Raw genomic sequence first — 288,358 nt, 5'->3', positions numbered from 1 at the left:
TGGCATTGCTGTTACACGGCCCTATTATATAAGTGCTATATGGCACTGCTGTTACACGGCACTATTATATAAGTGCTATATGGCACTGCTGTTACACGGCACTATTATATAAGTGCTATATGGCACTGCTGTTACACGGCCCTATTATATAAGTGCTATATGGCACTGCTGTTACACGGCACTATTATACAAGTGCTATATGGCACTGCTGTTACACAGCACTATTATACAAGTGCTATATGGCACTGCTGTTACACGGCACTATTATATAAGTGCTATATGGCACTGCTGTTACACAGCACTATTATACAAGTGCTATATGGCACTGCTGTTACACGGCACTATTATATAAGTGCTATATGGCACTGCTGTTACACGGCCCTATTATATAAGTGCTATATGGCACTGCTGTTACACAGCACTATTATACAAGTGCTATATGGCACTGCTGTTACACGGCACTATTATATAAGTGCTATATGGCACTACTATTACACGGCACTATTATATAAGTGCTATATGGCACTGCTGTTACACGGCCCTATTATATAAGTGCTATATGGCACTGCTGTTACACAGCACTATTATATAAGTGCTATATGGCACTGCTGTTACACAGCACTATTATATAAGTGCTATATGGCACTGCTGTTACACGGCACTATTATATAAGTGCTATATGGCACTGCTGTTACACAGCACTATTATATAAGTGCTATATGGCACTGCTGTTACACAGCACTATTATATAAGTGCTATATGGCACTGCTGTTACACGGCACTATTATATAAGTGCTATATGGCACTGCTGTTACACGGCCCTATTATATAAGTGCTATATGGCACTGCTGTTACACGGCACTATTATATAAGTGCTATATGGCACTGCTGTTACACGGCCCTATTATATAAGTGCTATATGGCACTGCTGTTACACGGCACTATTATATAAGTGCTATATGGCACTGCTGTTACACGGCACTATTATATAAGTGCTATATGGCACTGCTGTTACACGGCCCTATTATATAAGTGCTATATGGCACTGCTGTTACACGGCACTATTATATAAGTGCTATATGGCACTGCTGTTACACAGCACTATTATATAAGTGCTATATGGCACTGCTGTTACACGGCACTATTATATAAGTGCTATATGGCACTGCTGTTACACAGCACTATTATATAAGTGCTATATGGCACTGCTGTTACACAGCACTATTATATAAGTGCTATATGGCACTGCTGTTACACGGCACTATTATATAAGTGCTATATGGCACTGCTGTTACACGGCCCTATTATATAAGTGCTATATGGCACTGCTGTTACACGGCACTATTATATAAGTGCTATATGACACTGCTGTTACACGGCCCTATTATATAAGTGCTATATGGCACTGCTGTTACACAGCACTATTATATAAGTGCTATATGGCACTGCTGTTACACGGCACTATTATATAAGTGCTATATGGCACTGCTGTTACACGGCCCTATTATATAAGTGCTATATGGCACTGCTGTTACACGGCACTATTATATAAGTGCTATATGGCACTGCTGTTACACAGCACTATTATATAAGTGCTATATGGCACTGCTGTTACACGGCACTATTATATAAGTGCTATATGGCACTGCTGTTACACAGCACTATTATATAAGTGCTATATGGCACTGCTGTTACACAGCACTATTATATAAGTGCTATATGGCACTGCTGTTACACGGCACTATTATATAAGTGCTATATGGCACTGCTGTTACACGGCCCTATTATATAAGTGCTATATGGCACTGCTGTTACTGCTGTTACACAGCACTATTATATAAGTGCTATATGGCACTGCTGTTACACGGCACTATTATATAAGTGCTATATGGCACTACTATTACACGGCACTATTATATAAGTGCTATATGGCACTGTTATTTGGAAAACAAGGATTACTTTAGAACAGATGGCAGTGTTATTAGGACCACCTTCAACATGTCTATAATTTGGGCATATAATGCTCTCCTATTTTGTAGGGTACAACATCTCTTTTCATTTTGCTGTTTCATGAACAGAATGTCGGAAATGCAGTGTAAACTGACACAGAAAGAGAGAAAGGTCGAAAAAGGTTGTCGGTCTGCCCCACAGGTCCGTCACCTGTTTTTCCTCTACTGCACAGTAAATAGCCCCCGCCAGAACTATATGGCGGTAATGGACACCGCTCTTGGCTCCGTTAACTAATTAGCTATGATTGGTAGTTAATGCCATGCACACTTTACTGGGTATTAGGTGTGTGGATGATTCGAGATAATGCTTCGACTCCATTAACTATTCATAGCTACATCGGTGTTTCCCTTGGTGTCTGCTCTATATTCTTCCTGTGCAACCTGATACGGCACGGAGTGTTATTTTCAGCCGCGAGGCGAGGGCTCGGCAGTCGGAGTGGATGCGGGGCGGCTGTATCCGTCCCCACCGAAGCATACAGCTTGTTTTACATGTAAATATGTTCATCCGGATATAACATCCTCCGACGAGCCGGCGGCGTATGAGCCAAGCAAGAAATACTCATCTAGAGGTTGTCCCATAAACAATATATATTGCCTATATACATAGGTAATAAATTAATGATCGTCGGTGGGCAGATCGCTGAGATCGCCACTGATCGCTGAGAGCGCCACTGATCGCAAGGCCTTAAAGTCTCCTGTGTGAATGGAGAAGTAGTGAGCATGTGCGACCGCTGTGGAGAAGTAGTGAGCATGTGCGACCTCTGTGGAGAAGTAGTGAGCATGCGCGACCACTGTTGAGAAGTAATGAGCATGTGCGACCACTGTGGAGAAGTAGTGAGCATGTGCGACCACTGTGGAGAAGTAGTGAGCATGTGCGACCTCTGTGGAGAAGTAGTGAGCATGCACGACCACTGTTGAGAAGTAATGAGCATGTGCGACCACTGTGGAGAAGTAGTGAGCATGTGCGACCACTGTGGAGAAGTAGTGAGCATGTGCGACCTCTGTGGAGAAGTAGTGAGCATGTGCGACCGCTGTGGAGAAGTAGTGAGCATGAGCGACCGCTGTGGAGAAGTAGTGAGCATGAGCGACCGCTGTGGAGAAGTAGTGAGCATGCGCGACCACTGTGGAGAAGTAGTGAGCATGTGCGACCACTGTGGAGAAGTAGTGAGCATGTGCGACCTCTGTGGAGAAGTAGTGAGCATGTGCGACCTCTGTGGAGAAGTAGTGAGCATGAGCGACCGCTGTGGAGAAGTAGTGAGCATGAGCGACCGCTGTGGAGAAGTAGTGAGCATGCGCGACCACTGTGGAGAAGTAGTGAGCATGTGCGACCACTGTGGAGAAGTAGTGAGCATGTGCGACCGCTGTGGAGAAGTAGTGAGCATGTGCGACCGCTGTGGAGAAGTAGTGAGCATGAGCGACCGCTGTGGAGAAGTAGTGAGCATGCGCGACCGCTGTGGAGAAGTAGTGAGCATGCGCGACCGCTGTGGAGAAGTAGTGAGCATGCGCGACCACTGTGGAGAAGTAGTGAGCATGTGCGACCACTGTGGAGAAGTAGTGAGCATGTGCGACCACTGTGGAGAAGTAGTGAGCATGTGCGACCACTGTGGAGAAGTAGTGAGCATGTGCGACCACTGTGGAGAAGTAGTGAGCATGTGCGACCACTGTGGAGAAGTAGTGAGCATGTGCGACCACTGTGGAGATGTAGTGAACATGTGCGACCACTGCAGTGGTCGCACATGCTCACTACCGCTTCTTTCACCCAGGAGACTTTCGGAGCCCTGTTTTTGGGATGGGTGGAAGCCTCAGCAGGGATCATACCTTTATCTTTTGTTGGAGACAAGCCCCTGTTTTGTTTCTGTGGGTTCCCTTTAATGATACCTATAATAGATGGAGTTGCATTTTTATGATACTCTGCTGGAAACTCCTAGATAAAGGGTAGACTTCGTGGACTCCCGGAAGAGTTCTGGAATCAGCCCGGCGCGGCGGAACCCTCCCGGAACCTCCAGAAATCACCAATGCTTTCTTTTCCGTATTGCCGACTGCCCATTGGTACCTTCAGGGGACAGCAATGGGCCATAAATTAGGGCATAACCTACCCGAAAAACAGAGAAGGGGCCTGGCTTAGCTATTGACATAAGCCTATCAGCCGTCCATGATGCCGAAGCTATATGTGGAGATGTTAAAGGCATTGTCCTATATATGACCTTGCGTGAATGAAGCGGTAGTAATCATTTGCGTCCACCACTCCTATAGACGGTGAGTGGTCGCACACGTTCACAAAGGACTTTGGGATCCAACTTTCTTGCAATTCGTGCGGCTCCTCGCGATCTTGCAGGACAATGATAATCAGCGCAGGAATTCGAACTTAAAAATAAGTGAAAAGTGGAATATTTTGGCTATCGCTTCACGGGTGCACAGTGGATGCAAATGATACCTGCCGAAGATTTGCACATTCAAATCCTGCCCCGGCGTGCCCGAGTGAGTCAGATATGAAAACATCCTCTAGTAAATCTGGATGGCACAGGTGAGAATTAAACAGATGGCGACCCATATTTCCCATTTTGCCTGTGTGACCTTTTGATTTTTTTTTGATATAGTGAACAGATATATTCGCTGTCGGTGCTCAGAGGTAGGCGGCTAATATTTTCAGCATCGGATGAGACTGTGACACCTGGTGACCTAGTTGAGACCCAAGTGAAGAGAATGTCTGCAAAGTTACCTGTCGGAATCCTTACATCCCAAAACCCACTGTGCACTGTAGAACTGTCTGAATGTGGGTCTATTAGTCCTATATGCACAATACTAAACCAAACAAAAACTACTGGGGACTCCTTTATTATCTAGACCTAAAGCCCACCATACACATTAGATGGCTGTCGGCCGAACCATCGTTGGCCGGCTGGCATCTCAGCCGGGTCTCCCAGAACTTATATCTAGAGGTAGCTTGTCTTCCAGAGAACAAAGCGATCAGCACTCCGAAATTAGTCGTACCCGATCAACATCTCTCCCGACAATTAGTAAGAACCAGACGATATTGACGGGTCCAGCCAACATTAGACTAATGTCTATGGGGGGTCTTAAGAGCCTAATTCATCATGGTTGCTGATAGCAGCAGCATACCGGAGGGGAGCACTGTCATTTGGGACTCCCTCTTTTTAGAACCAATATGGTCGCCCATGAAAATAATAAGCTTCTGGGAGAGGGAGCATCTTGGCTCGGGACCTCCATCTATTCAGAATCAAGAAAAACGTTCAGCATTGACGGTTACTGAAAACAGCAGCCTACTGTAAGGGTTCATTGTTCCTTTGGACCCCATCTATCATTTGGCTCCAATGCAGTGGCCTATTGATCAGTAAACTACATCAAGTGGCATCTTGGATCAGGACCACCTTCAGTTATCTAGAATCAAGGGCCAAGTTCAGCATGGACTCCTACTGAAGACAGTAGCCTACTACAGGGATGCACTGTCCCTTAGGACCCCTCTGTTATCTATAACCAACATGGCAACCTATTGAAATCAGTAGACTGCTGTAGGTTGGGTCTTCTTGGTTTGGAACCATCCTCTATTGTCTAGGAACAAGAGGCACGTTCAGCATGTACCTGTGAAGGCTGTGATCTCCGACCAACAGGAATTTAAAGAACGTAATGACTTTATAGAAAGTTTTGACACTGCTCAGAGATCTCTGTCTGAAATAATTTCCAAGCAATGCCGAAGGGTCTTGTGCACGTCAAGGGGTTGTCCAGCCTTTGAAAATTGATGACTTAACCTAATCATATCGGTGGCACTCAATTTGATCAGCTATGTGAAGAGACGGTGGGTCTCATTCAAGCACTATGGCCTCTTCCTTGGAGGTTGGTTCACAGTTGTGGTCTTCTCTTCTTATAGGCAGAAGTTTGGATCCCCGAAATCAGCTCCGCACCACTTTGAACTCCTCTTCGTTTTTTTTTTCTTTTGGGACACATGATTTCTGGAAAAACTGAAGAATTATTTTGATGAGTTTTAGGAGAACCAGTCTCTTGCGAAGGTTGGGAAGACCTCAGTAGAGACTTCACATTGGGGGTCACTTAAGGTTGTGCTGGCAAATCAGCCAAGATGAAAATTAAGATGGTAACGATAGAAGATGGCTCCATCTCCGGGGATCCACAAAGTTTTCTAAAGATAGTGCCAATCCAGTGCCCCTTTGGGTGAATCTTCTCCTGTCAGTATATCAAACCAGGTCACTTACCAAGGCTCTCTTTTAGGCCGCCAGCAGCACATGACAGCTCTCACTGTCTAGAAAGATAAAGGAGGGAGAAGTATTTCTGAAAAAGACAGCGCTTTGGCTTGGAAGCGCCTTGTAGCTGAGACGACCACCAGCCCACGTGCCGTGAAGAGAGCAGGCCCCAGGGTCAACAAGCACAGTCTGCTCTCTGATGATCTCCTCATCCTGCCTACTGAGACAGGAAGTGTCCATTATAAGACAAAGATGCCCATTTGTCTCGTAAAATATAAGGAATCGCAGATGGAGGATGACAGATGATCCTGTTTATAGAATAATGGAGCAGTCTGCACCTCATGTGATGGGTCCAGCCGCCTAGCAAAAAAGGGGACAATCCGGAGCTCAAGGTCTTATGTCTGTTATATTGTTTTCCTAAAGGATAGCAGGAGCCAGTAGCAGATAATTTGTGACAACTTAAACATAGGAGGGCACAAAAAGGTTGTCACTTCCCTCTCGAAACATCCAAGGATGGATGTAGCTTTGAGGTGGACAACACTGTAATCTGGGTCAGAACAATGATACCCACCACCACCAGTACCCAGTCACAAATGTCAGAGTAGGCCCCACGGAGTGAAAGTAATCAGGTTGTCACTTCCCTCCCGAAACTTCCAAGAATGGATGTAGCTTAGAGGTGGACAACACTGTAACTTGGGTCAGGTCAATTGTACCTGCCACCTCCAGGACCCAGAACCCAGTCACAAATGTCAAAGTAAGCCCCATGGAGTAGAAGTTATCAAAGTTAGCGATGTCCTTAGACAGGGCCACAGGTATTCATAACCTAAGGTGACTGTGTGATGGAGGTCTCCATGGTGAGTGTCATATGTTATATTCCCATTAATGCGCACAGCTGCATAGCTATACGGGAACTATTCTCAGCTCAGCCCCAACACTTTGGAAGATGTGAGGAGGAGGCTCCACTTGTTAACAGAGGGTGGCTAGATCCCAAAACTCCCAACGACCAAATATAATCAAGAAGGATCCTGGTAGCTGATGTACAGTTTCTCTGCAGCACCCCCAGAGGTGAAATTAAGCATTACACAATTCAGATTGAAAACTGGTTTGTCCTTATAATACTAGGATGTCCTACTCCTCCAGAATGGCTGACTTTGTAGCTCTTTTTCAAATTCAGCTGAATTCACTGATTTCTGGGAACGACCTACTATCTAATGTGTATCTGGCCCAATTCCTGGGGGAAAGAAAAATCAAGCATACTTGACTTAAACCAGTATTTGGTCGACAACCATAATAGATGATGATCCCAAATAGGTTTTCCCCTCAAAATTTCTTAAAAGGGTATCAGAAAATGGTCCTCCTAAAACAACGCGTTTCACAACCCTCCTTTTAGGCAATATCCCAAGATCTGATGTAGTTAAAGGAGTTTTCGGAGACTTGAAAATTTATGGCCTATCCTTAGGTTTGGTGACTCCTGTCGATCACCTGATTGAAGATAATTAGGGGAGGGCCTAGCGTCTGACTTCCAGTGTCTGATATTGATTGGCTGTCCTAATTTTTTCAGTCCTCGAAAACAGGACTGGGCGATTTTTCGTTTTTGTTTTTTTTCTTCCCCCTCTTCCAAGAGTCATACATTTTTTTTTTTTTTTTCTGCCAACGTACCCGAATTGGGGCTCTTTTTTGTTGTAAATTTTATTTTAATTTTTCTTTTATATATTGCAATACAGCTGGATACAGATGCGAAATCACGGTCTCTTGTCGGCTTCCCCTGGCTACGGTTCAGGCTCATCTCCCCCAATTACGTCACACGTCTGGAAGGACACAGACAGGAGGGACGGATATTTTTTAGGGTGAAATGCTCCATGAGAAATCCCTTTTACAAGTCTCAGTTAACACGTAAAGGGGGGTATACCGCTCTTGTCAGACAGAGAGCCGTGTTCTCTCTGCTACACGCGTCCTTGGACAAAACAATAATGGAAAAGCTTCTGAACGCAGCCGCCAATGATGCGCTGATTGTCTCATTGTGATGGTACCGAGGGATCCCACTTACTGGCAGACGCCTGATTTCTATCTACAAAAGGATGGAAATAAAGACCGCGTTACACCGATACAAGGGCTGGGATTCCCAGGGAGGAATCCTGCTTTTGTTTTTTTTTTCTATAAATCTGCAATTTCCATGCATAAAGGGATTTTCTGTTTTTTGGAAAACCCTTGTTACCCGACGCAGTTTGGTTTTCCTCTCCGGGTCCAGCGCTAAATCTCTGCCTGTGATTGTTGTTTTCTGCAGTGCTGAGGTTACTCATCCAATCAGTGAGCCCCTGTATCTATATATACAGTAGAGGGGCTACTGCTCCTCCAATCTGCTGGGGTCTTAAAGGTTGGAACCCCACCGATCATACGTTGATGGGCCTCTACTGAAAATGGTCCATTGATGTTAAAGTCTTAAAGGGATTACAAATTATCACCTACGACCAGGATAGGTTCTAAGTTTGTAATTGTTGAAAGTCACTCCAATTGGACCCCCATCAAGCACAAGAAAAAGGGTCCAAAATTCCCCATTCAAATGGAGCAGCGGTTAAGCTGGATATAGCCAAGCACTGTACTCCTCTATCTCTGTCAGCCTCATACCTAACGAATAGAGTGGCAACGCAACTCTCAATCCACTTGAATTGCAGATACTGGACCCCGATTTTTGGGATCCCACTGACTATGAACTTATACAAACTTATGATTGAGGCTTAAAGGAGTTTCATCTTGGCAGCCTATTTGGGCATATGGACCGTTGTAAAAGAGGTTCAGACTCGTGGGACCTCTCGGTGAGTCACACTCAGAAGCCGCTAACGAGTCTCTCTATGTGGTGGTGATTTTAGCGACTTCATGTGATACCACATCTTACCTGTAGTGGCCACTGCAGGAGAACTGAACAGCCCATGATTAATTCCGCTAACAAAATCAGGCTGTGTTCACATCTGCTTTTTAGTTTCCATTCAAAAATGCCATGCCAACAATTTCCTATAAATTACTTTAATTTAGGGCTCTTTCATATTAAAGGAAATTTGTTATTGATTTTGGACCCCCCCATGTCCAAAAAGAATACATGTCTGTGTAGGTCTTTAATATATACAGTAATGGAAACCTGCATGGCCCCAAAGCAAAACTCCAGGACTAAGACCATTCTGAGACCTAAAATGCGTTGGAGTCGGACCATAGGCCAACAAATGCATCAGACTTTACATTATTCTTCGCCCCCTATGCCACCCTCCTCTCTATTCGAATGACAGCTTCACCTTCTGCTATATTAGACCTTTTAATGGTGGGGAGCGGAGTTGTCAATCAAAGTCAGAAAGGTAACTCTGGGCGGGGAATAATGAAGAAAGCGGATGCCTGTGTCCTGTATTGGTCCGCCTCCCATTCACTTCCAGCCTCATTTGCATACGCATTAAAAATGAGCTTACTCAGCATCGGAGCAGCGCTTTGGGGCCATAAAGGTATCGATTATTTTCATGACCTACACAGCCATTTATTCTGTTGGTGTGGGGATTCCCTTTTAAAGGGTTTTCTTCCTGGTCTTATTAATCTGATTTTTCATAAAAACTAAGTTGCAGAAACAGTCTTACCTCCTAGTATTAGGTTTTTTTTTTCTTCCTTCACTTTGTCTCAATCAATCGTTTACCTTCAAACACCTGTAATATGCGTAGTCCTGGTTTTATTAATCAGATTTTCCATAAAACTACGTTAAGGGAACATTTTTGCAGTCATCCTTACAATTTTGTTGTGTCTCAGTATTAATATTTGGGTCAGACCATTGTCAGTCGTAGCCTTGCTGGGTGGTGTGTTTGCTGTGTGTTCTGATAATTTGATCTTTGTTGCCAGACCTCGGATTTGCCTTTGACTATTCGTTTGCCTTATCCCTTTTGTCTTTGTACTGTCCTGGCATTTGACCTTAGACATCTTGACTTCCTCGCCTCACGGCTTGTCTGTGAGAAGTGACTCAACGTCACAGGTGAAAAGGATAATGACGCTGGATTGTGACAGAAGGCAAAATTCACGCTCTCCCAATTACCCATAAGAAGACGAGTAGCTGTGAAATGACTGGTTCGGACTTATTAATCAGATTTTTCGTAAAACTTAAAACAAACAAGTTCATGTCTAAGAAGTTGCAGTTTGAAATGCATTGGTGACCTTTGAATGGGGGCTGGGTTGTCTTTGTAAATTTTGTCACATTTTATATATATGGACTAATTAACTTTTATCGAGCGGTGAAGGCCGATTTGTAAAATTGGTAAAAATACAAATTAAAGTAAAAGAAAAAAACAAATACATGAGGCAGGAAAACTGTAATGATGATGCGAAAATTGTTTTTGAAATGTAATTTTACGAAAAATCTGATTAATAAAAACGAACCAGACATATAACCGATCACCTTATGGGTAATTGGAAGGAGGTGAAAGAGATGTTGATGCCGAATTGTGACGGAAGACACACAAAAAAAGAAAAATATTAATACTAGGAGGCAAGAAAATTAGAAGGAGGACCACAAGTTGTTTCTAAATTTTAGTTGCATAAAAAATCTGATTAATAAAACCATGGGACCAGGACTAAGAACTTGTAGTTCGAAACGCGTTGGTGAATCTATAACTGTTGAGACTTCGTGTAGATTTTATATATATGGAGTAATAAAATTTCAGGATTTTTTTTTTTCAATTTGAGCTGTGAAATAGAAAAATTGTAATGATAATAGAAAATTGTTTCTGAAACGTAATTTTGAAAAAAAAATCTGATTAATAAAACCAAACCAGATCCTCATCTTTTTATGGGTAATTGGGAGAAGACAAAAGGGCTAATGAAGCTGAACTGCAACGGAATACAAAAAAAGAGAAAAATATTAATACTAAGAAACAAGAAACTTAGTAGAAATTGTTTCTAAAAAGTTAATTGCACAAAAAATCTGATTAATAAAACCATGGAACCATGACTAAGAACTTGTATTTCGAAACGTGTTGGTGGATCTCTGACTTTTGAGACCCCGTGAAGATTTTATGTATATGGACTAATAAAGTTTTTGGGATTTTTTTCCATATCAGCTGTGAAGCCGGGTTTGTGCAGTTGTTGAATTTGTTTCGACGTACTCGGGCTGTCTCCTGCGTTCCGGCTACATGCAGTGAACGAGGAGTTTTCAGTGTGAGCCAATGATTGCGTATGGATAATGAAGCCAAGCCGCGACGGAATACAAAAAGAAGATGAAGAATATTAATACTAGGAGGCAAGAAAAGTTGCACAAAAAAAAAATCTGATTAATAAAACCATGGAACCATGACTAAGAACTTGTATTTCGAAACGCGTTGGTGTCTCTCTGACTTTTGAGACTTTGTGAAGTTTTTATATATATAAACTAATAAACTTTTTGGATTTTACTCCATTTGAGCTGGTGAATTTGTCTCGGCGCACTCGGGCTACGTGCAGGGAAGGAGACTTTTTCGGCGTCAGCCGGTGATTACCTATGGACTTTTTTTTTTGTATGTTTGTCACAATATCCCTTTCACCTTCAAAACATTTGTAATCGGTCTGGTCTTAGTCCTATTAATCAGATTTTTGGTTAAAACTAAATCTCAGGAACAATTTTCGTTGCTGTTTTACGTCAATATCCCTTTCATCTAATGCCAATTACTCATGAGAAGATGACTATCTGTTACATTTCTGGCTCTGGTCTTATTAATCAGATTTTTTTTGTGAAACTTAATTTCAGGAACGCTTTCCATCATCCTTACAAGTCTGGTGTTTCGTTGATGTTCTTTATCCCTTTCATCTCCTGCCTATTACCCATAAAGAGATGACTTTATGGTTTCTGCCTTATTAATCAGATTTATCGTAGAACTGAAGTTTCATAAACTTTTTTTTTTTGCATTTTTATTGCAATTTAATGTCAATTTGCCTCTCACCTTCTCCCTTTTACTCACTAGAGGATGAACATTGTAATTTTACAGAAGATACACACGTCTGCTCCGTTCCCTTCCCCCACCCCACTCTCAACACAGACGGAAAGTGTAAAGGAGGGGGAGTGTTGGGACCAAATCAATGTAGGGGGGAGAGGTGTCACTGATAACAGCAGAATATATTGTATATACATCCACTATGTGTCTGCTGGGAGAAGAGACAGAAGAGGAGCTGTCTGCTAATGTGACTCTGCTGCTAATGACAATGTGGAGGCCCCAGTATCTCCACCTCTGATGTGCGGCCTGTCCTTAACTCCTTCCGGACCCTCTTCTCCTTCCACTGTCAGGATAGTGCCTACTACTCGCCTGAGAGCTGTCTGGTCCCCTGTATGATGAGAAACTCTGCTTATGGTGCATGAGAGATATGGAAATAATTTGTGTTGTGGTCTAGAGCTGCACTGACAATTTTGAAGGCTTCAGAGCTGAAATCTAGCATTTCTCTGAAATTTACATGTTTAGGGATCACTACAGGATCAGTAATGTATGTACACAGTGACTGCACCAGCAGAATAGTGAGTGCAGCTCTGGAGTATAATACAGGATGTAACTCAGGATCAGTAATGTAATGTATGTACACAGTGACTGCACCAGCAGAATAGTGAGTGCAGCTCTGGAGTATAATACAGGATGTAACTCAGGATCAGTAATGTAATGTATGTACACAGTGACTGCACCAGCAGAATAGTGAGTGCAGCTCTGGAGTATAATACAGGATGTAACTCAGGATCAGTAATGTAATGTATGTACACAGTGACTGCACCAGCAGAATAGTGAGTGCAGCTCTGGAGTATAATACAGGATGTAACTCAGGATCAGTAATGTAATGTATGTACACAGTGACTGCACCAGCAGAATAGTGAGTGCAGCTCTGGAGTATAATACAGGATGTAACTCAGGATCAGTAATGTAATGTATGTACACAGTGACTGCACCAGCAGAATAGTGAGTGCAGCTCTGGAGTATAATACAGGATGTAACTCAGGATCAGTACAGGGTCAGTAATGTAATGTATGTACACAGTGACTTCACCAGCAGAATAGTGAGTGCAGCTCTGGAGTATAATACAGGATGTAACTCAGGATCAGTACAGGGACAGTAATGTAATGTATGTACACAGTGACTGCACCAGCAGAATAGTGAGTGCAGCTCTGGAGTATAATACAGGATGTAACTCAGGATCAGTAATGTAATGTATGTACACAGTGACTGCACCAGCAGAATAGTGAGTGCAGCTCTGAAGTATAATACAGGATGTAACTCAGGATCAGTACAGGATCAGCAATGTAATGTATGTACACAGTGACTGCACCAGCAGAATAGTGAGTGCAGCTCTGGAGTATAATACAGGATGTAACTCAGGATCAGTAGAGGATCAGTAATCTATGTACACAGTGACTGCACCAGCAGAATAATGAGTGCAGCTCTGGAGTATAATACAGGATGTAACTCAGGATCAGTAATGCAATGTATGTACACAGTGACTGGACCAGCAGAATAGTGAGCGCAGCTCTGGAGTATAATACAGGATGTAACTCAGGATCAGTACAGGATCAGTAATGTAATGCATGTACACAGTGACTGCACCAGCAGAATTGTGAGCGCAGCTCTGGAGTATAATACAGGATGTAACTCATGATCAGTAATGTAATGTATGTACACAGTGACTGCACAAGCAGAATAGTGAGTGCAGCTCTGGAGGATAATACAGGATGTAACTAAGGATCAGTAATGTAATGTATGTACACAGTGACTGCACCAGCAGAATAGTGAGTGCAGCTCTGGAGTGTATAATACAGGATGTAACTCAGGATCAGTACAGGGTCAGTAATGTAATGTATGTACACAGTGACTGCACCAGCAGAATAGTGAGTGCAGCTCTGGAGTATAATACATGATGTAACTCAGGATCATTAATGTAATGTATGTACACAGTGACTGCACCAGCAGAATAGTGAGTGCAGCTCTGGAGTATAATACAGGATGTAACTCAGGATCAGTAATGTAATGTATGTACACAGTGACTGCACCAGCAGAATAGTGAGTGCAGCTCTGGAGTATAATACAGGATGTAACTCAGGATCATTAATGTAATGTATGTACACAGTGACTGCACCAGCAGAATAGTGAGTGCAGCTCTGGAGTATAATACAGGATGTAACTCAGGATCAGTAATGTAATGTATGTACACAGTGACTGCACCAGCAGAATAGTGAGTGCAGCTCTGGAGTATAATACAGGATGTAACTCAGGGTCAGTAATGTAATGTATGTACACAGTGACTGCACCAGCAGAATAGTGAGTGCAGCTCTGGAGTATAATACAGGATGTAACTCAGGATCAGTAATGTAATGTATGTACACAGTGACTGCACCAGCAGAATAGTGAGTGCAGCTCTGAAGTATAATACAGGATGTAACTCAGGATCAGTAATGTAATGTATGTACACAGTGACTGCACCAGCAGAATAGTGAGTGCAGCTCTGGAGTATAATACAGGATGTAACTCAGGATCAGTAATGTAATGTATGTACACAGTGACTGCACCAGCAGAATAGTGAGTGCAGCTCTGAAGTATAATACAGGATGTAACTCAGGATCAGTACAGGATCAGCAATGTAATGTATGTACACAGTGACTGCACCAGCAGAATAGTGAGTGCAGCTCTGGAGTATAATACAGGATGTAACCCAGGATCAGTAATGTATGTACACAGTGACTGCACCAGCAGAATAATGAGTGCAGCTCTGGAGTATAATACAGGATGTAACTCAGGATCAGTAATGCAATGTATGTACACAGTGACTGCACCAGCAGAATAGTGAGTGCAGCTCTGAAGTATAATACAGGATGTAACTCAGGATCAGTACAGGATCAGCAATGTAATGTATGTACACAGTGACTGCACCAGCAGAATAGTGAGTGCAGCTCTGGAGTATAATACAGGATGTAACTCAGGATCAGTAATGTAATGTATGTACACAGTGACTGCACCAGCAGAATAGTGAGTGCAGCTCTGAAGTATAATACAGGATGTAACTCAGGATCAGTACAGGATCAGCAATGTAATGTATGTACACAGTGACTGCACCAGCAGAATAGTGAGTGCAGCTCTGGAGTATAATACAGGATGTAACCCAGGATCAGTAATGTATGTACACAGTGACTGGACCAGCAGAATAGTGAGTGCAGCTCTGGGGTATATACAGGATGCAACTCAGGATCAGTACAGAATCAATAATGTAATGTATGTACACAGTGACTGCACCAGCAGAATAGTGAGTGCAGCTCTGAAGTATAATACAGGATGTAACTCAGGATCAGTACAGGATCAGCAATGTAATGTATGTACACAGTGACTGCACCAGCAGAATAGTGAGTGCTGCTCTGGAGTATAATACAGGATGTAACTCAGGATCAGTAATGTAATGTATGTACACAGTGACTGCACCAGCAGAATAGTGAGTGCAGCTCTGGAGTATAATACAGGATGTAACTCAGGATCAGTACAGGGTCAGTAATGTAATGTATGTACACAGTGACTTCACCAGCAGAATAGTGAGTGCAGCTCTGGAGTATAATACAGGATGTAACTCAGGATCAGTACAGGGACAGTAATGTAATGTATGTACACAGTGACTGCACCAGCAGAATAGTGAGTGCAGCTCTGGAGTATAATACAGGATGTAACTCAGGATCAGTAATGTAATGTATGTACACAGTGACTGCACCAGCAGAATAGTGAGTGCAGCTCTGAAGTATAATACAGGATGTAACTCAGGATCAGTACAGGATCAGCAATGTAATGTATGTACACAGTGACTGCACCAGCAGAATAGTGAGTGCAGCTCTGGAGTATAATACAGGATGTAACTCAGGATCAGTAGAGGATCAGTAATCTATGTACACAGTGACTGCACCAGCAGAATAATGAGTGCAGCTCTGGAGTATAATACAGGATGTAACTCAGGATCAGTAATGCAATGTATGTACACAGTGACTGGACCAGCAGAATAGTGAGCGCAGCTCTGGAGTATAATACAGGATGTAACTCAGGATCAGTACAGGATCAGTAATGTAATGCATGTACACAGTGACTGCACCAGCAGAATTGTGAGCGCAGCTCTGGAGTATAATACAGGATGTAACTCATGATCAGTAATGTAATGTATGTACACAGTGACTGCACAAGCAGAATAGTGAGTGCAGCTCTGGAGGATAATACAGGATGTAACTAAGGATCAGTAATGTAATGTATGTACACAGTGACTGCACCAGCAGAATAGTGAGTGCAGCTCTGGAGTGTATAATACAGGATGTAACTCAGGATCAGTACAGGGTCAGTAATGTAATGTATGTACACAGTGACTGCACCAGCAGAATAGTGAGTGCAGCTCTGGAGTATAATACATGATGTAACTCAGGATCATTAATGTAATGTATGTACACAGTGACTGCACCAGCAGAATAGTGAGTGCAGCTCTGGAGTATAATACAGGATGTAACTCAGGATCAGTAATGTAATGTATGTACACAGTGACTGCACCAGCAGAATAGTGAGTGCAGCTCTGGAGTATAATACAGGATGTAACTCAGGATCATTAATGTAATGTATGTACACAGTGACTGCACCAGCAGAATAGTGAGTGCAGCTCTGGAGTATAATACAGGATGTAACTCAGGATCAGTAATGTAATGTATGTACACAGTGACTGCACCAGCAGAATAGTGAGTGCAGCTCTGGAGTATAATACAGGATGTAACTCAGGGTCAGTAATGTAATGTATGTACACAGTGACTGCACCAGCAGAATAGTGAGTGCAGCTCTGGAGTATAATACAGGATGTAACTCAGGATCAGTAATGTAATGTATGTACACAGTGACTGCACCAGCAGAATAGTGAGTGCAGCTCTGAAGTATAATACAGGATGTAACTCAGGATCAGTAATGTAATGTATGTACACAGTGACTGCACCAGCAGAATAGTGAGTGCAGCTCTGGAGTATAATACAGGATGTAACTCGGGATCAGTAATGTAATGTATGTACACAGTGACTGCACCAGCAGAATAGTGAGTGCAGCTCTGAAGTATAATACAGGATGTAACTCAGGATCAGTACAGGATCAGCAATGTAATGTATGTACACAGTGACTGCACCAGCAGAATAGTGAGTGCAGCTCTGGAGTATAATACAGGATGTAACCCAGGATCAGTAATGTATGTACACAGTGACTGCACCAGCAGAATAATGAGTGCAGCTCTGGAGTATAATACAGGATGTAACTCAGGATCAGTAATGCAATGTATGTACACAGTGACTGCACCAGCAGAATAGTGAGTGCAGCTCTGAAGTATAATACAGGATGTAACTCAGGATCAGTACAGGATCAGCAATGTAATGTATGTACACAGTGACTGCACCAGCAGAATAGTGAGTGCAGCTCTGGAGTATAATACAGGATGTAACTCAGGATCAGTAATGTAATGTATGTACACAGTGACTGCACCAGCAGAATAGTGAGTGCAGCTCTGAAGTATAATACAGGATGTAACTCAGGATCAGTACAGGATCAGCAATGTAATGTATGTACACAGTGACTGCACCAGCAGAATAGTGAGTGCAGCTCTGGAGTATAATACAGGATGTAACCCAGGATCAGTAATGTATGTACACAGTGACTGGACCAGCAGAATAGTGAGTGCAGCTCTGGGGTATATACAGGATGCAACTCAGGATCAGTACAGAATCAATAATGTAATGTATGTACACAGTGACTGCACCAGCAGAATAGTGAGTGCAGCTCTGAAGTATAATACAGGATGTAACTCAGGATCAGTACAGGATCAGCAATGTAATGTATGTACACAGTGACTGCACCAGCAGAATAGTGAGTGCTGCTCTGGAGTATAATACAGGATGTAACTCAGGATCAGTAATGTAATGTATGTACACAGTGACTGCACCAGCAGAATAGTGAGTGCAGCTCTGGAGTATAATACAGGATGTAACCCAGGATCAGTAATGTATGTACACAGTGACTGCACCAGCAGAATAATGAGTGCAGCTCTGGAGTATAATACAGGATGTAACTCAGGATCAGTAATGCAATGTATGTACACAGTGACTGGACCAGCAGAATAGTGAGCGCAGCTCTGGAGTATAATACAGGATGTAACTCAGGATCAGTAATGTAATGCATGTACACAGTGACTGCACCAGCAGAATTGTGAGCGCAGCTCTGGAGTATAATACAGGATGTAACTCATGATCAGTAATGTAATGTATGTACACAGTGACTGCACAAGCAGAATAGTGAGTGCAGCTCTGGAGGATAATACAGGATGTAACTAAGGATCAGTAATGTAATGTATGTACACAGTGACTGCACCAGCAGAATAGTGAGTGCAGCTCTGGAGTATAATACAGGATGCAACTCAGGATCAGTACAGAATCAGTAATGTAATGTATGTACACAGTGACTGCACCAGCAGAATAGTGAGTGCAGCTCTGAAGTATAATACAGGATGTAACTCAGGATCAGTACAGGATCAGCAATGTAATGCATGTACACAGTGACTGCACCAGCAGAATAGTGAGTGCAGCTCTGGAGTATAATACAGGATGTAACCCAGGATCAGTAATTTATGTACACAGTGACTGCACCAGCAGAATAATGAGTGCAGCTCTGGAGTATAATACAGGATGTAACTCAGGATCAGTAATGCAATGTATGTACACAGTGACTGGACCAGCAGAATAGTGAGCGCAGCTCTGGAGTATAATACAGGATGTAACTCAGGATCAGTACAGGATCAGTAATGTAATGCATGTACACAGTGACTGCACCAGCAGAATTGTGAGCGCAGCTCTGGAGTATAATACAGGATGTAACTCATGATCAGTAATGTAATGTATGTACACAGTGACTGCACCAGCAGAATAGTGAGTGCAGCTCTGGAGGATAATACAGGATGTAACTAAGGATCAGTAATGTAATGTATGTACACAGTGACTGCACCAGCAGAATAGTGAGTGCAGCTCTGGAGTATAATACAGGATGTAACTCAGGATCAGTACAGGATGAGTAATGTAATGTATGTACACAGTGACTGCACCAGCAGAATAGTGAGTGCAGCTCTGGAGTATAATACAGGATATAACTCAGGATCAGTACAGGATCAGTAATGTAATGTATGTACACAGTGACTGCACCAGCAGAATTGTGAGTGCAGCTCTGGAGTATAATACAGGCTGTAACTCAGGATCAGTAATGTAGTGTATGTACACAGTGACTGCACCAGCAGAATAGTGAGTGCAGCTCTGGAGTATAATACAGGATGTAACTCAGGATCAGTAATGTAATGTATGTACACAGTGACTGCACCAGCAGAATAGTGAGTGCTGCTCTGGAGTATAATACAGGATGTAACTCAGGATCAGTAATGTAAGGTATGTACACAGTGACTGCATCAGCAGAATAGTGAGTGCAGCTCTGGAGTGTAATACAGGATGTAAGTAAGGATCAGTAATGTAATGTATGTACACAGTGATTGCACCAGCAGAATAGTGAGTGCAGCTCTGGAGTATAATACAGGATGTAACTCAGGATCAGTAATGTAATGTATGTACACAGTGACTGCACCAGCAGAATAGTGAGTGCAGCTCTGGGGTATAATACAGGCTGTAACTCAGGATCAGTAATGTAATGTATGTACACAGTGACTACACCAGCAGAATAGTGAGTGCAGCTCTGGAGTATAATACTGGATGTAACTCAGGATCAGTAATGTAATGTATGTACACAGTGACTGCACCAGCTGAATAGTGAGTGCTGCTCTGGAGTATAATACAGGATGTAACTCAGGATCAGTAATGTAATGTATGTACACAGTGACTGCACCAGCAGAATAGTAAGTGCAGCTCTGGAGTATAATACAGGCTGTAACTCAGGATCAGTAATGTAATGTATGTGCACAGTAACTGCACCAGCAGAATAGTAAGTGCAGCTCTGGAGTATAATACAGGCTGTAACTCAGGATCAGTAATGTAATGTATGTACACAGTAACTGCACCAGCAGAATAGTGAGTGCAGCTCTGGAGTATAATACAGGATATAACTCAGGATCAGTATAGGATCAGTAATGTAATGTATGTACACAGTGACTGCACCAGCAGAATAGTGAGGATGTTAGTCCTCCCCTATCACGGTGTGAATGTCGATGTATATTTGGCTCATACAGGGCTGTATACCTCTGTGGACCCCTCTCTGTGACGTGTCTATGACCTGTATGGCTGGGAGTCTGATGATTTGGCTCCTTCTTTCTCATACATGGTTCGGGGCTCTGGCTTCCCATGAATAGTTCACACTGCGGCACCGTCTTGTAGGGAACGTTCCCGGCAGCGATGCGGTGCTGGCGCGCTCGGCCCTGTACACACTGTAGCATTAGCCGCATGTATCGGGCTATGACTAAAGCCGGTGTTGACGCGGTGTCTTTCCAATGTCTGGCTGGCTCCCCTCCATATACAGTGCCGTCCTCATACATAGTTTACGCTGCAGCCAAGTAACTGGCGAGCGCTCGGTGCATGTGGATTATAGGGTGAATCTCGGGTCAGGACAGCCGTGTGCTGCAGAAAACACTGGAGGCGGCAGATATCGCACATGCCGGGAGCTGTAACCCATGGCAACAAGCCACCGCTGCTGTCACACCCGGACAGGAGATGGGGCTGGATGTAATAGTGACGAAACTAATCAGGGTTAATTGTTTTGGAGATAAGCAGCACAGAATATCTCCGGCAGCCCCTTATCCTTGTATTTAAAGGGGCAGTCTCATGACAAACATTGAGAGCAAATCACATATTCACTGACAGCAAGCAGAGATATTGAAATGGAGAGGAACCGGGAAAAGAAATACGTGAAGGAGTTTATTAAAAGCGTCCGAGAGAAAAACTTTTCTTTGTTTACCACAGTAACCAATCACAGCGCAGCTTTCATTTCTCACTAGGCTGGTAGAAAATGGAAGCTGCACTGTGTTTCTATGATGCCCATAGCAACCAATCACAGTGCGGCTTACTTTTCCCACAGTGCTTTTGAAAGATGAAAGCTGCGCTGTGATTGGTTTCTATAGGCATCACTGACCCTCCTAGGAGTTTTTATCATTCCTGTTTCCGCTCAGACTCCACGGCTGTGATAAGTAGGGTCCGCCATTACTGGGACGTCACGTGTCCGGAGGACCGAGCCCCGCTCATACACTCCGCGGACGGACGCACAAGTGGTTAGCACTGCGGCCTTGCAGCTTTGGGGTCCTGGATTCAAATCCCACCAAGGACAACATCTGCAAGGAGTTTGTATGTTCTCCCTGTGTTTCCGTGGGTTTCCTCCGGGTTCTCCGGTTTTCTCCCACATTCCAAAGACATACTGATAGGGAATGTAGATTGTGAGCCCCGATGGGGACAGTGGTGATGATGTCTGTAAAATTGTCTGAATTGTAAAGCGCTGCGGAATATGTTGGCTCTATATAAATAAAAAGATTATTATTTATCAAGTCACATCATCTGTTATGTATCTCTCTGTCTATCTATTATCCATTATCTATTATCTATCTATTATATATGATCTATCTATTACAGTGGTGGCCAAAAGTATTGGCACCCGTGCAGTTCTGTCAGATAATACTCAGTTTCTTCCTGAAAATGATTGCAATCACAAATTCTTTGGTATTATTATCTTCATTTAATTTTCTTGCAAGGAAAAAAACACAAAAGAGAATGAAGCAAAAATCAAATCATTGATCATTTCACACAAAACTCCAAAAAAGGGCCGGACAAAAGTATTGGCACCCTCAGCCTAATACTTGGTTGCACAACCTTTAGCCAAAATAACTGCGAACAACCGCTTCCGGTAACCATCAATGCGTTTCTTACAATGCTCTGCTGGAATTGTAGACCATTCTTCTTTGGCAAACTGCTCCAGGTCCCTGATATTTGAAGGGTGCCTTCTCCAAACTGCTATTTTGAGATCTCTCCACAGGTGTTCTATGGGATTCAGGTCTGGACTCATTGCTGGCCACCTTAGAAGTCTCCAGTGCTTTCTCTCAAACCATTTTATAGTGCTTTTGGAAGTGTGTTTTGGGTCATTGTCCTGCTGGAAGACCCATGACCTCTGAGGGAGACCCAGCTTTCTCACACTGGGCCCTACATTATGCTGCAAAATTTGTTGGTAGTCTTCAGACTTCATAATGCCATGCACACGGTCAAGCAGTCCAGTGCCAGAGGCAGCAAAGCAACCCCAAAACATCAGGGAACCTCCGCCATGTTTGACTGTAGGGACCGTGTTCTTTTCTTTGAATGCCTCTTTTTTTTTCCTGTACACTCTATGTTGATGCTTTTTCCCAAAAAGCTCTACTTTTGTCTCATCTGACCAGAGAACATTCTTCCAAAACGTTTTAGGCTTTCTCAGGTAAGTTTTGGCAAACTCCAGCCTGGCTTTTTTATGTCTCGGGGTAAGAAGTGGGGTCTTCCTGGGTATCCTACCATACAGTCCTTTTTCATTCAGATCCCGACGGATAGTACGGGTTGACACTGTTGTACCCTCGGACTGCAGGGCAGCTTGAACTTGTTTGGATGTTAGTCGAGGTTCTTTATCCACCATCCGCACAATCTTGCGTTGAAATCTCTCTTCAATTTTTCTTTTCCGTCCACATCTAGGGAGGTTAGCCACAGTGCCATGGGCTTTACACTTCTTGATGACACTGCGCACGGAAGACACAGGAACATTCAGGTCTTTGGAGATGGACTTGTAGCCTTGAGATTGCTCATGCTTCCTCACAATTTGGTTTCTCAAGTCCTCAGACAGTTCTTTGGTCTTCTTTTCTCTATGCTCAATGTGGTACACACAAGGACACAGGACAGAGGTTGAGTCAACTTTAATCCATGTTAACTGGCTGCAAGTGTGATTTAGTTATTGCCAACACCTGTTAGGTGCCACAGGTAAGTTACAGGTGCAGTTAATTACACGAATTAGAGAAACATCACATGATTTTTCAAAGGGTGCCAATACTTTTGTCCACCCCCTTTTTTAGGTTTGGTGTGGAATTATATCCAATTTGGCTTTAGGACAGTTCTTTTTGTGTTTTTTCATTGAAGACAAATTAAATGAAGATAAGACCAAAGAATTTGTGATTGCAATCATTTTCAGGAAGAAACTGAGTATTATCTGACAGAATTGCAGGGGTGCCAATACTTTTGGCCACCACTGTATTATCTATTAATCTATTATCTATCTATTATCTTTCTATTATCTATCTATTATCTGTCTACAGTTGAAACCAGAAGTTTACAATGGCACCAAATACTAATGAAATGTATGGAAACTTCTGACTTTGCAGTAAGTAATAAAAATGCCTTAAAACATTCTCTCTCTCTCATTATTCTGGCATTTGGCAAATATTAAAAATTATGGTAATTATGGTAATGATGGTAATCCTAATTGACCTAAAACGGGAAAGGTTTATTCTGATTTCATGTCAGATATTGAGAAAAACATGCAGATGTGTCTTTTTATATAGTGTATGGAAACTCCTGGTCTCAACTGTATCTATCTATCTATCTATCTATCTATCTATCTATCTATCTATCTATTATTATTATTTATTTATTTATATAGCGCCATTGATTCCATGGTGCTGTACATAAGAAAGGGTTACATACCAAATACAGATATCACTTACAGTAAAGAACTAACAATGATAGACTGGTAAGGAGGGAAGAGGACTCTGCTCTTGCGGGCTTACATTCTACAGGAGTGGGGAGGAGACAGTAGGTTGGGGGGTTGCAGTAGCTCCCATGTTGTTGAGGAGGCAGCAGGGTCATGGCAGGCTGTAGCTTTCTTGAAGAGATGGGTTTTCAGGTTCCGTCTGAAGGATCCGGATGTGGCAGATGATCGGACGTGTTGAGGCACAGAATTCCATAGGACGGGGGATATTCGGGAGAAATCTTGAAGGCGATTGGGTGAGGAATGAATAAGTGTGGAGAAGAGAAGGAGGTCTTGGGAGGACCGGAGATTACGTGAGGGAATATATCGGGAGATTAGTTCAGAGATGTATGGAGGAGAGAGGTTATGGATGGCTTTGTAGGTCAGTGTTAGTAGTTTGAACTGGATGCGCTGGGGAAATGGGAGCCAGTGAAGGGATTTGCAAAGGGGGGTAGCAGAGGAGTAGCGAGGCGAGAGATAGACCAGTTGGGCAGCAGAGTTGAGGATGGACTGGAGGGGTGCGAGAGTGTTAGCAGGGAGGCCACAGAGGAGGATGTTGCAATAGTCGAGGCGGGAGATGATGAGGGCATGCACAAGCAGTTTAGTAGATTGAGGGTTGAGGAAAGCACAGAGTCTGAAAATATTTTTGAGCTGGAGGCGACAGGAGGTGGCGAGAGCTTGGATGTGGGGTTTGAAGGACAGGGCAGAGTCAAGGGTTACTCCGAGGCAGCGGATTGCCGGCACAGGGGAAAGAGTGATGTCATTTATTGTGATAGAAAGATCAGGTGGGGAAGATATGTGAGATGGGGGAAAGATAATGAGTTCAGTTTTGTCCGCATTGAGCTTGAGGTAGCGGGAGGAGGAGAAGGAGGATATGGCTGATAGACATGCTGGGATTCTGAACAGCACAGAGGTGACGTCTGGGCCAGAGAGGTAGATCTGGGTGTCATCAGCGTACAGATGGTACTGGAAGCCATAGGATTTTATGAGCTGTCCCAGGCCAAGGGTATAGATTGAGAAGAGTAGGGGTCCTAGGACAGGGCCTTGAGGGACTCCAACAGAGAGGGAGCGGGGTGAGGAGGTAGCGTGGGAGTGGGAGACACTAAATGTGCTGTTAGAAAGGTATGAGGAGATCCAGGATAGGGCAAGGGCTTTGACGCCGAAGGAAGAGAGGATCTGTAGTAGAAGGCCGTGGTCAACTGTGTCGAAGGCAGAGGACAGGTCAAGAAGAAGGAGTACAGAGAATTGTCTGTTAGCTTTGGCTGTAAGTCATTGGTGATTTTGGTAAGGGCAGTTTCGGTGGAATGGTGGGGGCGGAAGCCGGATTGTCGGTTGTCGAAGAGAGAGTTAGATGAGAGGTGGGAGGAAAGTTCAGCGTGAACGTGTTGCTCAAGGAGTTTGGAGGCAAATGGGAGCAGCGATATGGGGCGGTAGCTGGACAAGGCGGATGGGTCAAGGTATGACTCTATCCGCATTTAGTCTCGAGCCTCACTATAGATATATAATAGATAGATAATAAATAATAGATATATAATAGATAAAAGAAAATAGATACATAGATAATAGATGATAGATAATATATAGATGATAGATAATAGATAGATAATATATATATAATAGATAGATAATAGATGATAGATAATAGATAGATGATAGATAGATAATAGATAGATGATAGATACATAAGAGATAGATGATAGATAATAGATAGATAATAGATAGATGATATATAGATAATAGATAAAAGAAAATAGATAGATAGATAATAGATGATAGATAATATATAGATGATAGATAATAGATAGATGATAGATAATAGATAGATAATATATATATATAATAGATAGATAATAGATGATAGATAATAGATAGATGATAGATAATAGATAGATAATATATATATAATAGATAGATAATAGATGATAGATAATAGATAGATGATAGATGATAGATAGATAATAGATGATAGATAATATATAGATGATAGATAGATGATAGATAATAGATAGATGATAGATAGATGATAGATAATAGATAGATGATAGATAGATAGATAATAGATAGATAATAGATAGATAGATGATAGATAATAGATAGATGATAGATAGATAGTACATAGATATTAGATGTATATATATAGATAATGCCCAGCAGCTCTTCTATCCTGTGATTGTGGTGACTGCACTTTCTGTACATATTTCTGGCGCGCCCCTCTAACTCCCGGGTTGTAGAGGACATGCTGGGCGCAGACCCCGGTGACCCGCCGCTCGGAGCAGTAATTACTGGGCTGTCTCGGTTCCATGTGCGCCGATTCACTCTATATTTTCCTCTCCATAACACGGCGGCGGTGAGGAGATAATGAGCAGCCGGCGATTACACATCAGATGTGGCGGCCATACTGTATAATACAGTGGGGTTAACTCCTTCACTGCTGCACATCCACTGCATCCCGAAATACCCAGGCACCGTGGCGTGTGAGGAGCGTGGGCGGCATCAGATATCACTGCGAGGCCCCCTGTCTTCTGTGTATGATCCTAAGTCCCCGGGGGAAGTCGTCTCCGGCCTCTTCGGCCATCAGTCTGGTGCGGAGGCCAATCCCGGTTGCCAGGGGCTAATGATAATTGGATGTGTGATTTATAATAGGATGTGTGTACGGGTAAGAGGATATAGATTCGGGTAAGAGGATAGAGGTAATCGGATGCCGGCCGCATCGGAGAAAGGAACCTGAGACCTTTCCATAGAAGTCACCGCCGCGCCGGCACCGGGTCCGAATCCATCTGATAGGATCCGAATTTATAGCCGGAGCCTGGTATTAATGTGATGTGCCCAGACGCCCCCAACTTTCGGGGTTCTGCAGCAGCTTCTGCTTGTTTTTCTACAATGTATCTGAGCATAGTCTAGACCGGATACAATGTATCCACTAAGCACAGGGCCAGCTGTTAGCTGGTGTATTCTACAATGTATCTGAGCATAGTCTAGACCGGATACAATGTATCCACTAAGCACAGGGCCAGCTGTTAGCTGGTGTATTCTACAATGTATCTGAGCATAGTCTAGACCGGATACAATGTATCCACTAAGCATAGGGCCAGCTGTTAGCTGGTGTATTCTACAATGTATCTGAGCATAGTCTAGACCGGTTACAATGTATCCACTAAGCACAGGGCCAGCTGTTAGCTGGTGTATTCTACAATGTATCTGAGCATAGTCTAGACCGGGTACAATGTATCCACTAAGCACAGGGCCAGCTGTTAGCTGGTGTATTCTACAATGTATCTGAGCATAGTCTAGACCGGTTACAATGTATCCACTAAGCACAGGGCCAGCTGTTAACTGGTGTATTCTACAATGTATCTGAGCATAGTCTAGACCGGATACAATGTATCCACTAAGCACAGGGCCAGCTGTTAGCTGGTGTATTCTACAATGTATCTGAGCATAGTCTAGACCGGGTACAATGTATCCACTAAGCACAGGGCCAGCTGTTAGCTGGTGTACTCTACAATGTATCTGAGCATAGTCTAGACCGGATACAATGTATCCACTAAGCACAGGGCCAGCTGTTAGCTGGTGTATTCTACAATGTATCTGAGCATAGTCTAGACCGGTTACAATGTATCCACTAAGCACAGGGCCAGCTGTTAGCTGGTGTATTCTACAATGTATCTGAGCATAGTCTAGACCGGATACAATGTATCCACTAAGCACAGGGCCAACTGTTAGCTGGTGTATTCTACAATGTATCTGAGCATAGTCTAGACCGGATACAATGTATCCACTAAGCACAGGGCCAGCTGTTAGCTGGTGTATTCTACAATGTATCTGAGCATAGTCTAGACCGGATACAATGTATCCACTAAGCACAGGGCCAGCTGTTAGCTGGTGTATTCTACAATGTATCTGAGCATAGTCTAGACCGGATACAATGTATCCACTAAGCACAGGGCCAGCTGTTAGCTGGTGTATTCTACAATGTATCTGAGCATAGTCTAGACCGGATACAATGTATCCACTAAGCACAGGGCCAGCTGTTAGCTGGTGTATTCTACAATGTATCTGAGCATAGTTTAGACCGGATACAATGTATCCACTAAGCACAGGCCAGCTGTTAGCTGGTGTATTCTACAATGTATCTGAGCATAGTCTAGACCGGATACAATGTATCCACTAAGCACAGGGCCAGCTGTTAGCTGGTGTATTCTACAATGTATCTGAGCATAGTCTAGACCGGATACAATGTATCCACTAAGCACAGGGCCAGCTGTTAGCTGGTGTATTCTACAATGTATCTGAGCATAGTCTAGACCGGATACAATGTATCCACTAAGCACAGGGCCAGCTGTTAGCTGGTGTATTCTACAATGTATCTGAGCATAGTCTAGACCGGATACAATGTATCCACTAAGCACAGGGCCAGCTGTTAGCTGGTGTATTCTACAATGTATCTGAGCATAGTCTAGACCGGATACAATGTATCCACTAAGCACAGGGCCAGCTGTTAGCTGGTGTATTCTACAATGTATCTGAGCATAGTCTAGACCGGATACAATGTATCCACTAAGCACAGGGCCAGCTGTTAGCTGGTGTATTCTACAATGTATCTGAGCATAGTCTAGACCGGGTACAATGTATCCACTAAGCACAGGGCCAGCTGTTAGCTGGTGTATTCTACAATGTATCTGAGCATAGTCTAGACCGGGTACAATGTATCCACTAAGCACAGGGCCAGCTGTTAGCTGGTGTATTCTACAATGTATCTGAGCATAGTCTAGACCGGGTACAATGTATCCACTAAGCACAGGGCCAGCTGTTAGCTGGTGTATTCTACAATGTATCTGAGCATAGTCTAGACCGGATACAATGTATCCACTAAGCACAGGGCCAGCTGTTAGCTGGTGTATTCTACAATGTATCTGAGCATAGTCTAGACCGGGTATAATGTATCCACTAAGCACAGGGCCAGCTGTTAGCTGGTGTATTCTACAATGTATCTGAGCATAGTCTAGACCGGGTACAATGTATCCACTAAGCACAGGGCCAGCTGTTAGCTGGTGTATTCTACAATGTATCTGAGCATAGTCTAGACCGGGTACAATGTATCCACTAAGCACAGGGCCAGCTGTTAGCTGGTGTATTCTACAATGTATCTGAGCATAGTCTAGACCGGATACAATGTATCCACTAAGCACAGGGCCAGCTGTTAGCTGGTGTATTCTACAATGTATCTGAGCATAGTCTAGACCGGATACAATGTATCCACTAAGCACAGGGCCAGCTGTTAGCTGGTGTATTCTACAATGTATCTGAGCATAGTCTAGACCGGGTACAATGTATCCACTAAGCACAGGGCCAGCTGTTAGCTGGTGTATTCTACAATGTATCTGAGCATAGTCTAGACCGGATACAATGTATCCACTAAGCACAGGGCCAGCTGTTAGCTGGTGTATTCTACAATGTATCTGAGCATAGTCTAGACCGGATACAATGTATCCACTAAGCACAGGGCCAGCTGTTAGCTGGTGTATTCTACAATGTATCTGATCATAGTCTAGACCGGGTACAATGTATCCACTAAGCACAGGGCCAGCTGTTAGCTGGTGTATTCTACAATGTATCTGAGCATAGTCTAGACCGGGTACAATGTATCCACTAAGCACAGGGCCAGTTGTTAGCTGGTGTATTCTACAATGTATCTGAGCATAGTCTAGACCGGATACAATGTATCCACTAAGCACAGGGCCAGCTGTTAGCTGGTGTATTCTACAATGTATCTCAGCATAGTCTAGATCGGGTACAATGTATCCACTAAGCACAGGGCCAGCTGTTAGCTGGTGTATTCTACAATGTATCTGAGGATAGTCTAGACCGGATACAATGTATCCACTAAGCACAGGGCCAGCTGTTAGCTGGTGTATTCTACAATGTATCTGAGCATAGTCTAGACCGGATACAATGTATCTACTAAGCACAGGGCCAGCTGTTAGCTGGTGTATTCTACAATGTATCTGAGCATAGTCTAGACCGGGTACAATGTATCTACTAAGCACAGGGCCAGCTGTTAGCTGGTGTATTCTACAATGTATCTGAGCATAGTCTAGACCGGGTACAATGTATCCACTAAGCACAGGGCCAGCTGTTAGCTGGTGTATTCTACAGTGTATCTGAGCATAGTCTAGACCGGGTACAATGTATCCACTAAGCACAGGGCCAGCTGTTAGCTGGTGTATTCTACAATGTATCTGAGCATAGTCTAGACCGGGTACAATGTATCCACTAAGCACAGGGCCAGCTGTTAGCTGGTGTATTCTACAATGTATCTGAGCATAGTCTAGACCGGATACAATGTATCCACTAAGCACAGGGCCAGCTGTTAGCTGGTGTATTCTACAATGTATCTGAGCATAGTCTAGACCGGATACAATGTATCCACTAAGCACAGGGCCAGCTGTTAGCTGGTGTATTCTACAATGTATCTGAGCATAGTCTAGACCGGTTACAATGTATCCACTAAGCACAGGGCCAGCTGTTAGCTGGTGTATTCTACAATGTATCTGAGCATAGTCTAGACCGGGTACAATGTATCCACTAAGCACAGGGCCAGCTGTTAGCTGGTGTATTCTACAATGTATCTGAGCATAGTCTAGACCGGTTACAATGTATCCACTAAGCACAGGGCCAGCTGTTAACTGGTGTATTCTACAATGTATCTGAGCATAGTCTAGACCGGATACAATGTATCCACTAAGCACAGGGCCAGCTGTTAGCTGGTGTATTCTACAATGTATCTGAGCATAGTCTAGACCGGGTACAATGTATCCACTAAGCACAGGGCCAGCTGTTAGCTGGTGTACTCTACAATGTATCTGAGCATAGTCTAGACCGGATACAATGTATCCACTAAGCACAGGGCCAGCTGTTAGCTGGTGTATTCTACAATGTATCTGAGCATAGTCTAGACCGGTTACAATGTATCCACTAAGCACAGGGCCAGCTGTTAGCTGGTGTATTCTACAATGTATCTGAGCATAGTCTAGACCGGGTACAATGTATCCACTAAGCACAGGGCCAGCTGTTAGCTGGTGTATTCTACAATGTATCTGAGCATAGTCTAGACCGGTTACAATGTATCCACTAAGCACAGGGCCAGCTGTTAACTGGTGTATTCTACAATGTATCTGAGCATAGTCTAGACCGGATACAATGTATCCACTAAGCACAGGGCCAGCTGTTAGCTGGTGTATTCTACAATGTATCTGAGCATAGTCTGGACCGGGTACAATGTATCCACTAAGCACAGGGCCAGCTGTTAGCTGGTGTATTCTACAATGTATCTGAGCATAGTCTAGACCGGATACAATGTATCCTCTAAGCACAGGGCCAGCTGTTAGCTGGTGTATTCTACAATGTATCTGAGCATAGTCTAGACCGGATACAATGTATCCACTAAGCACAGGGCCAGCTGTTAGCTGGTGTATTCTACAATGTATCTGAGCATAGTCTAGACCGGTTACAATGTATCCACTAAGCACAGGGCCAGCTGTTAGCTGGTGTATTCTACAATGTATCTGAGCATAGTCTAGACTGGATACAATGTATCCTCTAAGCACAGGGCCAGCTGTTAGCTGGTGTATTCTACAATGTATCTGAGCATAGTCTAGACCGGATACAATGTATCCACTAAGCACAGGGCCAGCTGTTAGCTGGTGTATTCTACAATGTATCTGAGCATAGTCTAGACCGGTTACAATGTATCCACTAAGCACAGGGCCAGCTGTTAGCTGGTGTATTCTACAATGTATCTGAGCATAGTCTAGACCGGGTACAATGTATCCACTAAGCACAGGGCCAGCTGTTAGCTGGTGTATTCTACAATGTATCTGAGCATAGTCTAGACCGGTTACAATGTATCCACTAAGCACAGGGCCAGCTGTTAACTGGTGTATTCTACAATGTATCTGAGCATAGTCTAGACCGGATACAATGTATCCACTAAGCACAGGGCCAGCTGTTAGCTGGTGTATTCTACAATGTATCTGAGCATAGTCTAGACCGGATACAATGTATCCACTAAGCACAGGGCCAGCTGTTAGCTGGTGTATTCTACAATGTATCTGAGCATAGTCTAGACCGGTTACAATGTATCCACTAAGCACAGGGCCAGCTGTTAGCTGGTGTATTCTACAATGTATCTGAGCATAGTCTAGACCGGATACAATGTATCCACTAAGCACAGGGCCAGCTGTTAGCTGGTGTATTCTACAATGTATCTGAGCATAGTCTAGACCGGATACAATGTATCCACTAAGCACAGGGCCAGCTGTTAGCTGGTGTATTCTACAATGTATCTGAGCATAGTCTAGACCGGATACAATGTATCCACTAAGCACAGGGCCAGCTGTTAGCTGGTGTATTCTACAATGTATCTGAGCATAGTCTAGACCGGATACAATGTATCCACTAAGCACAGGGCCAGCTGTTAGCTGGTGTATTCTACAATGTATCTGAGCATAGTCTAGACCGGATACAATGTATCCACTAAGCACAGGGCCAGCTGTTAGCTGGTGTATTCTACAATGTATCTGAGCATAGTCTAGACCGGTTACAATGTATCCACTAAGCACAGGGCCAGCTGTTAGCTGGTGTATTCTACAATGTATCTGAGCATAGTCTAGACCGGATACAATGTATCCACTAAGCACAGGGCCAGCTGTTAGCTGGTGTATTCTACAATGTATCTGAGCATAGTCTAGACCGGATACAATGTATCCACTAAGCACAGGGCCAGCTGTTAGCTGGTGTATTGTGAAATGTATCTGATCATAGTCTAGACCGGGTACAATGTATCCACTAAGCACAGGGCCAGCTGTTAGCTGGTGTATTCTACAATGTATCTGAGCATAGTCTAGACCGGGTACAATGTATCCACTAAGCACAGGGCCAGCTGTTAGCTGGTGTATTCTACAATGTATCTGAGCATAGTCTAGACCGGATACAATGTATCCACTAAGCACAGGGCCAGCTGTTAGCTGGTGTATTCTACAATGTATCTGAGCATAGTCTAGACCGGGTACAATGTATCCACTAAGCACAGGGCCAGCTGTTAGCTGGTGTATTCTACAATGTATCTGAGCATAGTCTAGACCGGATACAATGTATCCACTAAGCACAGGGCCAGCTGTTAGCTGGTGTATTCTACAATGTATCTGAGCATAGTCTAGACCGGATACAATGTATCCACTAAGCACAGGGCCAGCTGTTAGCTGGTGTATTCTACAATGTATCTGAGCATAGTCTAGACCGGTTACAATGTATCCACTAAGCACAGGGCCAGCTGTTAGCTGGTGTATTCTACAATGTATCTGAGCATAGTCTAGACCGGATACAATGTATCCACTAAGCATAGGGCCAGCTGTTAGCTGGTGTATTCTACAATGTATCTGAGCATAGTCTAGACCGGTTACAATGTATCCACTAAGCACAGGGCCAGCTGTTAGCTGGTGTATTCTACAATGTATCTGAGCATAGTCTAGACCGGGTACAATGTATCCACTAAGCACAGGGCCAGCTGTTAGCTGGTGTATTCTACAATGTATCTGAGCATAGTCTAGACCGGTTACAATGTATCCACTAAGCACAGGGCCAGCTGTTAACTGGTGTATTCTACAATGTATCTGAGCATAGTCTAGACCGGATACAATGTATCCACTAAGCACAGGGCCAGCTGTTAGCTGGTGTATTCTACAATGTATCTGAGCATAGTCTAGACCGGGTACAATGTATCCACTAAGCACAGGGCCAGCTGTTAGCTGGTGTACTCTACAATGTATCTGAGCATAGTCTAGACCGGATACAATGTATCCACTAAGCACAGGGCCAGCTGTTAGCTGGTGTATTCTACAATGTATCTGAGCATAGTCTAGACCGGTTACAATGTATCCACTAAGCACAGGGCCAGCTGTTAGCTGGTGTATTCTACAATGTATCTGAGCATAGTCTAGACCGGATACAATGTATCCACTAAGCAAAGGGCCAGCTGTTAGCTGGTGTATTCTACAATGTATCTGAGCATAGTCTAGACCGGATACAATGTATCCACTAAGCACAGGGCCAGCTGTTAGCTGGTGTATTCTACAATGTATCTGAGCATAGTCTAGACCGGATACAATGTATCCACTAAGCACAGGGCCAGCTGTTAGCTGGTGTATTCTACAATGTATCTGAGCATAGTCTAGACCGGATACAATGTATCCACTAAGCACAGGGCCAGCTGTTAGCTGGTGTATTCTACAATGTATCTGAGCATAGTCTAGACCGGATACAATGTATCCACTAAGCACAGGGCCAGCTGTTAGCTGGTGTATTCTACAATGTATCTGAGCATAGTTTAGACCGGATACAATGTATCCACTAAGCACAGGCCAGCTGTTAGCTGGTGTATTCTACAATGTATCTGAGCATAGTCTAGACCGGATACAATGTATCCACTAAGCACAGGGCCAGCTGTTAGCTGGTGTATTCTACAATGTATCTGAGCATAGTCTAGACCGGATACAATGTATCCACTAAGCACAGGGCCAGCTGTTAGCTGGTGTATTCTACAATGTATCTGAGCATAGTCTAGACCGGATACAATGTATCCACTAAGCACAGGGCCAGCTGTTAGCTGGTGTATTCTACAATGTATCTGAGCATAGTCTAGACCGGATACAATGTATCCACTAAGCACAGGGCCAGCTGTTAGCTGGTGTATTCTACAATGTATCTGAGCATAGTCTAGACCGGATACAATGTATCCACTAAGCACAGGGCCAGCTGTTAGCTGGTGTATTCTACAATGTATCTGAGCATAGTCTAGACCGGATACAATGTATCCACTAAGCACAGGGCCAGCTGTTAGCTGGTGTATTCTACAATGTATCTGAGCATAGTCTAGACCGGGTACAATGTATCCACTAAGCACAGGGCCAGCTGTTAGCTGGTGTATTCTACAATGTATCTGAGCATAGTCTAGACCGGGTACAATGTATCCACTAAGCACAGGGCCAGCTGTTAGCTGGTGTATTCTACAATGTATCTGAGCATAGTCTAGACCGGGTACAATGTATCCACTAAGCACAGGGCCAGCTGTTAGCTGGTGTATTCTACAATGTATCTGAGCATAGTCTAGACCGGATACAATGTATCCACTAAGCACAGGGCCAGCTGTTAGCTGGTGTATTCTACAATGTATCTGAGCATAGTCTAGACCGGGTATAATGTATCCACTAAGCACAGGGCCAGCTGTTAGCTGGTGTATTCTACAATGTATCTGAGCATAGTCTAGACCGGGTACAATGTATCCACTAAGCACAGGGCCAGCTGTTAGCTGGTGTATTCTACAATGTATCTGAGCATAGTCTAGACCGGGTACAATGTATCCACTAAGCACAGGGCCAGCTGTTAGCTGGTGTATTCTACAATGTATCTGAGCATAGTCTAGACCGGATACAATGTATCCACTAAGCACAGGGCCAGCTGTTAGCTGGTGTATTCTACAATGTATCTGAGCATAGTCTAGACCGGATACAATGTATCCACTAAGCACAGGGCCAGCTGTTAGCTGGTGTATTCTACAATGTATCTGAGCATAGTCTAGACCGGGTACAATGTATCCACTAAGCACAGGGCCAGCTGTTAGCTGGTGTATTCTACAATGTATCTGAGCATAGTCTAGACCGGATACAATGTATCCACTAAGCACAGGGCCAGCTGTTAGCTGGTGTATTCTACAATGTATCTGAGCATAGTCTAGACCGGATACAATGTATCCACTAAGCACAGGGCCAGCTGTTAGCTGGTGTATTCTGCAATGTATCTGATCATAGTCTAGACCGGGTACAATGTATCCACTAAGCACAGGGCCAGCTGTTAGCTGGTGTATTCTACAATGTATCTGAGCATAGTCTAGACCGGGTACAATGTATCCACTAAGCACAGGGCCAGTTGTTAGCTGGTGTATTCTACAATGTATCTGAGCATAGTCTAGACCGGATACAATGTATCCACTAAGCACAGGGCCAGCTGTTAGCTGGTGTATTCTACAATGTATCTCAGCATAGTCTAGATCGGGTACAATGTATCCACTAAGCACAGGGCCAGCTGTTAGCTGGTGTATTCTACAATGTATCTGAGGATAGTCTAGACCGGATACAATGTATCCACTAAGCACAGGGCCAGCTGTTAGCTGGTGTATTCTACAATGTATCTGAGCATAGTCTAGACCGGATACAATGTATCTACTAAGCACAGGGCCAGCTGTTAGCTGGTGTATTCTACAATGTATCTGAGCATAGTCTAGACCGGGTACAATGTATCTACTAAGCACAGGGCCAGCTGTTAGCTGGTGTATTCTACAATGTATCTGAGCATAGTCTAGACCGGGTACAATGTATCCACTAAGCACAGGGCCAGCTGTTAGCTGGTGTATTCTACAGTGTATCTGAGCATAGTCTAGACCGGGTACAATGTATCCACTAAGCACAGGGCCAGCTGTTAGCTGGTGTATTCTACAATGTATCTGAGCATAGTCTAGACCGGGTACAATGTATCCACTAAGCACAGGGCCAGCTGTTAGCTGGTGTATTCTACAATGTATCTGAGCATAGTCTAGACCGGATACAATGTATCCACTAAGCACAGGGCCAGCTGTTAGCTGGTGTATTCTACAATGTATCTGAGCATAGTCTAGACCGGATACAATGTATCCACTAAGCACAGGGCCAGCTGTTAGCTGGTGTATTCTACAATGTATCTGAGCATAGTCTAGACCGGTTACAATGTATCCACTAAGCACAGGGCCAGCTGTTAGCTGGTGTATTCTACAATGTATCTGAGCATAGTCTAGACCGGGTACAATGTATCCACTAAGCACAGGGCCAGCTGTTAGCTGGTGTATTCTACAATGTATCTGAGCATAGTCTAGACCGGTTACAATGTATCCACTAAGCACAGGGCCAGCTGTTAACTGGTGTATTCTACAATGTATCTGAGCATAGTCTAGACCGGATACAATGTATCCACTAAGCACAGGGCCAGCTGTTAGCTGGTGTATTCTACAATGTATCTGAGCATAGTCTAGACCGGGTACAATGTATCCACTAAGCACAGGGCCAGCTGTTAGCTGGTGTACTCTACAATGTATCTGAGCATAGTCTAGACCGGATACAATGTATCCACTAAGCACAGGGCCAGCTGTTAGCTGGTGTATTCTACAATGTATCTGAGCATAGTCTAGACCGGTTACAATGTATCCACTAAGCACAGGGCCAGCTGTTAGCTGGTGTATTCTACAATGTATCTGAGCATAGTCTAGACCGGGTACAATGTATCCACTAAGCACAGGGCCAGCTGTTAGCTGGTGTATTCTACAATGTATCTGAGCATAGTCTAGACCGGTTACAATGTATCCACTAAGCACAGGGCCAGCTGTTAACTGGTGTATTCTACAATGTATCTGAGCATAGTCTAGACCGGATACAATGTATCCACTAAGCACAGGGCCAGCTGTTAGCTGGTGTATTCTACAATGTATCTGAGCATAGTCTGGACCGGGTACAATGTATCCACTAAGCACAGGGCCAGCTGTTAGCTGGTGTATTCTACAATGTATCTGAGCATAGTCTAGACCGGATACAATGTATCCTCTAAGCACAGGGCCAGCTGTTAGCTGGTGTATTCTACAATGTATCTGAGCATAGTCTAGACCGGATACAATGTATCCACTAAGCACAGGGCCAGCTGTTAGCTGGTGTATTCTACAATGTATCTGAGCATAGTCTAGACCGGTTACAATGTATCCACTAAGCACAGGGCCAGCTGTTAGCTGGTGTATTCTACAATGTATCTGAGCATAGTCTAGACTGGATACAATGTATCCTCTAAGCACAGGGCCAGCTGTTAGCTGGTGTATTCTACAATGTATCTGAGCATAGTCTAGACCGGATACAATGTATCCACTAAGCACAGGGCCAGCTGTTAGCTGGTGTATTCTACAATGTATCTGAGCATAGTCTAGACCGGTTACAATGTATCCACTAAGCACAGGGCCAGCTGTTAGCTGGTGTATTCTACAATGTATCTGAGCATAGTCTAGACCGGGTACAATGTATCCACTAAGCACAGGGCCAGCTGTTAGCTGGTGTATTCTACAATGTATCTGAGGATAGTCTAGACCGGTTACAATGTATCCACTAAGCACAGGGCCAGCTGTTAACTGGTGTATTCTACAATGTATCTGAGCATAGTCTAGACCGGATACAATGTATCCACTAAGCACAGGGCCAGCTGTTAGCTGGTGTATTCTACAATGTATCTGAGCATAGTCTAGACCGGATACAATGTATCCACTAAGCACAGGGCCAGCTGTTAGCTGGTGTATTCTACAATGTATCTGAGCATAGTCTAGACCGGATACAATGTATCCACTAAGCACAGGGCCAGCTGTTAGCTGGTGTATTCTACAATGTATCTGAGCATAGTCTAGACCGGATACAATGTATCCACTAAGCACAGGGCCAGCTGTTAGCTGGTGTATTCTACAATGTATCTGAGCATAGTCTAGACCGGATACAATGTATCCACTAAGCACAGGGCCAGCTGTTAGCTGGTGTATTCTACAATGTATCTGAGCATAGTCTAGACCGGTTACAATGTATCCACTAAGCACAGGGCCAGCTGTTAGCTGGTGTATTCTACAATGTATCTGAGCATAGTCTAGACCGGATACAATGTATCCACTAAGCACAGGGCCAGCTGTTAGCTGGTGTATTCTACAATGTATCTGAGCATAGTCTAGACCGGATACAATGTATCCACTAAGCACAGGGCCAGCTGTTAGCTGGTGTATTCTGAAATGTATCTGATCATAGTCTAGACCGGGTACAATGTATCCACTAAGCACAGGGCCAGCTGTTAGCTGGTGTATTCTACAATGTATCTGAGCATAGTCTAGACCGGGTACAATGTATCCACTAAGCACAGGGCCAGCTGTTAGCTGGTGTATTCTACAATGTATCTGAGCATAGTCTAGACCGGATACAATGTATCCACTAAGCACAGGGCCAGCTGTTAGCTGGTGTATTCTACAATGTATCTCAGCATAGTCTAGATCGGGTACAATGTATCCACTAAGCACAGGGCCAGCTGTTAGCTGGTGTATTCTACAATGTATCTGAGCATAGTCTAGACCGGATACAATGTATCTACTAAGCACAGGGCCAGCTGTTAGCTGGTGTATTCTACAATGTATCTGAGCATAGTCTAGACCGGATACAATGTATCTACTAAGCACAGGGCCAGCTGTTAGCTGGTGTATTCTACAATGTATCTGAGCATAGTCTAGACCGGGTACAATGTATCTACTAAGCACAGGGCCAGCTGTTAGCTGGTGTATTCTACAATGTATCTGAGCATAGTCTAGACCGGGTACAATGTATCCACTAAGCACAGGGCCAGCTGTTAGCTGGTGTATTCTACAGTGTATCTGAGCATAGTCTAGACCGGGTACAATGTATCCACTAAGCACAGGGCCAGCTGTTAGCTGGTATATTCTACAATGTATCTGAGCATAGTCTAGACCGGGTACAATGTATCCACTAAGCACAGGGCCAGCTGTTAGCTGGTGTATTCTACAATGTATCTGAGCATAGTCTAGACCGGATACAATGTATCCACTAAGCACAGGGCCAGCTGTTAGCTGGTGTATTCTACAATGTATCTGAGCATAGTCTAGACCGGATACAATGTATCCACTAAGCACAGGGCCAGCTGTTAGCTGGTGTATTCTACAATGTATCTGAGCATAGTCTAGACCGGTTACAATGTATCCACTAAGCACAGGGCCAGCTGTTAGCTGGTGTATTCTACAATGTATCTGAGCATAGTCTAGACCGGGTACAATGTATCCACTAAGCACAGGGCCAGCTGTTAGCTGGTGTATTCTACAGTGTATCTGAGCATAGTCTAGACCGGTTACAATGTATCCACTAAGCACAGGGCCAGCTGTTAACTGGTGTATTCTACAATGTATCTGAGCATAGTCTAGACCGGGTACAATGTATCCACTAAGCACAGGGCCAGCTGTTAGCTGGTGTATTCTACAATGTATCTGAGCATAGTCTAGACCGGGTACAATGTATCCACTAAGCACAGGGCCAGCTGTTAGCTGGTGTATTCTACAATGTATCTGAGCATAGTCTAGACTGGATACAATGTATCCTCTAAGCACAGAGCCAGCTGTTAGCTGGTGTATTCTACAATGTATCTGAGCATAGTCTAGACCGGGTACAATGTATCCACTAAGCACAGGGCCAGCTGTTAGCTGGTGTATTCTACAATGTATTTGAGCATAGTGTAGACTGGATACAATGTATCCTCTAAGCACAGGGCCAGCTGTTAACTGGTGTGTCTGCATGTCCAGTTCACTGACTGTAAGCAGAGATCTTGAAAACGGTGACTATTAAAAAGTTGTAGAACTTTTTTAACTGAATAAGTATTTTTTTAGAGAGTTGAACAAAATGATTCACAAGACTCTGATCGAAGGGAAAAGTCAGTAGTCCGCGGCTGCTGGACCAGGGTCCTGCCCTACGATCCTCCATCCTCTTCTGATTACTAGGCCTGGCATGATGTCATTGCTGTGACACGATGCAGACATGACATCACGCCGTGCTTAATAAGCAAGGGACGCTGGCAGGTAGAAGGAGGTTTGAGGGATTCTGGTCCGATGGCCATGGACTACACCGACGTGGATGCTGGAGTATACCTCTGCCCTGCAATCCTCCACTCTCCTCTGGGGTGATGTCATCGTTGTGACGCGATGCAGATATGACGTCTGAGGGAGATAGCCGAGAACTGTACTCGACAGTCCCATAGACAATGAATGGAGCAAATCCATTTTCTCCAAGGTTCCACTGCCCCTATCTGGGGATCATTGGAGGTCCCTTACATCAGGTCCCCAAGACTCAGCAAGTTATCTCCTATCACATAGATAGGGGAAAACTAGAATTTTTGGGCATAACCCTTTAAGGAGACTAAATCCATATAATAAGGTACTTTGGGAAGATATAAGACGTGTGGGCACAGCCATCAGTAGAAATTTTTGGCCCCCTTCTCGGCATATGGTCAGTAGAGGGAACAGTATAGAAAGTGTAGGGCACCGTCATGGGCACCAGGTTTGCTCCTCATCACCTATAAATAAACAAGTCAATTTCATTTTGGAAGTGGAGTGTCATGGTGCCACTGGTGGGTAGTGGGTGCTGAACCACTCAGGTATTTGGGCCTCTTGTTTGCCAGGGCCCCTCACAGCACCACATGCTGATGGCAGCCCTGGATAAGGAGAGTGTGCTCCATGCAGTTTACAAATGTGACTCTCCTCTCCGACTGTTAGAAAACTACGAGTCCCAGTGCGTCCCTGCGGTTTATCCTGCACTATAGAGCAGCCGCCTGATATCTGAAGATGAGAGTGGAATTGATAGAACCAGATAGGATTGTGAAACAAACCCCCGTGGGGAAGGGGGAGGGAGAGGATTGTAAAATTTAGGTGCCAAAAATCCCCAAGCCAGGCAATTCCGGCAGCAAAGAGGCTTAGAGGAATTGCTATGCAAATCTTAAACACCACTGAGAGTAAAGCCCAGTAAATCCCGGGCTACAGTAACCATTATCCCGTCCTCCCTCCTCCTCCTCCCGTCACTTAGACCTGACTGTCACTGGGAGACCTCGCTGTCATCCAAGCTCAGATTGGTCTCCTTACAAGACCCCGGAGTGAATGCACGGTGTCACCCTCTAAGCCCATCATGTTCAGCCCCCTACATTACTGAATATAGGGGGACGGGATGACCCACGTGGCGGAATGCTTAGCAGGCAAAGAGGATAAAGATTAATGTCTCCATGGCAACCATTCCGGGACTGAGCTAAGATGGGATGTGTGTTTCCTGACGAGAGCGATGCATGTAGAACCCGTGTGTCACATGAGGTGAGCGAGTTGCGTGTGCAGGTGTGCGGCACCCGTCACTCCCACCCAACCCACGAACGCAATTAAAACTTTCTTTCATTGCCCACAGGCTGTGCCCACTTATTCCAGAGCTGGAAGGAATCAAGGCACATACATATGGCAATGCAGCTTAGACATAGCAAAGATGAGTTTGTCATTTTGAGAGATACTGGCTTCATGAATAGAATTCCAGAACTACAATAGTGACATTTAGACAGTCCCCCCCCCTCCCATAAACATTTCATCAGGACTACTGCCGTGTATAAGGAGGCCTCACGACGCTCCGCTGATGTTGCGGTAAAGAAGGATTGGGCATTTAGATGGTCAATTAATGATCATTTTGCTTTGAGGGGAGATAAGCTATCACCAGAAGTGACTCGCAGTGCTTTACTCCACATTGAAAACACATCCACGCTCAGTCAAATCTATCATGCATGTGTATGGGAATAGTTGTCAGCCAAACAGGCTAGGTTTGGCAGAGTATCCAGGTGCTTTTAATGGAGTGACGGGAGTTAGCCGCTGACATACACCCCTGGAGGCAGCTTATTTCCTCAAAAAGCAAAAGGATTAAGTCTTGAAATTCAATATGGCTGATCTTTAACACCCCCCTCCCCCAATATAATCAGCTGCCAACTTTTATTGGCACTCTAAAACTAGTCTATTGTCCCACAAGTGGGGTGGGGCGTGGGGAATAATTTCAGGTCCTATCTCCCAGGATGAGCAGTGTTGTATAGCGTGTGTAATGACCCATAGCGGTACCATTACTAAAGGTCCCTATATACTATGAACTGTATTCGATTGGACTAGTTGACCTAATGTGTGTGAGGGATACTCAATAGATGATGTTAAGTAAAGAAGGCTTTGGCAGTCTAAATTTAAACTCCCAAAACTTCTGGTGCAAGATAAGCTGCTGCCAGAAATTTCAGGCAGTTGCTTACTCATCTCCTACATTAGAGAAAACATGGCCGAGCTGAGTGCTCATGTTTATGGGGAAGTTGGGAGAGGCAAGCATATAACCCACAGATTGTTAAGCTCCTAATACACTGACATCGACAATCACTGTTTTATCAGCAAGGATGTGGGATGCATAAATATTGTTGAGTGGCATGTGTCTTGACCCCATTGCGGTGCCATTACTAAGGCAAGGTCAGAGCTTGGTGCAGGTTTAACACATGGAAGAGCTGTCCACTATACCAGCCTGTAATGAGGGTCTACTGGGATGACCCCATATACAATACTATACAAAAATTTTAGGCGGGTGTAAAAAGAATGCTGCAAAGTAAGAATGCTTTAAAAATAGAAATGTCAATAGTTTATTTTTTTTTATCAATTAAAAAAGTGGAAAGTAAATAAACAAATGAGAAATCTAAATCACATCAGTATTTGGTGTGACTCCTGTTTGCCTTCATCAGTTCTAGCTACACTTGCAAAAAGTCAAGGATTTTGTAGGATTATAATCCGATGTTTAAGTGACCAATTATACCGAACAGGAGATAGTGATCATTTCATATGCAGGTTGAAACATAGTCATTAGCTGAAACAGAAACGGCTGTGTAGGAGGGTTGAAACTGGTTGAGGAACATACAAGCTCTGTTACAATGTTGAGGCTGTGGAAAATAGTTTCATGTCACATGTCAGACACCATGGGAAGGCTGAGCACAGGACAAGACACAAGGTAGTTATACTGCATCAGCAAGGTCTCTCCAAGGCAAAGATTTCTAATCAGATTGGGGGTTCAATTTGCGCTGTTCAAGCTCTTTTGAAGAAACAGCAATAAATTGGCAATTTTGTGGGTCGTAGACACAGTGGTCGCCGAAGGAAACTTAGTGCAGCAGATTTTAGACAAATTAAACTTAGTGCAGAGGAGGCTAGACAAAATCGGAAGATGTCCAGCAGTTCCATCAACTCAGAACTGGCAGCAACCACTGGCACCCAGCTACATCCATCTACCTTTTGAGAGGTCTGGCCAGAAGTCCTCTTTATGGAAGAATTGTAGCTAAAAGCCCCTAGACCTTCTACATGGAAACGAGGCCAACTGACCCAACATCAGAACTGAGGTGCAGAAAAATGGCAGCAGGTTCTCTAGGCCGATGAGCCAAAATGTGAAATATTTGGCTGTAGCAGAAGCCAATTGGTTCCCCGAAGGCTGGAGGGCGTCACAATCATGAGGGTCTGTAGAAGCAGTGGAGCACGGTGGGGAGTCCTGCAAGTTCATGGCTTCAATTCAGCAAATGGAGTTGGGGATTTAGTCAAGATTAATGGTGTCCTCAATGCTGAGAAATACAGACAGATACTCATCCATCTTGGAGACGTCTAAGATCTGGGATCAGTTCATCAAGATGTTTGGGACAATCTCCTACCGAGTTCCTTCACAAACTGTGTAGAAGAAGAAATGACGAAGGCAACGGGCGGCCACCAAATATTATATTTCTCTTTTGATCATTCACTTTGTGGTCCATATTCTCAAATCGGGACTATGGAATAAGGTTGACCATAAGGATCGTACCGGGGAAGGTCACCCCTAATTTTTTTTTACAGGGCTCCATAGCAAATACTCCATTACCCATAATGCATCTCGTGGATGATCCTCAGTCCTCATGTTTGCGGTATGATTGAACAAGCTGTAACGGGTCCGGGAGGCGGAACCTCTGAGCTACTATACAAGGGGGCGGCCCTTGTAAGGGAGCGGGTGGCAGTCTCTGGGTGAACGGACAGGGAGTTACGGCAAGTGATCAGGGCAGTCTCTGGGTAAGGGGTAGGTACGACCTGTGATGGCAGAGCCTCCGGGTAGGCTAGCAGGCAGATGGTAGATGTGTGCTCCCAGGTGAGCAAGCGAGAGTCTCTGGAATAGCAGGTGGTCACGGCACGTGACGGCGGAACCTCCGGGCTGGCAGGCAGGTAGGTAACGGAGAAGCGCTCCCAGGTGAGCGGGCAAGAGTCTCTGGAATAGCTGGTGGTCACCGCACGTGACAACGGGACCTCCGGGCTGGCAAGCAGGCAGGTAACGGAGATGCGCTCCCAGGTGAGCGGGCAAGAGTCTCTGAGATAGCTGGTGGTCACAGCACGTGACAACGGAGCCTCCGGGCTGGCAAGCAGGCAGATAACGGAGAAGCGCTCCCAGGTGAGCGGGCAAGCTGGTCCATAGACAGACTGACCGGAGTAGTAAGGCAGACCGTCGGACCTCAGGCAAGCAGGCAGGTAGCTGATATGCGCTCCCAGGTGAGCGGGCAGGCTGGTCCTTTAGACAGACTGACAGGAGTAGTAAGGCAGACCGTCGGACCTCAGACTGGCAGACAGGTAACAAGTATTCAGGCAGGAATCAGGCAGGTAACTGGCAGGTAACTAGCAGGAAACTGGCAGGAAACTGGCAGGTAACTGGCAGGTAACTGGCAACGGGACCTGAGGGCTGAAGCACAGGTGAGACACAGGTGCAAACAACATTGCTCGGGCACCTCCATTTTGGAGGAGGTGCCTTATATATGATGAAGTCCTCCGGCCATTGGCCGGGGACTCCTTAGGACGGCGCGCGCGGCCCCTTTAAGAGGAGGGGAGCGCGCGCGCGCGCGCCCTAAGCACAGGGGCCGGGAAGGAGCGCGCGCTGAGAGCAGAGCGGGAGGAGGACGCCGGGAAGGAGCGCGCGCTGACAGCAGAGCGGGGAGAGGACGCCGGGCACGGAGCAGAGCGGTGAGGGGAGCAGCGTCCCTGCCTAGCAGAGGGCAGGGACGCCAGCGCTACACAAGCCAATTACTACACTGGTGTATGCATCTTTTATTAGTATGGATTTTCCACTTCCATTATCCTATTGACTCCTCGGCCTACCTCTTATCATAATATGTCTCTTATAGATCCGTCCCTTTAAGAGCTCGTTAGTCTCCATTTCACCCTATTTATAGAGGGCTATGTTTAGATTATAATCTCTGCTCCGGTGATAATATAATCTCATTTCTCCCTATTACAGATACATCTGGGTTATATGTGCCCCTTCCCCGGATTTAATCTGCACAAGTGGAAAATAAGCCGTCGCCGCCGTCTAATTTTATTTGTGGCGTCGTCTATGGGTTTAAGTGCTTGTATACTCCCGACATCCTCCGCTGCCTACCGCGCCAAAGATCGGAGCACATGGGTACAGCGGCCATTCCTCCTAGGAGCACTTATCACTTTACGAAGAAGGTCGCTGACGTACATCCAGCTGTGCCTCTCCCCCACCGAAATCTTTCTATAAGGAGACCCCATATGGCACATGGTAGGTGGAGGGTCCTATTTTAAATTTTGCAACCTGGTACTTCAGGTTGCTCCGGCGACCCCCGTAATTTGCATTTTACGTGCTGCCACCACGACCATTTTTTTTCTTTCCTTCCTTCTGCATCCGATGTAACAGGTCCCCGCGTTCTGTCTGGTCGGAGATGCGACCAGATGTCCTCATGTTTAGCAGCTCGGCCCAATCTGTTCCCATTCTACCAGGCCCAAGAAAAGCAGGACACGGTTATCATGTCCGTTGTTCTTTTTGATGCTTCTCCCCCCTGCAGGAAGGACGGGAGGAGGAGGTGGGAGCCGAGAGCGTGCCCAGTCTAATGAAGGCCTTAATTGGATTTCCGCTGTGAGGCGTACCGAGGGAAGGCTGGATGGAACTGATATCATTGCCCCCCCATCTCCTCCTCGACGAGCTGCTTTAGGCAAGAAAACAGGACTAATAAGCCGTATATTGAAAGTAAAGAAGGATAGAAAATGTACTTTCTGCATGTGCCAACAACCAAGACTTTCGCTCCTTCTCCTCCTTCACCGGTGAAGCTTAAGCCTTTTTTTTTTTGCTATTTGGTGCTATTTAGCATCGCTGGGAAAATTGCCCACTAAACCTCTCAACGCTAAGAAGCTTTACAAGGCGCAGAAAAAAAAACTCAGCTCAGCGGAGACGTCATTGTTTCCCTTCTTTATTCCGCAGGTCCCAAATTGCCTTGTTACAAGAGTCATTGAGCCGATGAGATTTCGCAGCGTTTAAGCCTCCAGACCGGCAATCAGACGCCATCGAGATGGCCCTGGACGACGGCGGGAGGCTCTGAGTAGACCGTCATTCTGGGCGTGGGGTGGCCTCCTATGCAGAATGAAGGCGAACAAATTTTTGGGCAGGCCTGAAAAGATGTTTAAGTATACTTGACAACTCTCCCGGAACATCTTAGAGATTGCTAGAAAAAGAGAAGACCACCGGGACTACCGAAGTAGTTGTCCGAAACTTTTCGGAAACCTGCGGTTCAAGAGAACTTGGCGGAGCACTTTTAAAAGTGAGAATGAGGTTTGGCTACAGGCAAAAAAAATTTAGCCTTGCCAGAACTTTTTCACTTTCCCAAATCCCATCGGATCCCTTGTAGAAAGGATAGATGGTAATCGCTGACGGTTTTTGAAGGGATAGTTCAGTTTAAGAAACAAATTTCTACTCTATGTGGGGGATGTTAAGGATCCTCATCTCTTTTTCAAATTGACGAGGGATTACAAAGAGGATTCGCCGCAATATAAAGAAAAAAAACTCTTTGATTTGTAAGAGAACTGTGTAATACCTAATTTTTCCTGTGGTGGCGCTACAGGAATATAGAGTTCTTCCTGCCAAGTTTTTCTACCGATAACAGCTGATCGCTGGAGGAGGGGGGAGATAGAAATCAGCTCATTGTCAAAAGACCCTTCAAACAAGAAGGGATTTTCCAAGGCGAAAGAACTTTAGCTTTGCTGGATAGATTGGGGGTGGATGCGCAGGTTTCTCAATGGACGTCATCCAGCATCTGTATAATGAGAAAAGAATATATGGCCTTCATGGAAAATAGTTCAAGAAAATCTCCATCTTGGAGGAGGGCCTGAGCAAATAACAGCTGATCACTTTCCAACAAGTAGGGATTTTCCAAAGGGAAAGTTCTTTAACTTTGCTGTGTAGATTGGAGAAGGTTGTGCAGGTTTCTTAAAGGGCCGCATCTACTCATTAGCACCATAGCAGCTGTATAACGAGAAAGGTTAGTACGCCCTTCATGGAAAATAGTTCAAATTAAGTACCCGAAATTAAATTATACCAATGAGCGGATCAGCAATGGAAAATACGAGGAGAATCACCCGGCCTGCAGCTATCTAAGGCGTAGTCTCTTTGTGAAGTTGTGTGCTTTTTTGGGGGAATTTAACTCTTTCTGGTGCTTGGCTTGAGAAATCTGTAGCTTTCATACCCCTGTAAGGGCAATTTAGAGTGAGCGTTCCTTAGACAACACCCCCGCACAACCACCAATTTGGCCCATAGCCTTTCCCAATAGTGACACTGTAGTTCTGCATTCCTGAACCAAGGCCTTTCCGGGGACGGTGATGCAGAGGCAAAGAAGGGTTCGCGTAGGACTTGGGGATTAATCGCGATTTACGTGGTCAATTAACTTTGGGCAATGCTACTGATTTAGAGACTGGGCATAAAGTAATGAACCTTATGCAGGAGGTCAACATTTGCCAACGCATTGGTTGGAAATGAGTATGACGAGCTGCCAACGCGTGGTCTTTTGGCGCTACATTAACCATGATGGATCACGGGAGGAACATCCTAAAATGACTTGTTCCTCTGTGTCTTGTCAACCATGTTCGCGATAGGACACTTGCGCATCCTAAAGTCTGCACATACCAAATTCATGTAGTAGTTAGCATCTTTTGGTACTTATTACTCCATTAGACCTGCCAGACCTATAGGTACAAGCATCTGTCTGCTTTTCTATCAGCTTTTTTTTTTACTGAACTCACTTTTGTTCACTGCCTGCCCTGACCTTGTTTCAACTTCTCCCTTCTATCTTGACCTTGGCTTACATATGACTGCCCTCCAGTTCGCAGAATTCCTCTACAAATCTACTACTGCTCTTCAAGTTATTGGACAGCGGCCCAATGATGCCCTCCAAGAAAGTCCATACCACTTTCACATTTTAAGGGAAACAGATAATCCCTAAATTTAGGCTCCTCTGTTCTTGGGATTATTTGCTCATTTTTAGACCCCGCTCGACTGAGTGCTTCGCCAAATGATGAGTTGGAATTGACGTCAATGGGTCCCATTCGGAACTAAGCCTTTGAGCATTACCCCATTGCTTGGTGGTTCTGTATCAGTATGTGACCTGAGTCTTCAGCCCTCGATGGCCAGTGGGTGACCAAGTCCAATTTTGTAGTATCTATGTTTTTTTTTTGTGAGCCCACAGGCTTCAATTTATTAGTCCCGCTCCTTACATCATCATTTAGAGCCTGTAGGTAATAACATAAATGTCCTATATTGATTTATTGATCCCATCGGGGCCTCATGTATCAAATCTGTCTTTAAGGGAAAAGGACCAATCTCAGGTATTGCAACTGATCAATATCCACGAGTCCACGTCATTTCTGATTGGTTGCAGCTGGCATTAAGGCCACTATTTCTCTGAGACCATTATAATGATCAATCAGTATATTATTAATCATTGACGAGAGTCTGAACCAATTGGGACTAATTTCCTTGATGTGAAAGCCTCGGTAATTAATTAGTTGAGGTCTCGGGTCATTAAAACTGTCATGGACGCACATATATATTTTAGCTGATAGGATAATGATCAGAGGGAGAAGCAGACCCCGGCCTAAGAAAGGGTAGAAAAAAAACCATTGGGTGCTACCAGATGTCAAGATGCTGGACTCATTACAAGATGAGTAGGAACCCCTGAGGGTGGCAGGACCATAGTAGATTTGTGATCATTGGGTTTCTGAACTCTGGGATAATTACAAACTTGGTAACAGTTGGTTTCTAAGAATTGGGACAAGCACATATTAGAAATTGGTGGGTTTCTGGCATTTGGGACCACCACAGACTTGGAATAGGGATGATTCTGGTATTGGGGACAACCACAGACTCGGGACCAGCAGGTTTCTGAGAATTGGGAACATAAGCTTTTGTTCGGTTTGTTTCTACTATGTGATACCATAGCGTTGAGACCGGTTTAGTTCAACCACTTGGAACCAAGACTTGGGATCAATATACACTGCTCAAAAAAATAAAGGGAACAGTGAAATAACCCCTCCTAGATCTGAATGGATGAAATATTCTCATTGAATACTTTGTTCTGTACAAAGTTGAATGTGCTGACAACAAAATCACACAAAAATCATAAATGGAAATCACATTTATTAACCAATGGAGGCCTGGATTTGGAGTCACCCCCAAAATTAAAGTGGAAAAACCCACTACAGGCTGATCCAACTTTGATGTAATGTCCTTAAAACAAGTCACAATGAGGCTGAGTATTGTGTGTGGCCTCCACTTGCCTGTATGACCTCCCTACAACGCCTGGACATGCTCCTGATGAGGCTGAGTATTGTGTGTGGCCTCCACGTGCCTGTATGACCTCCCTACAACGCCTGGGCATGCTCCTGATGAGGCTGAGTATTGTGTGTGGCCTCCATGTGCCTGTATGACCGCCCTACAACGCCTGGGCATGCTCCTGATGAGGCTGAGTATTGTGTGTGGCCTCCACGTGCCTGTATGACCTCCCTACAGCGCCTGGGCATGCTCCTGATGAGGCTTAGTATTGTGTGTGGCCTCCATGTGCCTGTATGACCTCCCTACAACGCCTGGGCATGCTCCTGATGAGGCTGAGTATTGTGTGTGGCCTCCACGTGCCTGTATGGCCTCCCTACAACACCTGGGCATGCTCCTGATGAGGCTGAGTATTGTGTGTGGCCTCCATGTGCCTGTATGACCGCCCTACAACGCCTGGGCATGCTCCTGATGAGGCTGAGTATTGTGTGTGGCCTCCACGTGCCTGTATGACCTCCCTACAACGCCTGGGCATGCTCCTGATGAGGCTGAGTATTGTGTGTGGCCTCCACGTGCCTGTATGACCTCTCTACAATGCCTGTGCATGCTCCTGATGAGGCTGAGTATTGTGTGTGGCCTCCACGTGCCTGTATGACCTCCCTACACCGCCTGGGCATGCTCCTGATGAGGTTGCGGATGGTCTCCTGTGGGATCTCCTCCCAGACCTGGACTAAAGCATCCGCCAACTCCTGGACAGTCTGTGGTGCAACGTGACGTTGGTGGATGGAGCGAGACATGATGTCCCAGATGTGCTCAATCGGATTCAGGTCTGGGGAACGGGCGGCCAGTCCATAGCTTCAATGCCTTCATCTTGCAGGAACTGCTGACACACTCCAGCCACATGAGGTCTGGCATTGTCCTGCATTAGGAGGAACCCAGGGCCAACCGCATCAGCATATGGTCTCACAAGGGGTCTGAGGATCTCATCTCGGTACCTAATGGCAGTCAGGCTACCTCTGGCGAGCACATGGAGGGCTGTGCAGCCCTCCAAAGAAATGCCACCCCACACCATTACTGACCCACTGCCAAACCGGTCATGCTGAAGGATGTTGTAGGCAGCAGATCGCTCTCCACGGCGTCTCCAGACTCTGTCACGTCTGTCACATGTGCTCAGTGTGAACCTGCTTTCATCGGTGTAGAGCACAGGGCGCCAGTGGCGACTTTGCCAATCCTGGTGTTCTGTGGCAAATGCCAAGCGTCCTGCACGGTGTTGGGCTGTGAGCACAACCCCCATCTGTCGACGTCGTGCCCTCATACCACCCTCATGGAGTCGGTTTCTAACCGTTTGTGCAGACACATGCACATTTGTGGCCTGCTGGAGGTAATTTTGCAGAGCTCTGGCAGTGTTCCTCCTTGCACAAAGGCGGAGGTAGCGGTCCTGCTGCTGGGTTGTTGCCCTCCTACGGCCCCCTCCATGTCTCCTGGTGTACTGGCCGGTCTCCTGGTAGCGCCTCCAGCCTCTGGACACTACGCTGACAGACACAGCAAACCTTCTTGCCACAGCTCACATTGATGTGCCATCCTGGATGAGCTGCACTACCTGAGCAACTTCTGTGGGTTGTAGAGTCCGCCTCATGCTACCACGAGTGTGAAAGCACAACCAACATTCAAAAGTGACCAAAACATCAGCCAGAAAGCATTGGTACTGAGATGTGGTCTGTGGTCTCCACCTGCAGAACCACTCCTTTATTGAGGGTGGCTTGATAATTGCCAATAATTTCCATCTATGGTCTATTCCAGTTGCACAACAGCATGTGAAATTGATTGTCAGTCAGTGTTGCTTCCTAAGTGGACAGTTTGATTTCACAGAAGTTTGATTTACTTGGAGTTATATTCTGTTGTATATTTTGACCAGTAGGGGAGACCACATAATTGAGATCGATGAGAGTTTTAGACTACCACTAATCTTAGATTCATGGAGTTCTGGACTCCTGGACCACCCCAGATTGTGTGTTTTTAGCATTTGGGACCACCACAGACTTGAAATAGGGATGTTTCTAGTATTGGGGACAACCACAGACTTGGAATCAGTGGGATTGTGAGAATTGGGAACATAAGTTTTGGATAGGTTTGTTTTCACCATTTAAGATGGAGATTGTTGAGATTGGTTTAGTTCGATCACTTGAGACCGCTCCAGACTTGGGATCAGTAAATTTCGACCAGTAGGGGAAACCACATACTTGAGATCAATGGGTTTCTTAGAGTTAGCTCCAACACAGACTGGGGATAGGTGGGTTTCTGACACTATTGACCACCATTGACCTTGGATTAGTGATGTTCTGGACTCCTGGACCATCAGAGACTTGGTATTAGTTTTTGGCATTTGGAACCACCACGGACTTGGATAGGGATGTTTCTGGTATTGGGGAAAACCACAGACTTGGGATTAGTGAGTTTGTGAGAATTGAGAACAATGATAACAAGCTTTGGATTGGTTTGTTTCCACCATTTAAGATCACCACAGTGTTGAGATCAGTTTACTTCGACCACTTTGAGACTACCCCAGAATTGTAATCGGTATATTTCGACCAATAGGGATGACCACATACCTAAGATCAATGGGTTTCTGAGAGTCAGAACCAACTCAGACTGGGGATAGATAGGTTTCTGGCATTTTTGAGCACCACTGATCTTGGATTGGTGGAGTTCTGGACTCATGGACCATTACAGACTTGACATTAGTGTGCTTTTGGCATTTCGTTCCAGCAGAGGCTTGGTTTTGGTGGGTTTTTGAGGTTCAGAACAACATAGAGTTTGGAACAATCTGCTTCTTCCATATGGGACCACCACAGACAGTTCTGATATTTGGGTCTACCACAGACTTGGTATGGGAGTGATTTTGCCATTACAGACCACCACAGACTTTGGATTGGTGTGCTTTTGGCATTTTGGACCATCACCGACTTTTAATTGTTTTTTTTTTACTCTTTGGAACCAGCAAAGACTTTGGTTTGGCGAGTTTTAGAGAGTTCAGAATAACAGATACTTTGTATCAGTGTTCTTTTTCCATATGAGACCACCACAGACAGTTATTCTCTGATATTTGGGTCCACCACTGACTTGGCCTGGACGTGCTTTACCATTTGGTACTACCAAAGACTTGGATTCATTGTGTTTTTTTGTCATCTGTGATTCACATGGACTTGGGTTTGGTGAACTTGTATTATTTTGGACCATCACAGACTTGGGATTGGTTTGTTTATTTTGGGACCACCAAAGAAATCAGTTAGTTTCTGATAGTTCAGAAGAACACATACTTTCAATTGGTCTGGTTTTGCCATTTTTGACCATTGTAGACTTGGAAAGGGTATGTTTCTGCCATTTGGGACCACCACAGACTTGTGGTTGAAGTTTCGGGAAAATCAGAACCGCCACAGACTTGGGATTGGTGTTTCTTTACTATTTGGTACCACAACTGGTTGTTTTCTGAGAGTCTGGACCATCAGAGACTTAAGATTAGCATGTTTCTTATGTGGTCAATTCAAGATCCAGAAACTTAGCTCTGTAATTCACGTATCACTAGAGGGCGCCATTAGGCAGCGATCTGAACTCCACCAATTAAAAAAAAGTTTTTTTTACATTTAGCACCTGACTTTTATTACTGTTATTTTGGTGCTAATGCCCTTTACCTTTTTTTTTTTGGTGATCCTGCCCTGAGGTAGCAGAGATGGATTTTTATTTCCATGGGTTTGTTTTGAGTTGGCTAACCCTAATCCAAGAATGGATTGTAATCTTCAGTAGTATACCCCAAAACTGGAAATCTCCTAGTATATCACAGTTGAGAAAAAAAAACGGAAATTGAGGAATTCGATTCTGTAGAGTTACTTTTATCTATCTCTCCTCCATGCTTTACACTGCAGCTCTGCTTGTTCACATTCACTACTGTGTATAAACACCAAAAACACCTTAGTACATGAAAATTGGAGTAAGGAAAGATGATTAGATCAGCAGTGGAGAAAAAGATTAGGTGAGGGGAGGAGCAGTGCAAAAAAAAAAAAGATCAGGAGAGGGGAGGAGCCTGAGTGTGATGGGGAGGAGTCTGGACTTAAAGCGGTAGTCCACAATTCTTAAAACAGTGCCACTTTAAGAAACAGTGGCTGCAATACCGCTCACAAGTGGTAGATTTTTGTGGCGCTGTTTTTTTCTGCTCCTGGAAGCCCCCTTTAAACTAATTCAGTAGGTATAACTTTGTCTCTATATAACACATTGTGCAGCAAGTTCTCTGGAGTTAAAGGGAAAGGAGGGTGCCCGCGAGGCCCGGGGCCCATAATTGCTTTTTCTTCTTTGCCTCATCAGACATTGGCAAACACAGGCCGTGTAGCGCCTCTATTTATAGCTGTTCGTGTGTCACCGCACCTTGTAATTCTTTTTTTCGCAGCAGCTCGGACTCGCTATCAATTATCCATGATGGTAATGCTGATGAAAGCGGAGTCATGGCAAAGAAGAGACTCTGTGGTAGTGGGGGGGGGGTGAGGTGCATGCTGGGAGGCTTACCGGCGGACGGGGGGGAATGGCCACGGTGACAAATACATCTCATTGTCCACTTCTGCTGCTCAGTTACAGACGTGACCGCACGTTGGCGGTTCAGGCTCATTTTCAGCCTGTTGCAAAATTTTTAACGCCATTGTTTTATTTTTTCCACATTTATTCTGCAGTAAAAAAATGACCTGATATCGTGATTCTCCGGGTCACTACCAATAAAGGCGATTATTTTTCAGCACTTTAATTTAAGTAATGAAAAAAACATTTGCATGTTTGTAAAAAAAAACAAAACATTTTTTTTTTTTAAAAATTGGGCTGTGAGCCGGCATTTTCCAAGATGGATTAGATTTTAATCTTTCCGCCGATGGAGCTGCGTGGGGGCCTTGTTGTTGCGGTACCATTTTGGTCACTTTTTATTGCATTTTTTGGGGTTGGAGTGGCAACAACCAAACACCCCGTTTCCCTTTTAAAACGTTGATTTTTGACGCTTCACTTTTTTTTTTTTTTTTTTTACAGTTTAAATAATTTCATTTTATTTTAATAGGTTGGGTTTTTTACCAAGTTTATTTTTTTAAATTTCTTTAACAAAGATAAAAAAAAGAGGTGAATCGGTTTTATTTTTTTTGATAACTTTTTTTTTTTTAACTTTACACTGTAATTTTTTTTAGTCCCCATAGGGGACTTAATGGAATGTGTCAACAGGTTTTTGCCGAGAGCAGCATAATGTAGGGCCTGAGACCCTGATTCCAGGGATGTGTTACTTACTGGGCTGCTTGCTGTCATTTTAATAGAATCACAGTTTTCTCTGCTGCAGATCTAGTAGAGCTCAGAATGTTGCGCTTGGAATGTTGCGCTCGGAATGTTGCTCTCGGAATGTTGCTCTCGGAATGTTACGCTCAGAATGTTGCGCTTGGAATGTTGCTCGGAATGTTGCGCTCAGAATGTTGCTCTCGGAATGTTACGCTCAGAATGTTGCGCTCAGAATGTTGCTCTCGGAATGTTGCACTCGGAATGTTGCGCTCAGAATGTTGCTCTCGGAATGTTGCGCTCGGAATGTTACGCTCAGAATGTTGCGCTCGGAATGTTGCTCTCGGAATGTTACGCTCAGAATGTTGCGCTCGGAATGTTGCGCTCAGAATGTTGCGCTCGGAATGTTGCGCTCGGAATGTTGCTCTCGGAACGGTGAGCTCGGAACGTTGCGCTCGGAACTTGCTTTCGAAATGTTGCTCTCGGAATGTTGCTCTCGGAATGTTACGCTCAGAATGTTACGCTCAGAATGTTGCGCTCGGAATGTTGCTCTCGGAATGTTACGCTCGGAATGTTGCGCTCGGAATGTTACGCTCGGAATGTTGCGCTCGGAATGTTGCGCTCGGAATGTTGCTCTCGGAATGTTGCGCTCGGAATGTTGCGCTCGGAATGTTGCGCTCGGAATGTTGCACTCGGAACGTTGCTTTCGAAATGTTGCTCTCGGAACGTTGCGCTCGGAACGTTGCTTTCGAAATGTTGCTCTCGGAATGTTGAGCTGTGTATAACCCAGTCCACACCACTGATTGGCAACTTTCTATGTACACTGCATAGGCAGAAAGCTGCCTATCAGTGATGGGGGCGGGGCTGAACTAGGAGGCAGGAGACAGTCCAGTAGTGATAATCTCCTGCTGATAAAACACTGTATTGAAACAACAACTCACAGCCTAGTAAGTGACACACTGCTGGTGACGCGCCCCCTGGGCCAGTGTTGTTTGGGGGATACCCGGAGCCGGATCAGATGGGGGTTGTAGTCTCCGAGTGGCGGTGACCCGGTCCGTGCCCAGGGTGTCAAGCTCAGTGTGTGGCAGTCCTACAGATGTTGCTGGATGTTCTTTAGTGTCGACTACGCCACCCGTTGATTTGCGGTCAATACGGCCGCCGCTGCAGCAGGGTCCGCTGAGGCTGGTGGTGTGTGTGCAGCTTCTGGTAGTATAACCCCCAACGGGAGGGGTATAGCCTCAGGGGGTCAGTTGTAGAGGGTGGTGGTTGTGGTGGTGCAGTGAGGATGGTATTGAGACTCAGAGTCGGGCTGTGCAGTTCAGGGTTTTTACTTACTGCTGTTGTTCTGGTCACTCCGGCCTTGAGTGACCGCCCGAGCCGTGCTGCGTCCACCAGGTCCTGGACTCGGCCAACCCCCAGGTAATTCTGGAGCGTGATCCTGAGCTCCCTTTCTGACGTTCCTTTTCTCTGGCCTTCCCCACCAGGGATCCACCTATGTCCGGCTCCCTCGGGTCTCTTGGTGGGTACACCTCTTCTGGGTTCCCTGACCCTATACTTGGTCTGCCTTCCTGGTGGATTTAGTGGGGGGTCGTGGCAGATCCTGCCCACAACCTCCGGTCTCTGGCTGAGGATTAGTGCCCTCCACCAGCTTGGGATCCGGTACCCTTGTGCCAACCCTTCACCCTGTTGCTTGTATTTGGGCTCTTGGAGTTCCCTCTTCTTCCCCTCTGGGTCCTTCTGACTCCTCTCTCTCTTCTTTCAGGACTGCTTGACCCTCTACAACAGACTGACTAGTAGCTGTCTGCCTGTCTGACCCTGATCTAAGATGGTTCCCACCTTATATACTCCCTCTATGTGAGCTCAGGTGACCAGCACCCAATGAGCTCCTAGCATTACCCAGACTGCTCCCCCTATCTGCCCCTACACTACTGGGATGTTCCACCCCCCTCCCACTCCAGCCAGGGACAGACACTATCGTACCTGCACATAAACTGGTGGGAGTACCGTCGATCTGTCCCCCGGAAATGGGATGTATGTAGTGTATGCAGCCTACTGAGCTCAGTTCCACACTCCATCCTTACCCGGGAGTGGAATATCACACCTCTGGCTTGAGGTGCAATACCCCTGTAGCAGCCGAGTCCTCAGGGTGCTACATTCCCCCCTGGTAAATCACAGCACGTCCTCGGGCTGTAAGAGAATAAACATCCAAAACATACAAAATTTTTTTTCATAAAACATAAACATATAAAACAATATATATATCAGCATAAACTTTTCATAAATAACATTCTTGTTCCTCCGGCCACGGTGCAACTTGTGACCGGGTAAAGTGCGACAGTCTCTTCAAGAAAAACAACAGTTTCCTATAAAACCGGTAGGGGGCGCCTTAGAAAGCGCAACTATATACAGGGGAAGGTATGGCCGCTCTCAGTCCTCGGCCAGGTATAAGGAAGGAATGACCGCTCTCAGTCCTCGGTCAGTGGGATTAAGGGACACACGGGTTACAGTTTACACTTGTCCCAACGGGGACATATTTAAAGCAGCAACAGTTCACTGTACCCCGACGGGTAACTATTTACAGTCTCTTTACCGTACTTTAACGACGGCGTCCTCCTGCTCCTTCTTTATCTTCAGACCCGTCCGGGTCCTCTTGCTCCTCCTCACACCGCAGCTCCTCCTCCGTCAAGCGATGTACATGGAGGGCGTAGGGTCCTTTGGCACATTTGTGCCGGGTGAACGTGACCTCGTCCCCTACGTACAGGTCACGACCTCTGTGTCCCTCCGGCAGATGGCTCTCTACGTCTCTGCGGGTTACAAAGACGTCGCCGGGGGTATGATGGTCTCTTATGAAGCCCCACCCATGCTGCAGGTTGAATTTAATCACAGTCCTGGTGGTACGGGGACCATGAGCTGCACGGGGGTTCCTCCTGGTCCGGCTCTTCTGCCCTGCGCTCTGTTCCTGCAGCCGCTGCTCACGGATCCGCCTCTCTTTCCGCTCTTGCTCAAAGGCTGCCAACTGCTGGCGGCAGCACTCCACTCGCTCTGCTGCAGCTGCCCGCGTTTCTTGAGTGAACCCCATGAGGTCTCCTCCGGTGGGGTCCCACTCGAATTGTGCTTCTTCTAGCGGGAGCGGGGTTCTCCTGACGGGCTTCGGAACCGGAATCAGGGGCTCGCACAGGGGCCTTGCTCTTTGGAGTTCCAGTTGGTAGTACTCCTGGGGCCATACAAAGGGCTGCCCATCCGGGCACGTGTGCTGGGCAAATAGATCTTCGCCCAGGTGCGGCACTCGAGATGTTGAGGGCGCGGTGGTGGAAGCGGCGCCCGGATTGACCAGGCCTTGCGACCAGGCCTGGGGTACCCTGAACGTAAAGGGCACCGTGAAGACAGCGGCGCCCGGGGGTACTCGGCCCTGCGACCAGGCCGGTGGCTCCGCGGAGGTAGGGGGCGCTGTTGGAATTGCGGCGCCCGGAGGTACTAGACCTTGCGACCAGGCCGATGGTATTTCCTGTTTGGTCGCGCTCAGGGTCGAAGCGTGTGACGTCACAGGGGTCGCGGCCGCGGCTTCTGCTTGAGGCCTAGTCTGGCACGGTGACGATGCAGCGACGGGCACGGCAGGGGGAATTTCGGGCTTTGCGACGGGGAGCTGGGACAGGTACACAGTTTCTCGGCTCGGGGTAGAGACGTCCCCTTTACCTGCCTCCAGTTGTCCAGCTCCCTTCTCGGCGCCGTCTCCGGCCTTCACTCCTCCTGCACCATCCTCAGAGGCGGTCTGTCTCCTCGTCTCGGGTGGCGTGCTTCGCTGACGGGTTCCGGTCTGCTGGGCCATCTCACGGCTCCACTCCGTCAGCGTGTCTTGCTGCACCTGGGCCATCCTCCGTGCGAGGCCCTCCAGCGCGGTCTGTGCACACTCCCGGTCTCGGGGGAGCTGTGCTAGGATCTCCACTAAGCCTAGTGGGGTTGTTGCTTGCAGCAGGCTCCTGACCACTGGGTCGGTGCTGCCTGACTCTCCCTCCATCTCCGGGTAGGCTTCTCCGGAGTCCTCTCCAGACTTCTTGTCTCCGGGTGCGCTCTCTCCAGACTCCTCCAGGCTGCACCCATCTTCGTTCTTTTGTTCAGTCTCCGCCCACATTGAAGGTGGTCCCGGGGCAACTTTGTGATTGTCAGTTCCAGGGGCAGTTCTCTTACGCTGATGGACACTTCCAGCATCACAGTCTCTGTTGGTGGGCGCGGTTTCCGCTTTTGGCGCCATTCTTCGACCTGGCCCACGATGGGAGGTGGCCTCTTGCCACCCTCTGGCACGCCCATAATAGCGTCCGCTCTTCCAAGGCGGGAAATCTTTGGAAATGGCGGGAATCGTCTCCCAGTGGCGGGAAACTCCATGGATGGCGGGAAAAAGCTGCAAATGGCGGACAACCGGCGGGAAACGACCTGTGATGGGGTCCGTTGGCGGGGACCCTCCGGAACCGGCGGGAGACTTCTTTTTGAGGTAACGATGAACTTTTCTTCAGGCACGCAGTACCCGGTTGTTGCGGGCACGAGATCCTGCCGACTACGCCAAAGTTGACGCGCCCCCTGGGCCAGTGTTGTTTGGGGGATACCCGGAGCCGGATCAGATGGGGGTTGTAGTCTCCGAGTGGCGGTGACCCGGTCCGTGCCCAGGGTGTCAAGCTCAGTGTGTGGCAGTCCTACAGATGTTGCTGGATGTTCTTTAGTGTCGACTACGCCACCCGTTGATTTGCGGTCAATACGGCCGCCGCTGCAGCAGGGTCCGCTGAGGCTGGTGGTGTGTGTGCAGCTTCTGGTAGTATAACCCCCAACGGGAGGGGTATAGCCTCAGGGGGTCAGTTGTAGAGGGTGGTGGTTGTGGTGGTGCAGTGAGGATGGTATTGAGACTCAGAGTCGGGCTGTGCAGTTCAGGGTTTTTACTTACTGCTGTTGTTCTGGTCACTCCGGCCTTGAGTGACCGCCCGAGCCGTGCTGCGTCCACCAGGTCCTTGACTCGACCAACCCCCAGGTAATTCTGGAGCGTGATCCTGAGCTCCCTTTCTGACGTTCCTTTTCTCTGGCCTTCCCCACCAGGGATCCACCTATTTCCGGCTCCCTCGGGTCTCTTGGTGGGTACACCTCTTCTGGGTTCCCTGACCCTATACTTGGTCTGCCTTCCTGGTGGATTTAGTGGGGGGTCGTGGCAGATCCTGCCCACAACCTCCGGTCTCTGGCTGAGGATTAGTGCCCTCCACCAGCTTGGGATCCGGTACCCTTGTGCCAACCCTTCACCCTGTTGCTTGTATTTGGGCTCTTGGGGTTCCCTCTTCTTCCCCTCTGGGTCCTTCTGACTCCTCTCTCTCTTCTTTCAGGACTGCTTGACCCTCTACAACAGACTGACTAGTAGCTGTCTGCCTGTCTGACCCTGATCTAAGATGGTTCCCACCTTATATACTCCCTCTATGTGTGAGCTCAGGTGACCAGCACCCAATGAGCTCCTAGCATTACCCAGACTGCTCCCCCTATCTGCCCCTACACTACTGGGATGTTCCACCCCCCTCCCACTCCAGCCAGGGACAGACACTATCGTACCTGCACATAAACTGGTGGGAGTACCGTCGATCTGTCCCCCGGAAATGGGATGTATGTAGTGTATGCAGCCTACTGAGCTCAGTTCCACACTCCATCCTTACCCGGGAGTGGAATATCACACCTCTGGCTTGAGGTGCAATACCCCTGTAGCAGCCGAGTCCTCAGGGTGCTACACTGGAATCAGGCTGTCAGCCCATACAGCCCCTTGCAGAACTATTCAAACCCTTTGCAAAAGTTTGTGTGCACCCCCAGCAAATAAAAAAGAAAGAAAAATAATGAATGCTTATTTCACCCTGACTCTTGCGGATGAAACCTGCACAGCTGAGGGTTTGCTACAGTTGTATCCAGTCTGGACAATCTTCTATGAGCTCTCTTAGTTTTCTACAACAGTCGTCTTCCGCCCTTGTCAGTTGATTGATAAGAACGCCGCCGTCGCTATGGAAACCTTTATTGATTTTTTTTGCCTTGTATTTCTAAATTTAAGAAACCCTTCTGGCTTCAGTGATGCAAAGCCAAGTTCCAGATTTCATTCACTGGAGAGTTTACAAAGGAAAAATCCAAGGTGCAAAAATCTAGTAAAGCTAAAAACAGTAAAAAAATATATATAAAAGAATAAAAACAGTAAAAAGGGTCCCTTTATTGTAGATTTTCATAGGTCCCACCCCTTTTTTTTAGCCAAATTGATGGGATACTCCCACAAAAATGTTACTATTGCCAAATATGCTATTACATAAGAGAAACTATTGCACATACTGTTGCCATTTTGGCCTCATTCACAATGGAGGAGGGACATAAATTAAAGGAGTATTCTGAGACTATTTCTTTCCCTTAAATACCCTAATGGCGTGTATTTTTGTAATGTATCTTATTAATCATAATCTTTTGCATTCTCCATTCTTGCTCTGGATCATGTGATGATTGATTACCTAATTTGGGTCGACATGCCCAATCTTGTGACATATACCATGCACGTAATTGTTCATAGCCTGGAACTTCCCCCCAATGTAGCACACAGCGATGAAGCAGCGTCCATGTCTGGTTCAAACAGCGCTCATGCCTGGTTCAAACAGAGCCCATGCCTGGTTCAAACAGAGCCCATGCCTGGTTCAAACAGAGCCCATGCCTGGTTCAAACAGAGCCCATGCCTGGTTCAAACAGCGCCCATACCTAGTTCAAACAGCGCCCATGCCTAGTACAAACAGCGCCCATACCTAGTTCAAACAGCGCCCATGCCTAGTACAAACAGCGCCCATACCTGGTTCAAACAGCGCCCATGCCTAGTTCAAACAGCGCCCATACCTAGTTCAAACAGCGCCCATACCTAGTTCAAACAGCACCCATGCCTAGTACAAACAGCACACATTCCTAGCTCAAACAGCGCACATACCTAGCTCAAACAGCGCCCATGCCTAGTACAAACAGCACCCATGCCTAGTACAAACAGCACACATTCCTAGCTCAAACAGCGCACATACCTAGCTCAAACAGCGTCCATGCCTAGCTCAAACAGCGTCCATGCCTAGTACAAACAGCACACATTCCTAGCTCAAACAGCGCACATACCTAGCTCAAACAGCACCCATGCCTAGCTCAAACAGCGCCCATGCCTAGTTCAAACAATACCCATTCCTAGCTCAAACAGCGCACATACCTAGCTCAAACAGCGCCCATGCCTAGCTCAAACAGCGCCCATGCCTAGTTCAAACAATACCCATTCCTAGCTCAAACAGCGCCCATACCTAGTTCAAACAATACCCATTCCTAGCTCAAACAGCTCCCATACCTAGTTCAAACAGCGCCCATGCCTAGTTCAAACAGCGCCCATGCCTAGTACAAACAGCGTCCATGCCTAGTTCAAACAATACCCATTCCTAGTTCAAACAGCGCCCATACCTAGTTCAAACAGCGCCCATGCCTAGTTCAAACAGCGCCCATGCCTAGTACAAACAGCGCCCATGCCTAGTTCAAACAGCGCCCATGCCTAGTACAAACAGCACACATTCCTAGCTCAAACAGCGCACATACCTAGCTCAAACAGCACCCATGCCTAGTACAAACAGCACACATTCCTAGCTCAAACAGCGCACATACCTAGCTCAAACAGCGCCCATGCCTAGTACAAACAGCACCCATGCCTAGTACAAACAGCACACATTCCTAGCTCAAACAGCGCACATACCTAGCTCAAACAGCGTCCATGCCTAGCTCAAACAGCGTCCATGCCTAGTACAAACAGCACACATTCCTAGCTCAAACAGCGCACATACCTAGCTCAAACAGCACCCATGCCTAGCTCAAACAGCGCCCATGCCTAGTTCAAACAATACCCATTCCTAGCTCAAACAGCGCACATACCTAGCTCAAACAGCGCCCATGCCTAGCTCAAACAGCGCCCATGCCTAGTTCAAACAATACCCATTCCTAGCTCAAACAGCGCCCATACCTAGTTCAAACAATACCCATTCCTAGCTCAAACAGCTCCCATACCTAGTTCAAACAGCGCCCATGCCTAGTTCAAACAGCGCCCATGCCTAGTACAAACAGCGTCCATGCCTAGTTCAAACAATACCCATTCCTAGTTCAAACAGCGCCCATACCTAGTTCAAACAGCGCCCATGCCTAGTTCAAACAGCGCCCATGCCTAGTACAAACAGCGCCCATGCCTAGTTCAAACAGCGCCCATGCCTAGTACAAACAGCACACATTCCTAGCTCAAACAGCGCACATACCTAGCTCAAACAGCACCCATGCCTAGTACAAACAGCACACATTCCTAGCTCAAACAGCGCACATACCTAGCTCAAACAGCGCCCATGCCTAGCTCAAACAGCACCCATGCCTAGTACAAACAGCACACATTCCTAGCTCAAACAGCGCCCATGCCTAGCTCAAACAGCGCCCATGCCTAGTTCAAACAGCGCCCATGCCTAGTACAAACAGCGTCCATGCCTAGTTCAAACAATACCCATTCCTAGTTCAAACAGCGCCCATACCTAGTTCAAACAGCGCCCATGCCTAGTTCAAACAGCGCCCATGCCTAGTACAAACAGCGTCCATGCCTAGTTCAAACAATACCCATTCCTAGTTCAAACAGCGCCCATACCTAGTTCAAACAGCGCCCATGCCTAGTTCAAACAGCGCCCATGCCTAGTACAAACAGCGCCCATGCCTAGTACAAACAGCGCCCATGCCTAGTACAAACAGCGCCCATGCCTAGTACAAACAGCACACATTCCTAGCTCAAACAGCGCACATACCTAGCTCAAACAGCGCACATGTGTAGTTCAAACAGCGCCCATGCCTAGCTCAAACAGCTCACATGCCTAGTTCAAACAGTGCGAATGCCTAGCTCAAACAGCGCACATGCCTAGTTCAAACAGCGCCCATGCCTAGCTAAAACAGTGCCCATGCCTAGTTCAAACAGCGCACATGCCTAGCTCAAACAGCTGCCTTACCTAGTTCAAACAGCGCCCATGCCTAGTTCAAACAGCGCCCATGCCTAGTTCAAACAGTGCCCATGCCTAGTTCAAACAGTGCCCATGCCTAGTTCAAACAGTGCCCATGCCTAGTTCAAACAGCGCCCATACCAAGTTCAAACAGCGCCCATACCAAGTTCAAACAGCGCCCATGCCTAGTTCAAACTGCACCCATGCCTAGTTCAAACAGCGCCCATGCCTAGCTCAAACAGCGCCCATGCCTAGTTCAAACAGCGCCCATGCCTAGCTCAATCAGCGCCCATGCCTAGCTCAATCAGCGCCCATGCCTAGCTCAATCAGCGCCCATGCCTAGCTCAAACAGCGCCCATGCCTAGTTGAAACAGCGCCCATGCCTAGTTGAAACAGCGCCCATGCCTAGTTGAAACAGCGCCCATGCCTAGTTGAAACAGTGCCCATGCCTAGCTCAAACAATGCCCATTCCTAGCTCAAACAGCGCCCATGCCTAGTTCAAACAGCGACCATGCCTAGTTCAAACAGCGCCCATGCCTAGCTCAATCAGCGCCCATGCCTAGCTCAATCAGCGCCCATGCCTAGCTCAAACAGCGCCCATGCCTAGTTGAAACAGCGCCCATGCCTAGTTGAAACAGCGCCCATGCCTAGTTGAAACAGCGCCCATGCCTAGCTCAAACAATGCCCATGCCTAGTTGAAACAGCGCCCATGCCTAGTTGAAACAGCGCCCATGCCTAGTTGAAACAGTGCCCATGCCTAGCTCAAACAATGCCCATTCCTAGCTCAAACAGCGCCCATGCCTAGTTCAAACAGCGCCCATGCCTAGTTCAAACAGCGCCCATGCCTAGCTCAATCAGCGCCCATGCCTAGCTCAATCAGCGCCCATGCCTAGCTCAAACAGCGCCCATGCCTAGTTGAAACAGCGCCCATGCCTAGTTGAAACAGCGCCCATGCCTAGTTGAAACAGCGCCCATGCCTAGCTCAAACAATGCCCATTCCTAGCTCAAACAGCGCCCATGCCTAGTTCAAACAGCGCCCATGCCTAGTTCAAACAGCGCCCATGCCTAGTTCAAACAACGCCCATGCCTAGTCCAAACAGCGCCCATGCCTAGTTCAAACAGCGCCCATGCCTAGTTCTAACAGCGCCCATGCCTAGTTCAAACAGCGCCCATGCCTAGTTCTAACAGCGCCCATGCCTAGTTCTAACAGCGCCCATGCCTAGTTCAAACAGCGCCCATGCCTAGTTCAAACAGCGCCCATGCCTAGTTCAAACAATGCCCATGCCTAGTTCAAACAACGCCCATGCCTAGTTCAAACAACGCCCATGCCTAGTTCAAACAGCGCCCATGCCTAGTTCAAACAGCGCCCATGCCTAGTTCAAACAACGCCCATGCCTAGTTCAAACAACGCCCATGCCTAGTTCAAACAACGCCCATGCCTAGTTCAAACATTGCCCATGCCTAGTTCAAACAGCGCCCATGCCTAGTTCAAACAACGCCCATGCCTAGTTCTAACAGCGCCCATGCCTAGCTCAAACAGCGCCCATGCCTAGTTCAAACAACGCCCATGCCTAGTTCAAACAACGCCCATGCCTAGTTCAAACAACGCCCATGCCTAGTTCAAACAACGCCCATGCCTAGTTCAAACATTGCCCATGCCTAGTTCAAACAGCGCCCATGCCTAGTTCAAACAACGCCCATGCCTAGTTCTAACAGCGCCCATGCCTAGTTCAAACAGCGCCCATACCAAGTTCAAACAGCGCCCATACCTAGTTCAAACTGCGCCCATACCTAGTTCAAACAACGCCCATGCCTAGTTCAAACAACGCCCATGCCTAGTTCAAACAACGCCCATGCCTAGTTCAAACATTGCCCATGCCTAGTTCAAACAGCGCCCATGCCTAGCTCAAACAGCGCCCATGCCTACAGATCCTAAGAAAAAATAAAGGGTCTGTAGTGCTGTATCCCGGCAAGGGCCATACTACATCCCCTATATTCTCAGGATCGATGGTGGTCCCAGAGTCTTGGTGCTGTGTTCCTATAATTACTTTACATAATTACTGGCTCAAACCCAGTGAGGCGCAACGTCATTGGATCCTGGATCCCTACAGACCTCAGAGCCCATTGGGCCCTGTTTTGACTTTTTTTTGTACAGTTTTGATTAAAATGCGCCAATTTTTTTCTAAGACAATCGACTTTTTTATTTTTATTTTACTTTATTGTGATTTATTGTACTTTAGTCCAAATAATTCAAAGTCGATTTAAAATCTAAAAATAGCTGATTTTTTTTTTTCGGTCAGGGATTTCTGGCTTTTCAGGCTCGCAGCTCAGCCCCGGTGGTTTCCCCCCCATGTCATCAGCTGTCAGGGATTTGTCTCTTGCTCTGTGAATGTGGCTGAGCCTGGGCATTGTGTCAGGGAGAACAGAGCCGGCACTGCAGACCTGACAGCTCGGACGGTGGGGGGGTGTTACTGTTCGGGTCCAATCCAGGGGGGGGGGATTCATTAAAACATGGAGACTTTCTACAAAAAGAACTGGCGGAATCCTTCCTTGAAACCTGCACAGAGTTTTTCCGGAAGCAAATCATCATGGGAAGACTGGTGAGTCTGTGCGAAACTTCCAGGTACCGGAGGGGGCGGACATGTGCGAAACCAGATACTGTTGACTTTTTCCAACCAAAATGTAAAAAAAAAAAAATAAAAAATTACAAAATTTTTTCAAATTTTTCAATTTTAGGATAATTTAAAGTAAAAAAAAAAATAGAATTTTTATTTGATTTTATAAAGTTAATAAGTTTTTTTTGCAGTTTTTCAATTTTTTTCAAATGGGCGTCTCGGGGACTGAGATGTTTTTTTTCTATTATTTTTCTTTCTTTTTCTTTCTATTATTTTTCTATTTTTCTTTTTTTTTTTTCAATTTCTATTTTTCTACAGTGCTACAGACCAAAAATAGATGAAGCCCCTTTACGGTCGCAAGTTATAACGGCAGAAAGTTGGCGCTTTTTTTGAGAATTTTTTTATTTATTCTTTTTCTATTTATTTATTTTTTAATTTATTTTATTTACTAAATTAGCTAACAATGGTAAAAAAAAAAATAAAAAAAAAATTATATAAATAAATTAAATGTTTGCCGCCATAATGATGAAATCCATTGGAGCCCTAAAGGGGTCTGTTTGGGACGGATGGTTTCCGGTATTGTCCGACAGATCCGGTGCTGCTCCGTGATTTCCATTATCAAATCAATTTTGTGTCAGCGTAGCCTTAATTAAATCCAGTATCCGTTAATCCAGAACATCTGATAATACGGCACAAGGTAACCCCTGAAGGTTCTGGACCTTTACGAGGCCGCCTGAGATAGTTTTGATGTCCGTGTGTTAATTCAGGATGTTTGCTAATCCATCACCGGTTTTGTTGATGCCGAATTAAAGTTTTTTTGCCAGTTTTGCAGATTATCACTTATCCACATGGTAGGTGATAGTTTGCTGATTGAGGTGGGGTCTCACTTCTGGGAACTCGACCAATTACGGTAACGCAGCTCTGAAATTCCCCGTTGGAAGGGAGAAAAGGTGTGTTGGTGCTGTACTTGAAGTACTATAGACAATGAATGGAGCAGTGGTGTGCATCCTCTGTACTTGGCTATATCTGGCAGTCCCATAGACAATGAATGGAGCAGTGGTGCAGATAATCTGTACTTGGCTGTATCCAGCAGTACCATAGACAATGAATGGAGTAGTGGTGCGCATCCTCTGTACTTGGCTATATCTGGCAGTCCCATAGACAATGTATGGAGTAGTGATGTGCATGCTCTGTACTTGGCTATATCCATGAGTCCCATATACAGTGAATGGAGCAGTGATATGCATGCTCTGTACTTTGCTATATCCATCAGTCCCATATACAATGAATGGAGCAGTGTTGTGCATGCTCTGTACTTGGCTACATCCAACAGTCCCATAGACAATGAATGGAGTAGTGATGCGCATGCTCTGTACTTGGCTATATCCATCAGTCCCATATACAATGTATGGAGCAGTGGTGCGCATGCTTTGTACTTGGCTATATCTGGCAGTCCCATAGACAATGAATGGAGCAGCGATGCCCGTGCTCTGTACTTGCCTATATCTGGCAATCCCATAGACAATGAATGGAGCAGTAGTGCGCATGCTCTGTACTTGGCTATATCCGTCAGTACCATAGACAATGAATGGAGCAGTGGTGCGCATGCTCTGTACTTGGCTATATCCGTCAGTACCATAGACAATGAATGGAGCAGTGGTGCGCGTGCTCTGTACTTGGCTATATCCAGCAGTACCATAGACAATGAATGGAGAAAAAATGAAAAGTGGAAAAAAAAATTATCTTTTTTAAGTTTTTTTTTTTTGAAGCACTATTATTATTAGGGGATTACGTGGGCGAATGTTTCTGCATTGTCCCGCGTGGTGTAAAAATATGCCATCCTTTACCGGAAATATTGTCGGCGGTGGCGGTGCTGTGCGCCTGTCGCGGGCCGCGTATTCTTAGGATTCATGTATCTATACTGATCCGGCAGCTGTCACTCCGGTGACCCTGAGAATGGACGGAATGTCGCAGCTGCCGGAAGCTCAGGGCAGCGACAGCTGAGCCCCCCGCTGTGCGACGTCACTGCTGAGAAGCAGGGCTGCGACCCCTCTGTCCCTGCCGGCTCTGACTGCTGGGAAGGACGGGGCGAATTTTCGGATTATTTTATGTAAACTATGACCGACACCGATAAGTGACATCACCAGCCGGTGGACCCCTTTAAGAGCTTAGTTGGGGGCGGGGGCGGTGGAAGTTGCGGTCATGCCCCACGGATGCCAGGTGGGCACCGAACTGTTTTGGAATCAAACTGACCCAAGTGGTAGAAAGCCGGCTTACGACTGACTACAGCTGAGGGTTTGTTGCAATGTATCCAGGTGATCTGGCCCTTCACAACGACTAAGTGGCCATACTGCTAATTTCCACCATGTAACGTTTATCGAGGTGTCTGACCGCCCCCCCCTGGACAGATCGAATGAAGATCGGGCATGTTAAATAGCCACATGCCCAATCTTTCTTTTTCCACCCATTGACAAAATATGCACGCTCATCTGAACCGAGCGTGAATGTGTACGAGGGGTCGAGATAAGTGTCCCAAATATCCCTGGACTCCTGAGCTAAAATGGGGCAGGGTTTATATATACCTCGGGTGGATTGGGGGCGGGACTTAAAGGGGTTGCGACTACAACTTATCACCTAACTACACGTATTGATCGCTGGGGATTCGACTTCTGGGACCCTTAAAGCTCTAGAGAACGAGGCACTGCTATAACCATTGAAATGGAGCCGGCCTCCCTCCATACATCGGGCCTAATTTATCAAAATGGCATTGTTGTTCTTAGCAACCAATCACAGCACAGCTTTCATTTGTTAAACTGCTCTAGTAAAATGAAAGCTGAGCTCCGATTGGTTGCTAAGGCCAGGTTTCATGACTGAGGCCCATAGCAACCAATCGTCGCGCAGCTTTAATTTGATCAGGGCAGTTTAAGAAATGAAAGCTGAGCTCCGATTGGTTGCTAAGGCTAGGTTTCATGACTGAGGCCCATAGCAACCAATCGTAGCGCAGCTTTAATCTGATCAGGGCAGTTTAAGAAATTAAAGCTGAGCTCTGATTGGTTGTTTGCTAACTCTACCATATCGCATTGTACCTCGTATTACGTGTTCTACCCAATGGCGCTCAAAACACGGATCCACAATGCAACCTCGTTTGCATATTAGGGCAGAATACGGCTCAGTACCAGTCAGGGGATGATGGGAGTTGTAGTTTCACAACCGCATTTAGTTTTCATTACTAAAGGAAACAAGATTATCGTTACTATAGGAATCGGGGTGACTTAAAGGGGTTGTACAAGATGAAAAAAAAAATGGCTGATTTCTTCCAGAGACAGCGCCACACGTGTCTACAGGCTGTGTGTGGTATTACAGCTCAGTGAATGGAGTCAACAACCTGTCGACAGTTGTGGCACTGATTTTACAGGGAGCAGCCATGTTTTTTTTTTAAATCCCCAATTTCCCAGATTCCAGTTAAAACCTCCTGTTCCCCCGGCAACTTGGGAAGGCGGAGTTTAATGTGTTTAGGGGCGGACAGTAGGCGTGATGTGAGAGGAGAATAGTCATGGAGGGTGTGGCTTATAAAAGAGGCATGGCCAGGTACAAAAATTGAGATTGCCGCAACACTGCCCCCTTCTGTGCGCAGACTTTTAAAAGTTGGCATATGTTCCCTGTTATCAGCCAAGGAAGGAAGAGAGGCAGATAGAAGTTGTCAATAATGGGGATTCTGACAGGAGGAACGGTAGTAGGGATAATCCCCTTTCATAGAGCTGTATATTATGGCTGCACCCCTTATAGTCGCGTCGTAGGCCCATTTTGTATGATGTCAGCTCTGAGTGTAAGAATTGGATGAAGGTGGGAGGCGGAGGGGGCAGTAGCCCTATAGAGAGCAGTGGCCATGTTGATTTCGCCAGAGACCCCTCTCTCGGAGATGACAGGCGTTGAGCAGTATCTGCGGTTACTGTAGTGCCCCCTCGTACGCGCAGCTGTCAGCCATGTCCAGGACTGAGTCACTCAGCTCAGCACATGTGAAGATGGAGGTGTCAGCTGCCTCTCCTTGTGCCGCAGCAGATATCTGCCGATCAGGACCCAGTTCCCTTTTTCTTGTAAGGGAACTATCCCTGCAATATATACGATTTCCTGCCATTGTTATCATATTGGGTAATAAAAACCATATTAGCAAATACCTCCAATTAGAAATGTAGTATAGTTTTTCAGATTAGCTATGTCGCTTACCGCATGTGCAGGGCATTTCAGTAGCTTAGATTAGTGTCAATTAGTTAGTTGTTAGTGGATATCTAACCTACTGCAATGCCCTGCACATGGGGTAAGTGACATAGCTAATCAGAAGAACTATACCACATTTCTAATTGGAGGTATTTTATAATAGTATTATTATTACACATACTGTGTATTGGAGATGGGAATACCCCTTTTAATAGAGAGCCATATCTCTCTTATAAAATACTCTGTGCTGCTGGGGGATCCCGTTCACTCCAATAGGTTTTTTTTTGGATCATCATTCCCTTACTACCTCTGTCATATGCGGCCTTCACTAATAACATCATTAACGTCTGATTATCTAAGGTGGCTCTAGAGAACCTGCTTTCATTCTCCTTCAGGAGACCCAATTTGCATAACTTTTTACCCAGGATGCATTGTCGGGCCTATTCGCCTAAATCTAAAAGGGTCTTCGCCTAGTCAATCAATACCCTATTTATTAGGGGGCAAGAACCCCCGGAAACAACTGTCAACCAATGAGATAAAGAGATAGTGTTCATCCTCTTTGCATACTCATTTTCTGAAATACTCTGTGCCGCTGGGTACTATACCTGCTTTTTCTAAATATTTTATGGTTGCTTGGTGGAAGCCACATTTATAGGATGATGAGGATGGACCTCAATAGGGGAACTTGGAAATCCAAGGAGCTGGCACTCTTATGGGGTAACTGTAATGGGATGCCCAAAAAGCTTGTCTCACCCTTACACCCAGAACCCAGAGAGCACATAATTTAGGATATAACCATACTTTTTGAGAAAGTTTTGCGGGAGATTTGTAAGCTTAGCCTGAAAAGCATTCTGGGATTTTTTCTTGCATGACCGCTCCCATTTCTTGAGTTCACTCCCCTTCGTTCTTAGGATCGGAGCGGATACCCACTGATCATATAGTAAATGATGTCATCTCCTAGCGATATGACACCACTTTTTTGAAGACCTGTCACTTAATTTAACATCCCTGTGCACTGGTGGGGGTAATGTACCCTTGTCAGTGTAATTTAAGGGATATTATCATCTCTTAAAGGGATCCTGTCACTTGCCATAAATATGTATTTTTTTTAACCTGGTGTAAACGCCGCTGTTCTCCTGAATCAGATGAGGTTTTTCTTTTGTTCCTGCGCCTCTCCGTTCCTGAGATATGGATTCTCTTTCCTAGATAGAAATCTGATAAAGTGGGTGTGGTCCTCAACTCTTCACGAGGACCACGCCCAGTTTGATGAAAAGGCTAGAATTATATACAGGGAAGAGAGGGCCATATCTCAGGAACGGAGAGGCGCAGGAACAAAAGAAAAACATCGCCGGATTCGGGAGAACAGACGCATTTACACCAGGTAAAAAAAAAATCATATTTATGACAAGTGACATGTCCCCTTTAAGAGATGATAATATCCCTTAAATTACACTGAGAGGATACATTACCCCCACCAGTGCTCGGGGCTGTTACATCACAGACATTTGGACATATTGTACCCAGTGAGGCCACTCTTGACTCCCCCGGTAGTTTCAGAGAGGGGTTGTCCTTCGGTGACACACACAGACAAGCGTGCAATTTTAACTCAGTCCTCCATTGTATGTATTTAACAACCTGATCATTAATGTCATCCATGTTAAAAGATCTAGGCGCCGTTTCCATGGTAACATGGGGAAGTGGGCAGGGCTGGCGAAATGCAAGAGGAACTATGTTCGGATCCTTCTTCTTCTTACAGTCAACTTTTTTTTTTCTTTTTTTTTTTTTTTTAATCCTGTGTTGTTATAAACCGCAGAATACATTATAATGATATGTGCGCACTTAACTCTTTCTGGTCCAGTCAGGCAGTCTTTAAATATCTAGGCAGTGGAGCAGCGAGGGTGGCTGGGGCAAGGCAGGTATTTTGTGCCCCCCTAATCCTTGAGTCCCTTCCACCTTTCCAGTATGAAGCCCTTATCCCTAAATAATGCTGTAATTATAGTTTTCCATTTTACCCTCTACTTTTTTCTGTCTTTTGCTGAATTTCAACATAAAATTTAATTTAAAAAATAAAAAGTTGTATTATGTTATAGTATATATTTTGAAGCTTTTTTTTTAAGCTTTTTTCACTGTTTTCAGAACATTAACAATAAGAACATGGAAGAGTCCAGGAGCCATTTGGTGAGCTGCATATCCTGCTACATGTTCACAGACTTGCCAGTGGAAAAGCCAGACTTCACATGCCAGAAATGCAAGCTTGTGTCCCTGTTGGAGGAAAAGTTGCGAAATCTAGAAGAGAGGTTAACTACCTTGAAAATCATTAAGGAAGGTGAAGAGTTCTTAGACAGAGCAGAATTATCTCTTCATGATTCAGAAAGAGAAGAAATTCGAACTGCACCTGACGAAACAGAGGAATGGAAGCATGTGACCCACAGAAGCAGGAGGATCGAGAGGCAGTCAGCACCCATACTGCTCAGGAACCAGTACCAGGCTCTCACGCAGGAGAACCACGAAGAAATACAGCAAGATAAGACTTTGCCAGCAATGAATAACCTTGTAAGCCCTCAGAATCCTCCTGGATGGAGAAAGAAGAATGTTGTGAAGAAAAAACGGAGAGTGGTGGTCATGGGGGATTCCCTGTTAAGAGGAACAGAGGCCGCTATCTGCAGACCAGACATAACCTCAAGAGAAATGTGCTGTCTTCCAGGAGCAAAAATTAAAGATGTGTCTGACAGGATATCAAGACTCTTCAGACCTACAGATCACTACCCATTCCTGCTAATACATGTGGGGACAAATGACACCGCAGGAAAGGACCTGGAAACCATCTGCAGTGACTTTGAAGACTTAGGCAAGAAAGTGAAAGAATTGGGAGCGCAGGTGGTCTTCTCATCCATCCTCCCAGTGGATGGTCATGGAACAATGAGGTGGAATAAGATTCTACAGGTGAACAACTGGCTACGTCGATGGTGCCGTCAACAAGGATTTGGATTTCTGGATCACGGAATGAATTACCTATACGATGGACTACTTGCTAGAGATGGGGTGCACCTTACGAAGACTGGAAAACATGTATTTGGAAGTCGCCTTGCTACACTCATCAGAAGAGCTTTAAACTAGAACAATGTGGGAAGGGAAGCAAAAGGCCAGAAAAAGCCATACAGCTGACAAATACTATTGAGATCTCTGCTACTGGAAGTGGAAAGAAAGAACAAAGACAAAAAAATCTAAATAAAAATATGGGAGGAAGAGAAACCAATCACAAACTAAAATGTTTTTATACAAATGCACAAAGCATGGGCAACAAACAAGGGGAATTGGAACTACTAATGCAGGAAAAGGAATATGATGTCATTGGAATCACTGAAACTTGGTGGGACGATACACATGATTGGAATAAAAGGCTAAAAGGATACAACTTATTTGCAAGAAACAGACTTGATAAACGAGGAGGAGGTGTCGCATTGTATGTTAGAAAAGCGTATATCTGCACAGAGATTGAAGCTTCAGAGACTGGGAGTTCTGTGGAAACTGTTTGGGTAAGAATACAAGGAGAGAACAACGGAAAGGACACCATTGTAGGCATTTACTACAGGCCACCTGGGCAAGCTGAAGATATGGATGAACTCTTTATGTATCAAATGACCAAGTTCTCCAAAAAATATGACGTAGTGGTCATGGGAGATTTCAACTATCCAGACATTTGTTGGGAATCTCTCTCAAGTAAAACTAACAGGTCAAGCAAATTCTTATCCTCTCTTGCTGACAACTTTATCTTCCAAAAGGTAGGGGAGAAAACAAGGGGATCTGCTACTTTGGATCTAATCCTTATAAACAGGGAGGAAATGGTTGAGGAGGTAAAGGTGGCTGGGACCCTAGGAGGCAGCGATCATGCTATTATAGAATTTTGGATAACTAGAGGAGGAAGACATGTGAAGACTCAAACTTCAAGGTTAGATTTTAGAAAGGCAGATTTTAAGAGACTCAGAAAGAGAATAGGAGGGATCCAATGGCTGGATGTCCTTAAGGACAAAAATGTCCAGGAAGGATGGGAAATTTTTAAAAATGAGATTCTCAAAGCACAATCGTTAACAATCCCGAAAAGTAGGAAGAATGGGAAGCATTTAAGGAAACCAGGATGGATGAACACAGAACTTAAACACATGCTAAAAAGAAAGAAAGAAATGTTTATTAAATGGAAAGAGGGAGGCATATCTAAAGAAGATTATAATGCAGTCTGCAGATCCTGTAGGGCACGTATCAGGTTAGCTAAAGCTGACAATGAATTAAGGCTTGCAAGAGATGTCAAAAGCAATAAAAAAGGATTTTGGGGGTATGTCAAAAGTAAAAGAAAAGTCAAAGATGCTATAGGATTTTTACAGGATGAAAATGGAGAAATGGTAAGAGAGGATGTTGAGAAGGCCGAACTTTTTAATTCCTATTTTGCATCTGTTTTCTCTCAGAAAGAAAATGTAACATCAACTGATCTTCACTGTCCTTTTAAAGGAATAGAGGAATCCAAGTTATCTGTAAACAGAAAGATTGTGAGGGAATATTTAGCTAACATAAATGAGTTCAAGTCTCCAGGTCCAGATGAATTACACCCTAGAGTACTGAAGGAGATCGTAGAAGAAATTTTAGAACCACTCTCCATAATCTTTGAAAATTCTTGGAGAACAGGAGAAGTCCCAGAAGACTGGAGAAGAGCAAATGTTGTTCCTATCTTCAAAAAGGGGAAGAAGGTGGACCCAGGGAACTATAGGCCAGTTAGTCTGACTTCTATACCAGGAAAGATCTTTGAACAAATTATTAAACAACATGTATGTAAGTACATGGATAAGAATGAAGTGATTAACCAGAGTCAGCATGGGTTTGTAACTAACAAGTCATGTCAGACTAACTTAATTTCCTTCTATGACAGAATCACTGACTGGGTGGATCAGGGAAATGCTGTAGATATAGTATATCTTGACTTCAGCAAAGCATTTGACAAAGTATCTCACACCATCCTTATTGAAAAAATGACCAAGTATGCAATGGACCAGGCAACTGTTAGGTGGATTCATAACTGGCTTAGTGATCGGACTCAAAGGGTGGTTGTAAATGGCTTCACATCCAGCTGGATGAATGTCTCAAGTGGGGTACCACAGGGCTCCGTCCTGGGACCTGTATTGTTCAACATCTTTATCAATGATTTAGATGAAGGAATTGAGGGTAAACTGATTAAATTTGCTGATGACACAAAGCTAGCAGGGATAGCTAATACTAGAGAAGAGAGAGAGAGGATTCAAAAAGACCTAAATAAACTGGAGCAGTGGGCAGCAACCAACAGAATGGTTTTTAACAGGGAAAAATGCAAAGTACTACATCTGGGCAATAAAAATGAAAAAAGCATATACAGAATGGGAGGAATAGAGCTAAGCAACAGTACATGTGAAAAAGACTTAGGTATACTAATAGATCATAGACTGAACATGAGTCAACAGTGTGATGCAGCAGCAAAAAAGGCAAATACAATTCTGGGATGTATTAACAGAAGCATACAGTCTAGATCACGTGAAGTCATTATCGGTCTTTACTCCTCTTTGGTCAGACCTCATCTGGAATACTGTGTACAGTTTTGGGCACCACATTTTAAAAAAGACATAGACAAACTGGAGCAAGTTCAGAGAAGAGCGACCAGAATGGTGACTGGTCTGCAAACCATGTCCTATGAGGAACGGTTGCAGGATTTGGGAATGTTTAGCTTGCAAAAAAGAAGACTGAGAGGAGACTTAATAGCTGTCTACAAATATGTCAAGGGCTGTCACATTGTAGAAGGATCATCTTTATTCTCATTTGCACAAGGAAAGACTAGAAGCAATGGGATGAAACTAAATGGGAGGAGACACAGATTAGATATTAGAAAAAACTTTTTGACAGTTAGGGTGATTAATGAGTGGAACAGGCTGCCACGAGAGGTGGTGAGTTCCCCTTCAATGGACGTCTTCAAACAGAGGCTGGACAGACATCTGTCTGAGATGATCTAGTGAATCCTGCTTTGAGCAGGGGGTTGGACCAGATGACCCAGGAGGTCCCTTCCAACTCTACCATTCTATGATTCTATGATTCTATGATTCTATGATATAATTTTTTAATTTTTATTATTTTTATGGAACTGTTTCCTTTTCTTAGCCATAATCCTAACATAACCCCAGTAATAAACTAAACCCTCACACTATCCCTAGTCCTTGCGCTAACCTTAGCCCTATCCCTAGTACTTGCCATAACCTTAGCCCTAACTGTTGCCCTAGTCCTTGTCCTAACATTAACCCTTGCCCTAGCCTTAGCTCTAGTGCTTGTCCTAACCTTAGCCCTATCTGTAGCTGAAACCCTAGTCCTAGCTGGAGCCGTAGTCCTTGCCCCAACCGTAGCCCTATCTATAGCCCTAACCTTAGCCCTATCTGTAGTCCTAGTCCTTGCCCTAACCTTAGCCCTAAATGTAACTCTAATCCTTGCCTTAAGCTTAGCCCTAGCTGTAGCCGCAGTCCTTGCCTCAAACTTAGCCCTAGATGTAGTCCTAGTTTTTGCCCTTACCTGAACCCTAGCTGTAACCATAGTCCTTGCCTTAACCTTAGCCCTAACTGTTGCACTAGTCCTTCCCCTAAACTTAACCCAAGCTCTAGTCCTAGTCCTTGCCCTAACCTTAGCCTTAGGTGTAGCCTTAGTCTTGCGCTAACCTAAGCCAAAGTTGTAGTTCTAGTTCTTGCCCTAAATTTAGCCCTAGCTGTAGCAGTAGTCCTTGCCCTAAACTTAGCCATATCTGTAGCCCTAACCTTAGCCTTAGCACTATCCCAAGTCCATGCCCTACCTTAGCTGTAGCCTTAGTCCTTGTCCAAACCTTAGCCCTAGCTGTAGTCCCAGTCCTTGCCCAAACCCTATCCCTAGCAAGGATAAGAAAAAGTATGTAGAAACATAACATATATTATAATGTATAGTGTTTTTTTTTTTTTTACAAGGGACCACTTTATTAAAAATTTGGGACAGCTGTACTAGCATGTCTCTGCTCTTCTCTCATAGAGGATAGGCGTGGAGCTGTGGGACAGCACGTGTGCACTGCTCATGATTCAACACTGTCACTGCCTATGCACAGCGCAGCAGTCGATACGAGTTTGACCGAGATGAAAAAACTCATTTCATTATACTGAGAACTTTGTCACCTCCCCAGCCGCATGGCGGGCAGTCACTGTTTCCGGGCACTGTTTCGTGAAGACGCGGGCTCAGTGCAGTGGAGTCCTGGATCTTGTGACAGTGGAGATGGCGAAAAGTGAAATTTTGCTCCCTCCGAAAATGTGACCCGTCTGCCCCTTTCCTCACCAAGGAGCATCTTAAAGAAAGCATTCAGTTTTCCTGGAGATTAACACGTTTTCGAAAACTAACAAATTTTGTACCTGCAGCCATGACTCATTTTTAGAGGCCATGCTGACTCCATGCTCATACTTCACCCTTCAAAATCCTGTCTCTACCACTCAGAATGTGATTAAGGACCTGAGAAAAAAATCTCTGGTTTTAAGAGGGCTCTGGCAACACCCAGGAGATTTGCCAACTCTTCCTAGGAGGTCTCCTCTTCCTGAATAGTTGTCAATTTTTGCCTTGCCAACCATGTGCCTCAGATACCAATGTTTGGGATACAAATTCGGAAACATCCCAGGTAGAAAAAGAGCCAGACCCCCACAGTTTGAGGGTGTTCTTGGGCTGGACTTTAACATCTCTACATCTCCAATATTGTTAACTAGGGGCCTTTATAAAGTGCGGAGGCGCCGGGTCCTCCAGAAATAGAGGCGCTCTTTGTAACTGTTGAGCTCTGTATGTTAGAGGTCCTCAACAAGGGACTGTCTCCGTCAATTGGTAGGGGCAGTCCTTTTAAGGTCTCATACATTTGGGTCCCATTTTTTCAGAAATTCTTTAGGAGTGAATCGAGAATGGTGCATGCTCAACCACCTCTCAATTCGATATGGCACCAATGTGTCAACATTGATATTGGTCCCAGAAGTTGGATGTCCATGTATCAGGCTATACCTTTTAAGATTGTTGGGTATGCCGACCACCCTGAAACTGAAGGGGCCTCCATACTAATTTAGGGCTACACCACCTTTACTGTTTATCTCCTGCAGCAAAACATAGAAGGGGACGCTGTATCCCCTTCAGTTTTGGATTGTTATCCGAGTTCCCGAGAGTCAGATCTCCACCGATTCCAAAAGTGATGGTTAAAAGGGACTTATACCATAGAAGATTATTATTATTACTAGATGGTTGGGGCCGATTCTAACGCATCGGGTATTCTAGAATATGTATGTGGCCGACCGGGCGCAATCAGCAGAGCGGTGTTTAAATTTGGCACCAAAATCGCTGATTGGTCGCCACCGGCGGCCGCGACCAATCAGCAGAGCGGTGCTTAAATCTGGCGCCAATATCGCTGATTGGCCGGTGGCCGCGACCAATCAGCGAACCGTGTTAAGATCATTCACTTTTGTAAAATACTTTCCTCCTGACAGACAATAAGGAGGAATATGGGGACGTGAGCTCAAGTACAGAAACTCGAGAAGAAGTCTCTCACTTTCATTGTAGAGACCCTTTGATATCCGCACATTATGAGTGACAAGACCTGGCCATTGTACCGAAGTTTAAAACTTCAAAAGTATGTTCCTCATGGAGTCATCCAAGGGACAGTTTTCTGGAAGGAATATGCATCAAGGGACGGAGATTTCATTAATACCTCAAGGCGTTGAATTAACAGAGAGTGTACTCTCTCGTCTCGACAGTCTTATATGTGTTCTTGGTACCTACATGGCTGATTTAGCGGTAGTAGGTTCTTTCCCTTTTTTCAGCCTCAGTAGTTCAGGGTCTTCATGCGGCCTAGCAAAGTAATGACCTCCTGTCTGGGTGATCACTAATCCAGCATGTCTTGCTATAGGACGATCAGTCTGCCGTTCAAGAGACTGCCTGTTCAGACTTGTTTGTGGCAACTGCCCCTACCAATTGGGTCCCACCCCTGGCCCATCCCAGAGCACCCGCTTTGTGTGAATCACGCCCCTTTTTGTTCCTGGACACTCCAAATTTGCCAAGATTGTGTCTCAAACTTCAAAACGATCCCATCAAATTTAAGGACAGTTGGCTGGATTGTTGTATGACCAATCCCTAGGCTATACATGGTCAGTGTTAGATCGATGGTGGTACGTCTGCCGATCAGGCATGTGTACGGAGCAGTGTAAATAACGAAAAAAACACAGAACTCACCCTGGCACCGTGGCATCTTTACTCAGCTCATCGGTGAAGATGTCACCCACTGATGTAACATTGATTACCTATCCAAACCGTAGGTCATCAGAATTACGACCCCTTTAATTTAAAAAGCGAGGTTTGTGGAAACCAGCACGTACTAAAATTGTCGAAAAATTGTGTAGACACAGGCATTAAAGTCATAACTTTTTTTTTTAAGTAATTTTTTTGCCTTGTCTTTCTTTTTGCAATTAAAAATTTTGCGCCAAGTTCCTCAAAATATCCAAAATTGCCACAAAGGCAAAGATGTTTTTTTTTTTTGCTTTGTTTGTGCCGTTTTTTGAGTGAAAAAATTTGACAATACAAAGAGTTGTAAATGATGAATTAGCCAAAACATCTGGATAATGAAAACCGGTCGAGCAAACCCACAAAAATCAGGGCTGTGGAGTCGGAGTCGGTGTCCATTTTGGTGGAGTTGGTATAAAATGGACCGACCTCGACTCCTCAAATATATGGTAAATTGGGTACAGTAGTTCAATGCAGTTTGAGGGGAATATTTTTTCATAAGAATTTGGGAAAGTTATGAAATGTCCTATAAATGTCTGTCCTGTTCCTGATCTAAGGGTCTAGACTTTTAGCTGAGATGAATCTGTGCTACAGTAAATTTATCACTTAAGCATGAGCTGTGTATGAGGGAGTCGGAGCCGTGTGTGAGGGAGTCGGAGCCGTGTGTGAGGGAGTCTTAGCCGTGTGTGAGGGAGTCGGAGCCGTGTGTGAGGGAGTCGGAGCTGTGTATGAGGGAGTCGGAGCTGTGTGTGAGGGAGTCGGAGCCGTGTGTGAGGGAGTCTTAGCCGTATGTGAGGGAGTCGGAGCCGTGTGTGAGGGAGTCTTAGCCGTGTGTGAGGGAGTCGGAGCCGTGTATGAGGGAGTCAGAGCTGTGTATGAGGGAGTCGGAGCTGTGTATGAGGGAGTCTTAGCCGTGTGTGAGGGAGTCGGAGCCGTGTGTGAGGGAGTCGGAGCCGTGTGTGAGGGAGTCGGAGCCGTGTGTGAGGGAGTCGGAGCCGTGTGTGAGGGAGTCGGAGCCGTGTGTGAGGGAGTCGGAGCCGTGTGTGAGGGAGTCGGAGCCGTGTGTGAGGGAGTCTTAGCCGTGTGTGAGGGAGTCTTAGCCGTGTGTGAGGGAGTCTTAGCCGTGTGTGAGGGAGTCTTAGCCGTGTGTGAGGGAGTCGGAGCCGTGTGTGAGGGAGTCGGAGCCGTGTGTGAGTGAGTCGGAGCCGTGTGTGAGGGAGTCGGAGCCGTGTGTGAGGGAGTCGGAGCCGTGTGTGAGGGAGTCGGAGCCGTGTGTGAGGGAGTCTTAGCCGTGTATGAGGGAGTCGGAGCCGTGTGTGAGGGAGTCGGAGCCGTGTGTGAGGGAGTCGGAGCCGTGTGTGAGGGAGTCGGAGCCGTGTGTGAGGTAATCTTAGCCGTGTGTGAGGGAGTCTTAGCCGTGTGTGAGGGAGTCTTAGCCGTGTGTGAGGGAGTCGGAGCCGTGTGTGAGGGAGTCGGAGCCGTGTGTGAGGTAGTCGGAGCCGTGTGTGAGGGAGTCGGAGCCGTGTGTGAGGGAGTCGGAGCCGTGTGTGAGGGAGTCTTAGCCGTGTGTGAGGGAGTCTTAGCCGTGTGTGAGGGAGTCGGAGCCGTGTGTGAGGGAGTCGGAGCCGTGTGTGAGGGAGTCGGAGCCGTGTGTGAGGGAGTCGGAGCCGTGTGTGAGGGAGTCGGAGCCGTGTATGAGGGAGTCGGAGCCGTGTGTGAGGGAGTCTTAGCCGTGTGTGAGGGAGTCTTAGCCGTGTGTGAGGGAGTCGGAGCCGTGTGTGAGGGAGTCGGAGCCGTATGTGAGGGAGTCGGAGCCGTGTGTGAGGGAGTCGGAGCCGTGTGTGAGGGAGTCGGAGCCGTGTGTGAGGGAGTCGGAGCCGTGTTTGAGGGAGTCTTAGCCGTGTGTGAGGGAGTCTTAGCTGTGTATGAGGGAGTCTTAGCCGTGTATGAGGGAGTCGGAGCCGTGTGTGAGGGAGTCGGAGCCGTGTGTGAGGGAGTCGGAGCCGTGTGTGAGGGAATCTTAGCCGTGTATGAGGGAGTCTTAGCCGTGTGTGAGGGAGTCGGAGCCGTGTGTGAGGGAGTCTTAGCCGTGTGTGAGGGAGTCGGAGCCGTGTGTGAGGGAGTCGGAGCCGTGTGTGAGGGAGTCGGAGCCGTGTGTGAGGGAGTCGGAGCCGTGTGTGAGGGAGTCTTAGCCGTGTGTGAGGGAGTCGGAGCCGTGTGTGAGGGAGTCGGAGCCGTGTGTGAGGGAGTCGGAGCCGTGTGTGAGGGAGTCGGAGCCGTGTGTGAGGGAGTCTTAGCCGTGTGTGAGGGAGTCTTAGCCGAGTGTGAGGGAGTCGGAGCCGTGTGTGAGGGAATCTTAGCCGTGTATGAGGGAGTCTTAGCCGTGTGTGAGGGAGTCGGAGCCGTGTGTGAGGGAGTCGGAGCCGTGTGTGAGGGAGTCTTAGCCGTGTGTGAGGGAGTCGGAGCCGTGTGTGAGGAAGTCGGAGCCGTGTATGAGGGAGTCGGAGCCGTGTGTGAGGGAGTCGGAGCCGTGTGTGAGGGAGTCTTAGCCGTGTGTGAGGGAGTCGGAGCCGTGTGTGAGGGAGTCGGAGTCGTGTATGAGGGAGTCGGAGCCGTGTGTGAGGGAGTCGGAGCCGTGTGTGAGGGAGTCGGAGCCATGTGTGAGGGAGTCGGAGCCATGTGTGAGGGAGTCGGAGCCGTGTGTGAGGGAGTCGGAGCCATGTGTGAGGGAGTCGGAGTCGGTGGCATGGAAATTGAGGAGTTGGAGGTTTGGCTTACCGACTCCACAGCCCTGCCAAAAATTACGAAGATTCAAAAATTTTCTGTACATTTTTTTTTTTTGCTAGGCAATTGGTCACACATACTGTTTAGCTGACTGGACGCTCTTAGTATACACTTTCCGATATCAAAGTTGGTCCTTCCCAGCAGTGTGATCGAGGAAAACTGAAGAGGAACTTGTACTTTTTGGGTGAAAATTGGTCATTTTTTTTCAGCCTTGCCAAAATTTGCCTGGATTGATTCCTAGACGTAGTAATCATGGATTTTGAACGATCGAAGTGAATGGAAAATTTTGAGTAATATGTAAATACATGAAGCGCTCAGCTGTTGGCCGCGATGATGCGCTTCTGCCGCGCCTCGTGGCTTCTCTCAGCCGGTTATATTCATCATGAGTGACAGGACGGTTCACGGGCAGGAGCAGAAAGTAAGAGCTCGCTCCGAGCGCTCGTTAGGAAGAAAATACATAAAGGAGACGTATTGAAGTCCTGGCAGCTGAGAGAAACAGACCCCCGATACATCCGTCCTGGATAAAGATGAAATAAGGTTACATTTCTAATAGACTGGCAGGCCTCGAAGCCTTTAGGGTTTATCACGTCAGCAGCATCTCTCTAGTTGCCAGAGATTTCTGTAAGGTGATCAGTCACAAAAGCGAAAAAAAAAAAAAAAGGCAGAACAAAAGTATAAAGAATAATATAAAATTAAAAAAACAAAACAAAAAGGAAGAACAAAAATATAAAGAATAATATAAAATAAAGGAAGAACGAAAATATAGAGAATAGTATAAAATAAAAAACAAAAAAAAGGACAAAAATATAAAGAATAATATAAAATAAAAAAGAAACAAAAAAAAGGAAGAACAAAAATATAAAAAATAATCTAAAATAAAAAAAGAAACAAAAAAGAACAAAAATATAAAGAATAATATAAAATTAAAGGAAGAACAAAAATATAAAGAATAATATGAAATAAAGGAAGAACAAAAATATAAAGAATAATATAAAATAAAAAAGAAACAAAAAAAAGGAAGACCAAAAATATAAAGAATAATATAAAATAAAAAAGAAATAAAAAAAGGAAGAACAAAAATATAAAGAATAGTATAAAATAAAAAAGAAATAAAAAAAGGAAGAACAGAAATATAAAGAAGAATGTAAAATAAAGGAAGAACAAAAATATAAAGAATAATATAAAATAAAAAAAGAAGCAAAAAAAGGAACAAAAATATAAAGAATAATATGAAATAAAGGAAGAACAAAAATATAAAGAATAATATAAAATAAAACAAGAAACAAAAAAGGGAAGAACAAAAATATAAAGAATAATATATATAAAAAAAAAAAAAAAGGAAGAACAAAAATATAAAGAATAATATAAAATAATTTTAAATAATTAATATATGAAGATAAAGAACCCCCAAAAAAGAAAAGCTATAAAAAAAATAAAGAAAACTTGAAAGAAAAAATAGGATTTAAAAAGGATCTGACGCCACAGACACAATGTTCATGAACCTCCCCTGTCCTTGTGATACATGAATGGCTAAGGTCTACCAATGGGGGAGCCGCCCTTTCACAGCAGCTCTTTTCTAGCTAATGGGGCTGTCCTGAGGGGCTTTGTGGGCCGTCACTGTTTAGTGCCTTTCTCTAGGTAACTGGAAAGTACATATCTTCAAATCTCCCCCATATGCCATTATTCTTTCCTTGGTCAGTGGGTCCTAAAATCAGTCTGTGCATCATAGTAAGGCAGTCTGTAATACATAGACTTTGCATAAGGTATACTTTCCCTCTTTATCCAGCAGGCAGATGGTACCCTGTAAACTTTTCACCATAACCTTAGAACTCACACTCATCCCCTCCCTTTTCTCACCTATTCCCTTCCCCCATTATGCTTTGGCCCTCGCCTCCCCAAGACATTGGGACAAGATTTGAGCGAAAAGTTTCCAAAAATACTAGAACGTCTGTCTGGCAGGGTCCAGGAGAAAAAGCGGAGATGTCTGGACGCCAGGAAAGGTTTGTAAATGTCCGGGCACCAAGCGAAACTGCCGAAACCTCCTGGACACGGAAAGTCTGTAAATCTGGAACCAAGCGAAACTGCCAAAGCCCCCTGCACAGGAAAAGTCTGTAAATATCTCGGGACTAAGTGAAACTGCTGAAGCTCCCTGCACAGGAAAAGTCTGTAAATATCTCAGGACCAAGCAAAACTGACGAAACCTCCTGGACAGGAAAAGTCTGTAAATATCTCAGGACCAAGCAAAACTGACGAAACCTCCTGGACAGGAAAAGTCTGTAAATATCTCGGGACTAAGTGAAACTGCTGAAGCTCCCTGCACAGGAAAAGTCTGTAAATATCTCAGGACCAAGCAAAACTTACAAAAACTCCTGGACAGGAAAAGTCTGTAAATATCTCGGGACTAAGTGAAACTGCTGAAGCTCCCTGCACAGGAAAAGTCTGTAAATATCTCAGGACCAAGCAAAACTGACGAAACCTCCTGGACAGGAAAAGTCTGCAAATATCTCGGGACTAAGTGAAACTGCTGAAGCTCCCTGCACAGGAAAAGTCTGTAAATATCTCAGGACCAAGCAAAACTTACAAAAACTCCTGGACAGGAAAAGTCTGCAAATATCTCGGGGCCAAGCAAAACTTACGAAACCTTCTGGACAGGAAAAGTCTGTAAATATCTCGGGACCCAGCGAAACTGCTGAAGCTCCCTGCACAGGAAAAGTCTGTAAATATCTCAGAACCAAGCAAAACTTACGAAACCTCCTGGACAGGAAAAGTCTGTAAATATCTCAGGACCAAGCAAAACTTACGAAACCTCCTGGACAGGAAAAGTCTGTAAATATCTCGGGACCAAGCAAAACTGACGAAACCTCCTGGACAGGAAAAGTCTGTAAATCCACCAGGACCAAGCGAAAATGCCGAAATCCCCTGGATTGGAAAAGTCTGTGAACCTCTGAGGACCAGCGAAAATCCGGAAACCTCCTGTGCAGGAAAATTCTGTAATAGGAATAAAGAAAGCAACCATCAGCACTCTTTTTATTGGAGGGACGCAAAGTCGAAAGCTCCCAGGAACCCGCTTGAAGATAATCCAATAAGTAGTGAAAGACAGCGTCCAAGTCCCGGGTGGAAAAAGTAAAACAAAATTTATTTTGCCAACGAAAAGATTACGTTTCGACCTATCAAAAAGGTCTTTATCAAGTACAAACATAGAGCAACGAAACATTGTTACCTTTTATATGGCAGAATAAGTTTTTGGTTTTACTTTTTCACCCGGGACTTGGACGCTGTCTTTCACTACTTACAGGAAAATTATGTAAATCTCCCAGGACCAAGAGAAACTGCCGAAACCCCCTGGATAGGAAAAGTCTGTAAATCTCCCAGGACCAAGAGAAACTGCCGAAACCCCCTGGATAGGAAAAGTCTGTAAATCTCCCAGGAACAAGCGAAACTTCCGAAACCCCCTGGATAGGAAAAGTCTGTAAATCTCCCAGGACCAAGCGAAACTGCCGAAACCCCCTGGATAGGAAATGTCGGTAAATCTCCCAGGATCAAGCGAAACTGCCGAAACCCCCTGGATAGGAAATGTCGGTAAATCTCCCAGGATCAAGCGAAACTGCCAAAACCCCCTGGATAGGAAATGTCGGTAAATCTCCCAGGATCAAGCGAAACTGCCGAAACCCCCTGGATAGGAAAAGTCGGTAATCTCCCGGGACCAAGCGAAACTTCCGAAACCCATTGAATAGGAAAAGTCTGTAAATCGGGACCAAGTGAAACTGCCAAAACCTCCTGGATAGGAAAAGTCTGTAAATCTCCCAGGACCAAGCGAAACTGCCGAAACCCCCTGGATAGGAAAAGGTCGGTAATCTCCCGGGACCAAGCGAAACTTCCGAAACCCATTGAATAGGAAAAGTCTGTAAATCGGGACCAAGTGAAACTGCCAAAACCTCCTGGATAGGAAAAGTCTGTAAATCTCCCAGGACCAAGCGAAACTGCCGAAACCCCCTGGATAGGAAAAGTCGGTAATCTCCCGGGACCAAGTGAAACTTCCGAAACCCATTGAATAGGAAAAGTCTGTAAATCGGGACCAAGTGAAACTGCCAAAACCTCCTGGATAGGAAAAGTCTGTAAATCTCTCAGGACCAAGCGAAACATCCAAAACTTCCTGAATGGGAAAAGTGTGTAAATTTTGTAGGACCAAGCGAAACTATCAAACCCCCTGGAGATTAAAAGTCTGTAAATCTCTTGGGACCAATCAAAACAGCCAAAACTTCCCAGACCGGAAAAGTCTGTAAATCTCCCGGGACTAAGCGGAACTGTACCTTGGTTAGAGTTGAGCAAGATGATTCACAGGACTATGGTCCAGCGACCACAAGTCGTTAGTCCATGGTATCCGGACCCTGTGATCCTCCTATCTGCCGACATCCTTGGCTCCTTGTTTCATTTCTAGGCAAACCTCAATGTCATTGTTGCGGCAAAACGCATGCATGTCACACCGGGTCTGCTAATCACAAGAGGCACCAGGGATGTCGACAGGTAGAAGAAGGTTTGCAGGGCTCTGGTCCGGAGGTCACAGACTATCAATTTGGCTGTCAGACCTGAAATCATTTTGCCCTCTAATTGGGACCCAAGAATACTTCCAGAATCACTTATTTCCAGAAGGTTTCGCCAGTTTCGCTTAGTCCTGGGAGATTTTCCTTGTGTCCCAGAGGTCTCCCCTTTTTCACTGGGCAAGTTGGCAAATATGATACAGGCATGTCGTACTAATGAAACAATGTATTTACCACGACTGCCATGGAGATCGCAGGTTTCATACACCCAAGATGTTTCGATAGGCAAACGCTTGAGAAAGTTAGACGTCTGTTTGTCGGCTACTCCATTGTAATCGTATCCCGTGTTTATTTGCACTGACTCATTCTCATCCTCTCTCCATACAATATTAATGGGCTCTTAATGAGGAGTCTGCATCATTTATCTCTGAGCGAGACGATCAGTCTCATCCATCCACCCTCCATTTATAAATCATTGTTTTTTCTTCCTAATATTTGCAGGAATTTGTTATTTTCCTGCAGACCGGTGGTTTCTGAGAGTAAAGAACTGAAAAGTAATTGTCTGTATACCTCAGCTTTAAAGGGGTGGCCACTTTTTCATCGTGGGATGCTCTTTCATCGCTTTATTTTCAAAAATTGAAGCCCACACACATTGATGTCCCCCGACACACAATATGATGGTCCCCCAACAAAATAATGCCTCCACAGTGTCCCATACATATTACTCTTCCCCAACATTGATGCCCCCACAGTGCCCCTACACACACAGTATGGTGCGCCCTTACCTGCGTAGTATGATGGTCCCACAGTGCCCCTCCTACATGGTATGATGCACCTAGTGCCTCTCCCAGAGCACCCCCACATAATAATACCTCCACGGTACCACCGTACACATTATTATTACCCTGTGTGCCCTTACATGTTGATGTGCCCCTACAAACCATATGATGCCCACAGTGCCCCTCTTACATGGTATGATGCACCTAGTGCCTCTCCCAGAGCACCCCCACATAATAATACCTCCACGGTACCACCGTACACATTATTATTACCCTGTGTGCCCTCACATGTTGATGTGCCCCTACAAACCATATGATGCCCCCAGTGCCCCCTTTCACACAGTATGATGGTCTCACAGTGTCCCTCCTACACAGTATAATGCCCCCAGTGCCCCCTTACCTGCATAGTATGATGGTCCCACAGTGCCCTTCCTATGTCCCTAGTGCCTCTCCCACAGCACCCCCACATAGTAATGCCCCCACAGTGCCACCATACACATTATTATTACCCTGTGTGCCCTCACACGTTGATGTGCCCCTACAAACCATATGATGCCCCAAGTGCCCCCTTTCACACAGTATGATGGTCTCACAGTGCCCCTACACACACAGTATGATTCACCCAGTTCCCCGTTACCTGAATAGTATGATGGTCCTACATGGTATTATGCCCCCAGTGCCTCTCCCACAGCACCCCCATAATAATGGCCCCATAATGCCACCATACACATTATACTTGCCCTAGTGTGTCCACATTAATGCACACCCAGTGCCCCTACACACCATATGATAATCCATGTGCCCCCTTACACACATAATATGATGGTCCCACAGTGCCGCTCCTACACTTTATGATGCCCTCAGAACACACCTGCATAATGCCCCCAACATTATCCCATACATATTATTCTTCCCCTACTGCGTCCACACACATTGATGCCCCCTACAGTGTCCCTACACACACAGTATGATGCACCCAGTGCCCCCTTACCTGTATAGTATGATGTCCCGCAGTGCCTTTTCTAGATGGTACGATGGTCCCACAGTGCCTCTCCTACATGGTATGATGGTCCCACAGTGCCTCTCCTATAGGGTATGATAGTCCCACAGTGCCTATCCTACGTGGTACGAGTGCCTCTCCCACAGCATCAGCCAAATAATAATGCCCCAACAGTGTCCCATACATATTATACTTCCCCCATTGCCCCCACACACAGTGATGCCCCATATTATGATTTCCCTCCCCCCCGTATGGTGCACCTGTACTCCACCTCCCTGGCGGATATATATAAAAAAAAATGACCCCCCTAACCCTGTTCCCCCGATGATCGCAGTAGATATCCACTTTGGTGGAGCAGAGAGCTGACGACTCCCCGCTCCGCCATCATATTCAAGTGTTTCTGCATCCTAATGACGCAGATACGGTTTAAAGCGGGACGTGCTGCCGACCTCCTGGGACAACTCCCCAAATTCAGGACTGTCCTCCTGGATCTGTGACGATGGAGAGGCAGACCTATGCCGCTCCCAGAGACGGGAGCACTGAGATCACAGGGATTCCTTGCGGAGAAGGGGCTCGGACGGATCCAGGGATTACATATGTGATAACCCAGCACCTTCCATGTCCCATTGACGCCAGATTAAAGGGATTTTGCTTTATGTGTAAATACAAAGTCACTTGTTAGAAATCATCATCCCCTCCCCTCCCCCACACAGCATCTGTCTGCGGCTGGTAAAGACCCTATTTCCACTATAAGGTGGCGAGAAATGATATATTACACCCGCATTAGCGGTAATAGGTGCGAGCGGCGGAGAAATGTGTCATTAGAAGTCTCCGCATTGTTGTATTATTTAATCTCCGAGACTGACACTTAAAGCGGAATACCTAATTACTCACGTAGTGTGTGGGATAAGAGGCGCCTGTACTGAAAACGGGGCAGAGATATACCGGATTAGCTGGCGGTAAATCACTCAGCCACACTGTAATTAAGAAATCCCATCCCTGTTTATTCTGAGCCGTGCGCAATACGTTACCGTAAAAGATTATTCCCACTAAATAGGAAGAAATCAATAGGAAATCTTTTTTTTGCCAGTAATAGTTATATCTGCCTCTATTAAAGGGAAATTCATTTTCTACTCGGCTCAAGATCCTCTGCGCATACATGATAAAATACTGACTTCCGGCAGCCACCACTAGAGGGAGCTCGGGAGTTGTATGCAGTAAGCTCCCTCTAGTGGTGGCTGCAGGAAGATAGGATTTTATTATATAACTATGTTTGACTCTCTCTATCAGAAAAAAATAGAGCTCTGGCCACTTTTAAAGGGAGGCATTTTCTTTAAAGTCTGTCTGAGGAATAACAATTATTTCTGACCATTTTATGACGAGATGGATTCCTGCTCTCCTGTCTCTACTTATCACATATTCAGAAGCAGGAGGACATTAAACAGGAGTACTGAGCAGCGTAGCACCGGAGTGAAATAAACACTTACTAAAAAGCAGCAGCCAAATCTGTTTTTGTCTCACTCTGCTCCTCCCCTTTTCATAGACTTCAGTAGACAGCTGTAATCTGATCTCTCAGTAAGCTGGCCGTCCTTCAAGAAGGATTTCAGCTGGGTTTATTTTCAGTGGTGGTGGTGGGTGAAATGTCACATAAGTGGAGAAAAAAGAAGATTTCTCTGATAAGATATATTAGAAAGTTTCTTATATTTGTACTATTGATTTAGATAAAGTTTATTGAAACGATAGCGGCCCTTTAAGGATGCGGAATAATAACCCAGACGTAAAAAAATGACTGAAAAATTATAATTTACCCAAACTTTTCGATTTCTTTAGAAAGCGCGATAAAGCATTTCCTTCCCCTTTTTTGTGACGATAAGTGATCCCCGTCCTCCTCGCGCCTCCGGACAGTGACTCATTGCTGCTCACTTGGGCTTAAAGGGCAACTCCATTCACAACTCAAAGCACTTTAAAATGAATAAATGATAAATTTCGCTCCCATCATGCTTCAGTATGAACCACAGATTTTGTGATCGCTGAACTTGTGACGGTTTCTCCTCTACTCAGTGTCGCCCCCTGGTGGCAGGATGTTCTGTATGAGTTGCCGAGAAGGGGGAGGAAAGCGAGGCGACAACTGCTCTGAGCCCAATGGGAAACATTAATGGCTCCATCCAGTAAGAGACTAATTGCTTTGTGAACCATCGCCTCCAAATTGCTGACTCGATTCTGTCTTCAGCCCCCAGACCAGTCTCCTGCTTTCTACAGAACCAAAACCACAACCCCTAAAGAAAGGCAGACCCACAACCAGACTTCTCCTTTAGACAGCCCACTGATTGGACCCGCCATGTCTACCGACTCTGCTCCAGGCAAGGCTACTCCTTTCTGCGGCCCTCAAACCTTACCCCTTAAAGAAATGCAGATCCCAAACCAGTCCCAGCTTGAGAACCACCTCACATCTCTTGATTTCAAACCCCAGATTAGACCCCACCTTATATAGACCTTCTTTGTACAGATTATCGATTTGACCCCAGTTTATAATGACCCCAGACCAGACTCCTCCTTTCTCCAGACCCCAGACCAGACTCCTCCTTTCTCCGAACCCCAGACCAGACTCCTCCTTTCTCCGAACCCCAGACCAGACTCCTCCTTTCTGCACACCCCAGACCAGACTGCTCCTTTCTCCTGACTCCAGACCAGACTCCTTCTTTCTCCAGACCCCAGACCAGAGTCCTCATTTCTCCAGACCCCAGACCAGACTCCCCCTTTCTCCAGACCCCAGACCAGACTCCTCCTTTCTCCAAACCCCAGACCAGACTCCTCCTTTCTCCGAACCCCAGACCAGACTCCTCCTTTCTCCAAACCCCAGACCAGACTCCTCCTTTCTGCACACCCCAGACCAGACTCCTCCTTTCTGCACACCCCAGACCAGACTGCTCCTTTCTCCTGACCCCAGACCAGACTTCCCCTTTCTCCACACCCCAGACCATATTTTTTGTACAGACGGCAGACCAGACCCCTTCCTTCTACAGACCCCAGACCAAACTCCTAATTTCAACAGATCCTATACCAAACTCCTGCTTTTTACAGACCCCAGACCAAACGCATCCTTTCTGCAGACCGCAGACCAAACTCCTCATTTCAACAGACCCCAGACCAGACCCTTCCTTTCTACAGACCCCAGACCAGACCCTTCCATTCTACAAACCCCAGACCAGACCCTTCCTTTTTACAGACCCCAGACCAAACTCATCCTTTCTACAGACCCCAGACCAGACCCTTCCTTTTTACAGGCCCCAGACCAAACTCATTCCTACTACACACCCCAGACCAGACCCTTCCTTTTTACAGACCCCAGACCAGACCCTTCCTTTCTACAGACCACAGGCCAGACCTTTCCTTTTTACAGACCCCAAACCAGACCCTTGTTTTTTACAGACCCCAAACCAGACCCTTCTTTTTTACAGAACCCAGATCATCCCTTTCTACAGTCACCAGACCCTTCCTTTCTACAGACCAAACTCCTGCTTTTTACAGACCCCAGACCAAACGCATCCTTTCTGCAGACCGCAGACCAAACTCCTCCTATCTACAGACCCCAGACCAGACCCTTCCTTTCTACAGACCCCAGACCAGACCCTTCCTTTCTACAAACCCCAGACCAGACCCTTTTTACAAACCCCAGACCAGACCCTTCCTTTTTACAGACCCCAGACCAAACTCATCCTTTCTACAGACCCCAGACCAGACCCTTCCTTTTTACAGGCCCCAGACCAAACTCATTCCTACTACAGACCCCAGACCAGACCCTTCCTTTTTACAGACCCCAAACCAGACCCTTCCTTTCTACAGACCCAAGACCAGACCCTTCTTTTCTACAGACCCCTGACCAGACTTTTTTCAATAGACCCCAGACTTTCTTTTTTACTGACCTCAGACAAAACACTTCCTTTCTACAGACCCTTCCTTTCTACAGAACCCAGACAAGACCCTTTTATTCCACAGACCCCAGACCAGACTCCTCCTTTCTGCAGACCTCAGATCCGGCGCTCTCCTCTGCCAGTTCCTCTTCACTCCTCCGCAATGATGCACTCACAGTCGAGAAAATGAGGTCAGCATAAGGGCGTCTCTGACGCCACCTGGGAAGGAGATGGGGTGCAGAACAGACCCCTTTTCTTTTGGGAGTCCTTAGATCTCCTATTTTTCTGTGAGTCTCCCATACATTCCGGAAGAGTATGAATCACACTCTTGAAATTCCATTAATCCAGCATCCAGTGATTCAGAAATCCTGATTATAAAGCAATCCGCAATAATCCAGAATATCTGATAATCTGAAGTACGTCCAATAATCTGATATCTCGGAGCAGGACGGATTATCGGACTCTGTGTAGATTATACGCAAATATTGGAGACCGCCGGATGGACATAAACCCGACCTAGTAGTTGTGCTTTCTGAAGTGGATCATGATGACAGAATCCATCAGAGACGCGGCTGCGGCAGCTGCTGGAAACGAGCAGGGGCCGGCGTCTGACTGCACAACGAGGCCAAGATAAATTGCATCACGGATCTCCCCGATGTGATGAGAGCTGGAGAGGAGTTAACTCTTAACACCACAATGAAGCGCTGCTGAGAGGAAATCACTGAGGCTCGAAATGCGTCAGCGAATGCAGGAATATTCCAACACTCTGCTGTTTCAATTAACAGACCCCAGACCGTGCCCGCCTAAAAAATGCAGACCCCAGACCGTGCCCCCCCTAAAAAATGCAGATGCCAGACCATGCACCTGAAATAATGCAGACCACAGACCATGCCCCCTATAAAAATGCAGACTCCAGACCATGCACCCTAAATAATGCAGACCCCAGGTTATGCCCCTAAAAAATGCAGACCCAAGACCGTGCTCCCCTAAAATGCAAACCCCAGACCATGCCCCCCTATAAAAATGCAGACCCCAGACCATGCCCCCTCTATAAAAATGCAGACCTCAAACTATGCCCCCTAAAAATGCAGACTACAGAACATGCACCCTAAATAATGCAGACCCCAGACCATGCTCCTGAAAAAAAAAAGACCCCAGGTCATGCTCCCTAAAAAATGCAGACCCCAGACCGTGCCCCCCTAAAAATGCAGACCCCAGACAGTGTCCCCCTAAAAAATGCAGACCCCAGGTCATGCCCCTTAAAAAATGCAGACCTCAGACCATGTCCCCCTAAAAATGCAGACACCCAGACTGTTCCCCCCTTAAAAATGCAGACCCCAGACCATGCACCCTAAATAATGCAGAACTCAGACCTTGCCCCTTTAAAAATGCAGATGCCAGACCCCCTTAAAAATGCAGACCCCAGACTGTGACCCCCGAAAAAATGCAAACCCCAGGTCATGCCCCTTAAAAAATGCAGACCCCAGACCATGTCCCCCTAAAAATGCAGACCCCAGACCGTGCCCCCTATAAAAATGCAGACCCCACCAGACCATGCCCCCCTAAAAAATGCAGACCCCAGACCATGCCCCCTAAAAAATGCAGACCCCAGAATAGGCCACCTAAAAATGCAGACCCCAGACCAATCCCCCTTTAAGAACCATTTTAGATCTCTTTAGCTTAAACCCTATACCAGACCTTACTTTTTACAGACCCCCCAGTAGCACCACCATTTTTACACACCCCAGACCACCCTTCACATTTCTACAGACCCCAGACCATACCCCCTAAAAAATACAGATTCCAAACCAGGCTCCTTTTAAGAACCACCTTGGATTTCTTTCACTTAACCTTCACACTGGACCCCCCTTTTTACAGACCACCAATAACACCCCCATTTTTACGCACCCCAGACAAAATTCCTCATTTTTACAGCCCCCTGACCATACCATTTTAAAGAAATTCAGATTCCAGCCTAGGCCCCCTTTTAGAACCACCTTGGATCTCATAAATTTAAACTCCAGACCACCAATATTACTCCCATTTTACAGAGCCAAGACCAGACTCTTTGTTTCTGCAGACCCCAGACCATGCCCCTTCTCAAAAATAATGTAGCCCCTAAACCAGGCCCCTCCAAAATTATGAGATTTTGTGACATGCATACCAGAATGTTTTTTGCTGAGTAACGTTCTACCAGTTAGATGTCCGGGAAAGTTAAGTAACACCCCCCCCCCCCGGTTAAAGGGACAACGACGTCTATGCCTCATTTAATAGTCATCATGTTGCTTTCTAAGCAGTTTTCCCTTTAAGACAGGAAGTCAAACCCATAAAACGAAAAACTCCTAATAAGATAAGTTAGAGGAAGTAGCAAGAAAGTATAAGAAGAGAAAGCCTGAGAAAAGTTGTGAAAAGAGGCAGAAGACTCGGAGAAGCTTGTGTGCAGGACGCCTGCCATATTAATCCCACCAGAGGCGCAATATTCCCATGCACTTTCCATGTGGAAGTACAATCCCCACCGGACTCGGCATTCCTGAATTACATCCAGCTGCCTGTTTACACCCCCCCACCCTCCTCTCTTTTCCAAAATACGTTGAGACCCTGACGTCAGCCTTCTGCTACAAATTCACAGATCCTTAGAAAAGTCTTAAAGATGAAAAAGTAGCGGAGCTTCTCCATCAGCCTTGGGATTATTATGGGGCCATCCATTATAGCCAAGCCAAAATCGGGCTGACGGATTATAGCACCAGCTGACAGGCATGGATTTTCCGGGACGTGAACTCTGATACCTCAAGGACCCACTTAAAATTACGCCTACTGGATACAAATCACAGTCCGATTATTACATTTTTTTTTATTATTATTATTCATTTAATTTTATTTTTTTAGTTTTTTTTTTTCGGATTTTAGTTGGGGGATACAGTATTTATTTTTTTAAAATTTCATTAATTTATATTTTTTATTTTATATATATATAAGTTAGACCTTTTTTTTAGGGATTTTTATAATTTTTGAAATGTGTATCTTTGATATAGCATGTATTCAATATTTTAATTAATGTTAAAATTATTTTTATGATTTTTTTTGGTCTATATAGGGAGTGATCGGAAATTATTTTTTTTGGTTATTTTTATATCGTATTTTTTTATTGTTTTTTTTATTAATTTTATAACAAATTTTTTGATTGGGGAATTGATATAGGATTTCGATATGGACTGTATGATTATATCGCGAGTGTTTTTATTACGGCGTGTTACATTGTGTTCATGTTTTGAGTCGAAGTTTTAGGAGGTTTGAATGATTTGCTTTGTGCTTTTTTTTTTTGCTGTTGAGTTTCTGTGGTGTTAGAAGTTCGGGCTCTTGAAACGAGAATTTTCTTGACTAGGATATGGTTACTGGGTGCCAATGGAGTGGAGTGATATAAGCAGGTTCTCCGTCTCCGCATCAGGGTTCAAATTTGGAAACAGCCGGCATAATTCCGAGCATTAAAATCCCGAGAGAGTCCCTAAAAAAGGGAGCTCGTGTTACTCCTTCCAATGTAAACACAGGTCAGCTGAGGATTTTTTATATATTGCTTTCGAGCCGAAAGTGTAACTCTCAGCAATTACATTTTTCATTTACAAAGCTGCCGTCTTATCGCCCACCCTTCCACCAACACAACCTTCAGACCCTAACAGTGCAAGGCCTGTTTAATCTGTGTTTTTAAACTCTCGATACTTGTTTTTTTATCTTTTTTTTTCATTGGTTGCTGCTTAGCCAAGGATACAGTTTAAAGTTTTGTGTAACCTACATAGAGGAGAGATTGTAAAACAAAAATGTAGGGCCAAGGTGAAAAAAATTCACTCGAGGGTTCAAAAACTCTACGTGGACCTTGAAGGACAACCTCGAGAGCCCATGCTTGTCCTACAAACCGTAAGGAGACTTCACAGATGATCTCTGAGTAGGTGTCTAGAGGAGAAGCGCCAAATTCGTAGACACCATGGAGAACTTTTTCCATCGACATTTTAGCAAGTCCCCTCCAAATGAATCCGATAGGAGAACGAGTCTCATGGCTTCGAAAGTCAGGCGTAAGTCGGGAGCTGGTGGACCATCTCTTGGACTCTTGGCACAACGAAGGGTATCTGTCCAAGTAGGCAAGAAAAATGTAGGCAGTCGAAGGAAATCTAGCACAGCACCGGTAAGGGTCAACCCACGTTTTGTCGTGAAGAATGTACAAAAACATACCTTAAAGTCTGAGAATATTCGGAACGTGGAGGACCTGTTTTGGGACATATGGATGGACTGTAAGTTACTTAACCAGACGAGTCAACAGCCCAGCGATCAGGAGGGTGAGGATGACATTTATACCTCTAGCAGTGATAGTTCAGAAGAAGTCGGAGTCGATGGATTTTCAAGGTGTGTATGTGTGAAAAATCAAGAATTTTCAGTTTGCATTTGGTGTTTTTGACTAAACAGCTGGATTGGAACTGGTCACCAGGTTAAAGATGCTCAAAATGCCGAACTAGGGGCTCAATGAACCTTTTTAGACAATGAGGTTGCCCATCCCTTTATATTATATTACCTCCTGCTCCAGGTCTCCTGGGTCTCCCATGACTTTGTTATGCCTTGTGAGCCCTGCAGTCAATCACCGGCAGGCTGCGCTCTCACTATTAGAGCTTGTCCGATATTTGTCAGAGGAAAGTGAGAGCGCAGCAGGCACTGATTGGCTGCAGCGCTCATGTGGTATATGAATGTCAAAAAAGATGCAACTTTGTAAATTGAAATGCTTAAAAAAAAAATAATAATTTGGTCTCCGTGGTAACAGACTACAAACAAACCTCCCGTAGTCTGATCTTGCAATTCTTTTCCAGTTTTCCTTCTTACTAACCAGATTGGCCAGAAGTAGGGGTAGAACGAACGGCAACATGACTGCAGGATCAGACTGTGGTTGGAGTTGGTTACTTTACAAACCTATAGATCTGCGCAGGGGCTGCGTACACAAAAAGTTAGGAAGGTTTTCTTTAAGTGTGTGTGTAAACTGGTATCACTTGACATGATCTGGTGTAGATTTTCTTTTCCGTTGTTGAATTTTTCTAGCTCGTCTGATTTTGGTCGTCGATTATTAGCGACATGAAACCACGATCCGTATCTGGAGAACGACTTCTACGTTGATGAGATAGGAGATATGACGGTCTTTGCTTTTTTTTGTTATTATTTTGTGAGATGTAAAGTTTGGGTACAGTCATTCTCCGAGGCAGTTTCCTCTTTATATTTGATCGATACCATCTAAGATCTTCCATTTACTGGTGCGCAGAGGGTGCAAGAAATGGGGCTCATGGGGTGTCTGACCCTGTGCGTCCAACACATTTGGGACCTCACCTAGTTTCCATCAGCTCTTTCAAAACAATCCCACCTGCAAGACTTAAAGGGTTGTCCGGGATTAGAAAAGCGTGGTTGCCTTTTTTTTTTCTTTTTAAAAAGCGCCAACCCTGTAAACCATACATGTCAAACTCCAGCCCGTAGGCCAGATCAGGCCAACAGGGTGGTTATATTTGGCCCGCGACACCAAAACCACCACCCCTATGTGGGGCCATTATTCTGTATGGGGGACTATGTGGGGCCCATTATTCTGTATGGAGGACTATGTGGGGCCCATTATTCTGTATGGAGGACTATGTGGGGCCATTATTCTGTATGGCGGACTATGTGGGGCCATTATACTGTATGGAGGACTTTGTGGGGCCATTATACTGTATGGAGGACTGTGTGGGGCCATTATACTGTATGGAGGACTATGTGGGGCCATTATACTGTACTAGATGGTGGCCCGATTCGAACGCATCGGGTATTCTAAAATAGGTATGCGGCCGACGGGGCTCAATTAGCAAAGCGGTGTTTAAATTTGGCGGCAATATCGGTGATTGGTCGCGGGCGGCGGCCGCGACCAATCTGCGTACCGTGTTAGTGAGGACTGGGGAGCGTGTTTAAATTTGGCACCAAAATCGCTGATTAGTCGCGACCAATCAGCAGAGCGGTGTTTAAATTTGGCGCCAATACTGCTGATTGGTCGCGGCCGCCGACCGCGACCAATTAGCAGAGCGATACAGAGCGGGGTTTAAATTTGGCACCAAAATCGCTGACTGGTCGCCGTCTGCGACCAATCAGCAGAGCGGTGTTTAAATTTGGCGCCAAAATCGCTGATTAGTCGCAGCTGAAGGCCGCGACCAATCAGCAGAGCGTTGTTTAAATTTTGCGCCAATACTGCTGATAGATCTCGGCCAGCGACCGCGATCAATCAGCAGAGCGTTGTTTAAATTTGGCGCCAATCTCGCTGATTGGACGCGTCTGGCGTCCGCGACCAATCAGCAGAGCGTTGTTTAAATTTGGCGCCAAGCTCGTTCATTGGTCGCGGCTGGCGTCCGCGACCAATTAGCTCAGCAGTGTTTAAATGTGGCGGCAAGATCGGTGATTGGTCGCGGCCGCTATTTAAATGTGGCGCCCAAATCGGTGATTGGTCGCGGGCAGCGGCCGCGACCAATCAGCAGAGCGGTGTTTAACTTTAGCGCCAAGATCACTGATTGGTCGCGTGCGGAGAGCGCGACCATTCAGCGAATCGTATTGGTGAGGAGCGGGGAGCAGAATCGAATTAGTGAGGAACGGGGAGCGCCGCTGCCTATGCGGCTACTTCCGCTGCGAGAAGCCTGGAGATGAGCGGGCGCTCGCAGCAGAAGTATCCCGACCCGCAGCGCCGCTCCCCGGTCCTCCCTTCACAGCCTAGCCGCTGATCTCCCCACAGTATCCGCAGGGTGTTACAAAGGTCCGGACATTTGTGTTAAAAATCGTTGATTGGTCGCTGGCGCTGCCCGCCACCAATCACCGATTTGGGCGCCAAATTTAAATATCGGCCGCGACCAATCACCGATCTTGGCTCCACATTTAAACACCGCTGTGCTGATTGGTCGCCGACGCTGGGCGCGACCAATCACCTATTTGGGCGCTAAATTTAAATAGCGTCCGCGACCAATCAGTACAGCGGTGTTTAAATGTGGAGCCAAGAACGGTGATTGGTCGTGGCCGATATTTAAATTTGGCGCCCAAATCGGTGATTGGTCGCGGGCAGCGCCAGCGACCAATCAGCGATTTTTAACACAAATGTCCGGATCTTTGTAACACCATGCGGATACTGTGGGGACATCAGCGGCTAGGGTGTGAAGGGAGGACCGGGGAGCGGCGCTGCGGGTCGGGATACTTCTGCTGCGAGCGCCCGCTCATCTCCAGGCTTCTCGCAGTGGAAGTATCCGCACAGGCAGCGGCGCTCCCCGGTCCTCACTAATACGATTCCGCTCCTCACCAATACGATTCGCTGATTGGTCACGCTCTCTGCACGCGACCAATCAGTGATCTTGGCGCTAAAGTTAAACACCGCTCTGCTGATTGGTCGCGGCCGCTGCCCGCGACCAATCACCGATTTGGGCGCCACATTTAAATAGCATCCGCGACCAATCAGCACAGCGGTGTTTAAATGTGGAGCCAAGATCTGTGATTGGTCGCGGCCGATATTTAAATTTGGTGCCCAAATCGGTGATTGGTCGCGGGCAGCGCCTGCGACCAATCAGCGATTTTTAACACAAATGTCCGGACCTTTGTAACACTATGCGGATACTGTGGGGACATCAGCGGCTAGGGTGTGAAGGGAGGACCGGGGAGCGACGCTGCGGGTCGGGATACTTCTGCTGCGAGCAGTCGCTCATCTCCAGGCTTCTCGCAGTGGAAGTATCCGCACAGGCAGCGGCGCTCCCCGGTCCTCACTAATACGATTCCGCTCCCCGCTCCTCACCAATATGATTCGCTGATTGGTCACGCTCTCCGCACGCGACCAATCAGTGATCTTGGCGCTAAAGTTAAACACCGCTCTGCTGATTGGTCGCGGCCGCTGCCCGCGACCAATCACCGATTTGGGCGCCACATTTAAATAGCGTCCGCGACCAATCAGCACAGCGGTGTTTAAATGTGGAGCCAAGATCGGTGATTGGTCGTGGCCGATATTTAAATTTGGCGCCCAAATCGGTGATTGGTCGCGGGCATCGCCAGCAACCAATCAGCGATTTTTAACACAAATTTGCGGATCTTTGTAACAGCAAGCGGATACTGTGGGGACATCAGCGGCTAGGGTGTGAAGGGAGGACCGGGGAGCGGCGCTGCGGGTCGGAATACTTCTGCTCCGAGCAGTCGCTCATGTCCCGGGTTCTCGCAGCGGAAGTATCCGCACAGGCAGCGCCGCTGACATCCATGCGGCAAGGGTGTGAAGGGAGGACCGGGGAGCGGCGCTGACATCCAATTGGTCGCGGCCGGTATTTAAATGTGCCGCACAAATCGGTGATTGGTCGCGGTCTTGGCCCGCGACCAATCACTGATCTTGCGGCTAAAGTTAACCACTACTGTGCTGATTGGTCGCGGCCGATATTTAAATTTGGCGCCCAAATCGGTGATTGGTCGCGGGCAGAGTCCGCGACCAATCAGCACAGCGGTATTTAACTTTTGCGCTAAGATCAGTGATTGGTCGGATCCGAAGACCGCGACCAGTCATCGAATCGTCTTGGTGAGGACCGGGGAGCGGCGCTGCCTGTGCGGCTACTTCCGCTGCGAGAACCCGGGACATGAGCGGGCGCTCGCAGCAGAAGTATCCCGACCTGTAGCGCCGCTCCCCGGTCCTCTCTTCCGCATGGAGGTCAGCGACGCCGGCGGTCCTTCCGCTGCTGCCGGCCGGGACATTAGCGCCTCGCGCCGCTCATCTCCCGGCTGCATCTCCGTCCCGCAGATGGGTTCGGCGGTCGGGGTCCTTCTGCTGGTACCGGCTGGGAGATGAGCGCCTCGCGCCGGTCATCTCCCGGCTGCATCGCCTCTGAGCTCCGTCCCGCAGATGAGCCGCTAACGGCCGCCATCTTTTTTCTGAAATCCCGCGGCGCTGATTGGCTGCTGCCGGACCAATGAGCGACGCGGGATTTCCTGGACAGACAGACAGACGGGATAAGACAATTATATAGTAGATGGAGGACTATGTGGGGTCATTATACTGTATGGAGGACTATGTGGGGCCCATTATACTGTATGGAGGACTATGTGGGGGCCATTATACTGTATGGAGGACTATGTGGGGCCCATTATACTGTATGGAGGACTATGTGGGGGCCATTATTCTGTATGGAGGACTATGTGGGGCCATTATACTGTATGGACGACTATGTGGGGCCATTATTCTATATGGAGGACTATGTGGGGCCATTATACTGTATGGAGGACTATGTGGGGCCATTATACTGTATGGAGGACTATGTGGCGCCATTATACTGTATGGAGGACTATGTGGGGCCCATTACACTGTATAGAGGACTATGTGGAGCCATTATACTGTATGGAGGACTATGTGGGCCCATTATTCTGTATGGAGGACTATGTGGGCCCATTATTCTGTATGGAGGACTATGTGGAGCCCATTATACTGTATGGAGGACTATGTGGGGCCATTATACTGTATGGCGGACTATGTGGCGCCATTATACTGTATGGAGGACTATGTGGGGCCATTATTCTGTATGGAGGACTATGTGGGGGCCATTATACTGTATACTGGTTGGCCCACAACTTTGTCCAGATTTTTCATTTTGGCCCTCTATTTGTTTGAGTTTGACATCTCTGCAGTGTGAACAAAGTATGTTTGGTATTGTAGCCCAGCTCCATTGAAGTGAATGGCACTGAGCTACAACATTAGACACAGCCTATAGGCAGGAGAGGTAATGTTTTTTGGGGAAAATGTAGCCAAACTTTTTTTTTTTTCCGGGGCAGCCCCCTTTGAAGGGGTTCGCAACATTCTCAAATTCTACAAAACTTTTTCTTCACTTTTTAAACTTTTTTAGTACATTTTTTCCTGATGCATTTGTAAACGCGTCACGTTCCCCTGGTCCCTTTGAATGCCCGGGAGCTCGACCTCCATTAATCTTCTGTCCCGAGGATTGTTTATTAATATTCTGATTCCCCCCCCCCCAAAAAAAAACATTTAAACGATTTTTTAGTGTTGTGAAAAATGTAAAAAAAAAAAGTTTATCTCCTCGATCCCCAGTTGCACCCAGTTTCCTGTTGGTCTCTACTTCTTGCTGCAGGACACAAGGACATGACCGCCGCAGCCAATCACTGCCTGTAAGGAATTGCTATTGCGTGCAATGATCGGTTGCAGCGGTCACATACCCATGATCCTATAAAGATGACTTTGTTGACTATTGGAAAGACAGCAGCGGAGGATCGTAGATGAATATTGTTTCTTTTAACGTCTTTATGGAGTCTGAGCATTTTGGGGAAAAAAAAAACGCAAAAATATCGACTCCCCAAACATCCCCTTTAAGATCAAGTGTGAACATGTTAAAATGTGTAAAGAGTCAATATTATTATTTCGATAGGTCGGTATTGTGTTCTCCTTGTTCACACCTCCCGCGCTCGAACCTTCATTGCCGGAGATAGGCGGCTCCCATTACGTACGGCGCCGCTTATCTCTTGAATCCTTGTGTGAGGGACGTTAAGTCTTTGGAAGCAGAGAGATCAAATTCTGGAAAACTTTAGATTTTTCTTGCTTCACTTTTTAAACTTGTTTTTCATGATGCATTTTGTAAGTGCGTCACGTCCTTGTCGGTTCTTCGGGAGGCAGTCCCGATGATTTATCTACGTTATTTATTATTTTTTTCCATTTTACAGTTCAATAGTTGCAGATATTTCACATGTTTTAATATTTCGAAGCTTTATTTTTTTTTTTCCTCTGTGTGTTTTTATTTTATCCCCATGAACATTCTCGGTTGGATGGGTCCATCTGTCTGCTCTCTCTTGACAGCGATCCCACTGGAGAAAACCTGGATACTGCGATGAGTCACGGAGGTTAATACTAGTTCAGATGCTAAACGTTCCTTTTGTTTCTGGAACGAGGTCTTATTAATCGTTTTTTTGAGGTTTATTACGATGATTATTATTAGTTTTATTATCGGTGTATGTCTTCCAGCTTCCATCGCTGGTTCCATCTTGTCCTGTCTTCTGTTAGATCCGCGCTCCACCCCTGGTACCTGCAAAAAGTGCTCCAAAACTGGGGCTGATTGAGAGCCGTTGAGAATGGAAAAGTGGCCGCATTCCATCCTTTTGTGTGGGAGTCCCAAAAATTGCCAAAAATGCCCCCAAGGAATGAAGAGGTCCTCGCACATGCTTGGCTCTCTTCACTTATTTATCTGAGAATTCCAAAAATTGCAGAGAAGATGGGAATGAAGAAGTGGCTGCGCATGCGCGGCTCTATTCATTCACTTGTCTGGGAGTACCAAAAGTTGCCGAACATGCCCCTGAGGAATGAAGAGGTTGTCGCACATGCTTGACTCTCTTCACTTATTTATCTGGGAATTCCAAAAATTGCAGAGAAGATGGGAATGGAGAAGTGGCTGCGCATGCGCGGCTCTATTCATTCACTTGTCTGGGAGTCCCAAAAATTTCTGAATGTGCCCCCGAGATTGAAAAAGTGGTCAGACATGCTTAGCTCTCTTAATTCATCTATCTAAGAATTCTAAAAATTCCAGAACGCTAAGACAGAAATGAATAAGTGGTCACGCATTCGCAGCTCTCCCTATTCACTTGTATGGGAGTTGGAAAAATTGCCGAGCGTGCCAGCGGGACTCAAGAGGTGACTGCGCATGCACGGCTCTCTACACTAATTTATATGCAAGTTCCAAAAATTGCCGAGCATGCAGACAGGAATGAAGAGGTGACTGCCCATGCACGACTCTCTACACTCATTAATATGGAAGTTCCAAAAATTGCCGAGTGTGTAGACAGGAATGAAGAGGTGATTGCCCATGCGCGGCTCTCTGCTCTCATTAATATGGAAGTTCCAAAAATTGCCGAGCGTGTAGACAGGAATGAAGAGGTGATTGCCCATGCGCGGCTCTCTGCTCTCATTAATATGGAAGTTCCAAAAATTGCCGAGCATGCAGACAGGAATGAAGAGGTGACTGCCCATGCACGACTCTCTACACTCATTAATATGGAAGTTCCAAAAATTGCCGAGCGTGTAGACAGGAATGAAGAGGTGATTGCCCATGCGCGGCTCTCTGCTCTCATTAATATGGAAGTTCCAGAAATTGCCGAGCGTGTAGACAGGAATGAAGAGGTGACTGCGCATGCGCGGCTCTCTGCTCTCATTAATATGGAAGTTCCAAAAATTGCCGAGCGTGTAGACAGGAATGAAGAGGTGACTGCCCATGCGCGGCTCTCTGCTCTCATTAATATGGAAGTTCCAAAAATTGCCGAGCGTGTAGACAGGAATGAAGAGGTGACTGAGCATGCGCAACTCTCCCTTTTCACTTGTATGGGCGTCCCAAAAATTCCCGCACATGCTGATGGAAAGGAGGTGGCGAAGCTTTCTCTGTTAATTTTTTATGGAGTTTTTGGGAATAGAATAGGGAGCTTCGCATGTAAAGACGCCTCTTCATTCTTGTTGGCGCGCTCGGCAACTTTTAGAATTCCAAAACAAGTGAATGGAGTTGACGGCGCATGCGCAACCACCTCATTCCTAACGGCATGGAACGCGGCTCGTACCCTAGAAGGTTGCATGGACCCATCAGTGGGATACACATCTATCAGACATTTATGGAATATCAGAAATCTTAAAGGAACATGAAGGGAAGCCTCTGAACTAGACATGGCACAATCGGCGATGTCTCAGCATTTTCCTTTTCAAAGCCTTTTCAAAGCCTCAGTCCTATCGAATTGGAAAGGGGGTCAGTAATTCTTCATCTAAAAGAAATGTCTTTTATGCATCGATCTTTTCTAATTGAGGGAACCTGCAGAGAGACGTACATTTTTCCCTACAGCGGCCACTAGAGGAATAGTGAGGTATTACAAGGCTCCCAGCTAAGTGAATAGATGACCATGTAATACGAGGTCACATTGAGTCCTCCAGAGGGAGAGAAGCTCTTTGTAATGGTTCTTAGCTCCGGTACATATAGGAGGGACCTGAGCAGACGAGTACTGAAAGTTTCTTGTATTTTGTTGCAGGAAAGCCATTTCAAGATCTGGACTTCAGCACCTGGCACCTGTGCACTGCCCGACCCTGAGCGTCTCTAATGGACCCCTGAAAGAGCCTCGTACCAGCCTGGATTGGACTGTAAGGTTTTTGTTTTTTTCTATTGATCATTGCCTTGAAGTCTGGAAAAAATAAAAATCCTTGTAGAGACCCGTAGACATTTAAATTTTTTTTTTTTGCATTTTAGCAATGCTTGTTATGATACGTTCTGACCACTAGTTGGCAGCGATGAGCATCCAATGAAACAGACGCCATGACATGTGAATAACTGGTTATTTGCCTTTGCAGGAGAACGCGGTGAATGGGGAGCACCTCTGGCAGGAGACCAATGTGTCCGGAGACCTGTGTTATCTGGGGGAAGAGAACTGCCAAGTCAAGTTTTCTGTGAGTACGACCCCATTAACCATGTCATGTGGTATATGTTTTCCCGCCATCCAATCAGAAAGGGTTGCTTAATCATGGATTAGAAAAAAAAGTCTCCCTGCCTTAAATGTGGAGGAATTGCAATACTGCACCCTGCCAGAGGACAAGTGTGGTGCTGTTTTTTTTTTTGGACACTTTGCAGGTATTACAGCTGATGCTCTCCTGGGAAGAATTTGTACAAGAGTTTGGAGGCAACTGTGGAAATTAAGGGCCCAATGCCGACCCCTGATTACAAGCCCAGCCCATAACATTGTCCTCCTCCACCATCTGTACAGCGGGCACAATGCAGTCAGGAGGTAACTTCCTCCTGGAATCCCCAGCCCAGACTCCTCCATCAGATGCAAGATAGTGAAGTGTGATCCGTCACTTCACAGAACACGTCTCCTCCAGAGTCCAGTGGTGGCGGCTTTACACCACTCCATCCGACGCTCGGCATTGTGCTTGGTGATGTATGGCTGCATGCAGCTGCTAGGCCATGAAGCCCCCGTTGGGGGTGCAGTGTTTGTGCTGATGTTATATCAGAGGTGGTCTGGACTCTGTAGTTATGCGGTCAGCAGAGCGGTGGTGACTTTTCTGCCCTCTGCTCCTCAGCCCCCCTACTCTGTAACGTCACGGGGTCTCCACTTCATGGCTGAGTTGCTGCGGTTACTTCCACTTTGCAATAATATCACTTATGGTGGTGGGGGATTCGGGGAACAAGTGTCAGGAGCGGACTTGTTACCCCAGTGGCTCCTATTACAGGACCGCGCTGGTATCAGTGAGCTCTGCACCACCGGCTGATCTGCCACATGTTAGTAATGGCAGACGGCATGGCGGGGGGCCGAATGTTATACACATGGGTGTGAGGGGCCGGAGGTAAGGAGGTAATACACCGGGGTGTGAGGGGTCGGATGTTATATACTGGGGGTGAGGGGCCGGATGTTATACACTGGGAGCCAGGGGCCAAATATTATACACCGGGGGTGAGGGGTCGAATGTTAAACACTGGGGGCGAGGGACCGGATGTTATACATCGGACGCGAGGGGCTGGATGTTATACATTGGACGCGAGGGGTCGGATATTATACACTGGTGGTGAGTTGCCGGATGTTATACATTGGACTCGAGGGGCTGGATGTTATACATCGGGGGCGGTGGACCAGATGTTATACACTGGGGGCGGTGGACCGGATGTTATACACTGGGGGCGAGGGGCCGGATGTTATACTCTGGGGACGAGGGGCCAGATGTTATACTCTGGGGACGAGGGGCTGGATGTCATACACTGGGGGCGAGGGGCTGGATGTTATACACTGGTGGTGAGGAGCCGGATGTTATATGCGAGGGGCTGGATGTTATACACTGGGGGTGAGGGGCCAGATGTTATACACTGGGAGCGAGGGGCCGGATGTTGTTCACTGGGGGGCGAGGGGCCGGATGCTATACACTGGGGTCGAGGGGCCGGATGCTATACACTGGGGTCGAGGGGCCGGATGTTATACACTGGGGTCGAGGGGCCGGATGTTATACACTGGGGGCGAGGGGCCGGATGTTATACACTGGGGGCGAGGGGCCGGATGCTATACACTGGGGTTGAGGGGCCGGATGCTATACACTGGGGTTGAGGGGCCGGATGCTATACACTGGGGTCGAGGGGCCGGATGTTATACACTGGGGGCGAGGGGCCAGATGTTATACACTGGGAGCGAGGGGCCGGATGTTATTCACTGGGGGGCGAGGGGCTGGATGTTATACACTGGTGGTGAGGAGCCGGATGTTATATGCGAGGGGCTGGATGTTATACACCGGGGGCGAGGGGCCAGATGTTATACACTGGGAGCGAGGGGCCGGATGTTATTCACTGGGGGGCGAGGGGCCGGATGCTATACACTGGGGTCGAGGGGCCGGATGTTATACACTGGGGGCGAGGGGCCGGATGTTATACACTGGGGGCGAGGGGCCGGATGTTATACACTGGGGGCGAGGGGCCGGATGTTATACACTGGGGACGAGGGGCCGGATGTTATACACTGGGGACGAGGGGCCGGATGTTATACACTGGGGACGAGGGGCCGGATGTTATACACTGGGGACGAGGGACCGGATGTTATACACTGGGGACAAGGGGCCGGATGTTATACATTGGGGACAATGGGGCCGGATGTTATACACTGGGGGGTGAGGAGCTGGATGTTATACACTGGGGACGAGGGGCCGGATGTTATACATTGGGGACAATGGGGCCGGATGTTATACACTGGGGACGAGGGACCGGATGTTATACACTGGGGACGAGGGGCTGGATGTTATACATTGGGGACAATGGGGCCGGATGTTATACACTGGGGGCGAGGAGCCGGATGTTACACACTGGGGGCGAGGGGCTGGATATTATAATCCGGGGGCGAGGGGCTGGATGTTATACGCTGGGGGCGAGGAGCCGGATGTTATACACTGGGGGGTGAGGAGCTGGATGTTATACACACACTGGGGGGCAAGGGGTCGGATGTTATACACCGGGGGCGAGGGGCTGGATATTATACACCAGGGGCGAGGGGCTGGATGCTATACACCGGCTGGGGGTTGGATATTATACATTGGGGGCGAGGGGCTGGGTGTTATACTCTGGGGGCGAGGGGCAACCATACAGATTAGTTTCGGCCACACGTGTGACTTTTAGTAATAGTTACGTGCTTCGTGTTGTCAGACAGTCGTGAAACGCGTTGAAGTTTGGCCAGGAGTTTTTTCTCGCAGTCTGAAGCGAGCAGGTTGTGCCGGTCTCTGCGCTCGCTGTCTCCTGACCTGCTGGGATCTGTATTTGCACAATATTCACTAATTAGGCTCAATTTGTGTTTTCCCGAGCGGCCCGGGGGCCCGGTAACCTCAGCCTAACCCCGGCTCTGTTTATTCTGCACCCGCCCCGACAGCTTTCATTGAAGTTGGTAATCCGCTATCTCCGCTCATCCCCTGCAGTAAGTGTATGGAGTGATTAGCCCCCAATACCGAACGGCAAGACATTTTTTTTAGGCTGTTGCCATAGCAACGTGGGTTGCCATGGAGAAGAATTAGTGTGTATGAGTTGGGTCCGCTCCCGTAGGGATGGGCTGCCATCATGTGTTATATGTCTGCGGACAGAGGGATTTGGGAAGGAGAGAGGGGTAATGGGTTCTCTTCCATCATTGGCCCCAGGGAGACCTGCGGAGCGCTAAGTGACCAGAAAGGAGCAGAAATTTTGTCTTTTTTTAAATTTTTTTTTATAGAATTTATCAATTTTTTTTATGTGTCTTCCTGACAGATTTATCAAAAAGTCATACTGTCGGGGCATCGTACGGCACTGACCGGGCAACTCTGCGCACCGTGTGTTAAATGGCCTGTGTGGCACCGTGAGGGCACGACCTGGCTCTGTGTATGAGCCCTGTACATTATTATCTGAGCACTGTATGAGCCCTGTACATTACTTATCTGAGCACTGTATGAGCCCTGTACATTACTTATCTGAGCACTGTATGATCCCTGTACATTACTTATCTGAGCACTGTATGAACCCTGTACATTACTTATCTGAGCACTGTATGAGCCCTGTACATTACTTATCTGAGCACTGTATGAACCCTGTACATTACTTATCTGAGCACTGTATGAACCCTGTACATTACTTATCTGGGCACTGTATGAACCCTGTACATTACTTATCTGGGCACTGTATGAACCCTGTACATTACTTATCTGAGCACTGTATGAGCCCTGTACATTACTTATCTGAGCACTGTATGAACCCTGTACATTACTTATCTGGGCACTGTATGAACCCTGTACATTACTTATCTGGGCACTGTATGAACCCTGTACATTACTTATCTGAGCACTGTATGAGCCCTGTACATTACTTATCTGAGCACTGTATGAGCCCTGTACATTACTTATCTGAGCACTGTATGATCCCTGTACATTACTTATCTGAGCACTGTATGAGCCCTGTACATTACTTATCTGGGCACTGTATGAGCCCTGTACATTACTTATCTGAGCACTGTATGAGCCCTGTACATTACTTATCTGAGCACTGTATGAACCCTGTACATTACTTATCTGGGCACTGTATGAACCCTGTACATTACTTATCTGAGCACTATATGAACCCTGTACATTACTTATCTGAGCACTGTATGAGCCCTGTACATTACTTATCTGAGCACTGTATGAGCCCTGTACATTACTTATCTGGGCACTGTATGAACCCTGTACATTACTTATCTGGGCACTGTATGATCCCTGTACATTACTTATCTGGGCACTGTATGATCCCTGTACATTACTTATCTGAGCACTGTATGAGCCCTGTACATTACTTATCTGAGCACTGTATGAACCCTGTACATTACTTATCTGAGCACTGTATGAGCCCTGTACATTACTTATCTGAGCACTGTATGAGCCCTGTACATTACTTATCTGGGCACTGTATGAACCCTGTACATTACTTATCTGAGCACTGTATGAACCCTGTACATTACTTATCTGAGCACTGTATGAACCCTGTACATTACTTATCTGAGCACTGTATGATCCCTGTACATTACTTATCTGAGCACTGTATGAACCCTGTACATTACTTATCTGAGCACTGTATGAGCCCTGTACATTACTTATCTGAGCACTGTATGAGCCCTGTACATTACTTATCTGAGCACTGTATGAGCCCTGTACATTACTTATCTGAGCACTGTATGATCCCTGTACATTACTTATCTGAGCACTGTATGAGCCCTGTACATTACTTATCTGAGCACTGTATGAGCCCTGTACATTACTTATCTGAGCACTGTATGAGCCCTGTACATTACTTATCTGAGCACTGTATGAACCCTGTACATTACTTATCTGGGCACTGTATGAACCCTGTACATTACTTATCTGGGCACTGTATGAGCCCTGTACATTACTTATCTGGGCACTGTATGAGCCCTGTACATTACTTATCTGAGCACTGTATGAGCCCTGTACATTACTTATCTGGGCACTGTATGAACCCTGTACATTACTTATCTGAGCACTGTATGAGCCCTGTACATTACTTATCTGAGCACTGTATGATCCCTGTACATTACTTATCTGGGCACTGTATGATCCCTGTACATTACTTATCTGAGCACTGTATGAGCCCTGTACATTACTTATCTGAGCACTGTATGATCCCTGTACATTACTTATCTGAGCACTGTATGAGCCCTGTACATTACTTATCTGAGCACTGTATGAACCCTGTACATTACTTATCTGAGCACTGTATGAACCCTGTACATTACTTATCTGAGCACTGTATGAACCCTGTACATTACTTATCTGGGCACTGTATGAACCCTGTACATTACTTATCTGAGCACTGTATGAGCCCTGTACATTACTTATCTGGGCACTGTATGAGCCCTGTACATTACTTATCTGAGCACTGTATGAACCCTGTACATTACTTATCTGAGCACTGTATGAACCCTGTACATTACTTATCTGAGCACTGTATGAGCCCTGTACATTACTTATCTGAGCACTGTATGAACCCTGTACATTACTTATCTGAGCACTGTATGAACCCTGTACATTACTTATCTGAGCACTGTATGATCCCTGTACATTACTTATCTGAGCACTGTATGAGCCCTGTACATTATTATCTGAGCACTGTATGAGCCCTGTACATTACTTATCTGAGCACTGTATGATCCCTGTACATTACTTATCTGGGCACTGTATGAACCCTGTACATTACTTATCTGAGCACTGTATGAGCCCTGTACATTATTATCTGAGCACTGTATGATCCCTGTACATTACTTATCTGAGCACTGTATGAGCCCTGTACATTACTTATCTGAGCACTGTATGAGCCCTGTACATTACTTATCTGGGCACTGTATGAACCCTGTACATTACTTATCTGGGCACTGTATGATCCCTGTACATTACTTATCTGAGCACTGTATGATCCCTGTACATTACTTATCTGAGCACTGTATGAACCCTGTACATTACTTATCTGAGCACTGTATGAACCCTGTACATTACTTATCTGAGCACTGTATGAACCCTGTACATTACTTATCTGAGCACTGTATGATCCCTGTACATTACTTATCTGAGCACTGTATGAACCCTGTACATTACTTATCTGAGCACTGTATGATCCCTGTACATTACTTATCTGAGCACTGTATGAGCCCTGTACATTACTTATCTGGGCACTGTATGAGCCCTGTACATTATTATCTGAGCACTGTATGATCCCTGTACATTACTTATCTGAGCACTGTATGAGCCCTGTACATTACTTATCTGAGCACTGTATGAGCCCTGTACATTATTATCTGAGCACTGTATGAGCCCTGTACATTACTTATCTGAGCACTGTATGATCCCTGTACATTACTTATCTGAGCACTGTATGAACCCTGTACATTACTTATCTGAGCACTGTATGAACCCTGTACATTACTTATCTGAGCACTGTATGAACCCTGTACATTACTTATCTGAGCACTGTATGATCCCTGTACATTACTTATCTGAGCACTGTATGAACCCTGTACATTACTTATCTGAGCACTGTATGAACCCTGTACATTACTTATCTGAGCACTGTATGATCCCTGTACATTACTTATCTGAGCACTGTATGAACCCTGTACATTACTTATCTGAGCACTGTATGATCCCTGTACATTACTTATCTGAGCACTGTATGAACCCTGTACATTACTTATCTGAGCACTGTATGAGCCCTGTACATTACTTATCTGAGCACTGTATGATCCCTGTACATTACTTATCTGAGCACTGTATGAGCCCTGTACATTACTTATCTGGGCACTGTATGAGCCCTGTACATTACTTATCTGAGCACTGTATGAACCCTGTACATTACTTATCTGAGCACTGTATGAACCCTGTACATTACTTATCTGAGCACTGTATGAGCCCTGTACATTACTTATCTGAGCACTGTATGAACCCTGTACATTACTTATCTGGGCACTGTATGAACCCTGTACATTACTTATCTGAGCACTGTATGAACCCTGTACATTACTTATCTGAGCACTGTATGATCCCTGTACATTACTTATCTGAGCACTGTATGAGCCCTGTACATTACTTATCTGAGCACTGTATGAACCCTGTACATTACTTATCTGAGCACTGTATGAACCCTGTACATTACTTATCTGAGCACTGTATGATCCCTGTACATTACTTATCTGGGCACTGTATGAACCCTGTACATTACTTATCTGAGCACTGTATGAGCCCTGTACATTACTTATCTGGGCACTGTATGAACCCTGTACATTACTTATCTGAGCACTGTATGATCCCTGTACATTACTTATCTGGGCACTGTATGAACCCTGTACATTACTTATCTGAGCACTGTATGAGCCCTGTACATTACTTATCTGAGCACTGTATGAGCCCTGTACATTACTTATCTGAGCACTGTATGAGCCCTGTACATTACTTATCTGAGCACTGTATGAACCCTGTACATTACTTATCTGGGCACTGTATGAACCCTGTACATTACTTATCTGAGCACTGTATGATCCCTGTACATTACTTATCTGAGCACTGTATGAGCCCTGTACATTATTATCTGAGCACTGTATGATCCCTGTACATTACTTATCTGAGCACTGTATGATCCCTGTACATTACTTATCTGGGCACTGTATGAACCCTGTACATTACTTATCTGAGCACTGTATGAGCCCTGTACATTATTATCTGAGCACTGTATGAGCCCTGTACATTACTTATCTGAGCACTGTATGAACCCTGTACATTACTTATCTGGGCACTGTATGAACCCTGTACATTACTTATCTGGGCACTGTATGAACCCTGTACATTACTTATCTGAGCACTGTATGAGCCCTGTACATTATTATCTGAGCACTGTATGAGCCCTGTACATTACTTATCTGAGCACTGTATGAACCCTGTACATTACTTATCTGAGCACTGTATGAGCCCTGTACATTACTTATCTGAGCACTGTATGAGCCCTGTACATTACTTATCTGGGCACTGTATGAACCCTGTACATTACTTATCTGAGCACTGTATGATCCCTGTACATTACTTATCTGAGCACTGTATGAGCCCTGTACATTATTATCTGAGCACTGTATGATCCCTGTACATTACTTATCTGAGCACTGTATGATCCCTGTACATTACTTATCTGGGCACTGTATGAACCCTGTACATTACTTATCTGAGCACTGTATGATCCCTGTACATTACTTATCTGAGCACTGTATGAGCCCTGTACATTACTTATCTGGGCACTGTATGAACCCTGTACATTACTTATCTGAGCACTGTATTATCCCTGTACATTACTTATCTGGGCACTGTATGAGCCCTGTACATTACTTATCTGAGCACTGTATGAGCCCTGTACATTACTTATCTGAGCACTGTATGAACCCTGTACATTACTTATCTGAGCACTGTATGAGCCCTGTGCATTACTTATCTGAGCACTGTATGAGCCCTGTACATTACTTATCTGAGCACTGTATGAGCCCTGTACATTACTTATCTGGGCACTGTATGAACCCTGTACATTACTTATCTGAGCACTGTATGAGCCCTGTACATTACTTATCTGAGCACTGTATGAGCCCTGTACATTACTTATCTGAGCACTGTATGAGCCCTGTACATTACTTATCTGAGCACTGTATGAGCCCTGTACATTACTTATCTGGGCACTGTATGAGCCCTGTACATTACTTATCTGAGCACTGTATGAGCCCTGTACATTACTTATCTGAGCACTGTATGAGCCCTGTACATTACTTATCTGAGCACTGTATGATCCCTGTACATTACTTATCTGAGCACTGTATGAGCCCTGTACATTACTTATCTGAGCACTGTATGAACCCTGTACATTACTTATCTGAGCACTGTATGAGCCCTGTACATTACTTATCTGAGCACTGTATGAGCCCTGTACATTACTTATCTGGGCACTGTATGAACCCTGTACATTACTTATCTGAGCACTGTATGAACCCTGTACATTACTTATCTGAGCACTGTATGAGCCCTGTACATTACTTATCTGAGCACTGTATGAACCCTGTACATTACTTATCTGAGCACTGTATGAACCCTGTACATTACTTATCTGAGCACTGTATGATCCCTGTACATTACTTATCTGAGCACTGTATGAACCCTGTACATTACTTATCTGAGCACTGTATGAACCCTGTACATTACTTATCTGGGCACTGTATGAACCCTGTACATTACTTATCTGAGCACTGTATGAACCCTGTACATTACTTATCTGAGCACTGTATGAACCCTGTACATTACTTATCTGAGCACTGTATGAGCCCTGTACATTACTTATCTGGGCACTGTATGAACCCTGTACATTACTTATCTGAGCACTGTATGATCCCTGTACATTACTTATCTGGGCACTGTATGAACCCTGTACATTACTTATCTGAGCACTGTATGAGCCCTGTACATTACTTATCTGAGCACTGTATGAACCCTGTACATTACTTATCTGAGCACTGTATGAGCCCTGTACATTACTTATCTGAGCACTGTATGAGCCCTGTACATTACTTATCTGAGCACTGTATGAGCCCTGTACATTACTTATCTGAGCACTGTATGAGCCCTGTACATTACTTATCTGGGCACTGTATGAACCCTGTACATTACTTATCTGAGCACTGTATGAGCCCTGTACATTACTTATCTGGGCACTGTATGAGCCCTGTACATTACTTATCTGAGCACTGTATGAGCCCTGTACATTACTTATCTGAGCACTGTATGAGCCCTGTACATTACTTATCTGAGCACTGTATGAGCCCTGTACATTACTTATCTGAGCACTGTATGAACCCTGTACATTACTTATCTGAGCACTGTATGAGCCCTGTACATTACTTATCTGAGCACTGTATGAGCCCTGTACATTACTTATCTGAGCACTGTATGAGCCCTGTACATTACTTATCTGGGCACTGTATGAGCCCTGTACATTACTTATCTGAGCACTGTATGAACCCTGTACATTACTTATCTGAGCACTGTATGATCCCTGTACATTACTTATCTGAGCACTGTATGAACCCTGTACATTACTTATCTGGGCACTGTATGAACCCTGTACATTACTTATCTGAGCACTGTATGAACCCTGTACATTACTTATCTGAGCACTGTATGAACCCTGTACATTACTTATCTGAGCACTGTATGAGCCCTGTACATTACTTATCTGGGCACTGTATGAACCCTGTACATTACTTATCTGAGCACTGTATGATCCCTGTACATTACTTATCTGGGCACTGTATGAACCCTGTACATTACTTATCTGAGCACTGTATGAGCCCTGTACATTACTTATCTGAGCACTGTATGAACCCTGTACATTACTTATCTGAGCACTGTATGAGCCCTGTACATTACTTATCTGAGCACTGTATGAGCCCTGTACATTACTTATCTGAGCACTGTATGAGCCCTGTACATTACTTATCTGGGCACTGTATGAACCCTGTACATTACTTATCTGAGCACTGTATGAGCCCTGTACATTACTTATCTGGGCACTGTATGAGCCCTGTACATTACTTATCTGAGCACTGTATGAGCCCTGTACATTACTTATCTGAGCACTGTATGAGCCCTGTACATTACTTATCTGAGCACTGTATGATCCCTGTACATTACTTATCTGAGCACTGTATGAGCCCTGTACATTACTTATCTGGGCACTGTATGAACCCTGTACATTACTTATCTGAGCACTGTATGAGCCCTGTACATTACTTATCTGGGCACTGTATGAGCCCTGTACATTACTTATCTGAGCACTGTATGAGCCCTGTACATTACTTATCTGAGCACTGTATGAGCCCTGTACATTACTTATCTGAGCACTGTATGATCCCTGTACATTACTTATCTGAGCACTGTATGAGCCCTGTACATTACTTATCTGGGCACTGTATGAACCCTGTACATTACTTATCTGAGCACTGTATGAGCCCTGTACATTACTTATCTGGGCACTGTATGAACCCTGTACATTACTTATCTGAGCACTGTATGAACCCTGTACATTACTTATCTGAGCACTGTATGAACCCTGTACATTACTTATCTGAGCACTGTATGATCCCTGTACATTACTTATCTGAGCACTGTATGAGCCCTGTACATTACTTATCTGAGCACTGTATGATCCCTGTACATTACTTATCTGAGCACTGTATGAACCCTGTACATTACTTATCTGAGCACTGTATGATCCCTGTACATTACTTATCTGAGCACTGTATGAGCCCTGTACATTACTTATCTGAGCACTGTATGAACCCTGTACATTACTTATCTGAGCACTGTATGAGCCCTGTACATTACTTATCTGAGCACTGTATGAGCCCTGTACATTACTTATCTGAGCACTGTATGAACCCTGTACATTACTTATCTGAGCACTGTATGAACCCTGTACATTACTTATCTGGGCACTGTATGAACCCTGTACATTACTTATCTGAGCACTGTATGAACCCTGTACATTACTTATCTGAGCACTGTATGAGCCCTGTACATTACTTATCTGAGCACTGTATGAGCCCTGTACATTACTTATCTGAGCACTGTATGAACCCTGTACATTACTTATCTGGGCACTGTATGAACCCTGTACATTACTTATCTGAGCACTGTATGAACCCTGTACATTACTTATCTGAGCACTGTATGAACCCTGTACATTACTTATCTGAGCACTGTATGAACCCTGTACATTACTTATCTGAGCACTGTATGAGCCCTGTACATTACTTATCTGAGCACTGTATGAGCCCTGTACATTACTTATCTGAGCACTGTATGAACCCTGTACATTACTTATCTGGGCACTGTATGAACCCTGTACATTACTTATCTGAGCACTGTATGATCCCTGTACATTACTTATCTGAGCACTGTATGAACCCTGTACATTACTTATCTGAGCACTGTATGAGCCCTGTACATTACTTATCTGAGCACTGTATGATCCCTGTACATTACTTATCTGGGCACTGTATGAACCCTGTACATTACTTATCTGAGCACTGTATGAACCCTGTACATTACTTATCTGAGCACTGTATGAGCCCTGTACATTACTTATCTGAGCACTGTATGAACCCTGTACATTACTTATCTGGGCACTGTATGAACCCTGTACATTACTTATCTGAGCACTGTATGATCCCTGTACATTACTTATCTGAGCACTGTATGAACCCTGTACATTACTTATCTGAGCACTGTATGAGCCCTGTACATTACTTATCTGAGCACTGTATGATCCCTGTACATTACTTATCTGGGCACTGTATGAACCCTGTACATTACTTATCTGAGCACTGTATGAACCCTGTACATTACTTATCTGGGCACTGTATGAACCCTGTACATTACTTATCTGAGCACTGTATGAGCCCTGTACATTACTTATCTGAGCACTGTATGAGCCCTGTACATTACTTATCTGAGCACTGTATGAGCCCTGTACATTACTTATCTGGGCACTGTATGAACCCTGTACATTACTTATCTGAGCACTGTATGATCCCTGTACATTACTTATCTGAGCACTGTATGATCCCTGTACATTACTTATCTGGGCACTGTATGAACCCTGTACATTACTTATCTGAGCACTGTATGATCCCTGTACATTACTTATCTGAGCACTGTATGAGCCCTGTACATTACTTATCTGAGCACTGTATGAACCCTGTACATTACTTATCTGGGCACTGTATGAACCCTGTACATTACTTATCTGAGCACTGTATGAACCCTGTACATTACTTATCTGGGCACTGTATGAACCCTGTACATTACTTATCTGGGCACTGTATGAACCCTGTACATTACTTATCTGGGCACTGTATGAGCCCTGTACATTACTTATCTGGGCACTGTATGAACCCTGTACATTACTTATCTGAGCACTGTATGAGCCCTGTACATTACTTATCTGGGCACTGTATGAACCCTGTACATTACTTATCTGAGCACTGTATGAACCCTGTACATTACTTATCTGGGCACTGTATGAACCCTGTACATTACTTATCTGAGCACTGTATGATCCCTGTACATTACTTATCTGAGCACTGTATGAACCCTGTACATTACTTATCTGAGCACTGTATGAGCCCTGTACATTACTTATCTGAGCACTGTATGAGCCCTGTACATTACTTATCTGAGCACTGTATGAACCCTGTACATTACTTATCTGGGCACTGTATGAACCCTGTACATTACTTATCTGAGCACTGTATGATCCCTGTACATTACTTATCTGAGCACTGTATGAGCCCTGTACATTACTTATCTGAGCACTGTATGATCCCTGTACATTACTTATCTGAGCACTGTATGAACCCTGTACATTACTTATCTGAGCACTGTATGATCCCTGTACATTACTTATCTGAGCACTGTATGAGCCCTGTACATTACTTATCTGAGCACTGTATGAGCCCTGTACATTACTTATCTGGGCACTGTATGAGCCCTGTACATTACTTATCTGGGCACTGTATGAGCCCTGTACATTACTTATCTGAGCACTGTATGAACCCTGTACATTACTTATCTGGGCACTGTATGAACCCTGTACATTACTTATCTGAGCACTGTATGAACCCTGTACATTACTTATCTGAGCACTGTATGATCCCTGTACATTACTTATCTGAGCACTGTATGAACCCTGTACATTACTTATCTGAGCACTGTATGATCCCTGTACATTACTTATCTGAGCACTGTATGAACCCTGTACATTACTTATCTGAGCACTGTATGAACCCTGTACATTACTTATCTGAGCACTGTATGATCCCTGTACATTACTTATCTGAGCACTGTATGAACCCTGTACATTACTTATCTGGGCACTGTATGATCCCTGTACATTACTTATCTGGGCACTGTATGAACCCTGTACATTACTTATCTGAGCACTGTATGAACCCTGTACATTACTTATCTGAGCACTGTATGAACCCTGTACATTACTTATCTGAGCACTGTATGATCCCTGTACATTACTTATCTGGGCACTGTATGAACCCTGTACATTACTTATCTGAGCACTGTATGAGCCCTGTACATTACTTATCTGGGCACTGTATGAGCCCTGTACATTACTTATCTGAGCACTGTATGAACCCTGTACATTACTTATCTGAGCACTGTATGAACCCTGTACATTACTTATTTGGGCACTGTATGAACCCTGTACATTACTTATCTGAGCACTGTATGAACCCTGTACATTACTTATCTGAGCACTGTATGATCCCTGTACATTACTTATCTGAGCACTGTATGAACCCTGTACATTACTTATCTGAGCACTGTATGATCCCTGTACATTACTTATCTGAGCACTGTATGAACCCTGTACATTACTTATCTGAGCACTGTATGAACCCTGTACATTACTTATCTGGGCACTGTATGATCCCTGTACATTACTTATCTGGGCACTGTATGAACCCTGTACATTACTTATCTGAGCACTGTATGAACCCTGTACATTACTTATCTGAGCACTGTATGAACCCTGTACATTACTTATCTGGGCACTGTATGAACCCTGTACATTACTTATCTGAGCACTGTATGAGCCCTGTACATTACTTATCTGAGCACTGTATGAACCCTGTACATTACTTATCTGGGCACTGTATGATCCCTGTACATTACTTATCTGGGCACTGTATGAACCCTGTACATTACTTATCTGAGCACTGTATGAACCCTGTACATTACTTATCTGAGCACTGTATGAGCCCTGTACATTACTTATCTGAGCACTGTATGAACCCTGTACATTACTTATCTGAGCACTGTATGATCCCTGTACATTACTTATCTGAGCACTGTATGAACCCTGTACATTACTTATCTGAGCACTGTATAATCCCTGTACATTACTTATCTGAGCACTGTATGAACCCTGTACATTACTTATCTGAGCACTGTATGATCCCTGTACATTACTTATCTGAGCACTGTATGAACCCTGTACATTACTTATCTGAGCACTGTATGAGCCCTGTACATTACTTATCTGAGCACTGTATGAACCCTGTACATTACTTATCTGAGCACTGTATGAACCCTGTACATTACTTATCTGGGCACTGTATGAACCCTGTACATTACTTATCTGGGCACTGTATGAGCCCTGTACATTACTTATCTGGGCACTGTATGAACCCTGTACATTACTTATCTGAGCACTGTATGATCCCTGTACATTACTTATCTGAGCACTGTATGAGCCCTGTACATTACTTATCTGAGCACTGTATGAACCCTGTACATTACTTATCTGAGCACTGTATGAACCCTGTACATTACTTATCTGAGCACTGTATGAACCCTGTACATTACTTATCTGAGCACTGTATGATCCCTGTACATTACTTATCTGAGCACTGTATGAACCCTGTACATTACTTATCTGAGCACTGTATGAGCCCTGTACATTACTTATCTGGGCTCTGTATGGGAATTTATATCTAGGAGCTGTAGGGACTTATGGTAGTAAATCCATACATTAGTAGTTGTAAAATGAACATTACTAATCTCCGAAACTTTTCACCATGTGGCATATTTTCCTGCCACCCTGACTGGCACTTTCTCTGGTAGTTTGGTGGCCGACCCAATCCTCTGATCAAGACATTTTTAATTAGATGTGCGTTTGTCCGCTATGAATGTAACGTCCAAGTTAATTTCTCCCTCCGCACATTATATATTTCTTTTATTACCAGAAATCAGCCGTACGGAGGAAGTGCGCCGCCTGTAAAATCGTGGTCCACGCTGCATGTATGGATCAGCTGGAGAAGGTAGGTTGGCGCCACCTTCTGGCACGAGCATGAATAGTTATTATCTAATAAATAGCAGCCCAAAATAACAAAAATAGCTAATTACCATTAGTGCTAATAACGGTACATAGTATCCGGGAGAATGTGTCTAATTAGCGAGGCGGGGGTGGTATCTGGCCGTGACGTGTAGCCGAGAATCTAGAGAAAAATGAAATGTCTTAAATTAATGAGCAAAAACTATATTATGTCCAATTAATGTCACCTTGTATAATTGCTGCCCCCGAGTTACGTAACCGTGTTGCCTTTTTCTTCTATGGAATCCGTCAGATTAATTTTAGGTGCAAACCAACATTTCGTGACGTGACCTCCCGAGCTCCAAGAGAGGTAAGTGTGTGCGCGGTCTGCATAACCCAGGGTAAGGTGAACGTTCAGAAACCTTCCCTAGCGGTGCCTAGAGTCCGATGGGCCGCAATGCAAATTTTGCACTTGTGCCCCCAACTACATGTTGGTCAGATGTATTAGCCCTTGTAGCGTTCTAAATTCTATAAACACGTACATGTTGGACCCCCCGTAATGTAATAATGTCCCTCATCCTCTACTATTCTCACCCATCCTGGGCCCCTTCTTGGTATAATATCCTCCATCCTGGGTCCCTTCTTGGTATAATATCCTTCTTTTTGGGGCCTTTACTATAATAATATCCCCCATCGTGTGCCCTTTCCAGAAATAATGTCCAACATCCTGACCCCTTTCCTGCTAGAATGTCTTCATCCTGAGGTCCTTCCTGCAATAAAGTCCCCCATCCTGAGCCCTTCTTGTAATAATGTATCTATCCTGGCCCATTCCTGGTATAATGTGCCCCATCATGTGCCCCTTCCAGTAATAATGTTCAACATCCTGGACCACTCCCTGGAATAATGTCCCCGATCCTGTCAACCTTCCTGCTATAATGTCCCCATACTGAGCCTCTTCCTGCTATAATGTCCCCCATCCTGAGCCCTTCTTTTAATAATGTCCCCCATCCTGGCCCCTTCCAGTAATAATGTTCCCAATCGTGAGCCTCTTCCTGGTATAATATCCCCTTCCTGTAAGGTATGTCCCCCATCGTGACTCTCTTCATGGTACAATGTCCCCTATCCTGGTGTAATGTTTCATTCCTGGCCCCTTCCAGTAATATTTGTCCCCATCCTTGACCCCTTCCAATAATAATGTCCCCCATCCTGGTGCAATTTTCCCATCCTAGCCCCTCTCACTAATGTATGTCCCCCATTCTGGGCCACTTCCTGGTATAATGTCCCATCCTGGGCCCCTTCCTGGTATAATGTCCCAACTCCTGGGTCCATCCTGTAATAATTCTCCCCCATCCTGGTGTAATATTCCCATCATTGAACCCTTCCAATAATAATGTCCCCATACTGGTGCAATGTTTTCATCCTGACCTCTTCCAATAATATATGTTTCCCATCGTGACCCTCTTCCTGGTATAATGTCATGCATCCTGGGCCCCTTCCAGCAATAATCTCCCCCATCCTGGTGTAATGTTCCCATCATGCCCCCGTCCAGTAATATATGTCCCCCATCCTTGACCCGTTCCAGTAATAATGTCCCCATACTCGTGTAATGTTCCAATCCTGACCTTTTCCAGTAATATATGTTTCCCATCCTGGGCCCCTTCCAGTAATGATGTCCCCCATCCTTGTGCAATGTTCCCATCCTAGCCCCTGTCAGTAATATATGTCCTCCATTCTTGGCCCCTTCCTGGTATAATGTGCCATCCTAGGCCCCTTCCTGGTGTAATCTCCCAGCTCCTGGGCCCATCCTGTAATAATGGTCCCCATTCTGCCACTAATTTGTAGCACATTAAAAAAATATATATATTTTTCTCACCTACTAGCCTATTGTATCCCCCCACTAATTGCTAAAATGGGCACTCATTTTCCCATTCTTATATGCCAGTCTTCATCCAGGAGGAGCTGAGTTGAGCATCAGGTCACGTATGCAATCTGCCCCTCCATTCAGTTCTTCGGCACTGAGTAAGATTAGCAAGCGCAGCACTCGGCTAGCTTGGTATCTTCAACACCATAGACTTTTAATGGGGTGCAGCAGGACGCAAGTGCAACCTGCTGCACCAATCAACTTCTCCTGGCTATAGTCTAAGAGCCATAGGAGAACTTTTACACAATGAGTTTTACCTTCGGGAAAAAAGTCTTAACCTCCTTCCCCCAACCCTACCGAAAAGTCTTGAGAGTGTGGAATAAGAATTATGATATAATTCTTTACTATGGGTAGAGTTACCCCTTACACCCCCTGTCTCCGCTTCTCTGTGTTGCTGTCGGTGTCCACCCCGGATATCCAGCCTGACCCACGCTCTAATGGTTTTTCCTCAGGTCAGACATTTTTCTTGTTGTTCTAACCAGCAGAATTTGGTGAGGCATCACTGGGTACATCGACGACGGCAAGAAGGAAAATGCAAGCATTGTGGGAAGGTAGGAGGACGACCTGGCACCGCATCATCAACATAAAGTATCAGTAATTCTATTTACTATTAGTATCATGATATAAGGAGCATCGGGCCACCCCCGGCTATATATCACTACAGAGGCTTTCACCTAACTGACCATATGTTAGTGGGAAAGGTACGCAATCTACATAATGTGGGGGACCCATTCCACAAATGCACGATCACACTTCATTGAGGGGGAATGAGAATGTAAAAACATCCTAGTGAGAACAGAAACTCCCATTCACTGCAAAGAAAATGTACTACCTAATAACTACTATAATACTGCCCCTATGTACAAGAATATACCTACTATAATACTGACCCCTATGTACAAGAATATAACTACTATAATACTGCCCCCTATATACAAGAATATAACTACTATAATACTGCTTCTATGTACAAGAATATAACTACTATAATACTGCCCCCTATATACAAGAATATAACTACTATAATACTGCCCCCTATATACAAGAATATAACTACTATAATACTGCCCCTATGTACAAGAATATAACTACTATAATACTGCCCCCTATATACAAGAATATAACTACTATAATACTGCTTCTATGTACAAGAATATAACTACTATAATACAGCTCCTATGTACAAGAATATAACTACTATAATACTGCCCCTATGTACAAGAATATAACTACTAAAATACTGCACCCTATGTACAAGAATATAACTACTATAATACTGCCCCCTATATACAAGAATATAACTACTATAATACTGCCCCCTATATACAAGAATATAACTACTATAATACTGCTCCTATGTACAAGAATATAACTACTATAATACTGCCCTCTATGTACAAGAATATAACTACTATAATACTGCTCCTATGTATAAGAATATAACTGCTATAATACTGCCCCTATGTATAAGAATATACCTACTATAATACTGCCCCCTATGTATGAGAATATAACTACTATAATACTGCCCCCTATGTACAAGAATATAACTGCTATAATACTGCCCCCTATGTATAAGAATATAACTACTATAATACTGCCCCCTATGTACAAGAATATAACTACTATAATACTGCCCCCTATGTACAAGAATATAACTACTATAATACTGTCCCTATGTACAAGAATATAACTACTATAATACTGCTCCTATGTACAAGAATATAACTACTATAATACTGCTCCTATGTACAAGAATATAACTACTATAATACTGCCCCCTATGTACAAGAATATAACTACTATAATACTGCCCCCTATATATAAGAATATTACTACTATAATACTGCTCCTATGTACAAGAATATAACTACTATAATACTGCCCCTATATATGAATATAGCTACTATAATACTGCCCCTATGTACAAGAATATACCTACTATAATACTGCTCCTATGTACAAGAATATAACTACTATAATACTGCTCCCTATGTACAAGAATATAACTACTATAATACTGCTCCTATGTACAAGAATATAACTACTATAATACTGCTCCCTATGTACAAGAATATAACTACTATAATACTGCTCCTATGTACAAGAATATAACTACTATAATACTGCTCCTATGTACAAGAATATAACTACTATAATACTGCTCCTATGTACAAGAATATAACTACTATAATACTGCCCCTTATGTACAAGAATATAACTACTATAATACTGCTCCTATATACAAGAATATAACTACTATAATACTGCCCCCTATGTACAAGAATATAACTACTATAATACTGCTCCTATGTACAAGAATATAACTACTATAATACTGCCCCTATGTACAAGAATATAGCTACTATAATACTGCCCCTATATACAAGAATATAATCTATATATATAATCGTCTTATCCCGTCTGTCTGTCTGTCTGTCCAGGAAATCCCGCGTCGCTCATTGGTCCGGCAGCGGCCAATCAGCGCTGCGGGATTTCTGAAAAAAGATGGCGGCTGTTACCGGCTCATCTGCGGGACGGAGCTGAGCGGCGATGCAGCCGGGAGATGAGCGCCGCGAGGCGCTCATCTCCCGGCCGGTACTAGCAGAAGGACCCCGACCGCCGGACCCATCTGCGGGACGGAGATGCAGCCGGGAGATGAGCAGCGCGAGGCGCTCATCTCCCGGCCGGTAGCAGCGGAAGGACCGCCGGCGCCGCTGACCTCCATGCGGAAGAGAGGACCGGGGAGCGGCGCTGCGGGTCGGGATACTTCTGCTGCGAGTAGTCGCTCATGTCCCAGGTTCTCGCAGCGGAAGTAGCCGCACAGGCAGCGCCGCTCCCCTGTCCTCCCTTCACACCCTAGCCGCTGATGTCCCCACAGTATCTGCATGGTGTTACAAAGATCCGGACATTTGTGCTAAAAATCGCTGATTGGTCGCTGGCGCTGCCCGCGACCAATCACCGATTTGGGCGCCGAATTTAAATATCGGCCACGACCAATCACCGATCTTGGCTCCACATTTAAACACCGTTGTGCTGATTGGTCGCGGCCGCTGCCCGCGAGCAATCACCGATTTGGGCGCCAAATTTAAATATCGGCCGCGACCAATCACCGATCTTGGCTCCACATTTAAACACCGCTGTACTGATTGGTCGCGGCCGATATTTAAATTTGGCGCCCAAATCGGTGATTTCTCGCGGGCAGCGGCCGCGACCAATCAGCACAGCGGTGTTTAAATGTGGAGCCAAGATCGGTGATTGGTCGTGGCCGATATTTAAATTCGGCGCCCAAATCGGTGATTGGTCGCGGGCAGCGCCCGCGACCAATCAGCGATTTTTAACACAAATGTCCGGACCTTTGTAACACCATGCGGATACTGTGGGGACATCAGCGGCTAGGGTGTGAAGGGAGGACCGGGGAGCGGCGCTGCGGGTCGGGATACTTCTGCTGCGAGCAGTTGCTCATCTCCCGGCTTCTCGCAGTGGAAGTAGCCGCACAGGCAGCGGCGCTCCCCGGTCCTCACTAATACGATTCCGCTCCTCACCAATACGATTCGCTGATTGGTCGCGCTCTCCGCACGCGACCAATCAGTGATCTTGGCGCTAAAGTTAAACACCGCTCTGCTGATTGGTCGCGGCCGCTGCCCGCGACCAATCACCGATTTGGGCGCCGCATTTAAATAGCGGCAGCGACCAATCACCAATCTTGCCGCCACATTTAAACACTGCTGTGCTAATTGGTCGCGAACGCCAGACGCGACCAATCAGCGAGCTTGGCGCCAAATTTAAACAACGCTCTGCTGATTGGTCGAGGCCGCCGGCCACAACTAATCAGCATTATTGGCCCAAATTTAAACCCCGCTCTGCTGATTGATCGCGGTCGCTGGCCGAGATCAATCAGCATTATTGGCGCAAAATTTAAACCCCGCTCTGCTGATTAGTCGCGACCGCCCGCTGTGACCAATCAGCGATATAGTCGCCAAATTTCAAGACCGCTTTGCTGATTGGTCGCGGTTGCCGGCCGCGACCAATCAGCGATTTTGGCGCCAAATTTAAACACCGCTCTGCTGATTGCGCCCGGTCTGCCGCATACATATTCTTGAATACCCGATGCGTTAGAATCGGGCCACCATCTAGTTACTATAATACTGCTCTTATGTACAAGAATATAACTACTATAATACTGCCCCTATGTACAAGAATATAACTCCTATAATACTGCTCCCTATGTACAAGAATATAACTACTGTAATACTGCCCCTATGTACAAGAATATAACTCCTATAATACTGCCCCTATGTACAAGAATATAACTCCTATAATACTGCTCCCTATGTACAAGAATATAACTACTATAATACTGCCCCTATGTACAAGAATATAACTACTATAATACTGCCCCTATATACAATAATATAATTACTATAATACTGCTCTTATGTACAAGAATATAACTACTTTAATACTGCCCCCTATGTACAACAATATAACTACTATAATACTGCCCCTATGTACAAGAATATAACTACTATAATACTGCCCCTATGTACAAGAATATAACTACTATAATACTGCCCCTATGTACAAGAATATAACTACTATAATACTGCTCCTATGTACAAGAATATAACTACTATAATACTGCCCCTATGTACAAGAATATAACTACTATAATACTGCTCCTATGTACAAGAATGTAACTACTATAATACTGCTCCTATGTACAAGAATATAACTACTATAATACTGCTCCTATGTGCAAGAATATAACTACTATAATACTGCCCCTATGTACAAGAATATAACTACTATAATACTGCTCCTATGTACAAGAATATAACTACTATAATACTGCTATGTGCAAGAATATAACTACTATAATGCTGCCCCTATGTGCAAGAATATAACTACTATAATACTGCCCCTATGTACAAGAATATAACTACTATGATACTGCCCCCTATGTACAAGAATATCACTACTATAATACTGCTCCTATGTACAAGAATATAACTACTATAATACTGCTCCTATGTGCAAGAATATAACTACTATAATACTGCTCCTATGTGCAAGAATATAACTACTATAATACTGCCCCTATGTACAAGAATATAACTACTATAATACTGCCCCTATGTGCAAGAATATAACTACTATAATGCTGCCCCTATGTGCAAGAATATAACTACTATAATGCTGCCCCTATGTGCAAGAATATAACTACTATAATACTGCTCCTATGTACAAGAATATAACTGCTATAATACTGCCCCTATGTACAAGAATATAACTACTATAATACTGCCCCTATGTACAAGAATATAACTACTATAATACTGCCCCTATGTACAAGAATATAACTACTATAATACTGCCCCCTATGTACAAGAATAGAACTGCTATAATACTGCCCCTATGTACAAGAATATAACTGCTATAATACTGCCCCCTATGTACAAGAATATAACTGCTATAATACTGCCCGCTATGTACAAGAATATAACTGCTATAATACTGCTCCTATGTGCAAGAATATAACTACTATAATACTGCCCCTATGTACAAGAATATAACTACTATAATACTGCTCCTATGTACAAGAATATAACTACTATAATGCTGCCCCTATGTGCAAGAATATAACTACTATAATGCTGCCCCTATGTGCAAGAATATATCTACTATAATACTGCCCCTATGTACAAGAATATAACTACTATGATACTGCCCCCTATGTACAAGAATATAACTACTATAATACTGCTCCTATGTACAAGAATATAACTACTGTAATACTGCTCCTATGTGCAAGAATATAACTACTATAATACTGCTCCTATGTGCAAGAATATAACTACTATAATACTGCCCCTATGTACAAGAATATAACTACTATAATACTGCTCCTATGTACAAGAATATAACTACTATAATGCTGCCCCTATGTGCAAGAATATAACTACTATAATGCTGCCCCTATGTGCAAGAATATAACTACTATAATACTGCTCCTATGTACAAGAATATAACTACTATAATACTGCCCCTATGTACAAGAATATAACTACTATAATACTGCCCCTATGTACAAGAATATAACTACTATAATACTGCCCCTATGTACAAGAATATAACTACTATAATACTGCCCCTATGTACAAGAATATAACTACTATAATACTGCCCCTATGTACAAGAATATAACTACTATAATACTGCCCCCTATGTACAAGAATATAACTACTATAATACTGCCCCCTATGTACAAGAATAGAACTGCTATAATACTGCCCCTATGTACAAGAATATAACTGCTATAATACTGCCCCCTATGTACAAGAATATAACTGCTATAATACTGCTCCTATGTGCAAGAATATAACTACTATAATACTGCCCCTATGTACAAGAATATAACTACTATAATACTGCTCCTATGTACAAGAATATAACTACTATAATGCTGCCCCTATGTGCAAGAATATAACTACTATAATACTGCTCCTATGTACAAGAATATAACTACTATAATACTGCCCCTATGTACAAGAATATAACTACTATAATACTGCCCCTATGTACAAGAATATAACTGCTATAATACTGCCCCCTATGTACAAGAATAGAACTACTATAATACTGCCCCTATGTACAAGAATATAACTGCTATATTACTGCCCCCTATGTACAAGAATAAAACTGCTATAATACTGCCCCCTATGTACAAGAATATAACTACTATAATACTGCCCCTATGTACAAGAATATAACTACTATAATACTGCTCCTATGTACAAGAATATAACTACTATAATACTGCTCCTATGTACAAGAATATAACTACTATAATGCTGCCCCTATGTGCAAGAATATAACTACTATAATACTACTCCTATGTACAAGAATATAACTACTATAATACTGCCTCCTATGTACAAGAATATAACTACTATAATACTGCCTCCTATGTGCAAGAATATAACTACTATAATACTGCCCCTATGTACAAGAATATAACTACTATAATACTGCCCCTATGTACAAGAATATAACTACTATAATACAGCTCCTATGTACAAGAATAGAACTACTATAAAACTGCCCCCTATGTACAAGAATAGAACTACTATAATACTGCCCCTATGTACAAGAATATAACTGCTATAATACTGCCCCCTATGTACAAGAATATAACTGCTATAATACTGCCCCCTATGTACAAGAATATAACTACTATAATACTGCCCCCTATGTACAAGAATATAAGTACTATAATACTGCCCCCTATGTACAAGAATATAAGTACTATAATACTGCCCCCTATGTACAAGAATATAAGTACTATAATACTGCCCCCTATGTACAAGAATATAAGTACTATAATACTGCCCCCTATGTACAAGAATATAAGTACTATAATACTGCTCCCTATGTACAAGAATATAACTACTATAACACTGCCCCCTATGTACAAGAATATAACTGCTATAATACTGCCCCCTATGTACAAGAAGATAACTACTATAATACTGCCCCCTATGTACAAGAATATAACTACTATAATACTGCCCCTATGTACAAGAATATAACTACTATAATACTGCCCCCTATGTGCAAGAATATAACTACTATAATACTGCTCCCTATGTACAAGAATATAACTACTATAATACTGTCTCCTATGTACAAGAATATAACTACTATAATACTGCTCCTATGTACAAGAATATAACTACTATAATACTGCCTCCTATGTACAGCGGTGTTTAAATGTGGAGCCAAGATCGGTGATTGGTCGCAGCCGATATTTTAATTTAGCGCCCAAATCGGTGATTGGTGGCGGGCAGCGCCAGCGACCAATCAGCGATTTTTAACACAAATGTCCGGACCTTTGTAACACCATGCAGATACTGTGGGGACATCAGCGGCTAGGGTGTGAAGGGAGGACCGGGGAGCGGCGCTGCCGGTCCGGATACTTCTGCTGCGAGCGCCCGCTCATGTACCGGGTTCTCTCAGCGGAACTATCCGCACAGGCAGCGCCGCTGACATCCTTGCGCCTAGGGTGTGAAGGGAAGACCGGGGAGCGGCGCTGACATCCAATTGGTCGCGACCGCTATTTAAATGTGCCGCACAAATCGGTGATTGGTCGCCGTCTTGGCCTGCGACCAATCGCTGATCTTGCCGCCAAAGTTAAACACTACTGTACTGATTGGTCGCGGCCGATATTTAAATGTGGCGCCCAAATCGGTGATTGGTTTCGGGCAGCGTCCGCGACCAATCAGCAGAGCGGTGTTTAACTTTTGCGCTAAGATCAGTGATGGGTCGGGTCCGAAGACCGCGACCAATCATCGAATCGTCTTGGTGAGGACCGGGCAGCGGCGCTGCCTGTGCGGCTACTTCCGCTGCGAGAACCCGGGACATGAGCGGGCGCTCGCAGAAGTATCCCGACCCGCAGCGCCGCTCCCCGGTCCTCTCTTCCGCATGGAGGTCAGCGACGGCGGCGGTCCTTCCGCTGCTACCGGCTGGGAGATGAGCTCCTCACGCCGCTCATCTCCCGGCTGCATCTCCGTCCCGCAGATGGGTCCGGCGGTCGAGGTCCTTCTGCTGGTACCGGCCGGGAGATGAGTGCCTCGCGGCGCTCATCTCCCGGCTGCATCGCTGCTGAGCTCCGTCCCGCAGATGAGTCGCTAACGGCCACCATCTTTTTTCAGAAATCCCACGGCGCTGATTGGCCGCTGCCGGACCAATGAGCGACGCGGGATTTCCTGGACAGACAGACAGACAGACGGGATAAGACGATTATATATATAGATAATACTGCCCCCTATGTACAAGAATATAACTACTATAATACTGCTCCTATGTACAAGAATATAACTACTATAATACTGCCCCTATATACAAGAATATAACTACTATAATACTGCCCCTATATACAAGAATATAACTACTATAATACTGCCCCCTATGTACAAGAATATAACTACTATAATACTGCTCCTATGTACAAGAATATAACTACTATAATACTGCCCCTATATACAAGAATATAAGTACTGTAATACTGCCCCTATGTACAAGAATATAACTACTATAATACTGCCCTCTATGTACAAGAATATATCTGCTATAATACTGCCCCCTATGTACAAGAATATAACTACTATAATACTGCTCCCTATGTACAAGAATATAACTACTATAATACTGCTCCTATGTACAAGAATATAACTACTATAATACTGCCCCTATGTACAAGAATATAACTACTATAATACTGCCCCTATGTACAAGAATATAACTACTATAATACTGCCCCCTATGTACAAGAATATATCTGCTATAATACTGCCCCCTATGTACAAGAATATAACTACTATAATACTGCCCCCTATGTACAGGAATATAACTACTATAATACTGCCCCCTATGTACAAGAATATAACTACTATAATACTGCTCCTATGTACAAGAATATAACTACTATAATACTGCCTCTATGTACAAGAATATAACTACTATAATACTGCTCCTATGTACAAGAATATAACTACTATAATACTGCTCCTATGTACAAGAATATAACTGCTATAATACTGCCCCCTATGTACAAGAATATAACTGCTATAATACTGCCCTTATGTACAAGAATATAACTACTATAATACTGCCCCCTATGTACAAGAATATAACTACTATAATACTGCCCCCTATGTACAAGAATATAACTACTATAATACTGCCCCCTATGTACAAGAATATAACTACTATAATACTGCCCCCTATGTACAAGAATATAACCACTATAATACTGCCCCCTATGTACAAGAATATAACCACTATAATACTGCCCCCTATGTACAAGAATATAACTACTATAATACTGCTCCTATGTGCAAGAATATAACTGCTATAATACTGCCCCTATGTACAAGAATATAACTACTATAATACTGCCCCCTATATATAAGAATATTACTACTATAATACTGCTCCTATGTACAAGAATATAACTACTATAATACTACCCCCTATATACAAGAATATAACTACTATAATACTGCCCCCTATGTACAAGAATATAACTACTATAATACTGCCCCTATGTACAAGAATATAACTACTATAATACTGCCCCTATGTACAAGAATATAACTACTATAATACTGCTCCTATGTACAAGAATATAACTACTATAATGCTGCCCCTATGTGCAAGAATATAACTACTATAATACTGCTCCTATGTACAAGAATATAACTACTATAATACTGCCTCCTATGTACAAGAATATAACTACTATAATACTGCTCCTATGTACAAGAATATAACTACTATAATACTGCCTAATATGTACAAGAATATAACTACTATAATACTGCCTTCTATGTGCAAGAATATAACTACTATAATACTGCCCCTATATACAAGAATATAACTACTATAATACTGCCCCCTATGTACAAGAATATAACTACTATAATACTGCTCCTATGTACAAGAATATAACTACTATAATACTGCTCCCTATGTACAAGAATATAACTGCTATAATACTGCCCTTATGTACAAGAATATAACTACTATAATACTGCCCCCTATGTACAAGAATATAACTACTATAATACTGCCCCCTATGTACAAGAATATAACTACTATAATACTGCCCCCTATGTACAAGAATATAACCACTATAATACTGCCCCCTATGTACAAGAATATAACTACTATAATACTGCTCCGATGTGCAAGAATATAACTGCTATAATACTGCCCCTATGTACAAGAATATAACTACTATAATACTGCCCCCTATATATAAGAATATTACTACTATAATACTGCTCCTATGTACAAGAATATAACTACTATAATACTGCTCCTATGTACAAGAATATAACTACTATAATACTACCCCCTATATACAAGAATAGAACTACTATAATACTGCCCCTATGTACAAGAATATAACTACTATAATACTGCCCCTATGTACAAGAATATAACTACTATAATACTGCCCCTATGTACAAGAATATAACTACTATAATACTGCCCCTATATACAAGAATATAACTACTATAATACTGCCCCTATGTACAAGAATATAACTACTATAATACTGCCCCTATATACAAGAATATAACTACTATAATACTGCCCCTATGTACAAGAATATAACTACTATAATACTGCCCCTATATACAAGAATATAACTACTATAATACTGCTCCTATGTACAAGTATATAACTATTATAATACTGCCCCTATATACAAGAATATAACTACTATAATACTGCCCCTATGTACAAGAATATGACTATTTTAATACTGCTCCTATGTACAAGAATATAACTACTATAATACTGCTCCTATGTACAGGAATATTACTACTATAATACTGCTCCTATGTACAAGAATATAACTACTATAATACTACCCCTATGTACAAGAATATAACTACTATAATACTGCTCCTATGTACAAGAATATAACTACTATAATACTGCTCCTATGTACAGGAATATAACTACTATAATACTGCTCCTATGTACAAGAATATAACTACTATAATACTGCCCCTATGTACAAGAATATAACTACTATAATACTGCCTCTATGTACAAGAATATAACTACTATAATACTGCCTCTATGTACAAGAATATAACTACTATAATACTGACCCTATGTACAAGAATATAACTACTATAATACTGCTCCTATGTACAAGAATATAACTACTATAATACTGCTCCCTATGTACAAGAATATAACTGCTATAATACTGCTCCTATGTACAAGAATATAACTACTATAATACTTCTCCCTATGTACAAGAATATAACTACTATAATACTGCTCCTATATACAAGAATATAACTACTATAATACTGCTCCTATATACAAGAATATAACTGCTATAATACTGCTCCTATGTACAAGAATATAACTACTATAATACTGCCTCTATGTACAAGAATATAACTACTATAATACTGCTCCTATGTACAAGAATATAACTGCTATAATACTGCTCCTATGTACAAGAATATAACTGCTATAATACTGCTCCTATGTACAAGAATATAACTACTATAATACTGCCCCTATGTACAAGAATATAACTACTATAATACTGCCCCCTATATACAAGAATATAACTATAATACTGCTCCTATGTACAAGAATATAACTACTATAATACTGCCCCTATGTACAAGAATATAACTACTATAATACTGCCCCTATGTACAAGAATATAACTACTATAATACTGCCCTTATGTACAAGAATATAACTACTATAATACTGCCCCTATATACAAGAATATAACTACTATAATACTGCTCCTATGTACAAGAATATAACTACTATAATACTGCTCCCTATGTACAAGAATATAACTACTATAATACTGCTCCCTATGTACAAGAATATAACTACTATAATACTGCCCCCATGTACAAGAATATAACTACTATAATACTGCTCCTATGTACAAGAATATAACTACTATAATACTGCTCCCTATGTACAAGAATATATCTACTATTATACTGCCCCTATATACAGTGATAATTACTTTTGTGCCATCCTTTCTGCTGTATGATATTGGATCCCACCCCTGAATCAGTTCTGGCAGGAGATATCCTGAGATGTTTTGTGTTCCTCGGGTTTCGTGTCTTGTGTGTCAGGAGATTGTGGATCTGAGTCATTTCTTCTGCACTTAAATCATAATTAACAGTTACAGTGAAAGCCTCAGATATTAGATCGGTATTTCACTTAAAAGCATTATTTTTTTCCCGATTTCAGAAATTCTTCGGCTCCGTATTCGGTTTTATGCAGAAGGAATTGATTCTGCACTTTTGCAGTGAATACTTTGTATTCAGCTTGTGCTCCAGTCACATCCAAAGCTGCATTCGAAAAATAGTTTTCTGTTCGCTTTGATCCCGGTTGATCACACATCTCGCCATTCGTTCTCCTTCGCTGAATTTTGGAAGATACAGAGTCAATTTCATCTCCCAGAATGCAGTGCAGCAGAGGGAAGAGGGGTTCTGCTGTAGTTTTCACCATATCTCCCACTTCCATAATGTAACCCACATCCTGATTAGCGTCACGTTTCCTCTTTTTTTTGTCTTAATCTCTTTTTTTTTTCCTTTATCCACAGGGTTTTCAGCAGAAGTTTTCATTCCACAGTAAGGAAATAGTGGCGATCAGCTGCTCGTGGTGCAAGCAGGCGGTGAGATACTTTAACAGTGGAGAATTGTGGGACTTAAAGTGATTTAAAAGAGTCACCGTCCCTTTAAATTTTATTTAATAAATCAATCGTACACATTGAAATAAGATCCTTTGTAATATATCTTATCAGAGAAATCTGCTTTGTTCTCCTACTGGAATGAGCTTTCACTTTCATCACGGGTAAAATCTGTCTTCAGTGAATACAGATTTTCCTTTTACTGAAATAGGAGATGACAGTTAGTGCTCATAAAGTTCTATGGAGAACGGTAACTGTCGTTTTCTCCTCCTCCTCCATTGAATTTTAAAAGTATCAACTGCCTTCTTCTACCTCCGTAATGTAAATAATCTGTCTCGCCTCAATAAAGATTTTACCCATGAATTGAAAGTGTAAGCTCAATCTAGGCAGAGAAAGAAGCAGATTTCTCTGATAAAATATATTACAAAGTTTCTTATTTTCACCCGAATTATTGATTTATGGAGTTAAAATTAAAACGATGGTTGCTCCTTAAAGGGACACTATTGTTAAAAAAAAAAGTATATATGGGAATTTGTACTCTGTCTTCCCCCCTTCGTTAATCTTGGTCTTTCCCATATATTTTTTCTTTCCATTTTTCCTCTACCAGTGCTAGTGTTTGTGAAGATATTGTAAGAAAAGGCTTTAGGCTAAACTTATTTTGGGAGAAGCCTTAATTCTCTATTTGTCAATCCCTAGAGAAAGGATAAAAGTGATCCGTTTGGAATTTATAGAATTATAGCTATATGAAGTGCGGAGGTAATAGCCACATCAGACTCTGGGGTCGGTCATGGGCCAAATTCCCTTTTGTATAATATAAACATTGGAGATGCAGTCGAGCCCGGGTCCTGTAGCTTAAAGGGCCCAAATAGGATCCCTGTTTTGTAGATTTTCCATCAGCTTCAATTCAAGCCATGTGGCACAAAGTAAATGGTGACCTGGATTTTACACTTTTAAATTATGCCTCTGGACGTTGTGCTTGCTCTGGGGGTGTCATGGAAACAACATGTGACAGCCAATCATTTGAACAAATTCAAAACAGCCAAAGGTCACATGACGGAATTTTCATAAACAGCAGTTAGATGCTGCCAAGGTAACCCCAGAGCAATCACAATAGTTACTTTCCTCGCTTTGCTGCAAACGATGTAATTTTATAACTATTGAGAAAACTATGGGTCAGTAGCGTTCCTATGTGACCACCGCCTTTTTAGGGTCTGCTCTGCCATTTTTTTTTAACCCCATCCCCACAGTCTCCATTTGTTTCCCACTCTCTGAAATTAATATCACATCTGTACTGTAGAGCAGAGCATTATCAGCCCGAGTCTCGGAGACGGTGAGCGGTGAACGGGCGCGTTCTATACCCTGGAATTACCGCGGTCTATGCGGTGTAATGACAGTCTCGCTCTGTTCTCCAGGCGGCTATTAGTCATGGAAAGCTTCCCGCGTGCCCACACAGCCCGGTGCCCTGTAATTATAGCGTATGTTGCTGCGGCGTAGAGAAAAGTCTCATTGTCACCGTGTAACTCCTGGCTCTATATATATCCGGTGCCCCACCCGTGTAGTACTGCCCCAATCTGACGTATGTTACCCCTCTGTCTCTTCCTTGTCTGTTTCCGTTCAGTTTCACAACAAGGTCACCTGCTTCCTGCTCCATCACATCGAGGAGCCCTGCTCCCTTGGGGCTCACGCGGCCGTCATAGTTCCCCCGAGCTGGATCATTAAGGTGAAGAAACCTCAGGTAACTGCATGTTACTTTTTGTCTGTGAGGGTCTTTCCACCTGCCCTGATATTGCCCAGGACAGCGGCCGTATGTACGACCTGAGTGTCAATGAAACGCATGATAGATGGATCGCCCCATCCTGGTGATGTGGCCCCGTGAGTGTTGTATTGCTGGTGACTTCTCCCTGGCTTTGCCTTGTGATTGAAGTGTAGATACGTGTCAGTCCCTCCTGTGTACCTGTCCAAATGACACCGGCCATGTTGCATCGTATTACTGTGTGTGTGGGAAACCATCAGCATGTACAACCGCAAAAGACGGAAGACTTCTAATCTAGAGCTTATCTGCTGCATGTGCAGGTGTCATGGCCAACTTCCACATGATTGATGGAAACCTGTAACCTAAAGCTTACAATCTCCTCAAAGTGTATATATCCACTATTACTGATCCTGAGTTACATCCTGTAATATACTCCAGAGCTGCGCTCACTATTCTGCTGGTGGAGTTACTGTATACATACATTACATTACTGATCCTGAGTTACATCCTGTATTATACTCCAGAGCTGCACTCACTATTCTGCTGGTGCAGTCACTGTGTACATACATTACATTACAGATCCTGAGTTACATCCTGTATTATACTCCAGAGCTGCACTCACTATTCTGCTGGTGCAGTCACTGTGTACATACATTACATTACTGATCCTGAGTTACATCCTGTATTATACTCCAGAGCTGCACTCACTATTCTGCTGGTCCAGTCACTGTGTACATACATTACATTACTGATCCTGAGTTACATCCTGTATTATACTCCAGAGCTGCACTCACTATTCTGCTGGTGCAGTCACTGTGTACATACATTACATTACTGATCCTGAGTTACATCCTGTATTATACTCCAGAGCTGCACTCACTATTCTGTTGGTGCAGTCACGGTGTACATACATTACATTACTGATCCTGAGTTACATCCTGTATTATACTCCAGAGCTGCACTCACTATTCTGTTGGTGCAGTCACTGTGTACATACATTACATTACTGATCCTGAGTTACATCCTGTATTATACTCCAGAGCTGCACTCACTATTCTGCTGGTGCAGTCACGGTGTACATACATTACATTACTGATCCTGAGTTACATCCTGTAATATACTCCAGAGCTGCGCTCACTATTCTGCTGGTGCGGTCACTGTGTACATACATTACATTACTGATCCTGAGTTACATCCTGTATTATACTCCAGAGCAGCACTCACTATTCTGCTGGTGCAGTCACTGTGTACATACATTACATTACTGATCCTGAGTTACATCCTGTATTATACTCCAGAGCAGCACTCACTATTCTGCTGGTGCAGTCACTGTGTACATACATTACATTACTGATCCTGAGTTACATCCTGTATTATACTCCAGAGCTGCCCTCACTATTCTGCTGGTGCAGTCACTGTGTACATACATTACATTACTGATCCTGAGTTACATCCTGTATTATACTCCAGAGCTGCCCTCACTATTCTGCTGGTGCGGTCACTGTGTACATACATTACATTACTGATCCTGAGTTACATCCTGTATTATACTCCAGAGCTGCACTCACTATTCTGCTGGTGCAGTCACTGTGTACATACATTACATTACTGATCCTGAGTTACATCCTGTAATATACTCCAGAGCTGCGCTCACTATTCTGCTGGTGCAGTCACTGTGTACATACATTACTGATCCTGAGTTACATCCTGTATTATACTCCAGAGCTGCACTCACTATTCTGCTGGTGCAGTCACTGTGTACATACATTACATTACTGATCCTGAGTTACATCCTGTATTATACTCCAGAGCTGCACTCACTATTCTGCTGGTGCAGTCACTGTGTACATACATTACATTACTGATCCTGAGTTACATCCTGTATTATACTCCAGAGCTGCACTCACTATTCTGTTGGTGCAGTCACGGTGTACATACATTACATTACTGATCCTGAGTTACATCCTGTATTATACTCCAGAGCTGCACTCACTATTCTGTTGGTGCAGTCACTGTGTACATACATTACATTACTGATCCTGAGTTACATCCTGTATTATACTCCAGAGCTGCACTCACTATTCTGCTGGTGCAGTCACTGTGTACATACATTACATTACTGATCCTGAGTTACATCCTGTATTATACTCCAGAGCTGCACTCACTATTCTGTTGGTGCAGTCACTGTGTACATACATTACATTACTGATCCTGAGTTACATCCTGTATTATACTCCAGAGCTGCCCTCACTATTCTGCTTGTGCAGTCACTGTGTACATACATTACATTACTGATCCTGAGTTACATCCTGTATTATACTCCAGAGCTGCACTCACCATTCTGCTTGTGCAGTCACTGTGTACATACATTACATTACTGATCCTGAGTTACATCCTGTATTATACTCCAGAGCTGCACTCACTATTCTGCTTGTGCAGTCACTGTGTACATACATTACATTACTGATCCTGAGTTACATCCTGTATTATACTCCAGAGCTGCCCTCACTATTCTGCTGGTGCAGTCACTGTGTACATACATTACATTACTGATCCTGAGTTACATCCTGTATTATACTCCAGAGCTGCCCTCACTATTCTGTTGGTGCAGTCACTGTGTACATACATTACATTACTGATCCTGAGTTACATCCTGTATTATACTCCAGAGCTGCACTCACTATTCTGCTGGTGCAGTCACTGTGTACATACATTACATTACTGATCCTGAGTTACATCCTGTATTATACTCCAGAGCTGCACTCACTATTCTGCTTGTGCAGTCACTGTGTACATACATTACATTACTGATCCTGCGTTACATCCTGTATTATACTCCAGAGCTGCACTCACTATTCTGCTTGTGCAGTCACTGTGTACATACATTACATTACTGATCCTGTACTGATCCTGAGTTACATCCTGTATTATACTCCAGAGCTGCGCTCCCTATTCTGCTGGTGCAGTCACTGTGTACATACATTACATTACTGATCCTGAGTTACATCCTGTATTATACCCCAGAGCTGCACTCACTATTCTGCTGGTGCAGTCACTGTGTATATACATTACATTACTGATCCTGAGTTACCTCCTGTATTATACTCCAGAGCTGCACTCACTATTCTGCTGGTGCAGTCACTGTGTACATACATTACATTACTGATCCTGAGTTACATCCTGTATTATACTCCAGAGCTGCACTCACTATTCTGCTGGTGCAGTCACTGTGTACATACATCACATTACTGATCCTGAGTTACATCCTGTATTATACTCCAGAGCTGCACTCACTATTCTGCTGGTGCAGTCACTGTGTACATACATTACATTACTGATCCTGAGTTACATCCTGTATTATACTCCAGAGCTGCGCTCACTATTCTGCTGGTGCAGTCACTGTGTACATACATTACATTACTGATCCTGAGTTACATCCTGTATTATACTCCAGAGCTGCACTCACTATTCTGCTGGTGGAGTTACTGTATACATACATTACATTACTGATCCTGAGTTACATCCTGTATTATACTCCAGAGCTGCGCTCACTATTCTGCTGGTGCAGTCACTGAGTACATACATTACATTACTGATCCTGAGTTACCTCCTGTATTATACTCCAGAGCTGCACTCACTATTCTGCTGGAGCAGTCACTGTGTACATACATTACATTACTGATCCTGTGTTACATCCTGTGTTATACTCCAAAGCTGCACTCACTATTCTGCTGGTGCAGTCACTGTGTACATACATTACATTACTGATCCTGAGTTACATCCTGTATTATCCTCCAGAGCTGCACTCACTATTCTGTTGGTGCTCACTGTGTACATACATTACATTACTGATCCTGAGTTACATCCTGTATTATACTCCAGAGCTGCACTCACTATTTTGCTGGTGCAGTCACTGTGTACATACATTACTGATCCTGAGTTACATCCTGTATTATACTCCAGAGCTGCACTCACTATTCTGCTGGTGCAGTCACTGTGTACATACATTACATTACTGATCCTGAGTTACATCCTGTATTATACTCCAGAGCTGCACTCACTATTCTGCTGGTGCAGTCACTGTGTACATACATTACATTACTGATCCTGTACTGATCCCGAGTTACATCCTGTATTATACTCCAGAGCTGCACTCACTATTCTGCTGGTGCAGTCACTTTGTGCATACATTACATTACTGATCCTGAGTTACATCCTTGTATTATACTCCAGAGCTGCACTCACTATTCTGCTGGTGCAGTCACTGTGTACATACATTACTGATCCTGAGTTACATCCTGTATTATACTCCAGAGCTGCACTCACTATTCTGCTGGTGCAGTCACTGTGTACATACATTACATTACTGATCCTGAGTTACATCCTGTATTATACTCCAGAGCTGCACTCACTATTCTGCTTGTGCAGTCACTGTGTACATACATTACATTTCTGATCCTGAGTTACATCCTGTATTATACTCCAGAGCTGCACTCACCATTCTGCTTGTGCAGTCACTGTGTACATACATTACTGATCCTGAGTTACATCCTGTATTACACTCCAGAGCTGCACTCACTATTCTGCTGGTGGAGTCACTGTGTACATACATTACATTACTGATCCTGAGTTACATCCTGTATTATACTCCAGAGCTGCACTCACTATCCTGCTGGTGCAGTCACTGTGTACATACATTACATTACTGATCCTGAGTTACATCCTGTATTATACTCCAGAGCTGCACTCACTATTCTGCTGGTGGAGTCACTGTGTACATACATTACATTACTGATCCTGAGTTACATCCTGTATTATACTCCAGAGCTGCACTCACTACTCTGCTGGTGGAGTCACTGTGTACATACATTACATTACTGATCCTGAGTTACATCCTGTATTATACTCCAGAGCTGCACTCACTATTCTGCTGGTGGAGTCACTGTGTACATACATTACATTACTGATCCTGAGTTACATCCTGTATTATAATCCAGAGCTGCACTCACTATCCTGCTGGTGCAGTCACTGTGTACATACATTACATTACTGATCCTGAGTTACATCCTGTATTATACTCCAGAGCTGCACTCACTATCCTGCTGGTGCAGTCACTGTGTACATACATTACATTACTGATCCTGAGTTACATCCTGTATTATACTCCAGAGCTGCACTCACTATCCTGCTGGTGCAGTCACTGTGTACATACATTACATTACTGATACTGAGTTACATCCTGTATTATACTCCAGAGCTGCACTCACTATTCTGCTGGTGCAGTCACTGTGTACATACATTACATTACTGATCCTGAGTTACATCCTGTATTATACTCCAGAGCTGCACTCACTATTCTGCTGGTGCAGTCACTGTGTACATACATTACATTACTGATCCTGAGTTACATCCTGTATTATACTCCAGAGCTGCACTCACTATTTTGCTGGTGCAGTCACTGTGTACATACATTACATTACTGATCCTGAGTTACCTCCTGTATTATACTCCAGAGCTGCACTCACTATTCTGCTGGTGCAGTCACTGTGTACATACATTACATTACTGATCCTGAGTTACATCCTGTATTATACTCCAGAGCTGCACTCACTATTCTGCTGGTGCAGTCACTGTGTACATACATTACATTACTGATCCTGTACTGATCCTGAGTTACATCCTGTATTATACTCCAGAGCTGCACTCACTATTCTGCTGGTGCAGTCACTTTGTGCATACATTACATTACTGATCCTGAGTTACATCCTTGTATTATACTCCAGAGCTGCACTCACTATTCTGCTGGTGCAGTCACTGTGTACATACATTACTGATCCTGAGTTACATCCTGTATTATACTCCAGAGCTGCACTCACTATTCTGCTGGTGCAGTCACTGTGTACATACATTACATTACTGATCTTGAGTTACATCCTGTATTATACTCCAGAGCTGCACTCACTATTCTGCTTGTGCAGTCACTGTGTACATACATTACATTACTGATCCTGAGTTACATCCTGTATTATACTCCAGAGCTGCACTCACCATTCTGCTTGTGCAGTCACTGTGTACATACATTACTGATCCTGAGTTACATCCTGTATTATACTCCAGAGCTGCACTCACTATTCTGCTGGTGGAGTCACTGTGTACATACATTACATTACTGATCCTGAGTTACATCCTGTATTATACTCCAGAGCTGCACTCACTATCCTGCTGGTGCAGTCACTGTGTACATACATTACATTACTGATCCTGAGTTACATCCTGTATTATACTCCAGAGCTGCACTCACTATTCTGCTGGTGGAGTCACTGTGTACATACATTACATTACTGATCCTGAGTTACATCCTGTATTATACTCCAGAGCTGCACTCACTATCCTGCTGGTGCAGTCACTGTGTACATACATTACATTACTGATCCTGAGTTACATCCTGTATTATACTCCAGAGCTGCACTCACTATCCTGCTGGTGCAGTCACTGTGTACATACATTACATTACTGATCCTGAGTTACATCCTGTATTATACTCCAGAGCTGCACTCACTATTCTGCTGGTGCAGTCACTGTGTACATACATTACATTACTGATCCTGAGTTACATCCTGTATTATACTCCAGAGCTGCACTCACTATCCTGCTGGTGCAGTCACTGTGTACATACATTACATTACTGATCCTGAGTTACATCCTGTATTATACTCCAGAGCTGCACTCACTATCCTGCTGGTGCAGTCACTGTGTACATACATTACATTACTGATCCTGAGTTACATCCTGTATTATACTCCAGAGCTGCACTCACTATCCTGCTGGTGCAGTCACTGTGTACATACATTACATTACTGATCCTGAGTTACATCCTGTATTATACTCCAGAGCTGCACTCACTATTCTGCTGGTGCAGTCACTGTGTACATACATTACATTACTGATCCTGAGTTACATCCTGTATTATACTCCAGAGCTGCACTCACTATTTTGCTGGTGCAGTCACTGTGTACATACATTACATTACTGATCCTGTACTGATTCTGAGTTACATCCTGTATTATACTCCAGAGCTGCACTCACTATTCTGCTGGTGCAGTCACTGTGTACATACATTACATTACTGATCCTGAGTTACATCCTGTATTATACTCCAGAGCTGCACTCACTATTCTGCTGGTGCAGTCACTTTGTGCATACATTACATTACTGATCCTGAGTTACATCCTTGTATTATACTCCAGAGCTGCACTCACTATTCTGCTGGTGCAGTCACTGTGTACATACATTACTGATCCTGAGTTACATCCTGTATTATACTCCAGAGCTGCACTCACTATTCTGCTGGTGCAGTCACTGTGTACATACATTACATTACTGATCCTGAGTTACATCCTGTATTATACTCCAGAGCTGCACTCACTATTCTGCTTGTGCAGTCACTGTGTACATACATTACATTACTGATCCTGAGTTACATCCTGTATTATACTCCAGAGCTGCACTCACCATTCTGCTTGTGCAGTCACTGTGTACATACATTACTGATCCTGAGTTACATCCTATATTATACTCCAGAGCTGCACTCACTATTCTGCTGGTGGAGTCACTGTGTACATACATTACATTACTGATCCTGAGTTACATCCTGTATTATACTCCAGAGCTGCACTCACTATCCTGCTGGTGCAGTCACTGTGTACATACATTACATTACTGATCCTGAGTTACATCCTGTATTATACTCCAGAGCTGCACTCACTATTCTGCTGGTGGAGTCACTGTGTACATACATTACATTACTGATCCTGAGTTACATCCTGTATTATACTCCAGAGCTGCACTCACCATTCTGCTTGTGCAGTCACTGTGTACATACATTACTGATCCTGAGTTACATCCTATATTATACTCCAGAGCTGCACTCACTATTCTGCTGGTGGAGTCACTGTGTACATACATTACATTACTGATCCTGAGTTACATCCTGTATTATACTCCAGAGCTGCACTCACTATCCTGCTGGTGCAGTCACTGTGTACATACATTACATTACTGATCCTGAGTTACATCCTGTATTATACTCCAGAGCTGCACTCACTATTCTGCTGGTGCAGTCACTGTGTACATACATTACATTACTGATCCTGAGTTACATCCTGTATTATACTCCAGAGCTGCACTCACTATTCTGCTGGTGCAGTCACTGTGTACATACATTACATTACTGATCCTGAGTTACATCCTGTATTATACTCCAGAGCTGCACTCACTATCCTGCTGGTGCAGTCACTGTGTACATACATTACATTACTGATCCTGAGTTACATCCTGTATTATACTCCAGAGCTGCACTCACTATTCTGCTGGTGGAGTCACTGTGTACATACATTACATTACTGATCCTGAGTTACATCCTGTATTATACTCCAGAGCTGCACTCACTATCCTGCTGGTGCAGTCACTGTGTACATACATTACATTACTGATCCTGAGTTACATCCTGTATTATACTCCAGAGCTGCACTCACTATCCTGCTGGTGCAGTCACTGTGTACATACATTACATTACTGATCCTGAGTTACATCCTGTATTATACTCCAGAGCTGCACTCACTATTCTGCTGGTGCAGTCACTGTGTGCATACATTACATTACTGATCCTGAGTTACATCCTGTATTATACTCCAGAGCTGCACTCACTATTCTGCTGGTGCAGTCACTGTGTACATACATTACATTACTGATCCTGAGTTACATCCTGTATTATACTCCAGAGCTGCACTCACTATCCTGCTGGTGCAGTCACTGTGTACATACATTACATTACTGATCCTGAGTTACATCCTGTATTATACTCCAGAGCTGCACTCACTATTCTGCTGGTGGAGTCACTGTGTACATACATTACATTACTGATCCTGAGTTACATCCTGTATTATACTCCAGAGCTGCACTCACTATCCTGCTGGTGCAGTCACTGTGTACATACATTACATTACTGATCCTGAGTTACATCCTGTATTATACTCCAGAGCTGCACTCACTATCCTGCTGGTGCAGTCACTGTGTACATACATTACATTACTGATCCTGAGTTACATCCTGTATTATACTCCAGAGCTGCACTCACTATTCTGCTGGTGCAGTCACTGTGTACATACATTACATTACTGATCCTGAGTTACATCCTGTATTATACTCCAGAGCTGCACTCACTATTCTGCTGCTCCAGCCGCTCCCTCTCTCCTCACACACATATTATACATATATATAATAATAACTATCTACACCATGACATCTGGTCCGGTTACCAAACAAATAATAACAATATAATAAACAATAACCGACAAATTATATACAAACTAATATATACATTCTTTTTTTTTTTTAATAAATAAAATAAAATAAATACTAACTATACAAATATATACAAGACAAAACAAAACCCCCCACACTCGAGCCCACCAGTCCCTCCCCGGCACTGACCTGAGAGCTGCTCCTGCGTCTCATGCCTCAGTCCTTGTCCAACGTCCATAGGACAGATCAGGCAGAGCCAGTTTTTCACCCAAATACCCAGTGTCCCACAAGATGAACCCACCTCCCCCCTTTTCCCACCACCCACCCTAACACCTCCACCCAAACCCATATATACAATATATACAGAAACAAACAATACAATAACCACAACTGACAAAGCCCAAGTTCGGCGCCTGCAGCCCTACATCACTGTCTACTGATCAATAAAACAAAAATCTATGGTGTCAGCAGCAGCCCACCACCAGGAGAGGAGATGACCAGACTAGGGCACACTAAAAGAAAAGCCCCTCCAGAGGAGAGCGGCCCTCCGTGTACCCAGTCTCTCATACTCCAGAGAACGCACCTTCACCAGGTCACCGAGTATGGTCCTAAACACATCGTCCACTGGGAGGATTTTCCGCTGCGTCGATACTAAGCACCATGCGTTCCACGTGTGATACCTAACCACTGCGCTAACTAGAAATAAGGTGCAGCGGTCCCGACCACCCAGGTCCCCGAATGCTCCATAGGCCCATTTCGCATAAGAGAGACCGGCCAGCCGGGGCCAGCCAATGGAGGCGCCCACCCTGTTGTACACCTCTGTGTTAAAGGGACAACGAAGCAGGAAGTGGTCCATGCTTTCAAGCATGGTACCACAATGCTCCCGAGGACAGTTCCTGTCCTCAGAGCTCCTACACTTCAGATTGTCCCTCACACACAGTTTCCCATGGAAGCAGCGCCAAGCCAAGTCCCAAACCTTCGAGGGGTTCCTGATAGAATTCAAAAGATGCAGACCCACCCCAAGATCCCAACTTGGGCAATCTCTGAGCGCCAGAGGCCTCTGAAAATGGGTCAACAGAACCCTTTTGTCAAGGAGCTTCCTTGGCAGAGTCCTGACCTCCCACATTCCCAGACCCCACCGGCGAATTACCTTCAGAACCACGGTAGCGTAAGCCGGGAGATGTCCATGCGGTGTGCGGAGATCCTTCACTTGCCCTCCTGTCTCCCATTCCTGGAAGAAAGGCTGAAACCATCCCTTACAGGAGAATACCCACGGAGGAGCCCTCTCTTTCCAGAGGTTTGCAATATTGATCTTAATGAAGGTATTCACAAGGAATACCACAGGGTTGACCATACCCAACCCTCCTAGTCTCATCGTACGGTAAGTAACCTCCCTCTTGACCAGGTTCAGTCTATTCCCCCATAACAGTTGAAAGAACAAACTGTAGACCCGAGTCCAGAGAGGCTCTGACAAGATGCACACACTGCCCAGATAGATCAGCAAAGGGATCAGGTAAGTTTTGATCAGGTTTTCCCTTTCCCTTAGGGTCAAAGACCAACCCTTCCATTGGTTCACCTTCTGAGTGGCGATCTCTAGCCTGCTGTCCCAATTTTGTTTGGGGTAATCCCCCTGGCCAAATTCGATGCCAAGAACTTTTGCAGAGACTTTAGGTTCTGGAAGGGTGTCCGGGAGATCAAAACCAGGATCTCCTCCTCCCAGCCAGAGACTCTCACACTTATCCCGGCTGATCTTAGACCCGGATGCCTCCGAGTAGCGATTTACCTCTGACATCAGCCATTCTGCCTCCCCATCAGAGGAAACAAAAACGGTGACGTCATCGGCATACGCCACCACTCTCAGAGTGGCTTCCGGTGCTGCCCGGTCCATCCCGATCCCAGCCAACGGTCCACGCTCCACCCTCCTAAGAAGTGGGTCAATCGCAAACACGTACAGTAGCGGGCTCAAGGGACAACCCTGGCGAACATCACACCCAACCTCAAAAGAGCTGCCAATCCAACCGTTCACAAGCGGGAAACTCTCTGCCCCAGAGTACAAGGTCTTAAACCAATCAACAAACCCCCCCCGGCAGGCCATACCTCAGAAGGACAGACCAGAGGTACTCATGATTAACCCGATCAAACGCTTTTGCCTGGTCCAATGACAGCATGTACCCCTTCCAGTGGCCAGCCCTACCCTGCTCCACCGCCTCTCGGACACAGAGTACAGCACTAATTGTACTGCGGCCCGGAACAGAGCAATGCTGGGCCCCCGAAAGGAGCTGGGGTGCAAATTTCACCAGCCGATTAAACAGCACCTTTGCCAAAACCTTCCTGTCTGCATTGAGAAGCGCTATGGGACGCCAATTCTCAATGCAAGATGGGTCCTTACCCTTTGACAAGATGATCAGGGCAGACCTCCTCATTGACTTTGGCAGAGTGCCCGAGGAAAGACACTCATTGAATACCTCAGTCAAGAGGGGAACCAAGGCGTCCTTAAAAGTCTTATAGAATTCAGATGTTAAGCCATCCGGACCGGGAGATTTCTTCAGGGCAAGCCCTTCAATCGCCAACTTAACTTCCTCTTCCCTGATCATCTCTGTCAAAACGCCAAGAGAGGGGTCTACCCCTGGTTCGGGGACGGCTTTAGCCAGAAAAGCCGACATCTCATCCCAATCCAGATCCCTCTTCCCCAAGAGGTGCGAGTAGAAGGATCTGACGACCTCCAGGATCCCTGATCTGGATTTTTTCAGGGACCCCGCAGTGTCAACCAGTCCTGTAACAACTTTACTATTCACTGACATCTTGCAGTTTCTGTAAGGGTCGGGCGAGCGGTACTTCCCGTAATCCCTCTCAAAAACCAAAGATGCGTGTCTATCATACTGACACCTCATTAGCAAAGATTTCACTCTGGAGATCTCCTCGCGGCTACCTCCAGTTGAGACAAGATGCTCGAGTTTCCTCCTCAGGCCCTAATACAGGCGGTACCTGTCCAGGCTCCTGAGGCTCGAGAGCTGGCGGAAGAATCTCGCCACCCTTTTCTTAAACATCTCCCACCACTCTGACTTACTACTACAAAGATCCAGTAAGGGTACCTGGCTCTGAAGAAAATCCTCAAAGGACTGTCTTATCTCCGCTTCTTCCAAGAGAGACGAATTGAGCCTCCAAAAGCCTCTTCCCATCCGGGGGGTCTCTGTAACATTCAGGGAAAACAAAATCATACAGTGATCGGAGAACTCCACCTCAACAACAGATACTGCTGAAGAGACGGCTTCCTCCTTTAAATAAAACCTGTCTATCCTGGACCTACAGTTACCTCTATGATAGGTGAACCCCTCGTGGCCTGCGGTGTGCCGGATGTGGACATCCACCAGGCGAGCCTCACTAGCTATACTATTAAGGGGGACGCTATCATAAGTCAGCTTGTCTCTGGAACCTCCTCTATCCCGGGGCCTCGTGACAGTGTTGAAGTCCCCTCCAAAGACGACCTGCCGACTCGTAAAAAGGTAGGGCTTGATCCTCATAAAGAGACACTTCCAGTCCCACTTAGATTGGGGACCATAGATGTTAATGAGCCGGAGCTCTTGTCCCTTCATGAGGACATCTAATATCAGGCACCTCCCCATTTCTAACTCAATAACCCGTCGGCATTCTACCGGTGCGGTAAAAAGGACCGCCACTCCGCTATACGGCTCGGCCGCAAGAGACCAATAGGAGGGCCCGAGTCTCCACTCCCTCTTAGCTATAAACACCTCTGCCATATTTGGCAGCCTGGTCTCTTGCAAAAAGAAAATGTCAGCTTCAACCCGGCTGAGAAAATCAAAGGCCGCAAATCTAGCCATGTTTGACTTAATGCTTGCGACATTAATGGACGCCAGCGTCAACGGAGTGGGTACCGCCATCATTGGTGATTGAGTTAGATGGCTTTCTTCTTCTCACTCCTCTTATCCTCAGCCTCAGACGAGGAATCCTTCCCCCTCTTTAATGACACAGAGGTGTCCATTCCCACATTTTTCCTTCTTTTTTCGTCCTCGTCTCCGGACTCTGGGCCAGTCCCTCCCCCCAAGGACCTTGCATCCCCAGGAGAAGGAGACTCGGCGCCCCCTGTAAGCTCCGCTGAAGCCGGAACCTCACCCTCGGCCTCCTCCTCAGAGGAAGAGATGTTATCAAGGGCTTGGAACCGGTTAGAAAGACCAACCAGAGGGGAGTCGGTTTTATCTTCCTTAGGTACCTTGGTCAGAGCGGGAGAAGACGTTTTATCTCCCTTCTTTTTCTTCTTTTTGGTTCCGAGCTTACGCTTGTTCCCTAGCCACCGCTTATTATCCTCATCCATACTTTCATAATGGGAGGATTCTGAGGCAGAGGCAGTTTCCTCCCTGTGGATCCTCCTGACCTCCTCATCCAACTCATCATCCCTCGGGGCCTCAGCAGCAACACTGGCATCCAGAACAGGGGCTGCCCCGGTAGTCTGGGGCTCGCCCCGCTCCCTCTCCTGTCTGCGCTTGTCTGGACGCCTCAGCTGGGCAGGCGTCTTTTTATTGCTTTTCTTCCCTGGCCCCTCGGCTCCCCCACCCCTGCTAGTCCCCTCTCCAGCAGAATCGGCCTCACGGCTTACTCCCACCGGGGTCTCGACTGCATTAGCAAAGGAGCGAGGACAACGGCTGAATGGGTGACCTAACTCACCACACAGGTGGCACCTAATCTCCACACAAGAGGCGGCAAGATGGCCGACACCCCCACACAAAGCACATTTCTGCACAGTGCAGTTTGCACTGAAGTGTGTGGGGTCGCCGCACCTGTGACAGAGCTTCGGTTGCCCCTGGTAGAAGACCAGGATACGATCCCTACCCAGGAAGGCAGACGATGGAATGTGGGCAACCGTACCACCTGAACGCTTAAGTTTTACCATAAACGTCCAGGCCCCTGACCAGATACCAAACTCGTCGCGGTTTTTCTTTGGCATCTCCACCACCTCTCCATACCGACCAAGCCACGTCATGATGTCATAGCAAGAAAGCGACTCGTTACGAGTCATCACGGTCACTTTCTTGATCTGGTTTTGGCGAGACACTGCCTGAACGGCAAAGTCTCGCCAGCCGGGCTCATTTTTTGCCAACTCATAATTCGCCCAGAAGAGCTCAAGCCCCTCCGGCCGAACAAAGCTGACATCAAACTCAGGCGTGGAATAGGGATGTATCAAGGTGTAGATGTCAATCGCCTTGAAGCTCATCCTCAACAGGAGCTCCACAACTTTAGACCTTGGCGGACATGCATCACTGCCCCTCCACCGAAGACGGACCACATTCCTACGCACACTGCCTGGCCCGGCTGTTGGGAGGGACCACACTGTATCTCCCCCTTTTTGCTCTCGGAAGGCCCCGAGGCCATGCCTCTCTATCCAGAAGGATAGATCAACCTCTCGACCCTCTACCATTAGTGATCTCTCCCCCTTCTTTAGAGCCTCCAGAAGGCGCCATTGCAACATGCCGTCCCCAAAGCCCGGAGACGAGGAGGATGCCCTATTTGCCCCGGAGGTGACACTGGCATAACTCTGGACAGGTGTTGCCACCGCCGGGGGGGCAACCGGACCAGTGACCACATCAGCCCCAACAGTATCACCATTACCCACCTCCATCTCACCCTCCACCAAACCAGCAACCACACCACTAGACAATGAATTGGCCTCATTCACCCCCACCACCACATTCATTCCTCCTGGACCAGTAACAATGGTGGATGACCTTTTGACCTCCGCATCAGGCACAAGGAGCTCAGTCACCTCCATAGAACTGGAGGCAACCTCACCCCCGGTCTTATGTGTGCCCTCCACATCATCAGTCGGTAATTTCCGCTGTTTGGCATTTGGTATAATGTGCCGCTGATCTCTAGCTGCAGTTAGGCGCCGCTGATCTTTAGCATCAGGATCTTCCGGACCAGCGACGCCAACACAAAATAGCACTTTCGTGGGAGGACTGGAACGCTCAGCCCCAACTGCCCCCTCACACTGCCGCCGCTTCTCAACTAAGTGATCAGCGGCAACAGCATTCAGAGGCGCCGAGGCTACCGGAGCTGCCCCCGACACCGGGCTGCTCCCCCCTCCCACTGAGGAGCGCACCGCAGCATCGTGGCCTGATGGAACGCCCGCCGCCGGGCCACCCTCACTGTCCAGCCTCTCGGCTGATGCACCTCCTGCTACGTCCCCACTACTACAAGCAGAGACGGAGCTCTGCGCCTCACTACCGCGCTCTGTAATCTCCCCGCGCCTTTGCACCGGATCCACAGCAGAACCCGGGCTGGGCTGGGCAACAGGGCTTATACAGCGAGCTGAGCCTGCCGCCGACTCAGGGGGTACAGGGAGGGGGGCATATACGTATCTTACCGCTTCCTGCAGCTTTGGCTTGGTCTTCTTTGCCTTTTTGTGGCCCCCAGGTGCCTCTTCTGGTAGATCGTCACCAAGATAGAAGTTTTGGAGGCACACTGGGGACTCCAGGAGCTTAATCTCCACCATTAGCGCCCCTCCCTGGCCGCTGCTGTCACTGTCCTCCCCAGAGCCGGCAGAACTGCGACCGGATGTCACTGTCGCCTGTCCTGCAGGGAGCTCGCTGCACGTGGCCTGCGGGTGACTTTGCAGGCAGCCAGGTGGGGCTTGCTGCTGGTCATCATCACTCTCATCATCCACCTGGCTCACAGGCTGCAGCCCCATCTGCCTTTGCTCTCTGGTATCAGCCATTTCTCTGTAGCGGTCTTCATTTATAAGTTTTTCTTTGAAAGGACCACTCTGCTCCCTGATGGTGGCTTTCCTAAGTTCCAGGCGTTGAATTTCACTGCTCAGTCTTTTTACCTCGGCTTGGAGTTTTGCCTTCCTTGGTTTGGAGGCCCCCGCAGCTTTGGCGCTTGTGCAGCGCAGCTCCTCCCGGAGCCTCCTGATGAGCTTACTGGCATCTTCATACTCACGGAGGCGGATCATGACCCGGGAGGCATAGGTGGACACAGACTCCCGGGGTCCCTGCAGCGCCCAACCCCCCTCAGGGAGGTCGGCCTCACCTCCGTGAGCACTCCGCTTTCCTCCGGAAGGAGCGCCATCTTGCACGCCGCTGTCAGGCTTTTCCTCCATGCTAGAAGCCTTGCGGCTTCTGGGGGTCTCCACAATCCCGGGGGGAGTAGGAGCCACATTGCTGTGACTCCTGGTGCAGCGTCTCACCCCCGAGTCCTCTGGTGTGCAGGCCGGTTGCTGGTTTCTTCTGCCCCCCGCCGGCCTGGTTCGGGAAGCAGAAGCCTGGGACTTGGCTCCATCACTCATCCCAGAAACGTGCTCCCTCCCTAGGAAAGAGAGAGAGCAGGTCCCCAGGTGGAGAGGTGTTGGTTTCTCAGAGATCAGGAGCTCTCAGCAGGATCTGCAGCCACCACACCCGTAATCAGCACACTGACTAGCAGCTGATCAGAGCTGCACCCAGTATGCTGCTGGGGCAGTCACTGTGTACATACATTACATTACTGATCCTGAGTTACATCCTGTATTATACTCCAGAGCTGGACTCACTATTCTGCTGGTGCAGTCACTGTGTACATACATTACATTACTGATCCTGAGTTACATCCTGTATTATACTCCAGAGCTGGACTCACTATTCTGCTGGTGCAGTCACTGTGTACATACATTACATTACTGATCCTGAGTTACATCCTGTATTATACTCCAGAGCTGGACTCACTATTCTGCTGGTGCAGTCACTGTGTACATACATTACATTACTGATCCTGAGTTACATCCTGTATTATGCTCCAGAGCTGCACTCACTATTCTGCTGGTGCAGTCACTGTGTACATACATTACATTACTGATCCTGAGTTACATCCTGTATTATACTCCAGAGCTGCACTCACTATTCTGCTGGTGCAGTCACTGTGTACATATATTACATTACTGATCCTGAGTTACATCCTGTATTATACTCCAGAGCTGCACTCACTATTCTGCTGGTACAGTCACTGTGTACATACATTACATTACTGATCCTGAGTTACATCCTGTATTATACTGCGGAGCTGCACTCACTATTCTGCTGGTGCAGTCACTGTGTACATACATTACATTACTGATCCTGAGTTACATCCTATATTATACTCCAGAGCTGCACTCACTATTCTGCTGGTGCAGTCACTGTGTACATACATTACATTACTGATCCTGAGTTACATCCTGTATTATACTCCAGAGCTGCACTCACTATTCTGCTGGTGCAGTCACTGTGTACATACATTACATTACTGATCCTGAGTTACATCCTGTATTATACTCCGGAGCTGCAGTCACTATTCTGCTGGTGCAGTCACTGTGTACATACATTACATTACTGATCCTGAGTTACATCCTGTATTATACTCCAGAGCTGCGCTCACTATTCTGCTGGTGCAGTCACTGCGTACATACATTACATTACTGATCCTGAGTTACATCCTGTATTATACTCCAGAGCTGCACTCACTATTCTGCTGGTGGAGTCACTGTGTACATACATTACATTACTGATCCTGAGTTACATCCTGTATTATACTCCAGAGCTGCACTCACTATTCTGCTGGTGCAGTCACTGTGTACATACATTACATTACTGATCCTGAGTTACCTCCTGTATTATCCCCCAGAGCTGCGCTCTCTATTCTGTTGGTGCAGTCACTGTGTACATACATTACATTACTGATCCTGAGTTACATCCTGTATTATACTTCAGAGCTGCGCTCACTATTCTGCCGGTGCAGTCACTGTGTACATACATTACATTACTGATTCTGAGTTACATCCTGTATTATACTCCAGAGCTGCACTCACTATTTTGCTGGTGCAGTCACTATGTACATACATTACATTACTGATCCTGAGTTACATCCTGTATTATACTACAGAGCTGCGCTCACTATTCTGCTGGTGCAGTCACTATGTACATACATTACATTACTGATCCTGAGTTACATCCTGTATTATACTCCAGAGCTGCACTCACTATTCTGCTGGTGCAGTCACTGTGTACATACATTACATTACTGATCCTGAGTTACATCCTGTATTATACCCCAGAGCTGCACTGACTATTCTGCTGGTGGAGTCACTGTGTACATACATTACATTACTGATCCTGAGTTACCTCCTGTATTATACTCCAGAGCTGCACTCACTATTCTGCTTGTGCAGTCACTGTGTACATACATTACATTACTGATCCTGACTTACATCCTGTATTATACCCCAGAGCTGCACTCACTATTCTGCTGGTGCAGTCACTGTGTACATACATTACATTACTGATCCTGAGTTACATCCTGTATTATACTCCAGAGCTGCACTCACTATTCTGCTGGTGCAGTCACTGTGTACATACATTACATTACTGATCCTGAGTTACATCCTGTATTATACTCCAGAGCTGCACTCACTATTCTGCTGGTGGAGTCACTGTGTACATACATTACATTACTGATCCTGAGTTACATTCTGTATTATACTCCAGAGCTGCACTCACTATTCTGTTGGTGCAGTCACTGTGTACATACATTACATTACTGATCCTGAGTTACATCCTGTATTATACTACAGAGCTGCACTCACTATTCTGCTGGTGGAGTCACTGTGTATATACATTACATTACTGATCCTGAGTTACATCCTGTATTATACTCCAGAGCTGCACTCACTATTCTGCTGGTGGAGTCACTGTGTACATACATTACATTACTGATCCTGAGTTACATTCTGTATTATACCCCAGAGCTGCACTCACTATTCTGCTGGTGGAGTCACTGTGTACATACATTACATTACTGATCCTGAGTTACCTCCTGTATTATACTCCAGAGCTGTACTCACTATTCTGTTGGTGCAGTCACTGTGTATATACATTACATTACTGATCCTGAGTTACATCCTGTATTATACTCCACAGCTGCACTCACTATTCTGCTGGTGGAGTCACTGTGTACATACATTACATTACTGATCCTGAGTTACATTCTGTATTATACCCCAGAGCTGCACTCACTATTCTGCTGGTGGAGTCACTGTGTACATACATTACATTACTGATCCTGAGTTACATTCTGTATTATACCCCAGAGCTGCACTCACTATTCTGTTGGTGCAGTCACTGTGTACATACATTACATTACTGATCCTGAGTTACATCCTGTATTATACTACAGAGCTGCACTCACTATTCTGCTGGTGGAGTCACTGTGTATATACATTACATTACTGATCCTGAGTTACATCCTGTATTATACCCCAGAGCTGCACTCACTATTCTGCTGGTGGAGTCACTGTGTACATACATTACATTACTGATCCTGAGTTACCTCCTGTATTATACTCCAGAGCTGCACTCACTATTCTGCTTGTGCAGTCACTGTGTACATACATTACATTACTGATCCTGAGTTACATCCTGTATTATACCCCAGAGCTGCACTCACTATTCTGCTGGTGCAGTCACTGTGTACATACATTACATTACTGATCCTGAGTTACATCCTGTATTATACTCCAGAGCTGCACTCACTATTCTGCTGGTGCAGTCACTGTGTACATACATTACATTACTGATCCTGAGTTACATCCTGTATTATACTCCAGAGCTGCACTCACTATTCTGCTGGTGGAGTCACTGTGTACATACATTACATTACTGATCCTGAGTTACATTCTGTATTATACTCCAGAGCTGCACTCACTATTCTGCTGGTGCAGTCACTGTATACATACATTACATTACTGATCCTGCGTTACATCCTGTATTGTACTCCAGAGCTGCACTCACTATTCTGCTGGTGGAGTCACTGTATACATACATTACATTACTGATCCTGAGTTACATCCTGTATTATACTCCAGAGCTGCACTCACTATTCTGCTGGTGGAGTCACTGTATACATACATTACATTATTGATCCTGAGTTACATTATGTATTATACTCCAGAGCTGCACTCACTATTCTGCTGGTGCAGTCACTGTGTACATACATTACATTACTGATCCTGAGTTACATGCTGTATTATACTACAGAGCTGCACTCACTATTCTGCTGGTGCAGTCACTATGTACATACATTACATTACTGATCCTGAGTTACATCCTGTATTATACTCCAGAGCTGCACTCACTATTCTGCTGGTGGAGTCACTGTGTACATACATTACATTACTGATCCTGAGTTACATCCTGTATTATACTCCAGAGCTGCACTCACTATTCTGCTGGTGCAGTCACTGTGTACATACATTACATTACTGATCCTGAGTTACATCCTGTATTATACTCCAGAGCTGCACTCACTATTCTGCTGGTGCAGTCACTGTGTACATACATTACATTACTGATCCTGAGTTACATCCTGTATTATACTCCAGAGCTGCACTCACTATTCTGCTGGTGCAGTCACTGTGTACATACATTACGTTACTGATCCTGAGTTACATCCTGTATTATACTCCAGAGCTGCACTCACTATTCTGCTGGTGCAGTCACTGTGTACATACATTACATTACTGATCCTGAGTTACATCCTGTATTATACTCCAGAGCTGCACTCACTATTCTGCTGGTGCAGTCACTGTTTACATACATTACATTACTGATCCTGAGTTACATCCTGTATTATACTCCAGAGCTGCACTCACTATTCTGCTAGTGCAGTCACTGTGTACATACATTACATTACTGATCCTGAGTTACATCCTGAATTATACTCCAGAGCTGCACTCACTATTCTGCTGGTGCAGTCACTGTTTACATACATTACATTACTGATCCTGAGTTACATGCTGTATTATACTCCAGAGCTGCACTCACTGTTCTGCTGGTGCAGTCACTGTGTACATACATTACATTACTGATCCTGAGTTACATCCTGTATTATACTCCAGAGCTGTACTCACTATTCTGCTGGTGCAGTCACTGTGTACATACATTACATTACTGATCCTGAGTTACATCCTGTATTATACTCCAGAGCTGCACTCACTATTCTGCTGGTGCAGTCACTGTGTACATACATTACATTACTGATCCTGTACTGATCCTGAGTAACCTCCTGTATTATACTCCAGAGCTGCACTCACTATTCTGCTGGTGCAGTCACTGTGTACATACATTACATTATTGATCCTGAGTTACATCCTGTATTATACTCCAGAGCTGCACTCACTATTCTGCTGGTGCAGTCACTGTGTACATACATTATATTACTGATCCTGAGTTACCTCCTGTATTATACTCCAGAGCTGCACTCACTATTCTGCTGGTGCAGTCACTGTGTACATACATTACATTACTGATCCTGAGTTACATCCTGTATTATACTCCAGAGCTGCACTCACTTTTCTGCTGGTGCAGTCACTGTGTACATACATTACATTACTGATCCTGAGTTACATCCTGTATTATACTCCAGAGCTGCACTCAGTATTCTGCTGGTGCAGTCACTGTGTACATACATTACATTACTGATCCTGAGTTACATCCTGTATTATACTCCAGAGCTGCACTCACTATTCTGCTGGTGCAGTCACTGTGTACATACATTACATTACTGATCCTGAGTTACATCCTGTATTATACTCCAGAGCTGCACTCACTATTCTGCTGGTGCAGTCACTGTGTACATACATTACGTTACTGATCCTGAGTTGCATCCTGTATTATACTCCAGAGCTGCACTCACTATTCTGCTGGTGCAGTCACTGTGTACATACATTACATTACTGATCCTGAGTTACATCCTGTATTATACTCCAGAGCTGCACTCACTATTCTGCTGGTGCAGTCACTGTGTACATACATTACATTACTGATCCTGAGTTACATCCTGAATTATACTCCAGAGCTGCACTCACTATTCTGCTGGTGCAGTCACTGTGTACATACATTACGTTACTGATCCTGAGTTGCATCCTGTATTATACTCCAGAGCTGCACTCACTATTCTGCTGGTGCAGTCACTGTGTACATACATTACATTACTGATCCTGAGTTACATCCTGTATTATACTCCAGAGCTGCACTCACTATTCTGCTGGTGCAGTCACTGTTTACATACATTACATTATTGATCCTGAGTTACATCCTGTATTATACTCCAGAGCTGCACTCACTATTCTGCTGGTGCAGTCACTGTGTACATACATTACATTATTGATCCTGAGTTACATCCTGTATTATACTCCAGAGCTGCACTCACTATTCTGCTGGTGCAGTCACTGTGTACATACATTATATTACTGATCCTGAGTTACATCCTGTATTATACTCCAGAGCTGCACTCACTATTCTGCTGGTGCAGTCACTGTGTACATACATTACGTTACTGATCCTGAGTTGCATCCTGTATTATACTCCAGAGCTGCACTCACTATTCTGCTGGTGCAGTCACTGTGTAGATACATTACATTACTGATCCTGAGTTGCATCCTGTATTACACTCCAGAGCTGCACTCACTATTCTGCTGGTGCAGTCACTGTGTACATACATTACATTACTGATCCTGAGTTACATCCTGAATTATACTCCAGAGCTGCACTCACTATTTTGCTGGTGCAGTCACTGTTTACATACATTACATTACTGATCCTGAGTTACATGCTGTATTATACTCCAGAGCTGCACTCACTGTTCTGCTGGTGCAGTCACTGTGTACATACATTACATTACTGATCCTGAGTTACATCCTGTATTATACTCCAGAGCTGTACTCACTATTCTGCTGGTGCAGTCACTGTGTACATACATTACATTACTGATCCTGAGTTACATCCTGTATTATACTCCAGAGCTGCACTCACTATTCTGCTGGTGCAGTCACTGTGTACATACATTACATTACTGATCCTGTACTGATCCTGAGTAACCTCCTGTATTATACTCCAGAGCTGCACTCACTATTCTGCTGGTGCAGTCACTGTGTACATACATTACATTACTGATCCTGAGTTACATCCTGTATTATACTCCAGAGCTGCACTCACTATTCTGCTGGTGCCGTCACTGTGTACATACATTACATTACTGATCCTGAGTTACATCCTGTATTATACTCCAGAGCTGCACTCACTATTCTGCTGGTGGAGTCACTGTGTACATACATTACATTACTGATCCTGAGTTACATCCTGTATTATACTCCAGAGCTGCACTCACTATTCTGCTGGTGGAGTCACTGTGTACATACATTACATTACTGATCCTGAGTTACAACCTGTATTATACCCCAGAGCTGCACTCACTATTCTGCTGGTGCAGTCACTGTGTGCATACATTACATTACTGATCCTGAGTTACATCCTGTATTATACTCCAGAGCTGCACTCACTATTCTGCTGGTGCAGTCACTGTGTACATACATTACATTACTGATCCTGAGTTACATCCTGTATTATACTCCAGAGCTGCACTCACTATTCTGCTGGTGCAGTCACTGTGTACATACATTACATTACTGATCCTGAGTTACATCCTGTATTATACTCCAGAGCTGCACTCACTATTCTGCTGGTGCCGTCACTGTGTACATACATTACATTACTGATCCTGAGTTACATCCTGTATTATACTCCAGAGCTGCACTCACTATTCTGCTGGTGCAGTCACTGTGTACATACATTACATTACTGATCCTGAGTTACATCCTGTATTATACCCCAGAGCTGCACTCACTATTCTGCTGGTGCAGTCACTGTGTACATACATTACATTACTGATCCTGAGTTATATCCTGTATTATACTCCAGAGCAGCACTCACTATTCTGCTGGTGCAGTCACTGTGTACATACATTACATTACTGATCCTGTACTGATCCTGAGTTACATCCTGTATTATACCCCAGAGCTGCACTCACTATTCTGCTGGTACAGTCACTGTGTACATACATTACATTACTGATCCTGAGTTACATCCTGTATTATACTCCAGAGCTGCACTCACTATTCTGCTGGTGCCGTCACTGTGTACATACATTACATTACTGATCCTGAGTTACATCCTGTATTATACTCCAGAGCCGCACTCACTATTCTGCTGGTGCAGTCACTGTGTACATACATTACATTACTGATCCTGAGTTACCTCCTGTATTATACTCCAGAGCTGCACTCACTATTCTGCTGGTGCAGTCACTGTGTACATACATTACATTACTGATCCTGAGTTACATCCTGTATTATACTCCAGAGCCGCACTCACTATTCTGCTGGTGGAGTCACTGTGTACATACATTACATTACTGATCCTGAGTTACATCCTGTATTATACTCCGGAGCTGCACTCACTATTCTGCTGGTGGAGTCACTGTGTACATACATTACATTACTGATCCTGAGTTACAACCTGTATTATACCCCAGAGCTGCACTCACTATTCTGCTAATGCAGTCACTTTGTACATACATTACATTACTGATCCTGAGTTACATCCTGTATTATACTCCAGAGCTGCACTCACTATTCTGCTGGTGCAGTCACTGTGCACATACATTACATTACTGATCCTGAGTTACATCCTGTATTATACTCCAGAGCCGCACTCACTATTCTGCTGGTGCAGTCACTGTGTACATACATTACATTACTGATCCTGAGTTACCTCCTGTATTATACTCCAGAGCTGCACTCACTATTCTGCTGGTGCAGTCACTGTGTACATACATTACATTACTGATCCTGAGTTACATCCTGTATTATACTCCAGAGCTGCACTCACTATTCTGCTGGTGCAGTCACTGTGTACATACATTACATTACTGATCCTGAGTTACATCCTGTATTATACTCCAGAGCTGCACTCACTATTCTGCTGGTGGAGCCACTGTGTACATACATTACATTACTGATCCTGAGTTACATCCTGTATTATACTCCAGAGCTGCACTCACTATTCTGCTGGTGGAGTCACTGTGTACATACATTACTGATCCTGAGTTACATCCTGTATTATACTCCAGAGCTGCACTTAGTATTCTGCTGGTGCAGTCACTGTGTACATACATTACATTACTGATCCTGAGTTACATCCTGTATTATACTCCAGAGCTGCACTCACTATTCTGCTGGTGCAGCCACTGTGTACATACATTACATTACTGATCCTGAGTTACATCCTGTATTATACTCCAGAGCTGCACTCACTATTCTGCTGGTGGAGTCACTGTGTACATACATTGTAGCTTCTTCTCATGTGCCCCCTTTCGTTTTCTGTAGATTATACAGGGGGTTACAGCCGTCCCACTGCTAATTGCCTGGAGCTTCCCCCGGTCTCAGTGCTGTTCACAAAGCTTTTAGCCGCATTAATATGTTTTCACACCCCGCTTGCACATATTCACAGCACAGCGAGTCTCATTTGCAGCAGAACATTTACTCCTCAAATTATGTAATTAATTGTCCTGAAATCATTTTCAAGCAAATATCCCGAGACCGATGTCCTGAAATATAATATAAAAAACTTCAGGCTTGAGATCATAAATAATATATATAGTTTATAGAATATAGTGGGCATGCTCTGTGACTCGCACAGTTACTGGGAGAGTGAGGAGGAACTGATCTCTTTAGGATGGTGTAGTGGGCATGCTCTGTGACTCGCACAGGTACAGGGAGAGTGAGGAGGAGCTGATCTATTTAGGATGGTGTAGTGGGCATGCTCTGTGACTCGCACAGTTACTGGGAGAGTGAGGAGGAACTGATCTCTTTAGGATGGTGTAGTGGGCATGCTCTGTGACTCGCACAGGTACAGGGAGAGTGAGGAGGAGCTGATCTCTTTAGGATGGTGTAGTGGGCATGCTCTGTGACTCGCACAGTTACTGGGAGAGTGAGGAGGAACTGATCTCTTTAGGATGGTGTAGTGGGCATGCTCTGTGACTTGCACAGGTACAGGGAGAGTGAGGAGGAGCTGATCTCTTTAGGATGGTGTAGTGGGCATGCTCTGTGACTCGCACAGTTACTGGGAGAGTGAGGAGGAACTGATCTCTTTAGGATGGTGTAGTGGGCATGCTCTGTGACTCGCACAGTTACAGGGAGAGTGAGGAGGAGCTGATCTCTTTTGGATAGTGTAGTGGGCATGCTCTGTGACTCGCACAGTTACTGGGAGAGTGAGGAGGAACTGATCTCTTTAGGATGGTGTAGTGGGCATGCTCTGTGACTCGCACAGTTACAGGGAGAGTGAGGAGGAGCTGATCTCTTTAGGATGGTGTAGTGGGCATGCTCTGTGACTCGCACAGTTACAGGGAGAGTGAGGAGGAGCTGATCTCTTTAGGATGGTGTAGTGGGCATGCTCTGTGACTCGCACAGTTACAGGGAGAGTGAGGAGGAGCTGATCTCTTTAGGATGGTGTAGTGGGCATGCTCTGTGACTCGCACGGTTACAGGGAGAGTGAGGAGGAGCTGATCTCTTTAGGATGGTGTAGTGGGCATGCTCTGTGACTCGCACAGTTACAGGGAGAGTGAGGAGGAGCTGATCTCTAGGATGGTGTAGTGGGCATGCTCTGTGACTCGCACAGGTACAGGGAGAGTGAGGAGGAGCTGATCTCTAGGATGGTGTTTGTGGGCCTTCTCTGTGACTCGCACAGGTACAGGGAGAGTGAGGAGGAGCTGATCTCTTTAGGATGGTGTAGTGGGCATGCTCTGTGACTTGCACAGGTACAGGGAGAGTGAGGAGGAGCTGATCTCTTTAGGATGGTGTAGTGGGCATGCTCTGTGACTTGCACAGTTACAGGGAGAGTGAGGAGGAGCTGATCTCTTTAGGATGGTGTAGTGGGCATGCTCTGTGACTCGCACAGTTACTGGGAGAGTGAGGAGGAACTGATCTCTTTAGGATGGTGTAGTGGGCATGCTCTGTGACTCGCACAGTTACAGGGAGAGTGAGGAGGAGCTGATCTCTTTAGGATGGTGTAGTGGGTATGCTCTGTGACTCGCACAGTTACAGGGAGAGTGAGGAGGAGCTGATCTCTTTAGGATGGTGTAGTGGGCATGCTCTGTGACTCGCACAGTTACAGGGAGAGTGAGGAGGAGCTGATCTCTTTAGGATGGTGTAGTGGGCATGCTCTGTGACTCGCACAGTTACAGGGAGAGTGAGGAGGAGCTGATCTCTAGGATGGTGTAGTGGGCATGCTCTGTGACTCGCACAGGTACAGGGAGAGTGAGGAGGAGCTGATCTCTAGGATGGTGTTTGTGGGCCTTCTCTGTGACTCGCACAGGTACAGGGAGAGTGAGGAGGAGCTGATCTCTTTAGGATGGTGTAGTGGGCATGCTCTGTGACTTGCACAGGTACAGGGAGAGTGAGGAGGAGCTGATCTCTTTAGGATGGTGTAGTGGGCATGCTCTGTGACTCGCACTGGTACAGGGAGAGTGAGGAGGAGCTGATCTCTTTAGGATGGTGTAGTGGGCATGCTCTGTGACTTGCACAGGTACAGGGAGAGTGAGGAGGAGCTGATCTCTTTAGGATGGTGTAGTGAGCATGCTCTGTGACTCGCACAGTTACAGGGAGAGTGAGGAGGAGCTGATCTCTTTAGGATGGTGTAGTGGGCATGCTCTGTGACTCGCACAGTTACAGGGAGAGTGAGGAGGAGCTGATCTCTTTAGGATGTTGTAGTGGGCATGCTCTGTGACTCGCACAGTTACAGGGAGAGTGAGGAGGAGCTGATCTCTTTAGGATGGTGTAGTGGGCATGCTCTGTGACTCGCACAGGTACAGGGAGAGTGAGGAGGAGCTGATCTCTTTAGGATGTTGTAGTGGGCATGCTCTGTGACTCGCACAGGTACAGGGAGAGTGAGGAGGAGCTGATCTCTTTAGGATGGTGTAGTGGGCATGCTCTGTGACTCGCACAGTTACAGGGAGAGTGAGGAGGAGCTGATCTCTTTAGGATGGTGTAGTGGGCATGCTCTGTGACTTGTACAGTTACAGGGAGAGTGAGGAGGAGCTGATCTCTTTAGGATGGTGTAGTGGGCATGCTCTGTGACTCGCACAGTTACAGGGAGAGTGAGGAGGAGTTGATCTCTTTAGGATGGTGAAGTGGGCATGCTCTGTGACTTGTACAGGTACAGGGAGAGTGAGGAGGAGCTGATCTCTTTAGGATGGTGTAGTGAGCATGCTCTGTGACTCGCACAGTTACAGGGAGAGTGAGGAGGAGTTGATCTGTTTAGGATGGTGAAGTGGGCATGCTCTGTGACTTGTACAGGTACAGGGAGAGTGATGAGGAGCTGATCTCTTTAGGATGGTGTAGTGGGCATGCTCTGTGACTCGCACATTTACTGGGAGAGTGAGGAGGAGCTGATCTCTTTAGGATGGTGTAGTGGGCATGCTCTGTGACTCGCACAGTTACAGGGAGAGTGAGGAGGAGCTGATCTCTTTAGGATGGTGTAGTGGGCATGCTCTGTGACTCGCACAGTTACTGGGAGAGTGAGGAGGAGCTGATCTCTTTAGGATGGTGTAGTGGGCATGCTCTGTGACTCGCACAGTTACTGGGAGAGTGAGGAGGAGCGGATCTCTTTAGGATGGTGTAGTGGGCATGCTCTGTGACTCGCACAGGTACAGGGAGAGTGAGGAGGAGCTGATCTCTTTAGGATGGCGTAGTGGGCATGCTCTGTGACTTGCACAGGTACAGGGAGAGTGAGGAGGAGCTGATCTCTTTAGGATGGTGTAGTGGGCATGCTCTGTGACTCGCACAGTTACAGGGAGAGTGAGGAGGAGCTGATCTCTTTAGGATGGTGTAGTGGGCATGCTCTGTAACTTGTACAGGGAGAGTGAGGAGGAGCTGATCTCTTTAGGATGGTGTAGTGGGCATGCTCTGTGACTCGCACAGTTACAGGGAGAGTGAGGAGGAGTTGATCTCTTTAGGATGGTGAAGTGGGCATGCTCTGTGACTTGTACAGGTACAGGGAGAGTGAGGAGGAGCTGATCTCTTTTGGATGGTGTAGTGGGCATGCTCTGTGACTTGTACAGGTACAGGGAGAGTGAGGAGGAGCTGATCTCTTTAGGATGGTGTAGTGGACATGCTCTGTGACTTGCACAGGTACAGGGAGAGTGAGGAGGAGCTGATCTCTTTAGGATGGTGTAGTGGGCATGCTCTGTGACTCGCACAGTTACAGGGAGAGTGAGGAGGAACTGATCTCTTTAGGATGGTGTAGTGGGCATGCTCTGTGACTTGCACAGGTACAGGGAGAGTGAGGAGGAGCTGATCTCTTTAGGATGGTGTAGTGGGCATGCTCTGTGACTTGCACAGGTACAGGGAGAGTGAGGAGGAGCTGATCTCTTTTGGATGGTGTAGTGGGCATGCTCTGTGACTTGCACAGGTACAGGGAGAGTGAGGAGGAGCTGATCTCTTTAGGATGGTGAAGTGGGCATGCTCTGTGACTTGCACAGGTACAGGGATAGTGAGGAGGAGCTGATCTCTTTGGATGGTGTAGTGGGCATGCTCTGTGACTTGCACAGGTACAGGGAGAGTGAGGCGGAGCTGATCTCTTTAGGATGGTGAAGTGGGCATGCTCTGTGACTCGCACAGGTACAGGGAGAGTGAGGAGGAGCTGATCTCTTTTGGATGGTGTAGTGGGCATGCTCTGTGACTTGCACAGGTACAGGGAGAGTGAGGAGGAGCTGATCTCTTTTGGATGGTGTAGTGGGCATGCTCTGTGACTTGTACAGGTACAGGGAGAGTGAGGAGGAGCTGATCTCTTTTGGATGGTGTAGTGGGTATGCTCTGTGACTTGTACAGGTACAGGGAGAGTGAGGAGTAGCTGATCTCTTTTGGATGGTGTAGTGGGCATGCTCTGTGACTTGTACAGGTACAGGGAGAGTGAGGAGGAGCTGATCTCTTTAGGATGGTGAAGTGGGCATGCTCTGTGACTCGCACAGTTACAGGGAGAGTGAGGAGGAGCTGATCTCTTTAGGATGGTGTAGTGGGCATGCTCTGTGACTCGCACAGGTACAGGGAGAGTGAGGAGGAGCTGATCTCTTTAGGATGGTGTAGTGGGCATGCTCTGTGACTCGCACAGGTACAGGGAGAGTGAGGAGGAGCTGATCTCTTTTGGATGGTGTAGTGAGCATGCTCTGTGACTCGCACAGGTACAGGGAGAGTGAGGAGTCGCTGATCTCTTTAGGATGGTGTAGTGGGCATGCTCTGTGACTTGTACAGGTACAGGGAGAGTGAGGAGGAGCTGATCTCTTTTGGATGGTGTAGTGAGCATGCTCTGTGACTCGCACAGGTACAGGGAGAGTGAGGAGTAGCTGATCTCTTTAGGATGGTGTAGTGGGCATGCTCTGTGACTTGTACAGGTACAGGGAGAGTGAGGAGGAGCTGATCTCTTTAGGATGGTGTAGTGGGCATGCTTTGTGACTTGCACAGGTACAGGGAGAGTGAGGAGGAGCTGATCTCTTTTGGATGGTGTAGTGGGTATGCTCTGTGACTTGTACAGGTACAGGGAGAGTGAGGAGTAGCTGATCTCTTTTGAATGGTGTAGTGGGCATGCTCTGTGACTTGTACAGGTACAGGGAGAGTGAGGAGGAGCTGATCTCTTTAGGATGGTGAAGTGGGCATGCTCTGTGACTCGCACAGTTACAGGGAGAGTGAGGAGGAGCTGATCTCTTTAGGATGGTGTAGTGGGCATGCTCTGTGACTTGCACAGGTACAGGGAGAGTGAGGAGGAGCTGATCTCTTTAGGATGGTGTAGTGGGCATGCTCTGTGACTCGCACAGGTACAGGGAGAGTGAGGAGGAGCTGATCTCTTTTGGATGGTGTAGTGAGCATGCTCTGTGACTCGCACAGGTACAGGGAGAGTGAGGAGTAGCTGATCTCTTTATGATGGTGTAGTGGGCATGCTCTGTGACTTGTACAGGTACAGGGAGAGTGAGGAGGAGCTGATCTCTTTTGGATGGTGTAGTGAGCATGCTCTGTGACTCGCACAGGTACAGGGAGAGTGAGGAGTAGCTGATCTCTTTAGGATGGTGTAGTGGGCATGCTCTGTGACTTGTACAGGTACAGGGAGAGTGAGGAGTAGCTGATCTCTTTAGGATGGTGTAGTGGGCATGCTCTGTGACTCGCACTGGTACAGGGAGAGTGAGGAGGAGCTGATCTCTTTAGGATGGTGTAGTGGGCATGCTCTGTGACTCGCACAGTTACAGGGAGAGTGAGGAGGAGCTGATCTCTTTAGGATGTTGTAGTGGGCATGCTCTGTGACTCGCACAGTTACAGGGAGAGTGAGGAGGAGCTGATCTCTTTAGGATGGTGTAGTGGGCATGCTCTGTGACTCGCACAGTTACAGGGAGAGTGAGGAGGAGCTGATCTCTTTAGGATGTTGTAGTGGGCATGCTCTGTGACTCGCACAGTTACAGGGAGAGTGAGGAGGAGCTGATCTCTTTAGGATGGTGTAGTGGGCATGCTCTGTGACTCGCACAGGTACAGGGAGACTGAGGAGGAGCTGATCTCTTTAGGATGTTGTAGTGGGCATGCTCTGTGACTCGCACAGGTACAGGGAGAGTGAGGAGGAGCTGATCTCTTTAGGATGGTGTAGTGGGCATGCTCTGTGACTCGCACAGTTACAGGGAGAGTGAGGAGGAGCTGATCTCTTTAGGATGGTGTAGTGGGCATGCTCTGTGACTTGTACAGTTACAGGGAGAGTGAGGAGGAGCTGATCTCTTTTGGATGGTGTAGTGGGCATGCTCTGTGACTCGCACAGGTACAGGGAGAGTGAGGAGGAGCTGATCTCTTTAGGATGGTGTAGTGGGCATGCTCTGTGACTCGCACAGTTACAGGGAGAGTGAGGAGGAGCTGATCTCTTTAGGATGGTGTAGTGGGCATGCTCTGTGACTTGTACAGTTACAGGGAGAGTGAGGAGGAGCTGATCTCTTTAGGATGGTGTAGTGGGCATGCTCTGTGACTTGCACAGGTACAGGGAGAGTGAGGAGGAGCTGATCTCTTTAGGATGGTGTAGTGGGCATGCTCTGTGACTTGTACAGGTACAGGGAGAGTGAGGAGGAGCTGATCTCTTTTGCATGGTGTAGTGGGCATGCTCTATGACTTGCACAGGTACAGGGAGAGTGAGGAGGCGCTGATCTCTTTTGGATGATGTAGTGGGCATGCTCTATGACTTGCACAGTTACAGGGAGAGTGAGGAGGAGCTGATCTCTTTAGGATGGTGTAGTGGGCATGCTCTGTGACTTGCACAGGTACAGGGAGAGTGAGGAGGAGCTGATCTCTTTAGGATGGTGTAGTGGGCATGCTCTGTGACTCGCACAGTTACAGGGAGAGTGAGGAGGAGCTGATCTCTTTAGGATAGTGTAGTGGGCATGCTCTGTGACTTGCACAGGTACAGGGAGAGTGAGGAGGGGCTGATCTCTTTTGGATGATGTAGTGGGCATGCTCTATGACTTGCACAGGTACAGGGAGAGTGAGGAGGCGCTGATCTCTTTTGGATGATGTAGTGGGCATGCTCTATGACTTGCACAGTTACAGGGAGAGTGAGGAGGAGCTGATCTCTTTTGGATGATGTAGTGGGCATGCTCTGTGACTTGTACAGGGAGAGTGAGGAGGAGCTGATCTCTTTTGCATGGTGTAATGGGCATGCTCTGTGACTCGCACAGTTACAGGGAGAGTGAGGAGGAGCTGATCTCTAGGATGGTGTAGTGGGCATGCTCTGTGACTTGTACAGGTACAGGGAGAGTGAGGAGGAGCTCATCTCTTTAGGATGGTGTAGTGGGCATGCTCTGTGACTCGCACAGGTACAGAGCACTGAGTAGGAGCTGATCTCTTTAGGATGGTGTAGTGGGCATGCTCTGTGACTCGCACTGGTACAGGGAGAGTGAGGAGGAGCTGATCTCTTTAGGATGGTGTAGTGGGCATGCTCTGTGACTTGTACAGGTACAGGGAGAGTGAGGAGTAGCTGATCTCTTTAGGATGGTGTAGTGGGCATGCTCTGTGACTTGCACAGGTACAGGGAGAGTGAGGAGGAGCTGATCTCTTTAGGATGGTGTAGTGGTCATGCTCTGTGACTTGCACAGGTACAGGGAGAGTGAGGAGGAGCTGATCTCTTTAGGATGGTATAGTGGGCATGCTCTGTGACTCGCACAGGTACAGGGAGAGTGAGGAGTAGCTGATCTCTTTAGGATGGTGTAGTGGGCATGCTCTGTGACTCGCACAGGTACAGGGAGAGTGAGGAGGAGCTGATCTCTAGGATGGTGTTTGTGGGCATGCTCTGTGACTCGCACAGGTACAGGGAGAGTGAGGAGGAGCTGATCTCTTTAGGATGGTATAGTGGGCATGCTCTGTGACTCGCACAGGTACAGGGAGAGTGAGGAGTAGCTGATCTCTTTAGGATGGTGTAGTGGGCATGCTCTGTGACTTGCACAGTTACAGGGAGAGTGAGGAGGAGCTGATCTCTTTTGGATGGTGTAGTGGGCATGCTCTGTGACTTGCACAGGTACAGGGAGAGTGAGGAGGAGCTGATCTCTTTAGGATGGTGTAGTGGGCATGCTCTGTGACTTGTACAGGTACAGGGAGAGTGAGGAGGAGCTGATCTCTTTAGGATGGTGTAGTGGGCATGCTCTGTGACTTGTACAGGTACAGGGAGAGTGAGGAGGAGCTGATCTCTTTAGGATGGTGTAGTGGGCATGCTCTGTGACTTGTACAGGTACAGGGAGAGTGAGGAGGAGCTGATCTCTTTAGGATGGTGAAGTGGGCATGCTCTGTGACTCGCACAGTTACAGGGAGAGTGAGGAGGAGCTGATCTCTTTAGGATGGTGTAGTGGGCATGCTCTGTGACTCGCACAGGTACAGGGAGAGTGAGGAGGAGCTGATCTCTTTAGGATGGTGTAGTGGGCATGCTCTGTGACTCGCACAGGTACAGGGAGAGTGAGGAGGAGCTGATCTCTTTTGGATGGTGTAGTGAGCATGCTCTGTGACTCGCACAGGTACAGGGAGAGTGAGGAGTAGCTGATCTCTTTATGATGGTGTAGTGGGCATGCTCTGTGACTTGTACAGGTACAGGGAGAGTGAGGAGGAGCTGATCTCTTTTGGATGGTGTAGTGAGCATGCTCTGTGACTCGCACAGGTACAGGGAGAGTGAGGAGTAGCTGATCTCTTTAGGATGGTGTAGTGGGCATGCTCTGTGACTTGTACAGGTACAGGGAGAGTGAGGAGTAGCTGATCTCTTTAGGATGGTGTAGTGGGCATGCTCTGTGACTCGCACTGGTACAGGGAGAGTGAGGAGGAGCTGATCTCTTTAGGATGGTGTAGTGGGCATGCTCTGTGACTCGCACAGTTACAGGGAGAGTGAGGAGGAGCTGATCTCTTTAGGATGTTGTAGTGGGCATGCTCTGTGACTCGCACAGTTACAGGGAGAGTGAGGAGGAGCTGATCTCTTTAGGATGGTGTAGTGGGCATGCTCTGTGACTCGCACAGTTACAGGGAGAGTGAGGAGGAGCTGATCTCTTTAGGATGTTGTAGTGGGCATGCTCTGTGACTCGCACAGTTACAGGGAGAGTGAGGAGGAGCTGATCTCTTTAGGATGGTGTAGTGGGCATGCTCTGTGACTCGCACAGGTACAGGGAGACTGAGGAGGAGCTGATCTCTTTAGGATGTTGTAGTGGGCATGCTCTGTGACTCGCACAGGTACAGGGAGAGTGAGGAGGAGCTGATCTCTTTAGGATGGTGTAGTGGGCATGCTCTGTGACTCGCACAGTTACAGGGAGAGTGAGGAGGAGCTGATCTCTTTAGGATGGTGTAGTGGGCATGCTCTGTGACTTGTACAGTTACAGGGAGAGTGAGGAGGAGCTGATCTCTTTTGGATGGTGTAGTGGGCATGCTCTGTGACTCGCACAGGTACAGGGAGAGTGAGGAGGAGCTGATCTCTTTAGGATGGTGTAGTGGGCATGCTCTGTGACTCGCACAGTTACAGGGAGAGTGAGGAGGAGCTGATCTCTTTAGGATGGTGTAGTGGGCATGCTCTGTGACTTGTACAGTTACAGGGAGAGTGAGGAGGAGCTGATCTCTTTAGGATGGTGTAGTGGGCATGCTCTGTGACTTGCACAGGTACAGGGAGAGTGAGGAGGAGCTGATCTCTTTAGGATGGTGTAGTGGGCATGCTCTGTGACTTGTACAGGTACAGGGAGAGTGAGGAGGAGCTGATCTCTTTTGCATGGTGTAGTGGGCATGCTCTATGACTTGCACAGGTACAGGGAGAGTGAGGAGGCGCTGATCTCTTTTGGATGATGTAGTGGGCATGCTCTATGACTTGCACAGTTACAGGGAGAGTGAGGAGGAGCTGATCTCTTTAGGATGGTGTAGTGGGCATGCTCTGTGACTTGCACAGGTACAGGGAGAGTGAGGAGGAGCTGATCTCTTTAGGATGGTGTAGTGGGCATGCTCTGTGACTCGCACAGTTACAGGGAGAGTGAGGAGGAGCTGATCTCTTTAGGATAGTGTAGTGGGCATGCTCTGTGACTTGCACAGGTACAGGGAGAGTGAGGAGGGGCTGATCTCTTTTGGATGATGTAGTGGGCATGCTCTATGACTTGCACAGGTACAGGGAGAGTGAGGAGGCGCTGATCTCTTTTGGATGATGTAGTGGGCATGCTCTATGACTTGCACAGTTACAGGGAGAGTGAGGAGGAGCTGATCTCTTTTGGATGATGTAGTGGGCATGCTCTGTGACTTGTACAGGGAGAGTGAGGAGGAGCTGATCTCTTTTGCATGGTGTAATGGGCATGCTCTGTGACTCGCACAGTTACAGGGAGAGTGAGGAGGAGCTGATCTCTAGGATGGTGTAGTGGGCATGCTCTGTGACTTGTACAGGTACAGGGAGAGTGAGGAGGAGCTGATCTCTTTAGGATGGTGTAGTGGGCATGCTCTGTGACTCGCACAGGTACAGAGCACTGAGTAGGAGCTGATCTCTTTAGGATGGTGTAGTGGGCATGCTCTGTGACTCGCACTGGTACAGGGAGAGTGAGGAGGAGCTGATCTCTTTAGGATGGTGTAGTGGGCATGCTCTGTGACTTGTACAGGTACAGGGAGAGTGAGGAGTAGCTGATCTCTTTAGGATGGTGTAGTGGGCATGCTCTGTGACTTGCACAGGTACAGGGAGAGTGAGGAGGAGCTGATCTCTTTAGGATGGTGTAGTGGTCATGCTCTGTGACTTGCACAGGTACAGGGAGAGTGAGGAGGAGCTGATCTCTTTAGGATGGTATAGTGGGCATGCTCTGTGACTCGCACAGGTACAGGGAGAGTGAGGAGTAGCTGATCTCTTTAGGATGGTGTAGTGGGCATGCTCTGTGACTCGCACAGGTACAGGGAGAGTGAGGAGGAGCTGATCTCTAGGATGGTGTTTGTGGGCATGCTCTGTGACTCGCACAGGTACAGGGAGAGTGAGGAGGAGCTGATCTCTTTAGGATGGTATAGTGGGCATGCTCTGTGACTCGCACAGGTACAGGGAGAGTGAGGAGTAGCTGATCTCTTTAGGATGGTGTAGTGGGCATGCTCTGTGACTTGCACAGTTACAGGGAGAGTGAGGAGGAGCTGATCTCTTTTGGATGGTGTAGTGGGCATGCTCTGTGACTTGCACAGGTACAGGGAGAGTGAGGAGGAGCTGATCTCTTTAGGATGGTGTAGTGGGCATGCTCTGTGACTTGTACAGGTACAGGGAGAGTGAGGAGGAGCTGATCTCTTTAGGATGGTGTAGTGGGCATGCTCTGTGACTTGTACAGGTACAGGGAGAGTGAGGAGGAGCTGATCTCTTTAGGATGTTGTAGTGGGCATGCTCTGTGACTTGCACAGGTACAGGGAGAGTGAGGAGGAGCTGATCTCTTTAGGATGGTGTAGTGGGCATGCTCTGTGACTTGCACAGGTACAGGGAGAGTGAGGAGGAGCTGATCTCTTTAGGATGGTGTAGTGGGCATGCTCTGTGACTCGCACAGTTACAGGGAGAGTGAGGAGGAGCGGATCTCTTTAGGATGGTGTAGTGGGCATGCTCTGTGTCTTGCACAGTTACAGGGAGAGTGAGGAGGAGCTGATCTCTTTAGGATGGTGTAGTGGGCATGCTCTGTGACTCGCACTGGTACAGGGAGAGTGAGGAGGAGTTGATCTCTTTAGGATGGTGTAGTGGGCATGCTCTGTGACTCGCACAGGTACAGGGAGAGTGAGGAGGAGCTGATCTCTTTAGGATGGTGTAGTGGGCATGCTCTGTGACTTGCACAGGTACAGGGAGAGTGAGGAGGAGCTGATCTCTTTAGGATGGTGTAGTGGGCATGCTCTGTGACTTGCACAGGTACAGGGAGAGTGAGGAGGAGCTGATCTCTTTAGGATGGTATAGTGGGCATGCTCTGTGACTCGCACAGGTACAGGGAGAGTGAGGAGTAGCTGATCTCTTTAGGATGGTGTAGTGGGCATGCTCTGTGACTCGCACAGGTACAGGGAGAGTGAGGAGGAGCTGATCTCTAGGATGGTGTTTGTGGGCATGCTCTGTGACTCGCACAGGTACAGGGAGAGTGAGGAGGAGCTGATCTCTTTAGGATGGTATAGTGGGCATGCTCTGTGACTCGCACAGGTACAGGGAGAGTGAGGAGTAGCTGATCTCTTTAGGATGGTGTAGTGGGCATGCTCTGTGACTTGCACAGTTACAGGGAGAGTGAGGAGGAGCTGATCTCTTTTGGATGGTGTAGTGGGCATGCTCTGTGGCTTGCACAGGTACAGGGAGAGTGAGGAGTAGCTGATCTCTTTAGGATGGTGTAGTGGGCATGCTCTGTGACTTGCACAGTTACAGGGAGAGTGAGGAGGAGCTGATCTCTTTAGGATGGTGTAGTGGGCATGCTCTGTGACTTGTACAGGTACAGGGAGAGTGAGGAGGAGCTGATCTCTTTAGGATGGTGTAGTGGGCATGCTCTGTGACTTGTACAGGTACAGGGAGAGTGAGGAGGAGCTGATCTCTTTAGGATGGTGTAGTGGGCATGCTCTGTGACTTGTACAGGTACAGGGAGAGTGAGGAGGAGCTGATCTCTTTAGGATGGTGTAGTGGGCATGCTCTGTGACTTGTACAGGTACAGGGAGAGTGAGGAGGAGCTGATCTCTTTAGGATGGTGTAGTGGGCATGCTCTGTGACTTGCACAGGTACAGGGAGAGTGAGGAGGAGCTGATCTCTTTAGGATGGTGTAGTGGGCATGCTCTGTGACTCGCACAGTTACAGGGAGAGTGAGGAGGAGCGGATCTCTTTAGGATGGTGTAGTGGGCATGCTCTGTGTCTTGCACAGTTACAGGGAGAGTGAGGAGGAGCTGATCTCTTTAGGATGGTGTAGTGGGCATGCTCTGTGACTCGCACTGGTACAGGGAGAGTGAGGAGGAGTTGATCTCTTTAGGATGGTGTAGTGGGCATGCTCTGTGACTCGCACAGGTACAGGGAGAGTGAGGAGGAGCTGATCTCTTTAGGATGGTGTAGTGGGCATGCTCTGTGACTTGCACAGGTACAGGGAGAGTGAGGAGGAGCTGATCTCTTTAGGATGGTGTAGTGGGCATGCTCTGTGACTTGTACAGGTACAGGGAGAGTGAGGAGGAGCTGATCTCTTTTGGGTGGTGTAGTGGGCATGATCTGTGACTAGCACAGGTACAGGGAGAGTGAGGAGGAGCTGATCTCTTTAGGATGGTGTAGTGGGCATGCTCTGTGACTTGCACAGGTACAGGGAGAGTGAGGAGGAGCTGATCTCTTTAGGATGGTGTAGTGGGCATGCTCTGTGACTTGTACAGGTACAGGGAGAGTGAGGAGGAGCTGATCTCTTTAGGATGGTGTAGTGGGCATGCTCTGTGACTCGCACAGGTACAGGGAGAGTGAGGAGGAGCTGATCTCTAGGATGGTGTAGTGGGCATGCTCTGTGACTTGCACAGGTACAGGGAGAGTGAGGAGGAGCTGATGTCTTTAGGATGCTGTAGTGGGCATGCTCTGTGACTTGCACAGTTACAGGGAGAGTGAGGAGGAGCTGATCTCTTTAGGATGGTGTAGTGGGCATGCTCTGTGACTCGCACAGTTACAGGGAGAGTGAGGAGGAGCTGATCTCTAGGATGGTGTAGTGGGCATGCTCTGTGACTTGCACAGGTACAGGGAGAGTGAGGAGGAGCTGATCTCTTTAGGATGGTGTAGTGGGCATGCTCTGTGACTTGCACAGGTACAGGGAGAGTGAGGAGGAGCTGATCTCTTTTGGATGGTGTAGTGGGCATGCTCTGTGACTTGCACAGGTACAGGGAGAGTAAGGAGGAGCTGATCTCTTTAGGATGGTGTAGTGGGCATGCTCTGTGACTTGTACAGGTCCAGGGAGAGTGAGGAGGAGCTGATCTCTTTAGGATGGTGTAGTGGGCATGCTCTACGACTTGTACAGGTACAGGGAGAGTGAGGAGGAGCTGATCTCTTTAGGATGGTGTAGTGGGCATGCTCTGTGACTTGTACAGGTCCAGGGAGAGTGAGGAGGAGCTGATCTCTTTAGGATGGTGTAGTGGGCATGCTCTATGACTTGTACAGGTACAGGGAGAGTGAGGAGGAGCTGATCTCTTTTGGATGGTGTAGTGGGCATGCTCTGTGACTTGCACAGGTACAGGTAGAGTGAGGAGGAGCTGATCTCTTTAGGATAGTGTAGTGGGCATGCTCTGTGACTTGTACAGGAAGAGTGAGGAGGAGCTGATCTCTTTAGGATGGTGTAGTGGGCATGCTCTGTGACTTGCACAGGTACAGGGAGAGTGAGGAGGAGCTGATCTCTTTAGGTTGGTGTAGTGGGCATGCTCTGTGACTTGTACAGGTACAGGGAGAGTGAGGAGGAGCTGATCTCTTTTGGATGGTGTAGTGGGCATGCTCTGTGACTTGTACAGGTACAGGGAGAGTGAGTAGGAGCTGATCTCTTTTGGATGGTGTAGTGGGCATGCTCTGTGACTTGCACAGGTACAGGGAGAGTGAGGAGGAGCTAATCTCTTTAGGATGGTGTAGTGGGCATGCTCTGTGACTCGCACTGGTACAGGGAGAGTGAGGAGGAGCTGATCTCTTTAGGATGGTGTAGTGGGAATGCTCTGTGACTTGCACAGGTACAGGGAGAGTGAGGAGGAGCTGATCTCTTTAGGATGGTGTAGTGGGCATGCTCTGTGACTTGCACAGGTACAGGGAGAGTGAGGAGGAGCTGATCTCTTTAGGATGGTGTAGTGGGCATGCTCTGTGACTCGCACAATTACAGGGAGAGTGAGGAGGAGCTAATCTCTTTAGGATGGTGTAGTGGGCATGCTCTGTGACTTGCACAGGTACAGGGAGAGTGAGGAGGAGCTTATCTCTTTAGGATGGTGTAGTGGGCATGCTCTCTGACTTGTACAGGTACAGGGAGAGTGAGGAGGAGCTGATCTCTTTAGGATGGTGTAGTGGGCATGCTCTGTGACTCGCACAGTTACAGGGAGAGTGAGGAGGAGCTGATCTCTTTAGAATGGTGTAGTGGGCATGCTCTATGACTCGCACAGTTACAGGGAGAGTGAGGAGGAGCTGATCTCTTTAGGATGGCGTAGTGGGCATGCTCTGTGACTTGCACAGGTACAGGGAGATTGAGGAGGAGCTGATCTCTTTAGGATGGTGTAGTGGGCATGCTCTGTGACTCGCACAGTTACAGGGAGAGTGAGGAGGAGCTGATCTCTTTAGGATGGTGTAGTGGGCATACTCTGTGACTTGCACAGGTACAGGGAGAGTGAGGAGGAGCTGATCTCTTTTGGATGATGTAATGGGCATGCTCTGTGACTTGCACAGGTACAGGGAGAGTGAGGAGGAGCTGATTTCTTTTGGATAGTGTAGTGGGCATGCTCTGTGACTCGCACAGGTACAGGGAGAGTGAGGAGGAGCTGATCTCTAGGATGGTGTAGTGGGCATGCTCTGTGACTTGTACAGGGAGAGTGAGGAGGAGCTGATCTCTTTAGGATGGTGTAGTGGGCATGCTCTGTGACTCGCACAGTTACAGGGAGAGTGAGGAGGAGCTGATCTCTAGGATGGTGTAGTGGGCATGCTCTGTGACTTGCACAGGTACAGGGAGAGTGAGGAGGAGCTGATCTCTTTAGGATGGTGTAGTGGGCATGCTCTGTGACTTGCACAGGTACAGGGAGAGTGAGGAGGAGCTGATCTCTTTAGGATGGTGTAGTGGGCATGCTCTGTGACTTGCACAGGTACAGGGAGAGTGAGGAGGAGCTGATCTCTTTAGGATGGTGTAGTGGGCATGCTCTATGACTTGTACAGGTCCAGGGAGAGTGAGGAGGAGCTGATCTCTTTAGGATGGTGTAGTGGGCATGCTCTGTGACTTGCACAGGTACAGGGAGAGTGAGGAGGAGCTGATCTCTTTTGGATGGTGTAGTGGGCATGCTCTGTGACTTGCACAGGTACAGGGAGAGTGAGGAGGAGCTGATCTCTTTAGGATGGATTAGTGGGCATGCTCTGTGACTCGCACAGTTACAGGGAGAGTGAGGAGGAGCTGATCTCTTTAGGATGGTGTAGTGGGCATGCTCTGTGACTCGCACAGTTACAGGGAGAGTGAGGAGGAGCTGATCTCTTTAGGATGGTGTAGTGGGCATGCTCTGTGACTTGCACAGGTACAGGGAGAGTGAGGAGGAGCTGATCTCTTTAGGATGGCTTAGTGGGCATGCTCTGTGACTTGCACAGGTACAGGGAGAGTGAGGAGGAGCTGATCTCTTTAGGATGGTGTAGTGGGCATGCTCTGTGACTCGCACAGTTACAGGGAGAGTGAGGAGGAGCTGATCTCTTTAGGATGGTGTAGTGGGCATGCTCTGTGACTCGCACAGTTACAGGGAGAGTGAGGAGGAGCTGATCTCTTTAGGATGGTGTAGTGGGCATGCTCTGTGACTTGTACAGGTACAGGGAGAGTGAGGAGGAGCTGATCTCTTTAGGATGGTGTAGTGGGCATGCTCTGTGACTTGTACAGGTACAGTGAGAGTGAGGAGGAGCTGATCTCTTTTGGATGGTGTAGTGGGCATGCTCTGTGACTTGCACAGGTACAGGGAGAGTGAGGAGGAGCTGATCTCTTTAGGATGGTGTAGTGGGCATGCTCTGTGACTTGTACAGGTCCAGGGAGAGTGAGGAGGAGCTGATCTCTTTAGGATGGTGTAGTGGGCATGCTCTGTGACTTGCACAGGTACAGGGAGAGTGAGGAGGAGCTGATCTCTTTTGGATGGTGTAGTGGGCATGCTCTGTGACTTGCACAGGTACAGGGAGAGTGAGGAGGAGCTGATCTCTTTAGGATGGCGTAGTGGGCATGCTCTGTGACTCGCACAGGTACAGGGAGAGTGAGGAGGAGCTGATCTCTTTAGGATGGCTTAGTGGGCATGCTCTGTGACTTGCACAGGTACAGGGAGAGTGAGGAGCAGCTGATCTCTTTAGGATGGTGTAGTGGGCATGCTCTGTGACTCGCACAGGTACAGGGAGAGTGAGGAGGAGCTGATCTCTTTAGGATGGTGTAGTGGGCATGCTCTGTGACTCGCACAGTTACAGGGAGAGTGAGGTGGAGCTGATCTCTTTAGGATGGTGTAGTGGGCATGCTCTGTGACTTGCACAGTTACAGGGAGAGTGAGGAGGAGCTGATCTCTTTTGGATAGTGTAGTGGGCATGCTCTGTGACTCGCACAGGTACAGGGAGAGTGAGGAGGAGCTGATCTCTTTAGGATGGTGTAGTGGGCATGCTCTGTGACTCGCACAGTTACAGGAAGAGTGAGGAGGAGCTGATCTCTTTAGGATGGTGTAGTGGGCATGCTCTGTGACTTGCACAGGTACAGGGAGAGTGAGGAGGAGCTGATCTCTTTAGGATAGTGTAGTGGGCATGCTCTGTGACTTGTACAGGTACAGGGAGAGTGAGGAGGAGCTGATCTCTTTTGGATGGTGTAGTGGGCATGCTCTGTGACTTGTACAGGTACAGGGAGAGTGAGGAGGAGCTGATCTCTTTAGGATGGTGTAGTGGGCATGCTCTGTGACTCGCACAGTTACAGGGAGAGTGAGGAGGAGCTGATCTCTTTAGGATGGCGTAGTGGGCATGCTCTGTGACTTGCACAGGTACAGGGAGATTGAGGAGGAGCTGATCTCTTTAGGATGGTGTAGTGGGCATGCTCTGTGACTCGCACAGTTACAGGGAGAGTGAGGAGGAGCTGATCTCTTTAGGATGGTGTAGTGGGCATACTCTGTGACTTGCACAGGTACAGGGAGAGTGAGGAGGAGCTGATCTCTTTTGGATGATGTAATGGGCATGCTCTGTGACTTGCACAGGTACAGGGAGAGTGAGGAGGAGCTGATTTCTTTTGGATAGTGTAGTGGGCATGCTCTGTGACTCGCACAGGTACAGGGAGAGTGAGGAGGAGCTGATCTCTAGGATGGTGTAGTGGGCATGCTCTGTGTCTTGCACAGGTACAGGGAGAGTGAGGAGGAGCTGATCTCTTTTGGATGGTGTAGTGGGCATGCTCTGTGACTTGCACAGGTACAGGGAGAGTGAGGAGGAGCTGATCTCTTTAGGATGGATTAGTGGGCATGCTCTGTGACTCGCACAGTTACAGGGAGAGTGAGGAGGAGCTGATCTCTTTAGGATGGTGTAGTGGGCATGCTCTGTGACTCGCACAGTTACAGGGAGAGTGAGGAGGAGCTGATCTCTTTAGGATGGTGTAGTGGGCATGCTCTGTGACTTGCACAGGTACAGGGAGAGTGAGGAGGAGCTGATCTCTTTAGGATGGCTTAGTGGGCATGCTCTGTGACTTGCACAGGTACAGGGAGAGTGAGGAGGAGCTGATCTCTTTAGGATGGTGTAGTGGGCATGCTCTGTGACTCGCACAGTTACAGGGAGAGTGAGGAGGAGCTGATCTCTTTAGGATGGTGTAGTGGGCATGCTCTGTGACTCGCACAGTTACAGGGAGAGTGAGGAGGAGCTGATCTCTTTAGGATGGTGTAGTGGGCATGCTCTGTGACTTGTACAGGTACAGGGAGAGTGAGGAGGAGCTGATCTCTTTAGGATGGTGTAGTGGGCATGCTCTGTGACTTGTACAGGTACAGTGAGAGTGAGGAGGAGCTGATCTCTTTTGGATGGTGTAGTGGGCATGCTCTGTGACTTGCACAGGTACAGGGAGAGTGAGGAGGAGCTGATCTCTTTAGGATGGTGTAGTGGGCATGCTCTGTGACTTGTACAGGTCCAGGGAGAGTGAGGAGGAGCTGATCTCTTTAGGATGGTGTAGTGGGCATGCTCTGTGACTTGCACAGGTACAGGGAGAGTGAGGAGGAGCTGATCTCTTTTGGATGGTGTAGTGGGCATGCTCTGTGACTTGCACAGGTACAGGGAGAGTGAGGAGGAGCTGATCTCTTTAGGATGGCGTAGTGGGCATGCTCTGTGACTCGCACAGGTACAGGGAGAGTGAGGAGGAGCTGATCTCTTTAGGATGGCTTAGTGGGCATGCTCTGTGACTTGCACAGGTACAGGGAGAGTGAGGAGCAGCTGATCTCTTTAGGATGGTGTAGTGGGCATGCTCTGTGACTCGCACAGGTACAGGGAGAGTGAGGAGGAGCTGATCTCTTTAGGATGGTGTAGTGGGCATGCTCTGTGACTCGCACAGTTACAGGGAGAGTGAGGTGGAGCTGATCTCTTTAGGATGGTGTAGTGGGCATGCTCTGTGACTTGCACAGTTACAGGGAGAGTGAGGAGGAGCTGATCTCTTTTGGATAGTGTAGTGGGCATGCTCTGTGACTCGCACAGGTACAGGGAGAGTGAGGAGGAGCTGATCTCTTTAGGATGGTGTAGTGGGCATGCTCTGTGACTCGCACAGTTACAGGAAGAGTGAGGAGGAGCTGATCTCTTTAGGATGGTGTAGTGGGCATGCTCTGTGACTTGCACAGGTACAGGGAGAGTGAGGAGGAGCTGATCTCTTTAGGATAGTGTAGTGGGCATGCTCTGTGACTTGTACAGGTACAGGGAGAGTGAGGAGGAGCTGATCTCTTTTGGATGGTGTAGTGGGCATGCTCTGTGACTTGTACAGGTACAGGGAGAGTGAGGAGGAGCTGATCTCTTTAGGATGGTGTAGTGGGCATGCTCTGTGACTCGCACAGTTACAGGGAGAGTGAGGAGGAGCTGATCTCTTTAGGATGGTGTAGTGGGCATGCTCTGTGACTCGCACAGTTACTGGGAGAGTGAGGAGGAGCTGATCTCTTTAGGATGGTGTAGTGGGCATGCTCTGTGACTCGCAGTTACAGGGAGAGTGAGGAGGAGCGTATCTCTTTAGGATGGTGTAGTGGGCATACTCTGTGACTCGCACAGGTACAGGGAGAGTGAGGAGGAGCTGATCTCTTTAGGATGGCGTAGTGGGCATGCTCTGTGACTTGCACAGGTACAGGGAGAGTGAGGAGGAGCTGATCTCTTTTGGATGGTGTAGTGAGCATGCTCTGTGACTCGCACAGGTACAGGGAGAGTGAGGAGTAGCTGATCTCTTTAGGATGGTGTAGTGGGCATGCTCTGTGACTTGTACAGGTACAGGGAGAGTGAGGAGGAGCTGATCTCTTTTGGATGGTGTAGTGGGCATGCTCTGTGACTCGCACAGTTACTGGGAGAGTGAGGAGGAGCTGATCTCTTTAGGATGGTGTAGTGGGCATGCTCTGTGACTCGCACAGTTACAGGGAGAGTGAGGAGGAGCGTATCTCTTTAGGATGGTGTAGTGGGCATAGTCTGTGACTCGCACAGGTACAGGGAGAGTGAGGAGGAGCTGATCTCTTTAGGATGGCGTAGTGGGCATGCTCTGTGACTTGTACAGGTACAGGGAGAGTGAGGAGGAGCTGATCTCTTTTGGATGGTGTAGTGAGCATGCTCTGTGACTCGCACAGGTACAGGGAGAGTGAGGAGTAGCTGATCTCTTTAGGATGGTGTAGTGGGCATGCTCTGTGACTTGTACAGGTACAGGGAAAGTGAGGAGGAGCTGATCTCTTTTGGATGGTGTAGTGGGCATGCTCTGTGACTTGCACAGGTACAGGGAGAGTGAGGAGGAGCTGATCTCTTTTGGATGGTGTAGTGGGCATGCTCTGTGACTTGCACAGGTACAGGGAGAGTGAGGAGGAGCTGATCTCTTTAGGATGGTGTAGTGGGCATGCTCTGTGACTTGTACAGGTACAGGGAGAGTGAGGAGTAGCTGATCTCTTTAGGATGGTGTAGTGGGCATGCTCTGTGACTCGCACAGTTACAGGGAGAGTGAGGAGGAGATGATCTCTTTAGAATGGTGTAGTGGGCATGCTCTGTGACTCGCACAGTTACAGGGAGAGTGAGGAGGAGCTGATCTCTTTAGGATGGCGTAGTGGGCATGCTCTGTGACTTGCACAGGTACAGGGAGATTGAGGAGGAGCTGATCTCTTTAGAATGGTGTAGTGGGCATGCTCTGTGACTCTCACAGTTACAGGGAGAGTGAGGAGGAGCTGATCTCTTTAGGATGGTGTAGTGGGCATACTCTGTGACTTGCACAGGTACAGGGAGAGTGAGGAGGAGCTGATCTCTTTAGGATGGTGTAGTGGGCATACTCTGTGACTTGCACAGGTACAGGGAGATTGAGGAGGAGCTGATCTCTTTAGAATGGTGTAGTGGGCATGCTCTGTGACTCGCACAGTTACAGGGAGAGTGAGGAGGAGCTGATCTCTTTAGGATGGTGTAGTGGGCATGCTCTGTGACTTGCACAGGTACAGGGAGAGTGAGGAGGAGCTGATCTCTTTTGGATAGTGTAGTGGGCATGCTCTGTGACTCGCACAGGTACAGGGAGAGTGAGGAGGAGCTGATCTCTAGGATGGTGTAGTGGGCATGCTCTGTGACTTGTACAGGGAGAGTGAGGAGGAGCTGATCTCTTTAGGATGGTGTAGTGGGCATGCTCTGTGACTTGTACAGGTCCAGGGAGAGTGAGGAGGAGCTGATCTCTTTAGGATGGTGTAGTGGGCATGCTCTATGACTTGTACAGGTACAGGGAGAGTGAGGAGGAGCTGATCTCTTTTGGATGGTGTAGTGGGCATGCTCTGTGACTTGCACAGGTACAGGGAGAGTGAGGAGGAGCTGATCTCTTTAGGATAGTGTAGTGGGCATGCTCTGTGACTTGTACAGGAAGAGTGAGGAGGAGCTGATCTCTTTAGGATGGTGTAGTGGGCATGCTCTGTGACTTGCACAGGTACAGGGAGAGTGAGGAGGAGCTGATCTCTTTAGGTTGGTGTAGTGGGCATGCTCTGTGACTTGTACAGGTACAGGGAGAGTGAGGAGGAGCTGATCTCTTTTGGATGGTGTAGTGGGCATGCTCTGTGACTTGTACAGGTACAGGGAGAGTGAGTAGGAGCTGATCTCTTTTGGATGGTGTAGTGGGCATGCTCTGTGACTTGCACAGGTACAGGGAGAGTGAGGAGGAGCTGATCTCTTTAGGATGGTGTAGTGGGCATGCTCTGTGACTCGCACTGGTACAGGGAGAGTTAGGAGGAGCTGATCTCTTTAGGATGGTGTAGTGGGAATGCTCTGTGACTTGCACAGGTACAGGGAGAGTGAGGAGGAGCTGATCTCTTTAGGATGGTGTAGTGGGCATGCTCTGTGACTTGCACAGGTACAGGGAGAGTGAGGAGGAGCTGATCTCTTTAGGATGGTGTAGTGGGCATGCTCTGTGACTCGCACAATTACAGGGAGAGTGAGGAGGAGCTAATCTCTTTAGGATGGTGTAGTGGGCATGCTCTGTGACTTGCACAGGTACAGGGAGAGTGAGGAGGAGCTTATCTCTTTAGGATGGTGTAGTGGGCATGCTCTCTGACTTGTACAGGTACAGGGAGAGTGAGGAGGAGCTGATCTCTTTAGGATGGTGTAGTGGGCATGCTCTGTGACTCGCACAGTTACAGGGAGAGTGAGGAGGAGCTGATCTCTTTAGAATGGTGTAGTGGGCATGCTCTATGACTCGCACAGTTACAGGGAGAGTGAGGAGGAGCTGATCTCTTTAGGATGGCGTAGTGGGCATGCTCTGTGACTTGCACAGGTACAGGGAGATTGAGGAGGAGCTGATCTCTTTAGGATGGTGTAGTGGGCATGCTCTGTGACTCGCACAGTTACAGGGAGAGTGAGGAGGAGCTGATCTCTTTAGGATGGTGTAGTGGGCATACTCTGTGACTTGCACAGGTACAGGGAGAGTGAGGAGGAGCTGATCTCTTTTGGATGATGTAATGGGCATGCTCTGTGACTTGCACAGGTACAGGGAGAGTGAGGAGGAGCTGATCTCTTTTGGATAGTGTAGTGGGCATGCTCTGTGACTCGCACAGGTACAGGGAGAGTGAGGAGGAGCTGATCTCTAGGATGGTGTAGTGGGCATGCTCTGTGACTTGTACAGGGAGAGTGAGGAGGAGCTGATCTCTTTAGGATGGTGTAGTGGGCATGCTCTGTGACTCGCACAGTTACAGGGAGAGTGAGGAGGAGCTGATCTCTAGGATGGTGTAGTGGGCATGCTCTGTGACTTGCACAGGTACAGGGAGAGTGAGGAGGAGCTGATCTCTTTAGGATGGTGTAGTGGGCATGCTCTGTGACTTGCACAGGTACAGGGAGAGTGAGGAGGAGCTGATCTCTTTAGGATGGTGTAGTGGGCATGCTCTGTGACTTGCACAGGTACAGGGAGAGTGAGGAGGAGCTGATCTCTTTAGGATGGTGTAGTGGGCATGCTCTATGACTTGTACAGGTCCAGGGAGAGTGAGGAGGAGCTTATCTCTTTAGGATGGTGTAGTGGGCATGCTCTGTGACTTGCACAGGTACAGGGAGAGTGAGGAGGAGCTGATCTCTTTTGGATGGTGTAGTGGGCATGCTCTGTGACTTGCACAGGTACAGGGAGAGTGAGGAGGAGCTGATCTCTTTAGGATGGATTAGTGGGCATGCTCTGTGACTCGCACAGTTACAGGGAGAGTGAGGAGGAGCTGATCTCTTTAGGATGGTGTAGTGGGCATGCTCTGTGACTCGCACAGTTACAGGGAGAGTGAGGAGGAGCTGATCTCTTTAGGATGGTGTAGTGGGCATGCTCTGTGACTTGCACAGGTACAGGGAGAGTGAGGAGGAGCTGATCTCTTTAGGATGGCTTAGTGGGCATGCTCTGTGACTTGCACAGGTACAGGGAGAGTGAGGAGGAGCTGATCTCTTTAGGATGGTGTAGTGGGCATGCTCTGTGACTCGCACAGTTACAGGGAGAGTGAGGAGGAGCTGATCTCTTTAGGATGGTGTAGTGGGCATGCTCTGTGACTCGCACAGTTACAGGGAGAGTGAGGAGGAGCTGATCTCTTTAGGATGGTGTAGTGGGCATGCTCTGTGACTTGTACAGGTACAGGGAGAGTGAGGAGGAGCTGATCTCTTTAGGATGGTGTAGTGGGCATGCTCTGTGACTTGTACAGGTACAGTGAGAGTGAGGAGGAGCTGATCTCTTTTGGATGGTGTAGTGGGCATGCTCTGTGACTTGCACAGGTACAGGGAGAGTGAGGAGGAGCTGATCTCTTTAGGATGGTGTAGTGGGCATGCTCTGTGACTTGTACAGGTCCAGGGAGAGTGAGGAGGAGCTGATCTCTTTAGGATGGTGTAGTGGGCATGCTCTGTGACTTGCACAGGTACAGGGAGAGTGAGGAGGAGCTGATCTCTTTTGGATGGTGTAGTGGGCATGCTCTGTGACTTGCACAGGTACAGGGAGAGTGAGGAGGAGCTGATCTCTTTAGGATGGCGTAGTGGGCATGCTCTGTGACTCGCACAGGTACAGGGAGAGTGAGGAGGAGCTGATCTCTTTAGGATGGCTTAGTGGGCATGCTCTGTGACTTGCACAGGTACAGGGAGAGTGAGGAGCAGCTGATCTCTTTAGGATGGTGTAGTGGGCATGCTCTGTGACTCGCACAGGTACAGGGAGAGTGAGGAGGAGCTGATCTCTTTAGGATGGTGTAGTGGGCATGCTCTGTGACTCGCACAGTTACAGGGAGAGTGAGGTGGAGCTGATCTCTTTAGGATGGTGTAGTGGGCATGCTCTGTGACTTGCACAGTTACAGGGAGAGTGAGGAGGAGCTGATCTCTTTTGGATAGTGTAGTGGGCATGCTCTGTGACTCGCACAGGTACAGGGAGAGTGAGGAGGAGCTGATCTCTTTAGGATGGTGTAGTGGGCATGCTCTGTGACTCGCACAGTTACAGGAAGAGTGAGGAGGAGCTGATCTCTTTAGGATGGTGTAGTGGGCATGCTCTGTGACTTGCACAGGTACAGGGAGAGTGAGGAGGAGCTGATCTCTTTAGGACAGTGTAGTGGGCATGCTCTGTGACTTGTACAGGTACAGGGAGAGTGAGGAGGAGCTGATCTCTTTTGGATGGTGTAGTGGGCATGCTCTGTGACTTGTACAGGTACAGGGAGAGTGAGGAGGAGCTGATCTCTTTAGGATGGTGTAGTGGGCATGCTCTGTGACTCGCACAGTTACAGGGAGAGTGAGGAGGAGCTGATCTCTTTAGGATGGTGTAGTGGGCATGCTCTGTGACTCGCACAGTTACTGGGAGAGTGAGGAGGAGCTGATCTCTTTAGGATGGTGTAGTGGGCATGCTCTGTGACTCGCAGTTACAGGGAGAGTGAGGAGGAGCGTATCTCTTTAGGATGGTGTAGTGGGCATACTCTGTGACTCGCACAGGTACAGGGAGAGTGAGGAGGAGCTGATCTCTTTAGGATGGCGTAGTGGGCATGCTCTGTGACTTGCACAGGTACAGGGAGAGTGAGGAGGAGCTGATCTCTTTTGGATGGTGTAGTGAGCATGCTCTGTGACTCGCACAGGTACAGGGAGAGTGAGGAGTAGCTGATCTCTTTAGGATGGTGTAGTGGGCATGCTCTGTGACTTGTACAGGTACAGGGAGAGTGAGGAGGAGCTGATCTCTTTTGGATGGTGTAGTGGGCATGCTCTGTGACTCGCACAGTTACTGGGAGAGTGAGGAGGAGCTGATCTCTTTAGGATGGTGTAGTGGGCATGCTCTGTGACTCGCACAGTTACAGGGAGAGTGAGGAGGAGCGTATCTCTTTAGGATGGTGTAGTGGGCATAGTCTGTGACTCGCACAGGTACAGGGAGAGTGAGGAGGAGCTGATCTCTTTAGGATGGCGTAGTGGGCATGCTCTGTGACTTGTACAGGTACAGGGAGAGTGAGGAGGAGCTGATCTCTTTTGGATGGTGTAGTGAGCATGCTCTGTGACTCGCACAGGTACAGGGAGAGTGAGGAGTAGCTGATCTCTTTAGGATGGTGTAGTGGGCATGCTCTGTGACTTGTACAGGTACAGGGAGAGTGAGGAGGAGCTGATCTCTTTTGGATGGTGTAGTGGGCATGCTCTGTGACTTGCACAGGTACAGGGAGAGTGAGGAGGAGCTGATCTCTTTTGGATGGTGTAGTGGGCATGCTCTGTGACTTGCACAGGTACAGGGAGAGTGAGGAGGAGCTGATCTCTTTAGGATGGTGTAGTGGGCATGCTCTGTGACTTGTACAGGTACAGGGAGAGTGAGGAGTAGCTGATCTCTTTAGGATGGTGTAGTGGGCATGCTCTGTGACTCGCACAGTTACAGGGAGAGTGAGGAGGAGATGATCTCTTTAGAATGGTGTAGTGGGCATGCTCTGTGACTCGCACAGTTACAGGGAGAGTGAGGAGGAGCTGATCTCTTTAGGATGGCGTAGTGGGCATGCTCTGTGACTTGCACAGGTACAGGGAGATTGAGGAGGAGCTGATCTCTTTAGAATGGTGTAGTGGGCATGCTCTGTGACTCGCACAGTTACAGGGAGAGTGAGGAGGAGCTGATCTCTTTAGGATGGTGTAGTGGGCATACTCTGTGACTTGCACAGGTACAGGGAGAGTGAGGAGGAGCTGATCTCTTTAGGATGGTGTAGTGGGCATACTCTGTGACTTGCACAGGTACAGGGAGATTGAGGAGGAGCTGATCTCTTTAGAATGGTGTAGTGGGCATGCTCTGTGACTCGCACAGTTACAGGGAGAGTGAGGAGGAGCTGATCTCTTTAGGATGGTGTAGTGGGCATGCTCTGTGACTTGCACAGGTACAGGGAGAGTGAGGAGGAGCTGATCTCTTTTGGATAGTGTAGTGGGCATGCTCTGTGACTCGCACAGGTACAGGGAGAGTGAGGAGGAGCTGATCTCTAGGATGGTGTAGTGGGCATGCTCTGTGACTTGTACAGGGAGAGTGAGGAGGAGCTGATCTCTTTAGGATGGTGTAGTGGGCATGCTCTGTGACTCGCACAGTTACAGGGAGAGTGAGGAGGAGCTGATCTCTAGGATGGTGTAGTGGGCATGCTCTGTGACTTGCACAGGTACAGGGAGAGTGAGGAGGAGCTGATCTCTTTAGGATGGTGTAGTGGGCATGCTCTGTGACTTGCACAGGTACAGGGAGAGTGAGGAGGAGCTGATCTCTTTAGGATGGTGTAGTGGGCATGCTCTGTGACTTGCACAGGTACAGGGAGAGTGAGGAGGAGCTGATCTCTTTAGGATGGTGTAGTGGGCATGCTCTATGACTTGTACAGGTCCAGGGAGAGTGAGGAGGAGCTGATCTCTTTAGGATGGTGTAGTGGACATGCTCTGTGACTTGCACAGGTACAGGGAGAGTGAGGAGGAGCTGATCTCTTTTGGATGGTGTAGTGGGCATGCTCTGTGACTTGCACAGGTACAGGGAGAGTGAGGAGGAGCTGAACTCTTTAGGATGGCTTAGTGGGCATGCTCTGTGACTTGCACAGGTACAGGGAGAGTGAGGAGGAGCTGATCTCTTTAGGATGGTGTAGTGGGCATGCTCTGTGACTCGCACAGTTACAGGGAGAGTGAGGAGGAGCTGATCTCTTTAGGATGGTGTAGTGGGCATGCTCTGTGACTCGCACAGTTACAGGGAGAGTGAGGAGGAGCTGATCTCTTTAGGATGGTGTAGTGGGCATGCTCTGTGACTTGCACAGGTACAGGGAGAGTGAGGAGGAGCTGATCTCTTTTGAATGATGTAGTGGGCATGCTCTGTGACTTGTATAGGTACAGGGAGAGTGAGGAGGAGCTGATCTCTTTAGGATGGTGTAGTGGGCATGCTCTGTGACTTGTACAGGTACAGTGAGAGTGAGGAGGAGCTGATCTCTTTTGGATGGTGTAGTGGGCATGCTCTGTGACTTGCACAGGTACAGGGAGAGTGAGGAGGAGCTGATCTCTTTAGGATGGTGTAGTGGGCATGCTCTGTGACTTGTACAGGTCCAGGGAGAGTGAGGAGGAGCTGATCTCTTTAGGATGGTGTAGTGGGCATGCTCTGTGACTTGCACAGGTACAGGGAGAGTGAGGAGGAGCTGATCTCTTTTGGATGGTGTAGTGGGCATGCTCTGTGACTTGCACAGGTACAGGGAGAGTGAGGAGGAGCTGATCTCTTTAGGATGGCGTAGTGGGCATGTTCTGTGACTCGCACAGGTACAGGGAGAGTGAGGAGGAGCTGATCTCTTTAGGATGGCTTAGTGGGCATGCTCTGTGACTTGCACAGGTACAGGGAGAGTGAGGAGCAGCAGATCTCTTTAGGATGGTGTAGTGGGCATGCTCTGTGACTCGCACAGGTACAGGGAGAGTGAGGAGGAGCTGATCTCTTTAGGATGGTGTAGTGGGCATGCTCTGTGACTCGCACAGTTACAGGGAGAGTGAGGTGGAGCTGATCTCTTTAGGATGGTGTAGTGGGCATGCTCTGTGACTTGCACAGTTACAGGGAGAGTGAGGAGGAGCTGATCTCTTTTGGATAGTGTAGTGGGCATGCTCTGTGACTCGCACAGGTACAGGGAGAGTGAGGAGGAGCTGATCTCTTTAGGATGGTGTAGTGGGCATGCTCTGTGACTCGCACAGTTACAGGAAGAGTGAGGAGGAGCTGATCTCTTTAGGATGGTGTAGTGGGCATGCTCTGTGACTTGCACAGGTACAGGGAGAGTGAGGAGGAGCTGATCTCTTTAGGATGGTGTAGTGGGCATGCTCTGTGACTTGTACAGGTACAGGGAGAGTGAGGAGGAGCTGATCTCTTTTGGATGGTGTAGTGGGCATGCTCTGTGTCTCGCACAGGTACAGGGAGAGTGAGGAGGAGCGGATCTCTTTAGGATGGTGTAGTGGGCATGCTCTGTGACTTGCACAGGTACAGGGAGAGTGAGGAGGAGCAGATCTCTTTAGGATGGTGAAGTGGGCATGCTCTGTGACTTGTACAGGTACAGGGAGAGTGAGGAGGAGCTGATCTCTTTAGGATGGTGTAGTGGGCATGCTCTGTGACTTGCACAGGTACAGGGAGAGTGAGGAGTAGCTGATCTCTTTAGGATGGTGTAGTGGGCATGCTCTGTGACTTGCACAGTTACAGGTAGAGTGAGGAGGAGCTGATCTCTTTAGGATGGTGTAGTGGGCATGCTCTGTGACTTGTACAGGTACAGGGAGAGTGAGGAGGAGCTGATCTCTTTAGGATGGTGTAGTGGGCATGCTCTGTGACTTGCACAGTTACAGGGAGAGTGAGGAGGAGCTGATCTCTTTAGGATGGTGTAGTGGGCATGCTCTGTGACTTGTACAGGTACAGGGAGAGTGAGGAGGAGCTGATCTCTTTAGGATGGTGTAGTGGGCATGCTCTGTGACTTGCACAGTTACAGGGAGAGTGAGGAGGAGCTGATCTCTTTAGGATGGTGTAGTGGGCATGCTCTGTGACTCGTACAGGTACAGGGAGAGTGAGGAGGAGCTGATCTCTTTTGGATGGTGTAGTGGGCATGCTCTGTAACTCGCACAGGTACAGGGAGAGTGAGGAGGAGCTGATCTCTTTTGGATGGTGTAGTGGGCATGCTCTGTAACTCGCACAGGTACAGGGAGAGTGAGGAGGAGCTGATCTCTTTAGGATGGTGTAGTGGGCATGCTCTGTGACTCGCACAGTTACAGGGAGAGTGAGGAGGAGCTGATCTCTTTAGGATGGTGTAGTGGGCATGCTCTGTGACTCGCACAGTTACAGGGAGAGTGAGGAGGAGCTGATCTCTTTAGGATGGCGTAGTGGGCATGCTCTGTGACTTGCACAGGTACAGGGAGAGTGAGGAGGAGCTGATCTCTTTAGGATGGTGTAGTGGGCATGCTCTGTGACTCGCACAGTTAAAGGGAAAGTGAGGAGGAGCTGATCTCTAGGATGGTGTAATGGGCATGCTCTGTGACTTGCACAGGTACAGGGAGAGTGAGGAGGAGCTGATCTCTTTTGGATGATGTAATGGGCATGCTCTGTGACTTGCACAGGTACAGGGAGAGTGAGGAGGAGCTGATCTCTTTTGGATGATGTAATGGGCATGCTCTGTGACTTGCACAGGTACAGGGAGAGTGAGGAGGAGCTGATCTTTTTTGGATAGTGTAGTGGGCATGCTCTGTGACTCGCACAGTTACAGGGAGAGTGAGGAGGAGCTGATCTCTTTAGGATGGTGTAGTGGGCATGCTCTGTGACTTGCACAGGTACAGAGAGAGTGAGGAGGAGCTGATCTCTTTAGGATGTTGTAGTGGGCATGCTCTGTGACTTGCACAGGTACAGGGAGAGTGAGGAGGAGCTGATCTCTTTAGGTTGGCTTAGTGGGCATGCTCTGTGACTTGCACAGGTACAGGGAAAGTGAGGAGGAGCTGATCTCTTTAGGATGGTGTAGTGGGCATGCTCTGTGACTCGCACAGGTACAGGGAGAGTGAGGAGGAGCTGATCTCTTTAGGATGGTGTAGTGGGCATGCTCTGTGACTCGCACAGTTACAGGGAGAGTGAGGTGGAGCTGATCTCTTTAGGGTGGTGTAGTGGGCATGCTCTGTGACTTGCACAGTTACAGGGAGAGTGAGGAGGAGCTGATCTCTTTAGGATGGTGTAGTGGGCATGCTCTGTGACTTGTACAGGTACAGGGAGAGTGAGGAGGAGCTGATCTCTTTAGGATGGTGTAGTGGGCATGCTCTGTGACTCGCACAGGTACAGGGAGAGTGAGGAGGAGCTGATCTCTTTAGGATGGTGTAGTGGGCATGCTCTGTGACTCGCACAGTTACAGGGAGAGTGAGGAGGAGCTGATCTCTTTAGGATGGTGTAGTGGGCATGCTCTGTGACTTGCACAGGTACAGGGAGAGTGAGGAGGAGCTGATCTCTTTAAGATGGTGTAGTGGGCATGCTCTGTGACTTGCACAGGTACAGGGAGAGTGAGGAGGAGCTGACCTCTTTAGGATGGTGTAGTGGGCATGCTCTGTGACTTGCACAGGTACAGGGAGAGTGAGGAGGAGCTGATCTCTTTTGGATGGTGTAGTGGGCATGCTCTGTGACTTGCACAGGTACAGGGAGAGTGAGGAGGAGCTGATCTCTTTTGGATGGTGTAGTGGGCATGCTCTGTGACTCGCACAGGTACAGGGAGAGTGAGGAGGAGCTGATCTCTAGGATGGTGTAGTGGGCATGCTCTGTGACTTGCACAGGTACAGGGAGAGTGAGGAGGAGCTGATCTCTTTAGGATGGTGTTTTGGGCATGCTCTGTGACTTGTACAGGTACAGGGAGAGTGAGGAGGAGCTGATCTCTTTTGGATGGTGTAGTGGGCATGCTCTGTGACTTGCACAGGTACAGGGAGAGTGAGGAGGAGCTGATCTCTTTAGGATGGTGTAGTGGGCATGCTCTGTGACTTGTACAGGTACAGGGAGAGTGAGGAGGAGCTGACCTCTTTAGGATGGTGTAGTAGGCATGCTCTGTGACTCGCACAGGTACAGGGAGAGTGAGGAGGAGCTGATCTCTTTAGGATGGTGTAGTGGGCATGCTCTGTGACTTGCACAGGTACAGGGAGAGTGAGGAGGAGCTGATCTCTTTAGGATGGTGTAGTGGGCATGCTCTGTGACTTGTACAGGTACAGGGAGAGTGAGGAGGAGCTGATCTCTTTAGGATGGTGTAGTGGGCATGCTCTCTGACTTGTACAGGGAGAGTGAGGTGGAGCTGATCTCTTTAGGATGGTGTAGTGGGCATGCTCTGTGACTCGCACAGTTACAGGGAGAGTGAGGAGGAGCTGATCTCTTTAGGATGGCGTAGTGGGCATGCTCTGTGACTTGCACAGGTACAGGGAGAGTGAGGAGGAGCTGATCTCTTTAGGATGGTGTAGTGGGCATGCTCTGTGACTCGCACAGGTACAGGGAGAGTGAGGAGGAGCTGATCTCTAGGATGGTGTAATGGGCATGCTCTGTGACTCGCACAGTTACAGGGAGAGTGAGGAGGAGCTGATCTCTAGGATGGTGTAGTGGGCATGCTCTGTGACTTGCACAGGTACAGGGAGAGTGAGGAGGAGCTGATCTCTTTAGTATGGTGTAGTGAGCATGCTCTGTGACTTGCACAGGTACAGGGAGAGTGAGGAGGAGCTGATCTCTTGAGGATGGTGTAGTGAGCATGCTATGTGACTCGCACAGTTACAGGAGAGTGAGGAGGAGCTGATCTCTTTAGGATGGTGTAGTGAGCATGCTATGTGACTCGCACAGTTACAGGGAGAGTGAGGAGGAGCTGATCTCTTTAGTATGGTGTAGTGAGCATGCTATGTGACTTGCACAGGTACAGGGAGAGTGAGGAGGAGCTGATCTCTTTAGGATGGTGTAATGGGCATGCTCTGTGACTTGCACAGGTACAGGGAGAGTGAGGAGGAGCTGATCTCTTTAGGATGGCGTAGTGGGCATGCTCTGTGACTTGAACAGGTACAGGGAGAGTGAGGAGTAGCTGATCCCTTTAGGATGGTGTAGTGGGCATGCTCTGTGACTTGTACAGGTACAGGGAGAGTGAGGAGGAGCTGATCTCTTTAGGATGGTGTAGTGGGCTTGCTCTGTGACTTGTACAGGGAGAGTGAGGAGGAGCTGATCTCTTTTGGATGGTGTAGTGGGCATGCTCTGTGACTCGCACAGTTACAGGGAGAGTGAGGAGGAGCTGATCTCTTTAGGATGGTGTAGTGGGCATGCTCTGTGACTTGTACAGGGAGAGTGAGGAGGAGCTGATCTCTTTAGGATGGTGTAGTGGGCATGCTCTGTGACTCGCACAGGTACAGGGAGAGTGAGGAGTAGCTGATCTCTTTAGGATTGTGTAGTGGGCATGCTCTGTGACTCGCACAGTTACAGGGAGAGTGAGGTGGAGCTGATCTCTTTAGGATGGTGTAGTGGGCATGCTCTGTGACTTGCACAGGTACAGGGAGAGTGAGGAGGAGCTGATCTCTTTAGTATGGTGTAGTGGGCATGCTCTGTGACTTGCACAGGTACAGGGAGAGTGAGGAGGAGCTGATCTCTTTAGGATGGTGTAGTGGGCATGCTCTGTGACTTGTACAGGTCCAGGGAGAGTGAGGAGGAGCTGATCTCTTTAGGATGGTGTAGTGGGCATGCTCTGTGACTTGCACAGGTACAGGGAGAGTGAGGAGGAGCTGATCTCTTTTGGATGGTGTAGTGGGCATGCTCTGTGACTTGCACAGGTACAGGGAGAGTGAGGAGGAGCTGATCTCTTTAGGATGGCTTAGTGGGCATGCTCTGTGACTTGCACAGGTACAGGGAGAGTGAGGAGGAGCTGATCTCTTTAGGATGGTGTAGTGGGCATGCTCTGTGACTCGCACAGGTACAGGGAAAGTGAGGAGGAGCTGATCTCTTTTGGATGGTGAAGTGGTCATGCTCTGTGACTTGCACAGGTACAGGGAGAGTGAGGAGGAGCTGATCTCTTTAGGATGTTGTAGTGGGCATGCTCTGTGACTCGCACAGGTACAGGGAGAGTGAGGAGGAGCTGATCTCTTTAGGATGGTGTAGTGGGCATGCTCTGTGACTCGCACAGGTACAGGGAGACTGAGGAGGAGCTGATCTCTTTAGGATGGTGTAGTGGGCATGCTCTGTGACTCGCACAGGTACAGGGCAGTGAGTAGGAGCTGATCTCTTTAGGATGGCTTAGTGGGCATGCTCTGTGACTTGCACAGGTACAGGGAGAGTGAGGAGGAGCTGATCTCTTTAGGATGGTGTAGTGGGCATGCTCTGTGACTTGCACAGGTACAGGGAGAGTGAGGAGGAGCTGATCTCTTTTGGATGGTGTAGTGGGCATGCTCTGTGACTCGCACAGGTACAGGGAGAGTGAGGAGGAGCTGATCTCTTTACGATGGTGTATTGTGCATGCTCTGTGACTCGCACAGTTACAGGAAGAGTGAGGAGGAGCTGATCTCTTTAGGATGGCGTAGTGGGCATGCTCTGTGACTCGCACAGGTACAGGGAGAGTGAGGAGGAGCTGATCTCTTTTGGATGGTGTAGTGGGCATGCTCTGTGACTTGCACAGGTACAGGGAGAGTGAGGAGGAGCTGATCTCTTTAGGATGGTGTAGTGGGCATGCTCTGTGACTCGCACAGGTACAGGGAGAGTGAGGAGGAGCTGATCTCTTTAGGATGGTGTAGTGGGCATGCTCTGTGACTTGCACAGGTACAGGGAGAGTGAGGAGGAGCTGATCTCTTTAGGATGGTGTAGTGGGCATGCTCTGTGACTCGCACAGGTACAGGGAGAGTGAGGAGGAGCTGATCTCTAGGATGGTGTAGTGGGCATGCTCTGTGACTTGTACAGGTGCAGGGAGAGTGAGGAGGAGCTGATCTCTTTAGGATGGTGTAGTGGGCATGCTCTGTGACTTGTACAGGTACAGGGAGAGTGAGGAGTAGCTGATCTCTAGGATGGTGTAATGGGCATGCTCTGTGACTCGCACAGTTACAAGGAGAGTGAGGAGGAGCTGATCTCTAGGATGGTGTAGTGGGCATGCTCTGTGACTTGCACAGGTACAGGGAGAGTGAGGAGGAGCTGATCTCTTTAAGATGGTGTAGTGGGCATGCTCTGTGACTCGCACAGTTACAGGGAGAATGAGGAGGAGCTGATCTCTTTAGGATGGTGTAGTGGGCATGCTCTGTGACTTGCACAGGTGCAGGGAGAGTGAGGAGTAGCTGACCTCTTTAGGATGGTGTAGTGGGCATGCTCTGTGACTCGCACAGGTACAGGGAGAGTGAGGAGGAGCTGATCTCTTTAGGATGGTGTAGTGAGCATGCTCTGTGGCTCGCACAGGTACAGGGAGAGTGAGGAGGAGCTGATCTCTTTAGGATGGTGTAGTGGGCATGCTCTGTGACTCGCACAGTTACAGGGAGAGTGAGGAGGAGCTGATCTCTAGGATGGTGTAGTGGGCATGCTCTGTGACTTGCACAGGTACAGGGAGAGTGAGGAGGAGCTGATCTCTTTAAGATGGTGTAGTGGGCATGCTCTGTGACTCGCACAGTTACAGGGAGAGTGAGGAGGAGCTGATCTCTTTAGGATGGTGTAGTGGGCATGCTCTGTGACTTGCACAGGTACAGGGAGAGTGAGGAGTAGCTGACCTCTTTAGGATGGTGTAGTGGGCATGCTCTGTGACTCGCACAGGTACAGGGAAAGTGAGGAGGAGCTGATCTCTTTAGGATGGTGTAGTGAGCATGCTCTGTGGCTCGCACAGGTACAGGGAGAGTGAGGAGGAGCTGATCTCTTTAGGATGGTGTAGTGAGCATGCTCTGTGACTCGCACAGGTACAGGGAGAGTGAGGATGAGCTGATCTCTTTTGGATGGTATAGTGGGCATGCTCTGTGACTTGCACAGGTACAGGGAGAGTGAGGAGGAGCTGATCTCTTTAGGATGGTGTAGTGGGCATGCTCTGTGACTTGCACAGGTACAGGGAGAGTGAGGAGGAGCTGATCTCTTTAGGATGGTGTAGTGGGCATGCTCTGTGACTCGCACAGGTACAGGGAGAGTGAGGAGGAGCTGATCTCTTTAGGATGGTGTAGTGGGCATGCTCTGTGGCTCGCACAGGTACAGGGAGAGTGAGGAGGAGCTGATCTCTTTAGGATGGTGTAGTGGGCATGCTCTGTGACTCGCACAGGTACAGGGAGAGTGAGGATGAGCTGATCTCTTTTGGATGGTGTAGTGGGCATGCTCTGTGACTCGCACAGGTACAGGGAGAGTGAGGAGGAGCTGATCTCTTTAGGATGGCGTAGTGGGCATGCTCTGTGACTTGCACAGGTACAGGGAGAGTGAGAAGGAGTTGATCTCTTTAGGATGGTGTAGTGGGCATGCTCTGTGACTCGCACAGGTACAGGGAGAGTGAGAAGCAGCTGATCTCTAGGATGGTGTAGTGGGCATGCTCTGTGATTCGCACAGTTACAGGGAGAGTGAGGAGGAGCTGATCTCTAGCATGATGTAGTGGGCATGCTCTGTGACTTGCACAGGTACAGGGAGAGTGAGGAGGAGCTGATCTCTTTTGGATGGTGTAGTGGGCATGCTCTGTGACTTGCACAGGTACAGGGAGAGTGAGGAGGAGCTGATCTCTTTAGGATGGTGTAGTGGGCATGCTCTGTGACTTGCACAGGTACAGGGAGAGTGAGGAGGAGCTGATCTCTTTAGGATGGTGTAGTGGGCATGCTCTGTGACTTGCACAGGTACAGGGAGAGTGAGGAGGAGCTGATCTCTTTAGTATGGTGTAGTGAGCATGCTCTGTGACTTGCACAGGTACAGGGAGAGTGAGGAGGAGCTGATCTCTTTAGGATGGTGTAGTGAGCATGCTCTGTGACTCGCACAGTTACAGGGAGAGTGAGGAGGAGCTGATCTCTTTAGGATGGTGTAGTGGGCATGCTCTGTGACTTGCACAGGTACAGGGAGAGTGAGGAGGAGCTGATCTCTTTTGGATGATGTAATGGGCATGCTCTGTGACTTGCACAGGTACAGGGAGAGTGAGGAGGAGCTGATCTCTTTAGGATGGTGTAGTGGGCATGCTCTGTGACTTGTACAGGTACAGGGAGAGTTAGGAGTAGCTGATCTCTTTAGGATGGTGTAGTGGGCATGCTCTGTGACTTGTACAGGGAGAGTGAGGAGGAGCTGATCTCTTTTGGATGGTGTAGTGGGCATGCTCTGTGACTCGCACAGTTACAGGGAGAGTGAGGAGGAGCTGATCTCTTTAGGATGGTGTAGTGGGCATGCTCTGTGACTTGCACAGGTACAGGGAGAGTGAGGAGGAGCTGATCTCTTTAGGATGGTGTAGTGAGCATGCTCTGTGACTTGCACAGGTACAGGGAGAGTGAGGAGGAGCTGATCTCTTTAGGATGGTGTAGTGGGCATGCTCTGTGACTTACACAGGTACAGGGAGAGTGAGGAGGAGCTGATCTCTTTAGGATGTTGTAGTGGGCATGCTCTGTGACTCGCACAGGTACAGGGAGAGTGAGGAGGAGCTGATCTCTTTAGGATGGTGTAGTGGGCATGCTCTGTGACTCGCACAGGTACAGGGCAGTGAGTAGGAGCTGATCTCTTTAGGATGGCTTAGTGGGCATGCTCTGTGACTTGCACAGGTACAGGGAGAGTGAGGCGGAGCTGATCTCTTTAGGATGGTGTAGTGGGCATGCTCTGTGACTCGCACAGGTACAGGGAGAGTGAGGAGGAGCTGATCTCTTTAGGATGGTATAGTGGGCATGCTCTGTGACTCGCACAGGTACAGGGAGAGTGAGGAGGAGCTGATCTCTTTAGGATGGTGTAGTGGGCATGCTCTGTGACTTGCACAGTTACATGGAGAGTGAGGTGGAGCTGATCTCTTTAGGATGGTGTAGTGGGCATGCTCTGTGACTTGCACAGGTACAGGGAGAGTGAGGAGGAGCTGATCTCTTTTGGATGGTGTAGTGGGCATGCTCTGTGACTCGCACAGGTACAGGGAGAGTGAGGAGGAGCTGATCTCTTTACGATGGTGTATTGTGCATGCTCTGTGACTCGCACAGTTACAGGGAGAGTGAGGAGGAGCTGATCTCTTTAGGATGGCGTAGTGGGCATGCTCTGTGACTTGCACAGGTACAGGGAGAGTGAGGAGGAGCTGATCTCTTTAGGATGGTGTAGTGGGCATGCTCTGTGACTCGCACAGGTACAGGGAGAGTGAGGAGGAGCTGATCTCTAGTATGGTGTAGTGGGCATGCTCTGTGACTTGTACAGGTGCAGGGAGAGTGAGGAGGAGCTGATCTCTTTAGGATGGTGTAGTGGGCATGCTCTGTGACTTGTACAGGTACAGGGAGAGTGAGGAGTAGCTGATCTCTAGGATGGTGTAATGGGCATGCTCTGTGACTCGCACAGTTACAGGGAGAGTGAGGAGGAGCTGATGTCTAGGATGGTGTAGTGGGCATGCTCTGTGACTTGCACAGGTACAGGGAGAGTGAGGAGGAGCTGATCTCTTTAAGATGGTGTAGTGGGCATGCTCTGTGACTCGCACAGGTACAGGGAGAGTGAGGAGGAGCTGATCTCTTTAGGATGGTATAGTGGGCATGCTCTGTGACTCGCACAGGTACAGGGAGAGTGAGGAGGAGCTGATCTCTTTAGGATGGTGTAGTGGGCATGCTCTGTGACTTGCACAGTTACATGGAGAGTGAGGTGGAGCTGATCTCTTTAGGATGGTGTAGTGGGCATGCTCTGTGACTTGCACAGGTACAGGGAGAGTGAGGAGGAGCTGATCTCTTTTGGATGGTGTAGTGGGCATGCTCTGTGACTCGCACAGGTACAGGGAGAGTGAGGAGGAGCTGATCTCTTTACGATGGTGTATTGTGCATGCTCTGTGACTCGCACAGTTACAGGGAGAGTGAGGAGGAGCTGATCTCTTTAGGATGGCGTAGTGTGCATGCTCTGTGACTTGCACAGGTACAGGGAGAGTGAGGAGGAGCTGATCTCTTTAGGATGGTGTAGTGGGCATGCTCTGTGACTCGCACAGGTACAGGGAGAGTGAGGAGGAGCTGATCTCTAGGATGGTGTAGTGGGCATGCTCTGTGACTTGTACAGGTGCAGGGAGAGTGAGGAGGAGCTCATCTCTTTAGGATGGTGTAGTGGGCATGCTCTGTGACTTGTACAGGTACAGGGAGAGTGAGGAGTAGCTGATCTCTAGGCTGGTGTAATGGGCATGCTCTGTGACTCGCACAGTTACAGGGAGAGTGAGGAGGAGCTGATCTCTAGGATGGTGTAGTGGGCATGCTCTGTGACTTGCACAGGTACAGGGAGAGTGAGGAGGAGCTGATCTCTTTAAGATGGTGTAGTGGGCATGCTCTGTGACTCGCACAGTTACAGGGAGAGTGAGGAGGAGCTGATCTCTTTAGGATGGTGTAGTGGGCATGCTCTGTGACTTGCACAGGAACACGGAGAGTGAGGAGGAGCTGATCTCTTTAGGATGGTGTAGTGGGCATGCTCTGTGACTTGAACATGTACAGGGAGAGTGAGGAGGAGCTGATCTCTTTAGGATGGTGTAGTGGGCATGCTCTGTGACTTGCACAGGTACAGGGAGAGTGAGGAGTAACTGACCTCTTTAGGATGGTGTAGTGGGCATGCTCTGTGACTCGCACAGGTACAGGGAGAGTGAGGAGGAGCTGATCTTTTTAGGATGGTGTAGTGAGCATGCTCTGTGGCTCGCACAGGTACAGGGAGAGTGAGGAGGAGCTGATCTCTTTAGGATGGTGTAGTGGGCATGCTCTGTGACTCGCACAGTTAGAGGGAGAGTGAGGAGGAGCTGATCTCTAGGATGGTGTAGTGGGCATGCTCTGTGACTTGCACAGGTACAGGGAGAGTGAGGAGGAGCTGATCTCTTTAAGATGGTGTAGTGGGCATGCTCTGTGACTCACACAGTTACAGGGAGAGTGAGGAGGAGCTGATCTCTTTAGGATGGTGTAGTGGGCATGCTCTGTGACTTGCACAGGTACAGGGAGAGTGAGGAGGAGCTGATCTCTTTAGGATGGTGTACTGGGCATGCTCTGTGACTCGCACAGGTACAGGGAGAGTGAGGAGGAGCTGATCTCTAGGATGGTGTAGTGGGCATGCTCTGTGAATCGCACAGGTACAGGGAGAGTGAGGAGGAGCTGATCTCTTTAGGATGGTGTAGTGAGCATGCTCTGTGGCTCGCACAGGTACAGGGAGAGTGAGGAGGAGCTAATCTCTTTAGGAAGGTGTAGTGGGCATGCTCTGTGACTCGCACAGGTACAGGGAGAGTGAGGATGAGCAGTTCTCTTTTGTATGAGATAGTGGGCATGCTCTGTGACTCGCACAGTTACAGGGAGAGTGAGGAGGAGCTGATCTCTTTAGGATGGCGTAGTGGGCATGCTCTGTGACTTGCACAGGTACAGGGAGAGTGAGGAGGAGCTGATCTCTTTAGGATGGTGTAGTGGGCATGCCCTGTGACTCGCACAGGTACAGGGAGAGTGAGAAGCAGCTGATCTCTAGGATGGTGTAGTAGGCATGCTCTGTGACTCGCACAGTTACAGGGAGAGTGAGGAGGAGCTGATCTCTAGCATGATGTAGTGGGCATGCTCTGTGACTTGCACAGGTACAGGGAGAGTGAGGAGGAGCTGATCTCTTTAGGATGGTGTAGTGGGCATGCTCTGTGAGTTGCACAGGTACAGGGAGAGTGAGGAGGAGCTGATCTTTTTAGGATGGTGTAGTGCGCATGCTCTGTGGCTCGCACAGGTACAGGGAGAGTGAGGAGGAGCTGATCTCTTTAGGATGGTGTAGTGGGCATGCTCTGTGACTCGCACAGTTAGAGGGAGAGTGAGGAGGAGCTGATCTCTAGGATGGTGTAGTGGGCATGCTCTGTGACTTGCACAGGTACAGGGAGAGTGAGGAGGAGCTGATCTCTTTAAGATGGTGTAGTGGGCATGCTCTGTGACTCGCACAGTTACAGGGAGAGTGAGGAGGAGCTGATCTCTTTAGGATGGTGTAGTGGGCATGCTCTGTGACTTGCACAGGTACAGGGAGAGTGAGGAGGAGCTGATCTCTTTAGGATGGTGTAGTGGGCATGCTCTGTGACTCGCACAGGTACAGGGAGAGTGAGGAGGAGCTGATCTCTAGGATGGTGTAGTGGGCATGCTCTGTGAATCGCACAGGTACAGGGAGAGTGAGGAGGAGCTGATCTCTTTAGGATGGTGTAGTGAGCATGCTCTGTGGCTCGCACAGGTACAGGGAGAGTGAGGAGGAGCTAATCTCTTTAGGAAGGTGTAGTGGGCATGCTCTGTGACTCGCACAGGTACAGGGAGAGTGAGGATGAGCTGTTCTGTTTTGTATGAGATAGTGGGCATGCTCTGTGACTCGCACAGTTACAGGGAGAGTGAGGAGGAGCTGATCTCTTTAGGATGGCGTAGTGGGCATGCTCTGTGACTTGCACAGGTACAGGGAGAGTGAGGAGGAGCTGATCTCTTTAGGATGGTGTAGTGGGCATGCCCTGTGACTCGCACAGGTACAGGGAGAGTGAGAAGCAGCTGATCTCTAGGATGGTGTAGTGGGCATGCTCTGTGACTCGCACAGTTACAGGGAGAGTGAGGAGGAGCTGATCTCTAGCATGATGTAGTGGGCATGCTCTGTGACTTGCACAGGTACAGGGAGAGTGAGGAGGAGCTGATCTCTTTAGGATGGTGTAGTGGGCATGCTCTGTGACTTGCACAGGTACAGGGAGAGTGAGGAGGAGCTGATCCCTTTAGGATGGTGTAGTGGGCATGCTCTGTGACTCGCACAGTTACAGGGAGAGTGAGGAGGGGCTGATCTCTTTAGGATGGTGTAGTGGGCATGCTCTGTGACTTGCACAGGTACAGGGAGAGTGAGGAGTAGCTGACCTCTTTAGGATGGTGTAGTGGGCATGCTCTGTGACTTGCACAGGTACAGGGAGAGTGAGGAGGAGCTGATCTCTTTAGGATGGTGTAGTGGGCATGCTCTGTGACTCGCACAGGTACAGGGAGAGTGAGGAGGAGCTGATCTCTAGGATGGTGAAGTGGGCATGCTCTGTGACTCGCACAGGTACAGGGAGAGTGAGGAGGAGCTGATCTCTTTTGGATGGTGTAGTGAGCATGCTCTGTGACTCGCACAGTTACTGGGAGAGTGAGGTGGAGCTGATCTCTTTAGGATGGTGTAGTGGGCATGCTCTGTGACTTGCACAGGTACAGGGAGAGTGAGGATGAGCTGATCTCTTTAGGATGGTGTAGTGGGCATGCTCTGTGACTCGCACAGGTACAGGGAGAGTGAGGATGAGCTGATCTCTTTTGGATGGTGTAGTGGGCATGCTCTGTGACTTGCACAGGTACACGGAGAGTGAGGAGGAGCTGATCTTTAGGATGGTGTAGTGGGCATGCTCTGTGACTCGCACAGGTACACGGAGAGTGAGGAGGAGCTGATCTCTATGATGGTGTAGTGGGCATGCTCTGTGATACGCACGGGTACAGGGAGAGTGAGGAGGAGCTGATCTCTTTTGGATGTTGTAGTGGGCATGCTCTGTGACTCGCACAGGTACAGGGAGAGTGAGGAGGAGCTGATCTCTTTAGGATGGTGTAGTGGGCATGCTCTGTGACTCGCACAGGTACAGGGAGAGTGAGGAGGAGCTGATCTCTTTAGGATGGTGTAGTGTGCATGCTCTGTGACTTGCACAGGTACACGGAGAGTGAGGAGGAGCTGATCTCTAGGATGGTGTAGTGGGCATGCTCTGTGACTCGCACAGGTACAGGGAGAGTGAGGAGGAGCTGATCTCTTTAGGATGGTGTAGTGGGTATGCTCTGTGACTTGTACAGGTACAGGGAGAGTGAGGAGGAGCTGATCTCTTTTGGATGGTGTAGTGGGCATGCTCTGTGACTCGCACAGGTACAGGGAGAGTGAGGAGGTGCTGATCTCTAGTATGGTGTAGTGGGCATGCTCTGTGACTCGCACAGGTACAGGGAGAGTGAGGAGGAGCTGATCCCTTTAGGATGGTGTAGTGGGCATGCTCTGTGACTTGCACAGGTACAGGGAGAGTGAGGAGGAGCTGATCTCTTTTGGATGGTGTAGTGGGCATGCTCTGTGACTTGCACAGGTACAGGGAGAGTGAGGAGGAGCTGATCTCTTTAGGATGGTGTAGTGGGCATGGTCTGTGACTCGCACAGGTACACGGAGAGTGAGGAGGAGCTGATCTCTAGGATGGTGTAGTGGGCATGCTCTGTGACTCGCACAGGTACAGGGAGAGTGAGGAGGAGCTGATCTCTTTAGGATGGTGTAGTGGGCATGCTCTGTGACTTGCACAGGTACAGGGAGAGTGAGGAGGAGCTGATCTCTTTTGGATGGTGTAGTGGGCATGCTCTGTGACTTGCACAGGTACAGGGAGAGTGAGGAGGAGCTGATCTCTTTAGGATGGTGTAGTGGGCATGCTCTGTGACTCGCACAGTTACAGGGAGAGTGAGGAGGAGCTGACCTCTTTTGGATGGTGTAGTGGGCATGCTCTGTGACTCGCACAGGTACAGGGAGAGTGAGGAGGAGCTGATCTCTTTAGGATGGTGTAGTGGGCATGCTCTGTGACTTGTACAGGTACAGGGAGAGTGAGGAGGAGCTGATCTCTTTAGGATGGTGTAGTGGGCATGCTCTGTGACTTGCACAGGTACAGGGAGAGTGAGGAGGAGCTGATCTCTTTTGGATGGTGTAGTGGGCATGCTCTGTGACTCGCACAGGTACAGGGAGAGTGAGGAGGAGCTGATCTCTTTAGGATGGTGTAGTGGGCATGCTCTGTGACTTGCACAGGTACAGGGAGAGTGAGGAGGAGCTGACCTCTTTAGGATGGTGTAGTGGGCATGCTCTGTGACTCGCACAGGTACAGGGAGAGTGAGGAGGAGCTGATCTCTTTAGGATGGTGTAGTGGGCATGCTCTGTGACTTGCACAGGTACAGGGAGAGTGAGGAGGAGCTGACCTCTTTTGGATGGTGTAGTGGGCATGCTCTGTGACTTGTACAGGTACAGGGAGAGTGAGGAGGAGCTGATCTCTTTAGGATGGTGTAGTGGGCATGCTCTGTGGCTTGCACAGGTACAGGGAGAGTGAGGAGGAGCTGATCTCTTTAGGATGGTGTAGTGGGCATGCTCTGTGACTTGTACAGGTACAGGGAGAGTGAGGAGGAGCTGATCTCTTTAGGATGGTGTAGTGGGCATGCTCTGTGACTCGCACAGGTACAGGGAGAGTGAGGAGGAGCTGATCTCTTTAGCATGGTGTAGTGGGCATGCTCTGTGACTTGCACAGGTACAGGGAGAGTGAGGAGGAGCTGACCTCTTTAGGATGGTGTAGTGGGCATGCTCTGTGACTCGCACAGGTACAGGGAGAGTGAGGAGGAGCTGACCTCTTTTGGATGGTGTAGTGGGCATGCTCTGTGACTTGCACAGGTACAGGGAGAGTGAGGAGGAGCTGATCTCTTTAGGATGGTGTAGTGGGCATGCTCTGTGACTTGTACAGGTACAGGGAGAGTGAGGAGGAGCGGATCTCTTTAGGATGGTGTAGTGGGCATGCTCTGTGATTCGCACAGTTACAGGGAGAGTGAGGAGGAGCGGATCTCTTTAGGATGGTGTAGTGGGCATGCTCTGTGACTCGCACAGGTACAGGGAGAGTGAGGAGGAGCTGATCTCTTTTGGATGGTGTAGTGGGCATGCTCTGTGAATTGTACAGGTACAAGGAGAGTGAGGAGGAGCTGATCTCTTTAGGATGGTGTAGTGGGCATGCTCTGTGACTTGCACAGGTACAGGGAGAGTGAGGAGGAGCTGATCTCTTTAGGATGGTGTAGTGGGCATGCTCTGTGACTTGTACAGGTACAGGGAGAGTGAGGAGGAGCTGATCTCTTTAGGATGGTGTAGTGGGCATGCTCTGTGACTCGCACAGGTACAGGGAGAGTGAGGAGGAGCTGACCTCTTTAGGATGGTGTAGTGGGCATGCTCTGTGACTCGCACAGGTACAGGGAGAGTGAGGAGGAGCTGATCTCTTTAGGATGGTGTAGTGGGCATGCTCTGTGACTCGCACAGGTACACGGAGAGTGAGGAGGAGCTGATCTCTAGGATGGTGAAGTGGGCATGCTCTGTGACTCGCACAGGTACAGGGAGAGTGAAGAGGAGCTGATCTCTTTTGGATGGTGTAGTGAGCATGCTCTGTGACTCGCACAGTTACTGGGAGAGTAAGGTGGAGCTGATCTCTTTAGGATGGTGTAGTGGGCATGCTCTGTGACTTGCAAAGGTACAGGGAGAGTGAGGATGAGCTGATCTCTTTAGGATGGTGTAGTGGGCATGCTCTGTGACTCGCACAGGTACAGGGAGAGTGAGGATGAGCTGATCTCTTTTGGATGGTGTAGTGGGCATGCTCTGTGACTTGCACAGGTACACGGAGAGTGAGGAGGAGCTGATCTCTAGGATGGTGTAGTGGGCATGCTCTGTGACTCGCACAGGTACACGGAGAGTGAGGAGGAGCTGATCTCTATGATGGTGTAGTGGGCATGATCTGTGACACGCACAGGTACAGGGAGAGTGAGGAGGAGCTGATCTCTTTTGGATGTTGTAGTGGGCATGCTCTGTGACTCGCACAGGTACAGGGAGAGTGAGGAGGAGCTGATCTCTTTAGGATGGTGTAGTGGGCATGCTCTGTGACTCGCACAGGTACAGGGAGAGTGAGGAGGAGCTGATCTCTTTAGGATGGTGTAGTGTGCATGCTCTGTGACTTGCACAGGTACACGGAGAGTGAGGAGGAGCTGATCTCTAGGATGGTGTAGTGGGCATGCTCTGTGACTCGCACAGGTACAGGGAGAGTGAGGAGGAGCTGATCTCTTTAGGATGGTGTAGTGGGTATGCTCTGTGACTTGTACAGGTACAGGGAGAGTGAGGAGGAGCAGATCTCTTTTGGATGGTGTAGTGGGCATGCTCTGTGACTCGCACAGGTACACGGAGAGTGAGGAGGTGCTGATCTCTAGGATGGTGTAGTGGGCATGCTCTGTGACTCGCACAGGTACAGGGAGAGTGAGGAGGAGCTGATCTCTTTAGGATGGTGTAGTGGGCATGCTCTGTGACTTGCACAGGTACAGGGAGAGTGAGGAGGAGCTGATCTCTTTTGGATGGTGTAGTGGGCATGCTCTGTGACTTGCACAGGTACAGGGAGAGTGAGGAGGAGCTGATCTCTTTAGGATGGTGTAGTGGGCATGCTCTGTGACTCGCACAGGTACACGGAGAGTGAGGAGGAGCTGATCTCTAGGATGGTGTAGTGGGCATGCTCTGTGACTCGCACAGGTACAGGGAGAGTGAGGAGGAGCTGATCTCTTTAGGATGGTGTAGTGGGCATGCTCTGTGACTTGCACAGGTACAGGGAGAGTGAGGAGGAGCTGATCTCTTTTGGATGGTGTAGTGGGCATGCTCTGTGACTTGCACAGGTACAGGGAGAGTGAGGAGGAGCTGATCTCTTTTGGATGGTGTAGTGGGCATGCTCTGTGACTCGCACAGGTACAGGGAGAGTGAGGAGGAGCTGATCTCTTTTGGATGGTGTAGTGGGCATGCTCTGTGACTCGCACAGGTACAGGGAGAGTGAGGAGGAGCTGATCTCTTTAGGATGGTGTAGTGGGCATGCTCTGTGACTCGCACAGTTACAGGGAGAGTGAGGAGGAGCTGACCTCTTTTGGATGGTGTAGTGGGCATGCTCTGTGACTCGCACAGGTACAGGGAGAGTGAGGAGGAGCTGATCTCTTTAGGATGGTGTAGTGGGCATGCTCTGTGACTTGTACAGGTACAGGGAGAGTGAGGAGGAGCTGATCTCTTTAGGATGGTGTAGTGGGCATGCTCTGTGACTTGCACAGGTACAGGGAGAGTGAGGAGGAGCTGATCTCTTTTGGATGGTGTAGTGGGCATGCTCTGTGACTCGCACAGGTACAGGGAGAGTGAGGAGGAGCTGATCTCTTTAGGATGGTGTAGTGGGCATGCTCTGTGACTTGCACAGGTACAGGGAGAGTGAGGAGGAGCTGACCTCTTTAGGATGGTGTAGTGGGCATGCTCTGTGACTCGCACAGGTACAGGGAGAGTGAGGAGGAGCTGATCTCTTTAGGATGGTGTAGTGGGCATGCTCTGTGACTTGCACAGGTACAGGGAGAGTGAGGAGGAGCTGACCTCTTTTGGATGGTGTAGTGGGCATGCTCTGTGACTTGTAGAGGTACAGGGAGAGTGAGGAGGAGCTGATCTCTTTAGGATGGTGTAGTGGGCATGCTCTGTGACTCGCACAGGTACAGGGAGAGTGAGGAGGAGCTGATCTCTTTAGGATGGTGTAGTGGGCATGCTCTGTGACTTGCACAGTTACAGGGAGAGTGAGGAGGAGCTGATCTCTTTAGGATGGTGTAGTGGGCATGCTCTGTGACTCGCACAGGTACAGGGAGAGTGAAGAGGAGCTGATCTCTTTAGGATGGTGTAGTGGGCATGCTCTGTGACTTGCACAGGTACAGGGAGAGTGAGGAGGAGCTGACCTCTTTTGGATGGTGTAGTGGGCATGCTCTGTGACTTGCACAGGTACAGGGAGAGTGAGGAGGAGCTGATCTCTTTAGGATGGTGTAGTGGGCATGCTCTGTGACTTGTACAGGTACAGGGAGAGTGAGGAGGAGCTGATCTCTTTAGGATGGTGTAGTGGGCATGCTCTGTGACTCGCACAGGTACAGGGAGAGTGAGGAGGAGCTGATCTCTTTAGCATGGTGTAGTGGGCATGCTCTGTGACTCGCACAGGTACAGGGCAGTGAGTAGGAGCTGATCTCTTTAGGATGGTGTAGTGGGCATGCTCTGTGACTTGCACAGGTACAGGGAGAGTGAGGAGGAGCTGACCTCTTTAGGATGGTGTAGTGGGCATGCTCTGTGACTCGCACAGGTACAGGGAGAGTGAGGAGGAGCTGACCTCTTTTGGATGGTGTAGTGGGCATGCTCTGTGACTTGCACAGGTACAGGGAGAGTGAGGAGGAGCTGATCTCTTTAGGATGGTGTAGTGGGCATGCTCTGTGACTTGTACAGGTACAGGGAGAGTGAGGAGGAGCGGATCTCTTTAGGATGGTGTAGTGGGCATGCTCTGTGACTCGCACAGTTACAGGGAGAGTGAGGAGGAGCGGATCTCTTTAGGATGGTGTAGTGGGCATGCTCTGTGACTCGCACAGGTACAGGGAGAGTGAGGAGGAGCTGATCTCTTTAGGATGGTGTAGTGGTCATGCTCTGTGACTTGCACAGGTACAGGGAGAGTGAGGAGGAGCTGACCTCATTTGGATTTTGTAGTGGGCATGCTCTGTGACTTGTACAGGTACAAGGAGAGTGAGGAGGAGCTGATCTCTTTAGGATGGTGTAGTGGGCATGCTCTGTGACTTGCACAGGTACAGGGAGAGTGAGGAGGAGCTGATCTCTTTAGGATGGTGTAGTGGGCATGCTCTGTGACTTGTACAGGTACAGGGAGAGTGAGGAGGAGCTGATCTCTTTAGGATGGTGTAGTGGGCATGCTCTGTGACTCGCACAGGTACAGGGAGAGTGAGGAGGAGCTGATCTCTTTAGGATGGTGTAGTGGGCATGCTCTGTGACTTGCACAGGTACAGGGAGAGTGAGGAGGAGCTGACCTCTTTAGGATGGTGTAGTGGGCATGCTCTGTGACTCGCACAGTTACAGGGAGAGTGAGGAGGAGCGGATCTCTTTAGGATGGTGTAGTGGGCATGCTCTGTGACTCGCACAGTTACAGGGAGAGTGAGGAGGAGCGGATCTCTTTAGGATGGTGTAGTGGGCATGCTCTGTGACTCGCACAGGTACAGGGAGAGTGAGGAGGAGCTGATCTCTTTAGGATGGTGTAGTGGGCATGCTCTGTGACTTGCACAGGTACAGGGAGAGTGAGGAGGAGCTGACCTCTTTTGGATGGTGTAGTGGGCATGCTCTGTGACTTGTACAGGTACAAGGAGAGTGAGGAGGAGCTGATCTCTTTAGGATGGTGTAGTGGGCATGCTCTGTGACTTGCACAGGTACAGGGAGAGTGAGGAGGAGCTGATCTCTTTAGGATGGTGTAGTGGGCATGCTCTGTGACTCGCACTGGTACAGTGAGAGTGAGGAGGAGCTGATCTCTTTAGGATGGTGTAGTGGGCATGCTCTGTGACTTGTACAGGTACAGGGAGAGTGAGGAGGAGCTGATCTCTTTAGGATGGTGTATAGTGGGCATGCTCTGTGACTCGCACAGGTACAGGGAGAGTGAGGAGGAGCTGATCTCTTTAGGATGGTGTAGTGGGCATGCTCTGTGACTCGCACAGGTACAGGGAGAGTGAGGAGGAGCTGATCTCTTTAGGATGGTGTAGTGGGCATGCTCTGTGACTCGCACAGGTACAGGGAGAGTGAGGAGGAGCTGATCTCTTTAGGATGGTGTAGTGGGCATGCTCTGTGACTTGCACAGGTACAGGGAGAGTGAGGAGGAGCTGATCTCTTTAGGATGGTGTAGTGGGCATGCTCTGTGACTCGCACAGTTACAGGGAGAGTGAGGAGGAGCTGACCTCTTTTGGATGGTGTAGTGGGCATGTTCTGTGACTTGTACAGGTACAGGGAGAGTGAGGAGGAGCTGATCTCTTTAGGATGGTGTAGTGGGCATGCTCTGTGACTTGCACAGGTACAGGGAGAGTGAGGAGGAGCTGATCTCTTTAGGATGGTGTAGTGGGCATGCTCTGTGACTCGCACAGGTACAGGGAGAGTGAGGAGGAGCTGATCTCTTTAGGATGATGTAGTGGGCATGCTCTGTGACTCTCACAGTTACTGGGAGAGTGAGGAGGAGCTGATCTCTTTAGGATGATGTAGTGGGCATGCTCTGTGACTCGCACAGGTACAGGGAGAGTGAGGAGGAGCTGATCTCTTTAGGATGGTGTAGTGGGCATGCTCTGTGACTTGCACAGGTACAGGGAGAGTGAGGTGGAGCTGATCTCTTTAGGATGGTGTAGTGGGCATGCTCTGTGACTCGCACAGTTACAGGGAGAGTGAGGAGGAGCTGATCTCTTTAGGATGGTGTAGTGGGCATGCTCTGTGACTCGCACAGGTACAGGGAGAGTGAGGAGGAGCGGAGCTAATCTCTTTAGGATGGTGTAGTGGGCATGCTCTGCGACTCGCACAGGTACAGGGAGAGTGAGGAGGAGCTGATCTCTTTAGGATGGTGTAGTGGGCATGCTCTGTGACTCGCACAGTTACAGGGAGAGTGAGGAGGAGCTGACCTCTTTTGGATGGTGTAGTGGGCATGCTCTGCGACTCGCACAGGTACAGGGAGAGTGAGGAGGAGCTGATCTCTTTAGGATGGTGTAGTGGGCATGCTCTGTGACTCGCACAGTTACAGGGAGAGTGAGGAGGAGCTGACCTCTTTTGGATGGTGTAGTGGGCATGCTCTGTGACTCGCACAGGTACAGGGAGAGTGAGGAGGAGCTGATCTCTTTAGGATGGTGTAGTGGGCATGCTCTGTGACTTGTACAGGTACAGGGAGAGTGAGGAGGAGCTGATCTCTTTAGGATGGTGTAGTGGGCATGCTCTGTGACTTGCACAGGTACAGGGAGAGTGAGGAGGAGCTGATCTCTTTTGGATGGTGTAGTGGGCATGCTCTGTGACTCGCACAGGTACAGGGAGAGTGAGGAGGAGCTGATCTCTTTAGGATGGTGTAGTGGGCATGCTCTGTGACTTGCACAGGTACAGGGAGAGTGAGGAGGAGCTGACCTCTTTAGGATGGTGTAGTGGGCATGCTCTGTGACTCGCACAGGTACAGGGAGAGTGAGGAGGAGCTGATCTCTTTAGGATGGTGTAGTGGGCATGCTCTGTGACTTGCACAGGTACAGGGAGAGTGAGGAGGAGCTGACCTCTTTTGGATGGTGTAGTGGGCATGCTCTGTGACTTGTACAGGTACAGGGAGAGTGAGGAGGAGCTGATCTCTTTAGGATGGTGTAGTGGGCATGCTCTGTGACTTGCACAGTTACAGGGAGAGTGAGGAGGAGCTGATCTCTTTAGGATGGTGTAGTGGGCATGCTCTGTGACTCGCACAGGTACAGGGAGAGTGAGGAGGAGCTGATCTCTTTAGGATGGTGTAGTGGGCATGCTCTGTGACTTGCACAGGTACAGGGAGAGTGAGGAGGAGCTGACCTCTTTTGGATGGTGTAGTGGGCATGCTCTGTGACTTGCACAGGTACAGGGAGAGTGAGGAGGAGCTGATCTCTTTAGGATGGTGTAGTGGGCATGCTCTGTGACTTGTACAGGTACAGGGAGAGTGAGGAGGAGCTGATCTCTTTAGGATGGTGTAGTGGGCATGCTCTGTGACTCGCACAGGTACAGGGAGAGTGAGGAGGAGCTGATCTCTTTAGCATGGTGTAGTGGGCATGCTCTGTGACTCGCACAGGTACAGGGCAGTGAGTAGGAGCTGATCTCTTTAGGATGGTGTAGTGGGCATGCTCTGTGACTTGCACAGGTACAGGGAGAGTGAGGAGGAGCTGACCTCTTTAGGATGGTGTAGTGGGCATGCTCTGTGACTCGCACAGGTACAGGGAGAGTGAGGAGGAGCTGACCTCTTTTGGATGGTGTAGTGGGCATGCTCTGTGACTTGCACAGGTACAGGGAGAGTGAGGAGGAGCTGATCTCTTTAGGATGGTGTAGTGGGCATGCTCTGTGACTTGTACAGGTACAGGGAGAATGAGGAGGAGCGGATCTCTTTAGGATGGTGTAGTGGGCATGCTCTGTGACTCGCACAGTTACAGGGAGAGTGAGGAGGAGCGGATCTCTTTAGGATGGTGTAGTGGGCATGCTCTGTGACTCGCACAGGTACAGGGAGAGTGAGGAGGAGCTGATCTCTTTAGGATGGTGTAGTGGTCATGCTCTGTGACTTGCACAGGTACAGGGAGAGTGAGGAGGAGCTGACCTCATTTGGATTTTGTAGTGGGCATGCTCTGTGACTTGTACAGGTACAAGGAGAGTGAGGAGGAGCTGATCTCTTTAGGATGGTGTAGTGGGCAGGCTCTGTGACTTGCACAGGTACAGGGAGAGTGAGGAGGAGCTGATCTCTTTAGGATGGTGTAGTGGGCATGCTCTGTGACTTGTACAGGTACAGGGAGAGTGAGGAGGAGCTGATCTCTTTAGTATGGTGTAGTGGGCATGCTCTGTGACTCGCACAGGTACAGGGAGAGTGAGGAGGAGCTGATCTCTTTAGGATGGTGTAGTGGGCATGCTCTGTGACTTGCACAGGTACAGGGAGAGTGAGGAGGAGCTGACCTCTTTAGGATGGTGTAGTGGGCATGCTCTGTGACTCGCACAGTTACAGGGAGAGTGAGGAGGAGCGGATCTCTTTAGGATGGTGTAGTAGGCATGCTCTGTGACTCGCACAGTTACAGGGAGAGTGAGGAGGAGCGGATCTCTTTAGGATGGTGTAGTGGGCATGCTCTGTGACTCGCACAGGTACAGGGAGAGTGAGGAGGAGCTGATCTCTTTAGGATGGTGTAGTGGGCATGCTCTGTGACTTGCACAGGTACAGGGAGAGTGAGGAGGAGCTGACCTCTTTTGGATGGTGTAGTGGGCATGCTCTGTGACTTGTACAGGTACAGGGAGAGTGAGGAGGAGCTGATCTCTTTAGGATGGTGTAGTGGGCATGCTCTGTGACTTGCACAGGTACAGGGAGAGTGAGGAGGAGCTGATCTCTTTAGGATGGTGTAGTGGGCATGCTCTGTGACTCGCACTGGTACAGTGAGAGTGAGGAGGAGCTGATCTCTTTAGGATGGTGTAGTGGGCATGCTCTGTGACTTGTACAGGTACAGGGAGAGTGAGGAGGAGCTGATCTCTTTAGGATGGTGTATAGTGGGCATGCTCTGTGACTCGCACAGGTACAGGGAGAGTGAGGAGGAGCTGATCTCTTTAGGATGGTGTAGTGGGCATGCTCTGTGACTCGCACAGGTACAGGGAGAGTGAGGAGGAGCTGATCTCTTTAGGATGGTGTAGTGGGCATGCTCTGTGACTCGCACAGGTACAGGGAGAGTGAGGAGGAGCTGATCTCTTTAGGATGGTGTAGTGGGCATGCTCTGTGACTCGCACAGGTACAGGGAGAGTGAGGAGGAGCTGATCTCTTTAGGATGGTGTAGTGGGCATGCTCTGTGACTCGCACAGTTACAGGGAGAGTGAGGAGGAGCTGACCTCTTTTGGATGGTGTAGTGGGCATGTTCTGTGACTTGTACAGGTACAGGGAGAGTGAGGAGGAGCTGATCTCTTTAGGATGGTGTAGTGGGCATGCTCTGTGACTTGCACAGGTACAGGGAGAGTGAGGAGGAGCTGATCTCTTTAGGATGGTGTAGTGGGCATGCTCTGTGACTCGCACAGGTACAGGGAGAGTGAGGAGGAGCTGATCTCTTTAGGATGATGTAGTGGGCATGCTCTGTGACTCTCACAGTTACTGGGAGAGTGAGGAGGAGCTGATCTCTTTAGGTTGATGTAGTGGGCATGCTCTGTGACTCGCACAGGTACAGGGAGAGTGAGGAGGAGCTGATCTCTTTAGGATGGTGTAGTGGGCATGCTCTGTGACTTGCACAGGTACAGGGAGAGTGAGGTGGAGCTGATCTCTTTAGGATGGTGTAGTGGGCATGCTCTGTGACTCGCACAGTTACAGGGAGAGTGAGGAGGAGCTGATCTCTTTAGGATGGTGTAGTGGGCATGCTCTGTGACTCGCACAGGTACAGGGAGAGTGAGGAGGAGCTGATCTCTTTAGGATGGTGTAAAGTGGGCATGCTCTGCGACTCGCACAGGTACAGGGAGAGTGAGGAGGAGCTGATCTCTTTAGGATGGTGTAGTGGGCATGCTCTGTGACTCGCACAGGTACAGGGAGAGTGAGGAGGAGCTGATCTCTTTAGGATGGTGTAGTGGGCATGCTCTGTGACTTGCACAGGTACAGGGAGAGTGAGGAGGCGCTGATCTCTTTAAGATGGTGTAGTGGGCATGCTCTGTGACTTGCACAGGTACAGGGAGAGTGAGGAGGAGCTGATCTCTTTAGGATGGTGTAGTGGGCATGCTCTGTGACTCGCACAGCTACAGGGAGAGTGAGGAGGAGCTGATCTCTTTTGGATGGTGTAGTGGGCATGCTCTGTGACTCGCACAGGTACAGGGAGAGTGAGGAGGAGCTGATCTCTTTAGGATGGTGTAGTGGGCATGCTCTGTGACTCGCACAGGTACAGGGAGAGTGAGGAGGAGCTGATCTCTTTAGGATGGTGTAGTGGGCATGCTCTGTGACTCGCACAGTTACAGGGAGAGTGAGGAGGAGCTGACCTCTTTTGGATGGTGTAGTGGGCATGTTCTGTGACTTGTACAGGTACAGGGAGAGTGAGGAGGAGCTGATCTCTTTAGGATGGTGTAGTGGGCATGCTCTGTGACTTGCACAGGTACAGGGAGAGTGAGGAGGAGCTGATCTCTTTAGGATGGTGTAGTGGGCATGCTCTGTGACTCGCACAGGTACAGGGAGAGTGAGGAGGAGCTGATCTCTTTAGGATGATGTAGTGGGCATGCTCTGTGACTCTCACAGTTACTGGGAGAGTGAGGAGGAGCTGATCTCTTTAGGATGATGTAGTGGGCATGCTCTGTGAATCGCACAGGTACAGGAAGAGTGAGGAGGAGCTGATCTCTTTAGGATGGTGTAGTGGGCATGCTCTGTGACTTGCACAGGTACAGGGAGAGTGAGGTGGAGCTGATCTCTTTAGGATGGTGTAGTGGGCATGCTCTGTGACTCGCACAGTTACAGGGAGAGTGAGGAGGAGCTGATCTCTTTTGGATGGTGTAGTGGGCATGCTCTGTGACTCGCACAGGTACAGGGAGAGTGAGGAGGAGCTGATCTCTTTAGGATGGTGTAGTGGGCATGCTCTGTGACTTGCACAGGTACAGGGAGAGTGAGGAGGAGCTGATCTCTTTAGGATGGTGTAGTGGGCATGCTCTGTGACTTGTACAGGTACAGGGAGAGTGAGGAGGAGCTGATCTCTTTAGGATGGTGTAGTGGGCATGCTCTCTGACTTGTACAGGGAGAGTGAGGTGGAGCTGATCTCTTTAGGATGGTGTAGTGGGCATGCTCTGTGACTCGCACAGTTACAGGGAGAGTGAGGAGGAGCTGATCTCTTTAGGATGGCGTAGTGGGCATGCTCTGTGACTTGCACAGGTACAGGGAGAGTGAGGAGGAGCTGATCTCTTCAGGATGGTGTAGTGGGCATGCTCTGTGACTCGCACAGGTACAGGGAGAGTGAGGAGGAGCTGATCTCTAGGATGGTGTAATGGGCATGCTCTGTGACTCGCACAGTTACAGGGAGAGTGAGGAGGAGCTGATCTCTAGGATGGTGTAGTGGGCATGCTCTGTGACTTGCACAGGTACAGGGAGAGTGAGGAGGAGCTGATCTCTTTAGTATGGTGTAGTGAGCATGCTCTGTGACTTGCACAGGTACAGGGAGAGTGAGGAGGAGCTGATCTCTTGAGGATGGTGTAGTGAGCATGCTATGTGACTCGCACAGTTACAGGAGAGTGAGGAGGAGCTGATCTCTTTAGGATGGTGTAGTGAGCATGCTATGTGACTCGCACAGTTACAGGGAGAGTGAGGAGGAGCTGATCTCTTTAGTATGGTGTAGTGAGCATGCTATGTGACTTGCACAGGTACAGGGAGAGTGAGGAGGAGCTGATCTCTTTAGGATGGTGTAATGGGCATGCTCTGTGACTTGCACAGGTACAGGGAGAGTGAGGAGGAGCTGATCTCTTTAGGATGGTGTAGTGGGCATGCTCTGTGACTTGAACAGGTACAGGGAGAGTGAGGAGTAGCTGATCCCTTTAGGATGGTGTAGTGGGCATGCTCTGTGACTTGTACAGGTACAGGGAGAGTGAGGAGGAGCTGATCTCTTTAGGATGGTGTAGTGGGCTTGCTCTGTGACTTGTACAGGGAGAGTGAGGAGGAGCTGATCTCTTTTGGATGGTGTAGTGGGCATGCTCTGTGACTCGCACAGTTACAGGGAGAGTGAGGAGGAGCTGATCTCTTTAGGATGGTGTAGTGGGCATGCTCTGTGACTTGTACAGGGAGAGTGAGGAGGAGCTGATCTCTTTAGGATGGTGTAGTGGGCATGCTCTGTGACTCGCACAGGTACAGGGAGAGTGAGGAGTAGCTGATCTCTTTAGGATTGTGTAGTGGGCATGCTCTGTGACTCGCACAGTTACAGGGAGAGTGAGGTGGAGCTGATCTCTTTAGGATGGTGTAGTGGGCATGCTCTGTGACTTGCACAGGTACAGGGAGAGTGAGGAGGAGCTGATCTCTTTAGTATGGTGTAGTGGGCATGCTCTGTGACTTGCACAGGTACAGGGAGAGTGAGGTGGAGCTGATCTCTTTAGGATGGTGTAGTGGGCATGCTCTGTGACTTGTACAGGTCCAGGGAGAGTGAGGAGGAGCTGATCTCTTTAGGATGGTGTAGTGGGCATGCTCTGTGACTTGCACAGGTACAGGGAGAGTGAGGAGGAGCTGATCTCTTTTGGATGGTGTAGTGGGCATGCTCTGTGACTTGCACAGGTACAGGGAGAGTGAGGAGGAGCCGATCTCTTTAGGATGGCTTAGTGGGCATGCTCTGTGACTTGCACAGGTACAGGGAGAGTGAGGAGGAGCTGATCTCTTTAGGATGGTGTAGTGGGCATGCTCTGTGACTCGCACAGTTACAGGGAGAGTGAGGAGGAGCTGATCTCTTTTGGATGGTGTAGTGGGCATGCTCTGTGACTCGCACAGGTACAGGGAGAGTGAGGAGGAGCTGATCTCTTTAGGATGGTGTAGTGGGCATGTTCTGTGACTTGCACAGGTACAGGGAGAGTGAGGAGGAGCTGATCTCTTTAGGATGGTGTAGTGGGCATGCTCTGTGACTTGTACAGGTACAGGGAGAGTGAGGAGGAGCTGATCTCTTTAGGATGGTGTAGTGGGCATGCTCTCTGACTTGTACAGGGAGAGTGAGGTGGAGCTGATCTCTTTAGGATGGTGTAGTGGGCATGCTCTGTGACTCGCACAGTTACAGGGAGAGTGAGGAGGAGCTGATCTCTTTAGGATGGCGTAGTGGGCATGCTCTGTGACTTGCACAGGTACAGGGAGAGTGAGGAGGAGCTGATCTCTTCAGGATGGTGTAGTGGGCATGCTCTGTGACTCGCACAGGTACAGGGAGAGTGAGGAGGAGCTGATCTCTAGGATGGTGTAATGGGCATGCTCTGTGACTCGCACAGTTACAGGGAGAGTGAGGAGGAGCTGATCTCTAGGATGGTGTAGTGGGCATGCTCTGTGACTTGCACAGGTACAGGGAGAGTGAGGAGGAGCTGATCTCTTTAGTATGGTGTAGTGAGCATGCTCTGTGACTTGCACAGGTACAGGGAGAGTGAGGAGGAGCTGATCTCTTGAGGATGGTGTAGTGAGCATGCTATGTGACTCGCACAGTTACAGGAGAGTGAGGAGGAGCTGATCTCTTTAGGATGGTGTAGTGAGCATGCTATGTGACTCGCACAGTTACAGGGAGAGTGAGGAGGAGCTGATCTCTTTAGTATGGTGTAGTGAGCATGCTATGTGACTTGCACAGGTACAGGGAGAGTGAGGAGGAGCTGATCTCTTTAGGATGGTGTAATGGGCATGCTCTGTGACTTGCACAGGTACAGGGAGAGTGAGGAGGAGCTGATCTCTTTAGGATGGTGTAGTGGGCATGCTCTGTGACTTGAACAGGTACAGGGAGAGTGAGGAGTAGCTGATCCCTTTAGGATGGTGTAGTGGGCATGCTCTGTGACTTGTACAGGTACAGGGAGAGTGAGGAGGAGCTGATCTCTTTAGGATGGTGTAGTGGGCTTGCTCTGTGACTTGTACAGGGAGAGTGAGGAGGAGCTGATCTCTTTTGGATGGTGTAGTGGGCATGCTCTGTGACTCGCACAGTTACAGGGAGAGTGAGGAGGAGCTGATCTCTTTAGGATGGTGTAGTGGGCATGCTCTGTGACTTGTACAGGGAGAGTGAGGAGGAGCTGATCTCTTTAGGATGGTGTAGTGGGCATGCTCTGTGACTCGCACAGGTACAGGGAGAGTGAGGAGTAGCTGATCTCTTTAGGATTGTGTAGTGGGCATGCTCTGTGACTCGCACAGTTACAGGGAGAGTGAGGTGGAGCTGATCTCTTTAGGATGGTGTAGTGGGCATGCTCTGTGACTTGCACAGGTACAGGGAGAGTGAGGAGGAGCTGATCTCTTTAGTATGGTGTAGTGGGCATGCTCTGTGACTTGCACAGGTACAGGGAGAGTGAGGAGGAGCTGATCTCTTTAGGATGGTGTAGTGGGCATGCTCTGTGACTTGTACAGGTCCAGGGAGAGTGAGGAGGAGCTGATCTCTTTAGGATGGTGTAGTGGGCATGCTCTGTGACTTGCACAGGTACAGGGAGAGTGAGGAGGAGCTGATCTCTTTTGGATGGTGTAGTGGGCATGCTCTGTGACTTGCACAGGTACAGGGAGAGTGAGGAGGAGCTGATCTCTTTAGGATGGCTTAGTGGGCATGCTCTGTGACTTGCACAGGTACAGGGAGAGTGAGGAGGAGCTGATCTCTTTAGGATGGTGTAGTGGGCATGCTCTGTGACTCGCACAGGTACAGGGAAAGTGAGGAGGAGCTGATCTCTTTTGGATGGTGAAGTGGTCATGCTCTGTGACTTGCACAGGTACAGGGAGAGTGAGGAGGAGCTGATCTCTTTAGGATGTTGTAGTGGGCATGCTCTGTGACTCGCACAGGTACAGGGAGACTGAGGAGGAGCTGATCTCTTTAGGATGGTGTAGTGGGCATGCTCTGTGACTCGCACAGGTACAGGGCAGTGAGTAGGAGCTGATCTCTTTAGGATGGCTTAGTGGGCATGCTCTGTGACTTGCACAGGTACAGGGAGAGTGAGGAGGAGCTGATCTCTTTAGGATGGTGTAGTGGGCATGCTCTGTGACTTGCACAGGTACAGGGAGAGTGAGGAGGAGCTGATCTCTTTTGGATGGTGTAGTGGGCATGCTCTGTGACTCGCACAGGTACAGGGAGAGTGAGGAGGAGCTGATCTCTTTACGATGGTGTATTGTGCATGCTCTGTGACTCGCACAGTTACAGGGAGAGTGAGGAGGAGCTGATCTCTTTAGGATGGCGTAGTGGGCATGCTCTGTGACTCGCACAGGTACAGGGAGAGTGAGGAGGAGCTGATCTCTTTTGGATGGTGTAGTGGGCATGCTCTGTGACTTGCACAGGTACAGGGAGAGTGAGGAGGAGCTGATCTCTATAGGATGGTGTAGTGGGCATGCTCTGTGACTCGCACAGGTACAGGGAGAGTGAGGAGGAGCTGATCTCTAGGATGATGTAGTGGGCATGCTCTGTGACTTGTACAGGTGCAGGGAGAGTGAGGAGGAGCTGATCTCTTTAGGATGGTGTAGTGGGCATGCTCTGTGACTTGTACAGGTACAGGGAGAGTGAGGAGTAGCTGATCTCTAGGATGGTGTAATGGGCATGCTCTGTGACTCGCACAGTTACAGGGAAAGTGAGGAGGAGCTGATCTCTAGGATGGTGTAGTGGGCATGCTCTGTGACTTGCACAGGTACAGGGAGAGTGAGGAGGAGCTGATCTCTTTAAGATGGTGTAGTGGGCATGCTCTGTGACTCGCACAGTTACAGGGAGAATGAGGAGGAGCTGATCTCTTTAGGATGGTGTAGTGGGCATGCTCTGTGACTTGCACAGGTGCAGGGAGAGTGAGGAGTAGCTGACCTCTTTAGGATGGTGTAGTGGGCATGCTCTGTGACTCGCACAGGTACAGGGAGAGTGAGGAGGAGCTGATCTCTTTAGGATGGTGTAGTGAGCATGCTCTGTGGCTCGCACAGGTACAGGGAGAGTGAGGAGGAGCTGATCTCTTTAGGATGGTGTAGTGGGCATGCTCTGTGACTTGCACAGTTACAGGGAGAGTGAGGAGGAGCTGATCTCTTTAGGATGGTGTAGTGGGCATGCTCTGTGACTCGCACAGTTACAGGGAGAGTGAGGAGGAGCTGATCTCTTTAGGATGGTGTAGTGGGCATGCTCTGTGACTTGCACAGGTACAGGGAGAGTGAGGAGGAGCTGATCTCTTTAGTATGGTGTAGTGAGCATGCTCTGTGACTTGCACAGGTACAGGGAGAGTGAGGAGGAGCTGATCTCTTTAGGATGGTGTAGTGAGCATGCTCTGTGACTCGCACAGTTACAGGGAGAGTGAGGAGGAGCTGATCACTTTAGGATGGTGTAGTGGGCATGCTCTGTGACTTGCACAGGTACAGGGAGAGTGAGGAGGAGCTGATCTCTTTAGGATGGTGTAGTGGGCATGCTCTGTGACTTGTACAGGTACAGGGAGAGTTAGGAGTAGCTGATCTCTTTAGGATGGTGTAGTGGGCATGCTCTGTGACTTGTACAGGTACAGGGAGAGTGAGGAGGAGCTGATCTCTTTAGGATGGTGTAGTGGGCATGCTCTGTGACTTGTACAGGGAGAGTGAGGAGGAGCTGATCTCTTTTGGATGGTGTAGTGGGCATGCTCTGTGACTCGCACAGTTACAGGGAGAGTGAGGAGGAGCTGATCTCTTTAGGATGGTGTAGTGGGCATGCTCTGCGACTTGCACAGGTACAGGGAGAGTGAGGAGGAGCTGATCTTTTTAGGATGGTGTAGTGAGCATGCTCTGTGACTTGCACAGGTACAGGGAGAGTGAGGAGGAGCTGATCTCTTTAGGATGGTGTAGTGGGCATGCTCTGTGACTTACACAGGTACAGGGAGAGTGAGGAGGAGCTGATCTCTTTAGGATGTTGTAGTGGGCATGCTCTGTGACTCGCACAGGTACAGGGAGAGTGAGGAGGAGCTGATCTCTTTAGGATGGTGTAGTGGGCATGCTCTGTGACTCGCACAGGTACAGGGCAGTGAGTAGGAGCTGATCTCTTTAGGATGGCTTAGTGGGCATGCTCTGTGACTTGCACAGGTACAGGGAGAGTGAGGCGGAGCTGATCTCTTTAGGATGGTGTAGTGGGCATGCTCTGTGAATCGCACAGGTACAGGGAGAGTGAGGAGGAGCTGATCTCTTTAGGATGGTATAGTGGGCATGCTCTGTGACTCGCACAGGTACAGGGAGAGTGAGGAGGAGCTGATCTCTTTAGGATGGTGTAGTGGGCATGCTCTGTGACTTGCACAGTTACATGGAGAGTGAGGTGGAGCTGATCTCTTTAGGATGGTGTAGTGGGCATGCTCTGTGACTTGCACAGGTACAGGGAGAGTGAGGAGGAGCTGATCTCTTTTGGATGGTGTAGTGGGCATGCTCTGTGACTCGCACAGGTACAGGGAGAGTGAGGAGGAGCTGATCTCTTTACGATGGTGTATTGTGCATGCTCTGTGACTCGCACAGTTACAGGGAGAGTGAGGAGGAGCTGATCTCTTTAGGATGGCGTAGTGGGCATGCTCTGTGACTTGCACAGGTACAGGGAGAGTGAGGAGGAGCTGATCTCTTTAGGATGGTGTAGTGGGCATGCTCTGTGACTCGCACAGGTACAGGGAGAGTGAGGAGGAGCTGATCTCTAGTATGGTGTAGTGGGCATGCTCTGTGACTTGTACAGGTGCAGGGAGAGTGAGGAGGAGCTGATCTCTTTAGGATGGTGTAGTGGGCATGCTCTGTGACTTGTACAGGTACAGGGAGAGTGAGGAGTAGCTGATCTCTAGGATGGTGTAATGGGCATGGTCTGTGACTCGCACAGTTACAGGGAGAGTGAGGAGGAGCTGATGTCTAGGATGGTGTAGTGGGCATGCTCTGTGACTTGCACAGGTACAGGGAGAGTGAGGAGGAGCTGATCTCTTTAAGATGGTGTAGTGGGCATGCTCTGTGACTCGCACAGGTACAGGGAGAGTGAGGAGGAGCTGATCTCTTTAGGATGGTATAGTGGGCATGCTCTGTGACTCGCACAGGTACAGGGAGAGTGAGGAGGAGCTGATCTCTTTAGGATGGTGTAGTGGGCATGCTCTGTGACTTGCACAGTTACATGGAGAGTGAGGTGGAGCTGATCTCTTTAGGATGGTGTAGTGGGCATGCTCTGTGACTTGCACAGGTACAGGGAGAGTGAGGAGGAGCTGATCTCTTTAGGATGGTGTAGTGGGCATGCTCTGTGACTCGCACAGGTACAGGGAGAGTGAGGAGGAGCTGATCTCTTTACGATGGTGTATTGTGCATGCTCTGTGACTCGCACAGTTACAGGGAGAGTGAGGAGGAGCTGATCTCTTTAGGATGGCGTAGTGGGCATGCTCTGTGACTTGCACAGGTACAGGGAGAGTGAGGAGGAGCTGATCTCTTTAGGATGGTGTAGTGGGCATGCTCTGTGACTCGCACAGGTACAGGGAGAGTGAGGAGGAGCTGATCTCTAGGATGATGTAGTGGGCATGCTCTGTGACTTGTACAGGTGCAGGGAGAGTGAGGAGGAGCTCATCTCTTTAGGATGGTGTAGTGGGCATGCTCTGTGACTTGTACAGGTACAGGGAGAGTGAGGAGTAGCTGATCTCTAGGCTGGTGTAATGGGCATGCTCTGTGACTCGCACAGTTACAGGGAGAGTGAGGAGGAGCTGATCTCTAGGATGGTGTAGTGGGCATGCTCTGTGACTTGCACAGGTACAGGGAGAGTGAGGAGGAGCTGACCTCTTTAAGATGGTGTAGTGGGCATGCTCTGTGACTCGCACAGTTACAGGGAGAGTGAGGAGGAGCTGATCTCTTTAGGATGGTGTAGTGGGCATGCTCTGTGACTTGCACAGGAACAGGGAGAGTGAGGAGGAGCTGATCTCTTTAGGATGGTGTAGTGGGCATGCTCTGTGACTTGAACATGTACAGGGAGAGTGAGGAGGAGCTGATCTCTTTAGGATGGTGTAGTGGGCATGCTCTGTGACTTGCACAGGTACAGGGAGAGTGAGGAGTAACTGACCTCTTTAGGATGGTGTAGTGGGCATGCTCTGTGACTCGCACAGGTACAGGGAGAGTGAGGAGGAGCTGATCTTTTTAGGATGGTGTAGTGAGCATGCTCTGTGGCTCGCACAGGTACAGGGAGAGTGAGGAGGAGCTGATCTCTTTAGGATGGTGTAGTGGGCATGCTCTGTGACTCGCACAGTTAGAGGGAGAGTGAGGAGGAGCTGATCTCTAGGATGGTGTAGTGGGCATGCTCTGTGACTTGCACAGGTACAGGGAGAGTGAGGAGGAGCTGATCTCTTTAAGATGGTGTAGTGGGCATGCTCTGTGACTCACACAGTTACAGGGAGAGTGAGGAGGAGCTGATCTCTTTAGGATGGTGTAGTGGGCATGCTCTGTGACTTGCACAGGTACAGGGAGAGTGAGGAGGAGCTGATCTCTTTAGGATGGTGTAGTGGGCATGCTCTGTGACTCGCACAGGTACAGGGAGAGTGAGGAGGAGCTGATCTCTAGGATGGTGTAGTGGGCATGCTCTGTGAATCGCACAGGTACAGGGAGAGTGAGGAGGAGCTGATCTCTTTAGGATGGTGTAGTGAGCATGCTCTGTGACTCGCACAGGTACAGGGAGAGTGAGGATGAGCTGTTCTCTTTTGTATGAGATAGTGGGCATGCTCTGTGACTCGCACAGTTACAGGGAGAGTGAGGAGGAGCTGATCTCTTTAGGATGGCGTAGTGGGCATGCTCTGTGACTTGCACAGGTACAGGGAGAGTGAGGAGGAGCTGATCTCTTTAGGATGGTGTAGTGGGCATGCCCTGTGACTCGCACAGGTACAGGGAGAGTGAGAAGCAGCTGATCTCTAGGATGGTGTAGTGGGCATGCTCTGTGACTCGCACAGTTACAGGGAGAGTGAGGAGGAGCTGATCTCTAGCATGATGTAGTGGGCATGCTCTGTGACTTGCACAGGTACAGGGAGAGTGAGGAGGAGCTGATCTCTTTAGGATGGTGTAGTGGGCATGCTCTGTGAGTTGCACAGGTACAGGGAGAGTGAGGAGGAGCTGATCCCTTTAGGATGGTGTAGTGGGCATGCTCTGTGACTCGCACAGTTACAGGGAGAGTGAGGAGGAGCTGATCTCTTTAGGATGGTGTAGTGGGCATGCTCTGTGACTTGAACATGTACAGGGAGAGTGAGGAGGAGCTGATCTCTTTAGGATGGTGTAGTGGGCATGCTCTGTGACTTGCACAGGTACAGGGAGAGTGAGGAGTAACTGACCTCTTTAGGATGGTGTAGTGGGCATGCTCTGTGACTCGCACAGGTACAGGGAGAGTGAGGAGGAGCTGATCTTTTTAGGATGGTGTAGTGAGCATGCTCTGTGGCTCGCACAGGTACAGGGAGAGTAAGGAGGAGCTGATCTCTTTAGGATGGTGTAGTGGGCATGCTCTGTGACTCGCACAGTTAGAGGGAGAGTGAGGAGGAGCTGATCTCTAGGATGGTGTAGTGGGCATGCTCTGTGACTTGCACAGGTACAGGGAGAGTGAGGAGGAGCTGATCTCTTTAAGATGGTGTAGTGGGCATGCTCTGTGACTCGCACAGTTACAGGGAGAGTGAGGAGGAGCTGATCTCTTTAGGATGGTGTAGTGGGCATGCTCTGTGACTTGCACAGGTACAGGGAGAGTGAGGCGGAGCTGATCTCTTTAGGATGGTGTAGTGGGCATGCTCTGTGACTTGTACAGGTACAGGGAGAGTGAGGAGTAGCTGATCTCTAGGATGGTGTAATGGGCATGGTCTGTGACTCGCACAGTTACAGGGAGAGTGAGGAGGAGCTGATGTCTAGGATGGTGTAGTGGGCATGCTCTGTGACTTGCACAGGTACAGGGAGAGTGAGGAGGAGCTGATCTCTTTAAGATGGTGTAGTGGGCATGCTCTGTGACTCGCACAGGTACAGGGAGAGTGAGGAGGAGCTGATCTCTTTAGGATGGTATAGTGGGCATGCTCTGTGACTCGCACAGGTACAGGGAGAGTGAGGAGGAGCTGATCTCTTTAGGATGGTGTAGTGGGCATGCTCTGTGACTTGCACAGTTACATGGAGAGTGAGGTGGAGCTGATCTCTTTAGGATGGTGTAGTGGGCATGCTCTGTGACTTGCACAGGTACAGGGAGAGTGAGGAGGAGCTGATCTCTTTAGGATGGTGTAGTGGGCATGCTCTGTGACTCGCACAGGTACAGGGAGAGTGAGGAGGAGCTGATCTCTTTACGATGGTGTATTGTGCATGCTCTGTGACTCGCACAGTTACAGGGAGAGTGAGGAGGAGCTGATCTCTTTAGGATGGCGTAGTGGGCATGCTCTGTGACTTGCACAGGTACAGGGAGAGTGAGGAGGAGCTGATCTCTTTAGGATGGTGTAGTGGGCATGCTCTGTGACTCGCACAGGTACAGGGAGAGTGAGGAGGAGCTGATCTCTAGGATGGTGTAGTGGGCATGCTCTGTGACTTGTACAGGTGCAGGGAGAGTGAGGAGGAGCTCATCTCTTTAGGATGGTGTAGTGGGCATGCTCTGTGACTTGTACAGGTACAGGGAGAGTGAGGAGTAGCTGATCTCTAGGCTGGTGTAATGGGCATGCTCTGTGACTCGCACAGTTACAGGGAGAGTGAGGAGGAGCTGATCTCTAGGATGGTGTAGTGGGCATGCTCTGTGACTTGCACAGGTACAGGGAGAGTGAGGAGGAGCTGACCTCTTTAAGATGGTGTAGTGGGCATGCTCTGTGACTCGCACAGTTACAGGGAGAGTGAGGAGGAGCTGATCTCTTTAGGATGGTGTAGTGGGCATGCTCTGTGACTTGCACAGGAACAGGGAGAGTGAGGAGGAGCTGATCTCTTTAGGATGGTGTAGTGGGCATGCTCTGTGACTTGAACATGTACAGGGAGAGTGAGGAGGAGCTGATCTCTTTAGGATGGTGTAGTGGGCATGCTCTGTGACTTGCACAGGTACAGGGAGAGTGAGGAGTAACTGACCTCTTTAGGATGGTGTAGTGGGCATGCTCTGTGACTCGCACAGGTACAGGGAGAGTGAGGAGGAGCTGATCTTTTTAGGATGGTGTAGTGAGCATGCTCTGTGGCTCGCACAGGTACAGGGAGAGTGAGGAGGAGCTGATCTCTTTAGGATGGTGTAGTGGGCATGCTCTGTGACTCGCACAGTTAGAGGGAGAGTGAGGAGGAGCTGATCTCTAGGATGGTGTAGTGGGCATGCTCTGTGACTTGCACAGGTACAGGGAGAGTGAGGAGGAGCTGATCTCTTTAAGATGGTGTAGTGGGCATGCTCTGTGACTCACACAGTTACAGGGAGAGTGAGGAGGAGCTGATCTCTTTAGGATGGTGTAGTGGGCATGCTCTGTGACTTGCACAGGTACAGGGAGAGTGAGGAGGAGCTGATCTCTTTAGGATGGTGTAGTGGGCATGCTCTGTGACTCGCACAGGTACAGGGAGAGTGAGGAGGAGCTGATCTCTAGGATGGTGTAGTGGGCATGCTCTGTGAATCGCACAGGTACAGGGAGAGTGAGGAGGAGCTGATCTCTTTAGGATGGTGTAGTGAGCATGCTCTGTGGCTCGCACAGGTACAGGGAGAGTGAGGAGGAGCTAATCTCTTTAGGAAGGTGTAGTGGGCATGCTCTGTGACTCGCACAGGTACAGGGAGAGTGAGGATGAGCTGTTCTCTTTTGTATGAGATAGTGGGCATGCTCTGTGACTCGCACAGTTACAGGGAGAGTGAGGAGGAGCTGATCTCTTTAGGATGGCGTAGTGGGCATGCTCTGTGACTTGCACAGGTACAGGGAGAGTGAGGAGGAGCTGATCTCTTTAGGATGGTGTAGTGGGCATGCCCTGTGACTCGCACAGGTACAGGGAGAGTGAGAAGCAGCTGATCTCTAGGATGGTGTAGTGGGCATGCTCTGTGACTCGCACAGTTACAGGGAGAGTGAGGAGGAGCTGATCTCTAGCATGATGTAGTGGGCATGCTCTGTGACTTGCACAGGTACAGGGAGAGTGAGGAGGAGCTGATCTCTTTAGGATGGTGTAGTGGGCATGCTCTGTGAGTTGCACAGGTACAGGGAGAGTGAGGAGGAGCTGATCCCTTTAGGATGGTGTAGTGGGCATGCTCTGTGACTCGCACAGTTACAGGGAGAGTGAGGAGGAGCTGATCTCTTTAGGATGGTGTAGTGGGCATGCTCTGTGACTTGAACATGTACAGGGAGAGTGAGGAGGAGCTGATCTCTTTAGGATGGTGTAGTGGGCATGCTCTGTGACTTGCACAGGTACAGGGAGAGTGAGGAGTAACTGACCTCTTTAGGATGGTGTAGTGGGCATGCTCTGTGACTCGCACAGGTACAGGGAGAGTGAGGAGGAGCTGATCTTTTTAGGATGGTGTAGTGAGCATGCTCTGTGGCTCGCACAGGTACAGGGAGAGTAAGGAGGAGCTGATCTCTTTAGGATGGTGTAGTGGGCATGCTCTGTGACTCGCACAGTTAGAGGGAGAGTGAGGAGGAGCTGATCTCTAGGATGGTGTAGTGGGCATGCTCTGTGACTTGCACAGGTACAGGGAGAGTGAGGAGGAGCTGATCTCTTTAAGATGGTGTAGTGGGCATGCTCTGTGACTCGCACAGTTACAGGGAGAGTGAGGAGGAGCTGATCTCTTTAGGATGGTGTAGTGGGCATGCTCTGTGACTTGCACAGGTACAGGGAGAGTGAGGCGGAGCTGATCTCTTTAGGATGGTGTAGTGGGCATGCTCTGTGACTCGCACAGGTACATGGAGAGTGAGGAGGAGCTGATCTCTTTAGGATGGTATAGTGGGCATGCTCTGTGACTCGCACAGGTACAGGGAGAGTGAGGAGGAGCTGATCTCTTTAGGATGGTGTAGTGGGCATGCTCTGTGACGTGCACAGTTACATGGAGAGTGAGGTGGAGCTGATCTCTTTAGGATGGTGTAGTGGGCATGCTCTGTGACTTGCACAGGTACAGGGAGAGTGAGGAGGAGCTGATCTCTTTTGGATGGTGTAGTGGGCATGCTCTGTGACTCGCACAGGTACAGGGAGAGTGAGGAGGAGCTGATCTCTTTACGATGGTGTATTGTGCATGCTCTGTGACTCGCACAGTTACAGGGAGAGTGAGGAGGAGCTGATCTCTTTAGGATGGCGTAGTGGGCATGCTCTGTGACTTGCACAGGTACAGGGAGAGTGAGGAGGAGCTGATCTCTTTAGGATGGTGTAGTGGGCATGCTCTGTGTCTCGCACAGGTACAGGGAGAGTGAGGAGGAGCTGATCTCTAGTATGGTGTAGTGGGCATGCTCTGTGACTTGTACAGGTGCAGGGAGAGTGAGGAGGAGCTGATCTCTTTAGGATGGTGTAGTGGGCATGCTCTGTGACTTGTACAGGTACAGGGAGAGTGAGGAGTAGCTGATCTCTAGGATGGTGTAATGGGCATGCTCTGTGACTCGCACAGTTACAGGGAGAGTGAGGAGGAGCTGATGTCTAGGATGGTGTAGTGGGCATGCTCTGTGACTTGCACAGGTACAGGGAGAGTGAGGAGGAGCTGATCTCTTTAAGATGGTGTAGTGGGCATGCTCTGTGACTCGCACAGGTACAGGGAGAGTGAGGAGGAGCTGATCTCTTTAGGATGGTATAGTGGGCATGCTCTGTGACTCGCACAGGTACAGGGAGAGTGAGGAGGAGCTGATCTCTTTAGGATGGTGTAGTGGGCATGCTCTGTGACTTGCACAGTTACATGGAGAGTGAGGTGGAGCTGATCTCTTTAGGATGGTGTAGTGGGCATGCTCTGTGACTTGCACAGGTACAGGGAGAGTGAGGAGGAGCTGATCTCTTTTGGATGGTGTAGTGGGCATGCTCTGTGACTCGCACAGGTACAGGGAGAGTGAGGAGGAGCTGATCTCTTTACGATGGTGTATTGTGCATGCTCTGTGACTCGCACAGTTACAGGGAGAGTGAGGAGGAGCTGATCTCTTTAGGATGGCGTAGTGGGCATGCTCTGTGACTTGCACAGGTACAGGGAGAGTGAGGAGGAGCTGATCTCTTTAGGATGGTGTAGTGGGCATGCTCTGTGACTCGCATAGGTACAGGGAGAGTGAGGAGGAGCTGATCTCTAGGATGGTGTAGTGGGCATGCTCTGTGACTTGTACAGGTGCAGGGAGAGTGAGGAGGAGCTCATCTCTTTAGGATGGTGTAGTGGGCATGCTCTGTGACTTGTACAGGTACAGGGAGAGTGAGGAGTAGCTGATCTCTAGGCTGGTGTAATGGGCAAGCTCTGTGACTCGCACAGTTACAGGGAGAGTGAGGAGGAGCTGATCTCTAGGATGGTGTAGTGGGCATGCTCTGTGACTTGCACAGGTACAGGGAGAGTGAGGAGGAGCTGATCTCTTTAGGATGGTATAGTGGGCATGCTCTGTGACTTGCACAGGAACAGGGAGAGTGAGGAGGAGCTGATCTCTTTAGGATGGTGTAGTGGGCATGCTCTGTGACTTGAACATGTACAGGGAGAGTGAGGAGGAGCTGATCTCTTTAGGATGGTGTAGTGGGCATGCTCTGTGACTTGCACAGGTACAGGGAGAGTGAGGAGTAACTGACCTCTTTAGGATGGTGTAGTGGGCATGCTCTGTGACTCGCACAGGTACAGGGAGAGTGAGGAGGAGCTGATCTTTTTAGGATGGTGTAGTGAGCATGCTCTGTGGCTCGCACAGGTACAGGGAGAGTGAGGAGGAGCTGATCTCTTTAGGATGGTGTAGTGGGCATGCTCTGTGACTCGCACAGTTAGAGGGAGAGTGAGGAGGAGCTGATCTCTAGGATGGTGTAGTGGGCATGCTCTGTGACTTGCACAGGTACAGGGAGAGTGAGGAGGAGCTGATCTCTTTAAGATGGTGTAGTGGGCATGCTCTGTGACTCACACAGTTACAGGGAGAGTGAGGAGGAGCTGATCTCTTTAGGATGGTGTAGTGGGCATGCTCTGTGACTTGCACAGGTACAGGGAGAGTGAGGAGGAGCTGATCTCTTTAGGATGGTGTAGTGGGCATGCTCTGTGACTCGCACAGGTACAGGGAGAGTGAGGAGGAGCTGATCTCTAGGATGGTGCAGTGGGCATGCTCTGTGAATCGCACAGGTACAGGGAGAGTGAGGAGGAGCTGATCTCTTTAGGATGGTGTAGTGGGCATGCTCTGTGACTTGCACAGGTACAGGGAGAGTGAGGAGTAACTGACCTCTTTAGGATGGTGTAGTGGGCATGCTCTGTGACTTGCACAGGTACAGGGAGAGTGAGGAGGAGCTGATCTTTTTAGGATGGTGTAGTGAGCATGCTCTGTGGCTCGCACAGGTACAGGGAGAGTGAGGAGGAGCTGATCTCTTTAGGATGGTGTAGTGGGCATGCTCTGTGACTCGCACAGTTAGAGGGAGAGTGAGGAGGAGCTGATCTCTAGGATGGTGTAGTGGGCATGCTCTGTGACTTGCACAGGTACAGGGAGAGTGAGGAGGAGCTGATCTCTTTAAGATGGTGTAGTGGGCATGCTCTGTGACTCACACAGTTACAGGGAGAGTGAGGAGGAGCTGATCTCTTTAGGATGGTGTAGTGGGCATGCTCTGTGACTTGCACAGGTACAGGGAGAGTGAGGAGGAGCTGATCTCTTTAGGATGGTGTAGTGGGCATGCTCTGTGACTCGCACAGGTACAGGGAGAGTGAGGAGGAGCTGATCTCTAGGATGGTGTAGTGGGCATGCTCTGTGAATCGCACAGGTACAGGGAGAGTGAGGAGGAGCTGATCTCTTTAGGATGGTGTAGTGAGCATGCTCTGTGGCTCGCACAGGTACAGGGAGAGTGAGGAGGAGCTAATCTCTTTAGGAAGGTGTAGTGGGCATGCTCTGTGACTCGCACAGGTACAGGGAGAGTGAGGATGAGCTGTTCTCTTTTGTATGAGATAGTGGGCATGCTCTGTGACTCGCACAGTTACAGGGAGAGTGAGGAGGAGCTGATCTCTTTAGGATGGCGTAGTGGGCATGCTCTGTGACTTGCACAGGTACAGGGAGAGTGAGGAGGAGCTGATCTCTTTAGGATGGTGTAGTGGGCATGCCCTGTGACTCGCACAGGTACAGGGAGAGTGAGAAGCAGCTGATCTCTAGGATGGTGTAGTGGGCATGCTCTGTGACTCGCACAGTTACAGGGAGAGTGAGGAGGAGCTGATCTCTAGCATGATGTAGTGGGCATGCTCTGTGACTTGCACAGGTACAGGGAGAGTGAGGAGGAGCTGATCTCTTTAGGATGGTGTAGTGGGCATGCTCTGTGAGTTGCACAGGTACAGGGAGAGTGAGGAGGAGCTGATCCCTTTAGGATGGTGTAGTGGGCATGCTCTGTGACTCGCACAGTTACAGGGAGAGTGAGGAGGAGCTGATCTCTTTAGGATGGTGTAGTGGGCATGCTCTGTGACTTGAACATGTACAGGGAGAGTGAGGAGGAGCTGATCTCTTTAGGATGGTGTAGTGGGCATGCTCTGTGACTTGCACAGGTACAGGGAGAGTGAGGAGTAACTGACCTCTTTAGGATGGTGTAGTGGGCATGCTCTGTGACTCGCACAGGTACAGGGAGAGTGAGGAGGAGCTGATCTTTTTAGGATGGTGTAGTGAGCATGCTCTGTGGCTCGCACAGGTACAGGGAGAGTAAGGAGGAGCTGATCTCTTTAGGATGGTGTAGTGGGCATGCTCTGTGACTCGCACAGTTAGAGGGAGAGTGAGGAGGAGCTGATCTCTAGGATGGTGTAGTGGGCATGCTCTGTGACTTGCACAGGTACAGGGAGAGTGAGGAGGAGCTGATCTCTTTAAGATGGTGTAGTGGGCATGCTCTGTGACTCGCACAGTTACAGGGAGAGTGAGGAGGAGCTGATCTCTTTAGGATGGTGTAGTGGGCATGCTCTGTGACTTGCACAGGTACAGGGAGAGTGAGGAGGAGCTGATCTCTTTAGGATGGTGTAGTGGGCATGCTCTGTGACTCGCACAGGTACAGGGAGAGTGAGGAGGAGCTGATCTCTAGGATGGTGTAGTGGGCATGCTCTGTGAATCGCACAGGTACAGGGAGAGTGAGGAGGAGCTGATCTCTTTAGGATGGTGTAGTGAGCATGCTCTGTGGCTCGCACAGGTACAGGGAGAGTGAGGAGAAGCTAATCTCTTTAGGAAGGTGTAGTGGGCATGCTCTGTGACTCGCACAGGTACAGGGAGAGTGAGGATGAGCTGTTCTCTTTTGTATGAGATAGTGGGCATGCTCTGTGACTCGCACAGTTACAGGGAGAGTGAGGAGGAGCTGATCTCTTTAGGATGGCGTAGTGGGCATGCTCTGTGACTTGCACAGGTACAGGGAGAGTGAGGAGGAGCTGATCTCTTTAGGATGGTGTAGTGGGCATGCCCTGTGACTCGCACAGGTACAGGGAGAGTGAGAAGCAGCTGATCTCTAGGATGGTGTAGTGGGCATGCTCTGTGACTCGCACAGTTACAGGGAGAGTGAGGAGGAGCTGATCTCTAGCATTATGTAGTGGGCATGCTCTGTGACTTGCACAGGTACAGGGAGAGTGAGGAGGAGCTGATCTCTTTAGGATGGTGTAGTGGGCATGCTCTGTGACTTGCACAGGTACAGGGAGAGTGAGGAGGAGCTGATCCCTTTAGGATGGTGTAGTGGGCATGCTCTGTGACTCGCACAGTTACAGGGAGAGTGAGGAGGGGCTGATCTCTTTAGGATGGTGTAGTGGGCATGCTCTGTGACTTGCACAGGTACAGGGAGAGTGAGGAGTAGCTGACCTCTTTAGGATGGTGTAGTGGGCATGCTCTGTGACTTGCACAGGTACAGGGAGAGTGAGGAGGAGCTGATCTCTTTAGGATGGTGTAGTGGGCATGCTCTGTGACTCGCACAGGTACAGGGAGAGTGAGGAGGAGCTGATCTCTAGGATGGTGAAGTGGGCATGCTCTGTGACTCGCACAGGTACAGGGAGAGTGAGGAGGAGCTGATCTCTTTTGGATGGTGTAGTGAGCATGCTCTGTGACTCGCACAGTTACTGGGAGAGTGAGGTGGAGCTGATCTCTTTAGGATGGTGTAGTGGGCATGCTCTGTGACTTGCACAGGTACAGGGAGAGTGAGGATGAGCTGATCTCTTTAGGATGGTGTAGTGGGCATGCTCTGTGACTCGCACAGGTACAGGGAGAGTGAGGATGAGCTGATCTCTTTTGGATGGTGTAGTGGGCATGCTCTGTGACTTGCACAGGTACACGGAGAGTGAGGAGGAGCTGATCTCTAGGATGGTGTAGTGGGCATGCTCTGTGACTCGCACAGGTACACGGAGAGTGAGGAGGAGCTGATCTCTATGATGGTGTAGTGGGCATGCTCTGTGATACGCACGGGTACAGGGAGAGTGAGGAGGAGCTGATCTCTTTTGGATGTTGTAGTGGGCATGCTCTGTGACTCGCACAGGTACAGGGAGAGTGAGGAGGAGCTGATCTCTTTAGGATGGTGTAGTGGGCATGCTCTGTGACTCGCACAGGTACAGGGAGAGTGAGGAGGAGCTGATCTCTTTAGGATGGTGTAGTGTGCATGCTCTGTGACTTGCACAGGTACACGGAGAGTGAGGAGGAGCTGATCTCTAGGATGGTGTAGTGGGCATGCTCTGTGACTCGCACAGGTACAGGGAGAGTGAGGAGGAGCTGATCTCTTTAGGATGGTGTAGTGGGTATGCTCTGTGACTTGTACAGGTACAGGGAGAGTGAGGAGGAGCTGATCTCTTTTGGATGGTGTAGTGGGCATGCTCTGTGACTCGCACAGGTACAGGGAGAGTGAGGAGGTGCTGATCTCTAGTATGGTGTAGTGGGCATGCTCTGTGACTCGCACAGGTACAGGGAGAGTGAGGAGGAGCTGATCCCTTTAGGATGGTGTAGTGGGCATGCTCTGTGACTTGCACAGGTACAGGGAGAGTGAGGAGGAGCTGATCTCTTTTGGATGGTGTAGTGGGCATGCTCTGTGACTTGCACAGGTACAGGGAGAGTGAGGAGGAGCTGATCTCTTTAGGATGGTGTAGTGGGCATGGTCTGTGACTCGCACAGGTACACGGAGAGTGAGGAGGAGCTGATCTCTAGGATGGTGTAGTGGGCATGCTCTGTGACTCGCACAGGTACAGGGAGAGTGAGGAGGAGCTGATCTCTTTAGGATGGTGTAGTGGGCATGCTCTGTGACTTGCACAGGTACAGGGAGAGTGAGGAGGAGCTGATCTCTTTTGGATGGTGTAGTGGGCATGCTCTGTGACTTGCACAGGTACAGGGAGAGTGAGGAGGAGCTGATCTCTTTTGGATGGTGTAGTGGGCATGCTCTGTGACTCGCACAGGTACAGGGAGAGTGAGGAGGAGCTGATCTCTTTACGATGGTGTATTGTGCATGCTCTGTGACTCGCACAGTTACAGGGAGAGTGAGGAGGAGCTGATCTCTTTAGGATGGCGTAGTGGGCATGCTCTGTGACTTGCACAGGTACAGGGAGAGTGAGGAGGAGATGATCTCTTTAGGATGGTGTAGTGGGCATGCTCTGTGACTCGCACAGGTACAGGGAGAGTGAGGAGGAGCTGATCTCTTTAGGATGGTGTAGTGGGCATGCTCTGTGACTTGCACAGGTACAGGGAGAGTGAGGAGGAGCTGATCTCTTTTGGATGGTGTAGTGGGCATGCTCTGTGACTTGCACAGGTACAGGGAGAGTGAGGAGGAGCTGATCTCTTTTGGATGGTGTAGTGGGCATGCTCTGTGACTCGCACAGGTACAGGGAGAGTGAGGAGGAGCTGATCTCTTTACGATGGTGTATTGTGCATGCTCTGTGACTCGCACAGGTACAGGGAGAGTGAGGAGGAGCTGATCTCTAGGATGGTGTAGTGGGCATGCTCTGTGACTTGTACAGGTGCAGGGAGAGTGAGGAGGAGCTCATCTCTTTAGGATGGTGTAGTGGGCATGCTCTGTGACTTGTACAGGTACAGGGAGAGTGAGGAGTAGCTGATCTCTAGGCTGGTGTAATGGGCAAGCTCTGTGACTCGCACAGTTACAGGGAGAGTGAGGAGGAGCTGATCTCTAGGATGGTGTAGTGGGCATGCTCTGTGACTTGCACAGGTACAGGGAGAGTGAGGAGGAGCTGATCTCTTTAAGATGGTGTAGTGGGCATGCTCTGTGACTCGCACAGTTACAGGGAGAGTGAGGAGGAGCTGATCTCTTTAGGATGGTGTAGTGGGCATGCTCTGTGACTTGCACAGGAACAGGGAGAGTGAGGAGGAGCTGATCTCTTTAGGATGGTGTAGTGGGCATGCTCTGTGACTTGAACATGTACAGGGAGAGTGAGGAGGAGCTGATCTCTTTAGGATGGTGTAGTGGGCATGCTCTGTGACTTGCACAGGTACAGGGAGAGTGAGGAGTAACTGACCTCTTTAGGATGGTGTAGTGGGCATGCTCTGTGACTCGCACAGGTACAGGGAGAGTGAGGAGGAGCTGATCTTTTTAGGATGGTGTAGTGAGCATGCTCTGTGGCTCGCACAGGTACAGGGAGAGTGAGGAGGAGCTGATCTCTTTAGGATGGTGTAGTGGGCATGCTCTGTGACTCGCACAGTTAGAGGGAGAGTGAGGAGGAGCTGATCTCTAGGATGGTGTAGTGGGCATGCTCTGTGACTTGCACAGGTACAGGGAGAGTGAGGAGGAGCTGATCTCTTTAAGATGGTGTAGTGGGCATGCTCTGTGACTCACACAGTTACAGGGAGAGTGAGGAGGAGCTGATCTCTTTAGGATGGTGTAGTGGGCATGCTCTGTGACTTGCACAGGTACAGGGAGAGTGAGGAGGAGCTGATCTCTTTAGGATGGTGTAGTGGGCATGCTCTGTGACTCGCACAGGTACAGGGAGAGTGAGGAGGAGCTGATCTCTAGGATGGTGTAGTGGGCATGCTCTGTGAATCGCACAGGTACAGGGAGAGTGAGGAGGAGCTGATCTCTTTAGGATGGTGTAGTGGGCATGCTCTGTGACTTGCACAGGTACAGGGAGAGTGAGGAGTAACTGACCTCTTTAGGATGGTGTAGTGGGCATGCTCTGTGACTTGCACAGGTACAGGGAGAGTGAGGAGGAGCTTATCTTTTTAGGATGGTGTAGTGAGCATGCTCTGTGGCTCGCACAGGTACAGGGAGAGTGAGGAGGAGCTGATCTCTTTAGGATGGTGTAGTGGGCATGCTCTGTGACTCGCACAGTTAGAGGGAGAGTGAGGAGGAGCTGATCTCTAGGATGGTGTAGTGGGCATGCTCTGTGACTTGCACAGGTACAGGGAGAGTGAGGAGGAGCTGATCTCTTTAAGATGGTGTAGTGGGCATGCTCTGTGACTCACACAGTTACAGGGAGAGTGAGGAGGAGCTGATCTCTTTAGGATGGTGTAGTGGGCATGCTCTGTGACTTGCACAGGTACAGGGAGAGTGAGGAGGAGCTGATCTCTTTAGGATGGTGTAGTGGGCATGCTCTGTGACTCGCACAGGTACAGGGAGAGTGAGGAGGAGCTGATCTCTAGGATGGTGTAGTGGGCATGCTCTGTGAATCGCACAGGTACAGGGAGAGTGAGGAGGAGCTGATCTCTTTAGGATGGTGTAGTGAGCATGCTCTGTGGCTCGCACAGGTACAGGGAGAGTGAGGAGGAGCTAATCTCTTTAGGAAGGTGTAGTGGGCATGCTCTGTGACACGCACAGGTACAGGGAGAGTGAGGATGAGCTGTTCTCTTTTGTATGAGATAGTGGGCATGCTCTGTGACTCGCACAGTTACAGGGAGAGTGAGGAGGAGCTGATCTCTTTAGGATGGCGTAGTGGGCATGCTCTGTGACTTGCACAGGTACAGGGAGAGTGAGGAGGAGCTGATCTCTTTAGGATGGTGTAGTGGGCATGCCCTGTGACTCGCACAGGTACAGGGAGAGTGAGAAGCAGCTGATCTCTAGGATGGTGTAGTGGGCATGCTCTGTGACTCGCACAGTTACAGGGAGAGTGAGGAGGAGCTGATCTCTAGCATGATGTAGTGGGCATGCTCTGTGACTTGCACAGGTACAGGGAGAGTGAGGAGGAGCTGATCTCTTTAGGATGGTGTAGTGGGCATGCTCTGTGAGTTGCACAGGTACAGGGAGAGTGAGGAGGAGCTGATCCCTTTAGGATGGTGTAGTGGGCATGCTCTGTGACTCGCACAGTTACAGGGAGAGTGAGGAGGAGCTGATCTCTTTAGGATGGCGTAGTGGGCATGCTCTGTGACTTGCACAGGTACAGGGAGAGTGAGGAGGAGATGATCTCTTTAGGATGGTGTAGTGGGCATGCTCTGTGACTCGCACAGGTACAGGGAGAGTGAGGAGGAGCTGATCTCTTTAGGATGGTGTAGTGGGCATGCTCTGTGACTTGCACAGGTACAGGGAGAGTGAGGAGGAGCTGATCTCTTTTGGATGGTGTAGTGGGCATGCTCTGTGACTTGCACAGGTACAGGGAGAGTGAGGAGGAGCTGATCTCTTTTGGATGGTGTAGTGGGCATGCTCTGTGACTCGCACAGGTACAGGGAGAGTGAGGAGGAGCTGATCTCTTTACGATGGTGTATTGTGCATGCTCTGTGACTCGCACAGGTACAGGGAGAGTGAGGAGGAGCTGATCTCTAGGATGGTGTAGTGGGCATGCTCTGTGACTTGTACAGGTGCAGGGAGAGTGAGGAGGAGCTCATCTCTTTAGGATGGTGTAGTGGGCATGCTCTGTGACTTGTACAGGTACAGGGAGAGTGAGGAGTAGCTGATCTCTAGGCTGGTGTAATGGGCAAGCTCTGTGACTCGCACAGTTACAGGGAGAGTGAGGAGGAGCTGATCTCTAGGATGGTGTAGTGGGCATGCTCTGTGACTTGCACAGGTACAGGGAGAGTGAGGAGGAGCTGATCTCTTTAAGATGGTGTAGTGGGCATGCTCTGTGACTCGCACAGTTACAGGGAGAGTGAGGAGGAGCTGATCTCTTTAGGATGGTGTAGTGGGCATGCTCTGTGACTTGCACAGGAACAGGGAGAGTGAGGAGGAGCTGATCTCTTTAGGATGGTGTAGTGGGCATGCTCTGTGACTTGAACATGTACAGGGAGAGTGAGGAGGAGCTGATCTCTTTAGGATGGTGTAGTGGGCATGCTCTGTGACTTGCACAGGTACAGGGAGAGTGAGGAGTAACTGACCTCTTTAGGATGGTGTAGTGGGCATGCTCTGTGACTCGCACAGGTACAGGGAGAGTGAGGAGGAGCTGATCTTTTTAGGATGGTGTAGTGAGCATGCTCTGTGGCTCGCACAGGTACAGGGAGAGTGAGGAGGAGCTGATCTCTTTAGGATGGTGTAGTGGGCATGCTCTGTGACTCGCACAGTTAGAGGGAGAGTGAGGAGGAGCTGATCTCTAGGATGGTGTAGTGGGCATGCTCTGTGACTTGCACAGGTACAGGGAGAGTGAGGAGGAGCTGATCTCTTTAAGATGGTGTAGTGGGCATGCTCTGTGACTCACACAGTTACAGGGAGAGTGAGGAGGAGCTGATCTCTTTAGGATGGTGTAGTGGGCATGCTCTGTGACTTGCACAGGTACAGGGAGAGTGAGGAGGAGCTGATCTCTTTAGGATGGTGTAGTGGGCATGCTCTGTGACTCGCACAGGTACAGGGAGAGTGAGGAGGAGCTGATCTCTAGGATGGTGTAGTGGGCATGCTCTGTGAATCGCACAGGTACAGGGAGAGTGAGGAGGAGCTGATCTCTTTAGGATGGTGTAGTGGGCATGCTCTGTGACTTGCACAGGTACAGGGAGAGTGAGGAGTAACTGACCTCTTTAGGATGGTGTAGTGGGCATGCTCTGTGACTTGCACAGGTACAGGGAGAGTGAGGAGGAGCTGATCTTTTTAGGATGGTGTAGTGAGCATGCTCTGTGGCTCGCACAGGTACAGGGAGAGTGAGGAGGAGCTGATCTCTTTAGGATGGTGTAGTGGGCATGCTCTGTGACTCGCACAGTTAGAGGGAGAGTGAGGAGGAGCTGATCTCTAGGATGGTGTAGTGGGCATGCTCTGTGACTTGCACAGGTACAGGGAGAGTGAGGAGGAGCTGATCTCTTTAAGATGGTGTAGTGGGCATGCTCTGTGACTCACACAGTTACAGGGAGAGTGAGGAGGAGCTGATCTCTTTAGGATGGTGTAGTGGGCATGCTCTGTGACTTGCACAGGTACAGGGAGAGTGAGGAGGAGCTGATCTCTTTAGGATGGTGTAGTGGGCATGCTCTGTGACTCGCACAGGTACAGGGAGAGTGAGGAGGAGCTGATCTCTAGGATGGTGTAGTGGGCATGCTCTGTGAATCGCACAGGTACAGGGAGAGTGAGGAGGAGCTGATCTCTTTAGGATGGTGTAGTGAGCATGCTCTGTGGCTCGCACAGGTACAGGGAGAGTGAGGAGGAGCTAATCTCTTTAGGAAGGTGTAGTGGGCATGCTCTGTGACTCGCACAGGTACAGGGAGAGTGAGGATGAGCTGTTCTCTTTTGTATGAGATAGTGGGCATGCTCTGTGACTCGCACAGTTACAGGGAGAGTGAGGAGGAGCTGATCTCTTTAGGATGGCGTAGTGGGCATGCTCTGTGACTTGCACAGGTACAGGGAGAGTGAGGAGGAGCTGATCTCTTTAGGATGGTGTAGTGGGCATGCCCTGTGACTCGCACAGGTACAGGGAGAGTGAGAAGCAGCTGATCTCTAGGATGGTGTAGTGGGCATGCTCTGTGACTCGCACAGTTACAGGGAGAGTGAGGAGGAGCTGATCTCTAGCATGATGTAGTGGGCATGCTCTGTGACTTGCACAGGTACAGGGAGAGTGAGGAGGAGCTGATCTCTTTAGGATGGTGTAGTGGGCATGCTCTGTGAGTTGCACAGGTACAGGGAGAGTGAGGAGGAGCTGATCCCTTTAGGATGGTGTAGTGGGCATGCTCTGTGACTCGCACAGTTACAGGGAGAGTGAGGAGGAGCTGATCTCTTTAGGATGGTGTAGTGGGCATGCTCTGTGACTTGAACATGTACAGGGAGAGTGAGGAGGAGCTGATCTCTTTAGGATGGTGTAGTGGGCATGCTCTGTGACTTGCACAGGTACAGGGAGAGTGAGGAGTAACTGACCTCTTTAGGATGGTGTAGTGGGCATGCTCTGTGACTCGCACAGGTACAGGGAGAGTGAGGAGGAGCTGATCTTTTTAGGATGGTGTAGTGAGCATGCTCTGTGGCTCGCACAGGTACAGGGAGAGTAAGGAGGAGCTGATCTCTTTAGGATGGTGTAGTGGGCATGCTCTGTGACTCGCACAGTTAGAGGGAGAGTGAGGAGGAGCTGATCTCTAGGATGGTGTAGTGGGCATGCTCTGTGACTTGCACAGGTACAGGGAGAGTGAGGAGGAGCTGATCTCTTTAAGATGGTGTAGTGGGCATGCTCTGTGACTCGCACAGTTACAGGGAGAGTGAGGAGGAGCTGATCTCTTTAGGATGGTGTAGTGGGCATGCTCTGTGACTTGCACAGGTACAGGGAGAGTGAGGAGGAGCTGATCTCTTTAGGATGGTGTAGTGGGCATGCTCTGTGACTCGCACAGGTACAGGGAGAGTGAGGAGGAGCTGATCTCTAGGATGGTGTAGTGGGCATGCTCTGTGAATCGCACAGGTACAGGGAGAGTGAGGAGGAGCTGATCTCTTTAGGATGGTGTAGTGAGCATGCTCTGTGGCTCGCACAGGTACAGGGAGAGTGAGGAGGAGCTAATCTCTTTAGGAAGGTGTAGTGGGCATGCTCTGTGACTCGCACAGGTACAGGGAGAGTGAGGATGAGCTGTTCTCTTTTGTATGAGATAGTGGGCATGCTCTGTGACTCGCACAGTTACAGGGAGAGTGAGGAGGAGCTGATCTCTTTAGGATGGCGTAGTGGGCATGCTCTGTGACTTGCACAGGTACAGGGAGAGTGAGGAGGAGCTGATCTCTTTAGGATGGTGTAGTGGGCATGCCCTGTGACTCGCACAGGTACAGGGAGAGTGAGAAGCAGCTGATCTCTAGGATGGTGTAGTGGGCATGCTCTGTGACTCGCACAGTTACAGGGAGAGTGAGGAGGAGCTGATCTCTAGCATTATGTAGTGGGCATGCTCTGTGACTTGCACAGGTACAGGGAGAGTGAGAAGGAGCTGATCTCTTTAGGATGGTGTAGTGGGCATGCTCTGTGACTTGCACAGGTACAGGGAGAGTGAGGAGGAGCTGATCCCTTTAGGATGGTGTAGTGGGCATGCTCTGTGACTCGCACAGTTACAGGGAGAGTGAGGAGGGGCTGATCTCTTTAGGATGGTGTAGTGGGCATGCTCTGTGACTTGCACAGGTACAGGGAGAGTGAGGAGTAGCTGACCTCTTTAGGATGGTGTAGTGGGCATGCTCTGTGACTTGCACAGGTACAGGGAGAGTGAGGAGGAGCTGATCTCTTTAGGATGGTGTAGTGGGCATGCTCTGTGACTCGCACAGGTACAGGGAGAGTGAGGAGGAGCTGATCTCTAGGATGGTGAAGTGGGCATGCTCTGTGACTCGCACAGGTACAGGGAGAGTGAGGAGGAGCTGATCTCTTTTGGATGGTGTAGTGAGCATGCTCTGTGACTCGCACAGTTACTGGGAGAGTGAGGTGGAGCTGATCTCTTTAGGATGGTGTAGTGGGCATGCTCTGTGACTTGCACAGGTACAGGGAGAGTGAGGATGAGCTGATCTCTTTAGGATGGTGTAGTGGGCATGCTCTGTGACTCGCACAGGTACAGGGAGAGTGAGGATGAGCTGATCTCTTTTGGATGGTGTAGTGGGCATGCTCTGTGACTTGCACAGGTACACGGAGAGTGAGGAGGAGCTGATCTCTAGGATGGTGTAGTGGGCATGCTCTGTGACTCGCACAGGTACACGGAGAGTGAGGAGGAACTGATCTCTATGATGGTGTAGTGGGCATGCTCTGTGATACGCACGGGTACAGGGAGAGTGAGGAGGAGCTAATCTCTTTTGGATGTTGTAGTGGGCATGCTCTGTGACTCGCACAGGTACAGGGAGAGTGAGGAGGAGCTGATCTCTTTAGGATGGTGTAGTGGGCATGCTCTGTGACTCGCACAGGTACAGGGAGAGTGAGGAGGAGCTGATCTCTTTAGGATGGTGTAGTGTGCATGCTCTGTGACTTGCACAGGTACACGGAGAGTGAGGAGGAGCTGATCTCTAGGATGGTGTAGTGGGCATGCTCTGTGACTCGCACAGGTACAGGGAGAGTGAGGAGGAGCTGATCTCTTTAGGATGGTGTAGTGGGTATGCTCTGTGACTTGTACAGGTACAGGGAGAGTGAGGAGGAGCTGATCTCTTTTGGATGGTGTAGTGGGCATGCTCTGTGACTCGCACAGGTACAGGGAGAGTGAGGAGGTGCTGATCTCTAGTATGGTGTAGTGGGCATGCTCTGTGACTCGCACAGGTACAGGGAGAGTGAGGAGGAGCTGATCCCTTTAGGATGGTGTAGTGGGCATGCTCTGTGACTTGCACAGGTACAGGGAGAGTGAGGAGGAGCTGATCTCTTTTGGATGGTGTAGTGGGCATGCTCTGTGACTTGCACAGGTACAGGGAGAGTGAGGAGGAGCTGATCTCTTTAGGATGGTGTAGTGGGCATGGTCTGTGACTCGCACAGGTACACGGAGAGTGAGGAGGAGCTGATCTCTAGGATGGTGTAGTGGGCATGCTCTGTGACTCGCACAGGTACAGGGAGAGTGAGGAGGAGCTGATCTCTTTAGGATGGTGTAGTGGGCATGCTCTGTGACTTGCACAGGTACAGGGAGAGTGAGGAGGAGCTGATCTCTTTTGGATGGTGTAGTGGGCATGCTCTGTGACTTGCACAGGTACAGGGAGAGTGAGGAGGAGCTGATCTCTTTTGGATGGTGTAGTGGGCATGCTCTGTGACTCGCACAGGTACAGGGAGAGTGAGGAGGAGCTGATCTCTTTAGGATGGTGTAGTGGGCATGCTCTGTGACTCGCACAGTTACAGGGAGAGTGAGGAGGAGCTGACCTCTTTTGGATGGTGTAGTGGGCATGCTCTGTGACTCGCACAGGTACAGGGAGAGTGAGGAGGAGCTGATCTCTTTAGGATGGTGTAGTGGGCATGCTCTGTGACTTGTACAGGTACAGGGAGAGTGAGGAGGAGCTGATCTCTTTAGGATGGTGTAGTGGGCATGCTCTGTGACTTGCACAGGTACAGGGAGAGTGAGGAGGAGCTGATCTCTTTAGGATGGTGTAGTGGGCATGCTCTGTGACTTGCACAGGTACAGGGAGAGTGAGGAGGAGCTGACCTCTTTAGGATGGTGTAGTGGGCATGCTCTGTGACTCGTACAGGTACAGGGAGAGTGAGGAGGAGCTGATCTCTTTAGGATGGTGTAGTGGGCATGCTCTGTGACTTGCACAGGTACAGGGAGAGTGAGGAGGAGCTGACCTCTTTTGGATGGTGTAGTGGGCATGCTCTGTGACTTGTACAGGTACAGGGAGAGTGAGGAGGAGCTGATCTCTTTAGGATGGTGTAGTGGGCATGCTCTGTGGCTTGCACAGGTACAGGGAGAGTGAGGAGGAGCTGATCTCTTTAGGATGGTGTAGTGGGCATGCTCTGTGACTTGTACAGGTACAGGGAGAGTGAGGAGGAGCTGATCTCTTTAGGATGGTGTAGTGGGCATGCTCTGTGACTCGCACAGGTACAGGGAGAGTGAGGAGGAGCTGATCTCTTTAGCATGGTGTAGTGGGCATGCTCTGTGACTTGCACATGTACAGGGAGAGTGAGGAGGAGCTGACCTCTTTAGGATGGTGTAGTGGGCATGCTCTGTGACTCGCACAGGTACAGGGAGAGTGAGGAGGAGCTGACCTCTTTTGGATGGTGTAGTGGGCATGCTCTGTGACTTGCACAGGTACAGGGAGAGTGAGGAGGAGCTGATCTCTTTAGGATGGTGTAGTGGGCATGCTCTGTGACTTGTACAGGTACAGGGAGAGTGAGGAGGAGCGGATCTCTTTAGGATGGTGTAGTGGGCATGCTCTGTGATTCGCACAGTTACAGGGAGAGTGAGGAGGAGCGGATCTCTTTAGGATGGTGTAGTGGGCATGCTCTGTGACTCGCACAGGTACAGGGAGAGTGAGGAGGAGCTGATCTCTTTTGGATGGTGTAGTGGGCATGCTCTGTGACTTGTACAGGTACAAGGAGAGTGAGGAGGAGCTGATCTCTTTAGGATGGTGTAGTGGGCATGCTCTGTGACTTGCACAGGTACAGGGAGAGTGAGGAGGAGCTGATCTCTTTAGGATGGTGTAGTGGGCATGCTCTGTGACTTGTACAGGTACAGGGAGAGTGAGGAGGAGCTGATCTCTTTAGGATGGTGTAGTGGGCATGCTCTGTGACTCGCACAGGTACAGGGAGAGAGGAGGAGCTGATCTCTTTAGTATGGTGTAGTGGGCATGCTCTGTGACTTGCACAGGTACAGGGAGAGTGAGGAGGAGCTGACCTCTTTAGGATGGTGTAGTGGGCATGCTCTGTGACTCGCACAGTTACAGGGAGAGTGAGGAGGAGCGGATCTCTTTAGGATGGTGTAGTGGGCATGCTCTGTGACTCGCACAGGTACAGGGAGAGTGAGGAGGAGCTGATCTCTTTAGGATGGTGTAGTGGGCATGCTCTGTGACTTGCACAGGTACAGGGAGAGTGAGGAGGAGCTGACCTCTTTTGGATGGTGTAGTGGGCATGCTCTGTGACTTGTACAGGTACAGGGAGAGTGAGGAGGAGCTGATCTCTTTAGGATGGTGTAGTGGGCATGCTCTGTGACTTGCACAGGTACAGGGAGAGTGAGGAGGAGCTTATCTCTTTAGGATGGTGTAGTGGGCATGCTCCGTGACTTGTACAGGTACAGGGAGAGTGAGGAGGAGCTGATCTCTTTAGGATGGTGTATAGTGGGCATGGTCTGTGACTCGCACAGGTATAGGGAGAGTGAGGAGGAGCTGATCTCTTTAGGATGGTGTAGTGGGCATGCTCTGTGACTTGCACAGGTACAGGGAGAGTGAGGAGTAGCTGACCTCTTTAGGATGGTGTAGTGGGCATGCTCTGTGACTCGCACAGGTACAGGGAGAGTGAGGAGGAGCTGATCTCTTTAGGATGGTGTAGTGGGCATGCTCTGTGACTCGCACAGGTACACGGAGAGTGAGGAGGAGCTGATCTCTAGGATGGTGAAGTGGGCATGCTCTGTGACTCGCACAGGTACAGGGAGAGTGAAGAGGAGCTGATCTCTTTTGGATGGTGTAGTGAGCATGCTCTGTGACTCGCACAGTTACTGGGAGAGTGAGGTGGAGCTGATCTCTTTAGGATGGTGTAGTGGGCATGCTCTGTGACTTGCAAAGGTACAGGGAGAGTGAGGATGAGCTGATCTCTTTAGGATGGTGTAGTGGGCATGCTCTGTGACTCGCACAGGTACAGGGAGAGTGAGGATGAGCTGATCTCTTTAGGATGGTGTAGTGGGCATGCTCTGTGACTCGCACAGGTACACGGAGAGTGAGGAGGAGCTGATCTCTATGATGGTGTAGTGGGCATGATCTGTGACACGCACAGGTACAGGGAGAGTGAGGAGGAGCTGATCTCTTTTGGATGTTGTAGTGGGCATGCTCTGTGACTCGCACAGGTACAGGGAGAGTGAGGAGGAGCTGATCTCTTTAGGATGGTGTAGTGGGCATGCTCTGTGACTCGCACAGGTACAGGGAGAGTGAGGAGGAGCTGATCTCTTTAGGATGGTGTAGTGTGCATGCTCTGTGACTTGCACAGGTACACGGAGAGTGAGGAGGAGCTGATCTCTAGGATGGTGTAGTGGGCATGCTCTGTGACTCGCACAGGTACAGGGAGAGTGAGGAGGAGCTGATCTCTTTAGGATGGTGTAGTGGGTATGCTCTGTGACTTGTACAGGTACAGGGAGAGTGAGGAGGAGCAGATCTCTTTTGGATGGTGTAGTGGGCATGCTCTGTGACTCGCACAGGTACACGGAGAGTGAGGAGGTGCTGATCTCTAGGATGGTGTAGTGGGCATGCTCTGTGACTCGCACAGGTACAGGGAGAGTGAGGAGGAGCTGATCTCTTTAGGATGGTGTAGTGGGCATGCTCTGTGACTTGCACAGGTACAGGGAGAGTGAGGAGGAGCTGATCTCTTTTGGATGGTGTAGTGGGCTTGCTCTGTGACTTGCACAGGTACAGGGAGAGTGAGGAGGAGCTGATCTCTTTAGGATGGTGTAGTGGGCATGCTCTGTGACTCGCACAGGTACACGGAGAGTGAGGAGGAGCTGATCTCTAGGATGGTGTAGTGGGCATGCTCTGTGACTCGCACAGGTACAGGGAGAGTGAGGAGGAGCTGATCTCTTTAGGATGGTGTAGTGGGCATGCTCTGTGACTTGCACAGGTACAGGGAGAGTGAGGAGGAGCTGATCTCTTTTGGATGGTGTAGTGGGCATGCTCTGTGACTTGCACAGGTACAGGGAGAGTGAGGAGGAGCTGATCTCTTTTGGATGGTGTAGTGGGCATGCTCTGTGACTCGCACAGGTACAGGGAGAGTGAGGAGGAGCTGATCTCTTTTGGATGGTGTAGTGGGCATGCTCTGTGACTCGCACAGGTACAGGGAGAGTGAGGAGGAGCTGATCTCTTTAGGATGGTGTAGTGGGCATGCTCTGTGACTCGCACAGTTACAGGGAGAGTGAGGAGGAGCTGACCTCTTTTGGATGGTGTAGTGGGCATGCTCTGTGACTCGCACAGGTACAGGGAGAGTGAGGAGGAGCTGATCTCTTTAGGATGGTGTAGTGGGCATGCTCTGTGACTTGTACAGGGAGAGTGAGGAGGAGCTGATCTCTTTAGGATGGTGTAGTGGGCATGCTCTGTGACTTGCACAGGTACAGGGAGAGTGAGGAGGAGCTGATCTCTTTTGGATGGTGTAGTGGGCATGCTCTGTGACTCGCACAGGTACAGGGAGAGTGAGGAGGAGCTGATCTCTTTAGGATGGTGTAGTGGGCATGCTCTGTGACTTGCACAGGTACAGGGAGAGTGAGGAGGAGCTGACCTCTTTAGGATGGTGTAGTGGGCATGCTCTGTGACTCGCACAGGTACAGGGAGAGTGAGGAGGAGCTGATCTCTTTAGGATGGTGTAGTGGGCATGCTCTGTGACTTGCACAGGTACAGGGAGAGTGAGGAGGAGCTGACCTCTTTTGGATGGTGTAGTGGGCATGCTCTGTGACTTGTACAGGTACAGGGAGAGTGAGGAGGAGCTGATCTCTTTAGGATGGTGTAGTGGGCATGCTCTGTGACTCGCACAGGTACAGGGAGAGTGAGGAGGAGCTGATCTCTTTAGGATGGTGTAGTGGGCATGCTCTGTGACTTGCACAGTTACAGGGAGAGTGAGGAGGAGCTGATCTCTTTAGGATGGTGTAGTGGGCATGCTCTGTGACTCGCACAGGTACAGGGAGAGTGAGGAGGAGCTGATCTCTTTAGGATGGTGTAGTGGGCATGCTCTGTGACTTGCACAGGTACAGGGAGAGTGAGGAGGAGCTGACCTCTTTTGGATGGTGTAGTGGGCATGCTCTGTGACTTGCACAGGTACAGGGAGAGTGAGGAGGAGCTGATCTCTTTAGGATGGTGTAGTGGGCATGCTCTGTGACTTGTACAGGTACAGGGAGAGTGAGGAGGAGCTGATCTCTTTAGGATGGTGTAGTGGGCATGCTCTGTGACTCGCACAGGTACAGGGAGAGTGAGGAGGAGCTGATCTCTTTAGCATGGTGTAGTGGGCATGCTCTGTGACTCGCACAGGTACAGGGCAGTGAGTAGGAGCTGATCTCTTTAGGATGGTGTAGTGGGCATGCTCTGTGACTTGCACAGGTACAGGGAGAGTGAGGAGGAGCTGACCTCTTTAGGATGGTGTAGTGGGCATGCTCTGTGACTCGCACAGGTACAGGGAGAGTGAGGAGGAGCTGACCTCTTTTGGATGGTGTAGTGGGCATGCTCTGTGACTTGCACAGGTACAGGGAGAGTGAGGAGGAGCTGATCTCTTTAGGATGGTGTAGTGGGCATGCTCTGTGACTTGTACAGGTACAGGGAGAGTGAGGAGGAGCGGATCTCTTTAGGATGGTGTAGTGGGCATGCTCTGTGACTCGCACAGTTACAGGGAGAGTGAGGAGGAGCGGATCTCTTTAGGATGGTGTAGTGGGCATGCTCTGTGACTCGCACAGGTACAGGGAGAGTGAGGAGGAGCTGATCTCTTTAGGATGGTGTAGTGGTCATGCTCTGTGACTTGCACAGGTACAGGGAGAGTGAGGAGGAGCTGACCTCATTTGGATTTTGTAGTGGGCATGCTCTGTGACTTGTACAGGTACAAGGAGAGTGAGGAGGAGCTGATCTCTTTAGGATGGTGTAGTGGGCATGCTCTGTGACTTGTACAGGTACAGGGAGAGTGAGGAGGAGCTGATCTCTTTAGGATGGTGTAGTGGGCATGCTCTGTGACTCGCACAGGTACAGGGAGAGTGAGGAGGAGCTGAACTCTTTAGGATGGTGTAGTGGGCATGCTCTGTGACTTGCACAGGTACAGGGAGAGTGAGGAGGAGCTGACCTCTTTAGGATGGTGTAGTGGGCATGCTCTGTGACTCGCACAGTTACAGGGAGAGTGAGGAGGAGCGGATCTCTTTAGGATGGTGTAGTGGGCATGCTCTGTGACTCGCACAGTTACAGGGAGAGTGAGGAGGAGCGGATCTCTTTAGGATGGTGTAGTGGGCATGCTCTGTGACTCGCACAGGTACAGGGAGAGTGAGGAGGAGCTGATCTCTTTAGGATGGTGTAGTGGGCATGCTCTGTGACTTGCACAGGTACAGGGAGAGTGAGGAGGAGCTGACCTCTTTTGGATGGTGTAGTGGGCATGCTCTGTGACTTGTACAGGTACAGGGAGAGTGAGGAGGAGCTGATCTCTTTAGGATGTTGTAGTGGGCATGCTCTGTGACTTGCACAGGTACAGGGAGAGTGAGGAGGAGCTGATCTCTTTAGGATGGTGTAGTGGGCATGCTCTGTGACTCGCACTGGTACAGTGAGAGTGAGGAGGAGCTGATCTCTTTAGGATGGTGTAGTGGGCATGCTCTGTGACTTGTACAGGTACAGGGAGAGTGAGGAGGAGCTGATCTCTTTAGGATGGTGTATAGTGGGCATGCTCTGTGACTCGCACAGGTACAGGGAGAGTGAGGAGGAGCTGATCTCTTTAGGATGGTGTAGTGGGCATGCTCTGTGACTCGCACAGTTACTGGGAGAGTGAGGAGGAGCTGATCTCTTTAGGATGGTGTAGTGGGCATGCTCTGTGACTCGCACAGGTACAGGGAGAGTGAGGAGGAGCTGATCTCTTTAGGATGGTGTAGTGGGCATGCTCTGTGACTCGCACAGGTACAGGGAGAGTGAGGAGGAGCTGATCTCTTTAGGATGGTGTAGTGGGCATGCTCTGTGACTCGCACAGTTACAGGGAGAGTGAGGAGGAGCTGACCTCTTTTGGATGGTGTAGTGGGCATGTTCTGTGACTTGTACAGGTACAGGGAGAGTGAGGAGGAGCTGATCTCTTAAGGATGGTGTAGTGGGCATGCTCTGTGACTTGCACAGGTACAGGGAGAGTGAGGAGGAGCTGATCTCTTTAGGATGGTGTAGTGGGCATGCTCTGTGACTCGCACAGGTACAGGGAGAGTGAGGAGGAGCTGATCTCTTTAGGATGATGTAGTGGGCATGCTCTGTGACTCTCACAGTTACTGGGAGAGTGAGGAGGAGCTGATCTCTTTAGGATGATGTAGTGGGCATGCTCTGTGACTCGCACAGGTACAGGGAGAGTGAGGAGGAGCTGATCTCTTTAGGATGGTGTAGTGGGCATGCTCTGTGACTTGCACAGGTACAGGGAGAGTGAGGTGGAGCTGATCTCTTTAGGATGGTGTAGTGGGCATGCTCTGTGACTCGCACAGTTACAGGGAGAGTGAGGAGGAGCTGATCTCTTTAGGATGGTGTAGTGGGCATGCTCTGTGACTCGCACAGGTACAGGGAGAGTGAGGAGGAGCTGATCTCTTTAGGATGGTGTAGTGGGCATGCTCTGCGACTCGCACAGGTACAGGGAGAGTGAGGAGGAGCTGATCTCTTTAGGATGGTGTAGTGGGCATGCTCTGTGACTCGCACAGTTACAGGGAGAGTGAGGAGGAGCTGACCTCTTTTGGATGGTGTAGTGGGCATGCTCTGCGACTCGCACAGGTACAGGGAGAGTGAGGAGGAGCTGATCTCTTTAGGATGGTGTAGTGGGCATGCTCTGTGACTCGCACAGTTACAGGGAGAGTGAGGAGGAGCTGACCTCTTTTGGATGGTGTAGTGGGCATGCTCTGTGACTCGCACAGGTACAGGGAGAGTGAGGAGGAGCTGATCTCTTTAGGATGATGTAGTGGGCATGCTCTGTGACTCGCACAGGTACAGGGAGAGTGAGGAGGAGCTGATCTCTTTAGGATGGTGTAGTGGGCATGCTCTGTGACTTGCACAGTTACAGGGAGAGTGAGGAGGAGCTGATCTCTTTAGGATGGTGTAGTGGGCATGCTCTGTGACTCGCACAGGTACAGGGAGAGTGAGGAGGAGCTGATCTCTTTAGGATGGTGTAGTGGGCATGCTCTGTGACTTGCACAGGTACAGGGAGAGTGAGGAGGAGCTGACCTCTTTTGGATGGTGTAGTGGGCATGCTCTGTGACTTGCACAGGTACAGGGAGAGTGAGGAGGAGCTGATCTCTTTAGGATGGTGTAGTGGGCATGCTCTGTGACTCGCACAGGTACAGGGAGAGTGAGGAGGAGCTGATCTCTTTAGCATGGTGTAGTGGGCATGCTCTGTGACTCGCACAGGTACAGGGCAGTGAGTAGGAGCTGATCTCTTTAGGATGGTGTAGTGGGCATGCTCTGTGACTTGCACAGGTACAGGGAGAGTGAGGAGGAGCTGACCTCTTTAGGATGGTGTAGTGGGCATGCTCTGTGACTCGCACAGGTACAGGGAGAGTGAGGAGGAGCTGACCTCTTTTGGATGGTGTAGTGGGCATGCTCTGTGACTTGCACAGGTACAGGGAGAGTGAGGAGGAGCTGATCTCTTTAGGATGGTGTAGTGGGCATGCTCTGTGACTTGTACAGGTACAGGGAGAGTGAGGAGGAGCGGATCTCTTTAGGATGGTGTAGTGGGCATGCTCTGTGACTCGCACAGTTACAGGGAGAGTGAGGAGGAGCGGATCTCTTTAGGATGGTGTAGTGGGCATGCTCTGTGACTCGCACAGGTACAGGGAGAGTGAGGAGGAGCTGATCTCTTTAGGATGGTGTAGTGGTCATGCTCTGTGACTTGCACAGGTACAGGGAGAGTGAGGAGGAGCTGACCTCATTTGGATTTTGTAGTGGGCATGCTCTGTGACTTGTACAGGTACAAGGAGAGTGAGGAGGAGCTGATCTCTTTAGGATGGTGTAGTGGGCATGCTCTGTGACTTGCACAGGTACAGGGAGAGTGAGGAGGAGCTGATCTCTTTAGGATGGTGTAGTGGGCATGCTCTGTGACTTGTACAGGTACAGGGAGAGTGAGGAGGAGCTGATCTCTTTAGTATGGTGTAGTGGGCATGCTCTGTGACTCGCACAGGTACAGGGAGAGTGAGGAGGAGCTGATCTCTTTAGGATGGTGTAGTGGGCATGCTCTGTGACTTGCACAGGTACAGGGAGAGTGAAGAGGAGCTGACCTCTTTAGGATGGTGTAGTGGGCATGCTCTGTGACTCGCACAGTTACAGGGAGAGTGAGGAGGAGCGGATCTCTTTAGGATGGTGTAGTGGGCATGCTCTGTGACTCGCACAGTTACAGGGAGAGTGAGGAGGAGCGGATCTCTTTAGGATGGTGTAGTGGGCATGCTCTGTGACTCGCACAGGTACAGGGAGAGTGAGGAGGAGCTGATCTCTTTAGGATGGTGTAGTGGGCATGCTCTGTGACTTGCACAGGTACAGGGAGAGTGAGGAGGAGCTGACCTCTTTTGGATGGTGTAGTGGGCATGCTCTGTGACTTGTACAGGTACAGGGAGAGTGAGGAGGAGCTGATCTCTTTAGGATGGTGTAGTGGGCATGCTCTGTGACTTGCACAGGTACAGGGAGAGTGAGGAGGAGCTGATCTCTTTAGGATGGTGTAGTGGGCATGCTCTGTGACTCGCACTGGTACAGTGAGAGTGAGGAGGAGCTGATCTCTTTAGGATGGTGTAGTGGGCATGCTCTGTGACTTGTACAGGTACAGGGAGAGTGAGGAGGAGCTGATCTCTTTAGGATGGTGTATAGTGGGCATGCTCTGTGACTCGCACAGGTACAGGGAGAGTGAGGAGGAGCTGATCTCTTTAGGATGGTGTAGTGGGCATGCTCTGTGACTCGCACAGGTACAGGGAGAGTGAGGAGGAGCTGATCTCTTTAGGATGGTGTAGTGGGCATGCTCTGTGACTCGCACAGGTACAGGGAGAGTGAGGAGGAGCTGATCTCTTTAGGATGGTGTAGTGGGCATGCTCTGTGACTCGCACAGGTACAGGGAGAGTGAGGAGGAGCTGATCTCTTTAGGATGGTGTAGTGGGCATGCTCTGTGACTCGCACAGTTACAGGGAGAGTGAGGAGGAGCTGACCTCTTTTGGATGGTGTAGTGGGCATGTTCTGTGACTTGTACAGGTACAGGGAGAGTGAGGAGGAGCTGATCTCTTTAGGATGGTGTAGTGGGCATGCTCTGTGACTTGCACAGGTACAGGGAGAGTGAGGAGGAGCTGATCTCTTTAGGATGGTGTAGTGGGCATGCTCTGTGACTCGCACAGGTACAGGGAGAGTGAGGAGGAGCTGATCTCTTTAGGATGATGTAGTGGGCATGCTCTGTGACTCTCACAGTTACTGGGAGAGTGAGGAGGAGCTGATCTCTTTAGGATGGTGTAGTGGGCATGCTCTGTGACTTGTACAGGTACAGGGAGAGTGAGGAGGAGCTGATCTCTTTAGGATGGTGTAGTGGGCATGCTCTGTGACTTGCACAGGTACAGGGAGAGTGAGGAAGAGCTGATCTCTTTAGGATGGTGTAGTGGGCATGCTCTGTGACTTGTACAGGTACAGGGAGAGTGAGGAGGAGCTGATCTCTTTAGGATGGTGTAGTGGGCATGCTCTGTGACTTGTACAGGTACAGGGAGAGTGAGGAGGAGCTGATCTCTTTAGGATGGTGTAGTGGGCATGCTCTGTGACTCGCACAGGTACAGGGAGAGTGAGGAGGAGCTGATCTCTTTAGGATGGTGTAGTGGGCATGCTCTGTGACATGTACTGGTACAGGGAGAGTGAGGAGGAGCTGATCTCTTTAGGATGGTGTAGTGGGCATGCTCTGTGACTCGCACAGGTACAGGGAGAGTGAGGAGGAGCTGATCTCTTTAGGATGGGGTAGTGGGCATGCTCTGTGACTTGTACAGGTACAGGGAGAGTGAGGAGGAGCTGATCTCTTTAGGATGGTGTAGTGGGCATGCTCTGTGACTCGCACAGATACAGGGAGAGTGAGGAGGAGCTGATCTCTTTAGGATGGTGTAGTGGGCATGCTCTGTGACTCGCACAGGTACAGGGAGAGTGAGGAGGAGCTGATCTCTTTAGGATGGTGTAGTGGGCATGCTCTGTGACTCGCACAGGTACAGGGAGAGTGAGGAGGAGCTGATCTCTTTTGGATGGTGTAGTGGGCATGCTCTGTGACTCGCACAGTTACAGGGAGAGTGAGGAGGAGCTGATCTCTTTAGGATGGTGTAGTGGGCATGCTCTGTGACTCGCACAGTTACAGGGAGAGTGAGGAGGAGCTGATCTCTAGGATGGTGTAGTGGGCATGCTCTGTGACTTGCACAGGTACAGGGAGAGTGAGGAGGAGCGGATCTCTTTAGGATGGTGTAGTGGGCATGCTCTGTGACTTGCACAGGTACAGGGAGAGTGAGGAGGAGCTGATCTCTTTAGGATGGTGTAGTGGGCATGCTCTGTGACTTGTACAGGTACAGGGAGAGTGAGGAGGAGCTGATCTCTTTTGGATGGTGAAGTAGGCATGCTCTGTGACTCGCACAGGTACAGGGAGAGTGACGAGGAGCTGATCTCTTTAGGATGGTGTAGTGGGCATGCTCTGTGACTTGTACAGGTACAGGGAGAGTGAGGAGGAGCTGATCTCTTTAGGATGGTGTAGTGGGCATGCTCTGTGACTCGCACAGGTACAGGGAGAGTGAGGAGGAGCTGATCTCTTTAGGATGGTGTAGTGGGCATGCTCTGTGACTTGCACAGGTACAGGGAGAGTGAGGAGGAGCTGATCTCTTTAGGATGGTGTAGTGGGCATGCTCTGTGACTTGCACAGGTACAGGGAGAGTGAGGAGGAGCTGATCTCTTTAGGATGGTGTAGTGGGCATGCTCTGTGACTTGCACAGGTACAGGGAGAGTGAGGAGGAGCTGATCTCTTTAGGATGGTGTAGTGGGCATGCTCTGTGACTTGTACAGGTACAGGGAGAGTGAGGAGGAGCTGATCTCTTTAGGATGGTGTAGTGGGCATGCTCTGTGACTTGTACAGGTACAGGGAGAGTGAGGAGGAGCTGATCTCTTTAGGATGGTGTAGTGGGCATGCTCTGTGACTCGCACAGGTACAGGGAGAGTGAGGAGGAGCTGATCTCTTTAGGATGATGTAGTGGGCATGCTCTGTGACTCGCACAGTTACTGGGAGAGTGAGGAGGAGCTGATCTCTTTAGGATGGTGTAGTGGGCATGCTCTGTGACTCGCACAGGTACAGGGAGAGTGAGTAGGAGCTGATCTCTTTAGGATGGTGTAGTGGGCATGCTCTGTGACTTGCACAGGTACAGGGAGAGTGAGGTGGAGCTGATCTCTTTAGGATGGTGTAGTGGGCATGCTCTGTGACTCGCACAGTTACAGGGAGAGTGAGGAGGAGCTGATCTCTTTAGGATGGTGTAGTGGGCATGCTCTGTGACTCGCACAGGTACAGGGAGAGTGAGGAGGAGCTGATCTCTTTAGGATGGTGTAGTGGGCATGCTCTGTGACTCGCACAGGTACAGGGAGAGTGAGGAGGAGCTGATCTCTTTAGGATGGTGTAGTGGGCATGCTCTGTGACTTGTACAGGTACAGGGAGAGTGAGGAGGAGCTGATCTCTTTAGGATGGTGTAGTGGGCATGCTCTCTGACTTGTACAGGGAGAGTGAGGTGGAGCTGATCTCTTTAGGATGGTGTAGTGGGCATGCTCTGTGACTCGCACAGGTACAGGGAGAGTGAGGAGGAGCTGATCTCTTTTGGATGGTGTAGTGGGCATGCTCTGTGACTCGCACAGTTACAGGGAGAGTGAGGAGGAGCTGATCTCTTTAGGATGGTGTAGTGGGCATGCTCTGTGACTCGCACAGTTACAGGGAGAGTGAGGAGGAGCTGATCTCTAGGATGGTGTAGTGGGCATGCTCTGTGACTTGCACAGGTACTGGGAGAGTGAGGAGGAGCGGATCTCTTTAGGATGGTGTAGTGGGCATGCTCTGTGACTTGTACAGGTACAGGGAGAGTGAGGAGGAGCTGATCTCTTTAGGATGGTGTAGTGGGCATGCTCTGTGACTTGTACAGGTACAGGGAGAGTGAGGAGGAGCTGATCTCTTTAGGATGGTGTAGTGGGCATGCTCTGTGACTCGCACAGGTACAGGGAGAGTGAGGAGGAGCTGATCTCTTTAGGATGGTGTAGTGGGCATGCTCTGTGACTTGCACAGGTACAGGGAGAGTGAGGAGGAGCTGATCTCCTTAGGATGGTGTAGTGGGCATGCTCTGTGACTTGCACAGGTACAGGGAGAGTGAGGTGGAGCTGATCTCTTTAGGATGGTGTAGTGGGCATGCTCTGTGACTCGCACAGGTACAGGGAGAGTGAGGAGGAGCTGATCTCTTTAGGATGGTGTAGTGGGCATGCTCTGTGACTCGCACAGGTACAGGGAGAGTGAGGAGGAGCTGATCTCTTTTGGATGGTGTAGTGGGCATACTCTGTGACTCGCACAGTTACAGGGAGAGTGAGGAGGAGCTGATCTCTTTAGGATGGTGTAGTGGGCATGCTCTGTGACTCGCACAGTTACAGGGAGAATGAGGAGGAGCTGATCTCTAGGATGGTGTAGTGGGCATGCTCTGTGACTTGCACAGGTACTGGGAGAGTGAGGAGGAGCGGATCTCTTTAGGATGGTGTAGTGGGCGTGCTCTGTGACTTGTACAGGTACAGGGAGAGTGAGGAGGAGCTGATCTCTTTAGGATGGTGTAGTGGGCATGCTCTGTGACTTGTACAGGTACAGGGAGAGTGAGGAGGAGCTGATCTCTTTAGGATGGTGTAGTGGGCATGCTCTGTGACTTGCACAGGTACAGGGAGAGTGAGGAGGAGCTGATCTCTTTAGGATGGTGTAGTGGGCATGCTCTGTGACTTGCACAGGTACTGGGAGAGTGAGGAGGAGCTGATCTCTTTAGGATGGTGTAGTGGGCATGCTCTGTGACTTGTACAGGTACAGGGAGAGTGAGGAGGAGCTGATCTCTTTAGGATGGTGTAGTGGGCATGCTCTGTGACTTGTACAGGTACAGGGAGAGTGAGGAGGAGCTGATCTCTTTAGGATGGTGTAGTGGGCATGCTCTGTGACTTGCACAGGTACAGGGAGAGTGAGGAGGAGCTGATCTCTTTTGGATGGTGTAGTGAGCATGCTCTGTGACTTGTACAGGTACAGGGAGAGTGAGGAGGAGCTGATCTCTTTAGGATGGTGTAGTGGGCATGCTCTGTGACTTGCACAGGTACAGGGAGAGTGAGGAGGAGCTGATCTCTTTAGGATGGTGTAGTGGGCATGCTCTGTGACTCGCACAGGTACAGGGAGTGTGAGGAGGAGCTGATCTCTTTAGGATGGTGTAGTGAGCATGCTCTGTGACTTGCACAGGTACAGGGAGTGTGAGGAGGAGAGGATCTCTTTAGGATGGTGTAGTGGGCATGCTCTGTGACTCGCACAGGTACAGGGAGTGTGAGGAGGAGAGGATCTCTTTAGGATGGTGTAGTGGGCATGCTCTGTGACTTGCACAGGTACAGGGAGAGTGAGGAGGAGCTGATCTCTTTAGGATGGTGTAGTGGGCATGCTCTGTGACTTGCACAGGTACAGGGAGTGTGAGGAGGAGAGGATCTCTTTAGGATGGTGTAGTGGGCATGCTCTGTGACTTGCACAGGTACAGGGAGAGTGAGGAGGAGCTGATCTCTTTTGGATGGTGTAGTGAGCATGCTCTGTGACTCGCACAGGTACAGGGAGTGTGAGGAGGAGAGGATCTCTTTAGGATGGTGTAGTGGGCATGCTCTGTGACTTGCACAATTACAGGGAGAGTGAGGAGGAGCTGATCTCTTTAGGATGGTGTAGTGGGCATGCTCTGTGACTCGCACAGGTACAGGGAGAGTGAGGAGGAGCTGATCTCTTTAGGATGGTGTAGTGAGCATGCTCTGTGACTCGCACAGGTACAGGGAGTGTGAGGAGGAGAGGATCTCTTTAGGATGGTGTAGTGGGCATGCTCTGTGACTTGCACAGGTACAGGGAGAGTGAGGAGGAGCTGATCTCTTTTGGATGGTGTAGTGGGCATGCTCTGTGACTCGCACAGGTACAGGGAGAGTGAGGAGGAGCTGATCTCTTTAGGATGGTGTAGTGGGCATGCTCTGTGACTTGCACAGTTACATGGAGAGTGAGGTGGAGCTGATCTCTTTAGGATGGTGTAGTGGGCATGCTCTGTGACTCGCACAGTTACAGGGAGAGTGAGGAAGAGCTGATCTCTTTAGGATGGTGTAGTGGGCATGCTCTGTGACTTGCACAGTTACATGGAGAGTGAGGTGGAGTTGATCTCTTTAGGATGGTGTAGTGGGCATGCTCTGTGACTTGCACAGTTACAGGGAGAGTGAGGAGGAGCTGATCTCTTTAGGATGGTGTAGTGGGAATGCTCTGTGACTTGTACAGGTACAGGGAGAGTGAGGAGGAGCTGATCTCTTTAGGATGGTGTAGTGGGCATTCTCTGTGATTTGCAGGGTCACTTCATTACCCCATTTGTTACCTGCAGTAGTGACGGTAATGGCATCAGAGCGTTGTACTGAGTGGATGTGTCCGGTCTGAGGTCACCGATCCTGCATGTCTGTCACCGGATGTCCTGCTCCTGTGTGGACTGCATGCATGTGTTGGCCTTTTCACTGCTATTAATGTCACCTAGTTCAACTCCCTCCGCTGTATCATATCAATTCTGTCTGCATGCTGTCACCCCTAGGGGGAGCTCACTACATAGGAATGTTTACAGATTGTATTGAAGCCTGTATAAACCCGTATGGTTATATAGAGCTCCCTCTAGTGGCAACAGCAGTTAGGTCAGCTGTTATTTGCATTAATTTAATTTCCTTGGTTAACCATTTTTGTTCTTTTAGGGTATTTAGAAGTTTTCCCATGATAAATGGGGTCGGTCCCAGTGACCAGTTCCCATTTTAAGGCGGCTGTAGTATGAAAAGGCATCATATAACTTGACATGATCCCTCCAAACAGAGACGAGATACAAGTGCAACAAACCCTCAGCTGTGAGAAGTGTTAGGTCTGGATGTAAACAGTAATGTTTCCATTCACTGACATTTAGCAGAGATCTTGGAATCGGCATGGAATTAAAGCACAAAGCATATTAGAAAGTTGCAGAACTTTTCAGTATACAGTGAAGCTTTGAGCAGAATGCAACATGTTCGCCATCTGGTGGTAAAAGTATATTACAGCAGTATGGCAATATTCTGATTAAATTTTTTTTAACCCATTTCTTCAGTTTTTATTTATTTTTTCCTCTCCTTCCTCCAAGAGCCACAGCTATATTTTTGCAGGACAATTTGCAGTTTTATATCATAGAATCATAGAATCATAGAATGGTAGAGTTGGAAGGGACCTCCTGGGTCATCTGGTCCAACCCCCTCCTCAAAGCAGGATTCACTAGATCATCTCAGACAGATGTCTGTCCAGCCTCTGTTTGAAGACGTCCATTGAAGGGGAACTCACCACCTCTCGTGGCAGCCTGTTCCACTCATTAATCACCCTAACTGTCAAAAAGTTTTTTCTAATATCTAATCTGTGTCTCCTCCCATTTAGTTTCATCCCATTGCTTCTAGTCTTTCCTTGTGCAAATGAGAATAAAGATGATCCTTCTACAATGTGACAGCCCTTGACATATTTGTAGACAGCTATTAAGTCTCCTCTCAGTCTTCTTTTTTGCAAGCTAAACATTCCCAAATCCTGCAACCGTTCCTCATAGGACATGGTTTGCAGACCAGTCACCATTCTGGTCGCTCTTCTCTGAACTTGCTCCAGTTTGTCTATGTCTTTTTTAAAATGTGGTGCCCAAAACTGTACACAGTATTCCAGATGAGGTCTGACCAAAGAGGAGTAAAGACCGATAATGACTTCACGTGATCTAGACTGTATGCTTCTGTTAATACATCCCAGAATTGTATTTGCCTTTTTTGCTGCTGCATCACACTGTTGACTCATGTTCAGTCTATGATCTATTAGTATACCTAAATCTTTTTCACATGTACTGTTGCTTAGCTCTATTCCTCCCATTCTGTATATGCTTTTTTCATTTTTATTGCCCAGATGTAGTACTTTGCATTTTTCCCTGTTAAAAACCATTCTGTTGGTTGCTGCCCACTGCTCCAGTTTATTTAGGTCTTTTTGAATCCTCTCTCTCTCTTCTCTAGTATTAGCTATCCCTCCTAGCTTTGTGTCATCAGCAAATTTAATCAGTTTACCCTCAATTCCTTCATCTAAATCATTGATAAAGATGTTGAACAATACAGGTCCCAGGACGGAGCCCTGTGGTACCCCACTTGAGACATTCATCCAGCTGGATGTGAAGCCATTTACAACCACCCTTTGAGTCCGATCACTAAGCCAGTTATGAATCCACCTAACAGTTGCCTGGTCCATTGCATACTTGGTCATTTTTTCAATAAGGATGGTGTGAGATACTTTGTCAAATGCTTTGCTGAAGTCAAGATATACTATATCTACAGCATTTCCCTGATCCACCCAGTCAGTGATTCTGTCATAGAAGGAAATTAAGTTAGTCTGACATGACTTGTTAGTTACAAACCCATGCTGACTCTGGTTAATCACTTCATTCTTATCCATGTACTTACATACATGTTGTTTAATAATTTGTTCAAAGATCTTTCCTGGTATAGAAGTCAGACTCACCGGCCTATAGTTCCCTGGGTCCACCTTCTTCCCCTTTTTGAAGATAGGAACAACATTTGCTCTTCTCCAGTCTTCTGGGACTTCTCCTGTTCTCCAAGAATTTTCAAAGATTATGGAGAGTGGTTCTAAAATTTCTTCTACGATCTCCTTCAGTACTCTGGGGTGTAATTCATCTGGACCTGGAGACTTGAACTCATTTATGTTAGCTAAATATTCCCTCACAATCTTTCTGTTTACAGATAACTTGGATTCCTCTATTCCTTTAAAAAGACAGTGAAGATCAGTTGATATTACATTTTCTTTCTGAGAAAAAACAGATGCAAAATAGGAATTAAAAAGTTCGGCCTTCTCAACATCCTCTCTTACCATTTCTCCATTTTCATCCTGTAAAAATCCTATAGCATCTTTGACTTTTCTTTTACTTTTGACATACCCCCAAAATCCTTTTTTATTGCTTTTGACATCTCTTGCAAGCCTTAATTCATTGTCAGCTTTAGCTAACCTGATACGTGCCCTGCAGGATCTGCAGACTGCATTATAATCTTCTTTAGATATGCCTCCCTCTTTCCATTTAATAAACATTTCTTTCTTTCTTTTTAGCATGTGTTTAAGTTCTGTGTTCATCCATCCTGGTTTCCTTAAATGCTTCCCATTCTTCCTACTTTTCGGGATTGTTAACGATTGTGCTTTGAGAATCTCATTTTTAAAAATTTCCCATCCTTCCTGGACATTTTTGTCCTTAAGGACATCCAGCCATTGGATCCCTCCTATTCTCTTTCTGAGTCTCTTAAAATCTGCCTTTCTAAAATCTAACCTTGAAGTCTGAGTCTTCACATGTCTTCCTCCTCTAGTTATCCAAAATTCTATAATAGCATGATCGCTGCCTCCTAGGGTCCCAGCCACCTTTACCTCCTCAACCATTTCCTCCCTGTTTATAAGGATTAGATCCAAAGTAGCAGATCCCCTTGTTTTCTCCCCTACCTTTTGGAAGATAAAGTTGTCAGCAAGAGAGGATAAGAATTTGCTTGACCTGTTAGTTTTACTTGAGAGAGATTCCCAACAAATGTCTGGATAGTTGAAATCTCCCATGACCACTACGTCATATTTTTTGGAGAACTTGGTCATTTGATACATAAAGAGTTCATCCATATGTTCAGCATGCCCAGGTGGCCTGTAGTAAATGCCTACAATGGTGTCCTTTCCGTTGTTCTCTCCTTGTATTCTTACCCAAACAGTTTCCACAGAACTCCCAGTCTCTGAAGCTTCAATGTCTGTGCAGATATTCGCTTTTCTAACATACAATGCGACACCTCCTCCTCGTTTATCAAGTCTGTTTCTTGCAAATAAGTTGTATCCTTTTAGCCTTTTATTCCAATCATGTGTATCGTCCCACCAAGTTTCAGTGATTCCAATGACATCATATTTGGTAAAATGAATGACACCATTCATTTTACCAAATAATGTGCTGAAAACCAGTAAAATGTTGAAAAATGTACCAAAATTATATAGTTTATTTTTATTATCAATTTATTGTAGTAAAACAAAATAAAAAAAAATATATATATATATATATATATATATAAAATATTAGTAATATTTTATTATTATTTTAGGAAAACAATTAAAGACTAAAAAATATCTTATTATTATTTATTTTTTTATTATTTTAGGAAAACAGACTTTAAAAATGTAAAGTATATTAATTTTATTATCATTATTATTATTATTTTAGTAATATAAAACTAAAAACTAAACAAAATATTTATATATATAGATATATATACATACACAATTATTATTATTATTAATAAGAATATTTTAGTAAGACAAAATTAAAAACGGAAAAATATATATTTATTATTAATATTTTATTATTTTAGTAAAACAATTAAAAACTAAAAAACATATATGTTATTATTATAGGAAAACAAACTTAAAAACGTAAAAATATATTCTTCTTTTATTATTATTTTAGTAAAATAAATGAAAAACCAAAATAAATATTTATATATATACACTAATTATTATTATTAATATTTTAGTAATACAATATTAATAACTTACAAAAAAAAACTTTTTTGGGGGGGGTTGTTTCGCCATTTTTCTGAGACCCGTATCTTATTTCATTTCTGCATAGATTGACTGACTTTTTAATTGATACCATTTTAGGGCACATACAATATTTTGATTGCATTTTTTGAGGATTGTGCCAACAAAATTGAAATTTTGTAGTTTAAAGTTTTATTTTTTTTTACTTTATGGGATAAGTTATTGTATATTTTATTAGTTTCTGCAAGTTTGCGTCCACAGCAATAGCAAATATGTTGCTTTTTTTCCCTTATTTGTTACATTTTGCTATTCACTTTTAGGAAAAAGAGGGAATTTAAACTTTCATGATTTTTAAAAATTATTTAATATGTATTTATTTTTTTTACATTTTTCGTTAGTCCCCTTAGGGGACTCGAACCTGCGATCACTTGGTCACTGACACAATACACTGTACTACCAGAGTACTGCAGTGCATTGTGAAGTGGACGATCCGTGTTCGATGTTGCCAGATACTTTTTTTATATAAACTTTTATATTTTTCCTCTTCTTCAATCCTTTCCAAATTCCCATATTCCCGCGTTGATGTCATCGCTCCTGCCATGCAAGGATCTAAAGCGGCGCTGCCCTAAATAGCTGATTCCCCCCCCTTCGCTCCCACTGGGTTGCCTGACCTACCGGACGGGACGCCGCAGGAATATTCCCCCAATACAAGATCTTACTTTTTTCTTCTCAGGTTAATGCAAAAAACTCCAGTAGAAGGAAAAAGAGAACGTCCTTCAAGAGGAAAGCCAGCAAGAAAGGCTTCGAGGTAAGAATCCTGGCGAGAGGGTGGGGGGGGGGCAATAAAATCTACTCCACCTGCACATTATATATGCCCACTCTTTATCTCTGAGCAGCATGTCTACCCTTAACCCTGGGTCTGTGATGCCTCTGTGTGGTATGCAGTAGGACAGTGCTGTGGGCATGCTCTGTAGGAAAATGTTGGGGGCCTGCACTGTAGGAAAGTGTTATTGGCGTGCGCTGTAGGAGAGTGTTATTGGCGTGCGCTGTAGGAGAGTGTTGTGGGCATACTTTGTAGGACAGTGTTGTGGGCATGTGCTGTAGGAGAGTGTTATTGGCGTGCGCTGTAGGAGAGTGTTGTGGGCATACTTTGTAGGACAGTGTTGTGGGCATGCTCGGTGACAGGGTGTGTGGGCCTGCTCTGTAGGAAAGTGTTATGGGCATGCGCTGTAGGAGAGTGTTGTGGGCATGCATTATAGGAGAGTGTTGTGGTCATGCTTTGTAGGAGAGTGTTATGGGCATGTGCTGTAGGAGAGTGTTATGGGCATGTGCTGTAGGAGAGTGTTATGGGCATGTGCTGTAGGAGAGTGTTATGGGCATATGCTGTAGGAGAGTGTTATGGGCATGTGCTGTAGGAGAGTGTTATGGGCATGTGCTGTAGGAGAGTGTTGTGGTCATGCTTTGTAGGAGAGTGTTATGGGCATGCTCTGTATGAGTGTGTTGAGTGCATGCTGGGTGGGAGAGTATTGTGGGCATGATCTGTAGGAGAGAGTTGTGGGCATGCACTGTAGGATGTTGTTGTGGACATGTTCTGTAGGAGGTTGTTATGGACATGCGGTGTAAGAGGTTGCTATGGGCATGGACTGTAGGAAGATGTAGGCATGCTCTGTAGGAGAGTGCAGTGGGTATGCTCTGTAGGAGAATGTTGTGGTCATGCTCTGTAGGAGAATGTTGTGGTCATGCTCTGTAGGAGAATGTTGTGGTCATGCTCTGTAGGAGAATGTTGTGATCATGCTCTGTAGGAGAGTGTCATCATACTCTAGGGAAGTTGTGGGCATGCTCTGTAGGAGAGTGTAGTGGGTATGCTCTGTAGGAGAGTGTCATCATACTCTAGGGAAGTTGTGGGCATGCTCTGTAGGAGAGTGCAGTGGGTATGCTCTGTAGGAGAGTGTCATCATACTCTAGGGAAGTTGTGGGCATGCTCTGTAGGAGAGTGCAGTGGGTATGCTCTGTAGGAGAGTGTCATCATACTCTAGGGAAGTTGTGGGCATGCTCTGTAGGAGAGTGTAGTGAGCATGTTATGGTCTTGCTGTTTGACCTGTGCTGTGGTTATTGTTGCAGAGATCACTTACTGTTAATGTTGGATCCTTTGCTTCCCATACAAATCATTGTAATCCAGTCTGTGATGATAGTGAGATGACAGAAAAGAGGGCGTCAAAATATTGTGACGCTCAGAGCAAAATCTGCCAGATTTTAGGATTGTTTTTTAAGATAGAAAATAATAAGGAAATTTAAAAAAAGAATTCCCAAAACTTCTTAAAAAATATGTTTAACCCTCTTTACAGAGGTTGGAGCTTAGTTTTCCTGATAAAGCACTTCAGATCTCCTGCATAGAGTTACATATAACATAGCATTCTGGCTGCCTGTGGTCGCCACTAGGGGGAGCTTACTGTATACTAATATCCTCATGAGCTCCCTCTAGTGATGGCCAGATCCATCCGAGGAACATGATCCTATTCTCTCCTTCCTAGGACATTAAAGGCCGGGCCTTTGTGATAAAACCCATCTCTTCCCCCCTCATGAAACCTTTGCTGGTCTTTGTGAACCCAAAAAGCGGTGGAAACCAGGTAAGTGATATGACCTCAACCTTTTATTTTGGTGGCCTTTTCTCCTCTGCGAGAGGTACTCGGCATGTGTGGTCTCCATCACTAACCCCATCGTTGTTCCCAATAGGGTACTAAAGTGCTGCAGATGTTCATGTGGTTCCTAAATCCACGGCAGGTCTTTGATCTCTCTCAGGAAGGACCACGGGAAGCGTGAGTGTCACCACCACCACATAAAATTAGAGGCCGAGGCCCTGTCCAAAAAACTTGAAAGTCACTTGGGTTGTTGTTAGAGTAAGGAAGGGATTAATGTCTTCCGGAAAGCCAAACGTTACACTGAGGGTTCTACTCTTACGGACCTCATATGGAGTGATTCCTCTTTAGAGCCCTAGATGGGTGGTTAGGCTGTTGAAATCTGCTGATTGCTTGGCTTTTCCCCCACAGCTCCTCCGCAGGTAAAGCAAGGCATTACAGCCTTCTTGTAAGCAATTAAGACAAAGATAATGATAATTTCTTTCTAAATATTAACAGTCTGACTAATAAATAATATAAAAAATGTGAAAGAAATTTTTTTATACTGAAACAAATATTAGAATGTTTGACTAATCGGAGGGGGAAGAGGGAGATGAAGCTGCAGCTTCTTTCTCAAGAGTCATCCTTCTGACATTAGAGGAACGTGTAGATGATATTTCCTGCCGGCAGGATCTAAGTACTTGTTCAGAAACCTCTTCAGTCACCAAAAATCCATATACACTGTGTGCAGAATTATTAGGCAAATGAGTATTTTGATCACATGATACTTTTTATACATGTTGTCCTACTCCAAGCTGCATAGGCTTGAGAGCCAACTCCCAATTAAGTAAATCTGGTGATGTGCATCTCTGTAATGAGGAGGGGTGTTGTCTAATGACATCAACCCCCTATATAAGGTGTGCTTAATTATTAGGCAACGTCCTTTCCTTTGGCAAAATGGGTCAGAAGAGAGATTTGACGGGCTCTGAAAAGTCCAAAATTGTGAGATGTCTTGCAGAGGGAGGCAGCAGTCTTGAAATTTCCAAACTTTTGAAGCGTGATCACCGAACAATCAAGCGTTTCATGGCAAATAGCGAACAGGGTCTCAAGAAGCGTGTTGGCCGAAAAAGGCGCAAAACAACTGTCCATGAATTGAGGAAAATCAAGCGTGAAGCTGCCAAGATGCCATTCGTCACTAGTTTTGCCATATTTCAGAGCTGCAACGTTACTGGAGTATCAAAGATACTCAGGGACATGGCCAAGGTAAGGAAGGCTGAAAAACCACCACCTATGAACAAGAAACATAAGATAAAACGTCAAGAATGGGCCAAGAAATATCTTAAGACTGATTATTCAAAGGTTTTATGGACTGATGAAATGAGAGTGACTCTTGATGGGCCAGATGGATGGGCCAGAGGCTGGATCAGTAAAGGGCAGAGAGCTCCACTCCGACTCAGACACCAGCAAGGTGGAGGTGGGGTACTGGTATGGGCTGGTATCATCAAAGATGAACTTGTGGGACCTTTTTGGGTTGAGGATGGAGTGAAGCTCAACTCCCAGACCTACTGCCAGTTTCTGGAAGACAACTTCTTCAAGCAGTGGTACAGGAAGAAGTTGGTATCGTTCAAGAAAAACATGATTTTCATGCAGGACAATGCTCCATCACATGCATCCAACTACTCCACAGCGTGGCTGGCCAGTAAAGGTCTAAAAGAAGAAAAAATAATGACATGGGCCCCTTGTTCACCTGATCTGAACCCCATAGAGAACCTGTGGTCTATCATAAATTGTGAGATCTACAGGGAGGGAAACAGTACACCTCTGGGAGCAGTGTCTGGGAAGCTGTGGTGAGATCTACAGGGAGGGAAAACAGTACACCTCTGGGAGCAGTGTCTGGGAGGCTGTGGTGAGATCTACAGGGAGGGAAAACAGTACACCTCTGGGAGCAGTGTCTGGGAGGCTGTGGTGAGATCTACAGGGAGGGAAAACAGTACACCTCTGGGAGCAGTGTCTGGGAGGCTGTGGTGAGATCTACAGGGAGGGAAAACAGTACACCTCTGGGAGCAGTGTCTGGGAGGCTGTGGTGGCTGCTGCACGCAATGTTGATCTAAAACAGATCAAGCAACTGACAGAATCTATGGATGGAGGCTGCTGAGGGTCACCATAAAGAAAGGTGGCTATATTAATCACTCATTTTTTTGTTTTTTGTTTTTGCATGTCAGAAATGTTTATTTCTAAATTTTGTGCACTGATATTGGTTTACCTGGTGAAAATAAACAAGTGAGATGGGATTATATTTGGTTTTTATTAAGTTGCCTAATAATTCGGGACAGTAATAGTTACCTGCACAAACAGATATCCTCCTAAGATAGCCAAATCTGAAAAAAAAACACTCCAACTTCCAAAAATATTTAGCTTGGATATTTATGAGTCTTTTGGGTTGATTGAGAACATAGATGTTGATCAATAATAAAAATAATCCTCTAAAATACAACTTGCCTAATAATTCTGCACACAGTGTAGTGAAGAGATGATGGTGACGAGGGGGAAGAGGGAGATGCAGCTGCAAAACAAAAAAAAGGAAAAGGAGGTTAGACAGCTGGGATCTGATTGGTCACTATGGGTAATTGTGCTTTTTGTATATTTATGTTTTGTCTTCCAGGCTGGAGTTATATAGAAAAGTGCCAAATTTAAGAATTCTCGCCTGTGGTGGCGATGGGACGGTGAGTGACCGAATTATACTGATACTTATTATTACCGGATTTACTCCATGAAGAAAATCACCAGCTATTAAAAGGCTCAAAATTTTGCACTGGGTCACATCCTATATTATACTCCAGAGCTGCACTCACTATTCTGCTCCACCAGCAGAATAGTGAGTGCAGCTCTGGAGTATAATACAGGATGTAACTTGGGGTGAGTGGCTCATGTTTTTGTGTAATACTAGGTGGTGATGACTCTTAGATCTCTCGGACCCCCTATGATTTGCAGAGATGGATGGACCCTCTGCTGCTCTCTGATTCTACATATAGCAGTATAACCGCACAGTAGATCAGTGAGCAGTAGGTGGCGCTGTTGTCTCTGGGGTCCTATGTGACGAGGTTTGGTCTGGAGCGTGTGCAGGGTGTGATTGGTCGGAGCCCCTCTATCCGTGGTGTGATCCCACCTTCCTTCTTCTCACAGGTAGGCTGGATCCTTTCTGTCTTGGACGAGCTGCAGCTGAACCCGCAGCCGCCTGTCGCTGTTCTTCCTCTGGGGACCGGGAATGACCTCGCTCGCACCCTCAACTGGGGAGGGGTAAGTGATCTGCACTGATAACGGGGGTCCGCTGTCATACTGTACAGAGAGGAAGCGACAGCAGGTGGAGCCAGAAAGGGGGTGACAGCAGGTGGCGCTAGAGAGAAAATTACAGCAGGTGGCGCTAGAGAGATAGAGAAAGTGACAGCAGATGGCGCTAGAGAGAAAGTGACAGCAGGTGGCGCTAGAGAGAGAGAAAGTGACAGCAGATGGAGCCAGAGAGGAGGTGACAGCAGGTGGAGCCAGAGAGAACGTGACAGCAGGTGGAGCCAGAGAGAGAGAAAGTGACAGCAGGTGGAGCCAGAGAGAGAGAAAGTGACAGCGGGTGGTGCTAGAGAGAGAGAAAGTGACAGCAGGTGGAGCCAGAGAGAGAGAAAGTGACAGCAGGTGGAGCCAGAGAGAGAGAAAGTGACAGCGGGTGGTGCTAGAGAGAGAGAAAGTGACAGCAGGTGGAGCCAGAGAGAGAGAAAGTGACAGCAGGTGGTGCTAGAGAGAGAGAAAGTGACAGCAGGTGGTGCTAGAGAGAGAGAACGTGACAGCAGGTGGAGCCAGAGAGAGAGAAAGTGACAGCAGGTGGAGCCAGAGAGAGAGAAAGTGACAGCGGGTGGAGCCAGAGAGAGAGAAAGTGACAGCAGGTGGTGCTAGAAAGAGAGAAAGTGACAGCAGGTGGTGCTAGAGAGAGAGAAAGTGACAGCAGGTGGAGCCAGAGAGAGAGAAAGTGACAGCACGTGGTGCTAGAGAGAGAGAAAGTGACAGCAGATGGAGCCTGAGAGAACGTGACAGCAGGTGGAGCCAGAGAGAGAGAAAGTGACAGCAGGTGGAGCCAGAGAGAGAGAAAGTGACAGCAGGTGGTGCTAGAGAAAGAGAAAGTGACAGCAGGTGGTGCTAGAGAGAGAGAAAGTGACAGCAGATGGAGCCTGAGAGAACGTGACAGCAGGTGGAGCCAGAGAGAGAGAAAGTGACAGCAGGTGGTGCTAGAGAGAGAGAAAGTGACAGCAGATGGAGCCTGAGAGAACGTGACAGCAGGTGGAGCCAGAGAGAGAGAAAGTGACAGCAGGTGGTGCTAGAGAGAGAGAAAGTGACAGCAGGTGGCGCTAGAGAGAGAGAAAGTGACAGCAGATGGCGCTAGAGAGAAAGTGACAGCAGATGGTGGTAGAGAGAGAGAAAGTGACAGCAGGTGGCGCTAGAGAGAGAGAAAGTGACAGCAGATGGCGCTAGAGAGAAAGTGACAGCAGATGGTGGTAGAGAGAGAGAAAGTGACAGCAGGTGGCGCTAGAGAGAGAGAAAGTGACAGCAGATGGCGCTAGAGAGAGAGAAAGTGACAGCAGGTGGAGCCAGAGAGGAGGTGACAGCAGGTGGAGCTAGAGAGGAGGTGACAGCAGGTGGCGCTAGAGAGAAGATGACAGCAGGTGGCGCTAGAGAGAAAGAGAAAGTGACAGCAGATGGCGCTAGAGAGAAAATTACAGCAGGTGGCGCTAGAGAGAAAGAGAAAGTGACAGCAGATGGCGCTAGAGAGAAAGTGACAGCAGGTGGTGCTAGAGAGAAAGTGACAGCAGGTGGCGCTAGAGAGAAAGTGACAGCAGGTGGTGCTAGAGAGAAAGTGACAGCAGGTGGCGCTAGAGAGAAAGTGACAGCAGGTGGCGCTAGAGAGAAAGTGACAGCAGGTGGCGCTAGAGAGAAAGTGACAGCAGGTGGCGCTAGAGAGAAAGTGACAGCAGGTGGTGCTAGAGAGAACGTGACAGCAGGTGGCGCTAGAGAGAACGTGACAGCAAATGGTGCTAGAGAGAAAGTGACAGCAGGTGGCGCTAGAGAGAAAGTGACAGCAGGTGGCGCTAGAGAGAAAGTGACAGCAGGTGTCGCTAGTGAGAGAGTGACAGCAGGTGGCGCTAGAGAGAAAGTGACAGCAGGTGGCGCTAGAGAGAAAGTGACAGCAGGTGGCGCTAGAGAGAAAGTGACAGCAGGTGGTGCTAGAGAGAACGTGACAGCAGGTGGTGCTAGAGAGAAAGTGACAGCAAATGGTGCTAGAGAGAAAGTGACAGCAGGTGGCGCTAGAGAGAAAGTGACAGCAGGTGGCGCTAGAGAGAAAGAGAAAGTGACAGCAGATGGCGCTAGAGAGAAAGTGACAGCAGGTGGCGCTAGAGAGAGAGAAAGTGACAGCAGGTGGCGCTAGAGAGAAAGTGACAGCAGGTGGCGCTAGAGAGAACGTGACAGCAGGTGGTGCTAGAGAGAACGTGACAGCAGGTGGTGCTAGAGAGAAAGTGACAGCAAATGGTGTTAGAGAGAAAGTGACAGCAGGTGGCGCTAGAGAGAAAGTGACAGCAGGTGGCGCTAGAGAGAAAGTGACAGCAGGTGGCGCTAGAGAGAAAGTGACAGCAGGTGGCGCTAGAGAGAAAGTGACAGCAGGTGGCGCTAGAGAGAAAGAGAAAGTGACAGCAGATGGCGCTATAGAGAGAGAAAGTGACAGCAGGTGGAGCCAGAGAGGAGGTGACAGCAGGTGGAGCCAGAGAGGAGGTGACAGCAGGTGGCGCTAGAGAGAAGATGACAGCAGATGGCGCTAGAGAGAAAATTACAGCAGGTCGCGCTAGAGAGAAAGAGAAAGTGACAGCAGATGGCGCTAGAGAGAAAGTGACAGCAGGTGGCGCTAGAGAGAAAGTGACAGCAGGTGGCGCTAGAGAGAAAGTGACAGCAGGTGGCGCTAGAGAGAAAGTGACAGCAGGTGGTGCTAGAGAGAAAGTGACAGCAGGTGGCGCTAGAGAGAAAGAGAAAGTGACAGCAGGTGGCGCAAGAGAGAAAGTGACAGCAGGTGGCGCTAGAGAGAAAATGACAGCAGGTGGCACTAGAGAGAAAGAGAAAGTGACAGCAGATGGCGCTAGAGAGAAAGTGACAGCAGGTGGCGCTAGAGAGAAAGAGAAAGTGACAGCAGATGGCGCTAGAGAGAAAGAGAAAGTGACAGCAGGTGGTGCTAGAGAGAAAGTGACAGCAGGTGGTGCTAGAGAGAAAGTGACAGCAGGTGGCGCTAGAGAGAAAGAGAAAGTGACAGCAGGTGGCGCTAGAGAGAAAGAGAGAAAGTGACAGCAGGTGGCGCTAGAGAGAAAGAGAAAGTGACAGCAAATGGTGCTAGAGAGAAAGTGACAGCAGGTGGCGCTAGAGAGAAAGTGACAGCAGGTGGCGCTAGAGAGAAAGAGAAAGTGACAGCAGATGGCGCTAGAGAGAAAGTGACAGCAGGTGGCGCTAGAGAGAAAGTGACAGCAGGTGGCGCTAGAGAGAAAGTGACAGCAGGTGGCGCTAGAGAGAAAGTGACAGCAGGTGGCGCTAGAGAGAAAGTGACAGCAGGTGGCGCTAGAGAGAAAGTGACAGCACGTGGCGCTAGAGAGAAAGTGACAGCACGTGGCGCTAGAGAGAAGATGACAGCAGGTGGCGCTAGAGAGAAAGTGACAGCAGGTGACGCTAGAGAGAGAGAAAGTGACAGCAGGTGGAGCCAGAGAGGAGGTGACAGCAGGTGGAGCCAGAGAGGAGGTGACAGCAGGTGGCGCTAGAGAGAAGATGACAGCAGGTGGCGCTAGAGAGAAAATTACAGCTGGTCGCGCTAGAGAGAAAGAGAAAGTGACAGCAGATGGCGCTAGAGAGAAAGTGACAGCAGGTGGCGCTAGAGAGAAAGTGACAGCAGGTGGAGCCAGAGAGGAGGTGACAGCAGGTGGCGCTAGAGAGAAGATGACAGCAGGTGGCGCTAGAGAGAAAGAGAAAGTGACAGCAGGTGGCGCTAGAGAGAAAATTACAGCAGGTGGCGCTAGAGAGAAAGAGAAAGTGACAGCAGATGGTGCTAGAGAGAAAGTGACAGCAGGTGGTGCTAGAGAGAAAGTGACAGCAGGTGGTGCTAGAGAGAAAGTGACAGCAGGTGGCGCTAGAGAGAAAGTGACAGCAGGTGGCGCTAGAGAGAAAGTGACAGCAGGTGGCGCTAGAGAGAAAGTGACAGCAGGTGGCGCTAGAGAGAAAGTGACAGCAGGTGGCGCTAGAGAGAAAGTGACAGCAGGTGGCGCTAGAGAGAAAGTGACAGCAGGTGGCGCTAGAGAGAAAGTGACAGCAGGTGGCGCTAGAGAGAAAGTGACAGCAAATGGTGCTAGAGAGAAAGTGACAGCAGGTGGCGCTAGAGAGAAAGTGACAGCAGGTGGAGCCAGAGAGGAGGTGACAGCAGGTGGCGCTAGAGAGAAGATGACAGCAGGTGGCGCTAGAGAGAAAGTGACAGCAGGTGACGCTAGAGAGAGAGAAAGTGACAGCAGGTGGAGCCAGAGAGGAGGTGACAGCAGGTGGAGCCAGAGAGGAGGTGACAGCAGGTGGCGCTAGAGAGAAGATGACAGCAGGTGGCGCTAGAGAGAAAATTACAGCTGGTCGCGCTAGAGAGAAAGAGAAAGTGACAGCAGATGGCGCTAGAGAGAAAGTGACAGCAGGTGGCGCTAGAGAGAAAGTGACAGCAGGTGGAGCCAGAGAGGAGGTGACAGCAGGTGGCGCTAGAGAGAAGATGACAGCAGGTGGCGCTAGAGAGAAAGAGAAAGTGACAGCAGGTGGCGCTAGAGAGAAAATTACAGCAGGTGGCGCTAGAGAGAAAGAGAAAGTGACAGCAGATGGTGCTAGAGAGAAAGTGACAGCAGGTGGTGCTAGAGAGAAAGTGACAGCAGGTGGTGCTAGAGAGAAAGTGACAGCAGGTGGCGCTAGAGAGAAAGTGACAGCAGGTGGCGCTAGAGAGAAAGTGACAGCAGGTGGCGCTAGAGAGAAAGTGACAGCAGGTGGCGCTAGAGAGAAAGTGACAGCAGGTGGCGCTAGAGAGAAAGTGACAGCAGGTGGCGCTAGAGAGAAAGTGACAGCAGGTGGCGCTAGAGAGAAAGTGACAGCAGGTGGCGCTAGAGAGAAAGTGACAGCAAATGGTGCTAGAGAGAAAGTGACAGCAGGTGGCGCTAGAGAGAAAGTGACAGCAGGTGGCGCTAGAGAGAAAGTGACAGCAGGTGGCGCTAGAGAGAAAGTGACAGCAGGTGGCGCTAGAGAGAAAGAGAAAGTGACAGCAGATGGCGCTATAGAGAAAGTTACAGCAGGTGGCGCTAGAGAGAGAGAAAGTGACAGCAGGTGGAGCCAGAGAGGAGGTGACAGCAGGTGGAGCCAGAGAGGAGGTGACAGCAGGTGGAGCCAGAGAGGAGGTGACAGCAGGTGGCGCTAGAGAGAAAGAGAAAGTGACAGCAGATGGCGCTAGAGAGAAAATTACAGCAGGTCGCGCTAGAGAGAAAGAGAAAGTGACAGCAGATGGCGCTAGAGAGAAAGTGACAGCAGGTGGCGCTAGAGAGAAAGTGACAGCAGGTGGCGCTAGAGAGAAAGTGACAGCAGGTGGCGCTAGAGAGAAAGTGACAGCAGGTGGCGCTAGAGAGAAAGTGACAGCAGGTGGCGCTAGAGAGAAAGTGACAGCAGGTGGCGCTAGAGAGAAAGTGACAGCAGGTGGCGCTAGAGAGAAAGTGACAGCAAATGGTGCTAGAGAGAAAGTGACAGCAGGTGGCGCTAGAGAGAAAGTGATAGCAGGTGGTGCTAGAGAGAAAGTGACAGCAGGTGGTGCTAGAGAGAAAGTGACAGCAGGTGGCACTAGAGAGAAAGAGAAAGTGACAGCAGGTGGCGCTAGAGAGAAAGTGACAGCAGGTGGAGCCAGAGAGGAGGTGACAGCAGGTGGCGCTAGAGAGAAGATGACAGCAGGTGGCGCTAGAGAGAAAGAGAAAGTGACAGCAGGTGGCGCTAGAGAGAAAATTACAGCAGGTGGCGCTAGAGAGAAAGAGAAAGTGACAGCAGATGGTGCTAGAGAGAAAGTGACAGCAGGTGGTGCTAGAGAGAAAGTGACAGCAGGTGGTGCTAGAGAGAAAGTGACAGCAGGTGGCGCTAGAGAGAAAGTGACAGCAGGTGGCGCTAGAGAGAAAGTGACAGCAGGTGGCGCTAGAGAGAAAGTGACAGCAGGTGGCGCTAGAGAGAAAGTGACAGCAGGTGGCGCTAGAGAGAAAGTGACAGCAGGTGGCGCTAGAGAGAAAGTGACAGCAGGTGGCGCTAGAGAGAAAGTGACAGCAGGTGGCGCTAGAGAGAAAGTGACAGCAAATGGTGCTAGAGAGAAAGTGACAGCAGGTGGCGCTAGAGAGAAAGTGACAGCAGGTGGCGCTAGAGAGAAAGTGACAGCAGGTGGCGCTAGAGAGAAAGTGACAGCAGGTGGCGCTAGAGAGAAAGAGAAAGTGACAGCAGATGGCGCTATAGAGAAAGTTACAGCAGGTGGCGCTAGAGAGAGAGAAAGTGACAGCAGGTGGAGCCAGAGAGGAGGTGACAGCAGGTGGAGCCAGAGAGGAGGTGACAGCAGGTGGAGCCAGAGAGGAGGTGACAGCAGGTGGCGCTAGAGAGAAAGAGAAAGTGACAGCAGATGGCGCTAGAGAGAAAATTACAGCAGGTCGCGCTAGAGAGAAAGAGAAAGTGACAGCAGATGGCGCTAGAGAGAAAGTGACAGCAGGTGGCGCTAGAGAGAAAGTGACAGCAGGTGGCGCTAGAGAGAAAGTGACAGCAGGTGGCGCTAGAGAGAAAGTGACAGCAGGTGGCGCTAGAGAGAAAGTGACAGCAGGTGGCGCTAGAGAGAAAGTGACAGCAGGTGGCGCTAGAGAGAAAGTGACAGCAGGTGGCGCTAGAGAGAAAGTGACAGCAAATGGTGCTAGAGAGAAAGTGACAGCAGGTGGCGCTAGAGAGAAAGTGATAGCAGGTGGTGCTAGAGAGAAAGTGACAGCAGGTGGTGCTAGAGAGAAAGTGACAGCAGGTGGCACTAGAGAGAAAGAGAAAGTGACAGCAGGTGGCGCTAGAGAGAAAGAGAGAAAGTGACAGCAGGTGGCGCTAGAGAGAAAATGACAGCAGGTGGCGCTAGAGAGAAAGAGAAAGTGACAGCAGATGGCGCTAGAGAGAAAGTGACAGCAGGTGGCGCTAGAAAGAAAGTGACAGCAGGTGGCGCTAGAGAGAAAGAGAAAGTGACAGCAGGTGGTGCTAGAGAGTAAATGACAGCAGGTGGCGCTAGAGAGATAGAGAAAGTGACAGCAGGTGGCGCTAGAGAGAAAGAGAAAGTGACAGCAGATGACGCTAGAGAGAAAGTGACAGCAGGTGGTGCTAGAGAGAAAGTGACAGCAGGTGGCGCTAGAGAGAGAGAAAGTGACAGCAGATGTCGATAGAGAGAATGTGACAGCAGGTGGCGCTAGAGAGAAAATGACAGCAGGTGGCGCTAGAGAGAAAGAGAAAGTGACAGCAGATGGCGCTAGAGAGAAAGTGACAGCAGGTGATGCTAGAGAGAGAGAAAGTGACAGCAGGTGGTGCTAGAGAGTGAGAAAGTGACAGCAAGTGGCGCTAGAGAGAGAGAAAGTGACAGCAGGTGGAGCCAGAGAGGAGGTGACAGCAGGTGGAGCCAGAGAGGAGGTGACAGCAGGTGGCGCTAGAGAGAAAGTGACAGCAGGTGGCGCTAGAGAGAAACTTGCAGCAGGTGGAATTAAAGAAAAAGTATCAGTATGAATTGTTGGAGGGAGCGCGTGTAAAGACGAGGACGTGGCAGCACAGGGCGGCTCTGTATAACAGGGATTTTTTTCTGTTTTATCAATAACTAGATGGTGGCCCGATTCTAACGCATCGGGTATTCTAGAATATGTATGCGGCCGACCGGGCGCAATCAACAGAGCGGGGTTTAAATTTGGTGCCAATAATGCTGATTATTCGTGACCGGTAACCGCGACCAATCAGTGGTGTTTAAATTTGCCACCAAAATTGCTGATTGGTCGCGGTGGCCGGCCGCGACCAATCAGCAGAGCGTTGTTTAAATTTGGCGCCAAGCTCGGTGATTTGTCGCGGCCGCTATTTAAATGTGGCGCCCAAATCGGTGATTGGTCGCGGACAGCGGCCGCACCAATCACCGATCTTGGCTCCACATTTAAACACCGCTGTGCTGATTGGTCGCGGGCAGCGTCGGCGACCAATCAGCACAGCGGTGTTTAAATGTGGAGCCAAGATTTGGGCGCCACATTTAATTAACGTCCGCGACCAGTTAGCACAGCAGTGTTTAAATGTGTCTGCAAGATCGGTGATTGGTCGCGGCCGCTATTTAAATGTGGCGCCCAAATCGGTGATTGGTCGCGGGCAGCGTCCGCGACCAATCAGCACAGCGGTGTTTAACTTTTGGGCCAAGATCAGTGATTGGTCGCGTGCGGAGAGCGCGACCAATCAGAGAATCGTATTGGTGAGGACCGGGGAGCGCCGCTGCCTGTGCTGCTACTTCCGCTGTGAGAACCCGGGACATGAGCGGGCGCTCGCAGCAGAAGTATCCCGACCCGCAGCGCCGCTCCCCGGTCCTCCCTTCACACCCTAGCCGCATGGAGGTCAGCGGCGCCTGCTGTCGGGAGATGAGCACCTCGCGCCGGTCATCTCCCGGCTGCATCGCCGCTGAGCTCCGTCCCGCAGATGAGCCGCTAACGGCCGCCATTTTTTTTCAGAAATCCCGCGGCGCTGATTGGCCGCTGCCGGACCAATGAGCGACGCGGGATTTCCTGGACAGACAGACAGACAGACAGACAGACAGACAGACAGATGGGATAAGACAATTATATATATAGATAAAAGTATATATATATTTTCCACTGTTTCTCTTCTCCAGGGCTACACAGATGAACCCGTCTCCAAGATCCTCTGCCATGTAGAAGATGGCACCATCGTGCAGCTGGACCGCTGGAACCTACATGTAGAGAGGAACCCCGACCTGCTGCACGAGGAGCTGGATGATGGGACACATAAGGTCAGAGGTCAGATGCTCTGCGGGGAGCCTGGGGCTGTAAGAGGATCCGCGGCCAGAAAGCTCATAGGAATACTGCACATTATATGCCAGCAGAATAGTGAGTGCAGCTCTGGAGTATAATACAGGATGTAACTCAGGATCAGTAATGTATGTACACAGTGACTGCACCAGCAGAATAGTGAGTTCAGCTCTGGAGTATAATACAGGATGTAACTCAGGATCAGTAATGTAATGTATGTACACAGTGACTGCACCAGCAGAATAGTGAGTGCAGCTCTGGGGTATAATACAGGATGTAACTCAGGATCAGTAATGTAATGTATGTACACAGTGACTGCACCAGCAGAATAGTGAGTGCAGCTCTGGGGTATAATACAGGATGTAACTCAGGATCAGTAATGTAATGTATGTACACAGTGACTCCACCAGCAGAATAGTGAGTGCAGCTCTGGAGTATAATACAGGATATAACACAGGATGAGTAATGTAATGTATGTACACAGTGACTGCACCAGCAGAATAGTGAGTGCAGCTCTGGGGTATAATACAGGATGTAACTCAGGATCAGTAATGTAATGTATGTACACAGTGACTGCACCAGCAGAATAGTGAGTTCAGCTCTGGAGTATAATACAGGAGGTAACTCAGGATCAGTAATGTAATGTATGTACACAGTGACTGCACCAGCAGAATAGTGAGTGCAGCTCTGGGGTATAATACAGGATGTAACTCAGGATCAGTAATGTAATGTATGTACACAGTGACTGCACCAGCAGAATAGTGAGTGCAGCTCTGGGGTATAATACAGGATGTAACTCAGGATCAGTAATGTAATGTATGTACACAGTGACTCCACCAGCAGAATAGTGAGTGCAGCTCTGGAGTATAATACAGGATGTAACGCAGGATCAGTAATGTAATGTATGTACACAGTGACTGCACCAGCAGAATAGTGAGTGCAGCTCTGGAGTATAATACAGGATGTAACGCAGGATCAGTAATGTAATGTATGTACACAGTGACTGCACCAGCAGAATAGTGAGGGCAGCTCTGGAGTATAATACAGGATGTAACTCAGGATCAGTAATGTAATGTATGTACACAGTGACTGCACCAGCAGAATAGTGAGTGCAGCTCTGGGGTATAATACAGGATGTAACTCAGGATCAGTAATGTATGTACACAGTGACTGCACCAGCAGAATAGTGAGTTCAGCTCTGGAGTATAATACAGGAGGTAACTCAGGATCAGTAATGTAATGTATGTACACAGTGACTGCACCAGCAGAATAGTGAGTGCAGCTCTGGAGTATAATACAGGATGTAACTCAGGATCAGTAATGTAATGTATATACACAGTGACTTCACCAGCAGAATAGTGAGTTCAGCTCTGGAGTATAATACAGGAGGTAACTCAGGATCAGTAATGTAATGTATGTACACAGTGACTGCAGCAGCAGAATAGTGAGTGCAGCTCTGGAGTATAATACAGGATGTAACTCAGGATCAGTAATGTAATGTATGTACACAGTGACTGCACCAGCAGAATGGTGAGTGCAGCTCTGAATTATAATACAGGATGTAACTCAGGATCAGTAATGTAATGTATGTACACAGTGACTGCACCAGCAGAATAGTGAGTGCAGCTCTGGAGTATAATACAGGAGGTAACTTGGATCAGTAATGTAATGTATGTACACAGTGACTGCACCAGCAGAATAGTGAGTGCAGCTCTGGAGTATAATACAGGATGTAACTCAGGATCAGTACAGGATCAGTAATGTAATGTATGTACACAGTGACTAAACCAGCAGAATAGTGAGTGCAGCTCTGGAGTATATTACAGGAAGTAACGCAGGATCACTAGGATGAATATAATAAATGGCCACTAGATGGCACAGTAGGATAAATGATAAATGGCCACTAGGTGGCACAGTGGGATGAATATGATAAATGGCCACTAGGTGGCACAGTGGGATGAATATGATAAATGGCCACTAGGTGGCACAGTGGGATGAATATGATAAATGGCCACTAGATGGCACAGTGGGATGAATATGATAAATGGCCACTAGGTGGCACAGTGGGATGAATATGATAAATGGCCACTAGGTGGCACAGTGGGATAAACATGATAAATGGCCACTAGGTGGCGCAGTGGGATGAATATGATAAATGGCCACTAGATGGCACAGTGGGATGAATATGATAAATGGCCACTAGATGGCACAGTGGGATGAATATGATAAATGGCCACTAGATGGCACAGTGGGATGAATATGATAAATGGCCACTAGATGGCACAGTGGGATGAATATGATAAATGGCCACTAGGTGGCACAGTGGGATGAATATGATAAATGGCCACTAGATGGCACAGTAGTAGGATGAGGAATTTTTTGCTGTTCTACTGGATTCCTTAACGTAGATAGATAATAGAGATCAGCGGATCGATTAGCAGGTTCCTCTCCGTCAGGATCTGTTTCCTTCAAATTGATTCGCTCATCTCTTATAAGATTTAGCCCACATGCTTCGCTTTCTCGCTTTCTCCTCTGAGTTTGATCCGTCTCTGAATTATCCCTTTGCTGTTTTTTTTTCAGCTTCCACTAAATGTATTCAATAATTACTTCAGTCTGGGGTTTGACGCTCACGTGACCTTGGAGTTTCATGAGTCCAGAGGTGAGATGCACAAGGTCACACGACCAGTATTGAAGCCTCAATGGGGGTCCCACCTTTTGGGCCTCTGGATCCCCATTCTTGCAGTTTGGAAATATCCTCCATAGTTCACACATTGTACAGGCAGCCCACTAGTTTTCTTTGAGATGATGTAATACCTCATTTGTCCTGCGGCGTCACTGCAGGGAAATTGAGCACTTGCCGCCAGGATTCTTCCTCGATCACTGGGATCACACCGCTTTTTTTTATTTTTTTTTTTATTTTGTGGGATCCGTTTAGTTTAAAGGGATAGTCGCCAACTAACTGTACCTTTAAGAATACACTGACTTTTAGCAAACTATTTTACTTCCCAAAGTCTCGCCGTCTGTGAAGTTCTCAGACTGATTCCTCCAGAGAATGATGCGAGCAGCAGCTTTCTCGTAATTACTGCGACGCCGCAGCGCAGTTTACAGTGAGTGACAGTCGGACCTGCGAGAGGCAGAACCAGTAAAGTCGGATTAATAAGATGTCAGTCTGTGCTGATTTATGCAGTAAAACGTACATTTTTCTGTTTTTTTCTAGCAGTGGTGGTAATTTCAGCCCCATTCCTGGCGCCATTTTTAAAAGGTTTTACAGGCGTAGAAAAAAAAAAAGCGAATTCTTTCTCAAAACAGCGCCCCAAATGTCCACAGGTTGTGTGTGGTATTGCAGCTCAGATCTCTCCCATTAAGTTTAATGTTTGAGGAATGTATCCTACCCACAGTCATACGTCCAACTATAGGACCCATGTGGTAAAGTGAGTGTTAGCACTAATTGCTCATAGGTCAAGAGTAGTTATGGTTGGAAAAATCCCTTTTAAAGGCGACCTAGCCGACTAAATGGAAAAGGCCCATTTGGAAACATTAAAAATGTGAAAACCGTTTCCTAATATCTTATTTGTAGGCTGAGATATGATCATTTAAAGTTACAAGTCTGAAGCCTGAGGCTGCACTACTGAGGCAATCTGATGATTCTGGGAGCCCTGGTTTGGATACAAATCGTTCACCACATACTTCAATAACCGCATCAATACTACAGCTTATAATTAGGGACATGAATGTATTTGGAGAACAGAAAACGCCACCATGAGGATCTTTCAGTAGTGCAGCCTCATAGTTTGGGCCTGAAACTTTAAGTGATCATATCTCAGCCTAGAAGTAAGATATTGAAAAGCGGTTTTCAGCTTTTTCGTGCACATTGAAGGGCCTTGTTCTCTATGTTCTTCAGGTAGGTCTTTAACTGGAAATCGTGAGTTCAGCTCAACTTTCTCATAATGTGGATCGTGGGCAACAATCCTTGTATTAATATGTCTCCATTGTGTCAACGTGACCAGACCGACACAAACGTAATGTCTCGTTCGGAGGCTTATACAGTCTGCCCGTGAAGCCTTGTTCATTTTTCACTCCGATTTATTGGTTTGTCGTCTTTGTTGGTGCCCTGTGGAAATTGGTTACATTTATGTGTAATGGAGTGAGACCGAAGCTCCTCCAGTGCATAATGCAGCAGCGGCTCGGCTCATTACACACTGTGACGCAGGCTGCAGCTCTGCATGTCAGCGGACTCACCATAGCAGGACAGCACAGCCCTCATAAGGCTTCGTATCTACCTATCTATCATCTATTATCTATCATTTATGTCATACCTATATCTCTATTTATCTATCTGTCTTAAGTCTAGGGGTGAAACATAGTACACACATTACACACACATTACACACACATTACACACATACATACACCTTACAATACATTGCACACACTCGTATTCATCACACACATACATACACATCACACACATACATACACATTACACACATACATACATATCACACACATACATACACATCACACACATACATACACATCACACACATACACATCACACACATACATACACATCACACACATACACATCACACACATACATACACATCACACACATACACATCACACACATACATGCGCATCACACTCATACATGCGCATCACACACATACATACATATCACACACATACATACACATCACACACATACACATCACACACATACACATCACACACATACATACACATCACACACATACATGCGCATCACACACATACATACACATCACACACATACATGCGCATCACACACATACATACACATTACACACATACACATCACACACATACACATCCCACACATACACATTACACTCATACATACACATTACACACATACACATCCCACACATACACATTACACTCATACATACACATTACACACATACACATCCCACACATACATACACATTACACACATACACATCACACACATACATACACATCACACACATACATACACATCACACACATACATACATATCACACACATACACATCACACACATACACATCACACACATACGCATCACACACATACATACACATCACACACATACACATCACACACATACATACACATCACACACATACACATCACACACATACATACATATCACACACATACACATCACACACATACATACACATCACACACATACACATCACACACATACATACACATCACACACATACATACACATCACACACATACACATCACACACATACATATCACACACATACACATCACACACATACATACACATCACACACATACACATCACACACATACATACACATCACACACACACATACACATCACACACATACATACACATCACACACATACACATCACACACATACACATCACACACATACGCATCACACACATACATACACATCACACACATACATACACATCACACACACATACACATCACACACATGCACATCACACACATACACATCACACACATACATACACATCACACACATACACATCACACACATACATACACATCACACACATACACATCACACACATACATACATATCACACACATACACATCACACACATACATACACATCACACACATACATACACATCACACACATTCATACGCATCACACACATACATACATATCACACACATACACATCACACACATACATATCACACACATACACATCACACACATACATACACATCACACACATACATACACATCACACACATACACATCACACACATACATATCACACACATACACATCACACACATACATACACATCACACACATACACATCACACACATACATACACATCACACACATACATACACATCACACACATACATACATATCACACACATACACATCACACACATACACATCACACACATACACATCACACACATACATATCACACACATACACATCACACACAT

General features: G+C 47.6%; 1 protein-coding gene across 1 annotated transcript; it reads left to right on the top strand.

The window, feature by feature from the left end:
- Positions 1 to 96,121: 96,121 nt before the first annotated feature.
- Positions 96,122 to 285,010, top strand: LOC141243824 (diacylglycerol kinase iota-like; the record flags this gene model as incomplete). Its single annotated transcript, XM_073668954.1, has 15 exons — positions 96,122 to 98,128; positions 106,790 to 106,898; positions 107,106 to 107,201; positions 123,128 to 123,202; positions 123,509 to 123,565; positions 125,569 to 125,667; positions 138,291 to 138,362; positions 139,996 to 140,112; positions 268,333 to 268,407; positions 270,131 to 270,226; positions 270,333 to 270,415; positions 272,877 to 272,937; positions 273,398 to 273,511; positions 282,195 to 282,332; positions 284,932 to 285,010. Coding segments are annotated over exons 1-15 (1,687 nt in total), but the record flags the coding sequence as incomplete, so codon positions are not given.
- Between the last annotated feature and the right edge of the window lie 3,348 nt (positions 285,011 to 288,358).

The sequence above is a fragment of the Phyllobates terribilis genome, unplaced genomic scaffold, assembly GCF_046119375.1.
Source record: "Phyllobates terribilis strain yellow unplaced genomic scaffold, ASM4611937v1 Scaffold_1272__1_contigs__length_337655, whole genome shotgun sequence".
Taxonomy (NCBI): Eukaryota; Metazoa; Chordata; class Amphibia; order Anura; family Dendrobatidae; genus Phyllobates; species Phyllobates terribilis.
The sequence above is the reverse complement of the archived record's forward strand: the minus strand, read 5'-3'. Positions and strand labels throughout refer to the sequence as shown.